This window comes from Pipistrellus hanaki (genome assembly GCF_964339955.1).
Source record: "Pipistrellus hanaki genome assembly, chromosome: 10".
NCBI lineage: Eukaryota > Metazoa > Chordata > Mammalia > Chiroptera > Vespertilionidae > Pipistrellus > Pipistrellus hanaki.
The window spans coordinates 72026599-72312579 of record NC_140512.1 but is presented as its reverse complement, the minus strand read 5'-3'; the positions used below and the strand labels follow the sequence as shown (position 1 = coordinate 72312579).

The following is a 285981-nucleotide window of genomic DNA, read 5'->3' as shown; positions in this document are numbered from 1 at the left end:
AGGGGGAGCTGCAGGCGGCCCTCCTGGTTAGTGGGGCGCAGCTCTGAGCCCCGGGGGCTGCCTGGGGCTTCTGCTCCTTCTCTCACTTCTCCTTGGTCCACCGCTTGGTCTTTCGATGGCTTGGCTGCCGGGGAAGGCAGGGATGGGGCGCGCCTCCCTCAGTGATACAGCGGGGCTAGGGCAGAGGCTGAGGCCGGAGCACAGGACCCGATGCTGAGGGGTGGGAGAGGCCCTGGGGCTCAGTCCGCTCCAGAGGTCAGTTACTGGCAGGCAAGCTTGGGACAGGGTGACCGGGACAGGGGGACAGAAGGCCAGGAGAATCACGTTTGTAGCAGAGCCCTGGCCAGTGTGGCTCAGTGGATAGAGCTCATCCTGTGGACCAAAGGGCCCAGGGCTTGATTCGGGTCAAGGGCACGTACCTCAGTTGCAGGGTCCTCCCCAGCCTGAGCCCTGGTCTGGCGTGTGCAGGAAGGCAACCAATCGATGTGTTTCTCTCGCATCGATGTTCCTCTATCTTTTCCTCTCTTCCATTCTCCCCTAAAAGTCAATGGGAAAATATCCTCAGTGCAATTTCTGCAGAGGCCTCACAGAAATTGTCCTTCTTTTTCGTTGATAAAGATAAAAAAAAAAAAAAAAAAAAAAAAATCCTTCTTTTGGCCGAGACCGGTTTGGCTAGAGCGTCGGCTTGGGGCATGTACCTTGGTTGCAGGCACATCCCCAGTAGGGGGTGTGCAAGAGGCAACTGATCGGTGATTCTCTCTCATTGATGTTTCTAACTATCTCTCTCCCTCTCTGTACAAAATCAATAAAATATATATATTTTAAAAATCCTTCTTTTATCTGAAGGGCACAGGTGGAGATAAAAAAAGCTTGTAGCAGAGTGGACCTGGCTGCTGCGGGTCCTGTCGTGTCCAGCCGTGTGACATGGCCGCTGTGTGTGCAGCCAGGTCCCAGCCGGCTGGTGTGGCTCTGTGGCTGAGCGTTGTCCTCTGCGCCAAGAGTATCGGTCCAACTTTAGCTCCTGGTCAGGGCACAGGCCTGGGGTGCAGGTCCGATCCGCAGGAGGGGCGTCCAGGGCAGCTGACTGACTGACGGTCCTCTCTCAGAAGGTTTCTCTCTCCCGCCCGTGGGACAGTCTCCTGTTACAAGAGGAGGGGGGTGCGCAGGGGCCGCAGCTCAAACCGGCTGCCAGGACTGGGCTCTGTCCCTGCTCCTTTGTCCCTCAGAGGGAGGCCCCGACCCAGGCTTCTCCAGCGTTCCACAGGGCGCCTGCCCTCCTGCCAGGCGGGGAAGGGGCAGGCAGGGGAAAGGAAGGGAGAAATAAGTGCTTCCTGTCAGGCGGGTTGAACTTTGCCAGAAATCACACGCATACTTCTCCTTGCATCTCATTGGTCAAAACTTTGTCACATTGTCCCCTGAAATTCCCCAAATCACACCCATAATTCTTTAAACACACACACACACACACACACAAAAATAAATAAATAAATAACAACAACAACAAAAAAACCCTTTATTGATTTCAGAGAGGAAGGGAGAGGGAGAGAGAGACAGAAACATCAATGATGAGAGAGAATCACCAACTGCCTGCCTCCTGCATGCCCCACACTGGGGACCGAGCCTGCAACCTGGGCATGTGCCACAACCAAGAATCGAACCCTGACCTCCTGGTTCATAAGTGGACACTCAACCACTGAGCCAGGCTGGCTGGTGACACCCATAATTCTTGCATCTCATTGGTCAGAACTGTGTCACATGGTCCCCTGAAGTTCCCCAGAAATCACATCCATAATTCTTGTATCTTACTGGTCATGTGGTCACATGAGCTTTCCCAGGAGTCTCCTCCTTACTTCTGTTCACTCATTGGTCAGTGCTGCCACGTGGTCACATAGCTGCAAGAGAGGCTCTGCAGAGCTGCCGCATTTGTTGGGCACCTTCCCCTCCTTCAGAGTGAGCTCCTTCCGGAGGGATGGCCTGGGCTAGGTGTTCGGAGTTAAAGAGGCTGGCAGAAGCCTGCGTGGGAGGCGGGAGGAAGTCACAGAGGAGAGGCAGACACAGCCTGGGCAGCATGCGGAAGATCCAGTCATGTCCAGATGGACTGACTGGGACCTGAGAATTCTAAGTCTCTCCGGGACACTTAGCTTCTAGATCAAATTGTTCCTCCGGCAAATTAGAGATGGAGGCCAACTGCATCATTTCTCTTAATTAGCAAATCGCTTTCAGAGACTAAGAGTCCAAAAGTGAAACCGTCATTCCAAGTTCTCCTTCAGCTCACTCCCTGAGCAGAGAGGGCGGATGGATTAGCGTCTCCGTGGCCGTGCAGTCTGCAAACCCCCCAGCAGCAGAACAGCCATAAAGGAGCTCTTCGGTGTGCTGGAGGGTGTCCATAAGGAGGATATAATGAAAAGGCTGCCCGAGTGTGCAAGGATAATATAGTTAATGTATTACTCCTTTTATTATTTTATCATCTTTCATTAATTGCTGGCGGCGTGCCTGCAGGAGTTGGTTCTCTGGAAAGGGCTTTTAGTTAAATGTCTTAAATGAAACGGCCACTTAGAACCTGCGCACAAGGTTGAACCAAGGTTCACTGGCTTCAGTAAATCTTGTCGGGCTGGAGGGCTGGGGAGGGTGGCGCATTCATTCCGGGCCAGCCTCGCAGGGCACGGGCTCGGACCCCGGCCGCTCCGCACTGAGCGCCTCCAGGTCGGCAGTATAGAGGCCTCCCCAGCATCGCTCCAGCCTGCTGTGTGGCCCTGGAGATGTGACTCGCAGTCTCTGAGCCTCCATCTCCTCTGGTCCGACCTCACTGACCCAGCCATTTGAGGGTCACCGGATCTCTGTTAGTTAGCGGGAGGCTGGAGCGGTTGGGAGGGGCACGGGGTGCACCCTGGGCCAAAAGACAGCCCAGAGCATGGGTGCGGCTGCTCAGGACAGCCAGGGACGCCGTCCTAACGCCCGTCTCCAGTGCGCCTCACCTCTGTGGACAGCTGGGCTCCGGGACTTGGGCACGCCCTCGGTGCCACGATGGTCCAGCCGCTCTGGACTTCGTAACCAGGAGCTTCCTCTTCCCACCCGCCCGGAAAAGTGTCTGAAATGCTGCCAAGTCCTAATTTCAGCAACTTCACACTCCCCTCTGGGCATCTCTTGGATCCTGCTCCCTTTCACGTAAAGCAAACATTTCTGCGGCCTCGCTGGGAGGGAGGAGGAGAAGACAGTGGCCGGCAAGCAGGTCGGGGCTGCACCCCGGAGGTGGCCATGGAGGGCGGCCTGTCAGGAGGCGGAGGTCACAGCGGTGTGATCCCTGGAGGAGGAGGTAGAGGGAGAGGAAGGGCCGAGGCTGCTTCTGGAACCACTGGGCGCTGCGGCCGGGCACTCGCTGAGGGCTTGCTGGCCATGTCTCCGATGGCCGGTGATGCTGACCAACTTCCCACAGGCCGTTTGCCGCCTCTGGATCACACAGATGGATTGTTTGAAAACGTGGACACATCAGCGGGACCTCTGTCCCTGCCTCCTCCCCACCCCAGCCACTGTGGAATATTGGCTGGCATTTTCTTTTAAAATTCTGGATCTTGGGGTGTTTTTCTTCTAAGTTCACCACGTGACATCCCGTTGTCTAACCCTCCCCCAGCGACCCATTTCTGCCCACGCCCGCCCCTGCCTCGGGGCCGGGGAGGATGAGCGGCTGGTGGCACTGAACGCCGCTCACAGACCGGCCAAGGTCAAACCGTTCAGTGTGGGCTGCGTGCACCTGGACGTGGATTTCTGTTTCTCTCTCACAGACAGCACCCTGGGAGCCCGAGAAGCTCTGGATGTGAGGTCTCTCCTGAGCAAAGCAAGAGAAGCTCCGAGGGCGCCGCCAGGGGGTCCACCCAGGACCGTGCAGAGCCCGGGGGGGGGGGGGGGGGGGGGTCTGACAGTTCCGAGGTTGGCAGGGAGCGCTGCTCCCAGGTAGCCAAAGCGATGCCTCTGCAAGGTGTCCTGCCCACACAGACCTTACCCGTCTCTTCCCCGAGCAGCCGGAGCAGCGGCTCCGCGAGAGCCACCCCATCCCTACGCCCACGCGGAAGAATCCAGAACAGGAGTCACAATCGAGGGGGTTCTCGGGGAGAACCAGCCCGACCCCAAACAAGGTGAACCACCTGTGCTCCCCCTCCCGGCCCAGAGCGGAGAGCTGACATTTGCAGAGTGTCCGATTTATGGAGCTAAAAGTGGGCCAGGCTCATTTGTTTGTGCGTGTTGACCGCCAGCGGTTAATCACCAAGGGTAAGTGCAGGCATCACTCCTGTTCATTTGCAAATGGAAATCAAATGAGGACTGAGCCTAAATGCATCAGCGTTTTCCCTTCCAAAGCAGCGGGTTTCAGCAGGACGGCTGACCTTGGGCGTGCGGCGTGCAGGCCGCTCAGAGCGCGTGGCTCCTCAGACAGGGTCCTGCTGGCCGGAGGCAGACCACAGCGTCTGGGGGCCCGAGCTCCCAGGGCCACTCGCAGCCGCTGCTCTTCCCAGGGTCGCTGCGGAGACCTGGGCTGTGAGGAGCCCCAGCCATTATGCTCCATCCTGAACTGTGCTTATAAGCTCTCCTTTCTCAGCCGCTGGCCCGAGAAGCCTGCAGCACGCCCACGTGTTTGGGACTGGCTGGGCTCCCTCCGCTGGCCCCAGTGTGCAGCGTTCCCTGTGGACAGGACCGGCGTGCGAACACTGCCTCTGACCCCGGGAGGGGGGCCCGGTGGGGCTGTGATGAGCCCTCTCCCTGCTGGCTGCTGCGTCTGGGATGGACGGCTGCTCTATGGGGCAGCCTCCGACTCAGGACGCTGTGTGGGGCGGATCCGGCTGGGGGCCTTCTGGAGCCGCTCCTGTTCCAGGAAGTTATTGGTGTCCCTGGCAGGTAAACAAGCCCATCAAAGGCATAGGGAGCCGCCAGCACTGTGGATGGGCCTGGGCTCAGCTCTAAGGACCTGTCAAGCCCTGCAGCCTGAATCCTGGGGGAGTGAGGCTTCCTGCACGCTCCTCTGGAAGGCATAGGCCGCAGGGGTCTTCAAACTACGGCCCGCGGGCCACATGCGGCCCGCAGAGGAGTCTGATCCGGCCCGCCAGGTTTTTTGGGCAGTGAGCGCAGCCGAGGTGTTACAGTAGGAATTAGTAGTTCGGCCCTCCAGCTCTCTGAGGGACCGTGATCTGGCCCCCCACTTTAAAAAGTTTGAGGACCCCTGGCATAGGGACTGAAGGAGGGCGTGCTCCGGGCTTCTGGTCTGAGCAGGTCCCTCCTGTGTCCCCCAGAGCACGGCCCTCCCCGTGTGTACAGGGCCCTCCCCGTGTGCACAGGGCCCTCCCCGCATCCCCCAGAGGACGGGCCCTCCCCATGTGCACAGGGCCCTCCCCGTGTGCACAGGGCCCTCCCCGTGTCCCCCAGAGCAAAGGGATGCCTCTGCAAGGTCCTCCCCATGTGCACAGGGCCCTCCCCGTGTCCCCCAGAGGACAGGGCCCTCCCCGCATCCCCCAGAGCACAGGGCCCTCCCCGTGTGCACAGGGCCCTCCCCGCGTCCCCCAGAGCACAGACAGAGGAGAGCGGAGCCAGGGCTCCGCGCTGACCCAGCCAGCCTGGGCCATTCGGGTGCAACAAGGTGCTTCCTTCGGACTTAACCACGTGAAATGGCTTTGAGGTTCAGCCCAAACCAAGCGCTGGCTCGAAGTCGGGGCTTCAGCACAGGGCTTTCTCAGAAGGTGGAATGCAGAGCCCCTGGCGGTTGGGGTGTGGAGGTGCCAGCTGGCTCCCCAGGGCCCAGACAGGTGAGCGCCAAGCAGAGAAAAGACTCCATCCCGGGGAGGCAGGCTGGTGCTGTGCCGGGCGGAACTGCCCACCGTCCCAGGGGAGGCCCTCAGCCCTGATTCTCCAGGAGGCCCGGCCTTTCTGGGCACCCACCCTTGGCCTCTCGGTGAAAGGCCAGCTGATTTAGCAGCTGCCTCAGGTCTGAGACCCAGGGACTTTCTAAGGACCAGGACTGGTGGACTAAGAGGTGCTGGAGTCCCAGTTCCGCCTCTGTAACAAGTTCTGTATCTTCCTGGTTTTTCTGTGATCCTTCATGGACCCGGTCTGTGTCCCGGTCAGACCATCGGTAACTGACACGGCTGAGTGTCGTGTTGTACCAGGTTTAACTGTCGCAGAGACCAGGGGCGCTCGTTACCGACGGGGAAGCGGACGGCGGAGAGGAGAGACACAGGGTAGTATACAAATGAGGAGGGGGCTGCCCACCGGCCCTGCTTCTAGGAGCATTCTGGCTGAAGGACCTCGCCTCTGCTTGGGTTAGACACGCCCCCGATAAATATTTGGGGCTCACAGGCTTACCATGGCCGCAGGCAGGAGGGAAGGGTCACAGCAGAGTGTGGGGGTCTGAGGACGACGGCCGCCTCCCTCCCGAGCCGCCCCAAGCAGGCGCTGCCTCTCACTGGAGGCGCAGGGCTCCCGGTCCCATGCCCGGCGGGAGGCCCCGCTGCCAGGGCAGCCCACCTCGAGCCGCCCATTCACACAGCCCTGGACTGAATGCCGGTTACCTGGGGGTTTGGCTATCGGAAGCAGGAGCTCTGGTTAACTGAGCAAAAGAGGAATTGGAAACACATCAGGTAGTTCCCGAGGTGAACCGAGGCCCCAGAACAGGCTCAGAAAACAGCAGGAAGCTGAAGGGCACAGAATCCGGGCCAGGCAGGGGCAGGGACGGGCTGGGCTTCTCGGCTCTGTGGACGAATCCTGACCTGCCTTCCCCCCCCCCCGCCCCCCCGTCCTTGTGCCACCCCACTGGGCTCAACACACGCGGGAGCATCCGCCGGACCAGCCTGGGTGCGGGGCTGGGAAGAGGGGGCTGGGCCTGCGGGCTCCCACAGGGCCGGGGGAGCCCTTCCCCCAGGCCCAGGAGCTGAGAACGCAGCTACCATACGCGTGGGCGCCCGAGCTCGGCCTCCTGCGTGATGACATCCGCGCCCAGCGGACTGCGGGTGCATGGGGGCGCGCCTGAGTTAGCGTTTGGCCCAGAGCCGCGGGACTGATGCCGGTTCCCTCCTCTTATCTGTTTTACAAGCCAGCTCTGGCTTCCCAGCTCTAAGAACCACGCTCTACATCAATTACATCTCCATTAGCGCAGAGATGGCCGCAGGACGGGCTGCCCCCGGCGTCCCTTCCCTGCGTGCCACCAGGCTCGCCGCGCTGCCGCTCCGCCTCGAAGGCCCCGGCTGCAGGTGTGCGCCTGGCAGTGCCCGAGGAGCGGTGTGTCGCCCGACCTGAGTGACCTCCCCACCTCGGGGACCAGCACCTGCCACGGAGTCACACGGCTTTTCCTCTGCAGTCAGCTGCCTCCCCCACTGCAGTCAGAAAGCACTCCTGTAGCCCTGGCCCCATGACTCTGTTGGTTAGAGCTTTATTCGCGATGCGCCAAGGTTGCAGGTTCAATCCCCAGTCGGGGCACATATAAGAACCAACCAATCAGTGAGTGGAACAACAAATTATTGTGTTTCTCTCCCTCTCTCTCTCTCTTTCTCTCTCTTCCCCCCCTCCCTCCCTCCCTCAAATCAATAAAGAAAAATTCTAAAAGTTCTCCTGTAAATAACTAAGGAAGAGAGAATGACAATGTTGGGTCGTAGCCAGGGACTCCATTTTTGGCTGGTGTTGGATTCTTAACCTGCTCGCCCTGTGGCTGGAATCAGCTGTACCTGCAAGCAAGCTCTCAGAAGAGCCCGCCATGGCCATCAGCCACTCTCACAGGTGCCCAGGAGGAGAAATGGCAAGACATGTTACCTGAGAATGTGCTTTTTAAACACAATTATTTTTTTTTTAAAGAGTGAATTATTGATACATGATACAACATGATTGAATCTCAAAATAATTACGTTGAGTAAAAGAAGCCAGACAAAACAAAGTCCAATGCCAATTAATCTACGGTGGCAGAAAGCAGGTAAGTGATTACTTGAAATGAGGTGGGGAGACAGGGCTTACAGGGGAGCATGGGACACTTGGGGGTGACACATATGTTCATTATCTTGTTTGTGGTCATGGTTTCACCACATGTGTATACCTTGGTTAAAACTTATCAAATTGAACACTTTAAAGATGTGCACTTATTGTGTGCAAACTATAATAATAAAAGCATAGTATGCTAATTAGACCTTCCGGACAACCTTCCAGAGGAAGCCTGGGCTGCGAGGAAGCCCGGGTCCCGGGTGCCCGCGGGGCCAGAGGGAAGCCCGGGTCCAGGGTGCCCGCGGGGCCAGAGGGAAGCCCGGGTCCAGGGTGCCCGCGGGGCCAGATAGAAGCCCGGGTCCCGGGTGCCCGCGGGGCCAGAGGGAAGCCTGGGTCCCGGGTGCCCGCGGGGCCAGAGGGAAGCCCGGGTCCCGGGTGCCCGCGGGGCCAGAGGGAAGCCTGGGTCCCGGGTGCCCGCGGGGCCAGAGGGAAGCCCAGGTCCAGGGTGCCCACGGGAATCGGTGCCAGCAGCCGGGGAAAGGAAGGCCAGCTCTTGCACAGATTCCGTGCATCGGGCCTCTAGTGCCTTAAAAAGCTCTTACAGAAGGAGGGGAGAGGGCATTCTCTCAGAGAAAACACAGTGGCTATGATGTACATATTTTTAAAAGTTTTTATTGATTTTATTTATTTATTTATTTTAAATATATTTTATTGATTTTTTACAGAGAGGAGGAGAGAGGGATAGAGAGCCAGAAACGTAGATGAGAGAGAAACATCGACCAGCTGCCTCCCGCACACCCCCCACCAGGGATGTGCCTGCAACCAATGCACATGCCCTTGACCGGAAGGGCATGTGCATTGGTTGGAATCGAACCCAGGACCCCCCAGTCCACAGACCGATGCTCTACCGCTGAGCCAAACTGGTTTTGGCTATTGATTGATTTTAGAGAAAGAAAGGAAGGGAGAGAGATAGATGCCCATCGATTTTTGTTGTTCCACTCATTTACTCATTCATGGGTTGATTCTTGTATGTGCCCTGACCAGGGATCAAACCCCCAACCTTGGTGTGTCAGGATGACACTCTAATCAACTGAGCTACCCAGCCAGGGCAATGTACTAGTGTGTGTGTGTGTGTGTGTGTGTGTGTTGGTTAACCCTCAGCCAAAGATATTTTTTCCATTGATTTTTTTAAGAGAGTAGAAGAGAGTGAGGGTTGGGGGTGGGGAGAGAGAGATAGAGATAGAGAGAGAGAGAGAGAAACATAGATGTGAGAGACACATTAATAGGTTGTCCTAACCAGGGCCAGGAATTGAACGTGCTCTTAACCTGGAATCAAACTCTTGACCCTTTGTTGCGTGAACTAGTGTTCTAATCACTGAGCACACTGACCTGTGCATTAAAAAAATATATCTAATAAAAGAGCAATATGTAAATTGACCATACCTCTGCTACACCCACAAGCCATGCCCACCAACCAATTAGGAAGGGATATAGCAAATTAACCCAACCAAGATGGCTGCAGCCATGGAGAGAGCAGGAGGCTTGGGTTTCCCTGGCAATGGAGGAAGCCAAGCTTTCCACCAGCCCAAGCCTTTGCTCAAGGCTACAAAGTTTCAATTATAGAAGATAAGTAAATCCCCCAAAATGGCGGCAGCCATGGAGTTGGAGAGAGCAGGAGGCTTAAGTTCCCTCTGGCAATGGAGGAAGCCAAGCTTTCCATCTACCCTGGCCTGCCCTGGCCTCCGTTCAAGGCTACAGAGTTTCAATTATAGAAGATAAATAAATCCCAGATACCAGGGCCTCTGCTTGGGTCATTGGGGGGCATGGCCAACCTGCAAACCACCACAGGCCCCTCACCCAGGACGCCCCACATCCCAAGGGAACTTTCACCCTGATACAGGACACCCTTCAGGGCAAACCGGCAGGCTCCCACCTTTCTAATCCTATCTAATAAAAGAATAATATGCAAATTGATTGTCATTCCAACACACAAGATGACCATCACAAGATGGCCAGCAGGGAAGGGCAGTTGGGAGGGACCCGGTCTGCAAGGGAGGAGAGTTGAGAGCGATCAAGCCTGCAGGGGAGAGCAGTTAGGGGTGACCAGGCTGGCAGAGGAAGGGGCAGTTGGGGGGGACCCAGGCCTGCAGGGGAGAACAGTTGGGGGGACCAGGCCTGCAGGGGAGGGCAGATAGGGATGATGAGGCCTGCAGGGGAGAGCAGTTAGGAGTGACCAGGCCTGCAGGGGAGAGCAGTTAGGGGTAAACAGGCTGGCAGGGGAGCAGTTAGGCATCAATCAGGCTGGCAGGGGAGTGATTAGGGGGTGATCAGGCTGGCAGACAGAAGTGGTTAGGGGCAATCAGGAAGGCAGGCAGGTGAGCAGTTGGGAGTCAGCAGTCCTGGCTTGTGAGAGGGATGTCTGACTGTCTGTCAGGCAGTCGAACATCCCTCAAGGGGTCCCAGATTGGAGAGGGTGCAGGCTGGCTGAGGCCTAGTGCACAAAAAAAAAAAAATGCACTAGGCCTCTATTATATATATGTCTTGATTGCAGAGAGGAAGGGAGAGAGATAGAAACATCAGTGATGCGAGAGAATCATTGACTGGCTGTCTCCTGTACACCCCATACTGGAGATCAGGCCCAGAACTCATGCATGTGCCCTGACTGGAATTGAACTGGGGCCCTTCAGTCTGAAGGCTGACGGACGCTCTATCTGCTGAGCCAAACCAGCTCAGGCCATACATATTTTTTTAAAGTTCCACATCTTTGGTAAGTAAAGACAGAGGAAACAAGGAGATACTACCTGTTACTCACCATGCTGGGGGAGATTGCGGGTCCCATCCTGCTCGAGTTGACGTGAGCTCCAGGGGCGGGCAGGCCTGCAGGAGGCTAAGCTCTCCTTCCAAGAGGCTTCCACACCCACAGGGGTGGCCAGTTCAGCCGGTGACACTGGTGCACGGCGCAGGTCATGTGACCTAACATTGGCTGCCCTTCCAGGAGTGGCTCAGGGTCGGCTTCTCCCAGGAGTCGCTTCCCAGAGCAGAGGAAGGCGCCGTGGCTGACCCCGGGGAGCCCGGATACTGGGTCAGGAACCCGGGCAGAGCAAGGACATTTGCTGTGAACCCAACCATCATCAGAAAAGCAGCCGGGCCGAGACCGGTTTGGCTCAATGGATAGAGCGTCGGCTTGGGGACTGAAGGGTCCTGGGTTCGATTCCAGTCAAGGGCATGTACCTTGGTTGCGGGCATATCCCCAGTAGGGGGTGTGCAAGAGGCAGCTGATCGATGACTCTCTCTCATCAATGTTTCTAACTCTCTATCTCTCTCCCTTCCTCTCTGTACAAAATCAATAAAATATATATTTTTAAAAAAAAAAAAAAAAAAAGAAAAGCAGCCGGTCTGTGCCCCTGGACTCCAGCAAGCCTGGCTTCAAGGAAATAGTCACTGCCTCCTAGCACCTTCTAGCACCTTCTCTGCCACCGTCCGTGAGGCAGCCAGAAAAACAGAGAATGACTCTCCCGCCAGCACAGGCAAGGCTGACACAGGTCGCACTGACACAGATGTTTACAAGGACCAGACCCATCCCCGGGCGGAGGACCTGTGTCTGAAGGAGGGTCCTGCCCCCCCGCTGCCACAGGAAGCGGGAGGGGGCGGGGCCGGTGGAGGGCCCCCCTTGCCAGCCCCTCCCGCTGGGAGCCAGGGGTTGAGGGCCCAGTGAAGGGCAGAGATGAGCTGCCCCACAGCCATCGCCGGCCGCAGAGAGATAAGGACAGAGTCGCCGGCAGCCGCGCTAATAACGGTAAGTACCCGGCCTGTCTGATGAATGCTCCTGGCACCCAGCGGGGCCACCTGCAGCCCGCACGCTCCTCGATCGCCCGCTTCGAGGCCTCTCTGCGGAAATTGCCAATTAACAGAGTGCCCGAGAGCTGTGCTTGGCCTCCGCTCCGGGCCTGGAACCAGCGTGTACGCCAGATGCCAGCAGAGCGGCTACTGACCTGCTTCTGACCTCGAGAGCATCGTGGGGAAATGCTCGCTCTCCGCCGACCAGACAGTGACTGCGGCTCCCAGCCTCCTCCTGCCAGTGTGACGGGGCTCCCGGCCTCCTCCTGCCAGTGTGACTGGGCTCCCAGGTCCTCCTGCCAGTGTGACTGGGCTCCCAGGTCCTCCTGCCAGTGTGACTGAGCTCCCAGGTCCTCCCGCCAGTGTGACTGGGCTCCCAGGTCCTCCTGCCAGTGTGACTGGGCTCCCAGGTCCTCCTGCCAGTGTGACTGGGCTCCCGGCCTCCTCCTGCCAGTGTGACTGGGCTCCTGGCCTCCTCCTGCCAGTGTGACTGGGCTCCCGGCCTCCTCCTGCCAGTGTGACTGGGCTCCAAGTTCTTCCTGCCAGTGTGACTGGGCTCCCAGGTTCTATTGCCAGTGTGACTGGGCTCCTGGCCTCCTCCTGCCAGTGTGACTGGGCTCCCGGCCTCCTCCTGCCAGTGTGACTGGGCTCCTGGCCTCCTCCTGCCAGTGTGACTGGGCTCCCGGCCTCCTCCTGCCAGTGTGACTCGGCTCCAAGTTCTTCCTGCCAGTGTGACTGGGCTCCCAGGTTCTATTGCCAGTGTGACTGGGCTCCTGGCCTCCTCCTGCCAGTGTGACTGGCTCCCAGCCTCCTCCTGCCAGTGTGACTGGGCTCCCAGGTCCTCCTGTCTGGGTGATTGGACTCCCAGGTCCTCATGCCAGTGTGACTGGGCTCCCAGGTCCTCCTGCCAGTGTGACTGGGCTCCCGGCCTCCTCCTGCCAGTGTGACTGGGCTCCCGGCCTCCTCCTGCCAGTGTGACTGGGCTCCAAGTTCTTCCTGCTAGTGTGACTGGGCTCCCAGGTTCTATTGCCAGTGTGACTGGGCTCCTGGCCTCCTCCTGCCAGTGTGACTGGGCTCCTGGCCTCCTCCTGCCAGTGTGACTGGCTCCCAGCCTCCTCCTGCCAGTGTGACTGGGCTCCCAGGTCCTCCTGTCTGGGTGATTGGACTCCCAGGTCCTCATGCCAGTGTGACTGGGCTCCCAGGTCCTCCTGCCAGGGTGACTGGGGTCCCCGGTTCTCCTGCCAGTGTGACTGGGCTCCCAGGTCCTCATGCCAGTGTGACTGGGCTTTCAGGTCCTCCTGCCAGTGTGACTGGGCTCCCAGGTCCTCCTGCCAGTGTGACTGGGCTCCTGGCCTCCTCCCGCCAGTGTGACTGGGCTCCCAGCCTCCTCCTGCCAGTGTGACTGGGCCTCCAGGTCCTCCTGCCTGGGTGATTGGACTCCCAGGTCCTCATGCCAGTGTGACTGGGCTTTCAGGTCCTCCTTCCAGTGTGACTGGGCTCCCAGGTCCTCCTGCCAGTGTGACTGGGCTCCCAAGTCCTCCCGCCAGTGTGACTGGGCTTCCAGCCTCCTTCTGCCAGTGTGACTGGGCTCCAAGGTCCTCCTGCCAGTGTGACTGGGCCCCCGGCCTCCTCCTGCCAGTGTGACTGGGCCCCCGGCCTCCTCCTGCCAGTGTGACTGGGCTCCCAGGTCCTCATGCCAGTGTGACTGGGCTTTCAGGTCCTCCTGCCAGTGTGACTGGGCTCCCAGGTCCTCCTGCCAGTGTGACTGGGCTCCTGGCCTCCTCCTGCCAGTGTGACTGGGCCCCCGGCCTCCTCCTGCCAGTGTGACTGGGCTCCCAGGTCCTCCTGCTACTGTGACTGGGCTCCTAGGTCCTCCTGCCAGTGTGACTGGGCCCCCGGCCTCCTCCTGCCAGTGTGACTGGGCTCCTGGCCTCCTCCTGCCAGTGTGACTGGGCTCCCAGCGTCCTTGCTGCCCTGCCCGGGCAGCTGGGTGGAGGCATCCTTCCCCTGCAGTTACCCTCTGTCCCCGTTGTGAAGAGCAGCCCAGGTCCTTTAGGTGCCGCCAGGGCAGGACTGTGGGCACTGGCCCGGAGCCTCAGACTGCACTGGGGCACAGGGGACACCCACCACCACTGCTAACCACGGTCTCACCACGTGAGCCAGAGCCACCGGGCCCCAGGACGCCCGTCCAGCAGAGCCCGTGCAGCCACGCCTCCTGCCCAGCCCTGGACTCTCTCCATGTCTGCCTCCTGAGAACAAACCCTCCGGAGCTGAGGCCGGGCACCCCTTCGGGACAAACTGCAAACCCAGTGCTTCCACGACAAACACTTATTGTCCCTGATTCTGAGGCCAGGAGTGTGAGCCACGGTCAGCAGGCCACGGCCTCCCCTGTGCCAGGAACCAGACTGCCCTTGCTGCTCCCAGCCCCCGGGACCCCGGCCTGTCCCCCGCTTCTCCCTCTGCACCTGTCCAAGTGCCCCCTGGCCCCGGGGATTAGGCCCACCTAAGGACTCACCCTCATTGGATTACCGGTCAAGCTCCGCTTTCTAAATAGGTCACCTTCTGAGGCCCCGGAGGTAGGGTTTAGGATTTCAACAGGTCCATTCTTTTTTTTGGGGGGGGGAAGCTACTAAACGGTGTAAACTGTAGACATTTTTTTGTTACTAATCCTCACCCAAGGACATTTTTCCATTGATTTTTGGAGAGAGTGGAAAGGAAGGGAGGAGAGAGAGAAAGGGAGAGAGAGAAACATGGATGTGAGAGAGACACGTTGATTGGTTGGTTGGTTGGTTGGTTGCCTCCACATGAGCCCCCACAGGGACCTGGGACGGAACCTGCAACCCAGGTATGTCCTCTTCTCCAAGAATCAGAGCTGGGACACTTCAGTGTGCAGCTGGCACGCTAACCACTGAGCACCCTGGCCACTGCCAAACTGGACACTTTTCTAAAAGAAACACTACATGTCATAAACCAGAGGAATTTCACAGCAAGGACGAGCAGGCTACAGCATCACGCAAAGGTCAGCCAGAGTCCACGTTCACAGAGTGTGCTGGGCGGCCGGTGCCCCGTGCGGACTCCGCAGAGACCGGACAGACGCGCGGGGCCCCACCCAGCAGGTTCGCTCACAGAATTGAGGTCATCGATTAGCTTTGCAGCTTCAGGAAAGCTCAGTATTAAACTGTCATTTTGTCAATAAAACGTCATTTCATCAATATAACGTCTGTGCGCCTGAATGTTTCTGCATAATTAATTCTGCAGATGCATTAAGGAATGTTATACACAATATTAATCAAAAAGTCGTGTCGATGGACGGGTAATATATAAGCCCAGACAGAAAGATTACAAACCTCCCTGAGAGCTGTACTCCCCACCGACACACTTCTCGTCTTGAGATATGTAGATATCTTTTGCATGAAACTGCTATTTTAAACATTAGCCAGTCAAGGAAAAGCAATTCAAGTAAATAGAGAAACCTCTTGGGAAATTAATATTTTACAAAACATTTTTTAATAAATTGCATTTAGTGTTTAGAAAGTCCTCTAAAGACGCAGGGCCCCGAGTGGCCCAGGACGTGTATAGAGCTCCGGGGCCTGAGGCCCACCCCCGCCTCACCCAGCTGCGCTAACCCTGGGCCTTCCTCCTCCGCCCGTTTCCAAACAGACCGAGTGTTACCACCCTCAGAGGATCCTGGAGGTGTCTTCCATCCAGTCTGAGGTCAAGGTCCAACGCTGAGCCCCGAACGTCTTGGCAGGCACCTGGAAAACGCCCACCTTGGCCACCGGATCCTGCCCAGGTGATAGGAAACTGTGAGGAAGAAGCAACCCAACCCCACACACAGCTGGCCCCGTGGTGTCCCCCTTGGCTGGGCTCCCAGCTCCTGACCCCATTAACCTCCGCCAACCTGCCTCCTGTCCGGCTCTCCACGGCCACAGCCCTGCCAGTCCTCCTCACTGCGCGGGACACTGCTCAGAGAGCGCGCCCTCACCTGAGGCGCCTTGGGCAGGGGCGGAATGGGGGTGAGACCTGCAGGCAAGCAGAGAGGCCCCGCTCAGAGCTCCCGGCCCCTGTTCTTGGTTCATCATCAGTAGCTCAAAGGCCCGCTCCGGCCAGCCAGCGTGACGCCGTCAGTGCATTCGAAGCCCGCCTGCCGGGGGGCCTGGCACGGGGTCTTGCTGCCGCCCACCCAGCCCTCCCCGGACACCGTGGCCGGGATCTGCTCTGCTCGGACCTGCAGGCGCTCACCGTGGGAGCCGTCCTGGGTTTGGATCCGGCTGTGCCAGCTGCAGACTGTGACTTTGGGGGAGTCCTTCCCTCGGTTTGAGCTTCCACGAAGCAGGGGTGCACAGGGTGCCGCCTCCCGCAGCTGTGAGCAGAGGAATGTCGTCGGCGCCTCAAACGGGGCTTGGAGCAGCGAGCGGCACCTGGCCCCGGCCATCCCTTGGGTCGGGGCTCAGACACCCTGATCCAGCTCTTGCTCCCCAAGTCATCCTGGGGACCCTGGCCAGGAAACAGAAGACTGTGCTGTTACGGCCCATTCCAGTCCTGGCTCTGCCCCTCCCCTCCCCCCACAGCCCTGTGGCTGGGACAGGTTACCTCCCAGCTGTTTAGTCCAAGCGAAGTATTTGCTGTGACTTTTTTACCTTGGGAGGGTGAAAGGTCATGGCCAGCGGTCAGCTTCCTGAAGATATGCTGCCCCGGGACCAGCTCCCTGAAAAAGGGACAGGGACGCCGGATCACCTGCCAGTCACGCCTGCGTGGCCGACGTGGAAAGGGAGGCTCAGCCCCACCAGAGCTGGACGCCCCCGGACCTGCCCAGGCCCCTCCGTCTCCAGAGGCAGCCCGGCTCTGCCCCGGACGCTCCCCCGTGGGCCTCATCCCTGCCCAGGCCCCCTTTCACACCCCCTCGGGCTGCGTCGGAGCCACCAGGGACGCTCAGTGGGTAACCCGTGCGCACTCATGCAGTCCCGCCGCCTCCCTGGTCACAAGGAGCCCGGGCCAAGCAGCTCGCGCCCCAGGGGCTGGCATTGCTCCCCGTCCCGAGGCGGAGGCTGCGGGGAGCTGTGCGTGTCCTGTTGGCAGATGTCATTGTCCCATTTTGCAAATAAGGAAAAGCTGGCTGAGAAGGACCAAGTGACGCTCCCAGGATCACAATGACACGCGGCTCAGGAGGCGCCCTAAAGCCAGGCCCTTAGAATAGACCCCGCCTCCGGGCCACCCACTGCGACATGCACACGTCACATGTGAAGTACATGTATCTGTTTTCTCAACTGACGTGTCACTGGCTTGTCAGACCTGCTCTCAAACACAGCCGGGCCGGGTGGCTCAGTTGGCTGAGCATCGCCCACGCACCAAAAGGTGCCAGTTGAATTCCCAGCCAAGGCACACTCAGGTTTTGAGCTCGATCCTCAATCAAGGTGCCTGCAAGAGCCAGCCCATTGATGTTTCTCTCTCACATCAGTGTTTCTTTCTCTCTCCCTCTCCATTCTTCTCTCTAAAATCAATAAAATCATATTTAAAATGAAATAAAATGCTTTAACATAGATATGATATTTATACCTTTATTTTGCCATGGATTCCTAACATTTAAAAACCCTACTTTATGGACAATTACATAACATGTTTTAGCTACAATAGTCAAATAAGGATATTGTCATGAACGATTTCATATTTGGTTTTTGTTCAATACTTTCAGGGGTGATGTTTAAACACGTCTTAATCTAGAGCTAATGCTGCATTAACAAGGGCAGGTAGGCGGCCGGATACGGTCTTTTAAAACCTCTTCAGCTGACAAGACCAATATTATGTCCTTAAAAGGCCTGAGTTTGAATCAAATAGTTCTTATTAATTTAATTATTTAACAAATTTGCAATCATTACAACCCCTTTCCAAAGAAAAATCGTATCACCCACGTCCTTTCCGTCACGACTCCCGGAGCTCACTCTTCCCCACGGAGATACCTGCTCCATAGGCCTGATGCCGCACACCCGCCTCTTCGCCCAGCGCCCTCTGCCCCGAAGGCTCTGTGACAGTTTGGGAGAACGCCCTGTCCCTAAGCGCAGGGCACGCGTCACTCCTGGGCACGCTGTGCCCGTGCAGGAGCCCAGGCCAGCACTGCCCTGTGTGCCGGGTGAGGGAGTCGCTGGTAAAAGGAAGGGTGGCTCGCTGGTCATTTGAATGATGTGGGGAAATGGAAAAGATGATGCTGACGATGAGATTATTACTCATTGCTCTCTTTAACAAAATCCGTCCATCCCAACCTAGAAGCCAGGTCTCCAGGCTTGGAAGGAGGGAGTCCGAGAGGAGAGGGGCGGCCCTCCCCCATCATTTCCTCGCAGCAAGAGCCTAACAGTGACCAGCATGCTCTCCCCTCGAGGCTGCCCAGCCCTGCTGGGAGCCGCCGCGCCTCAGCTCGCCGCCCCTCTCCTGTGGGCTGGAAGTGCAGGGCGCATTGGACGAGCCCGGAGGACGAGCAGGGTGTTATTTTTAACACAGTTGGGCAGACAAGGGTAAGGTTTACAGGGAGCTCTCATGTGGCCAAGTTTAAGAAGCAGCAGACTAAATAAATGATAGGGAGGTTATTACAGATAAATCTATGAAAATAGATGTCCGATGAGCACACCAAAATGCTCAGATGCCAATCCTCACTAGCAAGCTTTGGTTAGGAACCAGAGGAAAGGCGGGCGCACATTCAAAGGACCAACTAGGATGGGCAGGCGCTGTCCCAACACGTCACTGCCCAGAAGCGCTGGCTGACGCCGACAGCAGGCACAGCGTCAGAACCACACCTGAGGCTGTTCTGGACTCAGTAACACCCGACAGACAGTGACGGGAACACTGTGACTCCAGTCTAGAAGAGCTCCCAGGATGCGTCACCATCTTCTCCCCCCTACCCCCCCGCCCCCCCCGGCGGCCTTAGGTAAGGGACGCCCTGGCTAGTGTGGTTCGGTGGGCTGGGGGTCCTCTTGTGCACGAAGCACTGCTGGTGGACTCGGGGCAGAGTTTTAAAGCAAATTTCAGTCTCTCTGTGCTGTCCCTTATTTATTTGTTTTTTAAAGATTTTTAAAATTGATTTTTAAAGAGTGGAAAGGAAAGGGAAGGAGAAACATCTATGTGAGAGAGATACATCAATCGGCTGCTTCCCACACACACTCTACCAAGAATCAAACCTCGAACTTGGGCATGTGAGAAAGAGCTGAGCATTCCGGAAGGAAGGAGAGATTTCCCTGCCATTTCACCAGCGAAGGGGACCAGGCCGTGAGAGCAGGCCCTGGGCATGGCGCCAAGGCCATGGGCCCGCGATTACCTCCCCTGAGGATGACCTTCCAGCTTGTTCGACGACAACAAGAAGCCCAAAGAGAATGCACGTCCACAGGACCTGCTAGGCTGTTTAACGACTCAGAAGGTCTTCACATCATTCTGAACTCTGAGTCCTAGAAGCTAAAGATGAGCCCGGCCTGGCTGGTGTGGCTCAGTGGTTGAACATCAACCTACGAACCAGGAGGTCACGGTTCGATTCCCAGTCAGCGCACATGCCCAGGTGCGGGCTCAATCCCCATTTGGGGGCATACAGGAGGCTGCCCATCAATGATTCTCTCTCATCATTGATGTTTTTCTCTCTCTTCCCCTCTTCCTTCCTCTCTGAAATCAATATATATATATATATTTAAAAATAAAAAATAAGGACAAAACTGCCCACGCATCCCGGCTGTCTCCTCTGGCTTTCCCGCCCGCTCCCCAGGGGCTGGAGCTGACACCTGGTGGTGCAGGTGAAAGGCGAAGTCGGCAGGCTGCCCTAGCGCACCATTGGCTGTTGACACGACACTGAAGCGGCTCATGACGGATGAAAAATGACTTTCCGATCTCGGGAATAAATCAGGGCTGACGAGTGAGTCTACTTAATAGTTAACTGTAGCCAGTAAAATATTACACCTGTTATTATTCAGGGCAAACACCACTCCTTCCATTTGTTTATTGAGGAGACAATTTATTTGAGGACATTTAATTGCAATAGTGAAGCCGACATGGGGGTTAATCCCGGTTTATCGATGCAATTAAAAGCAGTGTGTGCGGCACGCTGCGTTTATTATCCCTGGCAGTGTTGACACAGCCCGCGGGCGGTGTCTCCCTGCTGGTGCTCCTGCCGCATTTGCAGAGTCTAATTGAGGCAAGGCTTCTAATTTGATTTTGCTTGGAACAATAGGGCTCAAACTGCCGCGCAGATCCAGCGCTGTTTGCTTTCTGTCAGTGGCATGGCCTGGTGGCAGCAAACAGCTCCCCCTCACACCTCTGGCAGCATTCCACAGTGGCCTGGGCCCCGTCCCATCTTCCTCGTCCAACTGCGGGCAGCACCCTCACACCTCACTAGCTCCCACTGCGCCAGCTCCTGGGTGCTGCCCCTCTCACCGCTGACAGCCTCCCCACAGCTTGGAGGGACCTGTCTCGGGGGGAATGCCCCGAGTGGGGAACAGGGAGCCCACAGCCCCCTCACCCCACTGGGTCCATCCTGAGACACGGCCAGAGGAGGCACTTTGAGCGTCTTACTCACCCACTTACTCTTATTTTGTTTTGTTCATCCTCGCCTGAGGATATTTTTTCCATTGATTTGTGTGTGTGTGAGTTTCGTTGTTGTTGTTTTTTAGTCTGGAACAGGAGGGCATGGGAGAGAGAGAGAGAGAGAAACATCAATGTGTCCATGTGAGAGAAACATTGATTGGCTGCCTCCCACATTGTCCCCCCACGGGGACCGAGGATCAAACCTGCAACCCAGGTGCCCTGGCCTGGAATTGAACCCCACACCCTTCAGCACATGGGGCAGCATTCTAACGCTGAGACCACCAGCCAGGGCGGGACGTCACTTCCCCCGCTGGCTAAGTTTCTTCTGCTCACATACATGTCCGTTGTTTTTATTTTGCCGGTTTAATTGTTCTCTTTAATTGTCACTACGGTTAATGCAGGGTGTCCCGGAAATGTGTACACACTGTGATAGGGGACAGTTCAATGGGAACCACAGAGGATTCAGATTTACCCACTGACAGCCAAGGTGTGTGTCCGCTTTGTGGGACACCTGTATTTGGCCGCCTGTATTGGGACCGCTCTGGAAGCCTGGGAGACTCTCCTCTTCTCTGCTCTTCCTGACTGCCTCCTCCCCTCTCCGCCCCCCTTCCTGTGCCTCAGGCAGCCCTGGCACTGCCGGTCTACAGCGTGCCCTCTCGGTGTCCACACTCCCCCTGGCTCAGTGCCGGGAGGGAGGGTACTTGAACTCCAGCTCTCGAGGGACAACAGACTGCTGATGGAGCAGCGGTTTGGCGTTTCATCCGAAACACGAACCCTCATCTCGCTGGCAGGCCGGATGTCTAGTGTCCCTGTGAGCTCACAGGCGGGAGGTGGGCTTCGGTCGCAGAGGTGTTGGCGCCCCTGCCCCAGACTATTGCAGGAATAAGGTGATAAGGAGAATCTCAGGCCATGCCGGTCTGGATTCAAATGATGCCTCTGCCACGTGCTGGTGTGTGATTTGTGGGCAAAACAGACAAACTTCCCAAGCCTCCATTTCCTCCCTGTAAAATGGGCACAAGATTGCGGCTGGCAGCTGGCCTGCACAAGGTCCCCCTTTTCCGCCGAGGGCAAAACAACCTGTTCACGGATATGGAACTGAGACCCGAGGGGGTGAGCCAAGTGGCCCCAGAGACAGAGGAGAGAGCAGCTGGCACAGGACCCCTCTGTGGTGTGACGGAAGAATGAGACTCCGGCGCTGCTCGCTGTGGCACGCGGGCGGTCCGGGAGACCTCTGCCACTCCAGGTGCCACACCAGGTGCTCGCAGGCCCGGGGCAGTGACCCACGAAGCATCGCTCTGTCCTCGCTCGTGCACCCACCTCCCAGCACACGTGCCCCGACGTGCCCCGCTGTGTGTGTGTGTGTGTGTGTGTGTGTGTGTGTGTGTGTGATGTCCTGAGTGTTCCTTGCGTAGTGAGCTGGTCAGCAAAGCGGCTGAGGAAGTACTTGCTGAGCTGCATCCTGGTAAACAGCCTGTGTGGGACCAAAGGGCCAGCCTGCCTGTCACTCCCGCCGGGGAGAGAACACCGAATTCTCCCCCAGCCCCAGGGAGACAGGGGCCCGTGTGGTGCTTCACTCGTCCGGCAGGTGGCCCACGTGGGAGCCTGGGCCCCGGCCCTCGGCCCCTCTGGCCTAGGCCATGCTCCGCCTGCTCACTCCGAGCAGCGGAGACGGAGACGGAGAAAGCCCTCCCCTCTCCGGCTGGCCATCCTGAGGCAGGCGCGCAGGGGCCTGGCTGGCGTTGCTCCTGGAGCGCTCTCTCCGCTTCCCCTGCCCTCAGTCCTAGCTAATAGCCCGAGAGAGGTGAGCGAGCTGGCATCTGCCCCGCAGGCAGGTCAGCAGGCGGGTCAGCAGGCAGGTCCGCAGGCGGGCAGCAGGCGGGCAGCGTGAACAGAGCCCACCTGGGGAAGGTGTGGCTGGGCTGGTCTCAGGGTTTAAAGGTGAACGGTGTTACTCAGGTTGCAGGCTCCTCCCTCCCTCCTCCCCTCCCTCCCACATGGACCCCAACCTCATCTCCGCCCCCTCACCCCCCAGGTCTGCATGCAGGACCCCGCCTTCCCAGGGGCGGCCTCTGCCCTGGGCACTGTGCAGCACCAGCTGGGAGCCTCAGGCAGGTCGCCACCTGCCAGGACACTGGGCAAGACCCGGACTCCTGTGCCCTGGCTCCCTTGGCATTTAAGGTCCTGACTTAAAAGCTGAAACTTCCCCTCTGCCCTCCCCAGCCCCACCGCATCAGTGCGGGGAGCTGGAGGCCGGGGCAGGGGGTCGCTGAGCGGGACAGGGCCGGGCCTGCTCCTGGGAGCGCCGAGGGGCTGGGCATCACGGCGCCCGCTCTCCCAGTCACCCTGGAAATGTCCCAGGACCCGGGGCAGAGTGGGGAGACCTCCCCGCTCCGGGAGCCGGGGGCTCCGCAGGCCAAGCGTAGGTTCGCCGCTTCCATCGGCGGGGAGGGCGCGGCGGTCTGGCTCCTGGCGCAGCCGCGGGCCAGTGCGAGGCAGGCGGTCCCCGGAGCCGGAGGGCAGGGCGCCTGGCCTGGCGCCCCTCCCCATCGGGCTCTGACCGCCTGCCAGGGCGCCGGCCCGGCCCTCACCCGGGGCAGAGGCCTCTGGAGCAGGGACTGCGCACCGGCACGGCACCGGGAGGGCCGCCGCCCCCGCCCCGCTCCCCTTCGCCCCCGCCCCTCTTCCCTCCGACCCGGGTGAGGGCGTGGGGGTGGGGTGGGGGTGGGGTGAATTTGGGGGTGGGGTGGGGTGGATTTAGGGGTGGGGGTGGGGTAAATTTGGGGGTGGGAGTGGGGTGGATTTAGGGGTGGGGGTGGGGTGGATTTAGGGGTGGAGGTGGGATGGATTTAGGGGTGGAGGTGGGGTGGGGTGAGTTTGGGGGTGGGGGTGGGGTGGGGTGGAGGTGGGCGTGGGGTGGGGTGGGGTGAGTTTGGGGGTGGGGTGGGGTGGGGGTGGGCGTGAGGTGGGGTAGAGTGGGGTGGGGTGGGGTGAGGTGGGGTGAGTTTGGGGTTGGGGTAGGGGTGTGGGTGGGGTGAGTGGGGGTGGGGTGAGTGGGGGTGGGGTGGGTTTGGGGGTGGGGGTGGGGTGGGGTAGAGTGAGGTGGGGTGAGTTTGGGGGTGGGGTGGGTTTGGGGGTGTGGGTGGGGTGAGTTTTGAGGTGGGGGTGAGGTGGGGTAGGGTGGGGTGGGGTGGATTTGGGGGTGGGGGTGGGTGGGGTAGAGTGGGGTGGGGGTGGGGTGGGGTGGGGTGAGTTTGGGGGTGGGGTGGGGTGAGTTTGGGGTGGGGTGGATTTGGGCGTGGGGGTGGGTGGGATAGAATGGGGTGGGGTGGGGGTGGGGTGAGTTTGGGGGTGGGGTGGGGTGAGTTTGGGGTGGGGGTTGGGGTGGGATGGATTTGGGGGTGGGTGGGATAGAGTGGGGTGGGGTGGGGTTGGGATGGGGGTAGGGTGAGTTTGGGGGTGGGGTGAGTTTGGGGGTGGGGTGGGGTGGGGTGGGGTGAGTTTGGGGGTGGGGGTGGGATGGGGGTGGGGTGGGGCGGGGGCGGACCCGGCGGGCTGGGGACAGGACCCGGCCCAGAGCCGCAGCCCCATAAATCTTCCTGAGAGGAATTAATTAGTCAATTAATTAAGGAAAGGGGCGGGCCAGCCCGCCGAGGAACCAGTGCCCTGGAGCACAGGCCGCGGCGCCCGGGGGCGGAGGTCGGAGCGGCCGGCGCCCTGGGCCACGCCGAGCGGCCAGGAGCCGCGTGCACCTCCGCCTCCCCCGGAGCAGGCTCTTCCCCGAGAATCCACCAGCCCGGGCGGCGGCTGCAGGGGACCCGGGCCGCCGGGGCCGCGGGCGGTGGGACCACGTGCTCCGCCCGCGCAGCCCCACGCCCCCCACATTCCCACGCAGCGGACTCCAGTCACTTAAAATATGGCAACGTCGATAGGACTAATTAATTGGAAATAAGAAACGAAAGAATACAATTAAACGAGAACAGAATCATTTTCTAATTTAATAGAGGGACATTTATAAAGATCACAAGCTAAAAGGCATCGAATGATTCTATCGACAGGCTATTAAATCAGCCGCCCCGGCAGGGGGGCGCGGGGCGGCCCCCAGCCCTGGACCTGCGGGGCCGCAGACCCGGCCCAGACTGCCGGCGGCTCCAGATATATTACAACAAAATCGCTAATTGGAAAATGAAATTGTCAATAAAGCATCGCGGCCCCCCAGTATACAATATCCTTAAATATTAAGATATTTTATTAGGCCCATTTCCTAACAATAATTTATTGCAATAAAACAGACACCACAGGTCCCCTTAAATTGTCTTTTCATAATGAATAAATTTAAGCGGGCTAATTAATATATAAACTAGCCCGATTTGTCAAGTTGATTTGTATTTTAGTTAATTGTGAAAGTAATTACCACATGGTCAAATTAACAGCTTTCTGGAAATGACCGAGCCTGACGTTTTATTTCCTTCCTGGGTGAAGAAAATTCATTTTTCCCAGCTCTTGATGTGATGAATAAAAGTCATAAATCTGGGTGATTGGTGCAGGCAGAGTCTAAATGGCTTCATATTTCATTTTAGGTTTAATAGAAATATTCATGCTCTGTTTTAATGAAATTAAATTGAGGGGGGATGGGGCCAGGAGGTGGCGGTGGCCGGGGCTTAAAGGGACAAAGCACATTTTCCTCCCCTGCCAGGCGGCAGGCAAGCAGGACGCCCGGTCACCTCCAGGCTCCTGCTGCCAGAGTCGGCGGCCCGAGGCCAAGGCCCGGCCAGGGAAGTGGAGGCCACTCCAGAGCCCGGCCCCGTGCATTCCCGGCGGCCAGTGCCCTCCCCGCCTGCGGAGGCCACCGAAGGGGCCAGGTCACCTGGGGGCCGGCACCTCTGCCTGTTGTCATAGCTCAGGCTGAGCTGCAGGGTGTGTGTGTGGGGGGCGGGGAGCTCAGTCCCTTTCTGGTGCCTGGTGGGGATGCACAGGAGGACATGCAGCCTCAGACAGATACTTTGTGGGGGGCCCCAGGCCCCTCACTCAAACCCTGTGCTCCTCGCCCCCTGCTGCCCCCGCTCAACGCTGCCGCAGAGTCCACCTTCCCTTGAAGGTAACCGGAGTGAAGACCACCAGGGCCCAGGACCACCCCTCAGAGCCAGTGCCCACAGCGCCCCAAAGCCTGGGTAGCAGAGCCCCCGCCCCGCCCCCGGCCTCAGAGAAAGAGGAAGGATGTCTTCAGACCCAGAAACTTCGCTGTTTCCATGCCAGTTGCAGTTGGGGAGTACGCGCTGTGCTGCTCTGGGCACTTGGTGGAGGGGGGAGGGGGGTCCCTCAGCATACCTGCCCCCCCCTGTCCTGGCCCCAAAGGCCCTTAATGGAACTGACCTGTGACTTGTTGATTTCCCCTGAGCAAATAAGGCTTTGATGCAGTTCCAAGCAGGAGTGGTGAGCTGATGAATTGACAAAAACTAATCAGCTTTATTGGGAAACAGGTTAAGGGCACGGGCGTGTCAATAATTCTCAGCCTGACCCCCTCATCCATTAGCCAGAGCCCGCTGATTGGAGTAAGAAGACCCTCGCACATTTTGCTCTGAAATTGCTTTCATAAACTCGCCATTATTAGCAGTCGGTTCGAGAAGCTAATTTAGAGAAGACATCCCAGGCATGTCACATCTATCATCCGGGTTTATGTATCATTATCTCATTTACAGAATGTCGCAGTGTAATATGTGTTTTTGGCAATAGGCTTGGCCGGGCGCCTGGGCTGCGGCTCTTTTAGCAGCACAGCGGGAGCCTCCTGCCCTTTGCCGCCACCGTCCTGGGACCGGAGGGCGAGGCCGGAGCCGCGGGCTCCTCCCTGTGCGCGGGGACAGCGGCCCCGCCATACACACCGCGCACACACACACCACACACTGCAACACCCTCGTGCCCGCTCCTCTGCGTGGCCCTGGATCGAAGCCCAAGGTCAGGAGTTACTCCTGGGCTCCGCAGGGTGTGAGTTTGAGATCCTGCCGGGACCCCTCCCTGAGCGGGCAGCCGCAGGTGGGGGGGTGTGGTCCGCTTCCCTGCCCCAGGCCGTGGTCTCACTCAGCACCATCCAGGCGGCTGGGGCCCAGGGACAGCCCACCGACCAGAAGGCCCGGCTCCGCCTCCCGGCTCCGGGGCGGGGACCCTGACCTTCCCGGCCGGCCCCCGGCCGCCCTGTCCTCCCGTGGGCCTGGGTCTGCAGCCCAGACGCAGCACCGGGAGTGGCCACCTGTTCCCCACAATTAGTTTAATGTGAAGCCCCTCCCGGCCCGGAGGACAGGAGGCCTTTCAGGGGATTTCCCAGATGGGCTGGGGAGGCCAGGGCCGTCGCTGGCCCGTTAACGAGTTCATTAGCCAAATTATCCTGCCCTCAGCACTGGGCCCTGGAGAGAGGGCGGAGGGGTGGGAGCGGGTCTTCCCGGCCTCATCCTGTAGCCTCCACCCTCCTACCCCCACCCAGCAAGCAGTCTGTGCGGGGGAAGGAGAAGACACACGTGCACACACGCACACGGGGCATTGGGAGGAGGGGGCCCCTGGCAGTGCTTTCCGCTGCCTCTCCACCTCCTGTCCCCCGAGCTTCCTCAGGAGGAGGGTCAAGGCCACGGAGAACAGCGCTAGGGTCACCCAGGAGATTATGACAAACAAGGAGACCGCGGACCTGAGTCAGAGCCGGGCTCTGCTGACTGTTCCCTCTGCAGCCGGAAGGGCCTGCTTCCACAGGTGCGCCGGCCTGGCTGCGCTGTATGGGGCCGTGGAAACACACTGGATGCCGGACCGACCGCTTGGGGCGTCCTGGGGGCCACTGGGCACCCTGGGGTCGCGCAGCTTCACTCCCCTCCCACTTACTGTGTGTGTGTGTGTGTGTGTGTGTGTGTGCGCGCGCGCGCGCGTGTTTGCTGCTTCAGGGTCTCAGGTTCCTCTTGGGTGAAGTCCCCCCTGTTCAAACGGTGGGGGGGGGGGGGGTCGGCAGGGGCTCCTGACAGACCTGCCCCTCGGCCCCTCAGGCGCCGCTCCCCACCACCCAGGAGGAAAGGACGCTGGCAAAGCAGCCCGCGCTCGCATATGGGGACCTCCCAGGTCCACCGGCCTGAGACCTGACCCCGGCCTGGTGTGTGTCTGTGGGAAGAGGCAAGGGCAGGGTTGAAAAGGTGAACTTGACCTCTTCTGCCCATCTCGGGAGGAGATCCCGTCCCAGTCTCCCCTTCAGGCCCCTTCACTCTCCCCCTCTCCCTCTCCCTCCCTTACCCCTCCCTCCCTTCCGCAGCCACTGCTTCTGCCACCTCAGCAACTGCTAAATAGACCAATTAGCAACGACTTCCTGCCATTACCCGCCGCGGAGTTGCACATTAGCGCGACCATTCGGCCATAATTTCGCGTCAGAAGCACTAAAAAGTCCAGGCACTGAGGCGCGAAGTCGGGAACCCGGGCTGTTGTTATTGTGTTTCTCCCCATTGTGCCGCCCAGCCTGCAGCCGCCCGCCATCCTCTTCCCGCTGGGCTGGGCTGGGCTGGGCTTGGGGGGCTGGGGTGGGCTGGGGTGGGCTGGGGGGGCTGGGGTGGGCTGGGGTGGGCTGGGGGGACTGGGCTGGGGGGGCTGGGCTGGGCTTGGGGGGCTGGGGTGGGCTGGGGGGACTGGGCTGGGGGGGCTGGGCTGGGCTGGGGGCAGAGAAGCCGCACAGGCTCACAAACGCCACCCTCAGCCCGCATTTTCGCCGGGGCCGGCGGCTGGGCCCGGGGGAGTCTGTCCTAGGCGAGGGGCCCTCACAGCCGCTCACAGGGAACTGCGGGCAGGGTGGCCTGGGGAGGGGCGCCCGGCGCGGCGGGGCGGAAAGCTTGCTCCCGACAGCAGTGTGAACCTGTAACGAATAAACTAAAATCTGCAGCAAAGTCTCCTCCGGAGGTTCCGGGTTCTGGGGGCGCGGGGCCGTGGCGGGCGCTGGGCTCTTGGCCGGAGGAACCTGCCGCGGTGGTGCCGCCCACCCAGGCCCAGCGCCCGGCCGCCCAGCCCGCCCCGGCCTGCGTGTCCGGGGTCCGAGCAGAAAGCAGGTGTTTGGTATCTGGAGGATTTCCAAAACCAGAAAGTCCGTAGGTGGATTTTTGCATCTAAATCCTGCAGCAGCCTCCAGCCCCCGAAGCGAGTCCGTCTAGGCTGGATGTCTGCGGGAGGCCGGGGCAGAGGGCAGAGGGCAGAGGGCAGAGGACGGGCCCAGGACAATGGACCGCGGGACCCAAACCCGAGCAAAGGGCGGGGCGCGGGGTGGGGGAGCGGAAGCCTCGGGCGGACCCTGCAGAGGCCCCGAGGGCGGGGAGGTCAGCAGATCAAAGCGCCGCTCACCGCTGCTGCGCCGGCCCCGGGCTGGCGGGGGCGGCGGGGGAGCGGGTACGGGGGAGGACACCTCGAGGACCTGCCGGCCCCGCCCGCCCCCCAGCGCCCCCGCCTCCGCTCCGGGCGGAGCGGCCTGGACCCGGTCCCCGCGCTCGCTCCGCCGGAGGGAGCCGGTCCGGACCGCAGGCCGCCGCGCCCCCGGCCGGCGTGTCCCCGGGAGCCCGGCTGCGGGTCCGGGGCCACCGCCGCCCTGACCCCGGGCCTGCGCCGCCGTCTTCGGGCAAAGCCGAGTGGTAGGCTGCGGCCCCTGAGCCACACCTCCCCCAGGACGGGCCGGCCCGGGGTTTGGTGCGGAACCCCGCTGGGGAAGGCGAGTTCTTCCCGGAGCCCCCGGCCCGGCCCGGCCCCGCGGTGCCGCTCCCATCGGAGGTTCCAAACACAGAGGCTCCGAGGTTGCTGGATTTTCACACACTTAAATTCTGCTGCATCCCCCTGACCTTTAAAGATATAAATATAAATATAATCTTTCCAGCGGGAACAGCTTTTTCTTTTGGATCGTTTGAGTAAACCTTCTCCCTCCTGAGCAGAGGGAGAGGCGCTGCGGGAGGCGCTGGGAGCCTCGCGGGAAGGCCGCCGGAGAGGGAGGCCGGGGGCGGGCGGGGCTGGGGCTCAGCAGGGCGGGCCGCCGGGATGGGGATCGGCCGCCTGCCCAGAGGCTGCCTGAGAGGAGCCTGGGGTGGCCGCGCCGCTGGGCCGACCTCAGCTCTCCTGCAGCCCCGCTCCCAGGCCCCGACCTCAGCTCTCCTGCAGCCCCGCTCAGCTCTCCTGCAGTCCCGCTCCGAGTCCCAGCCTTCCTCAGTGCGAGGGCTGCACAACGCGGTGCTGAGCCCGGAGCAAACCCCAGCTCCCAGAGCTGCCCTCCCACAGCTGCACACCCACCGCCACAGCTTCCCTTCTCCACAGGCCAGTGCGGCCACTTTAAAGTCCTTTAGCGCCACTGAGTCCACTGGGCCTCACGCCGACTTCTCTAGACAGAGAAATACACCTTCCCGGAGCACAGGCGGGCGCAGCTGGCCCCGCCGTGGATGTGGAACCAGATGAGCCCGAGCTGTGGCCCCTGACTGCTCTCAGCTGGCTGCAGGGCGGGGAGCGGGAGCGGGAGCGGGGACTTGGGGGTCTGAGAGGAGGGCACTATGAAACAAAAAGGACGAATGCATTCCTCCGGGAGTTACTAAAACGTTGGCTTTGTGAGGAAAGCGGGGTATGGTGAGTGCACACTGCACACCCAATTCCCAACTAAATGGGCCCACAGAGAGGGCGGTGAGCTCCAGGTTCAATGTTGGGGGGCGGGATAGTCACCCCACCCAGCCCCAGAGTCTGTGCCGGTGGGACCGCTGCAGTCTCAGCAGGTGGAGGAGGGGGTGGTCTCGGAATAAGGCCTGTCTGAGGGCCCCACTGCCCTCTCCATCCTGGGGGCAGGGAGACACTCTCCCTGGAGAGCGAAGCGTGTCCTGCCCAGAAAGGGGAGCTTGGAACCCCAAAGGCAACAGATGGAAGGAAAGGGGGGACAGGGATGGGGACACTGGAGGGCAGAGGCAGAAACGTGTGGCCCCTGCTGTCACATCTGGGCCCAATCCCACCTCTGAGGCTCCGTTACCTGTGGGGGGGGTGGCCTGTGGGGGGGTGGCCTGTGGGGGGGTGGCCTGTGGGGGGGTGGCCTGTGGGGGGGGTGGCCTGTGGGGGTGATGGCCTGTGGGGGGGTGGCCTGTGGGGGGGGTGACCTGTGGGGGGGTGGCCTGTGGGGGGGGTGGCCTGTGGGGGGGTGGCCTGTGGGGGGGTGACCTGTGGGGGGGTGGCCTGTGGGGGGGTGGCCTGTGGGGGGGTGGCCTGTGGGGGGGTGGCCTGTGGGGGACCGTCTCAGCCTCTGGAAGCTGGACTCTGTAAAGCGGAGGTGACAGCATCCTTCTAGTGTCACAGTGAAGACAAAAGGAGATCAGTGTTCCCTCTGTCCACTTAGCCGCTGGGTTGCATTCGTATTTGCTCAGAAAGCCCTCGTCTAACGACAAACACCGGTCAGTGTCGATGCTCACTCCTGTCTGCACGTTGGCACTGGCTTCTGCGAAGCGCTCTCTCACTTGCCCGGGGGCTGCCAGCACTGCCAGCTCCTCCACCTCCTGGCTCTGCCCACCGCCCCTCTGGCCGCCCCTGTGCGAGGGGAGAGAAACTGGCTCTGATGATAGAATCCTGCAGCCAGCTCTCAGGGAGGCGAAGCCTTTGGAAGAAACACAACAGGGCCCCCCACGGAATTCACCTTTTAAAACACCTCTTGTAGCAAGGACCTGCTCATTGACACGCTTCCTGGGGATTGTCCTGTGCCCCGCCTCCTGCCCTTTCCTCACCTCCCAGCTGCCTGGGAAGCCGACTTCAAGAACCCGAAACTGCCCTGCTTTGCATTCCCACACCTGTCTGGGGAGATAACTGGGTCTAACCCAGCTATTGACAAAGCCTGGGGCCGCCTGCCTGTTGATTCTTTCCGCTTAAAAAAGCGCTTTGAAAGTGCTTTACTGTAAATATTTGAGGCGTATGTTGGGGGGAGGGGTCTGGACTCTCACTCCACAGCCAGGGCCAGCCTGGCTGGTTTTCCAGTGCGCTGCGGGCAGGAGAACGAACCTGGACAGCAATTTCGTGCCAGGGTCCAAGCGACAACCTCCGGACAAGCACTGCCCCGTGGGTACTGGCTCCTGCATGCCGGCTCCCGGCAGGACAGGTCTCCCCGCCTGCGTCCTGGGCCCTGCAGCCGCGGGGAAGGCACACTGGCCCGCACACCGCAGCTGGGACGCGGGCACTGTCCAGAGGAGGGAAGGCGTTTACACCCGCAGGGGGCTGGCCACGGCACGGACCGCTCCGCGCCGCGGAGCCCCTGGAGCCAGGCTTGGCGACCCCGCCCGTCCTCTTTGCTCCGCAGTCACTGGGCAGAGCGGCCGGTGCAGGCAGCAGCGCGGGCTCCCCACGGAGAAGTGGGCAAACCGAGGAGGCGCCCTGCAGGCTCTGGGTGACCCGAGCCCAGAGGGGGACCAGGGGCTGTAGTGGAGGACCCCACCCCCGCGGGGACCCAGGATCACCAGCGCCCGCCGTCCTGCTCAGCGCCCCAAGGAAAGAGAGCGGGAACCATAGAGCTTCCCAGCCCTAGTCCGGTCCCTCCCGCCGCCGTGCGGGCCCCGGGCGGTTTGGGAGCCGGCAGCGCGGGGGCGGGCGGGGCGGCGGTGACAGGTGCGCCCGGCGGCCAATGGCCAGGCCCCGCCCCGCCCGCCCGCCGCGCGCCAATCCGCGGCCGCGCTGCGCTTCAAGTGCGCGCAGGGCCGCGGGTCCCCGCCACGGCCCGCGCCTCCGCCGCCCCGCACCCGCGTGGAGTCCGTGCGAGCGCGGCCGGGGCGGGGCCCTCGCGGAGGCGGCTTCGGACATGGTCACTCTCGGCTGAGTTTGCGGCGCGACTTTGATTATTGGCAGATAATCGCCCTGACAATACGAGCCCCGGGGCTTGCCGCGCCGCGCGACGCTCCGCGAGCTGCCCACGGCCGCGCCACTCGCCGCCGGCCCCGACCGCCAGCCGCCAACGCGCAGATGGAAAAATCCAAAAATTTCCGCATCGACGCGCTGCTGGCCGTGGACCCCCCGCGGGCGGCCTCCGCGCAGCCCGCGCCCCTGGCCCTGGTCACGTCGCTCGCGGCCGCGGCGGCCGGCCCCGGCGGTGGCGGGGCGAGCGGCGGGGCGAGCGGCAGCTGCAGCCCCGCGTCCTCGGAGCCGCCCGCGGCGCCCGCCGACCGCCTGCGCGCCGAGAGCCCGTCCCCGCCGCGGCTGCTCGCCGCGCACTGCGCGCTGCTGCCCAAGCCGGGCTTCCTGGGCGCGGGCGGCGGCGGGCCCGGGGGTCCCCACCACGCGCACCCCGCCGCCGCCGCCGCCGCCGCCGCCGCCGGGAGCCTGGCGCTGGGGCTGCACCCGGGCGGCGCGCAGGGCGGCGCGGGGCTCCCGGCGCAGGCGGCGCTCTACGGCCACCCGGTGTACGGCTACTCGGCGGCGGCGGCGGCGGCGGCCCTGGCGGGCCAGCACCCGGCGCTCTCCTACCCGTACCCGCAGGTGCAGGGCGCGCACCCCGCACACCCCGTCGACCCCATCAAGCTGGGCGCAGGCACCTTCCAGCTGGATCAGTGGCTGCGCGCGTCCACCGCGGGCATGATCCTGCCCAAGATGCCGGACTTCAACTGTGAGTACCGCGCGGCCCTCGGCGGGAAGGAGGGGAAACGGGGTAGGAGGTTCCTGGCAGATGGCTCTCCTGCGCATCCATCCGCCTCCACCGGGCACCTTCCTCCCTCGCTTTCTGCTCCGATGGAGCCGGGGAAGCGCCGGGAGGCCGCCCTGCTCCTCCCGGGCCTGCGAGGACGCGCGGTTGGGATGGGCGCGAATCAGGAAAATGGCCACGCGCGGGCCTTGCCTTCTTTCTCTCAACGGCTCGGTGCAGCTGGAGGTGTGAGACTCAATCTAATGATTAACTGGCGGCTAGGGGAGAAGGAAGTGGCAGGGAAGGAAGGAGCGCCCTGAGTCAGTCGGCCTGGGGGTCAGGAGCCAGGCGCTCAATGCCAGGGAAACTGACTTAATTTTGTCCCACATTCTGGGTTCTGGAGAGACCCCCAGGCCTCTGGCCCCGCCCAGGAGAGGGAAATGGGGAGCAGCAGGAGAGAAATGGGCTCCCGGACCCAAAGGCCAGAGCCCAGCCACCCCGGCCTTCCCTGGCTCTGCTGCCTCCAGAAGGGCACCAGTCAGGGGCAAAGCCCAGAAGGTGGTGGCCTGATTGAACGGAGTGGTGGTGAGTGAGCCCTGTGGGCGGGGGTGCACCCTTTGTCAGGAGCCCACCACGGGGATCCTAGCAGCAGTGCCCCTTTGAAGTGGGGGTGCCCTGCCGGAAGCAAACCTTCCCCTGGGAGAGAGGTGGCAGCGTGCTCACCATCTCCGGGCGGTCCATTCCCTGCCGCCCGGGCCAGCTCTGGCTTTGCTGGCGAGAGGCAAGCTGCCCGGAAGAGTTTGGGTCTCCCTCTGTCCTGGGACCCCACCCCGAAGGCTCAGAGGAAGATGCATGAGGCTTTATGCCTCCCAGCACCCAACACCCAAACAAAGAGACCCCATTGTTTCTGTCTGAGTGGATTTGTTTAGACTGAGGAGATGCAGGCATGGTAGAGGGGAAAAGCCAAAGAGAAAACAGAAATAAACACTGGGCAGAATTCAGATTCCTCTGTTAGAAGCCATGGCTGTGACTAAACAGAGAAAAGCTAGGGCCCCAAGGGCCACAGAAGTCACAGCCCAGTGAGAAAAATCCCAGCAGGGCACTGCGTGCCGTGGCCCTGCCTCAGCTCGGCTCCTAGAGGCCTGATGACCACCCACTCGGCCCTCCCGCCTGGCCGGTTGGTTACTCCAGCCTGAGCCCCCACAGGCAGAGGCTAGGCTGGCTCTCACCCCTCATTGGGGCGCTGCCACCGCTAAGACACAGCCGGCCCAGGGTCAGTCAAACCCAGTGCACGCTGCTGGGCCTGGCCATCCTCCAGCACACCCCTTCTCATTATGATCTGCATCCCCCAGGGCCTGAGACGCTGTCCCCCACTGTGTGTGTGTCTGTGTGTGTGTGTGTGTATCTGTGTGTGTGTATCTGTGTGTGTCTCTGTGTGTCTCTGTGTGTGTATCTGTGTGTGTGTGTCTGTGTGTGTGTGTATCTGTGTGTGTCTCTGTGTGTCTCTGTGTGTGTGTCTGTGTGTGTCTCTGTGTGTGTGTGTCTGTGTGTGTCTCTGTGTGTCTGTGTGTCTGTGTGTGTATCTGTGTGTGTGTGTCTCTGTGTTTATCTGTGTGTGTATCTGTGTGTGTGTGTCTGTGTGTGTCTGTGTGTGTCTCTGTGTGTCTGTGTGTGTATCTGTGTGTGTGTCTCTCTCTGTGTTTATCTGTGTGTGTGTATCTGTGTGTGTGTATCTGTGTGTGTGTGTCTGTGTGTGTCTCTGTGTGTGTCTCTGTGTGTCTGTATCTGTGTATGTGTGTCTCTCTGTGTGTGTGTATCTGTGTGTGTGTGTCTGTGTGTGTGTGTGTGGGGGGGGGGTGATGAGGAGGTGCTGGCTTCGGAGCCCAACATTGCGCAGGAAACAGATGAAAGCTCCATTCCTTTGCAACACTCTTAGCCTGCCTCTGGCTCCACATTCTGACCCAGAGGCAGCCAGCTCTGACCCAGGCAGTGTGAAGGCCAGAAAGAACTAGAACACTGAGCCCAAAGGGCCAGGGCCTAGCCCACTGGCTGGGGGCCTCGCACCCTGTCCCCTCTGGCCAGAAGGAAACCTGTTTGATTCCTTTAATTGGTCGCCTCTGCTGTCGGATGGCATTTCCCAAATGGTCCTGCGGGAGCCGTGTTTTAATTAAAGTTCTAATGTGCTGTCAGGCTGGGAATTCGGCCTTGTTTAACTAAAGCGGGGGGCGTGGGCCTCCCATAAAGCAGATTGCCCGTCCCCGGGGAGCTGCTCCTTCGGCGGGCCAGCCTCCTTTCTTCTCCTTTCTTTTATTGTCTAACACTCGTCAGGCTCCTGGGAAATCAAGGGAAGTCTTGTTTTGAGGTCATAAAATTCTCTGATGTAACCGTGTGAAATTATGTAAATAAAGAGAGCCCTCCTTGAATACAGGGAAAGCGAAGTCCCTTCTGGCCAGGCCTTCCATTTGCATAGAGAGAATGTCCTGGAAGGCCACCAGCTCCCAGCCCCGCCGGCCCTCTGTGCTGGCGGTGTGTGGAAAAAACGTCTTAATGGGGGGAGGACTCTGATGAAAACTGTTTGGGCCCAGGATTCAGTTCCTGCCTCGGCCTCCTCCCTGCTCCCTGTACCGGGAGCCGCATGCCCGCAGGTGTGGGAAGGGGCGGGAGCCGCGGGCACCTGAGCCGCGGGGGGCATCCGGAGGCCGGAGCTGCTCCCCAGCCTGGGCCTCTGGGAGGCGGGCGCCCGGGTGAATGGCTCTTGGGGTCTGAGAGAGATGTGGTCCCCGCACCCACACCGTCCGGGTCTGCCGGGGCCTCCAGGCTGGAGGGTCCTGGCACTGAGGGGCGGGCGGCAGCCTCACGTGGGACGCGGGGTCCTCACGCCTCTCCGCCCGCAGCCCAGGCGCAGTCCAACCTGCTGGGCAAGTGCCGCCGGCCGCGCACCGCCTTCACCAGCCAGCAGCTGCTGGAGCTGGAGCACCAGTTCAAGCTCAACAAGTACCTGTCGCGGCCCAAGCGCTTCGAGGTGGCCACGTCGCTGATGCTCACGGAGACCCAGGTGAGCCCGCCGCCCGCACCGCCTCCCCTGCGCTCCGCCTCCGCCCGCGTCCCCGCGCCAGAGGTCTGGTCCCGGAGGGGCAGGACCTGCATTTATGACCCTCTCCGCTCCGAGGCGGTGGCGGGGCGCGTTCAGGAAGCTCTGCTCCGGAAAGGGGGGAACGCCGGGAGCTTCCCGGGCCCGCCGCCTGGGCCCGCCGCAGGCCCCGGGGGGGGGGGGGGGGGGGGTGTCCGGGGGAGAAGGGCGTCGGCTCCAGCCTCAGCCCCCGCCCGCCCCGCTCCTCCCGGTCCCGGCAGCCTGAGCCTCCTTCTCCCCGGGCGGGCGGGCCGGGCCGGACGGAGTGAGCCTGTCTGACCCCTGTGCCCTCAGGTGAAGATCTGGTTCCAGAACCGGCGGATGAAGTGGAAACGCAGCAAAAAGGCCAAGGAGCAGGCGGCGCAGGAGGCGGAGAAGCAGCGCGGCGGCGCGGGCGCGGGCAGGGGCGCCGAGGACCAGGGCGCCGAGGAGCCGCCGGGGGAGCAGGCCGGCCGGCGCCCGCGGGGCCTGCGGGACAGTGAGGCCGAGGAGGACGGCGAGGACGAGGACCCCTTCCCCTGCGGCAACGGCGCCGCCTCCTCCGACTGCTCCTCCGGGGCCGACTCCCCGCCGCCCCGGGCGGGCCGCCAGCCGCCGCCGCAGTAGGTCCGGCCGCCTGGCCCCGCGCCTCTGCCGCCGCCCCCGGCCCGGCCCGGCGCTGGGTCTGGGCCGCGGCACCGCCTGCCCCGAGGGGCCGAGCGAACGTGAACTCGGTTCTGCCCGGAGTTCGGGGGCGGGGCGGCGTGTGCGGAGCCGCCGGGGCCGGCGCCCCGCTCCCCGCGGCTGGAGACGGGCCCGGAGCCCGGGCCTCCGGGAGCGCGGAGAGGAGCAGGCTGCGGAGCCGTGCTGAGGCTCGTCACCGGGAGCCAGAGCCGCACGTCTATTTTTGTATCTGTATTTATACAAAGGCGTCTGCTGTGCATGCTAAGTTATTGCCCACTCCGCCGTCCGCGGTGGATGTGAAATAAATTGGTTTTTTACTGGAGGCGGGAGTGTGGAGGCGGCGTCCCAGGCCTTGTCAGAACGCGGGGCTCCCGCGCCCGCAATCACAGCGGAGGGTGAGGGTGGAAGCCCAGGACCGCACGGCGTGAGGCGCCCCAGCCCGGAGCGGGAGCCTTCCGCTGCCCGGGGCGGCGGTGCCACGTTTTGTTTCAAAAAGGACCGAGGCCACGGCTCCCGTCCTCCCGGTGCCCCACCCGGGGGTGGCCGCCCGCTTCGCTTCCGGGCCCCGCGGGCCTCTCCTCGGGGGTCCCAGTGAAGCCCGCAGGTCCCGAAAGCGCTCTCCCGCCGCCCGCACGGGCCAGGGCGGCGACGGCCTCCCCGCTCCTGCCGCCGCCTCCGCCGCGCGGCCGGGACAACGCGACGGACGCCGGCCGCCCTCCCTCCCTCCCTCCCTCCCTGGCCGCCTCCCGCGGTTTCCATCTCGCCCGGGTCGCGGGGCGGGTGAGGCCGCTCCGGGGGCACAGCGCGGGGCCACGCGGGAGACAGGTCCCGGCGGCTCCTCCGCCCGCTCCGTCCGCACCCGCCCGCCGCCGGGGCGCCCAGAGGAGTCCGGGGACAGGCTGGGGGAACAGGATGGGGGGGGGACAGGCTGCGGGGGAGCACGGGGGTTCAGGATGGGGGGACAGCAAGGGGGACAGGATGGGGTTTGCAGCTGGTGGGGCCGCCCAGGCCTGAGGAGGGGGCGGCGGGGAGGAGGGCGCGCCCTGGGCCGAAGCTGGTCTGCGGTCCGTGTCTCTCCTTCCACTTCCAACGCCAGTGAGTCCGCCCGCCCGAAGCGGCTACTCCCCGCCCTACACCGGGGGTCCCCTTTCCCCCACCCACGGCGGTCCGGTCCCTGCTCCCGGCGGGAGGGGCGCTGAAGCGCCGCCCTGTGACCCCCCCAACCGAACCCGCCTGGCGCGGGGACTTGGCGGCGGGAAGGCCTGGCCGCTGCGCCCTGGCTCCAGCCAGCGGCCTAATCGCGGCAGAATTTATCTCGCTAATAAATTTAATGATCAATTCGTTCTTGTCACAGTTGCTCTTCCCCAAATCAATTATAGCAAATTTAAATATAATCACTGGCTGGTCCTCACGCACTCGGGCGCAGCGAACAATTCATCCGGTGGAATGAGGCAGCCAGCCCCGCAGACTGGGCCCCAGTCCCCACCACGGCCCGTCCCTCCAGCCCCCCAGCCTCCCAGCCCCCCGCCTCAGGAGCGGGAGGAAATGAGAGGAGACCTGGTTTCCAGCCCAGCCTTCCCGGAGGCGGCAGCCGGCCGGCCTTTGGAGTGGAGCCCCTGGAGGGTCGCAGCTGGGGCCCGAGGTACCCCGACCTCCGAGACCCCAGCAAGCTCCTCGGTTGGTGCTCAGTTCCCAAAACGGGGGTCCTGCCTGTGCCGCGCCCCCAGCATCAGCGAGAGGACAGAACGGAAGGACAGAGGAAAATCTGAGACAAAGAAACCAGTCCCCGGGTCCCCTGTCTGATGGGACGGATGTCCATAAAGATTGCACGCGCCTCAGCAGCAGCCACAAGATCAGGTTAAAAACGGAAAGGACTGGACTAGACGCTTTCCTAAAGAAGACAGCCAGCGACCCACGGTGGGAGGCGGACAGGACATCACTGCTCACCAGGGAACTGCCACGGCCCGCTGGCCGCTAGGACGGCTGTCAGCAAAAGGAAAACCAGAAAACGCCCTCCTGAGGACCTGGGAAGCCGGACCCTGTGCACTGCTGGCAGATGGAAACAGCACAGGAGCCGCGTGGACAACGAGAGGGGGAGCAAACAGCAGCACAGGAGCCGGCAGGGCGGCCTGTCCGGACAGCTCAGCACCGGCCAGGAGCGCTGGGCTGTCCCCGCAGCATCCCCACAGAGCGCAGGAGGGAGGCACCCAGGACCTTCCCCAGGCGAGAGGACACAGCGGATTTTATCCAGCCTTCAGCCGAGCACAGCCTCCACTAAGCAAAACACACACACCACACAGACCGAACAATTCTCCCAGACACACCTCACACAGACCGCACAATTCTCCCAGACACACTCACCACACAGCCCGCACATTCTCCCAGACACACTCACCACACAGACCGCACATTCTCCCAGACACACTCACCACACAGCCCGCACATTCTCCCAGACACACTCACCACACAGACCGCACATTCTCCCAGACACACTCACCACACAGACCGCACATTCTCCCAGACACACTCACCACACAGACCGCACATTCTCCCAGACACACCTCACACACAGACCGCACATTCTCCCAGACACACTCACCACACAGCCCGCACATTCTCCCAGACACACCTCACACACAGACCGCACATTCTCCCAGACACACTCACCACACAGACCGCACATTCTCCCAGACACACCTCACACACAGACCGCACATTCTCCCAGACACACTCACCACACAAACCGCACATTCTCCCAGACACACTCACCACACAGACCGCACATTCTCCCAGACACACCACACAGACCGCACATTCTCCCAGACACACCTCACACACAGACCGCACAATTCTCCCAGACACACTCACCACACAGACCGCACATTCTCCCAGACACACCTCACACACAGACCGCACATTCTCCCAGACACACTCACCACACAGACCGCACATTCTCCCAGACACACCTCACACACAGACCGCACATTCTCCCAGACACACTCACCACACAGCCCGCACATTCTCCCAGACACACCTCACACACAGACCGCACATTCTCCCAGACACACTCACCACACAGCCCGCACATTCTCCCAGACACACCTCACACACAGACCGCACATTCTCCCAGACACACTCACCACACAGCCCGCACATTCTCCCAGACACACCTCACACACAGACCGCACATTCTCCCAGACACACTCACCACACAGACCGCACATTCTCCCAGACACACCACACAGACCGCACATTCTCCCAGACACACCTCACACACAGACCGCACAATTCTCCCAGACACACTCACCACACAGACCGCACATTCTCCCAGACACACCTCACACACAGACCGCACATTCTCCCAGACACACTCACCACACAGACCGCACATTCTCCCAGACACACTCACCACACAGACCGCACATTCTCCCAGACACACTCACCACACAGCCCGCACATTCTCCCAGACACACTCACCACACAGCCCGCACATTCTCCCAGACACACCTCACACACAGACCGCACATTCTCCCAGACACACCTCACACACAGACCGCACATTCTCCCAGACACACCTCACACACAGCCCGCACATTCTCCCAGACACACCTCACACACAGACCGCACATTCTCCCAGACACACTCACCACACAGCCCGCACATTCTCCCAGACACACCTCACACACAGACCGCACATTCTCCCAGACACACTCACCACACAAACCGCACATTCTCCCAGACACACTCACCACACAAACCGCACATTCTCCCAGACACACACCACACACAGACCGCACAATTCTCCCAGACACACTCACCACACAGACCGCACAATTCTCCCAGACACACTCACCACACAGACCGCACATTCTCCCAGACACACCACACAGACCGCACATTCTCCCAGACACACCTCACACACAGACCGCACATTCTCCCAGACACATTCACCACACAGCCCGCACATTCTCCCAGACACACTCACCACACAGACTGCACATTCTCCCAGACACACCTCACACACAGACCGCACATTCTCCCAGACACATGCCTCACACAGACCGCACAATTCTCCCAGACACACACCACACACAGACCGCACAATTCTCCCAGACACACTCACCACACAGACCGCACAATTCTCCCAGACACACTCACCACACAGACCGCACAATTCTCCCAGACACACTCACCACACAGACCGCACATTCTCCCAGACACACATCACACACAGACCACACATTCTCCCAGACACACTCACCACACAGACCGCACATTCTCCCAGACACACATCACACACAGACCGTACATTCTCCCAGACACACTCACCACACAGACCGCACATTCTCCCAGACACACACCACACACAGACCACACAATTCTCCCAGACACACTCACCACACAGACCGCACATTCTCCCAGACACACCACACAGACCGCACATTCTCCCAGACACACCTCACACACAGACCGCACATTCTCCCAGACACATTCACCACACAGCCCGCACATTCTCCCAGACACACTCACCACACAGACTGCACATTCTCCCAGACACACCTCACACACAGACCGCACATTCTCCCAGACACATGCCTCACACAGACCGCACAATTCTCCCAGACACACACCACACACAGACCGCACAATTCTCCCAGACACACTCACCACACAGACCGCACAATTCTCCCAGACACACTCACCACACAGACCGCACAATTCTCCCAGACACACTCACCACACAGACCGCACATTCTCCCAGACACACATCACACACAGACCGCACATTCTCCCAGACACACTCACCACACAGACCGCACATTCTCCCAGACACACATCACACACAGACCGCACATTCTCCCAGACACACGCACCACACAGACCGCACAATTCTCTCACACGCGGAATCTACAGCAGTGGGTCCCTAGAAGCAGAAGGCAGAGGGGTGCAGGGCCGGGAGGCAGAGGGAGGGTGACTGAGTATAGAGTTTGTTTGCAGAAGAAACAGCTGCAGAGATGCTGCCCATTTAGAGAGTCAGCAGACACTGCGGATGGTTAAGGCTTAAGGCAGCTGAAAAGCCGGCAGGCCTCCTCCCTCCTCCTCCCTCTACCAGCTCCCTCCTCCTTCCCGGCTCTCCCTCCTCCCCTCCCTCCTTCCTGAGGGAAGGGCAGCCTGGGTGGGAAAACCCCGATCACCCAGGGGCACGGGAGGGGAACCTGGCGCCGGGCCCACGCAGCATGGAGCATGGGCGCTGGACGGCGCTCTGGGCGAAGCGCCCGGCGGCGGCGGCGGTGGCGGGGCGCGGCTGGGACCGGCCCTGGGGCAGCAGCCCCACCGGAGGGGAGCCCTGCCCGCAGCACAGGGCTGGGGGGTCCCCGCAGGACGCGGCTCCACCCGTGTCAGAGTCCTGCGTGCGCGGGCCCCCGCAATAAAACGAATCCCTTCGGGGCGTGACTCCGGCAGGCAAACATGTTTTCAGATTTGGTTTTACGGTCGGATCAGAGTTTATCTGCCTCAACCAGGCGCCTCATAAGCCCGGAGCGCGGCGGCTCTGCGGCCTCGGTTAGCGCTTTCACTTCGCGGGTCACTGCACAGCCCCGGGGTCCGGCGCAGGCAGGCGCCCGCGGGGCCGGGGGCCGGGGGCCGGGGGCCGGGGGCCGGGCTGGGTCCGCGGGGCCGGGGGGGTGGGGGAGGGCCAGGCGGGTCTCCCCTCCGCCCCCTTGACCGAGCGGCCGGGCCGCCCCCGCCGCCCGCGGCCCCCGCATTCCGCCGCGCACCTGGCCGCCCGCCCAGCCGCACGGGGGTCGGGCTCTGGGCCGCTGGCCATTGTCCGGCGCCGGTGGGACACGGGCCGCCGCAGGGCCGCGGGCGTTTACCCAGCTGGGCGGGAACAAAGGCGCCGGGTCCTGGCGCGGGGTCAGGCCGCGGGCACCGCGCCCCCGGCCTGATGGGCGACCTGTGGGCTCCCCGCGGCTCGGCGCCGCCCCGAGGCCAGAGGCGCCGGCGCCGGCCAGGGCTCCGCTGGAGTCGGAGGCGGCTGCTGGCCGGCGGTGGGGAGGTCGCTGCTCCCGTGGCCGGTAGAGAGCGGAAGGAGCGGAGACACGGAGAGAAACGTGCGCCCGCGGCCCCTGCTCCCCGGGAGCCTGCCACCGAGGACCGCGCCCTTGCCTGGAGGGGGACCCTGGAGCCCTACCCAGTGAGCCCCGCTGGGCCCTGCTTGTCGTTCTGTAATATTCCACTTCACCTTTGAGTAATATTCTTTCTTCACGCATAAACGCCGTCCTCTGTGCTAGAGTAACGCCTGAGAAAGAGGGAAAGCAAAGAGGAGTGAGGGCTCCCTGCCTCCTGTAAACCGTGGACCCGAGGCCAGCCCTGTGACAGGAGCGGCTATTTTTTAGTGGATAAACCCCTAACGGAAATGCAAATGGTGTATTCCTGGGTCTGCAATACCTCCCACCTTTCACCACCTGTCCCTTTGCACCATGATAAGTATGCCACAGGTGCCCGCCAGGTCCCTCTGCCCTGGGACTAGGAACCCATGTGGCCCTGCAGCCTTCCCCCCAACAAGACCACGCAGCCCTGGGGTGCGGGATGGGCTCTGAGGCCAGTCTGCCAGAGCCACGCGCAGCTCCGCGCACAGCACACACTGTGAGCAGACACAGTCCTCCCGCTGGGCTACCAGGTGTACGTTACTAACACAGATTTTGTCATCACAGAAAACACGATAATTAAAGAGAAACATCAAAAGTGCTTTATTCAAAGTAATGTCCATCGCTAGCTACACATTTCCCCCATCTTTCAGGTAATTTGTGGATACCGTCCCAAAAGGACTTTCCTTGTTTTGAGGCAGACCATTCAGAGACCCAGTTTTCCACTTCTTCGTGTGTTTTGAAGTGCTGCTCAGAAAGTGCATGTGCCATCGGTCAGAACAAGTGGTCATCTGAAGGAGCAAGGTCTGGTGAATACGGCGGGTGGGTTAATACTTCCCAGGCAAAATTTTTAAAGTGAAACAAAACCACTTTGCAGTGTCTTCTGGAACATTATGCTCATTTCACAATCAAAGCGTGGTTCAAATTGATTGTTGTTGGTAGCGATCAGTATTAACAGTTTCACCTGGTTTTACTGTAGAAGCTCATCATACACCACACCGTCCTGATCCCACCAAACGCAGAGCATTGTCTTCTTTCCGAAGCGATTTGGCCTTGCAGTTGATGATGATGGTTGACCTGGATCAACCCATGATTCTGTGCATCTGGGATTCTCAAAATAAATCCACTTCTCATCACCAGTCACAATTCTATGCAAAAAAGACCTGCTTTCGTGCCGTTGAGGCAACATTTTACTGATGCCTTTTCAGTTTTCCATTTGCCTTTCCTTCAGTTGATGTGGCACCCATTTTCCTTCCTTTAAAATATTTCCCATTGTTTGTGAACGATCGAAAATTGTTTGCTGAGTAATGTTTAATCTTTCTGCAAGTTGTTTTTGAGTTTGACATGCATCTTCATCCACTAATACTTGTAATAGCTGGTCTTCCAACTTTTTCGGTTGACCTGGACATTCTTTGTCTTTCACATTGAAATCATCACTTTCTTTAAAAAAAAATTTATAATTGATTTTTTACAGAGAGGAAGGAAGAGGGATAGAGAGTTAGAAACATCTATGAGAGAGGATCATCGATCAGCTGCCTCCTGCACACCCCACACTGGGATGTGCCCGCAACCAAGGTACATGCCCTTGACCGTCGAACCTGGGACCCTTCAGTAGGCTGGTGCTCTATCCAGTGAGCCAAACCGGTTTCGGCCGAAATAATCACTTTTAAAGCATTTAAACCAGTGTTCACAGTATCTTGAGATGGGGCATATTCACCATAAGCTTCCCAAAGTATAGGACAATTTTCAGCAGCACTTTTCTTCAAAATAAAGTCATGAATTAAAACTTCCTGCAGATACTTTTTTTTTTTTTTTTTGGCACAAAATTTGACTTTTTTAAGTGTAAAAATATCTATGATGTTAATGTCTTCAGCAAATTTGACATATGAAGTTTTGAAGCTGGTTGTCAATACAAAATAGTATACATATCAAATTGCATATATATATCAACATATGTGTAACTCCATCTATTGAAAAAAACCCCAAAAAACCCGCATTATTAACCGGTGCACCCAGTACACGCAGCAGGAAGAGAAAGATGTGAATAACGAACAGTAAGCCCTGAGCTCACAGTGTAAAGGTGCACCAGCACTCAGGTTGTGTCTGGGACTGCACCTCCCTTGAAACAAGACTAAGGGAGCCCTGGCCAGGGGCTCAGTTGGTTGAGCGCCTTTCCAGGCACTAAGGGACTTCCCGGGGTATGTGGGAGGTGGCCAACAGCGTTTCTCCCTCATATTGATGTTTCTCTCCCCCTCTCCTTTCTTCTCTCTCTAAAATCAACAAAAACCTCTTTTTGAAAAGATATTAAAAATGGCTAAAATTGTAAAAACAAAACTAAGGGGAAGGGCTTGTTCTGACGCATTTTGATGGTCGCCACCACGTACTGCCATCCTGTCCCCACCAGGCAGGACTGGCTGCACTGGTGACAGGAACAGAGAAACCGGTGTAGCACAGACTGCCTGCCTTTGAGGTGGAGAGGAATTGGGGATTTCTTTTTCAAACATTAAAAAAAAATCTCACCCAAGGGTATGCTTTTATTGATTTTAGAAAGAGGAAGTGAAGAGAGAGAAACATTCATTGGTCGCCTCCTGTATGTGCCCTAAGTGGGAATCGAACTCACAACCCAGGTATGTGCCCTGACCAGGAGTCAGACCCGAAACCTGTTGGTGAATGGGACGATGCTCCAACCAACTGAGCCACTGGCCAGGGCAGGAACCGGGACCTATAAGAATTGTGGGGTGTTTATCCCGAGTGCAAATGATGAAACATTCACTTACTGATTCAAATGTCCCTAGCCAGTGGGGTGGGATAAATGTTCCGGAAGAGAGAACAGGCATGTTTGGATGGTGGAAGTGGGCGTCTTGAGACAACTAGATTTCACGTGGGATAATTTCCCCCGTTGTTGAGGTACTAGCTCTCCGCTGCGAGGAGCCCGCGCCCCGTCCCGCCCGCTGCTCGCTTGTCACAACGCGGCCTCGGCGTCACACCACAGGCCCTTTATGATACAGATAATTCACATATAACATTGTATTACAATAGTATGTAGGTGTATGGTTCCTTAATTTTAATAATTAATACTCATACCTAAGACCATTATGGGAAATAAAAGAAAAACAAAAATTTCACATAAAAAGGTGTGCTGCAAATTTTAGAGACTGGGGGGAGCTTTGGAGGGGGGCTCGGGCCACCAGGCACAGGACACTGCGTCAGTGGGAAGGGCTCCCGGGGCCGGAGCTGCCTAAGGTGGGCTTCAGCTCAGGGAGCAAAGGTGAATGGATATTGGGAAAACGACTAACAAATTGCTACAGTGTCTACTTTGGTCCCTTTTTAAAAAAATCATTTGTGTTAATCCTCACCTGAGGATATTTTTTCCCATTTATTTTTAGAGAGAGTGGGAGAGGGAAAGACAGAGAAAAACATAGACGTGAGAAAAACAGATCGACTGACTGTCTCCTGTATGAACCTTGACCAGGGCTCAAGCTGGGGAGAAGCCTGCAACCGAGGTGCGTGCCCTTGACTGGAATCGAACCCGGGACCTTTAGGTCCACAGGTCAACATTCTATCCACTGAACTACTTTGGTCCCTTTTTAATCGTGGTAAAATCTACACAATACTGGTCATGTGAACCATTTATAAGTGCACAACTCAGTGGCATTAACTGCATCCACATGTATGTGCCCATCCCCACTACTGCACTCAACCCTCCCAGTCCACACCACCCTCGCTCCCCCGCCTGGGCACCTCCACAGCCCCCACCTCACTGTCCGGGCCTAACTCCCCAGAGTGCCCGGCGGAGAGATGAGCACCCAAGAAGGACCCCATGCGTGAACTTCATTTCTTCCCCACCCGGTGAAGGCACCCGCCCACCCAGGGGCGGTGGCTGACGGTGCCGGAGACACACCCACGCCACCTCCGGGCTCTGGCCACACCGTCCCTCCCCTGGCCGTCCGCACTCTCCCGCCCAGCCCTGCAGCAGCCGGTGACCTGCCAGTCCTGTCCTCAGGCACACGTCACGACCAACAGTTCGGCCCACCGAGGCATACGGGTTGGCCCTGCTGCAGGCTCAGTGCGGCTCCCACAAGGGCCTGCTCACAGGACAGCCCTGAGCCCGAGGGGGGAGGGGGGCTGGGGATTTCTCTCTCCTGCCCCCAACTTGCACTTTGAACGGAAGCTAGAGCGGCAACCACAGAGGACTCTGCTAACTTAAACCCAGAACCAGAGGCCACTTCGCAGCTCTCAGACCCTCCCCTCTCCTCTCCCAGGTAAAGAAACAGCCTCTCACACATGGGCTTTTGGCTGCTTTCAAAACTGCTTGAAAAACCCGAATTTCCCCGCAGCCGCCAGGGAAGGCACCAGCTGCCCGCAGCTGCTGGCCCGCTCTCAGCAGGTGGGCTGAGGGGCCTCCAGTGTCCTATCTTCACAAAACACTGTAATTCGCTTTTAACGAGCCCGGTGTTCTCGTTCCCAGTTCTGCCTGGGCAGATAATGTGTCGGAGGCCTTCCCACAGGGTTAAACCGCCGTGACCTTCCCAATCAGGGAACAGAAACAAATTATATTTACTCATACAGGCCCGCGCCTCCGCGCCAGCTGCCTCCTAATCGCAGCCGTGATACCGCTGGGCTTTATCGCCGCAGGTAACAAAGCGCCATTCTTCCCCGCTCCCAGAGGGAAGCTCTTGGGGCCTCGGGAGGCAGGTGTGGGAAACAGGCCTGCCAGTGGCCTGTTGGTCGGAGAGCCCAGAGCCTGGAGATCGGGTTGGTGAGGAAGATGGGCTGGGAGCGACCGACAGCCCCCGCCCCCATCCTGAAGAGGCCGCGCAGTAGGACCAGTCGGAGGCCTGGCTCTCTGGGGGGAAGGGGCAGCGAGATCATTCTCCACTGACTGTCCCAGGGAACCCGCTGCCCAGCACTCGCATCCCCACACCTGGGCGGCTTGTTTCTCTGCATGCTTCTCAGCAGCTCAGCCCCGCAGCCAGCAGCAGGCGGCCCCCACACCACTGATCCCTGAGAATGTGCAGTCTCCCAGACCCCACAGTAAGCCAGCCCAGGCAGAGCCAGGCCAGGGAGAGACAGCCCCACAGCCACGATGGTGACTGGGATCCCCCAGCCCCTCCTGACAGCACAGCCAGCGCTCAGTGCTGGGCAGGCCGGACACTCCGGGGACCAGGCTCCGGGGCGGAGGACTGCACCATGGCCAGGCTCACGGTTATTCCCACAGCCCGGCTCCGTCTGCCTGCGCTTCCGGCGGCCCCGGCTCTGGGAGGTTCTGTGCGGAAGGAGCACGGTTCCCAGCCGGGCAGCAGCGTCCCAGCCTCCCCAGGCCCAGCCCCTCGCCGGGCTCCTTAGTCCCACGGCTGCTGAAGCGGAAAAGCAGACGCCGCTGCCCCATTAGGTCTGATTTAGGAAACAGGGTTTTCAAAACCTGATCGTCCACTTGACTCAAAAAGTGCAATGACGACAGCATGGCCTTGCCAGCCAGCGGGGGCCACACTGAAAGGTACTTCCTCACTCGTCAGGAGGTGGAGGGCTGGGACCAAATAAATCTCAAATAATCAGGTCTACTTCCTCGGAGGAAACAGGTGTTTTACGCCCCAGGCCCAGGAGCGGCTCCTCTGCGCGGGAGCCCTCGGCAGGCACTCACTCCCAAACCGGGGCTGCAGGTGTCTGGGTGCTCACACGCTGCGCACAGGGCTCAGACGGGGCTCCAGGAGGGGCTCTGCAGAGGCCGGCCATACGGAGAAATGTACTGGACCAGTCTGAGCCGTCCTCCCGCACTGCCTCCGACTCGGAGCCCTGGAACCACCTGGCCTCAGTGCCCCGGTCCATTCTGAACCATTTTGCAAGCCTTGCTTAGTTTCACGAAAGGCAATTTTCCCAGACAGGAGAAACACTGGATTCCCCACCAGCTCCAGGAGTCACACTCACCTAGCTCTCCGGGGCTAGATGGGAACCTGCTTTTGAAGGACACAGAGCTCATTAGCGGTCGTACACTGTGACTTGGAAGTGCCCTTTCTTGCCAACGTCGGGTTGCCAGCAAAACTGATAAGCAAATGCTCTATCTCCGTGGCCAAGTTACTGATAAAACTATGAGAAAAGCAGACGCTGGAGCCTGGACCCGCCCCAGCACAGGCACCCCAGGCGTGCGGCTGTGGGACGGTGACCAGCCAGCTTGCCACAGGCCACTGTGTCCTGAAGACCTCACCAGACCCCGTGTTTGAGGCTGTGCAGTCTCCCGAGGTGTCCAGTCAACCGTTATGGGACATCCAGTGTGAGCACCGAGTCCTCCCTTGAGATAAACCGGGCCATCTCGCCGGTCCTCGGTGGCCAGGCACGCAGTGTGGGGAAAGCGATGGCCTCTCAGGGAGCGGGCCTGACGCCTGGAGAGACTCCGCTGTCGTCCCAGGCGCTCACAAACCTGAACCACAGCCGGGTGCTGACCTGCTTCACAGCCGTTTCCCACCGGGGACCCTGGAGGTGACAGTCCGTGGAGGCTGGCCTGGAGCTGCTTCTGGTCCCCTGCACCTCATGGCTGCCGGCAGGCATGCCGACCAGGGTGCTCCTACCCGGTAGAAACGGGCTGCACAGGTGTGACGCATGGGCGGTGCAGCACAACGTGCTGACGATGTAAGACACTACCCGAGCCGGATCCTGGCCCCGCCGCTAACAGGCTGGAGTCCGGCCAATGCAGCAGGCGGCAGGGAAGCTGGGTAGCGCACCTGAGGCGGCGCAGGCTCGTGGGCAGGTGGCCAGGCCACCCTGCCCAGTCTGGTGTCTCTTGACGAGAAACGTCCTTGCACGGCCTCAGCCAATGGCGTGATTCTGGCTCTCTTGGCCCCACCCTGGCCGTCTAAAAGTGGCTAGTTCTGTCTTTCCCGGGAAAAGCAGAGAGGGACACGAGAAGGAGCGTTTTTAAAGAACAATGCAGCTAGCAACCGAGAAGCGGTGGAACAAGAAAATGAGCATTGGGCAACCACCAGCAGTGACCGACTGGCAGGGTCGCCAAGGGCACCTGAACCACAGGGAACATATCGGTGGAGAATAGGAAATCCGCATCTTTTCCCCTTGTAAAATGTGCTGAACTCTTGGTGGTTAATTTCCCTTAAAAATGACAAAGGCAGCTGAAACCGGTTTGGCTCAGTGGTAGAGCATCGGTCTGCGGACTGAAAGGTCCCGGGTTCGATTCTGGTCAGGGGCATGTACGTTGGTTGCGGGCACATCCCCAGTAGGGGGTGTGCAAGAGGCAGCTGGTCGGTTTCTCTCTCATCGACGTTTCTAGCTCTCTATCTCTCTCCCTTCCTCTATGTAAAAAAATCAATAAAATATATTTAAAAAAAAAAAAAAAAAGACTGTAAAAAAAAAATGACAAAGGCAGCCTGGCCAGTGTCGCTCAGTGGTTGGGCATCATCCCGTTCACCAAGAGGTTCTGGTTCAATTCCTTGCCCGTTTCAGGTTTCAGGCTCCATCCCCAGTAGGAGGTGTGCAGGAGGTAGCCTATCCATGTTTCTCACTTATCAATGTTTCTATCTCCCTCCCTTTCTAAAAAGCAATAAAAAGCAAACTATTCCTAAAAACACACAATCAAGAATGACAAAGGTCAAAGGTGCCTTTACGGTGAAGCCTGGCGGCCTCACTGGACGAAGTGCTTGACCCCCAGCTCACCACACTCCAGGCTCGCCCACACCCAGGGACCCCGGGCCAGTGGCCAGCACTGCCCAGAGACTTGTGTGAGGAACGCTAAGAACCAGGCAGGGGGTGGGGGTTTGTACTAAAGAGAAACAGCAAGGACATGCCTGCTGGAGCTCGGTGGCGTTCCATCCAGGGAAACGGCTGTAGAAAACTGACTTTGGCCAGTCTGCCGACGGGGTGGCGAGTGCTGGTGTCTGTCCTCGGGGAGATGATGGCACCGAGTCACGGGAGGGTGTCCTGCCCCAGGAGACACAAGCCCATGGTTCAGGAGTTCAGTGTCACCATCTCTACTTCCTGGTGATTACGGCCAAAGCGCGTGTGCAGGTGCACGTGTCTGCACACACAGAGAAAAAGGAAGCGTGGCAACTGTTAGCAACTGGCAAAGAGGAAGAACTTGCCCTTTCTCTGGAAACAATGCTGACGAGTAGAATGAAAGGAATATTCCATCGAGTCTCCATAGAGGATCATTTTAAAACACCCTCAACTACTTTTATTTGGGCCAGAGTCTGTATTTCACTTGCCTTGTGAGGGGCAGGCGGCCAGGAGAGGCAGCCGGGCAGATGGACATGAGAGGTGAGAGGGTCAAGAGCCCGCTCCCTGGAGTAAGAACAGGGAGACTACGAGGGGGCGTCAGCATTCGTCAGACACCTTGCCGGGTGGGAAAGCGTGGACCTGACAACCCGCAGGAGGCCAGCTCATACATCCTCGCTTGGACACGCTCAAGGTCAAACCGCTTGGCCCTGGACACAGGAGACATTGTTTTCTAATGCACGGGCCGTGGTGTTCCCGACGGCACCTCAGAACATGCAAAGCTGGACCCATTTCCTTTCATCATCTTATCTTGTAAACACAATTTTTCATCATTATCCAGCTCTCACCATAAACGTCACCTGAGAACTCCTCCCCCGTCGCTGTGCGTGCAGCAGTGCAGCATCCGATAGAGCGTCAGGCTGAGAACAGGCAAAGCTCCCATTCCCAGGCCAGCCTCACTTTCCCAAGATAACCCATTGCCCCAAACTTTCGTGACTCCCACGGACCCTCTGTGCACACAGCCTGCACCCTTTGTGTTCAGGTATGAGGCTCTCCAGAGGCTCCCAGCGTGGAGCTGTCTCTATGGTTACAGCTGCAGTCAGAGCGTGTCTTGGAGCAGATGCTACATGATCCCCAAAGCCAAGTTCACGTCCGTTTCCAGCCCCTTTTGTGGCTCTGCTGTCTCAAGGTCAAAGCTGCCCTCCTTCCCCCAACAACTCTCCTCCAGGCACTTAGATTGCACCTAGAGCTGGGAGGGCTGCCCCGCTCTGAGGTCCAGTCCCCAGAGGTCATTATTGGACCTCTGCAGGCTCCACTGACCCAGATCCAGATGTTGATGAAAGCACCACCAAGCTTCTCAAACTCCTGTCCGCCCCCCTCAACCTCTTCATTTAAAGGTACCACCTCCTGATGCGTACCCATCAGGACATCTCCAAAAACTTCACTCTCACCACTGCTGAGCCACAGATGGCACTGCTGACCTGGCAAGTAGCAGGAACCACCAGCCTGTGAACTGCCTGGGGAGAGGGGTCAAGAGCCAGCCCGCTGGAGCAAGAATAGGGCAGAGACGCCGAGAGGTGGTCAGGAGCCTGTGTCAGAGCGAAAGGTCTGCCTCAAAGTGGGCTTTCTCCTTGAGGAAGTGCTGATGGACATCCCAGCCCCTGCCCTGCGGGCAGCACTGCTTGCACCCTGACCACCACCCGGCAGACGCTTCTTGTGGAAAAGCCTCTGAATGAAGTGCAGGCTCCAGCACACTCAGCCTTCTTTTTGTCCAAGTTCGGAGCCCGCTGGGGGCTCGGAGCAGGAGGAGCAGCCATGTCCGAGAGGCGTTACAGCTAATCCAGAACTGAGTTCATTTAAAAACTTAGCCCATGCCCTGGACAGTGGACAGAGCATTGGCCGGCAGACTGAAGGGTCCTGGGTTCGATTCTGGTCAAGTGCACATGCCTGGGTTGCAGGTTTAATCCTCAGTATGGGGCATACAAGAGGCAGTCAATGATTTTTCTTTCATTATTGATGCTTCTCTCTCTCCCTTTCTCTCTGAAATCAATATAAGTATATTTAAAAAAGAGTTCTTGCCGAAACCGGTTTGGCTCAGTGGTAGAGGGACTGCGGACTGAAGGGTCCCGGGTTCGATACCAGTCAAGGGCATGTACCTTGGTTGCGGGCACATCCCCGGTGGGGGGTGTGCAGGAGGCAGCTGGTCGATGTTTCTTTCTCATGGACGTTTCTAGCTCTCTATCTCTCTCCCTTTCTCTATGAAAAAAATCAATAAAATTAAAAAAAAAAAATTCTTACCACAGTAAAATAAAATTAAAAAACGACAAAAAAGAAACTTAGCCCGTTAGTTTAGAGACACGTGGAGACACTTGGGACTGCACGTTGTGTTTCTAGTCACGAGCTGCTGACACTATGTGACAGTGTGTGGCGAAGGGGTCTGACCGGGCTCCCTCAGTCCGGCAGCTTTCCAAGGCGGCCGTGGAAGGACAGCACACGGCAGGGTCTGTGGGTATGTATCGTATACAAAGCCATGCTCTCGACACAAGTCTTGGTGACTTTTTTGCAACAAGTCACCTTGTAAAAATGAAACAGAGGTCTTCAGGGTGACATTTACAGCGAGCCTCCCCATTTAAGAGGAAAGCACATTCTAAGGGTCACTCTGTGGCAGGCCGCAGGCACGAGGACATGCCTCTTCACAGCCAGTCTGTGCATCAGCAGGCAGCCCCATGTCTCACTCTTCCCAGCCCCAGCTCAGGAGGAGCCCCAGGAAGTTCCTCAATGCTGTTTAGAAAAGTGCATCACAACCTGGAATCGATGGGTGTAAATGGTCAACACGAATAGGGAGCATGTGCCGCACCGAGTCACAGCGTCAGAGGCATCACACGAACAACCCACGCCCTCTACACGCAGAGACATCTCCTCGGCTCACTGTTCTGGAACACCTGCGTTCCAGATACTTAGAGTAATCAATCACGTATCAGGCACCATATTTAACTAATGGCTTCTGAACTTTCAACTAATATGTTTAGAAAGATAAAAAAACATGTCAATTTCTTTATAACTGCACCCTCTAGTGGCCCATCTTATCTATGAAAAAAACAAGAGCCACACAAGTGCCCACTTGCACACTCACCCGTCTTGTTACTCAGAGAACAGTGTGTCTGCCCATGCCTCCCATGCCTCCCCCCCCCCCCCCCACACACACACACACAGACTCACAAGTGCGCAAGCCCTCACAAAACTGGTTTACCACACACTCAATATAACCTTGGATCAAAAATTATCTCAAAATATAATATTATAAATACAACAACCATGACATGGCTCTCCCCAGCTTTTACAGTCGGCAGAGTAACAGGCCTGTGGGTTAAAAGGGCGCCTGGCAGATAGGCCCCTACATTCTCAGCGAAGGCTTTCCTTGCAAGGCCTTGGTGGCGAGCTCGGCTCTCTCCCGCAGCGCGCCAGCCTCCTCGGCACTGCGGTGCGCCTGCACGCTCTTCAGCAAGAAGTGGCTGATGAAGAGCTTCAAACCTTCACGCAGCACACCCAGCTTCGGGTTGTCGGACACCCTGGAAAGAAATCACACGAACTGTCAGACAAGTCGTCTACCTAGCTCTCCATTCTAGAAGTCTTGGAGCGAAGAAACGATTTATTTTACGAAGAGAACTCTTGCCTAGGCCTGTGTGGCTCAGTTGGTTGGAGCGTTGGTCCCGTACACAAAAGGTGGCAGGTTTGATTCCTGGTCAGGGCACATACCTAGGTTGTGGGTTCAATCCCCAGTTGGGGCACATGTGGGAGACAACTGATCAATGTTTCTCTCCCTCCCTGCCTCCTTTCCTCTCTAAAAAATAAAAATAAAAATAATTTGCAATGAAGAATTTAACATATCCTATTTACAAAAATCATTATTGGTTTGCTATCAGGCAGGTTTCCTGTTCCCGAAATCGAATGTATAACCTACTGTACTAGCTTAGAACTAAAATGGGAATGGGCTTAAGGAGATGTTGCTTTTACGAGTGACGTGTGAATGGGAACAGCCCCCTCTTTCCCATGACGTGCCGGCACAGCTGGGACCATACCTTGCGAAAATGAAACAGAGGTCTTCAACTTCTGTTCCCATCAACAGCACATGTAATACTTCTCGTAAAAAGTGGACTCTGGGTTTATCCAACTCACTGAATTCAACCACCTAATAGTTAGGATAGAAAGAAAAATAAAGTTACACTGATATAGTCAATAATTTCTAAGTAGAATAAAAAACAACCCTCCCTTAAATAAGGATATGTCTAGCTTTACGAAGTGACAGAAAGCCTACGCACTGCTGGTGGGGGCCAGCAGGCACTTAATTTCTAGACTCGAGTGAGCTGAAGCAACAAATAAAAAGGACTGTCATCACTTTCACTGCTGTCAGTAGTTCCATCTGTTACACACACCTTTAAAATGGAAAGTGGGAGTGACTTTGTCTTCAACAAGTGGGCCACCAGAGAAACCAAATTGGAGAAGTTGGTGGCTGGTAAGTTCTCTAAGTCTCGAAATTTGTCCCATATGCTGAACTGGAACGTCATCTAACGTAAGAATGGAAAAGAAGAAAAGTTTAAACACAACAAGTTATTAGAACAAATGACTAAGAATATGATCTAGCCCTTGCCAGTTTTGCTCAGTGGATAGAGCTTGGGCCTGTGGACTGAAGGGTCCTGGTTCGATTCTGATCTGGGCACATGCTCAGGTTGCAGGATCAAGTCCTAAAGGGGGGCGTGCAGGAGACAGCTGATCAATGACTCTCATCATTAATGTTTCTCTCTCTCTCCCCTTTTCCCCTCCTCTCTGAAATCAATAAAAGTATATTTAAAAAAAGAGAATACAATCTAAAGATACTCTGCTTATCTACTCACTTGTAATCTTAAAAATCAAAACTCTGAGGACAACTCTACTGTGCTTTCTGATGCTCAGGAGGGGACAGCAGACAGCCACACTCGGCCCCTCCAGCAGCAGGAACGTTGGAGGACAGTTTGGTGTGGCACCAGAGGCACTCCACGGTGACTGGGCTGTGACAGTCCCTCACCCGTGACCAGAAGATGACACGGCGGACACGGCTTTGGTTGTGGTCAGCTACTCTCCCCGGGACCTCAGACCCCGCCTGGGGTGGGCCGAGCCTGACAGAATGCTGAGAGGACAGCGGAGCTCGGGGAGCTGTCGGCTTCTAACAAGTTACCTGGAACCTCCTCTCATAGTCGCAGAACTTGCCGGCCAGGAAGGCGTAGAAAGGGTTGTACGTTTTCTCCTGCAGGCAGCAATCCATGAGAACGTGAACTACTTCCCTTTCCTGCTGGTCCTTAAGCCCAAGCCTACAAAACACCAACAGCAACGGTGACATTTCAATCCCAAATCTGAACAGGTTTCAGGCAGGGACCTTTCCAGGGCCACACCCTCTGGCAGTTTGGTTAAAAAGGAGTGGAGCCGAGGTGGGGTAACAAGGCAGGAGGGACAGGCCGGGCCCTGTCCCCACCCTCCCTGGCCTTGGTGACCATGGAGTCACTGATTGGTGAGTCTTGTGCCAGCTACAAAGGCCTGTCACTGAGGGACCAGTAACAGGACCAGCACTGGACTGTGATGCTCATCGCCAGATTCCGGCCATCGTCCGGACTTCCCACAGAAGCACGCTTCCTTCCAGTGCAGCGCTGAGCTCAGACAAGTGTCTAGTCCTGTACTATTTCCCTCCATTTCCTTCTGAATTTGAAGCAAATAAGGAAAATTACTATCACTCTCTTGAGGAGTACCTGCACTTCTTAAATCTTATTGCAACTAATTAACAGAAATGATACCAGACCTTTTAGAATTAGGAAGACGTTTAATCTAGAGATTTTAAGTAATTCATGACAACCAGCAGCCACTGAGAACTGTCAACTGGTTACCTAAAAAATTTTTAGTTAATCCTCACCTGAGGATACATTTTTTTCTTTTATTTTTAGAGAGTGAAAGGGAGGAAGGGAGAATTAGAGAAACACATCGGTTGCCTCTCACACGCACCCCAACCAGGTACATGCCCTCGACAGGGAATCAAACCCTAGACCCTTGGTGCTCAGGCTGATGCTCTAACCACTTAGCAATACCTTCCAGGGCTCACCTAAGTTTTAATGAAAATGTATTATAACCTGGAAGTATTAGCAGCCAGTGGGTAGGAGCAAGGTTGCTGAGCCCAGACGCTGGGTCCAGGGGAGGAGCAGGCCAGTCCAGCAGCCTGATCCCAGATGCAACGTCAGCATCTTACTCCCTCAACATCTACAATATCTGTTCAGGTGGCCAAGCGTTCACCCAAGTGCTTACTTTAGAAGCTTCTCAAATGCGTCCAAGAAATCTTCACTAGTCATAATCGTACAAAATATGTTTCTCCTGACGTCGGTGTTCATTCTCTGCTTTCGGGCGAGTTCCAGCATCTTGGCGCTAATCTGAAAGGGGCGACGATTGAGATGTGGATCACACAAGTTTAATGAGATCTGTGACTGTGGTTTTGCTGCAGTCGCTGGAGTTAGGTTTCTAAAAAAGAATGTGTATGATTCTGTGCCTTGCCCTAAGCATAACTGTAAACTGTAGGCGCGTGTATGTAAATGCAACATCTTTATTCTTGGGCAGCTCCCCAGGAAGGGAACACACCAGGAAGGACCAAGAGAGGCCAGGTGAGAACACACCGGCCGTGGGAGGCTCCGGGGTCAGGCCAGTCAGCCTGAGCAACAAGGGGTCAGGACATGGGTGCGTGGTCAGAGCAGAAGAGCTGCGGGATGTGGGATGCTGACACGGAAAAGGGCTTCAGGGGGGAAAAGTGAAGTATAAAGCACAAAGAAGTCCACAGAATTTTGCCCATCTGAGTTCCGGGTTCGTGCCCGGCGGCCACATTTCCTGGGAAGCAACGTGTCTGTCTGCAAACCTGTTCTAATGCTCCATGCCCTCATCCAGTCAGCTTGTAACTCTTTCATGTACATGTTTTTGGGACGTGAAACAAACTCCTTAAAAAGTAACAACAGAAACTGAATTAAATTGTATCACAGAACAGCACCAATTCTACAAGGTATGCAAATAAGCCCTGGCTGCCCATCGCAATAACCCAACCGAGAGGAGGGCGGCCACTCCGGGGAGCCAGGGGGCGCCGGGGACACAGCAACGCGCCTGGTAGCAGCGAGCCGGGTGCGTACCGTGCCCGCAAGTGGCTTCTGCAGGGCCTTCTGCTGACTGCTGTCGATCATCGGGGCCCCGCTCCAGGCCGACCCCACGATCCACCAGCGCCCAGTCTGCTCCGCATTCAGGACGCTGTCCCAGGACACGCGCAGCTGAGATTCCGTGCCCGCGCCGGCGCCACGCACCTAACGGAAGGAAACGGAGTTGGTCAAAGGCTTCAGATGGACCAGTCTACCTCCCTCCTCCCCCACCTCCTCTTTCCAACAATGGCATTTCTGCTGCATGCACACTGTGATGAGTCACCGACAACGGGGACGTCACCATGTGGAATAATGCCAAGTGAGAGAGGCACTCTCCCAGGGTCTGTCTGAGGTCTGCGGGCCCCCCCGCCCCCGTCTCTGGTACGTTGTCACAGCAGAGCAAGAGGCTCAGGCTCAGGCCACAGGGATGCTCCGTCTGGCTGGCGGTGGGACACTGCCTAGAGGGGCCTGCAGTTGGCTGAGTCAGCGGTTCTGGATCTGACTAAAGAAAGGGCAGAGACTCGCCTGACTGGGTCTCAGGTAAAAATCCCCAGGGAGCGCAAATGAAATAGACAAACCCCCTCTTCCATGCTGAACGCCTCTGGTTCTGATGGGCCTCTTCCAAGGGCACCAGAAGGTTCTATTGTGGTTCTGTTGTGCAGGCGAGTCCAGCACCACGGGCTCAGTCTCGGGGGTGCTTACCGCCCAGGGACGCCCTGCACATGGCCGCCCACAGGCTCTCACCTCACAGACTCCTGCTGACAGGCCAGGCACTTGCCTCCCAGCCTTCCACTCCATGGTGGGCTCCTGTCCACATGGAGGCCCAAACCAGTCACAGTCAAGGTACTTACCAAAGCTCTTTGCAATTTCCTCAGTTTCTCCACAGGCTCAGGGTCATAACCCGGAATCTTCCGCATGTCATTGTTCTTCAGTGCCAACATCGTCTCCAGCATAAACCGAATCTTTAAAAAAAAAGAGAGAGAAAACATCATTTCAAATTGTGTAAACAACTTACCTTCAACTTGGGAGTAAGAAAACCAACCCTGCATGTGGCCTCACTGGAGATGGTCTCAGGCAGCCTATCTCTGCTGCAGCCTCTGCAGTATTTTAACAGAAATTAGATCCAGCAGGGACCTCCACTGGGCTGACCACTCCCACAGATCTCCTCTCTTCTGCTCCTTCTGCCCCACTGCCCCAAACCCTGTGATGCCCCCTCCTGTGCTCCTCCCTCCTGGCCCTGTGCTCTGAGTCACTCCGCCTGTTGCTATTCCTTCCCCACTCATGGCCTTTTTATTTTTTCATCTTTTAAATTGAAAATGTTACACTTAGAGAAAAGTTGCTAGACTACTACAGACACTTCCCAGAAACCCTTTTCTGAGATTTCTCCAATGTTGACTTTTTAAAAAATAACATTTTTATCGACTTCAAAGAAGAAAGGGAGAGATAGAAACATCAATGATGAGAGAAAATCAATGATATGCTGCCTCCTGCACAACTCCTACTGGGGATGGAGCCTGTGCCCTGACCAGGAATCGAACCGTGACCTCCTGGTTCATAGGCTGCCACTCAACCACTGAGCCACGCCAGTCGAGCAAATGTTGGCTTTTTATTGATATAATTCACATACCACAAATTCACTTATTGAGTGTATGCTTAGTATATATTCAGGATTGGGCAACTATCGCCATAATTTTAGAATTTTCATCACTTCGCCCCCTCAAAAAGAATCTCAAAACACATTTACAGGTACGCCCCAATTCCCCCATCTCCCAGCCCTAGGCAACCATGAGTGTACTTCTATCTCGCTGACTTCAGGGTTTTAAGTTTGACCTCTGGGCATTCAACGTGGGGTCAACTTCTCTTTTGGAACACTCCTGTCTGGCTCCTGTGACCTTCCTCCTGCTCTTCCTCCCCTCAACCGTGCAATCCCAATGCCTGTCAGCTTTGCAACCGTGGCCTCAGGACCTCCTCAGAGGGCTCAGACCACACCTCCTCCCAGTGAATCCAGGGACTGCCACTGTGGGATTCCAGAAACTAGCCAGGCTTCCCTCGTGTGTGCTGCTGTCCACGAAAGGCCCACAGTGAGAACCTGGGCTGACCCACCCTCTCCATTCCCCGCTTCCCTCCCACCCACACCAGCCCGGTCAATCTTGACTCCCACACCCCTCCATACAAGTGAGCTAACCCTTGCCACTGCTGCCGTGGAGCTCCCTGCCTCTTGTACACTGTACCTCCCTCTTGTACATTGTACCAAAGCGACACTTCCCATGTTATTTTCCCACTCAGAACCCTCAGTGCCTCCAGGATAAAAGGCAAAGTCCCGAGAACCGAGGCTTCTGTGCCCTCCTCCATCTTTTTTTTTTTTTTAATTTTTAAAAAAATTATATATATTTTAATGATTTTTTACAGAGAGGAAGGGAGCGAGATAGAGCTAGAAATGTTGATGAGAAACATCGACCAACTGCCTCTTGCACACCCCCTACCGAGGATGTGCCTGCAACCAAGGTACATGCCCTTGACCATAATCGAACCCGGGACCTTTCAATCCACAGGCCGACACTCTATGCACTGAGCCAAACCGGTCTCGGCCCTCCTCCATCTTTGAATCTGAGGTGGGAACAATGCTCAGCCCTTGTTCTAGAAGGGGAAACTGAGGCTTGTAAGATTCAGGTCACACTGCTGTTCAGTGGCTGAGCCTGAACTCCAGGTAAGCTAACACCCGAGCCCTGAGGCCTTTCTCAGTAAGCATTTTTTGATTGGATGAGTGTTAAATAAATTGATTCTTAAACTCACAAAATACCCAAGTTCTTAGTAAAGAAACAAGGTTCGTTCACATATTAAAGATAAAACCATCTAATCACAGGAGCAAAAGGTAACAGATTGCTAGGATATGAAACATAATATTTACCCCAAACACTTATTTTTTAAGTGCTGGTCAGTTTCTGAGCATTAGGCACTTAGGAAGCAGGTCGAGTGACCCCTCGTACCCTGGTCTGGTCCCGGAACTTGCTGCCTGCCTCGCTGGCTTTGGCCTGGGTCTCTGTGATTAGTTCCTTAAGTGACAAAGCATCATCTTTTCTCAAGGAAAAGCCCACATTTCTCAGCATTAACAGGATCAGTTCGATATCTTTCTCTGTGAAAGTTCCAATAAGCTTTTTCAAAATGTCGAAGATGAGGAGAGACTGTACCACGTGGAAGTTATACAAATGGGCAATGATGGTGAACAGGTTGTCACACTCTTTGCCCTCGCTTCCCTTTTTATAGACGGCATCAAACTTCCTCACCACGGCCTCCAGAAAGTGCGCTCCAACCTGCAGAGAGAACAGACCAGATGTCATTGCCAGCACCTGACCATCGTGGCAGCAAGTTACTCTCAGGGATCCTTCTTTTCAACAAGCTTAAATGTTTATGCTGAGTCAGTACTTTTCAAATTAATGCGTAAGTATACACATGGTAGGATATGCACTCCTGCAGGGCATATGCTTTAAAACCCAGTCTGAGTGTGCAGTATTGATACACAACACAGACGGGTGAATGAAGCACAATCTGTCACAGCACTCGAACCTCCCCTGAAGTACACTCTCTTGCTTCTAAACCGAGGTGGCCTGCTTTGGCCAGCAGCCATCTGGTTCCTTGGAAAAGTGGCCTGACGTCTCAGTCTGCAACGCAGCACAGATAACAGCACTCATTCTGAAGCGCAGGCTGAGCCTGGAGGAGGTGGAAGCAGGAAACCTGGGCGGGGGGGGGAAGGTTAGTGTGGCTGGTTAAATTGTGGGTGCAGGTGAACTGGACTAGACAGGTCAATATACATGTCATTGCCAAAGTGCAAAAACTAAATGCTAGAAGACTCCGAGAAAAGCACGAATGACAACTCCACAGAGGCCAGCATCCATAGGCTGGGGATGTTCTTTAGTTAATAAATAACTTTAGCCCTAGAAGGTTTGGCTCAGTGGATAGAGCGGTGGCCTGCGGACTGAAGGGTCCCAGGTTTAATTCCAGTCAAGGGCATATGTCCGGGTTGCGGGCTTGATTCCCAATAGGGATGTGCAGTGAGGCAGCCCATCAATGGTTCTCTCTCGTCATTGCTGAGAAGGCAGGCGCCCGGGCTCCGTCACACTGCAGGGAGGAGTGGACTCGCCACGGTGAGGGAGAGTTGCTCTCAGAAATAAAACCCTGACTTCAGGAGGCCGACTCCCTCCCCACAAAGCCTGAGCCTGTCCTCTGCCCACACGTCCTGCACGGGCCACCGTGCCGGCAGAAGTTGGCTACCTGTAATGAGCACGTACCCAGGCCCCCGAGGATGCTCACTCCTTGTAAAACTCGCTAGGCCAACTGCAGAGGCAGAAACAGAGGCAGGAGCTGAGCTCTGGCCTCGGGTAGCAGCTGCCGCACACTGCTGTCAGGGTGGGACCCGGACACCACAAAGGAGACTCATCCTGGAGTCTGTGTGTGGTATAATCAGAGCCCCGCCTCTGTAAGCCCCAGTGATTCTCCAGACTGGGACTGAGAGAGCGAAGATCAGCACATGAAATGGCTGAAGACCAGGGCCCCGGAGCCAAACCATGTCCCTCCCCTGCCCCAGCTTATGGGCTGGGACGTCACACAGCTCCTCTGGCTTTGCTGAACTTGCAAAGAGGGGTCTAATCAACATCTGCTCTAAGTACCTCGCTGGGAGACCGCCAGGACCCGCAGCGAGGACATGGAGCCTGGACCACAGGGCCTCCTGCAGCGGTGCTCTGCGGCTAGGCTGTTCTAGGGTAGGGCTATCAGAGGCAGAGACACAAACCCACCATTAAGACCCTCCCCCACAGAGTCCCAAGTTCTCCTTGAAAAGAAACTCCACCCGCTAAGTAAGCATCATGGCCGACTTGCCGCCCATTTGCCTCCCTTTTCTGCACTCTGGAAGCAGACGCCTTCCTTCACCTTCAGCGACCTGGGAGCGGCCACACGGAGGGCATGGGGTACGGACTTGGAGGGTGGTGAAGGGGTGGGGACAAGGACACTCAGCGGCGCCGATTAGGCACCAGAGTGTGCAGGACCCCACGTCATCTGACAGACCCCATAAGAAAAAGCCCCGCCCCAGACAAGGACATGGGCCTGCCTGCTGGCTCCAAGCCTCGGCCTGTCACTGTCTCCTCACAGGGACTAGCTTTACCTGACATTCTGGTGGCCTTCTTCGTTATGAAAAAAAGAAAACAAGTTTTCTGATCAGTACAAACACCTCAGAGGTAAGATCACACCTTCACTGCCTTCTGAACTCCGGAAATAAGTCAGTGTTCAAGAGGAAACACAAAGAAAATGAAGGCAAGTCTGAGACATAAGCCAGAGGAAGATAAACTAATAAATAACAAAGACATGCTAGAATGAACCCCACACAAAGGCAACAGTTAACCAAAGCAATTATTTCCTGGATGTGGTTTAGAAGGTGACACAGAGCAGGCTGTGCTGAGCCGCCTGCGACTGGCCTCCACAGCAAGCACCGCGCAGAGCCACTCCGCCTACCTCGATGCCCACTGTGCGGTGCAGAATGCTGACCAGGAGGACGTGCTCCATCACCAGCCTGCCCGGCATGGCCGTGCCCGGAGCGCAGGCGCTCATGAGGATGCCGGTCAGGGTGTCGCTCATGTCCTTCCTGCTGTGGGCCATGTACAGCTCCTCCAGCTGCCCGCTGATGGATGCCATGTTCGGCTCACTCAACCTGCAGACAGTTGTAATGACAGAGCCGCAGTGACGTTTCAAAATGGGAATTACTTTTTAGGTCAATTAAAAAAAAAAACAGAAAAAGGTATCAATACCACCAATGCCCACATCCTATTTCATGGACACACTGCCTCATGGACAATGCTGACCTTGCCACAACATATACGAGGAGCACACGATCCTCCGGAACCTGCAACACCGAGACTGCAGTTTTTTCTTTCCGGCTGAAATGCAGCCACAGTGCAGGACACACAGGACTCCCCTTTAAGAGCTAACCCGCCATGCCCATGGAGGACACACTGGGCCCCCTTAAGACCAGAGACGGTGCTGAGGATGCTGCACTGGAACGCCGCCCCAATGCCCCCAGGGAACCATCCTTGCACATCAGTATGTGCCGTTGGGAAAATTCCAACATCCCATTTTCCTGCCCATACGAAAATCTTGGGCTCCTAAACATGAGGAGAGGTTGCCCATCTCCTGGCTGGAGAAGGAAGGAACCATGTGCACACGGAAGCTGCGCACTGCACCTGTGCTCACAACCAACGTTAAAACAGCTTGTTTAGCCCTGGCTGGTATGTCTCAGTACCAGCAAAGAGTTGTGAGTTCGATTCCCAGTCAAGGGCATGTAACTGAGCTGCAGGTTCAATATCTAGCCCTGGTTGGGGCACGTTCAGGAGGCAACCAATCAATGTTTTACATGGATACCACCCCCCCCCCTCAACCCCTCCCTCCCTCCGCTCTCCCTTTCACTCTCTCTAAAAATCAATGGAAAAATATCCGTGAGTGAGGATTAACAACAAAAAGCAGAATTTCAGGATACACCATGGAAACAGTGTTTTGTTTTCATCAGTAAGAAAAATTTTAAAAAGCAATTGGGGACCGGGGGGTGGGGTGGGGTGGTGGTGGTGATGATAGGGGTAGGAGAGCCATGGGCACCGATTCTGCAGAGCTGTATGTACACACACACACACACACACACACACACAGAATGAGCCTGGAATGGAGGCCACACTCCTGCTTGGAGGGCCACATTGGATCATGATCTCGCTCTGCAGGGAAGAGGGTCCATCCTGCTGCCCCTGCCCCAGGACTTCTCAGAATAACCACGTGGGGCAGCTACACTGCTTTCAGACTCTGACAGGTTCAATGTAACAGAGAGAAAAGGTGAGGAGTAAAAAAAAAAAAAAAGAAAGAAAGAAGCCGATCAGTGGCCACAGTCCTGCCCCTTCACTGTTTTAATTCCTGGGATAGTTTCTGTATATTTATTTATTTTTAAAATACATTTTTTACTGATTTCAGAGAGGAAGGGAGAGGGAGACAGGTAGAAACATCAATGATAAGAGAGAAACACTGATAGCTGCCTTCTGCACATCCCACACTAGGGATTGAGCCTGCAACCCAGGCCTGTGCCCTGGCTGGGAATCGAATTGTGACCTTCTGCTTCATAGGTTGTCGCTCAACCACTGAGCCATCCTGGTCTGGCTAGCTCTATTTTTAGAAAACAAACAATCTCTTTCAGTGACAATATAACTGTGTTTCGAGGTTACCTGTTAATTAGGCCTTGGACATGCTTCTTTAGCCGTTCTCTCTCTTCCTTTTTCCGGGCATCCACTGTCTCCTCCGCTCGCAGCACATGAGGGGGGATATACTTTCCCGCATTTTCACAAAGACTCTGCTAGAAAGGACACAAGTTACAAAAACGTACACAAACTATGCTGTAACCATTGACTACAGCTGGATGCGGTGCATACATGAGGCAACCAATTAATGTGACTCTGTTGCAACCACTGACTCTGCTGTAACCATTGACTACAGCTGCTTACACACATCAGCATCAGTAGAGCATCCCTCAGCACCTGTGGGGTCATCATTTGCGCTGATGTCAATATATTTCCCCATTCATTCTGTTCTTCCCTCTGTTCAACCTGGCTGTGTCCCTCTGGGATCTTGACCAAGGTTTAACTTCCAGGGATAGAGCACACAAACACCAAATGTACCACCAGTTTTGGAGGGAAAGGGTTCTAAAATAATTTCAATCTTCCCTGGCCAGGTGGCTCAGTGTTGTCCCATATGTCAAAAGGTTGCAGGTTTGATCCCTGACCAGGGTGCATGCATCGATATTTCCCTATCACAGTAATGTTTCTTTCTCTTCCCCTTCCCCCTCTCTAAAAATCAGTAAAATATGGTAATTTCAAATTTATTGAAAACTAGGATCTAAATTTACATGCTAAAATAAAAATAAACTCACTGCTCACTAGCTCCGAGCATGTCAACTGCAAGGATTACAAACTGTGACCACTGGCCAGCACTCCCCGGGCACCCGCGTGACAAGTCTTTGGGAAACATCTGTGCCAGGTGCTCCAGCTAATAATGCGGATTTCCAATAGGTGGAAGTTACACACACGTTGATATATATGCGATTTGATATGTACGCTATTTTGTTGTATTGACAAGCTTCAAAACTTCATATGCCAAATTTGCTGAAGGTGTTAACATCATATCTTTACGCTTAAAATGTGGAATTTCGTGACAAAAAAAAAAAAAGAGTATTTGTGGGAAGTTTTAATTCATTATTTTGAAGAAAAGTGCTGCTGAATACTTTGGGAAGTTTATGGTGAACATTCTCCATCTCAAGATACTGTGAACGCTGGTTTAAATGCTTTAAAAGTGATGAGTTTGATGTGAAAGACAAAATCCAGGTCAAGTGGCCGAAGCCAGTTTGGCTCAGTGGTAGAGCGTGGGTCTGCGGACTGAAAGGTCCCAGGTTCGATTCCGGTCAAGGGCATGTACCTGAGTTGTGGGTACATCCCCAGTGGGGGGTGTGCAAGAGGCAGCTGGTCGGTGTTTCTTTCTCATCGACATTTCTATCTCTCTCTCTCCCTTCCTCTCTGTAAAAAATCAATAAAATATATATTTTTTTAAAAATCTAGGTCAAGTGAAAAAATTTGAAGATCAACTATAACAAGCATTATTGGATGAAGATGCATGTCAAACTCAAAAACAACTTGCAGAAAGATTAAACATTGCTCAGTAAACAATTTCCGATCTTTTACAAACAATGGGAAAGATTTTAAAGGAAGAAAAATGGGTGCCACATCAACTGAACAAAAGGCAAATGGTAAACTGAAAAGGCATCAGTAAAATGTTGCTTCAACAGCATGAAAGTCTTTTTTGAATAGAATTGTGATGTGATGAAAAGTGGATTTATGTCGAAACCGGTTTGGCTCAGTGGTAGAGCGTCGGTCTGTGGACTGAAGGGTCCCGGGTTCAATTCCGGTCAAGGGCATGTACGTTGGCTGCGGGCACATCCCCGGTAGGGGATGTGCAGGAGGCGACTGGTCGATGTTTCTCTCTCATCGACGTTTCTGGCTCTCTATCTCTCTCCCTTCCTCTCTATAAAAAAATCAATAAAAAAATTTATTAAAAAAAAAGAAAAGTGGATTTATTTTGAGAATGCCAGTTGCACAGAATTATAGGTCAACCATCATCATCAACTACAAATGCCAAATCACTTCGGAAAAAAGACAATGCTCTGCGTTTGGTAGGATCAGGAAGGTGTCGTGTATTGTGAGCTTCTAAAACCAGGTGAAATTATTAGTACTGATCGCTACCGACAACAAATAATCAATATGAACCACGCTTTGATCGTGAAATGACCAGAATGTCCCAGAAAACACAGCAAAGTAACTTTGCATCATGATGATGAACCATCACAAGTTACTTTAAAACCAGTTAAAGACATGTTAAAAGATCTTGCCTGGGAAGTATGAACCCACCCAGTGTATTCACCAGACCTTGCTCCTTTAGATGGCCACTTGTTCAGATCGATGGCACACGCACTTTCTGAGCAGCACTTCAAAATGTACAAAGAAGTGGAAAATTGGGTCTCTGGTCTACCTCGAAACAAGAAAAGTTCTTTTGGAATGGTATCCACAAATTACCTGAAAGGTGGGGGAAATGTGTAGCTAGTGATGGACATTACTTTGAATAAAGCACTTTTGATGTTTCTCTTGAAATTACCGCATTTTCTTTGATTATAAAATCCGCATTATTAACTGGTACACCTAGTAATCATGGCCCTTGGTGTTAATGACTTAAACCTAGTTGGCGGAAGCACTGATGTACATGGAAACAGTTCCACTTGTGACACCCTTAGTTCACACTGTATGCCAATGACCTCAACAGCCTGGGGAAGAAAACCAGGAAGAATAAAAAATAATGTTCTAAGACAGGAACTACAGCACTCAGGAGCTGCTCACAACGGGCTGGTCAAAGGTACCAGGGAGAGAAGGAAAGGCAGCTTGTTACCTAAGATGGAGTCAGAGATGCTGACGTGGACATCACTTAAACTCCACACTGAGACACTGAGGAAAAGTCAGGCAGCAGAAGCAATATATTTAGAGGAAAATGATCAAGTACAGCGGCCCCTTTATTGGCAGGGGATCGGTTCCGAGCCCATCGATGCTTGCACTGCAGGTAGTACTAACCTTTACACTTAAAGGAAGCACTGTGCACACACACACTGTGGGGCCATTACTAAGTGAAGTAAGGCCTATTGGAACACAAGCGATGCAATGCTATGACAACTGATCTGAAAACTCGGATGCTATGGCTACTCAGTGACTCAAAGGCGGGTAGCAAATAGTGTGGAAGATTCCTGGATGGAGCACAACATGAGATTTCATCACCCTTCTCAGAACATGGCACCATTTAAAACTTATGAACTGCCCGGTGGTTGATCATCGACCTATGAACCAGTAGGTCATGGCTCAATTCCTGGTCCGGCACATGCCTGGTTTGCGGGCTTGATCCCCATGGTAGGACATGCAGGAGGCAGCCAATCAATGATTCTCTCTCATCACTGATGCTTCTACCTCTCTCTCCCTCTCCCAACCCCTTTGAAATCAATAAAAATACATTTTAAAAAAACAGTAATTAAAGAAAAAAGCAAAATTGTGACTAAGGGGCCACGGATGTGAGGAGGAGGACTTCCAGAGGCTGCCTGCAAGGGGCCTGTGGGGGTGGAGCTGGAGCAGGGGAAGGCGCAGGCCTGGACTGCTGTGTCCTGGCTTGTGAACTTGACCTTCGATGCCAGACTATGGAAGTGAGTGCTAGAGTTTCAAACTCACACCACTCACTCCAGGAGCAGCTGGAGAGGAAAAGGCTCGGTGAGGGAAGAGGGGTCACAGCCAGGTTGGACGAATGGAGATGTCCTCTTGGGCCACCGGTGGGGCTGGCCATCTAGTCCCTGGGATGAAAAGCCTCTGGAGAGCTTTTCTCCCTAACTTTTCGTTATGGAAACCTACGAACATAAAAGTAGGCAGAATAACCGCTTTACCCTCTCAGGTCAAATACATCACTTGTGCCCGGATCCCACGCTCTGTCCGTCACTTTGAGCAGTGGCTGTTCACACCGTACCTGATCCGCTGCGTCCACGTCCTCCGGGGGATCTTCAGTGCTTTCTTCGACTTCTGCAAACCGGACTCGCCTTCCGGCGCCTTTCCCCTTCGCTCTCCCCTCTGCCGCTGCTTTTCTCAGCTTCTCCGCCGGCACACCCTCCTCCTGCTCGCCCTCGTCGCCCTGCTCCCCGCTTCCGTCCTCCGAGTCGCTCTCCACGTCGCCTTCGTCCTCGGCCTCGCTCTGCACGTCGCCTTCGGGGTCTGTCTGTCCGTCCTCCTCCTCGCTGCTGCTGTCGCACAGGCCACTCCCCGCCCCCGCCCCCGCCCCCAGGGCTCCCAGGATGTAGTCGAGTCCGTCGCGGGCGAAGCTGAGCGGCACAGAGCTGGCGTCTCCCTTCCTCCTGCGCTTGTTCAGGCCCAGGCAGCGCTCCAGCTTGCGGATCTCTCGGTCCTCCTCCTCGTTGGCCGCCAGGAGCGCCCGTCTCCGGGCGGCGTTGGCAGCGGCGGAGGGCCGGGTGCTGCGGGCGGCAGCCCTGGTCGGGGCCGGGGGAGGCGGCTCTGGGGCCCGGGGAGGCGGCCGTGGGGCCCCGGGTGGCGGCCGTGGGGCCCCGGGTGGCGGCCGTGGGGCCGGCCCGCCTCGCCCCTCGGCGCCGTCCGCCCGGGGCCCGCTCCCCGGCCCGGGTCCGCCGCCCGGGCTCCGCGCGGGGGCCGCTGTCCTCTGGAGCCGGCGCGCCTTCCTCAGCTGCCGCTTCTCCTTCCTCAGCTCCCGGCGGCTCTTCCTCCCGCCGGGCCGCGCGCGCCGCTCCGCCCGGGGCGCCTGGCGGCCGCCGGGCTGGCCCTCGGAGGTCGCCTGCACGAACTCCTCCACCGCGAGCTTCAGCCGCTTCAGGGCCACCCCGCCGCCGCCAGGCCCGCGCCCTTCCCCGCGCTTCCCGCGGCCCACGCGCCGCCGGCAGCCGCCCCGGCCCGACGCTCCCGCGCCGGCGGACGCCGCCATCTTCCGGACGGACCGATGCTGACTTCCGGGACGGAAGGGACTTCCGGGTAGAAAGCGGCGCGCCCCGCCGAGCAAGGCGGGCGGGGTGGCGCCCCCTGGCGGCGGGAGGGCGGTGGCGCAGGGAACTGCGCAGCCGCAGTGAGTCAGCCTCAGAACAGATTGTAAACCCAGTAGATGGTGACTTCGGAGCTGCGTCCTCTCTTCATCCACGAAAGCCCTGCAGATCACGGTACAGAGGCCTCTGCACGCCCTGCCACAGAAGGAGCGTCGCAGAGCGTGAATCTCTTCACACGTGGGTGCATTTACCTGGGTGAGAACAGGCCCATAGGAAACTGTCCTGTTGTTTCTACGTGTATTTATGGGGATCTTCATACTCAGCCTGCTGTTCTGAGACATGTTTCCACTCAACGCCCGCCTCAGTGTCTCCGTGTGCTGTGTGATTCTTCTCCTGGGGTGGTGCTCCACCACGTACTCCTCTGTTGATAGACATGCACCCCGTGATCCAGTGTCCCTAAGTCCATGCCTATGGAGATCGTGAACGTGACCTTATTTGGAAATAGGGCCTTTGCAGACAGGGCTAGGATTAGGTGGGCCCTGACTGCAAGTAGAGTGTTCTTAAAAGAGGGAAAATGGACTCACTCACAGGGAGAAGGACATGCGATGGGGATGGGGTGGGGATGACAGTTTCCAAGCCAAGGAAGCAAGGACAGCTGGCCACCACCAGCAGCTGGGAGACACCTGGGCTGATCTTCTCTTGCAGGCCCAGAAGGAGCCCACCCTGCCCGCACCTGGACTTCTGGGAGTGAGTATTTCACAGGCTGAGGTGGAGCCCTGTAGGCTGGGCGAGCTTCAGTGTGGAGAGAGCTCTGGTAGCTGCTCACCGGCCTGGATCACAGTCTCCTAAGCTCCTGGAGAGAAGCGCCAGGGCAGGGAAAGGGACTCCCAGCCGCAGCCTGCAGTCTAGGGGTTTGGAGCAGCAGGAGGGGGTGCCTGGGGCACTGCCCTACCCCTGCATCCCTGGTACCTTCCATTTCATACCGACTGGTGGGGCCATGGCTCATTTCTGCCTAGAGGGCCTGGGAACCAGTATGCAGGGCTGTGCAAGGGAGAGCCAAGAATAGGCGTGACAAAGCTCATCTCCGCCCTAGCTGGTTGCTCAGTGATTAGAGCATTGGCCTGGGGACTGATGGATCTTGGGTTCATTTCTGGTCAAGGGTCACATACCTCTGTTGCAAGCTTGATCCTCAGCCCCATTGGGGCCAGAGACAACCAAGCAATGTGTCTCTGCCCCTCCCTTCCACTCTTTCTAAAATTAATGCGAAAAATATCCTTGGGTTAGGATGAACCACAACAACAAAAGCTCATCCCCATCTGTGCCCACTCCTCCGGTCCCCATTCTCTCAGCACCCTCGCCACCCACCATGACTCTGCAGGGTCTGCCTCCTGTCATTGCACCCAGGAGCCCAGGCCTCTCTCTCATTCAATGATTGCTCTGGTGCTCATTGGGAGATGGAGTCAGTCACCCTTTCTGACACACCATTTGACAGGCACCAGATGAATTAAGCCCGTTTATTCCTGCAGAGGGCTGAGCGGGGGCTGGCACACAGTAGCTGCTCAGGAAGTGAATGTCAGCGCCCTCCCAGACCCCTCTCCAGGCATTGGGGCAGTGGTGGACAGGGAGTTCTGTTTCTCTGGGCCTGGTGAAAGGGCTGGCTGCAAACATAAAACAGTCCATTCATGACACAGAGGCTGACAGGTGTGCAACAAGGCAGGTGGCAGAGTGCTGTGTGCATGCATGCGTGCATGAGCGTGTGTGTGTGTGTGTGTGTGTGTGTGTGTGTGTGTTCCTACCTGTGTCTGTGCATGCAGAGATGGCTGGAGAGGTGGGCAGGGCCGGGGGTGAAAGGTCACTAGGTTTTGTGTTTATTCTGGGAGTACTGGGAACCTCCAAGTGTTTTAAGTGGACAAGTGGGTAAGAGTGTGGGGGCAGCAGCCTAAATGGAGCTGCATTTGGAAAAGATCGCCCTGCTGTGGGCAGGACTGACCCAGGCTGGTCAGAATGACAGACAGGCCGAAGGCTGGGGCATCAGACACTTGTTCCCCAGCCTGGAAAACGCTGTTGATTGGGGCTTTGTCTGATGAATGCTCTGTTAAGAGCAATATAATATACAATGTAAAGTGTCACCTTTACTCAGTGTCTTAGTCCATTCTGGCAGCTGTAACAGGCACCACAATGTGTGGCTTACACAGCAGACATCCATTCTCACTGGAGGCTGAATCCGAGATCAAGGCCCTGGCAGACTCCCTGTCTGGTGAGCACCCTCATCGCGGTTCATGGACAGTGTCTTCTCACTGTGTCCTCATATGGTGGAGGGGACAGTGGCTTCCTGGGGTCCCCTTTACCTGGGCACCAGCCACACTCACAATGGCTCCGCCCCCATGACCTCGTCACCTTCCAAAGTCCCCACCTCCTGATACCATCACCTAGGGCACATGTGTCAAACACAAGGCCCGCGGGCCAAATCCAGCCCGCCAGGCCTTGCAATGTGGCCCGCACCGCGCTGTCATCACTGCACTCCGCTGTCAGTTTATGACATTGTCAGTTTATGACTGTTCAGTAAACCATTCGGCCCCCTATTTAGGCTGGATTTTAGATTTTGGCCCCTTCTCTGATTGAGTGCGACACCCCTAACCTAGGGGATTAAGATTCAACACATGGCTCCACCAGCGTGGCCCAACCAGGAAGTCATGGTTCAATTCCTGGTCAGAGCACAAGACCAGGTTGTGGGCTTGATTCCTGGTGGGAGGTGTGCAGGAAGCAGCCAGTCGGTGATTCTTTCTCATCATTGATGGTTTTATCTCTCTTTCCCTTCCATTCTGTCTAAAAATCAATGGAAAAAATATCCTCAGGTGAGGATTAACAAAAACAAAATAAATTCATGTACTTTTTGCACTATTAAAACGTGCTATAGCCAGCATTCCTCTGTGTGTGTGTGTGTGTGTGTGTGTGTGTACAGGACCATGCCAGTGTTTTGCTTAGAAATTGCTTAGGGAAAGTATGTAAATATATATTTTTAATTAACCGGTAATTCCAAATTTTCAGTGCACTCTGTGCCAGCTCACACTCAAATTTGGAGTGACAGTGTGTTCCCCATGCCCCCTCCTTCATAGACTTGTCTCTGGGTTTTCACCTTTGCCCCTTTGCTAGGTCAAAGGTCGGCATGAAGATGCCCTGTGATAGGGGCTGGAGTGGGGGGGCCTAAGCAGCAAGGCCACCGAAACCCCCTTCCTCGCTCCCTGCACCGGTGTCAAAGACAGCTGGAGCACTGCTGCTCTGAGCCACGTATTCTTCTGAATTCTGCTTGACAACGCCAATTGTGGGCAGATTCCTTCTCAAACCCTGCCCACTGCACTAACTGTTGGGTTCGAGCCCCTCTGCCAGGGACTGGACCTTCTTGGATGCCGGGTCTTAGACAGAGATGCCATGAGAAGTTGTGGGTGTGTAAGAGAATCTTTAGTGCAGAAGCCAGTGGCCACAGCAGTCCTTCACGGCAGTCCCATGGCATATCTTTCCCACATGGCAGCAGCAGTCTCTGCACCCACAGCTACTACCTGAGCAGCCGCACGCTGCCCTGGACCACCGCCTCACATCGCAGCGGCACCTGAGCAGCTTCTGCAGCCTCCCCCGCCTTTCCTGCACACACAGGAGCTGCACCATCCGGGCTGCCTCAGCTTCTGCAGCACACCCTCCAGCTGGCCAGTGCCGGCATCACACCATCAGGCAAAGGAGGCCTCTGCCAGTGACGGCACCAATCACTTCACAGTGCATCGTGAGATCACTGTGGCCTGCGGCTGCGTACGGGATCACAGCTGTGAACATTCTGATTAAGATTCCCATGCTCAGGGTGGCCTTGCTGTTGGCGTACTATCAAAAGGCCTTTTACCCTCTGAGTTCCCTTGACTGACTGACGACTCTGGCATGGTTCCCACAACCAGCCAGCCACCGAGCCACAACCCAGGCGTCTTTCCACACATCCATCCCATCAACCCTGATGGAGAACATGTGGCTAGACCCTGGGTGCTGCCCAGGCTCTTGTCCCATCCTCTGACCGTTGTCCTGGGTCCTCTCCAGCCCATCGCTGGCAAAGGGCTCACTCTGACCCAGGCCTCTCCTCACCATTTCCCAGCTGAGACCGTTCCCTGGATCCCTGTACTCTGCGGAGTCAAGTGTGCAGCCTTGTCTGGGACACGAGACCCCTTCACCTTCATTTCTGTGAGAGATGCTCACCTGTTCGAATTCAAATAATGGACTCAGAGGACGAAGTATGGCGAAAAACGAGACTTCTAATGTGGTCTTGCAAGACTCGTGTCTAGTTGCACAGGCACACACGGAGCAGCGGTCACAGGCTGTTTATTCCTAATGCGCAAGAATCCCTCCACCTCCTCATTAGGGTTAGCAGTCCCTCCCTCTCCCCAGTGTGCCACCTAGGTCTCATTGTCCCCTATTGGGTTATTTTAAAAAAACGGGCTGGGGCCTTTTCTAGTTGCCTCCACCGTCCTTTGTCTAGTTGTGGCAGATCTTTCTGGAAAATGTGCTGCTGGTCGTGTGCACAGTTCCTTGTTCTTATACCCTCTCACCTCCTCCTGCATCCTGTTTGCCCTGGGACAATTCAGTAACCGAAGGGCAGCACGCTGTTCGTTGTCTCCATGAAAAGTTAACTATGCTGAAGATGGGTCAGAGGCCTACTTCCTACCACTTCAGCTGCGCCTCTGCAGGACCCACTGGGCAGGAGACGAGCCTCACGCTCCAGGACTCTCCTCTGCCCTCCCGCTGGCTGGAACACTCCCTCTGCTGCTGGACCAGCCTCCTTTCTCCCTGCGTCCCGGGCAGTCAGCCCACTCCCAGTAACGCTCCGCTGCTGGGCAGTCTGGGCTCCCCGGCTCCTGGCCAGACCCTGCATCTGCCTGAGGAGGGGAGCGAGTCTGCCCTGCTGCGTCCGGCAGCACATTTCTGCCCCAGGGCCGGGTCCCAGGGCCGGGCTCCCTGTAGGAATTCCAAGGGGGACGAACGAGTGAGCACACGACTGAGGCCACGCTGGGCAGCAATGAACTTCAGAGCCACCGTGTCCCAGTCTGTTCCTTCGGGAACACGACCATCTGTGGAGCAGCTGAGCCAGGAGCGGCACAGTCCGGGGGGGCCGGGCGCTCTCACCTGCTGGCCGTCCTCGGTGAGACCCTGACAGGCCGTTCCCGAAAGAGGCTCTGGGGATGCGGCCCTGGGCGGAGCTGGCCCCGGCCCCGGGCCTGTTGTTTATCAGGCAGGAGCTGCGGGTAACTCGGCACCTGACCTTGTCCGCCAGATGACAAAAGTCATAGTTAGATGTGATTTTTTAGTATTTTTAGTTTACAAACCAACTGTTTATCACATGAGGACACTGATCTATAAATAAATGTGAAAGCAGTGATGTGTCTGGCCTTTTCGGGCCTCAGGTTGAGGCAATGATCTGTAAGCATATTTGTCTGTGTCATTGATCCCTTTTTATTAATGGCTTGGCTTTCGTTATGGCTATCCATCTCATTTTCGATTACCGAAGTCCCCCAAACCTTTGTTCCTCATGGCCCCGGCCAGCTCCCGCACCCAGTGAGGCAGAGGCACGCCTCCTGGCTCAGCTCAGGGCAGCACTGATTTTCATGAGCCTTCCGTTCTTCCTCCCCGTTTTCAGAGTACTTGTCTGTTATGTAGAGACTAGTGGTCGGTGCACAAAATTCAGGCACAGGTAGAGTCCCTAGGCCTGGCCAGTGATCAGGGAGGATCAGGTTCCCTGCCTCCCCACCTCCCACCTCCTCTTTACCTCATTCCCTCAGCTCCCCCTGGTGATCAGTGCACATCATAGCGAGTGATCCATCTCCCAGTCTCCCGGTCGAACTCCTGGGGGAACACTTTGCATATTAGCCTTGTATATATATAGATGCCAGCTCCATTTTCATTGTGTGTCACCTATAGACCCATGAATTAAGGGTCAGCTGTTACACTTGTTTGTTTGTTTGTTTGTTAATCCTCACTCAAGGATAGTTTTTTCCACTTAATTTTAGAGAGAGTAAAAGAGGGAGAAAAGGGGGAGAGAGAGAAGCATCAATGTGAGAGACACATGGATTGGTTACCTCCTGCATATGCCCCCATGAGGACCGAGGTTTGAACCTGCAACCCAAGTACATGCCCTTGACCAGGAATTGAACCCAAGACCCTCTAGTGTGTAGGCTGATGCTCTAACCACTTAGCACTGGCCAACAACAACTCTTTTTGTTGTTGTTTTGTTATGTCGTTCCATTTCTTCTTTTTTTAAATTAATTGATTAATTAATTTTTAATTGATTTTTAAAAATTGATTTTGTACAGAGAGGAAGGGAGAGAGATAGTGAGTTAGAAACATCGATGAGAGAGAGTCATCGATCAGCTGCCTCTTGCACACCCCCTACTGGGGATATGCCCACAACCAAGGTACATGCTCTTGACCAGAATTGAACCTGGGACCCTTCAGTCCGCAGGCAGATGCTCTATCCATTGAGCCAAGCCGGTTTCAGCTGTCATTCCATTTCTTTTCTTTTTTCTTTTCTCTTTTTTTTAATGGCGAAAAATCTTTATTTTTCATATAAGGTGCCATTGCTGTTTTCAGATATACAGAACTGAGCAGAAGCATTTAGCATGCTGCCTCCCTGTACATGGAAAACTGGGGCATCTTCAGACACTAAAGCCTGGGAAGGAAATGGGTTAATGCCGTTTGTTGATGGGTTCATGAATCACTCAGATGTCTTCACCTGGAAGCAGAGCTGGAATCACTCGGGCAGCCCTGGAACATTCTGAAATGCAGTCTACGGAGGGGCAACAGCAAGCCAGAGACAGAACCATGCCCCACTCTGAAGGGAGACTGACCTGGCCGCTGGCTCAGCCCATTTTAAGAGCTGATATAGCCATCTTAATAGTTTGAGTTTCCCTTACCACATGCGTTGGCAATCAGCATAACAGAATTTCTGAAACAGCTGAATAAGCCCAGGTTTAAAAAACAGGCCATTGTCCATATGACAATTGCTTCTTCATAACTTCTGCTCAGTTATCACCTGATGGCCTACAAAACCCCTTAGCTCCTGAGTGTTCGTGAGAGCCGCTGGCCGCTGTAGCCGACCAGCTCTAGGTAGTAAGTATGAGAGAGAAAAAGTGCTGTGAGCGGGTGTGTCCATGGACAGTGGCCGTGTTTCTCTTGGAGGTCAGTGTCAAGTTTCCTCTTGATGCCGTGGAAGGACCAGCTCTGGGTAATCACCTGGCCCTGCTCCCACCTCCCTTCGGTTCTCTGAGGACACACGCCTTCCCGTGGCGGAGTGGCGGGGTCGGGACGAGGCAAACCGCTGCGGCAGATGAGAGGCCGGCGCAGAGGTCCCGCCAGCGAGGAGCTCGGTGGTCATGGGTCACGGACTCACTGTGCCACTTTTTGTTTTGGAGCACAGGCATCTCCTCCCGGGAAATGCACAACGTTGGCATTGCACCAAACGCTTTAGGTGCTGGGAGGGAGGAGTATACAGGAACACTGCTTAGGTGCTTTCTGATATCTTTGTCGCCCAGCTGCTAAAAAGCACGGTCCCCGCCGTGAAAACTGCCTTGCTGGGAAGCAGCGCGACAGCTGCTGTGTTTCCACTGAAGGCGGATACGCGGACTCCGAACTGCAGCTCAGGCCCCCTGGGGGCCGGGGCCGCCGACAATTCTTCCGTCTCAAAAAGATCATCCATGTTTGCTAGGACCAGGTATCTGCATCCATGACACACACTCTGAGTGCTGTGTGTGACCAGCAGTGGAGCTTAGTTAAGGCAACACTCAACTCCGGCCTCTTCGTTAAGGCCAGACGAGCAGAATCGCCACTGTCCAAACATCTCCCACACTCATCGGGACTGTCTCAGACTCCGCTGCCCAGCCACGGGGGCCGTGAGAGCCGGGCTGGTGGAGCAACAGCAAGGAGGGGTGCTCATTCCATTTCTTTTAAGGATATATTCTTACTGACTTCAGAGAGGAAAGTAGAGGGAGGGAGATAAAAACATCAACGAGGAGAGAATCATTGACTGGCTGCCTCCTGCTTACCCCCAACTCGGGATTGAGCCTACAATTCGGGCAGGTGCCCTGACCGGGAATCAAATCATAACCTCCTGGTTCATCGGTCAATGCTCAACCATTGAGCCACCCGGGTCGGGCTGTGGTTAGTTTTGACACAGGGACATGTTACCTGCCTGATGAACGTCAAGCCCATCTCATTGGTCACGCAGGGTTTCTCCTGACTCTCACTGAGTGTGTGTTTGCGCTTCCTGCGCCGAGTTTGGCTGTGAGGCGCGGAGTGTGCAGGCAGCCGGCAGGCTGGGGTGCACGCGGCTGCCCCTGGGTTACCTGAAGGGCACGGTGTGGGACCTCTCTGCGGGGCGGGGAGTCTGCTCTGGAAAACCATTCTGGTCATTTCAGTGACTCACTGCAACCTTTTCAGGACACGGAGAATTCTAAGGGGCCTTTAAAAAGCATTTGTTGACGGAAACCGGTTTGGCTCAGTGGATGGAGCCTGCAGACTGAAAGATCCCGGGTTCGATTCCGGTCAAGGACATGTACCTTCGTTGTGGGCGCATCCCCATTGGGGGGTGTGCAGGAGGCAGCTGATCGATGTTTCTAACTCTCTATCCCTCTCTCTTCCTCTCTGTAAAAAATCAATAAAATATATTAAAAAAAAAAAAAAAAAAAGAGTCTGACCAGGAGACCGGAGTTTGGCTGCTCACTATGACGTGCGCTGACCACCAGGGGGCGGCGAGGAGCATGTGGAGCATTGGCAACATGCTGCAACCTCTTGCAGGCTACCTGGGGTCGGGGACAGGGCCAGGGTCAGGGTGCCCTGAAAATGCGGGGTGTCGGCTATGCTTGCTCTCATGCCCCAGATGCCAGGGCTCAGTGCTGGGAAAGCCCCTGCGCTCAGGCAGCAGGTGCCCGCGAGGAGCCCACCCCACCCCGCGCTGCCTCTTCCGGGTGAGCCTGGCGCAGCTGCCGGGACTGCAGGGGCCGGTGGGGCTCCCCATGGGTTTGCACAGGAGCCGGTCTGAGGCCGGCCGGAGCGTGCTGCCTGCCTGGCTTCCATGCGGCTGCTGGGTGGCCCAAGGCCTACGCTGTGGCCCAGCCCATGGTGTCTGGCCGCGCTCACCATCTCTGTGTGGGGACTTGAGCCCCGAGACTCAGGCGAAGGGGGGCATGTAGGGGCCTGGGGGCCCAGGTGCTACCCAAGGCACAGCTGGGACCTACCCTTCCACGCCAGACACTTGTGCCTCGATGTCCTGTCAGGCCTGGGGCCCACATGTGCACAGATTTTGTGCACCGGGCCTCTGGTTGGTTAATAAAATTATATAGGTTTCAGGTGTACAATCATCTGCATATTGTATTGTGTGTTCACCCCAAGTCAAGTCTCCTGCGATCACTCTTTATCCCCCCTTTACCCTCTCCTGCCTTCCTCATCCGCTTTCCCTTACCACACTGCTGTCTGTGTCTGTGAGTGTTTTTTGCGTGTTTTTTTGCTTAATCCCAGAAATGGCTCATTTAAGATACTTGTCATTCATGTTCACCCAGCTACAAACTATCTTTCTTACGTTGCTTTTCTAACATTTAAAATATATTTTTTTGGGAAAAACACAAATAGTAACTTCTCAGAAGGAAACCAATATCTCTCACTTAGCAATCTTATTGGAGGTTGGATCATGGTCTGGGATAATGTAGACAATAGACAAATCTTTGCAAGAATCACATAGTGCCTAAACACCAGCTGTAGGTGAGCTGTATTTTAGATAAAGTGGTTTAAGATATACAACAATGAGTGGGAGGCCGTTGGAAATCCGGTGCTCATATCTTGCCAGACGTCGTGTCTCCTTTGTGAGATGTAGGATTAATCTCCCAGTTGCCGAAGAAGCGGTCCTTCCTGGGGTGAGAGGGGTGGGCATCTGAAAGTCCCTGCCTGGGACGCTCCTGGGCACATCCCCTGCCTGCCGCCCTGTGAGCACGGGAAACCTGTGCGGCCACTCGGAGGTTGTCAGAGTGAACATGGGCACCGAGGCCCAGTTGCCTATGTCGTCTTCTTTCTGGCCGGTTGGCAATAACCGAATTCTGCCATGAGAAGGCGTCTCTCTGGTTACAAACCCTGTGCCATCACGGGGGCTTCCCCCAGTTTCCCCCTGGCAACTCGGAGGCAAGCTCCAGCACCTGTCTGGGTCGGCGTAGACCGGTGCAAAACAAGGCTAATATTTCTCCATTAATTTTCCCAAGAAAATAAATAGAAAGCAAATTACTGTGTTTGAGTAGACTGTGTATTTAATGCTGGAGTGACCGGCCAGCGAGCGCTTGCTTGTCCCTAATGGAGCCTGGGCTGGGATACTGCCGAACTTCTCATGCTTTATGGATCCATTTCTGGCACACGGACCCCTAGACAGGAACTGTCTCTGGGCAAGATTTTATGACCTCAATATAGATCCAAAGCTTTTAGTGCACCTCTTGCCTTTATCATAATGTCACTGAGAAGCCCAGAGTGGGCAGGGACGGCCTTCTGACCCCCAGTTCCATGTGGAATCACGTGAAGACGGCTCCGTTTCACACAGCCCCTCCATCTGAAGGCCTTGGAGCAGCCCTTAGCCTGTCTGGTCGCAAGGCCTCTAGAGGCAAGAGGGAGGTTCCCCTGCATCCTGAGAGGCAGGACCATTGTGTGTGTGTGTGTGTGTGTGTGTGTGTGTGTGTGTGTGTCCCCGGAGGCCTCGAGAAACAAGTAAATCCAGTGCAGGGGACACCGGGAAAAGCAGGAAGCCCTCGGCCAAGCCAGCGTTAAGAGAGTTATCAGACGAATACTGGCCTCCCCTTGGACAACACCGGCAGGCTCCATACTGGACTGGCTCCCGTGATTATCAGGTGGGCCTGTCCGTGCACACTCAGCCTCATCAGCTCTTTCCCTGAGATGTCACTTCTCCAGCCTGAGTGGGGCTCCAGCTGGGCTGGGTCCGTCGCTTAGTGCCAGCTGTTTTCTCCTCAGGGGAGCAGAGTGATGGCTCTATAACTGGGACTTGCTGGGGACCTAATAAACTTCCAGTTGCCTTTGGTGACTTTTCGGCCCTATCCCATGGGAAGATGTAGCTGTGCTCTGTGAGAATAGGAATATAATTCAGAGCTCTAAACACTTAAGATACAACTTCACCTTTGCTACCTAAATGCCAAGGCCAGGGACGCTGACCTCAAAGCATAGGAATCTCTTCTTCAAAAACAACTCAAAGGCCCTGCTGGGGAGCTCAGGTCGTTGGAGCATCATCCCAATATGCCAAGGCTGGAAGTTTGATCCCTAGTCAGGCACATACTAGAATCAACTAATAAATGCATAAGTAAGTGAACAACAAACTGGCGTGGTTCCCCCAACTAAAAATAAAATAAAATAAAATAAAATGAAATAAAATAAAATAAAATAAAATAAAATAAAATAAAATAAAATAAAATGAAATGTAAAAAAAAAAATAGCTGTGCCGGGCCAGCACAGCCAAGGGTTTGGCGAGCCTGAGGGAGGGCCAGTGAAGGATGAAGAAAAGACAGACAAAGAGAATAAGCTGGGTCCAAGTGGATCTTCTGTGCCTGGCTGAGACCACAGGACAGATCCAGACTGCAAGCTGAGCTTTTATTTCATAGTCAGAGGTAAACAAGGTAATTCACACTGTTCTTGTGAGTCTCATTTGTTTCGGCAGCACCTGCTGCCTAGGGAGCATCACAAGACCAAGCTTAATTATACTGAGAGGGCTGTGCCCTCCAAGCTAGGACTTGTTTGTGGCTTTGCCAACAGGTCAGTCTGAGGCTTAACTCTATAACCACTCCCTATAAATAGCCCTAGCTAGTTTGACTCAGTGGATAGAATGTCAGCCTGCAGACCAAAGGGTCCTGGGTTTGATTCTAGTCAAGGGCACATACCTTGGTTGCAGGCTCCTCTGCCACCTGTGCCCTGGTTGGGGCATGTGCAGGAGGCAACCAATCAATGTGTTTCTCTCTGTCTTTCCCTCTCTCTTCCACTCTCTCTAAAAATCAATGAAAAAATATCCTTGGGTAAGGATTCACAACAGAAATTTAAAAAATAAATTGGAATAAATGTATTATACTCACTTTATTAAATTTAAATGGCTTTATTGAAGTACAACTGGCACATACAAATGCACATATTGCATAGACACAATAGGTGAGTCCACATACATATACACTGTGAGGCGGTCAGCACAGGCAAGGGGGCCCTCAGCCAGCTCCACCCAAGGGGCCTCCTGCCCCTTCTTTCTGGGAAGAACCCTTCACAGGAGCCCGGAACTCCCTGCGGCTGCGCACACACAGGAGCCCGCACCCACAGCAGCGTGTTAGCCACAGGCCCTGGGCTGGGCACAGAGCTCCAGGAACTGCTTGTCTTGCATAACAACTGTCCTGATTGAACAACCAGGCCTCCCTCCTCCCTTCCCACCCGCCAGCCCCTCTGCTCTCTGCCCTGAGAGTGTGGCTGTCTTAGGTTCCTCCGATAGTGGGACCCGCAGTGTTTGTCCTTCGGGACTAGCTTACTTCCCTGTAGCTATGATAAGATATGACATACATTATTTTTAAGGCTGAATAGTATTCGAATGTCCGTATTCACCTCTTTTTCTTTCTTTGTTCATTGTTGATGGGCATTTAGGTTGTTTCCATATCTTGGCTGTTGTGGAAAACACTGCAGTGAATTTAGGACCAGTTAGCTGTCTGAGATCCTGACTAACCTTATCAATTTTGAATTGTCCATATGTAAATACTGTCAAAAGCTTAGTCTGATTAACTCAAAATGGATCACAGATCTAAATGTACAATCAAAGCTCCTAGAAGAGAATACAGAAGAAACCTAGATGACCTCAGGTGTGGTGATACTTTTTAATTTTTTGAGAATCCTCACCTGAGTATATGTTTATTGATTTGAGAGAGGAAGAGAGACAGAGAGAGAGAGAGAGAGAGAGAGAGAGAGAGAGGAAGAGAAACATAAATGAGAGCAAAACATCAATCGGCTGCCTCCTGCACACCCTCTATTGGGGATCCAGCCTGCAACCCTGGGCATGTGCCCTGACCAGGGATCAAAGCAGTGACCTCCTGGTGCATGGGACAACGCTCAACCAACTGAGCCACAATGGCCAGGCTGATGGTGATGTCTTTATAGATACAACAGCAAAGACTCAATTCTTGAAAGAAATAACTGATTAGCTGAATTTCATTAAAATTAAAAAACTTTTCCTCTGCAAAAAGACAATATCAATAGAGTCCTATACAATAAAGAGCTAGCGTGCTCACTAGATGGAACAGCCAAACGGCCTTCTGGTCGTCTTTCTGGACGAAGCCAGAGTTGCGAGAGCCGCTGAGGCGGTGTGGGCTGCGAGGGCCGAGCCCCTGGCACGAATCTCTTGCATTGGCCTCTAGTTAGAAGATAAGCCACAGACCGGGAGAAAATATTCACAAAACTTATTTGATGAAGGACTGTTATCCAAAATATACGAAGAACTGCTAAAACTCAACAAAGAGAAAACAACTTGATTTAAAAATTGGCTCAAGAGCTTAACAAACTCCTTACCAAAGAAGATGCCCAGCTGGCAGACAAGCATGGAAGCCTTTCTTCATCATGTTATCTGGGAAATGCAGGTTAAAGCAAGGAGACACCAGCACACACCTATAGCCACAGCCAGATTCAAACACTGCGACACAGTGCTGGCGAGGACGTGGAGCGATCGGAGCTGTCAATCACTGCTGGGGGGAACGCACATGGTCTGCACTGCGAACGGCACTCCTGCAGCTCCTCACGAACGAACACTCGCACCTGCCCAGCGATCATGCCCCTTGAAGGCCCTGAAAACTATGGCCACACCAACACCTGCACACAGATGTTTGCAGCAGCTTTAATTTAAAATCACCAAAACCTCAAAGTAACCAGGCTGTTCCTCAGTAGGTGGTGGGACAAACTGGTGCATCCAGACAACAGAGTATTACTCAGCACTGCCAAGAAATGAGCTACTGCCTGGCCAGTGTGCTCATCCCACAGACCAGGGGGTTGCCAATCAGGGCACACGCCCTGGTTGCCAGCTGGATCCCCAATAGGGGGCATGCAGGAGGCAGCCGACTGAGGTTTTTCAATCATTGATGTTTCTATTGTTCTGTCTCCCTCTCACTCCCCGTTTCTGAAATCAATAAAAATATATGTTAAAAAGAAAAGAAAAGAAAAGAAATGAACTTTTAATAATCCTAATGTAAACTATGGCCTTAGGGTGATTTTAATGTATCCACACAGGTTCATTCACTGCATTGAACATACCATCTGGTGGTGTGTGTGTGCATTGATTACGGGGAAACTGTGCATGTTGGGGGGCGGGTGTGCAATATGGGACCTGTATTTCCTCTCAATTTTATTGTAAACCTAGAACTACTCTAAAAAGGTAAAGTTGCCCTAACTGGTTTGGCTCAGTGGATAGAGCGTCAGCCTGTGGACTGAAGGGACCCAGGTTCGATTTTAGTCATGGGCATATACCTTGGTTATGGGCACATCCCCAGTGGGGGGTGTGCAGTAGGCAGCTGATTAATGATTCTCTCTCACCGATGTTTCTAACTCTTTATCCCTCTCCCTTCCTCTCTGTAAAAAAGCAATAAAATATATTTTAAAAATAAATAAATAAAAAGGTACAGTCACTAAAAGAGAGAGAGAGAGAAAGAGAGAGAGAGAGAGAGAGAGAGAGAGAGAGAGAGAGAGAGAGAGAGAGAGAGAGAGAGAGAGAGCTTAGCCTAGACAATGGCTGTTGGAGATGAAGAGCTTAAAAAATTAATTCAGGTTTTACATCCTTTGAGTTCATTAACTCATTTTCAGGAAATGGCATACTTAGACGCTCTTACTCTGCCCTCCGCTCCCACAGAAAATCTTCAGACTTAACAGCACAGAAGTAGGTTTTGCTCATAAAGGCCCTCCTTGGTGCTTCTGGCAGTGTGCCGGGGAGGCGGTCCCGGCCTGGGCTGACCCGATGCTCCCTCAGGGTGGGCGCCAGCAGACGGGGCTCCCCGTCCCACCTCCCCTTCTCCGTGCACATCCGTGAATAACTTCCCAGGAAGGGGAGGAGAACCGGAGCAAACCGTGAGAAGATCAGAGTGACTGTGTTCAGCCCCCCCTTGGCTGCTGGTGTAGCAGTCCAGAATTTTAGGTTCCACGTACTTTCTCCCCCGATGTTGGCGGTGTTGCTCCATTAATTTCTAACATTTCGTGTTGTTTATGAAAAATCAGAGGCCAGTCTGATTCCTGTCTCTTTCTGTGTTCAGAAGAGATATGGGCCTTTTTCATTTGTTGTTTGAGAACTCTGTTTGCTATATTCACCGAGTTTTAATTTATACCGATACCAAACATGCAGGGAGCGATGGAGAAGGATGGTCAAGAAGAAGGACGGACGACATTTTACTTACAAACCCCCCCCTAGCCGTATCACTTCTGACAGCCCGGGAGCCCTTGCTAGGCGTGTCTCGTTGCTGTGGCCTGAGGCTCCCTGGTGCCTGGCAGCGCACGGAGGCTGGGTCCTCTGTGGAGCCGGGCGTGGGCAGAGCAGCTGCTGTGGGATGGCTGTGTCCACGCCTCCGGGTCCGCGTCCTCCCGTGGGAGACACGGCGTGTCCACCTGCCACGGCTTCTTGGTGGGTCTCTATCTACTGTCAGACTTGCCTGCTGTGTGTGGTCAAAGCCCTCTTTATGTGAGTGCAGCGCCGCTGGCAAAAGCCCTCGCCATCAGACCGGGCGATGCCCGGGGACAGCGGTGCCAGAGCGGTGGGCGGGCTCCAGTCATCCTTGGAGGATGCCAGCTCACCGGTGCCTGCCCAAAGGGGACCACGACCTACTGGATGTTGAGAGCGGAAATTACGTGCGAGGTTGTGAAAGTCAGGCCACAAGGTGCTCCTCTGAGCCAGCCGGGGGCCGAGAGCCCAGCCCTGCCGGCCCTCCAGGAGGGACCTGGTCTGCGGGCCGCGCTGCCCGCTCCCCTCCACCGGGGCCGCCTGCACCGCCACCCAGGATCCCGTGACTGGACTCCTGGGCTGGACTCCTCCTCCCCCGCTGCACACAGGGCCTGCTCCCGCATGGACTATCCCTGCACATGTAAGGAACACGAGGCTTCCTGGAACACAGCAGGAAGTGGGGCCTTTCCGAGTCTCAGGCAGCCTGGGTTCTCTCAGCTGCGATGAAAGGATGCATCGCTGACTGATGAGATCACAGTGCTCAAGGTTTGTAAGCGTCACACACGCACCCATCACCTCAGTAAACGTTCACGTTATTCTCTCCTCATCGGTTGCATTCAACGCTGCTTTGCAGGAGCTCCTGCTGTGCGGCAGGTGGACAGACACCCTGTGGCTAAGGCCTGTTCCCTCTGAGCACTCGGGGCCTCCTGACACCACCAGAGAGCGGCAATGCTCTCGGCGGTGCTCCCTGTGCTGTCTTCACACCCACGGCTGCTGAGCCCGGTGCTGAGTCTTTAAACCTGAAGGCTGTCTCTTTGGTTCTCTGTTATCATTTCCCATGTTTTTTAATCTCTTGGCCTTTTTGCTCAGCTCCATCTTCCAGCTTTTCTGTTGACTTTCTTTTTAAAAAATCTTCATTGATTTCAGAGAGGAAGGGAGAGGGAGAAGGAGAGAGAAACACCAACGATAAGAAAGAAGCACTGATTGGCTGCCTCCTGCGCGCCCCACACTGGGACTGAGCCTGCAGCCCGGGCCTGTGCCTGCCCGGGAACCAAACCCGCCGCCTGTCCACAGGCCGGCTCCTCTCTGGCTTGTGTCAATGTCAGCACTCCCTTTAAAGTTTCTTACTCTCATTTTCCCTTTTCCTGGCACCCTGCTCCTGTTTTACAAATGCAATTTCCTTGGATCTCCAGGATATTATTTAGAGTCTTGTTTGAAGTTCTGTTTCTTGTAATATGTCGGCTCACTCGCTTGTTTCTATTTTGGAAAAAAAAGTTTCTTATAAGTTCAGAAGCATGGAATGTTTATGTAATTGGAAAGCGGATTCAGAAAATGAAAATGGAAAAGATGCAGCAATGAAAAAATCACGTCCCCCTCACCTGGAGATTAGCACTGTTACTATCTATATGCACATCTTTGCAGATATACACATATATGCCCACATATGTCATAGGAATGTCAGTGTGTTTGCAAACACACTGTACATTTTTAAACAACATAGGATTGTAGGTACCTATGGCTTCTTGGTTCCATTTCTCGTTTCTCCTGCTCTTTCTTCTTCATATTTCTGGCTTCCCAGAAATGCCTCGCTGTTCTTTGTAGACCTTCAAGCTAAGAAGGAGGAAATGCCCTGGCTGGTGTTCTCAGTGGTTGGAGCATTGGCCCATGGACCGAAGGGTCATGAGTTCGATTTCCAATACCTTGGTTGTGGGTTTGCTCTCCAGCCCAGGAGGCAACCAATTGGTGTTTCTTTCTCTCTCTCTCTCTCTCTCTCTCTCTCTCTCTGTCTCTGTCTCTCTCTCTCTCCCCTCTCCCTCCTCTTTCCCTTACACTTTGTCTGAAAAATAATGGGGGAAATATCCTCGGGAGAGGATTAAAAATAAATTTAAAAAGGAGGCAATGGCTCATTGAGAGTGGTCCTTGTATTTCCTGCCAAGGCTCATCCATGTTGGGTTGTACTTTATTTTTATTTTAAAAATATTTTATTGTTTTTTTGTTTTTTGTTTTTTTTTTAGAGAGAGAGGAGAAGGGAGAGCAGGAGAGAAAGAAAGAGGAACATCACTGTGAGAGCAGAACACCAATCGGGGGCCTCCTGCATGGCCCCGCCTGGGGCTTGAGCCCCGAAACCCGGGCAGTGCCCAAGCCGGGGACTGAGCCTACAGCTCCCCGGGCGTGGGAGGACACCCAGCCATCTGAGCCACGGCTGCACTTCAGGAGGAGCCGGAGGAGGCCATGGCTGAAATGAGACAAGCTTTGCACCAGGAATTGTCTGGATCTAGAGAAATGGCACCCACAGACACAGGCTGCAGTCAGGCCCACCTCCCCGAGGTCTGTGGCTGCCTCTCACAGGCCCGCGTGCGCAGCCAGCAAGGAGCCAGCTGTGTGAGGCCAGGGAGCCGCGGGGGGCTTACTCCGGGGCATCTGCCAGCAGGCGGCGCTCCTCTGCGAGCCCCGAGCCCCGAAGCTGGGATGCAGAGCAGATAACCTAAATGCATGTTCGCTTTTCATAAAACAGTGACCACTCATTCCATTTTGTAGCATGTAGACCCCCTCATTCTTTTCTTTTTAAACCAGTCATTTTATTTATTTAGTTAGTTTTATTAATCCTCACCCGAGAATATTTTTCCATTGATTTTTAGAGAGAGTGGAAGGAAAAGTTGGAGGGGGAGAGAGAGAGAAACATTGATGAGAGAGACACATTGATTAGTTGCCACACATATTCTCTCTCTCTCTCTCTCTCTCTCTCTCTCTCTCTCTCTCTCTCTCTCTTTCTCTCACTGGGGCCAGGTATGTGCCCTTGACTGGGAATCAAACCAGTGACTCTTCACTGTGTAGGCTGACGCTCTAACCACCCCAGTGGCCAAACCCTCTCCTCACCCCCTTTCTTTCTGGAGCAGCGATAAGTTGACGATAAGGTTGTTCTGAGTACTTTGCACAGTCCCTCCCGGGAGCATGGAGGTGGTTTCTCAGACGCTTCCTGACTTTCTCCCGCTGGGGCCCTGCCTCCTCCGTTGGATATTACCCCAGGCCGGCCCTGCAGTCGGTGCCGCCGGAGGGCATATCTCCACGCCCTGTGATATAAACCTGTCAGGGGAGTCACGCGCTGGTTTATGGTGAGGCCTTTTTGAGCCATAGGTTAATATATTAATGAAGACTGTGCCTGCTACCCCACATTAAACAACGCGGTGAATGATGAGGAGACAAACTCTGGTCCCCGGCGGGCGGGAGATTGATGGGAACGGATCACTCTGCCAAGAGAACGCAGAAATATCACAGCCTTTTATTCCCCTGCAGCTTGGGCGGGTGTGTGTTCATGTCTACGTTATTACAAAACCTGCTCGCAATGGTTCGGAGCCACACACACTAAATCATCACGTTAATTACATCGAGGCAGCACACGAGACTCCGGCTAATCTGGCTTAAACTTGGCCTCTTCAGCTCATCCAATATTTTATCTCTATTCAGGTCATATTAGTCAACTGGGCACGAGCAGCTGTATTTATTTATCTTATTAGTTTATTTTGGCCAAGTAGTAAATTATGATAGAATTATAATAATTCCTCCCTTTTTATACATCCCACAATCCCAGAGGCACTTGACCTTTTAAGAAGGTGGAAACGCATATAAATATAGACAGGTCCACGCGTCCTTCCGCTCTCCCGGGAGTGTGAGTGGCTCAGGACATTCCGGCCTCCCTCCTTCTCCCAACCGCTCCCACCCGTGGTTCTCTGTGGACCACCTCCAGGTGCACAGATGCAAGGAGAGTCGTCTACAGTAGGACGATGCGCGTTAAAGCTGAAAAAGGGGAGGGCGGGCTGCTGGGCCCTCCTGCTGTCCACCGGCTGCCCTTCGCCGGGATGGCCGGAGGCTGTGGTGCTCTGCCCCCGGTGCCCGGGGAGGTGTGTCTGTCCGCCTCCCTCCTGCATCCCGGAGGGCCTCCGGTCAGAGTCACCGTGCGGCTCCGGCCCTGAGCTTCTCAGGTCCAGAGACTTGACCTCGGCAGCAGCCCGGAGCAGACCTGTGGGCACAGCCACCGCAGCCACACGACGGCGCGCGCCCTGGCTGTGCGTCCCGGCGGCCTCCAGCCGTGGGCAGGGCTGCGGGAGAGAAGGGCTTCCGGCAGGGGTGTCCCAGGGGCAGTGCAGCCTCCCGCCGGTGCCCAGGCCCGCTCCCGCAGCCTCCGTGGGGTCCCGGAGGTGGGACATGCGGGGTGCGCAGGGCCCTGAGTCACCGGGAGAGGCTGCAGGCGGCGCTCCCCCAGCTCCCCCATCACCGGTCCCGCACTCAGTCAGCTCAGAGTGGCCGCGCTGGAAGACCCCTCCCTCGCCCTCCGGCCTCGGCGACCCGACCAGAGGACCCACAAGCAGGGCGGACACAGCAGCCACAGGCCCCAGCCCAGCGCCGTGGAGGCAGCGGGCGTCCGGCTCCAGCCTCCCAGGAGCCGCTGTGCGCCTCTCTTCCCTCACTGTGCACAGGCCTCGCCAGTCACCAGCGGCCCCAAACCCCTGTCTCCGAGCCACAGCGAAGCTCTCGCCAACTGCCCTGCACACAGCGGGAAGAAGGGCCGATCGCCATCCTCCTTAAGACTTTTAAATACGCCGGCCTCAGAGCTGTGCCGCCTCAGGCCCAGGCGAGCCGCAGAGGAATTCCAGAAGACACGCGCTGAATTGAAAAACGATAGACAGGTGCTTCTTTCACTCCCTGACGCTTCATCGTGGAGAGCATCACAAGATGCAGAAGGACAGACGACCATAACTACCCCCCCTGTGCCCACTGCTCAGCTCAGACATGTAACCCACCTTCATCCCTCCCACACCCTCCGCGCGCCACCAGGTTAGTCTGAGCGAAAACTGGCATTCTATTCTTTACCCTGCGCATAGTCAGTCTCTTACACAGAGATAGTTTTGCAAATTTTTTTAAAAAAATATATTTTATTGATTTTTTACAGAGAGGAAGAGAGAGATAGAGAGTTAGAAACATCGATGATAGAGAAACATCGATCAGCTGCCTCTTGCACACCCCCTACTGGGGATGTGCTCGCAACCAAGGTACATGCCCTTGACCGGAATTGAACCTGGGACCTTTCAGTCCGCAGACTGACGCTCTACCGATGAGCCAAACCGGTTTCGGCAGTTTTGCAAATTTTTGTTGTTTTGGTATATGACACAATGTCAATTCACCATTTAAACAATTATTTATTTTTGTTAATCCTCACCCAAGGATATATTTTCTTTTTTTTTTTTTCTTTTTTTTAAATATATCTTTATTGATTTCAGAGAGGAAGGGAAAGGAAGAGAGATAGGAACATCAGTGATGAGAACCATTAATAGGCTGCCTCCTGCGTGCCCCCACTGGGAATCGAGCCCACAACCCGGGCATGTGCCCTGACTGGGAATTGAACCTCGACCTCCAGGTTCATAAGTTGACGCTCAACCACTGAGCCACCCCGGCCAGGCTCAAGGATTTTAGAGAGAGTGGAAGGGAGGGAGGGGAAGGGGGGGGAAAGAGAAACATCAAGGTGAGAGAGACACACTGATTGCTTGCCTCCCCTACCTGGCCCAACCAGGTTTGAGGATTGAACCTGCAACCCAGAAACGTGACCTTGACAGGGAATCAAACCCAAGACCCTTCTGTAAGTGGGATGGTGCTCTAACCACTGAGCACACCGGACGGGACACCATTTTAATAATTTGTAAGTGTCCAGTTCAGTGGTATTAAGTACATTTACACTATTGGGCAACCGTCATCACCATCATCTCCAGAACTTTCTCATCTTCCCAAACTGGAGCTGCATCCCATTGACAGTCTCTGGAGCTTCCATGATGGGCCCCCGGGACTGGCCCTCTCGTGCCTGGCTTATTTCACTTCAATAATGCCTCCAGGTTTACAGAGAAATAAAGGCTCCAGACCGGCTGACCGGGAGGAGCAGGGAGCAGAGCCCGCAGTGCGGGTGCCCCCTTTGGTCGCCTCGGCAGGAGGACCTGCTGTCCCCGGAGGGTTTGGAGCGCCTCAGGATGAGAGTCCTTGGTGGAGAGGAGGGAAGGGCTGGGCACCTGCAGGCTGTCAATATGGCTGCTGGGCCTAGCAGCGGAGGGCAAGGCCTGTCCCCTCCCTTCCTGTGACTGCGGACCTGACAGCATCCCCTTCCCGCGTCCCCTCCCCATGGCAGCGACCTCCCCGCGGCAGGCGCCCAGAGCCCAGGCCCTGGGAGCAGGGCCAGACAGACCACCCGGTGAGGCGGCAGGGGCACGGGACTGCTGTGGGGGGCAGCGCCCCTTATGAGGGCCTTAACCTGTCACACCAGGGGCACAGGAGGGGGCCTGGGCAGGTGCGGGTTGGCTGGCCACTTGCAGGGCAGAAACGCAGGCTTTGAGACCGCTCAGCCTCAGGGTTCACAGGCTGCCTCCTGCGGAAGGGCGCCCCTGAAGCGGCCATAACTGGGGGCACCCCAAGCGTGAGACCACGAACTCCCGAGCGGGCAGGGCTGGGACCTCGGGGCTTGGGTCTGCTGCCCTCTTGCTTGTGTCCAGCTCTCATGCACTGCAGGGGGCTCCGCGTTGTCAGCTTAGCAGAGAACCTTCCAGACGGGCTGAGCCTCCGAGCTCCACTGGCATCGCTGCCCCCTCCAGGGCTCCGTGCTGCGTGCCCACCTCCCGGCTCCGGGCAGCGGAGGCTGGGACAGTCAGTGCTGCGGGCTGCTGAGCCGAACGAGAAAGCAAGCCAGGCAGAGGCTGCGGACGTCTCTGCACCCCAAACAGGACGTGGGCCCCTGCTCAGGATGGAAGGGGGCCGCGGTGTCCCGTGTCTGCAGGGCAAGCTCCGGCCTCCACGGGTGTGCGGTCGCTGACCATGAGTGGGTGTCGCTTTGACTCTGCCGCTGCGCCGGGAGGGGCCCCGGGTGGCTGGTGGGCGCCCCCTGGGCTCGCGGCCAGTCCGTCCCCGCCGCCTCCTCTCGGACTGGCTGCCCCTCGGGAGCGGAGCGCAGCTCGCCAGGCCGGTGGCGGTGGCCCTGCGGGAGCGGCCCTGTGCCCGCCCCGCACCTGTGAGCGGCAGTGCGCCCGTGCAGTGGCTCTTTCACCGGGAGGGCCCTCGTTTGGGGGGGAGAGAGACCCATTGAATGACCGCTGCTGGCCACGGCGGCTGCACCACCCCCTGCGTCCGAAACCACCCCAGTCCCCGCTTCCCGCCTCGCACCTCTGACTGTTGCCAAGGAGACAGGCAGGAGGTGCGAGTCTGACAGTGTAGGCCGTGTGCTCATCTGTCACAGGCCGGAGCGGATAACTGCACTGAACTTAGTTAGAGGAGACCACCGGGGATTTCAGATAAAGCTTAACTCTCCTCATTTTGAAAATTTATTAGACTGGTTCCCGCTTGGATTTCTAATGCTTCTGGAACACATCTTCAGAGAACAGTTTATACTTTCTCTTCTTTTTTGTTGTTAATCCTCGCGTGAGGGCACTTTCCCAATGACTTTTAGGGAGAGTGGGAGGGAGGAAGCGATGGAGACAGCAGTGTGAGAGACACACTCAGGTGGCTGCTGGAGCAGGCAGATATCCCTGCAGGAAGAATCAGGTGTGCCCCGAGTGTTCCCGGGTGCACAGAGGCTGAGGACTCCGTTCAGGTGTGGGAGTTGATTACCAGAGGAACTGTGGAATCCAGTTCACTGAGCTCTTCAAGGATACACACACACTCACACACGCACACACTCACACACACTCTCACTCACACCCTCTCACACACACACTCACACACTCACATACACACTTACTCATGCACATTCACACACACACACTCTCAACCCTCCCCCGCACACACCCCCAACACACACATACCTGAAGGCAGAAGGCTGGGTAAGGTTTCAGCTTTTAACTTGTGATTTTAAAAATGTTTTTATTGAGAGAGAGGCAGGTGAGGGAGGGAGAGAAAGCAACATCAATGTGAGAGAAACGTCCAGCGGCTGCCTCCTGCATGCCCGCCCCCATCATGGATCCAGCCCACAACCTGGGAATCAAACTGGTGGGTGACCTTTTGGTGCATAGGACAACACAATGCTCAGCCACTGGGCCACATCAGCCAGGGACCAGCCTTTAACTTAGAAAACAGCCCAATAAAGAAATCGGAATGCATACTTCAGTGATAAAGTTATAGGACAGTGTGGGGGACACGGGCCTTGTGGGAAGGTCTGTAAGGAGGATTCTCCGGAGGCCGGGCCTCGGGGGGCCTTGCTGAAGGCGGCAGCCCCTGCCTTGACTTTTCCGAACCCGCTGAGCCCGGTTGTTCTGCTGGAACCTCTCTGTTCGGTCTTTAAAGGCCGGCCTTGTGGAAGCAGGTGCTCTCTCAGGAGGCTCACTGCTGACTGTGACCGGAGGCTCATTTTGTTCAAGCTGTTGTACAATAAAAGCCTAAGGAGGCAGCGAGCAGCGCTGCTTTTCACTTCTAAGGCAAAGCAGCCCCTCAGCCTCCCTCCACAGAGACAGCCATCCACCCGCCGCTCAGGGTCTGCCGGTCAGCCCCGGCAGGACAGGAAGTGAAGAGAAGAGAGCTATCCTGTCACTGTAGACAGTGGGTATCATTAGCCACACACTCTATTCTCAATCCAGGCACAATTTGTTATTTCCCTATATTGTAACGCCAGCTCTATAGTTTCAGACTGTACTGTAATAAAATAGAGCTAATCCAATCCCACTAATGCAATGGAATGTACTGTCATATGGCATGCACTACACTGCATGTAATACAGACAGGCAACACAGTGCAACACAGCTGCAGCCACGCTGTGACATCGATTCTATCACATTGCCTGCATCTCCACCCCTCCAGCTCCTTCTTTCCCTTTCTAAAATAGATATGCTTTTAATTTATCTTTATTGCTGGAAGTATTAGAGATGCCCCCCCGCCCCCGCTGCCCCCCTCCGCCCCCCCCAGGTGAACCCACACAGCGGGCGGGTCTAGGGCAGGTTCTCCCGGGACAGCCACGGGGTCAGACTCCGGGCATGGTTGATGCCGCCAGCAGTCGTTACATTGGAAAAACGGAAACAGCCACAGACCAGCCTTAGGCTGGGTGATGGGACTGCACATGCTGACAGTGAAGACAAAATGTTAGCGGCTCCTCAGAAAAACGATCACAAACATGTTTTACAAACCGGCAGTTTTCACCGTGGCCCGATGAGCTTTGATAAGACGGTCCACAGTATAAGCGCCGGCCCGGACAGAGGTGCTGGGGGCTGGCACTCAGGCTGCGAGGACTGCTGTCCCCACACTTCCTGACGTCGCCCAACGCTGCCTCCGCCTGCGGCTGGCCTGTGCAGAGGCATCCCGGAGGGCAGGCGGAAGGGCGCTGGGAACGGAAGAACACCCGAAAACCCCTCTTCACAGGAAGGGCCATAAATCAAGACACAATCCTGGATTCACAAGCAATCCTTTTATGCAATGAGTTGATATCAAATATATTACTGAAGAGACATTTAATTACCTTAAAATCTGCCACAGGGTAGGAATATATTGGAGCTCTTAAATTATACTTTACTCTTACAACAGTGAAAAAAAACACTCTTACTGTTTATTCCCGCCCCTCCCCTTTGAGCTTCACCTTTTATCCTCACAAATACAAGGAAAAAGTAGGACTGTTATACACTTAATCCCAGGTGGCTCCAAAATTTCCTAAACATATAAAAAGCTGATTTTGATGAGCAAGAGAAAGGGAGTTTTCTCATTCTCCTTAGTAAGTGAGACCGGCTGTCACACAGCTACTTCCGGCCTGACAGGGACCGGCTCCCTTAGAGGAGGCCTTCTGTGGACTTGGAGGAGTGGCGGGGGTGAGGGGCTGCTGGACCTGAGGGTTTCCAGCTGCATATTGGAGTTTTTATTCGGTCTGCTCAGAGGGGCACGGTGTGCATCCATGTTTGTCTGTCTCGTCTCCCCAACAATAGCTACAGCTGGCTGTCTCCACCGCCCGGAGCCACACACACACACACACACACACACACACACACACCCCGCCCCTGCGCCGGCTCTGCAGCCTGGGACTGGGAACAGGCCTGAGCGTGGGATTGCCTCTGCCACTTACTGGCTGTGCGACCTGGTACATCATTTAACCATATATATTAAAAACAACAACAACAGGTTTTGTTGACTTTAGAGAGAAGAAAGGAGGTGGAGAGAGAGAAATATCAAAAGAGAGAATCACTGATCAGCTGCCTCCTGCACGGCCCTCACGCGGGATTCAGCCTGAAACCTGGGCGTCGGTGACCCTGACGGGGAATGGAAGTGGTGCATGGGACGTCTCTCAGCCAAGCCACACCGGCCAGGGTGCCCTGCATGTGCTGGCTGTGCCACCCTGGTATGTCATTGAACCGCGTTCTGTTTTAGCTTGCTCATTTGCTATAAAGGGTGATAGCCCTGGTCACCTGGTTGGGGTTGTGAACCTGAATGGATAACCTGTGCTTTGTGGGCTATGAAACACCACGTAAAGACCAAACATTATTAGTGATAAAAATTGGAGGTCCAGTAATAAATTAGGATCTAATCCCACTTTAAGGGCCCTGTTCAGCGAATGGCCCTCAATTATCTTTGCTTTTTGGGAGAATCTGCGGGCGGGAGGGACGCGGGGGACACCGCTGAGCGCTCCGCTCGGCCTCTCACGCCGCCGTGTCCGTCAGGACATGGCCGTACCCTGCGGGGAGGCCCGCGCTGCAGGGAGGAGTCCGAGCAAGGTGAGGAGGACCAGCAGCCTCCCTGGTCCCAGTGGCCGGCTCTCCCACCGGGGACTCCTGGCTCCCAACAGGGCGGAGGCCGCCGCGCTCGGCCGCTGCGCCCGCGTCCCGGCGTTCACGGGCCACTGCTGCCCCCTGGCGGCCCGGGCGCCGTGCAGCCGCGGAGCCGCGGGCGGGAGAGGAGCGCCCGCCGGGGCCCCGCAAGGAGGTGCCCCTGCTGCTGATGCCCGCGCTCGCGCTGCGGACCCGCGCCCTCCGGACGGACGGACGGACGGACGGACGCGCGGTAAGCAGTAAGGCGTTCTCCGCGGGCTGGTGTCCGCTCAGTGTCTGGCCGCGGGGCCTCGCCGGGAACAAATTTCCACGCGTCCGCCCGCCGCCCTGAGCCGGGGCGTGCGGAGAAGTGTGGGGCGCCCCTGCCCCCCAGAACTGAGACTAGGGCAGGAGTGACACAGAGGTCACAGTGGCAGCAAGGATCCCGCGGAGCCAGAGGGCCGTCACAAGGCAGACTCGCCGCTGTTGGAGTTTCTGTCTGAACGTTTCACAGCCAGAGGCACCTTCCAGAAGGCAAACCCCCGGAGGGAGCTGCACCCTGGAAGGTGGAGTCCTGCTCTGCGCCCCCAGGTCACAGCCCCACCCGGCTGTGCCCCAGCCCAGCCCGCGCTTGGCAGTCACACTCCTGCGGTGGCTCTCTGTCCCCGGGAGCTTTCCTAGCAAAGCCCCGGGTGAAGCCACAGAGCACGGGGGCCTCCCCCAGCTCCGTGCAGCTCCCCAGCTCCGTGCAGCTCCTCCGACGCCCTTACCTTACTGCCGAGCACCCTTCCTCCCAGGCCTCCACCCACCGCCGCGCGCCATGGCTTAGGCACACGTGCATGTGCGGTCTGTGGTTGATCTCTTCCTGCCCCGCCCTCTGAGAATCCCCAGTCTGTTGTATGATTCCATGCCCCTGGATCTATTTTGTTCATTAGATTCCACATATGAGGGAGATCATGTGACACTTGTCTTTCTCTGACTGACCTATTCCACATAGCATGAGACTCCCCAGGTCCCTCCATGCTGTCTCACAGGGTGAGAGATCCTTCCTTTTTACTGTGGCAGAGTGCTCCATGGATAAATGTCCCACACCTTTTCATCCTCTTATCTGCTGATGGGCCCGTGGGCAGTTTCCAGATCTTAGCTATTGTAAATTGTACTGCTATCAGTGTGTGAAGAGAATCCAAGATGGCTGCTCGGGTAGGCAACTAGCCGCAGCCGCACACAACAATTTTAATAAAATACAACTAAAATATAAAATGGACATTACCCAGAACTACAGGAAAGTTGACTGACTGGAAATCCTACAACAAGAAGCAAGGAGAAAACCAGAAGGAAGCACGGAGGAGCTGTAAAAGCCTAAGGTACAGAGACACGCGGCGCACGGAGAGGACGGAGCCGGAGAGGAGGGAGGCCGAGTGCCTGGCGGGCGTTCCCTAGCGGAAAGGAGATAAAACTCCGACTGTGCTGGGCCCCTGACTGCTCTGAACCCCAGATCTGGGCCAGACCGCGGGGACTCAGGCTCAGCCATAGGGAGCTGGGCTGTAAGTCGGAACCCCGGGGTAGCGGAGAAAGGAGGTCCTGGAGGCGCGCACACTGCCCCCAGAGAAGGGACGGTCGGCTGTGCCGCGGGATTGCCCTGACGGGAAGGAGACTGGGGCTCCAGACTGCTGTGAACGCCACCTCCAACTCCACTTCCAACTGAACTGAACCCCAATACCAGGCTCATTGTGGGAGAGCATAGACTGTTTGGCAGCAGGCGAAAATCGAGGGCACCTTTCTCTCAGAGGCGCCGGCAACGAGCACTGAAGGACCCGCATAGGGCGGGGCTGACGGAAGCCAAAGCTGCAGACTCCACCCTGAAACCCCGTCCCATCTGTAACTGCGAAATGCGACAACAAAATAAATCACAAACGAAAGAAATGGAGGACAAAAAGCGTCTGGATATAGAGTTCAAATCTACGCTTATAAGGTTTTTCAAGAATTTCCTAGAAAAGATGGATAAGACCTATGAGGATATGAAAAGAGATCATCAAGAAATGATAAGGGAACAACAAGAAATAAAGAATACATTGTCTGAAATAAAACATATTTTACAGAGTCCTAAAAACAAAAGGGAAGATCGCAAGAATCAAGTCAAAGATTTGGAACATAAAGAGCCACAAGACACTCCTCCACAGAAGCTAGAAGGCAAGAGAATCCAGAAAATTGAAGATAATGTAAGAAACCTCTGGGACAACTTCAAGCGAACCAACATCAGAATTATGGGGGTTCCAGAAGATGAGAGAGAGCAAGATATCGAAAACATACTGAAAGAAATAGTGACAGAAAACTTCCCCCACCTGGTGAAAGAATTTGACTTACAAGTCCAGGAAGCGCACAGAACTCCAAACAAAAGGAATCCAAAGAGGACCACACCGAGACACATCATTATTAAAATTCCAAGAGCAAAAGATAAAGAGAGAATACTAAAAGAAGCAAGAGCAAAGAAGGTAGTAACTTATAAAGGAGCACCTATACGATTGTCAGCTGACTTCTCAACAGAAACCATGCAGGCCAGAAGGGAATGGCAAGAAATATTCAAGGTGATGAATAGCAAGAACCTACAGCCAAAAATAAGCTACCCAGCAAAGCTATCACTCAGAATCGAAGGCCAGATAAAGAGCTTCACTAATAAAAAAAAGCTAAAGGAGTTCATCACCACCAAACCAGAATTATATGAATTGCTGAAGGGGGTTCTTTCAGAAGAGAAAGTAAACAAAGATAAAAATTATGAACAACAAATACGTAATTATCAACAAGTGAATCTAAAAACCGAGGAAATTAAAAAAATCTGATGAACAATATTAACTGTTGAATATAATAGAATCAGAGGTATGGAAGGGGAGTGAACTGATGATTCTTGGGGAAAAGGGGAGAGGGGGGCGTGGGAAGAGACTGAACATAAACTGTGCACCTATGGATGAGGACAATGGGGAGAGGGGAAAGGGCAGAGGGTGGGGTGGGAACCTGGTGGAGGAGAGCAATGGTGGGGGGGGGGGAAGGGAACATTTGTAATAATATGAAAAATAAAAACTTATTAAAAAAAAAATTGTACTGCTATCAATATAGGAGGCATACATCCTTTCTGATTTGTGTTTTGGGGTTTCTTAGGATATATTCCTAGAAGTGGGATCACTGGTTTAAATGGGAGTTCAAATATTTAATTTTTTGAGGAATCTCCATACTGTTCTCCACAGTGGCTGCACCAGTCTGCACTCCCACCAGCAGTGCACGAGGGCTCCTTTTTCTCCGCAACCTCGCCAGCACTTGTCCTTGATTGGTTTGTGGGTGACAGCCATTCTGACAGGTGTGAGGTGGTAGCTCATTGTGGTTTTGATTTGCATCTCGCTGATGATCAGCGGCTCTGAGCATGTTTCATGTGTCTCTTGGCCACCTGAGTGCCTGCTTTGGAGAAGTGTCTATTCAGGTCCTGTGCATCTTGCTTTTAACATCACTGAGCTGACTTCCGGGAGAGAGTGATTTTATGACACTTGGAAACTGGCTTAAACTGCTGGCGAGGAGGGACATTAGAGCGGACACCGCAGAGCGCCATGAGGAGGCCCGAAGGTGCCGAGGCAGTTCTGTCATGGCTTCCAAGCTGCCAGCTCCTCCTTCCAGCTCCTCCGGGGACACTGGCAGAGGCGCCTCTTCGCGCCTGTGACGCTGGGCTGCAGCTTGCCAGGCAGGGGGACCTGGCTGCAGGGAAACCCAGGCCACCCTGTGGCCGGACTTCCCCTCGGAGGGAGAGGCTAGAGGGTGAGGACCCCTATTCCCGGGAAAACCCTGCACGTGTTTCGCCTGCTGGCGTGGCCTGCAACCCCAGCGCCACGGAGCGATGGCCGCTCACTTACACAGGTGCAGGGACCCCGCCGGAGAGGAAGCCTCCGAGGCCAGTTCTCCCTAACTCCGTTCCAGCCGGAGGCCAAGCGGGTTCTGGGCTGGGAGGTGAGGACAAACCACTCAACACTCATCTGAAAAAGAAAACACTGCGGTGACTGTGGTGGGGACAAGGAGCACTCTTTGTGGACCCCATCCCCACCTCTGCCCCACCTCCTTCCTGCTGGACTTCTCAGAGTGTGGCCTGGGCCCTCAGGAGTTAAATCTCAGCGGCCAGGGGAGAGTCCCAATTGCCCTCCCCCCCTCAGGAGTTGCTGACTTGGTTTCAGCAGTGGGCAGGTTTCAGGGCTCAGATTTGTACCTGGGGGAGCGTGAGTCCTGGATAAGGTTTGTGCTCCTCTGGGAGAATGCCCTAGGCTCCTGCAGGCACTGCCTCCCCTGGCCGGCCACCCATTCCTTCCCAGCCAGCTCTGCTCCACCTCTATAGGTCCCTCTGGGAGCCCCCTGCTGTGAAGGGCTGGCGTCTCCGGCCTCCCCCGGAGCAAAGGAACGGAGGCCCCCTCCCCTCCCGCGCTGAAGCCTCCAGGAAGTGCACGAGGAAACTGCAGAGCATGTTGTTTAGCAGGAATGCAAGACAGCGTGGCAGCAATCTGAGTGGCCATGCAGCACTGGCTAAATGAGGTGATACTAGTCAACGGGTCACTAATCAATCCATGGAAAGAATGCACAGGATCTGGTAAGACAGCCAAGGTCTGTTAAATAAAAATACCAGCCGAAACCGGTTTGGCTCAGTGGATAGAGCATCAGCCTGCGGACTGAAGGGTCCCAGGTTTGATTCTGGTCAAGGGCATGTACCTTGGTTGTGGGCACATCCCCAGTAGGGGGCATGCAAGAGGCAGCTGACGATGACTCATCGATGTTTCTAACTATCTCTCTCCCTTCCTCTCTGTAAAAAATCAATAAAATATATTTAAAAAAATATATTAGGCAAACACCTCTTGCTGGTTAGTAAAATGTTTGTGTGTGTGCGGGAAATTCCGAGGCGTGCTAGCAGCCCTTCCCCGCTCCGTGCTCTCAGAGAACAGCTCTGAGGGTGAGGGGAGAAAGATTTACATCTTCCCACCATCCCCATCTTCCTCCTTAGAAAGTATAATAAAAAGCGAGTGTAAAGAGGGCAACTTCAGCATCCATTGTCCAACGCTGTTAACTCTTTCCAGGAGCAGTTTACACATGGCTTCTCTGATGGAAATGTTTTCTCAGTCACACAGCTTTGCTTTGTACCCTGATTCCCACGGCCCAAACAAGGCTTGCGCGGACAGACCCAGGAGCACTCGCCCCATATGCTTCCTGCAGAGAGCATGTTTCCCAAGTTCATTGGCATCGTAGCATGGGCCAGCACTTCACTCCTTTCATGGCTGAGTACCATTCCCTGCATGGCCAGACCACCGATTGTCTGTCCAGTCATCATTTCATGGACATCTGGCTGGTTTTCCTCTCTGGCTGTTATGAATAATGCTGTTACGAACATATTTGCTTCCTAGGGGACATAAGTTTTCATTCCCTTGGGCACACACATTGGAGCGGAATTGCTGGATCATCTGGAGACTCTGTTTATTTGTAGAGCTGGCACACTTTTCCACAGCGACTGTGCCATGTTACAAGCTTACCGGTGATGTCTAATTTCCCCAAATCCTTGTTTTATTTTTTAAAAATTCTAGCCATCTTAGGGATGTGAAGTGAAATGTCATTGTGTTTCTGACATGCATTTTCCTAATGTCTAATGATGTTCACCATCTTTACATGTTCACTGGCTATGTCTATTATTTCCTCTGGGGATTTATCTATTATTTCCTCTGGGGAACTATTATTTCCTCTGGTGAGCTATATATTGTTTGCCCATTTTAAAGTTGGATTTGTCTATTTGTTGTTGAGCTATAGTTCTTATATATTCTGGACACTAGACCCTACTGAGATGTGATTTGCAAATGCCTTCCCCCATTTTGTGGGTTATCTTTTCACTTTCTTCTTTTTTTTTTTTTAAATAAATTTTTATTGTTCATATTATTACAAATGTTCCTTCCCCCCCCCCCCCCATTGCTCTCCTCCACCAGGTTCCCACCCCACCCTCTGCCCTTTCCCCACTCCCCCCGTCCTCATCCATAGGTGCACAGTTTATGTTCAGTCTCTTCCCACATCCTCCCCTCCCCATTTCCCCAAGAATCGTCAGTTCACTTCCTTTCCATACCTCTGATTCTATTATATTCACCAGTTAATATTGTTCATCAGATTTTTTTTTAATTTCCTTGGTTTTTAGATTCACTTGTTGATAGTTACGTATTTGTTGTTCATAATTTTTATCTTTATTTACTTTCTCTTCTGAAAGAACCCCCTTCAGCAATTCATATATTGTAATTCTGGTTTGGTGGTGATGAACTCCTTTAGCTTTTTTTTTTAGTGAAGCTCTTCATCTGACCTTCGATTCTGAGTGATAGCTTTGCTGGATAGATTATCTTTGGCTGTAGGTTCTTACTATTCATCACCTTGAATATTTCTTGCCATTCCTGTCTGGCCTGCATGGTTTCTTTTGAGAAATCAGCTGACAATCGTGTAGGTGCTCCTTTATAGGTAACTACCTTCTTTGCTCTTGCTGCTTTTAATATTCTCTCTTTGTCTTTTGCTCTTGGAATTTTAATTATGATGTGTCTTGGTGTGGTCCTCTTTGGATTCCTTTTGTTTGGAGTTCTGTGCGCTTCCTGGACTTGTAAGTCTAATTCTTTCACCAGGTGGGGGGGAAGTTTTCTGTCACTATTTCTTTCAGTATGTTTTCGATATCTTGCTCTCTCTCATCTTCTGGGACCCCCATAATTCTGATGTTGGTTCTCTTGAAGTTGTCCCAGAGGTTTCTTACATTATCTTCAATTTTCTGGATTCTCTTGCCTTCTAGCTTCTGTGGAGGGGTGTCTTCTGGCTCTTTATGTTCCAAATCTTTGACTTGATTCTTGCGATCTTCCATTCTGTTTTTAGGACTCTGTATAATATTTTTTATTTCAGACAATGTATTCTTTATTTCTTGTTGATCCCTTATCATTTCTTGTTGATCCCTTATCATTTCTTGTTGATTCCTTATTATTAATTCTAGTTGATCTCTTTCATATCCTCATAGGTCTTACCGATCTTTTCTAGGAAATTCTTGAAAAACCTTATAAGCGTAGATTTGAACTCTATATCCAGTCGCTTTTTGTCCTCCATTTCTTTCGTTTGTGATCTATTTCATTGTCGCATTTCGCAGCTACAGATGGGGTGGAGTTTCAGGGTGGAGCCTACAGCCTTGGCTTCCGTCAGCCCCGCCCTATGCGGTTCCTGGGTCTCAGTAATCCCCAGGGTCCTTCAGTACTCCTTGCAAGCGCCTCTGAGAGAAAGGTGTCCTTGATTTTCGCCTGCTACCAAACAGTCTAGGCTCTCCCCCAGTGAGCCCAGAACTGGGGTTCAGTTCAGTTGGAAGTGGAGTTGGAGGTGGCGTTCAGAGCAGACTGGAGCCCCAGTCTCCTTCCGGCCAGGGCAATCCCGCGGCACAGCCAACCGTCCCTTCTCTGCGTGCAATGTGTGCGCCTCCGGGAACTCCTTTCGCTGCTCCCCCGGGCTTCCGCCTTACAGCCCAGCTCCCTATGGATAAGCCTGGGTCCCCGGGGTCGGCCTAGAACTGGGGTTCAGAGCAGTTGGAACGGGGGCCCAACACAGTAGGAGCTTTTTTATCTCCTTCCCGCTAGTGAACGCCCGCCAGGCACTCAGCCGCCCTCCTCTCGGGCTCCGTCCTCTTCGCGCGTGCCACATGTCTCTGTACCTTAGGCTTTTACAGCTCCTCCTTGCTTCCCTCTGGCTTTCTCCTTGCTTCTCATTGTAGAATTTCCAGTCAGTCGACTTTCCTGTAGTTCTGGGTAATGTCCATTTTATATTTTAGTTGTATTTTATTGAAATTGTTGTGTGCGGCTGCGGCTAGGTGTTTACCTGGGCAGCCATCTTGGATTCTCTTTTCACTTTCTTGACAGTGTCCTCTAATGAACACTGTCAAGAAAAGTTTTAATTTTGATGAAGTCCGACTTGCCGTTGGTTGTTGTTGATTATGCTTTTGGTGTGACATTTAAGAAACCATCGCCTAACCCAAGATCATGAAGATGTAGACCCTTTTTCCCTCTTTCTTTCACCCAACTGGCTAGGGTGATAAAAATTCTAATACTAAAGCTCTTTTCTTCTTAAAGTTGACAGGGAGTTTGTTTTTATTACTTGAAACTTAGAACTCTGATGAAGCCTACTACAGAACTGCTTTTGCTATTTTGTGTTTTGGGGTTATCCCCTTGAATTTTTTTTTAAAATCAAGGGACACTATCATGAACAGTATCATGAGACTATTCCATGGCTTTATTTGCTGGAGAAATAGTTTTGAGACTATTTTGTCCCCCTGAAGGCCTATATGAGATCTGTCCTCCAGAGCAGAGGGCCAGACGAGCTGTTTCTCCCAGGAAGAGCAGGCTTTGTTCTTCTAACTGCTAGGTGATGTCACTGGTCAGTTTATTTTTCATTTTTTAATGCCAGGAAGTGCAACAAGGTCTAATTCACATCTAGCAGCTGGGTGCTTTATGATCTGCTGGACTAAGTGTAATTTCTTCCACTATTTAATATTCTAATATATATGCTCATTGGGTCTCATTTGTTTAAAAAATTATACTTTAGCCCTGGCAAGTGTTGCTCAGTGGTTAGAGTGTCTGCCCACTGACCAAAGAGTCGAGGGTTAGATTCCTGGTCAAGGGCAGATACCTGGGTTGTGGGTTGGCTCCCCACTTCCAGTCAGGCACATTTAGGAGGCAACCAGTTGATGTGGCTCTCTCACATCAATGTTTCTCTCTTTCTCTCTCTCTGAAAAAAACAGTGGAAAAATATCCTCAGATGAGTATTAACAAAAAAACCCAAACAAATAAATAAATAATACTTTATATTTCTATCATCTTTTATTTTCTTTATAAGCTGTCCCAAATCCTTGGTAAAATTAGGAGGTAGTTATGCTTTTATCTATACTAAGAAGATTACTGAATTAGCTCATGATCTTTCTGTTACCTTAAACAGATCTTTGAATATGTCAAGTGTTAGAAGTAGTGGACTAGCCTGCCCGAGTTTCAGTTCTGGCTTTGCCATCTATTTACTGTGTGACCTTGATCAGATTCCTAAGCTCTCTGTGCTTTAGTTTTCCAAACTGCCAAGTGGGGCCCTAGCTGGTTTGGCTCAGAGGATAGAGTACCGGCCTGTGGACTAAAGGGTCCCAGGTTCGATTCCCTTCAAGGGCACATGCCCAGATTGTGGGCTCAATCCCCAGTAGGAGATGTGCAGGAGGCAAACCATGGGTGATTAACTCTCGTCATTAATGTTTCTGTCACTTGCTCTCTCTCCCTTCCTCTCTGAAATCAATTAAAAAAATTATATATATATATCAATATATAAATTAAACTGCAAACTGGGCACAGTGAGAACCTACACAGAATGCTGTGAACACACTACATTGGATAACACACATGCACAGCTATGAGAACAGTGCCTGGCAAACAGTAAGTGACCAGAAATGGTTCTTATTTTAACTAAAAAGGGAAAGTTCAGCAAGGAGGTCTCAGAGATGGGGCAAAGTTGGGTGTGAGTTGTTCAAGAAATGACAGCAGACCTGACTCTAGGCCTCATACCGCAGAGAAGCTGTAGCTCCAGCCTCTCGCAGGCCCAGCCTGGGCTGCCACCTGTGTGGGGAGGTGAGGGGGGAGTGTCTCCAGTGCGGGTGGAGCCAGACAGCCAAGGCTCCAGCTGAAGGAGTGGCCAGGCGCTGGGAGGGGGCGGGCTCTCCTGCTGTAGGGCTGGACAGTGTGGGACATGCTGGGCCAGGAGTCAGCAAGCCTGGGTTTTCCGGTCACTAACTGTGTCTCTTCTTAAAAATATATATCTTTATTGATTTCAGAGAAGAAAGGAGAGAGAGAGAGAGAAACATCAATGATGAGAATCATTGATCTGCTGCCTCCTGCACACTCCACATTGGGGACCGAGCCCACAATCTGGGCATGTGCCCTAACCAGGAATCGAATCATGAACTCCTGGTTCATAGATCAATACTCAACCACTGAGCCGTGCCGGCCAGGCTGTGTCTCTTTGCAAAAGTCCCTAAGTTACTCTAAGTTAGAGGTTTCTAACTCCTGATGCCCCCTCCTGCGGTCCCGAGACAACCCTGCTCCCTCGCAGCAGGGCGAGGGTCACTGGACCGACTGCTCCTCTTCCCACTTTGTCTCATTTTCCTCCTAAATGTTGTGTGTTGAAGTTGGAAGAAAAAAAGAGTTAAGAAGAGTAAAGCCAAGAAAGACAGTACATGATGGAATTCATTATAAGCCAATAAAAACAATTGAAATCAACCTGCAGTAAGTTAATGTGTTTTTATGATATTGCCTTTAGAAACTGTGCTAAATTGCCTCTTAGTATACTGAACCCAAGCAGTGCCTTGCATAATTGTTTGAAGATGTGACATACTGCCTATGAGGATGAGGGGTGGTGGTTAAACAGAAGAGACCCGTTCCCCCTGGGCCTAGGGACCTATTCCCCCTGGGCCTGGGGACCCGTTCCCCCTGGGCCTGGGGACCCGCTCCCCCTGGGCCTGGGGACCCGTTCCCCCTGGGCCTGGGGACCTGTTCCCCCTGGGCCTGGGGACCCGTTCCCCCTGGGCCTGGGGACCCGTTCCCCCTGGGCCTGGGGACCCGTTCCCCCTGGGCCTAGTGACAAGTGGAGGAGAGGCATTAGGCCCTGCTCCTGAGGGTTAAGTCTGTGTCAACGTGGCTGGGTGGCTGGGCCGTGGGCGCCCAGACAATCGGTCTGAAGTTATATGGTGTGTGTCTGGAAGGTGTTTCTCTGAATTAGTTTAGCATTTGCATCTGTAGACTGAGCAAAACAGATGCCCCCTGCAGGGGTGCAGATCACATCCTCACCAAATCATCTGTCTGAGGTCTGAGAGAACAAAAGGGGGGACTGTTTTGGAGCTGGGATATGGATCTTCTCCTGACCTGAGATGGAACTATGCCATCAGTTCTCCTGGGTCTCCAGACTTCAGGTCATGGGACTTGTCAATCTCCATGTTCACGTGAACCTACTCCCTATGTATGTATGTATGATCTGTCTATATAATCATCTATCTGTGCACCTCTGTCTGTCCATCTCCTATAGGTTCTGTTTCTCTGGAGAGTGCCCACACACCTGGATCTCAGGGCAGAGAGGCTAGTACTTACTGGAATGTTTGAACGCAGCTCCAGAGGTAGTGAGTCAGACGGACCTGGGCCCCAGGTGGCTATGTAAACTGGGTCAGGTACTTACCTGTCCAAACCTCAGGGTCTTTGGTGGTAACATGGAGCTGATGACCTACCTCACAGAGTTACTGCGATGGTCCATTAGGTGACATATGAAGACGCTTGGGATGTAGAGGTCATTCCACAAAAGCTAGCTCCCCAGGGCCCTGTCTCTCTCTCTCGCTCACATGCACAGGAAGTGCTGACTTAAAATGCAAGGACGTGTGTGCTAAGTGTCGATTGTACGGCTGGGAATGTAACTGCTGTCAGTCTGGGTCTGCTTCTGGCTCCTCGCGAGCACTGTGGTGTCTCCCTCCCATGTGCGCCCACAGCTGTGAGCCGGAGTGAGCAGGAGACTGGCACTGACGGGGAGACTGGAGGACAGTGGCCTAAATCTGAACGGAAGGGCAGGCTGTGGACTGGATGAGGTGCCGGGAAGGCAGCAGGGTTGGAGACAGCGGAAGCCAGGCTGCAGGAAAGGGCTTTTAGGGGAAAAAATTGGGGACAAGGGCTGGAAGGGCAGCGTGGGTCCAAAGCCAAAGTTTTGAATAGCATGTTAAGGAGTTTGATTTTATTCTGTAGATTTTATTCTGATTTTAATGGGATAACTGCATTGCAGAGCTTTGAACAGAGGAGAAAAACTGTATTTGGGGAGATTCGTGCTTTAGAGGGATGCAGGAAACGGTGTTGGCTGGGATGTAGAGATAACGGGCCTCCCATCTCCAGTTAAGTTGGAGTGTATTTGCAAGGTGGCAGTTGGAGGCTGCCCAGGAGCTGTAAGAACAGACAAGCCCTAATGTGCAAACAGTGTCCTATTTTCTAATGTCCTTTTGTCCAAAGCAAGTCACATGTCCAGGCTCAGTGCGAGGAGTGGAAAAGAGACTCTGCTTCTTGCTGGAGGGGTAAGGCCGTAGGCAAGGGGATGCGTGTATAGGAAGGGGGAGCTTGCGGCCATTTTAAGGCAAACCTTGGGCTAAGTGATGTAGGTACCAATGATGTGGGAGAATTAAGTACTAAGTACTAAGAACTAAGTACTAAGACCAGGTGGGAGGACCTCTATAGACAACCTCATAAAAGGAAGACAAAAAAAAAAAAAAAAAAAAAAAGAATATACAAAAGCTGACATATGTAATCCTTTCAACCATAAAGAATTATTAAAAAAATACTATACAAAAAAAAAAAAAAAAAAAAAAGGAAGACAAAAGGTTTGCTATGTTGGATTCAGAAACCCAGAAATGCCATAGGCACCCACTTTCTGGAATAGGAAACTAAATGCTATACATCTTAAAATCTCATCTGCCTATACTCTGGTTTGTAGAAATTAACCCAGAAATTACTCAGGTCTGGGCAGGCAGTATTTACCCAGTTCTTGAACCCTGGACATCCAGAAAAAGAGACTCGGGTGCTTCTCCATCTTTTCGTGGTTCTGTAGGGCTTTGGACAGGTATAAGTAAAGGTGAACACTGAATCTGACGTTCACCAGCTCAAAGTTATTCCTGGCTTCTTATCCGCCTGGGGCAGCAGGAACGGTCACTCAGAACAGGCCTCGAGTTCGCTAAGTCCTCTGACTACCAACATTTCCCCACATATGATGTCATAGCTATGCACAGTATGTGGGGGCCTAAATGCTTTTCAGGGGCCATAAAAAAGTTTGGATAATGAAAACTCAATATTGCAAAAAGGTACTGTAAGGTTTGAGGCGCAGGAAACTAACCACCAAGATATTTTAAAGTAAAGTTTATTCCCCAGTAATGAGCGGAACTCATTACGGAGGTAGAGAAATCAGAATTGAAGGAGTTGGGAGGGGGGATGGACTCAGCCGGGCTGCCGCCTGGACGTGGAGGATTAGCAGCACGGCTGGTCTGGGGGTCCTTTTAAGGGGAGGAACAGGAGAGGCCTGGACCCAGGGCAGAACAGAAAGGGGTGGGCTCCAGGACACTTTGGCAGTAATGTCATAACTCCGCCCACCAGTTGGGAGGAGGGAGAACCTTATAGGTACGATGAAATGTAAGTCTATAATAATAAAAGCGTAATATGTTAATTAGATTAGGTATCCTTCCCGGTGTCCTTCTGGATGATCTTCTGGACGAAGCCAGGGCTGTGAGGGAAGCACAGGTCCCGGGTACCTGCCGGCAGCCAGAGGGAAGCCCAGGTCGGGGTGCCGGAGGGAAGCCAGTGCTGGCAGCCAGGGGAAGGAAGGCCTATGCTTGCACTAATTTCGTGCATTGGGCCTCTAGAATATCATAAAATCATTGGAAAACGAACAAAAGACTCACTGGAGAGAACCTTGATAACCGAGGACTGAAAGTGCAGACGTCATAGAGACTGGTAGGAGGAAAAGAGGTGCAAAAGGGCTGGCTGGGCGCCCACAGACAGCAGCTGATGTTCTGGAGAGATATCTCAGCTGCTGGGGGGGGGGGGGGGTTGCCACTGAAAACTCCAGGCTCTTATCCTAAACTAGGCCCCCAGCAATGAGCACCACAACTGAGAAGAACCCCCACATAACATCTGGCTGTGAAAAGCAGAGTTGCTGTCACTGGAAATTCAGGCGCACTCTTAAAGGGCCAAAGCACAAAATTCCCTGTGGAGCTATGCACCTTGTGCTCTGGCAGAGGGAAGGCAGAGTGGACTGGAGCCGTAGGAGCAGAAACCAGGATCAGGGGCTCCGGGGTTACAGCCAGAAGGCAGACACCTCGGTTTCCTGGGGTTTCCTGAGCTGAGCTATTCCCTCAGGCTGTGGAGGCTGTCTCCTCACAGGGACATTAGCTATGTAGGGGGCTTGCCTGGGGAAGACAGTTGATCCACTCTGTTGGAAAACTCCTTGCCCCTCAGTGTGGAGCTGCTCAGGCCCATTAAAGACTGAGAATAACAATTAGCCACCAGGCAGAAGCAGTAGCCCCATTCTGTTGAGAAGAACTCTTGCCACACCTATGGAAGATAGCCTGTGGGAAATTCAAGAAAAAATCCTATCAGTCTGTACATAGAAGTGGTCTCTGAGGCTTTGAATCTTTGCTTGATCAAACTAGTCAGAAACAGCATTGGCTTTGTCCTGCACCAGAGATTGAGAAGCGTAGCAGATCTACCTAATACAGTCACAAACCCAAACAGGCAACCAAAATAAGGAGGTAAAGAAACAACTCCATATGAAAGAATAAGAGCATTCTCCAGAAGAAGAGATAAATGAAATAGAGACAAGAAATTTATCTGATACAGAGTTCAGAATCTTGATGGTAAAGATGCACAACAGCATGAGAAATGATATATTAACTATGAAAAGAGAACATTGAGAAATAAAGAATGACAGCACAAATAAAGAACACATTTGAAAGAAAAAACAATTAAAAAACAGGAGGACAGCTTACGGGAGCTGTGGGATAATGTGAAACATAATCATATTAGAATAGCAGGTGTGCCAGAAGACCCTAACCTGGTAAAGGAAAAAGTCACACAAGTTCAGGAGGCACAAAGAACCCCAAGCAAGAACAGCCCAAACAGGCCCAGACACATCATAATTAAAATGCCAAAAATTAAAGACAAAGAGGAATCGTAAAGGCAGCAAGCGAAGAGAAATTTGTTATCTACAAAGGAGCTCCAATAAGGCTGACACCTGATTTCTCATCAGAAACTCTACAGGCCAGAAGGGAATGGCATGAAGTACTCAAGGTAATGGAAAGCAAAGGTCTGAGACCAAGATTACTATATCCAGCACGGCCATCATTCAAAATAGATGGTCAAATAAAGAGCTTCCCAGACAAAAAAGGTTAAAGGAGTTCATTACCACCAAGCCTGAATTACAAGAAATGCTAAAGGGATTGCTGTAATGAGAAGAAGAAACATGTAGAGAAACATAGCCATACAGAATCAAAATAGCTATAAATAAGCACCTCTCAATAATAATCCTAAATGTAAGTGCATTAAATGCTCCAGTCAAAAGGCATAGGGCAGCTGAATGGATAGGAAAACATGACTCATCTCTATATGCTGCCTACAAGAGACCCACCTCCGAACAAAAGACTCATACAGCTTGAGAATGAAAGGATGGAAAAAAAAAAAAAAAAAGCCAAGGCTCTCCTACTCCCCTAAAAAAAGCTGGAGTAGCAATACTCATATTCAACAAAATAGACTTCAAAATGAAGGCCATCACAAGAGACAACAAAGGTCACTAAATACTAAAGGGATCAATCCAACAAGAGGATATAACCCTCTTAACATATATGCACCCAACATACAAATATATTAAAAAAACAAACAAACAAACAAAAACTTTGCCGAAACCAGTTTGGCTCAGTGGATAGAGCGTCAGGTTCAAATCAAAAACAAAGTACTGGAAGTCTTAGCCACAGTGATCAGACAAGAAGAAGAAATAAAAGGCATCTAATTTGGAAAGGAGGAAGTAAAACACTCATTATTTACACATTACATGATATTGTACATAGAAAACCCTAAAGATCCCACCAAAAAATTTCTAGATTTAATAAATGAATTTGCAGGATACAAAATCAACACCCAAAAATGAATGGCTTTTTTATATGCCAACTAGAGGCCCAGTGCAAGAAATTCATGCACAAGGGATGCCCCTAAGCCTCTCTCCAATCTGGGACATCCCTCTCACAACCTGGGATTGCTCCTAATTGCTCTCCTGCCTGCCTACTTGCCCCTAACCATTTCTGCCTGCTAGCCTGATTGCCCCTTAACAGCTCCACTGCCAACCTGATTGACGCGTAACTGCTACCCTGCCAGCTTGATCACCCCGACTGCCCTCCCCTGCCAGCCTGATCACCTACAACTGCCCTCCCCTGTTATCCTGATCACCCATAACTGCCCTCCTTTGCTGGCCTGATTACCCACAACTGCCTTCCCCTGCTGTGACCCACCTCCTCTGCCAGGACCAGCCTCCTCTGCACTGAACAGAGCCCTAAGAACCCCAGGACTCAACATGCGGAATGGCCACCAGGCCCCGACTCCACTGTGTGCGTGGCCATCTTGTGATGGTCATCTGTGATGATGTGAGGGTGTGACACCACTTGGGCTATTATTAGTATGGATAATGAATTCTCAGAAAGAGAAATGAAACAAACAATCCAATTTACTATTTCAACAAAAAAATTAAAATGTGTTGGAATAAACTTAACCATGGAGGCAAAAGACATGTATTGGGAAAACTACAGGAAGTTGAAAAACGAAATAAAAGAATATATAAACAAGTGGAAGAATATATCATGTTCATGGATTGGTAGAATTAACATAATTAAAATGTCCATACCCAATGCACTCTACCGATTCAATGCCATACCTATTAAAATACCAATGGTATATTTCACAGATCTAGAACAAATACTCCAAAAATTTATATAGAACCAAAAAAGACCCTGAATAGCTGCAGCAATCTTGAGAAAGAAGAACAAAGTTGGAGGAACCACAATACCAGATTTCAAGTTATATTACAAAGCCACTGTAATTAAAATAGCCTTGTTCTTGCACAGGAACAGCATATAGACCAATAGAACAGAACAGAGATCCCAGAAATCGACCCAAGCCATTATGTTCAATATTTGACAAAGGAGGCAAGAGCATATAATGGAGTCAAGACAGCCTCTTCAATAAATGGTGTTGGGAAAATTACACAGATATATGCAAAAAAAAAAAAAAAAATGAAACTAGACCGCCAATTTATATCGTACACAAGAATAAAATAAAAATGGACAAAAAACTTAAATGTAAGTTGGGAAACCATAAAAACCTTAGGAGAAACCATAGGTGGCAAAATCTCAGACATCTCTTGTAGCAGTATGTTTATGGATACAGCTCCTAGGGCAAAGGAAATTAAGGAGAAAATAAACAAATGGGACCACATCAAAATAAAAAGCTTCTGCACAGCAAAAGAAACCATCAACAAAATGAAAAGGAAAAACATATTTGGTAATGATACATCTGTTAATGGGTTAATATACAAAATATATAAGGAACTCATACAACTTAACAGAAGGAAGACAAACAATCCTATTAAAAAATGGGCAAAGGACCTACTAAGTGTATCAGTTAATAATGTAGATTTTGTAATCAAATAAAACACGATAATTAAAGAGAAACATCAAAAGTGCTTTATTCAAAGTAATGTCCATCGCTAGCTACACATTTCCCCCATCTTTCAGGTAATTTGTGGATACCGTCCCAATAGAACTTTTCTTGTTTTGAGGCAGACCATTCAGAGACCCAGTTTTCCACTTCTTTGTATGTTTTGAAGTGCTGCTCAGAAAGTGCATATGCCATGGATTGGAACAAGTGGTCATCTAAAGGAGCAAGGTCTGGTGAATACACTGGGTGGGTTCAAGATCTTTTAAGGTGTCTTTAACTGGCTTTGAAGTGTGTGATGGTTTGTCATCATGAAGCAAAATTATTTTGCCATGTCTTCTGGCCCATTCTGGTCATTTCACAATCAAAGAATGGTTCAGATTGATTATTTGTTGTTGATAGAAATGAGTATTGATTATTTGTTGTTGGTAGCAACCAGTTTCGTTTGGTTTTAGAAGCTCACAATATACCACATCTTCCTGATCCCACCAAACACAGAGCACTGTCTTCTTTCTGAAGCCATTTGACCTTTGCAGTTGATGTTGATGGTTCACCTGGATCAACCCATGATTTTGTGTAATTGGGATTCTCAAAATGAATCCACTTTTCATCATGTCACAATTCTATGCAAAAAAGACTTTCTTTCATGCCATTGAAGCAACATTTTACTGATGCCTTTTCAGTTTTCCATTTGTCTTTTGTTCAGTTGATGTAGCACCCATTTTCCTTCCTTTAAAATCTTTCCTATTGGCCGGGACTGGTTTGGCTCAGTGGATAGAGCATCAGCCTGCGGACTGAAAGGTCCCGGGTTCGATTCCAGTCATGGGCATGTACCTTGGTTGAGGGCACAACCCCAGTGGGGGGTGTGCAAGAGGCAGCTGGTCGATGTTTCTCTTTCATCAACGTTTCTAATTGTCCCTCTCAATTCCTCTCTGTGCAAAATCAATAAAATATATATTTAAAAAATATATAATAAAATAAAATCTTTCCTATTGCTTGTAAACAATCAGAAATTGTTTGCTAACGTTTAATCTTTCTGCAAGTTGTTTTTGAGTTTAACATTCATCTTTATCCAATAATTCCTGTAATAGTTGGTCTTCAAACTTTTTCAGTTGACCGGGACATTCTTTGTTTTTCACATTGAAATCATCACTTTTAAAGCGTTTAAACCGGCATTCACAAGTATCTTGAGATGAAGCATGTTCACCATAAACTTCCCGAAGTATTCAGCAGCACTTTTTTTTTCAAAATAATGAATTAAAATTTCCCTCAAATGCTCTTTTATTGGCACAAAACTCAACTTTTTTTAAAAAAAATATATTTTATTGATTTTGTACAGAGAGGAAGGGAGAGAGATAGAGAGTTAGAAACATCGATGAGAGAGAGTCATTGATCAGCTGCCTCTTGCACACCCCCCACTGGGGATATGCTCGCAACCAAGGTACATGCCCTTGACCGGAATCGAACCCGGGACCTTTCAGTCCCCAAGCCGACGCTCTATCCATTGAGCCAAACCGGTTTTGGCACAAAACTCAACATTTTTAAGTGTAAAAATATCTATGATGTTAACACCTTCAGCAAATTTGACATATGAAGTTTTGAAGCTTGTTGTCAATACAATAAAATAGCATACATATCAAATTGAATATATATCAACATATGTGTGACTCTATCTATTGAAAAAAATCCACATTATTAACCGGTACACCTAGTAAATAAACACTTCTCCAAAGAGGACATACAGATGCCAAGAGACATGACAAAATGCTCAAAGTTACTGATCATCAGAGAAATGCAAATTAAAATGACAATGAGGTATCACCTCACACCTGTCAGAATGGTTACCATCAACAAATCAACAAACTGCAAGTGACGATGTGGCAAGAAGGGAACCCTCAGGCATTGCTGGTGGGAATGCAGACTGGTGCAACCATTATGGAAAACAGTGTGAGGTTTCCTCAAAAAATGTGTAACCCACATTTATTTGATCTAGTGATCTCACTACTAGGAATATATCTTAAGAAACCTGAAGCGCCGAAACCGGTTTGGCTCAGTGGTAGAGTGTCGGTCTGCGGACTGAAAGGTCCCAGGTTCGATTCTGGTCAGTGGCATGTGCGTTGGTTGCGGGCACATCCCCAATGTGGGGTGTGCAAGAGGCAGCTGGTCGATGTTTCTCTCTCATCGATGTTTCTAGCTCTCTATCTCTCTCCCTTCCTCTCTGTAAAAATCAATAAAATATATTCAAAAAAAAAGAAAAAAAGAAACCTGAAGCATGAATCAGAAGGAATGTATGCCCCTATGTTCATAGCAGCACAATGTACAATAGATGAGATTTGGAAACAGCCCCAGTGCCCATCATAGACAAGTGGATAAAACAGCCATGGTACATTTACACCATGGAACACTCTGCAGCAGTAAAAAAGAAGAATCTTTTATTCTTTGAGACAGCATGGAGGGACCTGGAGAGTATCATGCTTAGTTGAATAAGCCAGTCAGAGAAAGACAAGTATCACATGATCACACTCATATGTGGAACCTAAGTAACAAAATAATGATGAACAGAGTGGATCCAGAGACTAGAATCTTGGAGTAGATTGTGGAATCTTGTAGGGAAGGTAATGGAGGATGGATGGGTGGGAGGCAACCAGCCAAGGACCTTTATGCATATATGCATGGCCCTTGGACACAGACAATGGGCCGTGAGGTCCTAAGGGGGGGTGGTGCAGGGTGGAGGTTAATGGGGAAAAATAAAGAGATATATGTAATATTTTGAATAAAGATTTATAAAAAATCATTTGAAAGCAATTTGTAGATTTTCTTGCTTCTTTTAAAAAAATACATTTGATTGATTTTTTTACAGAGAGGAAAGGAGAGGAATAGAGAGTTAGAAACATTGATGAGAAAGAAACATCTATCAGCTGCCTCCTGCACACCCCTTATTGGGGATGTGCCTGCAACCAAGGTATATGCCCTTGGCTGGAATTTAACCTGGGACCCTTCTGCAGGCTGACACTCTATATTCTGAGCCAAACTGGTTAGGGCTTCTTGTTTCTTAAATAATTCTCAATGAGAGATGCCAACACTTCTGCCCTCCAAAGCAAACAAAAAATAAAAACCAATCACAGCCACAGGAATTGAAATATAGTGGCAACCATACTTTGGTAAAAACTGCTGTTTGAATTTTAACCCTTGTAGTTTGGCTCCTGCACCTGATACTTACCTCACAGGGTACTTACCTTACTTCCAGGTGGAGACCTGGAGGCTAAGGCAATTTCCCTTGCCTAGGACCAGGACTGCCGTAACCAAAACCTAACATTGTCACTGGTAATAAAATGTAAAAAGAGCTAGCCAGGTTTGATGGCTCTGAATGGTCAGAGCTATTAACTCATTAACTCATTGACTCTGAGTTGAGTCACTGGAGGTAAAATGTAAAAAGAGCTGGCTAACCAAAAAGCAAACATTTGTTCCCTGGTAGTAAAATGTAGAAAGAGCTAGCCAACCTTGATGGCTCTGAATGGTCAGAGCTATTAACTCATTGTCTAGTTGAGAGAGTGGTGGTTGAGGCAACTTTAATTTGTTAATCATATGTAAATGTAAGTTGATTTTCTATTGTTGGAACTTCCTGCCTAAGAGATGTCTTTGTCTCAGAATCTCAATAAAAGGAATGTAAAAAACCAGAGCAGGGTTAGTCTTCCCACTAGAGGTGGACTTCCCGCCTGGCCCCCATTTTCCCAAATTAACTCTTTTCCAGTCTCTCTCTACATTTTAGTGTGCGGCCTCCTCCAGAAACCGGACCTGAGTGGCCCGAACCACGCGGGTCGTGTTCAGGGATCCCACAGGACCAACCACAGGAGATTGATTCCCCCTGACTCAGGAGCTTCGGGGATAGGAACTGTAGATGACCTTTAGGGACTAACCGCCGAGCTCTGCTTCTGTGCTATCGGCTATCGCAAGATAGGGCCACATTCCAATGTCCAGCAGGATCTGACTAGCATCGACCCTGCGGGCTGACCCCAGTCTTTAGAATGTAATCTTTAGGATTTAAAATTTTGAACCTTTAAAAGGGACTGCCTACCCCTGAAATGGTGCAGTCGTGTGAAGACCACCTACATGTGGCGCTCTTGAGGCTGGCTTGGCCAGTTCAATAAATCCTTGCTTGCTTTTTTTTTAAATTAATCATCAGCCTCCGGTGGTCTTATTTTGAACCCAGGATTTGACTCCACAACAGAATTTAAATGATTTCCTTATCTATACTAACAAAAGGGTAATATGCTAATTAGACTGGGATACCTTCTGGGACACCTTCCGGAGAAAGCTATGGTGGCATGGCTGAGGCAGAGGTGGTTAGTGGCGATTAGGCCAGGAGGGGAGAGCAGCTGGGGAAGAGCAGGGTGTCAGGTGAGCGGTTAGGGGCCAGCAGTCCTGCATTGTGAGAGGGATGTCTGACTGCCGGTTTAGGCCCGATCCCATAGGAGTCCCAGATTGAAGGGGGTGCAGGCCCGGCTGAGGGACTCTCTGCCCCCGTGCGTGAGTTTCGTGCACCAGGGCACTAATTTATAATAATAAAAGCATAATATGCTAATTAGACTAGACAGCCAAACGACCTTCCAAAAGTCTTTCCAGATGACCTTCTGGATAAAGCTGGGGCTGTGAGGGCCAAGGTAAGCCTCTGTGGCTTCAAGGGCTGAGTTCCTTGCATGAATTTTCTGCATCAGGCCTCTAGTAGTCAAATAAATCCAAAAGTAAGATGATACATATTCCTTTAAATGTAATTTTATAGCAAAAAAATGATAAAAGACCTTGCATGCAGAACGGGGTGACTTACCGTGTTTGCATGTTCTGCAGTCCCCCTAATAAACGCTGTTGTGGGTTTGCAGAGGGTCAAAACTGCCCTAGGCTGAGGGCTGTCCTGCCACTCGGCGGGCGCCGCACATTCAGGCTATCTACTTCTCCAGGTGGGCAAGCCCAGGCTCCTTATCAGACCCAGAAAGCCGGTTTCTGCCCAAAGCGTGTCCTGAACCAACCACCTTCCTATCTTTACTTGCTTTGGCAGACTAAATGTCCCTGGGAGAGCTCCTGCCTGACTCTGCCCAACTCTTAGCAGAGTGAGCTGGGTGCTGGGTGCCGGGAGCCCGGTGCTGGTTCTGGGCACTAACGGGCATGTGTACTCCAGTGGGCACAGAGCGTCAGCACCCTTCCCCTCACTGGAGGGAGAACTGCCTCCTCGAACCTTCCCCAGTCGCACCCTCATGGCTCAGTCAGCCTCCGCCCTGGGGTATGGACTCAAGCCCCGCCCCGGCCCAAGGCCCCGCCCACCACGCCTTCCCCAATAGGCCCTGCCCCTCTGCCTCTGGGCCGAAGACGCCGGCGCGCTCCTCTGACGCACGGCGCCTTCTCCGACGTCGCCTCTGCGGCCCCGCCCCGGGGTCGCTGTGCCCGCCCACAGCGGCGGCTCCTGAGGCGGCGCCGGAGCGGCGGCGGTGGTGGTCGCGGTCCCTGCCCTGCCGCTGTCGCCGCTGTGGTGCCCGGTCCGCGCGGCGGCCGCCCAGCCCCTCGGTCCGGCGGGCGATGGTGCGGTGGGGCGAGCGGACGCGGGCATGACAGAGGATGGAAGGACTGGACGAGGTGTCGGCGCGGGAGCAGCACTTCCACAGCCAAGTGCGGGAGTCCACGGTGAGCGGCGGGCGTCTGCCGTCCCTGCTGCCCCCACCCTGCGCCCCTTCCCGTGCCCCCGCGGCCGCCGCTCCTAGGCCACCTGCGCCGCGGCCGCCCGGCCCGCCCCTCTGCGCGCCCCCGCCGCCTTCCTGCGCAGTCGCCTGAGCCACCTCCTCCGCGGGCAGCGCCGCGGCCACCTGCCCGCCCCGCGCACCTGCGCCCTCGCCCCGCTCTCCCTGGGCCGGCGGCGGGCCTGGCGCGGGACAGGTGTGCTCCCGCCCTCCGCGGCGGCCTCGGCCCACTGGCATCCAGGCCGAAACCCGGGGGGGGGGGGGGGGCGGGGGGCGGCTGGAGGGGAGGCAGCCCTAGGAGGTCACCCTTTCTCGCCCCGGTTCGGTCTGCGCTGCTGCCCGTGGTCCGGACCCGGCGTGGCCTCGGCCGCCCGCTCTGATGCTCTGCCTTTTCAAGGTGCACGGAGCACAGCATCGTGCTACTTGTGTGTGCAAAACGGCGAAAACACATCCTCTTCATGCACTGGCGTTGGCCCTTCTTCCTAACTTCTCCCAGATTGCCGCACTTGGTTTGAGGTGAAACCTCGTAGCGTACAGTGGCCTCATGTGTGTAGTTATTGATCTTGAAAATTGAGAATCACTTTGCCAAGTCATCCTCTGGAATAAAGAGGAGATGCAAAGTCTGAAGTGGTGAAATTTGACACAGTACATTTGGTTCAGTGTTTGAATCAAAGCTGAAAGGGCACAGAAGCGTGCACGATCTCACATGAACGGCCTGAGCATTGCACATGTGATTGAGAAAGGCGATTGAGAAAGGCTGTGAGCGCGTCCGGAGCCCCATCCCTCCCCCTGGCCAGTCACTCCAGTTCCTGGACAGTGGCCCCTCCTGGCTTACTAGGTTAGCTTTGCGTGGCTGTGAGCTTTGATATAAACGGAACCTCTGCGTATGCACTTTTTGTGTCTTTTCTTTCATTGAATGATGTCTGAAATTGCTTTTTGTATATGGCTGTAATTCATTCAGCTGTAGCTGTGTGATACCGTTTCCCCGAAAATAAGACGGTGTCTTATGTTAATTTTCGCTCCCAAAGATGCGCTAGGTCTTATTTTCAGGGGATGTCTTATTTTTCCATGAAGAAGAATACGTACGTTACACATTTATTGTTAAATGAAAATAAAGGAAATTTATTACCTGTATACGGTATGGTAGTACAGTAGTTGTCAACACAAACCAGGCAAACTATGAATCCTACAGTATTAAGAATTTACTCATTAATTCAATGACAGTCATGTCATCATCTTCTGGAACATCATCATAACAATCCAATTCCTGAATTTCCTGGTGAATTTCTTGTGACTCCATTTCTTTCAGAATCAGTGGACCAAATCTCTCATGTTTAGCAATAGCACTGTCTTTAAATGAGTACTTCTTGTCAAGGTAGCCTGCTCGCAGTGCATTTGCAATGCAACTGTCAGTGATTTTCTCCCATGAATTCTTCACTCAAGTCACAACTTCTTGCAGTTTAGGTTTCACAAAGTTTCCATGCTGATTTCTCTCCATTCTATTTTCAATGTAGTCATTAATTTCCATGTGCATATTGTCTTTGAATGGCTTGTTTATTGCAATATCAAGAGTCTGGAGATAGGCCGTCATTCCTGCGGGAATCATTATCTGATCTATTTTTCTTTCTTGAAGAAATGTCTTCATGTCTTTAGCGCATTGAGTGCTGGCTGCATCCCAGACTAGCAGACCTCTTTGGCTCCCTCGCATAACAAGTGGCAGCATTAAATCGACCCACTTCCTTATAACTTGTGTGGCCCAGGCTTTTTCAGTTTCAAGAATAAAAATGCCCAAAACACGTTCAATCTTTTCCTTCTTGCCCTTAGAAATGGTTAAAGGTGGAATTTTAGTGCCATCCAGATGAATTGCCAAAATACAGGAAACACGTGCACTTTCGTAAGCCGTGGAGGGAATGTACATAAGGAGGCACTCCGCTGTCCAATTGTTGTTTGAGATGATTGGCCCATAAACACTGCAGTTTCATCCATAGCAATCATGTTGGAAAGATTGTATTTAGAGAAGTCAGCACCATCAATAAAGGACTTGAATGCAAGTGCTCGCTTAATAACTTCAGTATCATGCATATAAGTACAACCAAGGGACACAAAACTCTGGGGAGGGAGGGTATGTACGGGAGGGGGGCCATTGGTATATGTACAAAAATAATAATTTAATAAAAAAAAATAACTTGAGTATCTTCTAACCTAAACAATGTTGTACCAGTAGATCTTCTTAAAGACAGTTCACTTCGCTGAAGGAAATTATCCAGCCAGTGTTGTGATGCTTTGAAGTCTTCGGGGGCTATGTCAACTGTGGTGCCATTGCAAGGGCAAATTCTTGAATCTGAGCCCTATTCACAACCAAGCCTTTGCTCTCCTGTCAACAACCCATTCACAGCTCAGAAAATAATGGTTGCCGACCTGATCCACACTTGCACTTTTTAGCATTTCCCTTGTCCACTTGTTCAATGAGGTTACCATACTCTGCTCACCATTTTTGGACCACTCAGATACTCAACATCTTCTCTTTGCAGAAAGCAGTAAGATTTTGGCCCCAAGGGTCTTCCATGATTCCTTTCTTGTACTCCATGGAGTAGCTTTTTCTTTTTGCGCTCATTTCTAGGGGTAAAAAAAAGGAATTGGGGTATCAAGGTGGGGGAAGGGGGATCACTTAAAATGACACAGAGGGGATCAGAGGGAGGAATCAAAATGGCACAGGAGAATCAGAGGGGGAATTACCATTTTAGTAACCCCTTTTGATCCTCCTGTGTCATTTTGATTGCCCCTCTGATCCTCCTGTGTCATTTTAAGTGATCCCCTCCCCCCACCCCTGTGCCACTGAACATCTTCACCAGACATCCCCCCTACCCCTTTATCAGACATTTACCCCCTGGGGCCTGCCTGGGGACTGTCACTGGGCTTGCTGGAGCCTGGATCTGGGCTGGAGCAGGGTCTGCCACTGACTGAGAACCTTCAGTCATGAGGGCGGCCGTGAGCATCAGGTAGTGTCACCAGAGACAGACCAGCACTCACCACCTTCGCCGCATCCCATCCGTTCTAATCCTCCTGTTCTACTACATGCATCTGGGAAAGTCTCCTCTCTCCCGCCCCGCGCTTACCCTCACTCTGCCTCCACACAGCAGTGACATCAGGACTACGCGTAACGTCACTGGTTGCTAGGCTCCAGTCGGGGTGGCCCTAGCAACCAGTTTACTGTAAATTAATTTTCATTCTGAGACAGAGCCTGTGGGAGGGCTTATTTTCGGGGGATGCCTTATATTTCACTCAGAAGGAAACCTGGAAGTAGGTCTTATTTTCGGAGGATGTTTTATTTTCGAGGAAACACGGTAGTAGCACAGTTCATGTTTATTTTGATCCCGTAGTTCCCAGATTTTGGCTCTGAATATTCTGGGACATATCTTTGGGTGAACATGGCTGTGTGTTTGGTCAGGTGGATACTTAGGAATGAGACCACTGGGTTATGTAGGCTTTGCACTTACGAGGTGCTTTTAAACAGTTGGCCAATTTACATTCCAGCAGCACTGTCTGAGAGGTGTATTTGCTTCCCATCTTTATAACACTTAATATTTTCTGCCATTTAAAAAAAATATATATTTTATTGATTTTTTACAGAGAGAAAGAGAGAGGGATAGAGAGAGGGATGGTAAACATCGGTTAGCTGCCTCTTGCACACTTCCCATTGGAGATGTGCCTGCAACCAAAGTACATGCCCTTGACTGAAATCGAACCTGGGACCCTTTAAGTCTGCAGGCCGACGCTCTATCCATTGAGCCAAACCGGTTTCGGCTATTTTCTGCCATTTTTATTTGTTTATTTATTATATCTTTATTGATTTTAGCATGAAAGGAAGGGAGAGGGAGAGAGAAGCATCTATCGGCTGCCTCCTGTAGGCCCCTACTGCTGATTAAGCCAGCAACCTGGGCATGTGCCCTGACTGATTCTTGGAGACCTCTTCGTTCATGGGCAGTAATCTGCCAACTAAGCCACACTGGCTAGGGCTTCTGCCCCTTTTAAATGTTAGCTATTCCAATGTGTCATAGTATTTATTGCACGAAAGATTTTACTTGCATTTCCCTGATGATCAATGCATTTGAGAACCTTTTCAAAAGTTTATTGGTTATTTGGAAATCTTTTGTAAGTGTCTTCAAGGCTTTTTCCCATTAGTTTGTTTATCTTTTTAATATTGAGTTATAAGAGTTTTTATTTGAGATATACTTTGGTCAGAGAAATATATATATAGAAACCCTCCCCCACCTATTGGTTGATATCTTATGAGGAGCAGAAATTCTTAATTTTAATATAGTTCACTTTATTAATTTTTTATTTTATTGTCAGTGCTTTTTTGTTTTATGTTCCATTTAAGAAATCTTTGCTTAATCCAAGGTTATGAGGATGTCTCTTGTGCTTTTCCCTAAGTACTTACTTGATTTGCTCTTCTCACTGAGATCTAAGTTCACCTGCAGATTATTTCTTAGGTGTGCTGTGAAGTAGGGTAATATGTATATCTTATTATGTATGTATATTACATTATGTATATGTATGTATATGTATATGTATATTATGGCCCATGAATGTCCAATTGTTTAAGCACCATTATGACCTTTGTCACAATTTAGGTAACTATATTTGTGGGGCTTAAGTTTGGACTCTGCTGTTCCATTGGTCTAGTTTTTGCTTTATTTTTAATTAATTAGGTATTATGTCATTTGAATTGAGATATCATATTGTAGTAGCCAGGAGCTTTATTACTTTGTCTACGCCACCACTTAACTATCACATCAGTCAGGTTTCTGGATGATAACAAGGGGTTAGAGTCAGACTCTATTTAAGGTGGAGCCTCTAGAGAAAAATCCAAGGCAATGGGGAAACATAAACAAGAACAATAGAGGAAATTCCGATGCCCACAGTGACATCTTACAGTAAACAGCCTAACTCCCAGATAGATACATAGAGCCTCACACTGAAGGTGTACTTACCTCATTTCTTTTTACCCTATATGTAATGCCTAACTTTCAACAAAAACACTACAAGGTATATAAAAAGCAAAACACAGTCTCAAGAGACAAAGCAAACATCAGAACCAGATTTAGGTATGACAGATTTGGGAATTATAAAGGCAGAATTTAAAATAATTAATATGCTTAGGGCTCTAATGGAAAAAAATGCATGAAAGATTTTATTTGCATTTCCCTGATGATTAATGCATTTGAAATGGAAACTCGAAAAGAATGGTAGAAGTCAAATATACTAATATAAATGCCTTTGATGGGCTTATCAGTTGACTGCACAGGACCAAAGGAAGAGTGAGTGAGCTAGAAGATATGTTAATACAAACTGTCCAAACTGAAAAGCAGAGAGAAAAAAAAAGAGGTTAAGAAAGGAATGAACAGCCAAGAACTATAGGATAATTACAAAGGAACAGGAGAGATATTTGAAGCAACAATGCCTAAGATTTCCTAAAATTAATACAGCTACCAAACCACAGATCTAGCAAGCTCAGAGACCACCAACCAGGACAAATACTGAAAAAATCTATATCTAGGTATATCATCTTCAGCTTGCAGAAAATTAGAGACAAAGAGAACAGAGGAAAGAAGGCAGGGCAACAAAAGCACCTTACAGAATAGAGGACTAAGAATAAGAATTATATCAGATTTCTTTTCAGAAATCTTGCAAACAAGAAGAGAGGAGTGAACTATTCAAAATGTTAATAGGGAAAAAACCCCCACATAAATCAACCAACCTAGAATTCTGTATCTAGCAAAATTAATCATCTATACTAATAAAAGAGTAACATGCTAACTGATCATACCTTCGTGATGCCCACCAGCCAATCAGGAGCGAATATACAAATTAACCCAGCAAAGATGGAGGGTTAATTTACATACGCAGGCGCCAATCCCCACCACCCCAGGCATGCCGCTGGGCAGCGTGGGAAGGTGGAAAGCTGGCTTTGGCCAGAGCGAATGTGGTGCCAGCAGCCAGGGGAAGGAAGGCCCATTCTTGCACGAATAATAAAAACGTAATATGCTAATTGACCGGGCATCCTTCCAGATGCGAGGGAAGCTCAGGTCCAGGGTGCCTGCCAGTGGCCTGAGGAAAGCTCGGTTTCTGGGTGCCAGATGGAAGCTGGTGCTGGCAGCCGGGGGAAGGAAGGCCTACTCTTGCATTAATTTTGTGCATTGTGCCTCTAGTTTAAATGAAAAGGAGAAATAAAACCTTTCTCAGACAAACAAACATTAAGGGAAGTTGTTGCTAGTGAAGCCGATACTAAAACCAGATAAAGACATTGAACAAAGGAAAACTACAGACTGCTATATCTTATAAAGATATTGAGTATAGATGCACAATTCTGCAAGAAAATACTAGCAAGCTGAATCTAACAGTATACAAAAGGAATTAAGACACCATGACCCAGGGGATGTGACCCAGGTATGCAAGGCTGGCTTAACATTAGAAAATCTCTTAATGTAATTTGTTACATTGATAGAATCTCTTTATACATTAGTGGCCAGACACACGAAATTGCCCGGCCCCGCCTACCCTCATGCACCCTGTCCACCTGCTCCACCATCTTGCCTATGAGGCGATTGATTGGGGCCAACCCTGTCCCCCGCCCGGCTTGCTCAGCTCCTGGGAGCCAGGTAGCCCGACCCCCTGCTGTTGCCGCAGGTTGCCATCTGTGGGGTGATCGGGCCCCTGCACGCACCCACTTTGGCCTGGCACCGCCCACTCGCCTGCTCCACCATCCCTTCGTGGTCCTGCTCTTGTCGGGGCCCATTGGGGCGGCAGCCTGCTGCCAGTGCTGCATTACTGATGCCCGCCATGTTCTGTGCCATCCCCTGGTGGTCAGTGCACATCATAGCGAGCAGTTGAACTTTGGTTGAACAATTTGCATATTAGGCTTTTATTATATAGGACTAGAGGCCTAGTGCACAAAATTTGTGCACTTATGGGGCTATGTCCCTCAGTCCAGCCTGCACCCTCTCCAATCTGGGACCCTTCAAGGAATGTCCAACTGCCGGTTTAGGCCTGTTCTCTTGGTTGCCCCTAACTGCCCTCTCCTGCAGACTTGGTCCCCCCCAACTGCCCTCCTTCCCCTGCAGGCCCTGTCAGCCCAACTGCCTCCCTCTACAGGTCTGGTCGCCCCCAACTGTCCTCCCTTGCAGGCCTGGTTGACCCCAAATGCCCTCCCCTGCAGGCCTGGTTGCCCCTAACTGCCCTCCCCTGCAGGCCTGGCCACCCCCAACTGCCCTCCCCTGCAGGTTTGGTCGCCCCAACTGCTCTCTCCTGCTGGCCTGGTCACCCCCAACTTCCCTCCCCTGGTGGCCTGGTTGCCTCTCACTGCCATTCCCTGTTGGCCTGATTGCCCACAACTGCCCTCCCCTGGTGGCCTGGTTGCCTCTCACTGCCATTCCCTGTTGGCCTGATTGCCCACAACTGCCCTCCCCTGCCAGCTATCTTGTGGCGGCCATCTTGTGATCACATGGGAGTGGCAATCTTGTGTGAAGCCTGATGGTCAATTTGCATATTGTGTCTTTATTATATATGATTATTAACTATATTTTCATTCCTGTGACTATTTTGAATTTGTACTTTAAAAAAAATATATGTTATTGATTCTTTTACAGAGAGGAAGGGAGAGAGATAGAGAGCTAGAAACATAGTGATAGAGAAACATCAATCAGCTGCCTCTTACACACCTCCTACTGGGGATGTGCCCACAATCAAGGTACATGCCTTTGATCGGAATCGAACCTGGGACCTTTCAGTCTGCGGGCCGACGCTCACGCTCTATCCACTGAGCCAAACCAGTTAGGGCACAAATTTGTACTCTTAATTCCTCATCTTTTTCACCCAGTTCCCCAGTCTGACTCCCCTTGGGCAACTCTTAGTTTGTTGAAAGAATTATAATTTTAATTTTAGTTATTGTAGTGGTTAGCTTATAACTTTAAAGGATAGAACTGAAAGATGGTAGCATAGGTAAATACCAGTACTTGCCACCTCCCACAACCACATAAAAATTACAACTAAAATACAGAACAACCATCATTCAGAACTGACTGAAAGCTGGCTGAGTGGAGGTCTTACAACTAGAGAAGTAAAATAAAGAAGAAAGCACATTGAGATGGTAAGAGGGACTGAGGTGCAAATGGGCGGGCCTGACACCCACGGGTGGTGTATTTTTTAATCAGGAGGGATAGCTTGGCTGTAGAGGCCTCCAGTGAGGAGCAAGGGATCCCAGCCACACATCAGACCCCCAGCCAAGGGTTCCAGTGCAGTGAAGAGAAGCCCTGTAACTTCAGGCTCTAAAGTCCAGCTGGGATTGTGGCTGAGTGACATGGAGGGTGCTGGAGACACATACAGTTCCTCTTAAAGAGCCAGCACACAAACTTAGAATTCAGTCCTGTTCCCTCTGAGCTCCAGAGCTGGATGCAGCTTTGGGAGATCCATGGACATACAAGAAGAACTGGATTGTTTGGAATCAGGGCAGGAACTCTGCAGCAGCTTTCTCCCAGATGGGTGCTTGCAGGGATCATTGTTTCTATCCTGAGACCTCCTCCCCTGTCGCAGAGCTGACTGGTAGCCATATCTAAATTTCCATCAGCCTGGCCCACACTGTTCACTATGCCTTGGTGATTCTCTGAGACCCTGCACCATCCATTTTGCAGCCCCACCCAAGCTATTTGCTGGGGCTTTCCCATATGACTGGCCTCTCCTGGCTCAGTCTTCAGACTTTCCTAAAAGCTCTCAAACGAGTATTATTTGGCTTCAGCAAAGACCCAACACTACTAGCCTGTCTTGTTTCACAGTGTGGCCTTGCCTGGGCACTTCCATGCCTAGCACAAGTAGCTCCTGCTGGGCGGCCCCAGGCAGTGGCTGACTTTGCACCTCTGGGATACCTGGTGGACAGCTTCAGACCACACCAGATTACAACTCTACACATCCACAGCGGCACACAGAGACAGATTCAGTGAGCACCGAAGCTGCACTGAAGCAAGTCCTGCTCCATAGGGGTGTCTCCTGCACAGCAACTCTTCCACATAGTCACACCTGGTCCTCACAGCCAGGTGAACTGGAGGTCAGTTCCTCCCAGTGATGTCAACAGCAATCATGTCTCAACTACAACAAGACTGTGCACACAGCCCACAGAGGGGTGCACTTAAAGTGCTCAGCTTAGGTGATTCGGGAGGCTGAGCCACTGGGCTCCATAGGACACCTAATAAACAAGGCCACTCTACCATCTCTAGGAGACATAGCAGCCCTACCTAATACATGGAAACAAACACTGGGAAGCAGCCAAAATGCGGAGGCAAAGAAATATGTTACAAATGAAAGAACAGAAGAAATCTCTAGAAAAAGAATGAAATGAAATGGAAGCAAGCAAACTACTAGATACAGAGTTCAAAGCAATGGTTATAGGAATGCTCAAGGAACTTAATGAGTGTTTCAAGGAACTTAGTGAGACTTTCAGGATCTTAGTGAGACATGAAAAAGGACCAATCAGAAATGAAGGATAATTTACAGGGACTCAACAGTAGAGTAGAGGACACCAAGAATCAAGTCAGAGATTTGGAATATGAGAGAGCAATAACACCAATCAGAAGAGCAAATAAAAATAAAACAAAATAAAGTAAAAAAATCCAAAAATATGAAGATATTGTAAGGAGTCTCTGGGACAACTTCAGGCATACCAACATTCTCTTCATGGGGGTACCAGAAGGAGAAGAAAGAGAGCAAGATGTTGAAAACCTATTTGAACAAATAATGACAGAAAACTTCCCCAATTTGTGAAATAAATAGACTTATACTAGTAAGTCCAGGAAACAGAGATTTTCACACAAGAGGAACCCAAAGAGGCCCATACCAAGACACATTTTAATTAAAATGCCAAAGTTTAAAAACAGAGAGAGAATCTTAAAAGCAGCAAGATAAAAGCAGTTAGTTACCTATAAGAGAGCACCCATACGACAGCTGACTTCTCAACGAAACTTTTCAGGCCAGAAGGGAGTGGCAAGAAATACTCAAAGTGATGAGTAGCAAGGACCTACAACCAAGATTACTCTACACAGCAAAGCTATCATTTAGAATTGAAGGGCAGATAAAGAGTTTCACAGACAAGAAAAAGCTAAAGGAGTTCACCACCACCAACCCAGTATTACATGAAATGTTGAAGGATATTCTTTAAGAAGAAAATGAAGGAGAAGAAGAAGGAGAAAAAGGTAAAAAAATATATATATATATGAACAATAAAATGGCAGTGAGTATATATCTATTGAAAGTTGAATCTAAAAGGCAAAATAAAGGAACGAGGAGCCAGGCCCGGAACAGCTCGCTCCTCGCCTGCCCCCGCCCCGGGGCTGCCTCTCAGACATGGCTGGAAACTTTTGCGGGAACTTGAGGGTCTGCTGAATCAAGTGATGAAGGCTTAGATCTGGATGTGTTGAGTTAGTATAGCGCTGGGGTGTTGATCTGTGAGTGCCTTGTGTGGGGCCTGGATGAGGTTGGTTGACCTATTTGGAAGTGTCTTTTGTGTGAAGTGTATCTTTGGGCATGTGGAGGTATTTGATTTGAGAAAATGCTAAGTAACTGATTTACTATCTGAAAAGGGATTTACTATCGGGGAAAGGGAGGGAGGAAGAGACTGAACATAAACTGTGCACCTATGGATGAGGACAATGGGGGAGGGGAAGGGGACGGAGGGTGTGGGGGGAGGGGGGGGGACTTGATCGAGGAGGGGAGAAATGAGGAACCTTTGTAATAATATGAACAATAAAGATTGATTAAAAAAATAAAAAAAATAAAGGAACGAGGAATCTAATGAACAAAATAGACTGATAAATAAAATAGAACCAGAGGCATGGAACCATGGAGCAGACTGATGTATCTCAGAAGGAAGGGGGGAGGGGGGGCGGGAAGAGATTAACCAAAGAATTTATATGCATATAATATGCATTCCTATGGACAAAGACAATAGGGTGGTAAGGCCTGGAGTGGGGCAGGAACCAGGTGGAGGGGGGCATTGGGAGAGATAAGGGGGACATCTGTAATATTCTCAACAAGAAAGATGCTTTAGAAAAAGATACTCAATATCTCAAATTGTTTTGATTTAGCAACTTTATTATTTTTTTATTATTATTTTAAAAATATTTTATTGATTTTACACAGAGAGGAATTGAGAGGGATAGAGAGTTAGAAACGTCGATGAGAGAGAAACATTGACCAGCTGCCCTCTTGCACAGCCCCCGCTGGGATGTGCCCGTAACCAAGTTACGTGCCCTTGACCGAAATCGAACCGGGACCTTTCAGTCCGCAGACCGACGCTCTATCCATTGAGCCAAACCAGTTTTGGCTGATTTAGCAACTTTAAAATAAAGCTGTATGCATGAGCTTTCACTTGTCATCTCTTCCATGATTTTGTAAGAAATGTGTTGGTGGTTGCAGTCCTTGAGCCCATTGGCAACCACCACTCTTTATGTTTCAGTCACTGAAGTCCTTGAATCCCATAGGCCTTAAATGAAAAGCCAGAAAGTATAGCCTGATTATAATGCTCTAGTTTGAATTTAGGTTCAGATCTTACACCTGGAATTTAGGATATTAGCTTTTAATGATTTTTTTAATCCTCACCCAAGGATATGTTTATATGTTTATTAATTTCAGAGAGAGGAAGGGAGAGGAGTAGATGGGTTGCGTCCTGTATGTGCCCTGACTGGGAATCAACTCTGCAACCTTTTGGTGCGCAGGACGATGCTCCAGCTAACAGCCACCCAGCGGCAGGGCGACCGTGCATTTTCAATGTATTATCAGGTTACTTGTGAAATGCCTAGCTGTTTGTGATCTGCATCAGGACTAAGGGGGCTCCAGAGAGGCTGAAGAGCCTGGGTCAGCGGGCAGAGGCCATGCTCCCGGGATGGTTTCTGCTGGCGAGCTCCCATCGCCTCGCTCTTCCTTCCCCGATTCTCCTCCAGAACCCCGAGGGCCCTCTTCTCCTTGTTACAATTTCCTCCTGTTTGTGGTGAGGTCTTTCCTTTTGTCCCACCTGCTGTAGGAGAACAGGAGGTGTCTTTGGGCTTGCTTGCATTTCACTCATCTTTTGGGTCTGTCTCTCTGCTGAAGACACTCATTTTAGGGGAACTGGGGAAACAGTCCAGCCATGCCTGTGACCTCTGTTCCAATTGTTTTGTTATTTCCGAGTGAGGAATCCGTTCACTTTTGTAATTGCTAATCTTGCTTCTGCTCTTGAATGACTTGCTTTTCCATTTGCTTACCCACCTGCAGTGGCACTCATCTGACTTGCTTTCCATTTGTCTAAATGGCAGGTAATTTAGTGCCTTGATTTCCTTTTGGTGGTCAACTTTCATGCCTTCTCATCTACCACTTCTGCACTAACTCCCCAGAATTCCTGAAACCAATGAAAAAAACAATCCCCAAACATTCCTTAAGCACCACCAGCTGCTCCTCCAGCTCTGTTGGTCAAGTTCCCTTATTGCAGCTGCTTTTCCATAGCAACTTCCGCTCCCATCCATCACCCGTCCTGGTTTCTCCTGGACTTAGGGTTCATGGCCAGTCATTTCACTCACTCTTGCTAATGCCCTAAACCAGTGTTGCTCAAACAGTGTCCAGGGGTTTCTGGGCATTGGTTGTTAAATCCCTGGGCAGGGATTTAACATAACCTGTGAAGAGCTTGTGGAATGAGAATTGATATCTGTTCTCAGGAATCACAGAGAAGGATGGTGTTTAAAGGCTGGCGGGCGGGGAGCCAGCCATGCTGCCTGGGAGCGCAGCAGAGGAGGAGGAAGCTTGTGGCTTGCAAGTTGCAGTGTGGAGGCTGAGTGAATTCGGGAGCTGGGCTGTTGGGTCACTGCTGGCCACTGCCAGGGCATTCCGAGTTGGGCAGTAGGAGGGAGGTGACACTGGTGTTGGCAGAGTGAGGGAGGTGGAGAGTGAAGTCGAAGATGTCGGCTGTACAGGGCAGGAGAGAGTAGGGAACCTGTTAGAAACAGGCTCGGATGTCTCCCAAAGGACATGGGATGTCTATCTGCATCGCCTCAGCCTCGGGCTCAGACAGCGCCCTCTGGCCTCCAGGCTGCCTGGAGCTCTGGCCTGGTTGGCCTGGAACTTTAAAGGCTGCTTCATCTCACTGTTCGTCTCTTGTCCGTCCATTTCATCTCCCACTCTCCGTGAATTTGCTTCCATTTCGCTGACAACACAGAAGTCACCAAAAGAGAATATTTGGCCTCCTCTACTCGCGTACTTACCCACCTGCAGTGGCACTCGTATGTTTTTGTCTCATGCTCTTCCCCCCTTCCTGCTTCTCCTCTACCTCCTCTTCCTTACAGGTGGATGTTTATACTTAGCCCCTCAACTTGGCTCATTTCTTCAGCAAGTCTGTTTTCTTTCTCGCATCAGTGATTTCTCTTTACTGGATATTCCTAGAACCATTGTAACTCTTCCCAACTTAAAAACCCCTCATGACTTCCTCCTTCCTTCATACCTCCTTTGCTTCCCGTTATCATAAAACTGGCAAGAACTGTCTGTATTTGTTTCCAATTCTCTCTTTATCGACTTTGGTCAGGGTTTTGCCTCCACCTCTCCAGATCTCTGCATGTCTTGCTCTCTCCTCTCCCATGACTTTCCCCAGATGTCACCTTGTTAGTGGGTGGCCCTCACCCTCCTGGCACTCACTGGTTGTCATCTGACACCCTGTGGTCTCCCGTACGTGTTATCAGTTTTCTCACTGCAGTGGAGCTCGGCGGGGCGGAACTCGGTTGTGGTGCTGCTGTGCTCAGTTCTTGGGAGAGCGAGCGCCTGGTGTCTGGTGGCCACAGTGTGTACTTGCTGAAGGAATGAGTTCTGGTCAGCCCCATCACAGATTCCCTGGTCATCTGATCTCTCTGGCTTGGACTTCTTATTTCACAGTGTTTCTGGCCCGTGACTTCTCCCATTGCTCCCAGCCTCTGGGACTTCCCTTTCATTGTAAACAACGCCCTGTTTACATTTCTGCACCAATAATTGCCGCTCCTTTCCTACCCACTTCCCACGCTGAGATGCTAAGGGAGGGTGATGATGGAGGTGCCTTCTCTGACCTGCCAGGGGTCCTGGGGCTCCCAGCAGCAGGCTGTCCTGGATGCTCCTGACTGGTCCTTTGAGTCATGTCAGTATTGTTTCCTGTCACTGTCCGCATGTAGCGGAGGACTTTAACAGAGGCTCATAGTGGTCCTCTCCACCTCAGTTTGTCATTCCGTAGGCTATTATTAAATGAGGATGCGGCCCGCCGGCTGTAAGTCAGACATGCTTGCAGTACAGTGTATGTCCATCATGCAGGTCCAAGGTCGTTCTCAGTCACACACTACCAACCGTCACTCAGAAATGCACGTATGGGGTGCTCCCTAGACTTCATCACCACCTGAAGGCTTTGCTTTGAGAGAGTTCCAGATCTTTCACTGTGGTCCCTGCACTGACGAGCCTTTCTTCCCAGCATACCTGTCTTTGACTGTAACACGATCTGTTTCTGGACCCATCCTTGTGGCCTTTCATGCCCCAGATCTGATAGAAATGAAATGGGATTCAGTGTTAAAGTCTGTTCAACGGCACTTATTTTGATATGTGATATGTTTATCTAATTATTGTCACATTAATTAGTGATGCCTCTGTGTGTATAACATGTTACTTGATTTTCATACAATAGACTGTTTTATTGATCTCTGATACACTTTTTCCATGTGACCAGAGCTTCCTGTATGTTTTCACATGTGGTGGGGCTGGTAGCCTCTCCCTGACTTTATTTCAGAGTTGTCAGTGATGTCCTGGTTTTTATATATCCACATGATTTTGAAAACAATTTGGTTAAGTTAAGAAAAGAAAAATCTCTACTGAAAATGATATTAAAACTAGTTCATATAAATTAATATTTTATCCAAACTTAATATTAGCAAAATATTTAAAATGTTCACTTTGTAATAAATTACTTTTTTCTATAAATACCATGGATGTATTTTCTATTATTTAAAAAATGATATGCAAAAAGTGTAAATGATGTGTTAAATTTGTTCTGTTTCAGATATGTTTCCTTCTTTTTGCCATTCTCTACATCGTTTCCTACTTCATCATCACAAGATACAAGAGGAAATCAGGCAAGTAAAACACTGTAATGGGAACTTGATTTTCATGGCCGGGGTCTAGGACTGATACCAGGGCTCCACAGTGCCCGTCCGTGTGGCACTGTGCTCACCGGGCCCGGGACTGAAGGAGTCAGGAGCCCGGTGCTAAGAGCACTAAAAATAACCTCCAGGGAACCTGACCATTATAGGGTCATCTTCTTAGGCCTTAGCCCTTCCGACCTCTGTCCACTGAGCCAAACCGGTTAGGGCTGTTTGTCACATTCTTACAGCCCAACTAAGAATAGTGCGGGCCCTTCAGTACACTGGAAGTTCCCAAGTTTGTGAGCATATTTGGTTCCTTGTGACTGGCTCTGATTTTGAATACACTCAGCCCCATCCCATCATTGCTCTGACCACCAGAATACTTTTCTTTCTCTAAAACAGGGGTGGGAAACCTTCTTTCTGTCAAGAGCCTTTTGGATTATAACATCATTTGTGGGCCATACAACATTATCAACTTAAAAATTAGCCGGCTATATTGGGTCAAACATTTAACTCACTCTTAATACCTTGGCAGGGCCACACTGAATGATTTCCCCTCCCCCCCCCCCCAAACCCCCCCAACTCTGGCTCTAACACCGCATCCTTTTAGTATTTCATATATAGGATGTCCCAAAAATGTATACACTCTGAATGATTATAAAGTCAGTGTTTATTAACATAGAGTTCATTTTCAAAATTTAAAAGAATCTATAGAAATGAATCTTTTTTTTTCTTTTGTCAATATCTGTTTCCAAACTGATGACCGTTCTGGTCCAGTCACTGCTGATAACGTGAAGCAATGGGGTTGCAAACATCAGGAATCCTTGTGTTCCGTACTTGTGCGCCCTCAATTCGTCACCTGTTGCTGGTTTTGTACTGTGAGCTTTATCTTTTCTGTATCCCCACAAAAAGTCTAGTGGATAAATTTCTTTGTTCTAAAGCTTAGTTGGCTTCACATATTATTACAAATTAATTAAACCTGAAAAGGAGTGGAAATTGAGTTATCAGCTGTTAAAAATACATTTTTAAAAATACACACTTTGAATAATTATAAAGGCAGTGTTGTACTTCAGCTGCATTTTTAAACTTCCAGAAGCATTTAGGATGAATTTACTTTGTTCAAAGCTTAGTCTGGCTGAAAAGAAAGAAGCATCAGTTGCGCCATCAGCTGTTACAGTGTGTGTACATGTTTTTGGGACACACTGTATATCCTGTCTCGCCAGAGGGACCACTATATCTTTATTCTTTTTTTAAAGAACTTTTTGCTGTTTAATAATTCACAGGTTTTTTTGTTCCAGGGTTTTATAAGCACCTGAACAGTTACCTCACTGCCTTCTGTTAAACCTCTGCTGTTTTCTAGAAGTGATAGGATTTTCTGCCTGTGATGTAGTGCTGATACTAGGGCTGTGTGGATACTTGGGGATTCCATATATTAAGGATTCCCTGCATTATGTCAGCATATCTCACTTGTCTGTCAGACATTTGAAAGCAGTCAGGAACTACTCTTTGCTCTGGAATGTTACTTTAGAACTTGGCTCTGTGACAGCACTGACATGCTCCTGGGATTCCATAATCTCTCAAAATTTTGCAGGGATCCAAGACAGTATCTTAGCTAGTTTACAAGATGTTTTGACATCAGATTTCATAGATTATGGACACAGAGTAGAGCAGGGAAGAAAGAAAGGGTTGCAGGCGATATTAATGAATGCCTATAAAGCAGTGTTTTAGGGGAAATTGGGATGATGAGCAGGAAAAGTGGAGATTTATTAGATGCTTTTTTTTGAGTAGTTATGGGGAGGAGATGATAAAGACTCTGGACCTAGTTGGCAGAGGGTTGAGATATAATTGAAAAAAAAACATTCTTTAAGGTTTGAGGGTTGATTGGAGTGGGCACCATAGTATAAAAGTTAGTTGTGACTGCATTATTTTGTGGTCCCTTTGGTTGTAAAGCTACTTATAGCGTCTATAATTAAGAATGGAGATTGGACTATGAGAATGGCCAAGTGGGCCATTGGCAGGGAAGCAGGTGGTCACTCAGAATTGCAGAGGCCTACAGAGAGAGCCTTTGAGGACTAGCCCAGTAGGCATGGGGGACAGGGGCTGGGAGTTGTGCAGTATCCTTATAATTGGGTCAAAATTTCTTTGGTAAGTTTACATGGGCGGACAGAGAGATGGCTGTAGCCATGGTGGGGCTGAGTGAACACTAGCCAAGCGGACACATTCTTGTATGTACCTTGGACAGCCATGATGAGTGTGGTGCATGGGACTCCAGGTGGGTTAGGGTGGCCACTGCCAATGACAAACTCAAATTCTAGGAAAGTATATGAGTCCTTAGATTCTGAATTTTAATTTTATAGCAAACTTTTTATTTATTTATTTTGGCTATTAATCAGAAAATCTCATTCATTAGCAAATTCATTTACATTTTATAACAGTAAGCGTGATAGTAGTCTTAAGGGCCTACTAAGCCTCATTTTCCTGAGCACTGAATGTTTGGGATATTTTAATTACATATGGCCATTTTGTCAATAGGATTTTGATTAATCAAAACACTATTCTTTAACCGTATTCTCTCTTATCTCATGTAATGAAATTTAAATATGACTCTGTACTGAAATAAACACTGTGCTGTTTAAAAAGTTTCCATCAATAATTGCTGCTATAAGTTTATATGTTTGTTTGTTTTTTATAAATGAATGAAGCATTTTGTTGGAAGAGAAAATAATGTTAGTACCTTAAACATTTTTGCAGATGAACAAGAAGATGAAGATGCCATAGTCAACAGGATTTCGTATGTATTTTAAAGTTTAATTGTTTTGTTTTTAATTCTGCAGTCATAAATCCTCAAAATTTAATTCTACCTTTTGGGCAGAAATATGGAATAAATTTACCTAAAGTATTACAACACTTTCATCCTATCTTCGGAAAACACACATAGGCAAATATGCATGAATATTGAAGGATTGATTATCTCTTATTAAATTAGCTTATTTAAGGAGCTGATAGATTTTTTTTGTTAATCCTCACCCAAGGATATATATTTTTTTCCATTGATTTTTAGTTGAAGGGAGGGAGGGTGACAGACACATTGATTGGTTGCCTTCCACATGTGACCCAACTGGGATCAAGCCTGCAGCTGAGGTCCGAGCTCTTGACTGGGATTGAACCTGGGGACTCTTCAGTTCTCAGGCCGACACTCCAACCATTGAGCAAGTCAGCTTGGGCAAGCCAACAGGTTTTAACTTCAGAAGATTTAGCCTGGACATGGGCTTCAGGCTGGGAAAGTTGCTGGGCCATTAAGAAAGCAAGCTCCCGGCTTCTGAATGGTCTGCTGAGCAGCCTGGACGGGTTTGGAAGAGGGAGCGCCATCTGTGTGGTTACAGACCTCCTGTGAGCAGGGGGGTAGCCCTTTCACGGCTAAGAGTTCTTCTGCTTCATGGATGCTGGTGACACAGGATAGAAATTCCCTTTAATTTTTCTGAGGAATCAAACTGCTGTAGGTGGAAAGCAGTGAATTCTTTTCTATCAGGTTTGCTCAATGAAGCAGACATTCCACAGCTTTGCCTACTACATTGGAGACATCTGCTTTTCGATTGTTTTCTTTGATACTTTAAAAATGTTTTGAAGTAGTCTCAAATTTATAGGAAAGGTAGAAATACAATACAAAGACTTGTGTTCCCTGAGCCCTTGGAGAAGTTGCTGACCGGATGCTCCATTTCTGCAGGATGCTTTCGTATCTAATTCCTGTAAACAGGGAATTCTCCTGCCAGTCCACCGTACAGCCACAGCATCATGAAGTTGGCATTGACAGTCCCAGCTTGCTGCACTCCAGTTTGCTGCCGTCCCCGTGTTGTCCCTGGTTCAGAACCCCACACTTCAGGGAGGGCTGTGGCCCTGTGGTCGCCGCAGACGAAACTCGACTTCAGTATTTCCTTTGACTCCCTGACCTTGTCAACACATTTGCACATTTCAGGCCAGTCATGTGGTTTGTCTGTTGTCCCTTCATGGTTAGTGTCCGATTACCCAGCTTCTGCTGAGCTGCTGGGGAGGAGGAGAGAGAGGAGAGGGGAGGGAGACAGATAGTATGATCTCTCTCTCTCTCTCTCTCTCTCTCTCTCTCTCTCTCTCTCTCTCTCACACACACACACACACACACACACGCTTCTCCTACACAGGCACGTCACTCGGCCATGAAGAGGAATGCAGACACCTGCTACCACATGCGTGAACCCCTAAAACATGATGCTCAGTGAGATGAGGCAGTCACCAAAGGTCACCAGTGTTGACTCCATTTATGAGAAATGTTCAGAATAGGTAAATTCAGCAAAAGCAGGTGGCGGTTCCTTGGGGCTGAGAGGAGGAGAATGGAGAGCACTCTCGGTGGGTTTGAGGTGTTACTTGGATGGTTTGAAGGCTCATGGGGAACCCTCTGAATCCACTGACTTGTATGCATCAAAGTGGTTGATTTTATTTGAATTCACCTCAATAAGGCAATGCTTTCAACTAACAAATGATTTATTACTGAAAAATGAGTGTGGACGGATCCTGCTGTACTGGATTTGGATTTAAATTATTTAAACACCCAGGGAAAGCAACTGTAACTCCATACTGGGCATTCTCTGAATGGCTCTAAAACTTAGCCCCAAAACGTGTTGCTTTGAATGTGCAGGATTAGGGATCTTACATTTTAGTCCCAGCACCGTGACATTTGGGAACGTTCTCTGTCCCAGTTCCTGCTCCCGTAAAAACACAATGACACTCACTCACTTCAGAAAGCCACGGTGGGTCCCACACTGGCTGCCGGCGGACAGGAACTGTGTCCAGCGAAACCCTCCAGGCTGAAGTACTGAGATGGCGCCTCTCCGCTGCGTGGTCTCTGTTCCACTTTGGTGGTCAATTAGTGAAGTGCATTTGTAGATCAATAACTTATAAATCAATTAGTGCCAGTCACTTTGGCCGTTCTCCTTGCAGGATATTTTAGGAAAATATGCAGTTTACTGGTGGTGAGGGTTCGGAGGGGCCCGCACCTCGCCCGGATTTAGCCAGGCGGCAGGTGCGTGTCCGAGTGTCGTGTGGTGACACGGACACCTTCCGGAGGGAGATGGCTGTGCACCCACCACAGAGTCAGGAGGCAGCGTGGAGTGGGTGGCAACCCAGTTCATTCCCCTGTCCCCTCACCCATTGCTCTTTCTGTCCGTCCCTGTCTTTTCTTCCTTCTGTGATGGGATGAGTGAGAACTGGACCTGGGTTTAAATTCCGAACCCAGATTAGTTTGAGTCGAGATGGAGAAGCCGAGATTTGAGTTTGGCACGTGAGCGGGCCTGCGTCTGCGTCTGCGCCTGCTGTGCAGAGCTGCTGTGTGCGTAAACAGCAGGTGCACAAGCGATGGTCAGGCTTTGCACAGTGGCCGTGGTCTCGAGGTCATCCCCTGCGCCCTGATCCTCTTCCTGGCCTGCCTTCCTCCCACTGAAGGGAGTTGTGGGGGCGCTGAAGAGGGTGAAACAGGAGAGGCGGAGCCTGAGCAGGAAACGGATGTGGTCAATGTTCTGAAAGTTCTGCAGTGCGGTGCCTGCCAGCCGCCTGCACAGAGGGGGCTCCAGGGTGACTCCAGCTCTGCCAGCACAGACCCCCTCCTGTGCCTCCCCCCTTGCTCTAGAGCCCACCTTCACGCTCTCTTTGCTCCTCGGGGCCTTTATTCTGCCCTCCTTGTGCCCCCAGGTTAACTCCCGCTGCCCTCCCCAACCAGAATTCCACTTGCTGACAGCGACCCTCTGCCCGGTACTGGGCTGGAATGGAAGTGGTCAATATAAAATGCATGCCTAACTGGCGAACAGAAACAGCCTGTGAGGAGAGGGCCTCGCATGTGTCTCACTCTGGAGGGTGGCCAGAGTGGGCTTGGGGTTTGAGAGCAGGGAGGAAAAGTCCCTGCAGAGGGCATCCTGGCATGTAGGGAGGGTGTCTATGCAGGATGGCAGAGCCCTCGAGGCATGGCCTGGAATGGGTGTGACAGCTCAGGTGGGGAGGGCATAGGGCAGGAAGGTCCAAAATGGGGGGTCACCTGAGCAGCAGGCACCTCTGCATAGGATGGGAGTCAGTGTGATGGGACACTGATCGCAGAGGTGGGTCCTGTCCGTTAGCGATGACAGGAACCAGTCCCAGTCGGGGGACAACGAAGGAGAACATTGAGTTGGCGCAGTGGAGGTGGCAGTATCACTGTGGACTCATGGTTTTCAGAGTTACTGGGTCACTGCAGATGTGCGTGTGGGTGCGTGCATTACACACAGCACCAGTGCACCCCGGGTTGGCCTGCCACTGAGCCTGGGGGCGCAGCACCCAAGAGCAGCGAGTGCCTCTGAGTACAGCTTTCAGGACAGGAACACGGCCCGGACGCACTGGCTGCAGGTGTGCCCAAGGATGAGGGCACGTGTCAGAAAGACTCAGGCCTGCAGGGGCTTTCTCGCCAAACCAGGGAGAGTCTGTTCATCACAGAAATGGGTGTAATGGATCCTGCACAGGTGAAATAGGAGCCTGAGTGCCCGTGGCTGTCACCAGAGGGATACGTTGTTTGACCAGGAACAGGACATGCTCTTGGTTTTCTTAGCTTCCCACACAGTGCTTATGATGAAGGGGAGGAGTAACTTCATACGGAGAGTCCTGGCAGACACCACCTGGACCAGTGATGAGAGGATGTGACCAGTATGGGGTGGGCAGAGTCAAGGCCATCGGAGGGCCTGCGTGAGAAGTTCAGGGGTGGTTGTGACATTTGTCTCATGGACATGGTGCCTGCAAGTGTCCAAGCTGAACTTGTTCCTCCCCTGTAGCCTCCTCCATCAACGGCTGATCAGCGAGACTGTCCATGTCCTCAGGCTAAAAACCAGGAATGGTTTGTGACCCCTCTCCCCCCACATAGGTACTGTGGTCCCGTCCACAGAGCCCTTCCGTGCGGAAAGGGCATTTCTGAAACCATCCATCACTTCCGAGGGCACTTTCCTGCAGTTCCCACGTGGCAGGGCCTCACCTCAGGGACCCCGTGCCAGCACCTACCTTCTTCCCATCAGCTTTTTAAAAAATATATCTTATTGACTTTTTACAGAGAGGAAGGGAGAGGGATAGAGAGTTAGAAACATCGATGAGAGAGAAACATGGATCAGCTGCCTCCTGCACACCCCCCACTGGGGATGTGCCCACAACCAAGGTACATGCCCTTGACCTGAATCGAACCTGGGACCTTACAGTCTGTAGGCTGACGCTCTATCCACTGAGCCAAACCAGTTAGAGCTTTTTTTTTTTTTTTTTTTTTTTTTAAAAAAAAAAATAAAATAAATAAATAAAATAAAAATAAAATTGATTGCGGAGGAAGGGAGAGGGAGAGATTGAAACATTAATGATGAGAGAGAATCATTGATCACCTGACCCTGGGGATCGAGCCTGCAACCTGACTAGGAATCAAACCATGACTTCCTGGATCATAGGTTGATGCTCAACCACGGAGCCACTCCAGCGGGTCCCCATCAGCTTCTCAGGGGCAGCTCTCCTCCTAGCTCCCCAGGGAGTTAGGGAGGAAGCTGCGGTCTTTTTGGCATCTCCAGGCCAGCGCCAGCTCTGGGAATGCAGTGGGCTGCAGTCTTGGTGAAAGCTGCGGCCCAGTCGCCGTGCCCGTGTGATCAGGGTTTCCTGGGGTTCTGTGACCAGATACTCAGTTTGTTTGCTGCATAAGCGTGGACAGGTCTGGGCTTTGATTTGGAAATTGTGGCTGGCCTTCATTGCTGGGTCTGTGGTCCGAGTGTCGTGGAAGCCAGGAATGGGAGAAGGGAAATGCTGAGGGATGTATAGGGCGACTCTGGGGACAGTGGCCTTGGCCTGGAGCCACAGAACCCACTCACATGTGGGCACAAGGAGGTGAGGTGACTGATTGGGGACTGTGGGGCGGAGTGGGGTGTGGAAAAGCCTCGGTGGCTGTGCAGCACCTGGTGGTGTTTTCACTTCCAGCTTTGAAAGAGGTGATGGAAGCCAATAGATGCTTCCTCACTGGCTAGAGGACAAGACTGACGGCCTCGCTCAAGGCCACTCGGCGTCACTGCTGCAGGGCAGTGGCCCAGGTGAGGGCTTGTCTCCTGCTCTGACGGGGAAACATGTCCCGTTAGCAGAGCCTTCAAGGACGTCTGCTGGAGCTGGTTTGGATTGTGCTTTGTTGTGCATCACGTGGTCTCATGCAAATCCATCAGTATCTGAACAGGTTCCTGGTGGGTAGGCTCTTAGCAGGAAACACTTCTGTGGGCCACCAGAAGGTGGCATTGCTGCCAAGTGACTCCATCAGATGTAGAGCATTTAGTGTGATGATTTTCCTTACATTTTCACATTCTTCCTATGTTTTCTTTAATGGGATGACTATTAAATTAAGTTTCCCTCTCTAATGTTGGTGAGACTCCTATTTTGTTTGCTATTTGAAATAATCTTAAAAAATAGCTATAAAATTTAAATGTTGCATATGTAGGACTGAGAGTGAGAGCCTTTGAAAACCACCCTCTTCTCCTCCTCCCCAGCTTCGATATGTGCTGTGCTAGTGTTTCTATCTCTATTTTTCTGTGTGTATATATGTGCCTTTTTTGCGGGGAGGGTCATGCTTTCTATTTATCACCTGTCTTTCCTACAATTTGTGTTCCTGACTTGTTTAGACACCTTTCTAAATTAGTACATATTAGAGATATCTTATTTTTAAGAATGACAAAGTAGTGTTTTAAATACTGTTTAATGATCCCTTCTGTTTATTAGTACAAATTATTTACACTTTACCCATTTTAAGGGGTAGCAGACCAGTGGCTTTGTAAGCTTTCCCCTGAAATACGAGTTTTTCATACTGCATTCACATGTATTTTTTCACCTAAAATAGCTGTTGCCTTGCTTTTATCAAAGATTGCCAAAGCTATTAATGATATACAATGTGAAATGAACACTCACATATAAAGGAGGAGAGAGCCTACGGTTCATTCTCTGAGTGTGAGGCCTCTGCTTTCAGCACATGTGTCCTCTGGGGTCTCCTCTTTAGATCCACCAATCCCTGCAGAGTGAGGCATTCTAGAGCTGATTTAGCTTAACTCCTAGGGTAACACGTGTGTCATTTGTCTCTCATTTGCGTAGATTTCATGAAATTCTCCCATAATTTTTTTTAGATAAAAAATTCAGAATTTTTATTCATTTTGAATGACGGCCGCATTCCCTGCTTCCCCGATGGCTGGTGACATCTTCTCTTCTCTTCCAGGTTGTTTCTGTGCACGTTCACACTCGCAGTGTCCGCGGGGGCTGTGCTGCTCTTACCCTTCTCCATCATCAGCAACGAAATCCTCCTTTCCTTTCCTCACAGCTACTACATTCAGTGGCTCAATGGCTCCCTGATCCATGGTTAGTATGTCTGGCTTAATCACAATTAATGTTTTAATTTACTACCGCACTGTATTTTTAGGTTTTCCTTTTCATAGTTTCTTCATAATTTGCATCTTTGATAAATCACTTGAGCCCTTAATAAAATCAGAAAACCAGATTTTATTCACCTCCCTTTTCCTGTTAGTTGTGAAAGGCTTCTCTTTTTTACTTACTCAAGGAGTAGTTTAATACTGACCAGGATTCTAATTTAAATATTTAGCAAGAGAATTTTGATTTTATCTGAACATGCCAGAAGAACTCAACCTCCATTGACGACATGGAAAAGGAGCCGTAGTTTCCATTGTATTTATTTGCTATTAGTTTCTCTAGCCATTTCAAAATGGGTGGTAGAAGGGGAAACTTTTTATCAAGTACAAACTTTAAAGTTGATGTGGTTTTAAAAAAAATAATGAGTTATGTAGGTAACATGGTATATTACTTTGAAGCCAAAAAAATCTGCATTCCAATCTTAGCTCTGCCATTTTCTAGACATTTTTAGTGAGGTAGGGCATTTGAATTTGTAATACACTGTATATCTAGAAAGTTCTAATGTATATATTTTTATATGTTTCATAGTCTCTTGCTCATCTTTTTTTTTCTATTTTAAACTATGTGATCTCTTTATGTGTCAAACACAGCTTTTTATCTGATTTTTATAAATATGTTTTTCTAGTTATTTTGCTTTTGAATTTTATTTTATTTTTTAATTTATATAAGTTTTACATTTTTATGCTGTACAGTCTTTTTCTTCCTTTGGATTCTCTAATGGTTTTTGTGTTTAGAAGATCCCTTCCCTTTGTAAGTTGTGACAAATACTTCCTTTTTCTCGTTTGGAGTGTTGTCCTGTACAGCAAAAGGGTTGTGGGTTTGATTCCTGAGTGGGTGTGTACAGAAGGCAATTGATTGATATTTCTCTCTCACATTGGTGTTTCTCTCGCTCTCTCTTACTCTCTATCTCTCTCATCAATAAACATATCCTCGGTGAGGATTAAAAAATTTAAAAAAATGGTTTTGTTTGCATTTAACTATTTAATTCATCTGGAGTTTATACATATACCTTTTCTCTTACTCCTTTGTGTGTGTTTAAATAAATACATGTTTGCTGTAGAAGATTTGGAAAACAGCATTTATAGGGAAGAAAGTCACTTTTCTTCATAGTCCAATACGGTGGGAAGTCCTGTGGACTCTGTGGCCTGCAGCTCTCAGCTGTGGATTTGAGCATGCCACTGACGGAGGCGCCCGCGGGGCCTGCCACCTGCTTTGTGCCCTTCCCGCCCAGGCTGCGTGTCACTTGGGGCCAATTATGATCATGGCTCTTCCAGGGTTTTAAGTAGAGAGCTATAATTTGTCATCTTTATAAGTAAATGTTTGCCCTTAAATTTATGCAGTTCACTTTCCAGGTAAGCATACGTTACAAGTTTTTAAAAAGAAATTTCCTCTTTATCCTTCAGAAGAAAACTGTACAGATTTTGCAGGCGGCTTCATCCTGACCAGTAAATTTATATTTCTTTAGTTACTAGTATGGGTGGACATTTATAAAGCACATTTATAGGTCATACTTTTTAGTAAATTGCCTCCCTGTGTTCTTTGCCTATTTTTGCAGTGTTTTTATTTTAAGTAATTAGTTGTCTATCAGGTTAATTGCAAACATTTTCCTCCCAATTGTCCTTTAATATTGCATAAGCTGTTTTTTGATGTAAGAATTTAAAATTCATTCTAATTGCATATTTTAACCTGGCCTCGTGGTCACTGTCATGCTTGAAACTAGAAACAATGGAGTTGTTGACATCTGAGGACCAGGTGAATTTAGTCAGGTTAGGACTGATTATTAAGTGAATAAAAAAATTAGTGTAGTTTTCAATTAGCAATTGAAAAACTCAAATAAGGAAAATAAGGTGTTTACTGAAATGGACACAGAGTAAGTCTGTTACTCTGCACGGCAGGAAGCAGCCTGGCAGCCATGGCTGCGGTTCCTGAGTGACAGAGCTGTTCGTGATGAGCAGACACCTTGGTGACAGAGAATCCACAGAGCGTTCTTGTGTGTGTTGTCCATCGTGCTTGGAGAAGAAGGGCGTGCTCCCCTCGGCCTTTCTGTGAATGTGTGCGCATTGTGCTTGCTGCCCTGGGGCTGGGTTTCATGGGCAGTGAGGTGTCTAAGGCTGGGCTGATGGTGTGGCAGTGGATTTACCTTTGTTTTCAGTTTTACTCGTAGAAATGGCATACTGTACTAATGACCTTTATTTACTCTGAATCAGGGCTATTTCTTTGTTCTGTTTATGGACAAAGTAAGAGCTACCAACACATGTCCTATATATTGGTTACAAGAGTCCTTAACTTTGAAAATGACATTTTTTTGTATTGGTTGTCTTTCTCATTATGATGTAAGGGTGTAAGCTCAGGGACATTATTTTGTTTTTAAACCAGGGCCTCGGACAGTGCTTTCCATGGAGTGGTTGCCCAGTAAACATACACTGAAGGAATACACTAAATAAGAAAAAGAACATTAATGTGCAGTAAACCATGAGCTGAGAGTTGGGGAGTAAGAGGAAGAAGCATGTAAATGATGGTATCGCTTCTAAATCGTCGGGGGACGGTCTAGGAGGCATGGTTGCAGCCCTGAGCCCAGGAGGCTTTTATGACCCTGGTCTTCCTTCTACTGCGATTCTTTGCTCGATCTGTGTCCTCTGTTGCATGTAGTGAATCTCCTGAACTTTCCTCCCTCTTTGTCTTCTGAACTGGGCTCTTTCTGTAAGCTGTGGCTGACATCCGAAGGAATGCTCACTAGCCCCTCAGGTTGTCTTGAGGCTGAAGAGCTGTCAGTCTGAGATGCATGCTTCTCGGCTTCTCAGCAATGATCCCCATGAACAAGGCCACCCTGTTGTGAAGCAGCACAGGAGAGCTGATGGCGTGGGAGAGCCGGTGGCGCGGGGGAGCCCGTGGCGCGGGAGAGCTGATGGTGTCGTCCAGTCTGGTTGGAAGGCCTGAGAACCAGGGGAGCTGGGGGAGGCAGTTTTACTCTGAGTCTGAAGGCCAGAGAAGACCAGCATCTGAGCTGGAAGACAGGCAGAAAGAAAGAGTTCCCATTCCTTGGCCTCTTGTTCTGTTCTGGCTTTCCATGGATTGGCGGGCCCGCCACATGGAGGGGTGGGGGCAGCCTGCTTTCTCAGGCTACCAGTATAGACGCGGATCTTTTAGAAACACCCTCGCTGGAAGACTCAGAAATAACGTTTGATCAAATATCTGGGTGCCCTGCAGCCCCATCAAATTGGCATTTAAAATTAACCATCACAGGTCTGCCCTTTGTTACCAATTTTCCAGTCACCTTCTTTCTAAGATCCTGACCATCCAGCCGACCTATTGGCTGCAGTCATGACACAGCCTATAGCCACACATCCGGCCCGTCTCCTTCCAAGCAAAGGAACGACCAGGTGCACTGCTCGAGGTCCGCCCCCGGGAGGACTTCCTGAGCGCTGCCCCTCCGAGGTGTCCTTAGAAGCAGTGCCTCCCTGTCTGCCTGCCCGTAACCCAGGCCCACGCCTTCTCCGCTGGCAGCTGACTGAGGGGCCCTTCCCACGAGGCAGGATGCATGCGGGAGAGAAGGATGGAGACCATGGCGTTGGGGCCAGTTCCTCACCTAGCTCACTGGTGCCTTCAGGCCTGTCAGGCCTCATTACATAGGCGCCACTTCTGTTTGAGGGCAGGGGCTGGCATGCATGCCCCGCTTTGTGCCTGGTGGGTCAGATGACACGCTGTTCACACCGAGCAGCGAGGTCGCCTGGGAAACCTCGGGCAAGTGTTCAGTCTCTGTGGAGGCCTAGGGGCTGCAAGAGCTGTTTCTCAGATGGAAGGTAGTGATCCACACAGGATAGAGGGCTTCACTCCAAAATCCTACGGGCCTGACGGTGCTTCACCCACTGGTGCTTCACCCTCTGGTGCTGTCCAAGGCTCCACACAGCACCCATGTCTGCCTTGACACTCCAAGCACAGGGGCCTGCTGGCTCATGGGGCCCAAGGGCAGAGCACAGCCTGGCCCGCCGCAGAGCTTCCTCTCGTGTTGGCTCCACTTGCAGCCTTGCTGGCCACAGGAAAAGGCGCGAGGAACGACCCAAGTGAGGAATGTTACCTCCAAGATCCACAGAGGCCATCGGCATGTGGGCGAGTTTTGGTGGTAGGAGGGTCAGGTGCAGCAACATCTCCTTCTCCCGGGAAGGGCTACCTCAGGGTGCCCAGACCCTGACCCCACATCACTGAGGTAGAAGGCGCTGAGTTTGTTGGATTTCTTTCCCACCTCTGACACACGGGTGTATTGCCCACGCATCGAGAGCGGTTGCTAATTCTTGCTCACCAGGTCCAGTCAGCATGGTGTTATCTGTGTAATGGGCCTGGATGATGGGTGTGGAAGGAAAGGTGATCAGATCCCTGCAAACTGCATTGTGACTCAGGCCTGTAGCGCTGTGGGCCCTGAAGTGGGCACACTCTGTCTGGAGGCCTTAGGGACAGCGCCGGAGAAAAGGAGCCACAGTAGTACAAACGAGGCCTGTGTTAATTTTCTTAGGCAATGACACCATGTCTGGTACAGCAACTGCAGTAGGCGGCCGTGGCCTGACCAAGCTTACAATGACCCGCTGTCCCTCCCCAAGGTCCATCTGTCTCGGGGTCGTTCGCATCCCCAGGGCACCGATTGCTGTGTGCTTTCCTTCCTGGTTGGAGGCAGTCACCTCACTCCCCAGCCAGGGAAAGTGTGGGGTTCTGCCCACTGCTAGTGTGGCCAGTTCTGCATCCGAAACTGGGATATGACCACAGAATGGGCTCAGGGACCCACTGTGGACCTGTGAGATCTCAGATAAAATTCCCTAAGTCCCCACTTCGACTGGGACCACAGAGATGTGGGTCTCCTGGAATTAGTATCAGCTCAGAGCCAATTTTCAGTAGCCCTGGAAAGTGTGGGGCGGTTATGTCATCCATGTTCTTTTGCCAGTTATTTACCATGAATGACAGGTGAAGGGTTTTCTTGAATTGTTACTTGTCTTTTCTTTGTTAAAACTTTTATGAATTTATGAAAATTCTTTTTAAAAAAATATATTTTATTGATTTTTTTTTACAGAGAGGAAGAGAGAGGGATAGAAGTTAGAAACATTGATGAGAGAAACATCGATTAGCTGCCTCTTGCACACCCCCTACCGGGGATGTGCCGCAACCAAGGTACATGCCCTTGCCCAGAATCAAACCTGGGACTCTTCAGTCCGCAGGCTGATTCTCTATCCACTGAGCCAAACCGGTTTCGGCTGAAAATTCTTTTGAGAGCTCAGAATATGTCTTAAAATGTCAATCTCCCATGGAGCACCAGTTCCAGTGCTTTGACACTGAAAATGCTCAATAATGATTCATTGATCGAATGAGTAAAAGTTACTAATTGTATCCTTAGGAATACTTTGTAAGAGTGAACTTAATTTGAAAAGAAATTTTATAGCTTATCCTATAAAATTGCCAATATATATGTTTTTGGTTGATTGTGCCTTTAATGTGTAAATCACAAATGCTTCAGTATGTATAAGTAAACTTCCCTTGGTTAAATACACTGGATTTTGGACATACGGGGTTGAGGTGTTACATGTTAATCAGATGACCTTGGGATGATACTTCCTTTCTCTGGGCCAGAATTTAGCAACATAATAAAGTAAGATGTTAATCTTAGTTCTAAATCTCTGCATTGTGAAGCAAGATGTATCTATTTCTGTAAGAAGAAAATCATTAGAATAGTTTGAAGCATGTGATACAGGGGTGGTGCTGAGGCTGGAGTGGGGCAGGATGGTGCGCCTCTGGCAGCCACTGCTCTGGCCCGGGGTCTTTGCTGCTTGGCAGCACGATGCTGTGGGGCTAGTCCCATTGTTGTCTCAGTTCGGGCCATGACATGCCAGCAACTGCAGTTTATGGTGGGATGGTATAGGGGAGTAGAGATGACAGATTAAAATGGTAGCTAAACCTTACATAGTTACTTTTATTGGTATATATCAATAGTAAACAGTAAAATTGGGCAGAAAAAAGAAAGTATACATTTGTATTCACTTTCTGTATCTTGTATGTTAAATATTAAGAAAAATAAGAAACTTTTCAGTTCCATAAATTGAAAAATGATGACATAACTGTTTATGGATGATGTAAACCATCCAGGCAAAAAAATCCATACTTTGGGTGATGAAAACATTTGGAACTAGATAGAGGTGGTTTTTGCACAACATTGTCAATGCACTAAATGCCACTGAATTGTTCTTTTAAAGTGCTAATCCTATTAAATAAAAGCCTAATATGCTAAGTGTTTAGTCATCCAATTGTCTGTTCAACCAATCAAAGTGTACTATGCTAATGATATTTTAAGGCCACTTAACCGCTCACTATGATGTGCACTGACCACCAAAGGGCGTCACTCCAATAGGTAGGTTAGCTTGCTCCTGGGGTCTGGCCAATAGGGATTGAGCTCTCCTGCGGTGCTTCCCCAGCTGGCCAATCTCCTATGCCCCTGCCCACCCCTGGTTGTGTACCAGTGGGGTCCCTTGGTCTGGCCTGCACCCTCTCACAATCCGGGACTCCTCAGGGGATGTTGGACTGGGCCTCTAGTTTTATATAATGTGAGTTTAAAGTTAAAATAAAACCCAAATGATGACACATCCTGAAGATAGGAGAATGGTGGTATTAAAATTGCAGCTCTAAAGTCAGGAAATAATTCTTTAATTATTGAGGCATTTTCCCCTGAGGGGTTCAGTTTTTGCTAAGCTATTCATTCTTTCTTGTGACCAGGGAGAATCAGACTTATAATGTGATTGCCCAGTTTGACTAATCTTTGTGAGGTACACGTTTTGATTTATCAACAGGAATAGACAGTAGCTCTTTTGGGCATCCTGAAGGACATTATAAAATACACTTTTGTTTTATCCATTTTCACATTCCACAGAAGATTTTTAAAAAATCCATACTTTTATTTATTTATTTATTTAAATATATTTTTATTGATTTCAGAGAGGAAGGGAGAGGGGAAGAGAGAGATAGAAACATCAATGATGATGAATAATTGATTGGCTGCCTCCTGCATGGCCCCACTGGGGATCGAACTTGCAACCTGGGCATATGCCCTTGATGAGAATCAAACCTGGGACCCTTCAGTCCGCAGGCTGACACTCTATTCATTGAGCCAAACCAGCTAGGCAAAAAAAATCCATACTTTTAGAATCTATTTATACTTATGTATAAATATTAAAAGTCAGCCAATTTAATATACCTTTGTTAGTTAAATATTACCAATAGTTCCTGTTAACTAATTAAATTTTGGTAGGTCCGAACAATGGAATGCTTTTTTTGGCCGGGATAGATGATGATGTAGATGAGTATTTATTGATACCAAAAGATGTTGAAAAAGTGTTTTTCTCTGGCTGGTAGGATAATATGATAAAAAATTTTAATTTGGTATTTACATTGAGTAATGTTTCTACAGTGGGCATGTGTTGCTTCTTTAGTATAAGAAAAATGCTATCTATATATATAAAATCCTACTATGCAAATAGATGGAATGAGGAACAACCAAACTGGTCGCTATGGCATGCGCTGATCACCATGGGGCATGTGCTGAACATGGTGGGCATCGGCAGCAGGAGGCAGAGTGAGGAACATGGCAGGCATTGGCCACAGTGGAACTGGTAAGCGGGGAACTGGTAAGCGGGGCCCCAGACCAAAGTGGGGTGCTGGTCGCTGTCATTGGGATGAGCCTCTGGTAGTTACTGAAAATTCTTTGCTCCGTGTGCCACAGTCCCGCCCAGTGCTCACACCTGCTGCCAGCAGTGGCCCCAAACACTTGGCACTGTCAACGGGTGCGAGCAGCTACTGCCAGCCCGGATAGCCCTGAGGGCTTCTCCACCTTCCCCTGCTCCTGAGAGGCAATCAGGGCAGGAGCTGCCATTCGCACTCACTGCCGGTACTGGACCCGCTCATACCGCTGCTGGCCCTGGCCCCAGTCGCTCCACACCGTCAGCAGGGAGAGTGGGGCCAGCATTGGGAGTGGGGATGCCAGCAGACAGTACTGGGGGCCAGGTTGGGACACAGAGGATGGGCCCGAGACCTGCCCCTGTGCCCACCGAAGCCTGCCGCCCACAGTTCCTTTCAGGGTGCATGAATTGGTACACTGGGACCCTAATATTAATATAAAAAATTTCACAGCTCATTGCTAAAATTGTTCTTTATTTGTTGTTTTCAAGCAAATAAACAGAATCTATTCTAGTTCTGAAGTTCTCACAATACTGACTCTTCAAACATATACTTGTCTTTTAAAGCTTATGCTTGCTTGGTAGAATTTAAAAATTACCTTAGTCTCTTTTTGACAATTCCACTGACTGAAATATTTGTTTTAACTTAGTTTTGTCATTTTGGAAATCATTGACAAAGGCTGAACTCAGATTCGTTTTCTTGTTTAAGTTTGTTGAGTTTTCTATGTGATGAAAGGTGGGAGCTTAGTGCTCACAGTGTAGTATGTTATCTTCTGACTCCAGCAGGTGGAGCTAGAAGTTAACACATCCTGTGGTGATCTGGCATTCTGTCAGATGCGGTTTAGTTTGGCTTTAAACTAAGTGTTTGGGGATTATTAAATAATCTTTGTTTAAATTCAGATACTTCTTTCAGGGATAGGCATTGGCTGTCTTTCAAATATGTTGTCATTGATACTGATTTAGACAAACTCTGAGGATTCTGAATTTTTAAGATTCTACTACTGTATTGGAGCATGTAATTTTAACTTTGTGAAGTGGGGAAACTTGACTAATTTTTCTTTTTATCTCCAAGTTGATATGTAATAAAATAAAGGCAGTGGTAGCATTTTATGTTTATTAGCCCTAATTTTTAATTTAGCAATGCTTTATCAAATTATAGGCTATTCTTAGGAACTTTATGTGTGTATATCTGACGTACGTTTGTAAGATGCTGGGAATTTACTAAATTTAGGCAATAGTTAAGAATATAATTACTACTTGGGAATGTATGATAGATCTATTATTTTTCTGCATTTTAGATCTTACAGTAACTTTAGCTTTCTATATGTGAAACTGATAATTAAGTTAGCATAAGTTAAGTCTAAAACATTCACATTTATTTACTCTTGTTACTCTTTAATTTTTTGCATTTAATTATTTGGACTTTGAAAAAGCTTTTTATGTGGATGATTAGGTAGGATAAAACCATCAATTCTCAAATTCTTAGTGTGAATATTTCTTGCAAAAATAAATGCAGTCATGCACAGCTTAACAGCTGGGATATGTTCTGAAAAATGCATCCTTAGGCGTTTTTGTTGTTGTGTGAACATAGCATGGCTCTGCACAAACCTGGACGGTGCAGCCCACTGCACATGGCACGGCACAGTGCTCCAGGCTGTCCGCCTGTTGGCCTGTCGCTGTGCAAATGATGTGAGACTGGAGCAGGCCTGAGAGAAAGGACGCCATTAGGAGGCACAATCAGATAAACACGAGGTGTGGGAGGCTGCCACAGGCCTAACACAGCTGTTTACAGCGGACTTTCTATTTACATGTAGAAAGAGTGCATCCTAAAATAACATTAGAAGCATAGAACATACGTGAAGTGGTACTTACTATTACCAAGTACTCTATGCATTGTACAATACATGATGGTATTGCTGCACTGGGATACAACTGGTGGAGATTGCGAGAAATGTTGTGACGTTATGATTCCTGCGAAGTCGCTGGGTGATAGGAGTTTCTAGTTCCATGACCATGCATGGCCTACTGTGTATGTACGATCACTGACCAGTGCTTTGAGATGTGGGCTGGGCGGCACAGGCAGGGTCTAGATCAAGCATGTCAAACTCACAAGCTGGCGGGCCGCATGCCTAGGCTGCGAGTTTGAGACGCTTGATCTAGATCAGGGGTCAGCAACCTGCTGCTCCGGAGCCGCATGCGGCTCTTTTGAACCTTTGCTGCGGCCCCCAGCAGGTCCGACACTAGCAGGGCAGATAGCAGGGCGGGGCGGGGAGCTGTATCACTTATGTCGCAATGGTTTTGCAGCTCCGAGGTTTTTTTTTTCCTTCGAAAACGGGTCCAAGTGGCTCTTTATGTCTTAAAGGTTGCCGACCCCTGATCTAGATTATATCCCTTCTGAGAGCCAGCAGTCATGTTGACTCTCCGGAGAAAGAACAGGTGATGGGAAATAACATTTAAATTCTATATAATGTATATTTAAAGTTCCACAGTAAAGAAGGCACCCAGTTTCCTGACAGGCTAAACCTTGTTGGTGTTCAGACCATGCTCATCGATGGCCTTTCTCCCTGGTCCAGCAGACTTTCTGCTTGTTAGCATCCACGGGAGCAGATGTCTTTGTGTCGCCGTTCATAACTGCTTTGTTTTTCGTGCGCTGACTAGTCAGAGGAGGTGCTTTTACTGCTGTGTGAGCTTTTGCCCCAGGCAGAGTTTTATATTTTAACTTTTGACTTCCAGAGAAGAATTTGAATTTATAGTTTTCACGGCATAAAAGTGGCATGTATGATCAGAAAGATAAATTCTGGATGCCTATATATTTATAGATCACTAATAATAAAGAGCCTCCTTTTTTGCTGTGCCTGACAGTTGATTATTTCAAATTGCAAAAACTAAATGAAATCTCCACCCCCAGTTATAGAGCAGCGTGGACTCTAAGCATCAAGGGTTTGCATTTCTGGTTGGACCTTGTTGGGAGCAGTCGTTGGAGCTCCCTGCCATGTGCTAACATGCGACCTCACTCAGGCCGGATTCGAGCTATGCACTGGGGAGACCAGTGAATTGTGTGGGCTGTGTGCCGAGGGCCCCAGCATGCCCAGCTCCTCAGTTCTGCTGCCCTCTGCCCTTTGGCATAGGGATATGGAGAATTTTGAGTTTCACAGTGGGGTTTAAATATATGTTTCATGATTTTTAAGGATTTTTGTGCCATAAAGAAAATAGAATATGTGGAAGAGCAGGATGAAAAAAAAAATATTGATAATTTTACTATGTTCACATACCGTGTTTCCTCGAAAATAAGACATCCTCTGAAAATAAGACCTAGCGCATGGAAAGATAAGACATTCCCTGAAAATAAGACCTAGCGCAACTTTGGGAGAAAAAATTAATATAAGACACTGTCTTATTTTCGGGGAAACAGGGTAGTTAATAGATTGGTGTCTTTCTTTGCATTTTATTTTCTATGCCAATTTTTGTCATTGTTTTTATATTTGCTAATGTCATGAGCATTAGGCTTTTATCGATGTTTTTTTGGTGTAATTAATGATAACCTTTAGGGAAAAGGTTGAGAGCTAATTTTAGTTGTAACTGGCATCACTTTCTTGTCTTGATCTGACCTAATGCTGGTGGGCATTAGAATTTTTCAGTGTTTTGGCCACTCGCTGTGTGGAGACAAGGCGGGCTGGGATGCTGAAAGCATTTAACTCGGTTGTGCATCGTTTCTCTGTGTTCTTCATGAGAGCCCAGCAAGTTAGGGTACAGCCTGTTTATACAGGAGGAGGCAGGGCCCACAGAGCTGACGGCTGCAGACCAACTGGTCAGACAGATGGACAGACAGTGTCGTCAGGATGGGAAGGTCGCTCAGTGTGAGCGCCTTGTTTTGTTGGAGGACATATAGTATACAGTACAGACCTACGTTAAGTGTTTTATTGACGTGAGATGTGTTTTACAAAGAGGTTTTGGTGTGTTAAGGTGTGGGTGTACGTGTGCACACAAATGACTCCACACAGTGAAACCTGTAACCCCACTGATCCAAGAAGCTCTGCCAGCCCAATGTGCAGGAAAGCCCTGTGTGCAAGAAACTGCCAGGCCATGAAATTGGCCAGGACTATGATAAAGAGAATCTTGGAAGCATTCAGAGAAAAGGACATGTAAGTGCAGAGGACCAAGGATAAGAATTGGCATTTTTCTTGTGGGGAAGAAAGCCAGTCCATCCTAAGCCTGCCAACCTAAGTCCAGTGAGAACACTTTTTTCAAGACAAAGGCAAAAAAAGGCAGTGTCAGAAATTCAGAAACTAGAGATTCATCACCAGCAAACTGCTCCAGGAAGCAGTGCTGCAGTAGCAGGGAGGGAGGAGAGGAGTCGCTGCCCTACACCAGCATGCCATTTGCTGGTGAACATAGACGTTTTCCTTTGTCGTTTGTCTTATTCAAAGAAGATTGATTGTTGAAATAAAAAATAGTAACAGTGTATTGTGAGTTGTATAATATGTACAAATAAAACATGTAACCACAGCAGCACAGAGGCGGGAAGAAGGAAATGGAAATACGCTGGTACAGGTCTGTGCTGCCCACAAAGTGATACTATGGGAAGTACAGTGTGCGGAGTTAGAGGTGTACACGATGACCCCCAGTTCCTGAAACAGCTCAGCAAGGAGGTGCAGTCAGAAAGCAAATAAAGGAAACAAAGTGGAGCATAGTAAAGAGCTAGTACAAAGGAACACAGAAAAGGAAGGAGAACGGGAGACAGAATAGTGGATGGATAGAAAACGGAGCAAGCTGATAGCCTTGAACCTGACCACATCAGTGGTCTGAATGCCCCAGTTAGAAGGCAGAGATGGACAGATTGATAAAAAGGAAGACACAAGTAGATGCTGCCTAAAAGAAACCACTTGAACTAGAAAGACACAAATAGGTTAACAACAATAGGAGAAAAAGGTATACCCTCCTAATGCTAGCAAAAAGAAAGCCAGAGTAGGTATATTATTAGCAGAAAAGAGTAAGGAATAAAGAAGATAATTTCATAATGATGAAGGAGTCCATTCATCACAAGAACATGATAAACATTTATCTACCTAATAAACATTAAACATGTGAAGCAAAATTACAGAAATGAATGAGTTAATAGTCAACATCACACCTATATTCAGATATATCTGTATCCCCTTTTCAATAATTGACAGAACAAGTAGAAAGGAAAACTTAAGGAAATAGAAGACTTGAATAATACTCTTAACCAACTTGACCTAATTTACATTTATTAGCACTTTCTGCCCAACAGTAGTAGAACACATTATTTTCAAGTACACTCGGAGCATTTATTAAGACAGCCACACCCAATGGCATAAATAATCCATACTTTAGAAGGATTTAGATTTGTTCTCTGACAATGCTGAGATCAAATGGAAATCAGTGACACAGCATATCTGGAAAGTGCCTCAAGTCTTTGGTAACTAATTATCATACTTCCCAATAGCGCAAAGGTCAAAGAAGAAGTAAAAAAGGAAATTTGAAAGTACTTTGAACTGAATAAAAATGGAAAGAAATCATTTCAAAATGTTTACAGCACTGAAATGCATGTTTTAGAAAAGAAAAAGGGCTCAAATTAGTTTCTACAGTTTCCACCTTAAGAAACTAGAAAAAGGATGCCGAAACCGGTTTGGCTCAATGGATAGAGCGTCAGCTTGGGGACTGAAAGGTCCCGGGTTTGATTCCGGTCAAGGGCATGTACGTTGGTTGCGGGCACATCCCCGGTGGGGGGTGTGCAGGGAGGCAGCTGATCGATGACTCTCTCTCATCGATGTTTCTGACTCTCTATCTCTCTCCCTTCCTCTCTGTAAAAATCAATAAAATATATATTGAAAAAAAAAAAGAAACTAGAAAAAGGAGAGCAAGTGAATCCCAAAGGAACAAGATGGGATATTAAAAAAGACAAGAGGAGAAATCAGTGAAATAAAAAACAGAAAATATAGAAAATAGAAGATCAGTATCATTGAAAAGCAAAAATAATAAAAAACTCCAATGATCAATATGAGGAACAAAAGAGGGTGACATCACTACACATCCTTCAGCTATTGAAAGGATAATTAGTGCATATTATAAACATTGTTATTCCAGTAGATCCAACAATTTAGAGAAATGAAAAAATTCCTTGAACAAATAACCGAATTCCTTTTAGACATTGTAGAAATGCTACAAATATTTTCATAAATAAACTCTAGGACAGGGGTCTTCAAACTACGGCCCGCGGGCCACATGCGGCCCGCAGAGGAGTCTGATCCTGCCCGCCAGGCTTTTTGGGCAGTGAGCGCAGCCGAGGTGTTACAGTAGGAATTAGTAGTTCATATAGTCCGGCCCTCCAGCTCTCTGAGGGACTGTGATCTGGCCCCCACTTTAAAAAGTTTGAGGACCCCTGCTCTAGGACAAGAGGGCTTCACTGTCAGCCTTACCAAATATTTAAGGAAGAAACAATTCCAGTTCTACACAGACCTTTTCAGAAAATTGAAATTAACCAAAGATCTTATATGCATACTAGAGGCCCATTGCATGAAAGTCGTGCCCTGGAGGGGTGTCGCTTAGCCTGGTCTGCCCCTTCTCACAGTCCGGGAGCCCTTAGGGGATGACCTACTGATGGCTTAGGCCCGTTCCCGTGGGAAGCTACTGGGCTAATCAGGGGAAGGCGCTGTCCCCATCACTCCACTGCTGTTACTACTGTTGGCCGCGTCAGCTGCAAAGCTAGAATCCCGGGCCTCGCAACCACTGTGGCTTTGTCTGGATTGAGGTCCGGAAGATGTCTACCCTTTTATTAGTATAGATTTGCATAACCCCTGGACACACGGAAAAATGCAGTAATTTCCACCCAAGAAACAACAGCCTGGATACATGGAAAAATACAGTAATTTCCACCCAATTCCAGTTCTACACTGGAGAAAACAGGAAGAACAACATCTTAAGATGCCAAAAAAGAAGAAAGTCTTAAGAGGAAAACCAGCAAAATATTTAAAATACTGATTTCTTAATTTTGGGTTGGAAAAGTGGGGGTGGGGAGCATCTTATGTTTGGGGGGATGGGTCAGGCTAGAAGGGGATCAATGGGGAAATTAAGAGTACATTTGTATTTCAATTATAAAGATAAACTTAAAAAAAGGAAGAAAAAGATAATGAGGGGACACTTTCTAACTCATTAGGCCAGTATTAGCCTGATGCCAAAACCAGGCAGACATTACATGAAAACTATAGACGAATAGTGTGGAGGTTCATCTTTGAGAGGAATGGTTTTCTCTGGAGAGACTGGTGGTTCAGAGTGTATTGTGGTCCTTATGTGTATTGCGTGTGGTGGAATTTCAACCTAGGATGTGGTATTTTGTTGGCCTACTTAGAGGATAAGAATTAATTCTATGGTCTGAACCAAATTTTTAATGCTGAGACCAGTTTGAACTTAGTTGATGTCTTTCAGAAATAACTATATAAAGTGTATAATATAATCTTTGGGTTATGTATATTTGATAGTCTTTTCAAGTTAAATTTCAAGGCTTTAACCTAGAGATAGCTTTGGAACATTTCAAGGGCTCTGGAATGATTCAAGGATTTATTCTCTCCTCTTAAAAGAAATAGATTGGCCTAATTTATACTCGAAATCATGTGGGAAGCTTTATCAAATAAAAATTAACAACTATGCTCTATTTGAATACATATAAGCAATTGGTTCTAACAAAGTACACAATGAATACTGTTTAAAAGTAAATTTAAAAAGGAAAAATTTAAAAATCTCTTCCACTACTATTTACAAAGTAAACCAACAGTTATTATTTGGGCATTAAATCTCACCATTAATGAGACACCAGGAAGAAAAAGAGAGTTACTTTTACTTGAGATGTATGCATTGCAGTATTGACCAGCATGTCTCTCTCCTACTAGTTCTTCTGAAAAGCAACCAAGTTGTTGGTTCTGTTTAAAAGAAAGTAAGTTTTTTAAAAAAAACTCCATACATGTGGCTTAGAGATTGCTCTGGGAAAAAATACAGTGGGAAATGCCCATCAAATACCTAGGAACTGTACTTAAAAATCAAAGTATTAGGCCTCAAAAGGTAAGAAATATGAAAGGATTGCCTCAAGACCTTAAATGACTTTAAGAAATTATTAGAGGACATTAATTAGTTAAGTCCTTATCTAAAAATATCTACAGGAGAAATAGCAACTTTATTCAGTATACTTAGGAATCCTAAGGAAGATTTTTATTAAGTGTATACAAAGACCTACAGAGTCATTTTTCTAATTTTGTGGCTTGCATGTAACAGCAGTTTGCAATCATCTAAAAAATATAAATGACAAGTGGTTTGGGGCCATCTAGTAAATCCTGTCATCCCTAAACCAAGGACACTTTAAAGTGAATAATTTGCATTTGCCCCCCTAACCAAAGTTTATGTCTGTATTCTCAAAAAGACTGACAGCAGCCAATTAGTATCATTTACTGTCCACATCCTACGACAAATAAAGTTAGAAAATAAACCTTATTTTGGACTGATTTAAATTGGCAAATTGAAATAAGTGTATGTGGCAGGGGAAAACAGTAGTGGAAGGTTACCAGAGGCTTAATACTGTCACAAAGGCTTGTCTCTCACCTGGAGATTACTTATTATGGAAGTATTTTATTCATGTTTGTGCTGATATTAGCCGGGCCTACATCCAGGGAATGGGCCAAAGTGCAGGAGAGAAAAGCATTGGGTAAATGAACGCCACGGGAGGGCCTGGTCCCCTTCCTGCGGGCATGATGGGACTAATTTTAGGGAGAGGGGTTTCAACATTGAAAGGGTTTCAAGTTCTCTCTGGGGAGATAGATCAGGACTATACTGGAGAAATTAAAGTAATGGCACAAACAATCTTACCTAATAATAGACAAACATATAAATTGACCGTACTTTCACTATGCCCATAGCCAATCAGAGTGACTACACAAACAAGATGGCGGTTAATTTGTATACATAGGCTCCCAGTGTCTGTGTCCCAGGAACATCCTGGCACCCAGGTCATTGGGAGGTAAGGCCTGGGCACGCCGAAAGCCTCTGGTTTGTGTATCCTTCCACAGCTCCTGCCCCAGGAGGCTTTCTGCCGAATGCAGGAGCGGACTCCCTGCAACCGACTGCAGGGAGCTGTGGACCTGCTCTGGCACCAGGCTGAAAGCCTCGGTTTCAGCCTGGTGCAGGAGCAGACCCCCTGCTATTGATCATAGGGAGCTGTGGGCCCGCTCTGGCACCGGGCCGAAAGCCTCGGTTTCAGCCTGGTGCAGGAGCGGACCCCCTGCGATCGATCGCCTGGGCCGGGAGCTGGGGGTCTGCTCCTACCCAGGAGGCTATCGGCCTGGGCAGGCCTGGGCAGGGGCTGAGCCGGTGATCAGAGGGAGCTGGAGCGGCCCTGCCCAGGCCTAAAGCTTCGGCTAGAGGCTTTAGGTCTGGGCAGGGCCCAGCCCGCGATTGATGTGAAATATAGAGGAAACACCTTTTCTGACTGCACATTGGCTAACCTTCCTGTATGCCACTGGTAATATTCTTAGTAACTTGGGTAATAAGAATCCAAAAAGGTGATCTAGGATTTTTCCACCACACTTCTAGAGGAAAAAAAAAAAAGGTCTGCTGCTGGAGGGCTAAGAAATGTCATATCCTGCCCTAGCCGGTTTGACTCAGTGGATAGAGCCTTGGTCTGCCGACCACAGGGTCTGGGTTTGATTCTGATCAAGGGCATGTACCTTGGTTTCAGGCTCCTCCCTGGCTGGGGCCCAGATCAGGGCTCATGCAGGAGGCAACCAATCAAAGTGTTCCTCTTACTTTGATGTTTCTCTCTGTCTTTCCCTTTCTCTTCCACATTCTCTAAAAGTCAATGGAAACATATTCTCAGATGAGGATAAAACATAAATAAATAAAGAAATGCATATCCTATGAAAGACACATCTTGAAAATGCCTAAAGAAAGTTGTCAATTTTTTCTTGGTGAAGGAACTGAATCCGTGTTGATGAAAACACCTTGGTGGCTGTGGTGACTGGCAGTGGCTGCAGCAGCGGGGTGATGGGGCTGGTGCCTTCCCCTGATCAGCCAGGTTGCCCCCCTTGGGGAGCGGGCCTAAGCTGTCAGTAGGACATCCCCTGAGGGCTCCCAGTATGTGAGAGGGCAGGTTGGGCTGAGGGACTCCCCACCCCCATTGCACGAATTTCATGCACTAGGCCCTAGTTAATACTATAAATCAGGTCTTACCAAAAACAAAAATAGCACAAATACAAGGTCAGGCAATAGCAGAAAGAGCCAAATCTACTCTTAAAAAGCAATTATAAAACCAAAAAAAGGGGAGAAGGATGGTATGTGTTAAATTTTTTGAATTATGATGCAGAGAGTTGTACAGAGGCCGAAAGGCATTGGACCTCCAGTGCAATAGCCTCCACTGAGTTTGCCCTGTGGAAGGATACACAAACCAAACAAGAGTTTTACCGAATCCAGTAATGATGTGGGGAAGAGGTTGTGTTTTGAATCTTTCCAGAGGGAGCAGCACAGTCAGTTTGGGTGCCAGAGCATTATGTGCATTACCACAATAGACTTAGAGAAGGTCCTTGTCCCTTCGTTCAAAAGACTGAGAGTTTCCTGATGACAACAATGCGGGAGAAGAAAATGAAGGCTAAGGGACCGAGGTGTCAACATGGGGTCAGCTGAAGAGGTTAAAGCTGATGTCCGGTAGATAGTAGAAAAACAAGAATGGAAGCTACTTCCTCAACCATGTTTCTGGCTATGCTAGCTAGCATTGGTTAACTGTCAGTCTTCTGCAAAGTCTTGCGCAGCCAAGTCCAAGAACTACGAGTAAATATACAGCAGCACAAAAGAAACTTTCATTTTGTAGCTGAAAATGTTAACTTGTCTGTAGTTTTGATTTCTCACATTGCTATGTTGCATTGGCATTGTTTTGTTATTGTTTTAATAGCCAGAGCTTTATTCTTGATGTTTAACTTTTACCTTTATAGTAGCTTAAAAACAAAAGAAGGGGGAGATGTAGGGAGTGGCTATAGGGTCAAGCCTTGGATTGACCTGTGGCAGAGCCACAAACAAATCCCAGCTTGAAGGGCAGAGCTTTCCTTGCATAATTAAACCTGACCTGTAGCCCACCCTAATTCCTTCCTAAAGGGCTGTGGGAGGTACAACAGTGCTGCCAAAACAAGGTGAAACTCACGAGAATATTGTAACCATGTTGACCACTTCTTATTTTGCTTTGACTATAAAATACAGCCTTGGCTTGCAGGCTAGATTTTTCTGTGTCCTTATCCAGGCATGAGAGATCCGCTGAGCCCCAGCTGTATTCTCTTTGTCTTCTTGAATCCGTCACCGCCCCTCCTCAGGCTCACCCTTGGCCATGCTGACATGGCACACTGGTTATCATTTGGTGCTCAAACATCATGCTTGTTCTGCCACTCAGGATGGATTCTTGGCCTCGGAGCCAGTGCTGTGGGGACACGGTGCTGCCCCACTTGGGTGCCTGGCTCTCAGGAGCTGTGCTGTAGAGTGCAGGCATCTGTGAAGAAGATGAGGATGTGAAAATGGGTGCTGGGAAGAAACCAAGATGGCGGCATAGGTAAACGCCTAACTGCAGCCTCACACAACAATTTCAAAAAATACAACTAAAATACAAAGTGGACATCATCCAGAACTACAGCAAAGTTGACTGACTGGAAATTCTACAACTAGAAGGAAAGAGAAAACCAGAAGGAAAACCAGAGGAGTTGTAAAAGCCTAAGGTACAGAGACATGGTGCGCGTGTGGGGAGAGGACGGAGCTGGAGAGGAGGGTCGGCCAAGTGCCTGGTTGGCATTCCCTAGCAGGAAGTAGATAAAAGCTCCGGACTGTGCTGAACCCCAGATCTGACAGCACTGAACCCCAGTTCTAGGCCAGACCCTGGGAACCCAGGCTCATACAGAGGGATTCTAGGCTGTAAGGCCGCTGGATTGCCCTAGTGGGAAGGAGACAAAAGCTCCGGACTGCACAGAACCCCACTTCCAACCCCACTATCAATTGCACTGAACCCCAGTACTGGACTCATTGGGGGAGAGACTAGGCTGTCTGGTAGCGGGTGAAACTCGAGGGCACCTTTCTCTCAGAGGTGCTTGCAGTGAGTACCAAAGCAGCGAGTACCAAAGGACACAGAGGAACACTGAGACTCAGGAACCTCATAGGGCGAGGTTGACAGGAAGCCAAGGCTATAGGCTCCATCCTGAAACTCCATCCCATCCAAGCTGAGCACAGAGGCTTTTGAATAAGGCTGTCTCCTGGCATAGACACAGCTGATACTCACAGCCAATTGGCCTGGAGGTCAGTTCCTCCCAGTGATACCAATGACAATTAAGACTTAAATACAAAAGGCTGTACACACAGTCCACAAAGGGGTGCTCCAAGAGTGTCTACCTCAGGTAACTGGGAGGCTGACCCACTGAACCATATAGGACACCTTAACACACAAAGCCACCCTACCAACTCAGGGAACCTGTGAAAATGCTGAGACAAGGAAACAGATCACAAACGAAAGAAATGGAGGACAAAAAGCGACTGGATATAGAGTTCAAAACCATGGTTATAAGGTTTTTCAAGAATTTCCTAGAAAAGGCAGATAAACGAGACCTATGAGGATATGAAAAGGGATCAACTAGAAATAAAGAATACATTGTCTGAAATAAAAAATATACAGAGTCCTAAAAACATAATGGAAGATCACAAGAATCAAGTCAAAGATTTGGAACACAAAGAGCCAGAGGACACTCCTCTGCAGAAGCAAGAAGACAAGAGAATCCAGAAAGTTGAAGATAGTGTAAGAAACCTCTGGGACAACTTCAAGCGAACCAACATCAGAATTATGGGGGTCCCAGAAGAAGATAGAGAGCAAGATACTGAAAACATATTGGAAGAAAACTTCCCCCACCTGGTGAAAGAAATAGACTTACAAGTCCAGGAAGCACATAGAACCCCAAACAAAAGGAACCCAAAGAGGACCACACCAAGACACATCATAATTAAAATTCCAAGAGCAAAAGACAAAGAGAGAATATTAAAAGCAGCAAGAGAAAAGCAGGTAGTTACCTATAAAGGAGCACCCATACAATTGTCAGCTGATTTCTCAACAGAAACCATGCAGGCCAGACAGGAATGGCAAGAAATATTCAAGGTGATGAATAGCAAGAACCTACAGCCAAAAATACTCTACCCAGCAAAGCTATCACTCAGAATTGAAGGCCAGATAAAGAGCTTCACAGACAAGAAAAAGCTAAAGCAGTTCATCACCGCCAAACCAGAATTATATGAATTGCTGAAGGGGGTTATTTAGGAAGAGGAAGAAGATAAAGATAAAAATTATGATCAATAAATACGTAACTATCAACAAGTGAATCTAAAAACCAAGGGAATTAGAAAAAACCATGATGAACAATATTAACTGTTGAATATAATAGAATCAGAGGTATGGAAGGGGAGTGGACTGATGATTCTCAGGGAAAAGTGGAGTGGGGGGTGCGGGAAGAGACTGAACTGTGCATCTATGGATGAGGACAATGGGCGGTGGGGAAAGGGCAGAGGGTGGGGTGGGAACCTGGTGGAGGGGGAAAAAATGAGGAACTTTTGTAATAATATGAACAATAAAGATTTATTTAAAAAAGAAAAAGAAAATGGGTGCTGATGCTGCTAAAATGGGAAAGCACCTTGGGAAGAGTGGCTGCTGTTTCTAGCTGTGGGCAAAGGCGTGTTCTGAGCTTGAAGACCATCTGTAAACTAGAGGAAGATTTTGGTGCGATGCCCAAAGCATCTGGAAATTGCCTGAGATGCTAGGGACTTACCAAGAGATAGAATGCACTGACTTTTATCTCTTCTGCACAAATGATTTAAAACCACGCTTTCTCTGTTTTCCACCAGACCTACCCAAAGCAACATAAAGCAGTCACGGTTCTCCAGCCCAAAGAATACAATGTGCTAATGTGAACCGTCTAATGCTCAATATCATTGGACTTCAGATCTGGTAGTAACTTACTTGGAAACCCTATGAAGGGAGGTCAAGTGCTGTTGAGCAAAGTAGAGAACAAAGACCATGCACTGAAGTTTGTGAACTTGACCTGGAGAGCACAGCTCTGATTGAGGCCCATTGATTCTTAGGCACGTGTGTGTAGATGGTGCATATCCCCAGTATCTCTTGGGGGAGGGGAGATGGTTGTTGGACATGTGCAAATTGCTGGTGACAAAAAGCAAGAGCTGATACACCTGGCAGGAGGGAGTAGGGAAGTCATCCCACCTGTTAGCACCTCTGGAGATGTGGCTGTTACTAAAAGCAGCAAGTCACAAAGTGCTTTTGTGTGTGACAGGTGTGCTGATTGTCCTACGTGCATTATTTCACTTAGTTCTCAACACCACCTTAGGCAGGATCCTCGCCTCGTTTTATAGGTAAGAACCTGTGGCTCATTGGGTCTGGCACATGGACATGCTGGTGAGGCTGGAACCCAGGTGTCTGACACTCCAGGTGGGGCTTTGAGCCACCGTCCTTTGAGCCCTTCCAGTTATTAATGCATCAAAACAATTGACTGTGATGATAACCCCTTTGAATGAAGAAAAGGGTGAAGGTGTTGAAAGTTTGGAAAGTAGAAAAGTACTTTAGAACAATTTTTATTTATTTATTTATTTATTTAAAATATATTTTATTGATTTTTTTTACAGAGAGGAAGGGAGAGAGATAGAAAGCTAGAAACATCGATGAGAGAGAAACATCGACCAGCTGCCCTCTGTACACCCCCCACCGGGGATATGCCTGCAACCAGTGTACATGCCCTGGACCAGAATCAAACCTGGGACCTTTCAGTCCGCAGACTGATGCTCTACCGCTGAGCCAAACCGGTTTCAGCCAATTTTTATTTTAAAAAGTTCAAATTAAAGTTTTTCCAATGAAAGATGTAAGATGTTTCCCCCCAAAATTTGTGCAACATTTTAGTTCCTGCTAAGCTAAGTTGTTAATTTCATTAAATTTGCCTACATTTTTGAATAAGAAACTGTAAGTTGAATTTTTAAATTCTGTCCCCTTACCTATTGAAGATCAGTCTCTAGATCAGCGGTCCCAGCCTTACTCTCGACCCCACGGGACGCATGGGCTCTCTTTGTTGGCCTCCATGCTGTTCCGAGGGGGTTAGGGCAGTGAGGACTCAGGATGTTAATTTGTAACCACCACCTTGGTCCCCTGAGAACTCACGTGCAGGGTCTGGCGCCTGGATTGAGAGCTGCAACCGCAGAGGTTTATTCTGCTCACTAGTGGCTGTGTCCCCGGAGCCCGGCGTCCGCGCCTCGGAAATCCAGGCGGAAAGAAAGCAGGTGCCCGCTTCCAAAGCCCTGACTTCTAATTGTAGCATAATTTTTATCTTTGACTCTGGATTTTGCAAATTTTATAAAGATTATAGCCATCATTTTAAAAGTCAGTTTTTTTACCTTATTTAATTTTTTTTTTTTTATTACTGGAGACCCGATGCACAAAATTCATGCAAAGGGCTTGACCCTTACAGCTGTGGCGGCTTGCCTCGGCTCTTGCAGCCCAGGCTTGGCCTGAAAGGTCTTCCGGAAGGATATCCAGAAGGACGTCCAGTTTAAGTAGCATAATACTCTTTTATTATTATAGATTTATTTCAGAGGAGAAGGGAGAGGGAGAGAGAGAGAAACATCAGTGACGAGAGAGAATCATTGATCAACTGCCTCCTTAATGTCTCTTACTCTTGGATCAAGCCTGCAACCCGGGCATGTGCCCTTGACTGGAATCAAACCCGGAACCCTTCAGTCTGTAGGCCGACGTTCTATCCACTAAGCCAGACCAGCTGGGGCTCAGTTTTTTACCTTTAAAAAATAGGAAATGTTGGGCCAAGTTCTGTCTCAAGGACACACCTAAAGTTCTCTTTTTCCAAATTTATTCTTAGTTGCTTTTTACAGTGGTTTTCTAAAAGAGTGTGGTATATGTGAGAAAGAGAAAAGGCTGTGTGAGCTTCTCTTCCCCTCTCTTTCCCACTTGGAGTTGCTCACTAAAACACCTGCGGTGTGGTGCTTTTTAAAATCCCAGGGGTGGCGCCGCCGCAGGCTGGCTGTGCTCCGCGGCCCGTCTGGTGGCCTCCTCCACCGCTGTCGGGCGGCTGCTGGGACGAGTGAATGAGTTCTCATCATATCTCACCACTTAGAATAGTGCTTGGCACATAAAGGCTCAATCAATGCTAATTATTACTTTTAGGGTTTTTATGAGGCTTAAATTAAATGAGATTATGCGTGTAAAATGTTTAGTAGAGTACCTGGAATTTATTAAGTACTCCATAAATGCTAGTGGCTCTAATATAAATATTCAGGTGCCAATATGTCTAAAGAAGCCAGTATGACCATGTCTGTGGGTCTCTGCACATGTCATATTGTAGTGACTGTATTTCAGGGTGTGAGGAAACATTAATTCCTATCTTGGCTTTTACCGGTAGGTACATGTTACAAAGTTGCACACAATTTAAATAGGTAATTACTTTCTGATTCTAAGGTTAGGTCATTTGTTAGGCCACTCTTCAAGTTTATGTTTATTTTCCTTTAGAAAGCACAGTACTCTAATGCCACAGTGTGGCATGGCCATTTCTCTGCCGAGCGTTCCCGGACCTGACCTGGCTGTCTTCTGGATTGCTTTCTAGGTCTGTGGAACCTCGCTTCTCTCTTCTCCAACCTTTGTTTGTTTGTCTTGATGCCCTTTGCCTTTTTCTTCCTGGAATCAGAAGGTTTTGCTGGCCTGAAAAAGGTGAGTGATCTGTGTTTTGGAATTAAATTAGTTACATGGAGAAATAAATACCATTCATGTTGAACTGTAAGAAGTTGGTTTAAACAGCCATTTGATGGGGATGTAAAAAGTTTAATAATAACAATATCTTGTTACTATTACTATTAACAGTCTCTTAGTCACACTGCTTATGAACGGACTGAGTCTGCAGGGAGCAGAGCGTCTTTGACCTTCGCGGCTCCCGGAGCGTGCTGCCGGGCGGATGAGCCATGTGGAGGGGATGCCCACGCAGCAGCTGCTCGCTGGCTCTCTCCTCTCCTTTGTTTAAAGTAGGGGTGTCGAACTCAATCAGAGAAGGGGCCAAAATCTAAAATCCAGCCTAAATCGCGGGCCGAATGGTTTACTGAACAGTCATAAACTGACAATGTCATAAACTGACAGCGGAGTGCAGTGATGACAGCGCGGTGCGGGCCACATTGCAAGGCCTGGCGGGCTGGATTTGGCCCGTGGGCCTTGTGTTTGACACATGTGGTTTAAAGCATGGAGCAAGCTCTAGGAGCTTAGGGTGTATCTTGGTGTACGTTATTTCACATCCAGGGTGTTCAGGGTGTAGCTGTTAGAGCATTAGACATGCTCCGTCAGACAGTCAGCTTCCCAAGGGGCTGTGCTGCTGCTGGGAGGGGGAGGTGGGAGCGGGCCCATGGAGACTTCGCAAGAGCACCTCAGTTAGACTTTCTCAGTGGTAAGGACTGCAGCTGCCCTCGGATATGGCATTTTAAAAGTGAGAGGAATATTTTTTACTTGTAGTCTCTTAACTTATAGAGCTCTTTGCTATACATTTTTTGAATATAATGCAAAGATTTAAGTAGCTAGTACTTTTTGGGTGACTTTTAAACTTGACAAAATGAGCTTCAGTGTTACAGTTTATTTACCGACACAGCATGCCTTCTCATTGCTAGTCTCTTCATGTAACATGCGGGGGAGGCGTGCTGTGTCCTTGCTGAGCAGGACTGCAACGTCACACAAATGAACTTGGCTTGGCAAGTTGTAAGCCGTGTACTTTTTGTGTCACGCCGCTCTCTGTGGGTTCTTAGGAGTGAGAATGTTTGCTGGTGTTTGGCGACTCTTGTACATGTCACGTTCAGCACGCTTTGGGCCTGCACACCAGAGGGCCCGGAGAGCCCCTGAGGGTGAGTTGGCGGTGTCTGTGGGCCCACCTCTCTGGTTTCTAGAACTGGTTCTTAAGCCAGCGCTCAGCCACTGAGCCACACCGGCTGGGCATCACTGGCTTTTACTTATTGGAGTTGTTTTTTTTATTATGATGCATTTAAATTTACCTAAGTTATCTATATAATGTGAAAAATTACATAGTTTAAAAAGCTCTTTGTTATAATTTCTTGAAGAAATTATAAGAAGTGTTGTTGCTGAAAGGGATTTCGTTCAAACCTTTCTTTTATAAGGTGACATCTGAGGCCCAGCGATAGTAAATGTTATTAAATTGTCCACGAAGCACATACGTGCAGTTGCTGAACTCGTACCAAGCCCAGCGGTTGCTGCTGAGCTTCTGAAGTGTTTGTGTTGTTCGCAGCCAGCACTATGGCAGCACAGTAAGGGCCAACAGGTGGGAGCCGGCCAGGGCCAGCGGAATAGGTAGGGGAGGCCAACGGGATGGAGGGGAGGGGCTGGCGGGATGGGGGGAGAGGACGGCGGGATGGTGAAGGGAGGCCAACGGGATGGGGGAGAGGCCAACGGGATGGGGGGAGAGGCCGGCGGGATGGGGGGAGAGGCTGGCAGGATGGGGGGGAGAGGCCAGCGGGATGGGCGGGAGAGGCCGGTGGGATGGTGAGGGGAGGCCAACGGGAGAGGCCGGCGGGATGCGGGGGAGAGGCCGGCGGGATGGGGGGAGAGGCCGGTGGGATGGGGGGGAGAGTCCGGCGGGATGGGGGGGAGAGGCCGGCGGGATGCGGGGAGAGGCCAGTGGGATGGGGGGGAGAGTCCGGCGGGATGGGGGGAGAGGCCGGTGGGATGGGGGGGAGAGGCCGGCTGGATGGGGGAGAGGCCGGCGGGATGCGGGGAGAGGCCGGTGGGATGGGGGGGAGAGTCCGGCGGGATGGGGGGAGAGGCCGGCGGGATGGGGGGGGAGAGGCCGGCTGGATGGGGGAGAGGCCGGCGGGATGGGGGGAGAGGCCGGCGGGATGGGGGGGGAGGCCGGCTGGATGGGGGAGAGGCCGGCGGGATGGGGGGGAGAGGCCGGCGGGATGGGGGGAGAGGCCGGTGGGATGGGGGGGAGAGGCCGGCGGGATGGGGGGGGAGAGGCCGGCTGGATGGGGGAGAGGCCGGCGGGATGGGGGGAGAGGCCGGTGGGATGGGGGAGAGGCCGGCGGGATGGGGGGGGAGAGGCTGGATGAATGGGGGAGGTCGGTGGGGGTCACCTCGGGGCAGGTGCTGTGTGTGCAAGGACTGGGTAGAGCGTGCTCCTGGCCCACCCCCAGTATTCTAGAAGGGCTTATAAACTATTGCGTTCAGGAGGGTTGGAAGAATGAGCACGGACAAGAAATGAAGTTGTGGGAGATACCTGAAAAACCAGTTCCGTAGAATTTGGGAGCCTTTGATGGATATTCATTCACCTGACAGTTTTACTAAGCGTGTGCTAGGTAGTAATTGTGCTGCTAATGTAGGAGCTCGCCAGGGACGGAGGAGAGACGGGCTCCTGCCTGGAAGGGTGCCCCGGGGAGTCAGGAGGTGAGTAACTGAGGTGCGGAGGAGCAGGTCCTGGTTCCCGGCGGGAGGCACAGAGGCCGCCTGCTCTGGAGCTGGGCCCGCGCGGAGCAGGAGGAGGCGGCGGTGTTGGCCTAGTGCACCCCAGGCCTGAGCGGGAATGGCTGGTGCGGAGGCTGGTGAGCGGCCGAGTCCCCGCCCGGTGGTTGTGGTTTTATGGGTAGATGGCAGGGAGTGGGCCGGGATTTCTGTGAAGGATTTTTGCACTACTGTTTTATCTAAGTCACTAAGGGAAGGTGAAATGCGGGTGGTGGAGGCATCGGCATATGAAGACGTCTCACCCCCTGGCCCATCACATAGCGTCTGAGCACATGTCCCTGTTGTCGCTGTCGGTGTTTGCGTACACATGCAGAGCTCTCCTTCCTGTCTGCCTGGGACGCTCAGTGTTAAAGAGTTTCACATTCGGTCTCATAGGTGTACCTACTTTTATGCTTTTTATAAAAGTCTAGTTATTAAATAATTTTTAAAAACTGCGAATAATTGCCTCCCAATTATTTCCCCCTTGTGAGCTAACCAACTAGAAAGGGACTTGGCTTGATTTATTGGAGCTGAATTAGTTACTATCTCAAGAATTAAAAAAACAAACCCAGGCACAAAAACCATGACATGTCCCTATTCTCTTAGTCACAGGAAAACCACTGAGCCCCACGTGTGTTGTTTGCATGTCAGTGTGGAGGAGGGATGGGGGGGAGGGAAGCACCTCCCCCTCCGTTGTGCCTCTTTCTTTTTAAAAATTTATTTTGTTGAAAGTATTACAGATGTCCCCATTCCCCCCACTAACCCTATCTGCGCCCCCATGCCTTCACCGTCTGTGTCTCGGGTTTTGAATATATGCACAAGAGTTCTTTGGTGGATCTCTTCCCAGCGCCCCCGCCCCATACAACAGTCTCTCCTCTAAGTTATGTGCTTCCAGTTTCTCTCTACACGAGGGAAAGAACATTCACTTTGTTACTGTCGTCAAGTCCCTCTGGTTCCCCAGCTTCTCTTGGGATCGCAAGGGGTGAATGAGTGAGTGTGGGTAATGTTGACCCAGCTGCCCAACTAATGCCCAAACAGCCAGGAGTTTTAAAAGACGGCGAGGAGGCAGCACTCAAGATGCTGCTGTTGATGGACTAGACAGTGTGGAATGAGGGAGGCTGTAGGAACAAACCAGAGAGCGGGTCCTGGGGGCCTCTGAGGGAGGAGGTGCCAGTGAATGGAGGCTGCAGAGCCTGCGTGCTGGGAAGGCCGGGTGCAGGGTGAGATGCCCAGGCTGAGGTTCCCTGAGGTGAGTGGCCTTGTTTACAGGCCCCACGGGTGGAGGCCGCATGTACAGCGAAGGCTGCACCCCGGACCAGCCCCTGGCCGTCAGCCGTCCTCGCGTCCTCCAGAGCTCCTGCGCTGACGAGTGCGTGTCCCGGGAAGTGCCAGTGGTGCCGGGAGTCACCCGAAGCCGCTGAGAGAGGCGGCTCCTCACTGTCCCCACACTCGGAGTTTTAAGGTTCCATTTTGATCCCAGACCAGGTTCCAGGCTGCACTAGGGGTGTTTGGGAAGCTTGCCGGGGAAGGCGATCATGACCCATTATTTTAACATTCATATTATCTCGGTTCATAGTCAGTTACAGGGAAGTTGTAAGCTTATTAGCGCTGCCCAGGTGAGTGTGTGTGTGCACAGCCTCAGTCTGCCTTTCCGGGAAGGCCGCCGCCTGGTGAGCTGAGCTGTTCTGGGCCCAGCGCTGTGGGGGTGCGGCCACTGGCTGTGTTGTTCTGGGCCCAGCCCTGTAGGGGTGCGGCCTCGGCGTTCTGGGCCCAGCGCTGTGGGGGTGCGGCCTCGGCGTTCTGGGCCCAGCGCTGTGGGGGTGCGGCCTCGGCGTTCTGGGCCCAGCGCTGTGGGGATGCGGCCTCGGCGTTCTGGGCCCAGCGCTGTGGGGGTGCGGCCTCGGCGTTCTGGGCCCAGCGCTGTGGGGGTGCAGCCACTGGCTGCGGCCTCCTCGAGTCACTGACATGCTTCGGCGGCTGGCCAGTGCATGCATTTCTGTCGATGCCTTTGAAGCTCTTTGCTCACTGGTGACGTTTGACACATTAGGTCCCAGCGACATTGAAGAGAGCTTAGAAAACACCTCTAATTGGTAGACCGGCACAGTAACTTGAGTAATGACAAACTTGTAATATGGCTGAGTTACAGTCGCTTTATATTTCTCGGCCACCCTCCTGGTGCGTTTTACTGTGTCTCGGTCTGCGGCGTCCCTGCCGGCTGTGGCCCTCCCCATCGGTTCCCCTGGGCACGATTGTAAAGCAGCCCCGTGCACAGTGCCGAGATGCGGAAATTGGCCACTCGCCACAGGCGGATGCAGAGTTGGAATTGAAAGTCAAATTAAGCAGAATTCTCTACGTAGTTTTTAATTAAACCACCATGTTAATTCAGACAGGACATTTCTGGCCTGGAGGGCCAACCGGGTCCCTAAAGAGCCATTCTCTCCTTCCGGTGTGGGTTCCTGTCTGTGGGCCGATCTTCGCCGTCCCCGCTCCTCATCAGCACAGGGTCGGCGTGTGTAAATGGCTCTGACAGAGCAGCTGTTCTAGTGGGAAGGCGACTTTTATCTTGGAGCTCTAACTTACGTTTATCACATAAGATGTGAAATGGTTATCACATTTAGATGATTTCCCTGTCTCATACACGTATTATATGTTCATGTGTGTTTGGACCTGAGTCCATGCAGACATCTGAATGTTTCTGATGAAAAGGTCGCCTCTGCTGGTGTTTGCTTGTTTGTGGGAGACTTTCTCTGCAGTTTGATCTGTCACTCAGATGGACACTGAGTGGGAGGGTCTTGAGGCCGCCGTGCGTTTTCCTGTCGCCTCGCTGGAAGCTGTGCGGGTCTCTCTGCCCGCCTCGCCTCGGCAGGCCTCTGGACCGCCTGGGCCCTGCCCTGCGGGGTTTCCCTTCATATAAGGAACGCTGACGGGTTTGGGTGGGAGCTAGGAATGTGCTCCTTTCATATTGTATTTTAACATCTTACTTGGGATTAAAATGTTAGGAGGAACAAATTCAACAACTTAATGAAAGTGAAAAAAACCTCATCAGTGACGGATTAATTCAAAACCAAAGGTATTTCTGGGAGTAACTTTACAGTGTGCCTCACCTTACTGCCCACCTTTTATTTGAAGTCATAGCATAAAATTTAACATGAGTGACAGCAACATCCTGACCAATTACCAGCCCTGGCAGACATCCCCCAGTGTCCAGAGCAGAGCGCGCGGTCTGCGGGATTAAGAGGTTAACTCCTGTAACTTCAAACGGAGTGCTTGATAATAAAAGCAAAAAGTACAGAATTTGGGGTAACTTCCTTCCTAATTAATTAGACTGACCAGGTGGAGCGAGGGCTGGGTGCTGGTGCGGGAAGTCTATAAAGCAAGCGCCATGACAGCCGCGCACGAGGCCGAGCGCTTTAATATGTCTCTATCCTGTGTCACAGTTTGAGATTGTCCTGGTTTATGTCCCTTTTGGCAAACTTACATAAAAGTGACCCTGTACTGTATTTTATGGCCAGACGGCTTTCCCGCGGCTAATTTGTATCAGGCCTCTGTCTTCAAGGGCCGCAGACACGAGTAGGAAGTCCAGTGCGGTCCGGGGAGCTTTCATTGCGTTCTTTCATTATTTTTGCTCGTTTTTGCCACTGATCATCCATAAATTGTTGGAAATGAGTGATTAAGGAAGTGCTGCTTAGTGTTAGTGGCACAGCGCATATTTGGCCGGCCTTCGGGTGGAGGAAGTCCCGTCCGCACAGAGAGGAAAACTCCTGCTGGGAGCCTTGCACGGAAACGCACCCAGGGTCGCGTTTTGATCTTGGTGTTTATTACGGAAAATGGAGTCATATCTCACTCACTGTTGTTATGTGTTAATTTGATTTCCCCAACACCTTCGAGAAAAAATCATTCAGTCATTTAGTAATCGAATTCCTCTGCCCTCCCCCTGTGGGAGGACTGGTATTTCTCCAGAGCACCAACGTGGACGGGGATGATAATGCAGAGGTGCCCGTCCTGGCCATGTTATATGCTGGCTCCCTTTGCACTTCTTACTCAGCTGTAAAAAGTGCGACAGTGGTGACACACTGAGCGTTTCCCACCTGGAAGCATGGCATGTAGCATCGCCGAGGACAGAAAAGTGTCATTTTGAGGGAAAGAATACACTTGTTTTATTTAAAAATCATTTGAGTTTATGAAGATTTTAAGCCCTTCAGCTCCCGGACGGATTAATTTTGTCACTGTGTCAGTGCAGTTGCCTGCTGGACGGAGGGTGGCAGCCTCCTGGCACCGCTGCTGGTTGCCAGGCAGTGGAGGTCCAGCACCCACTCTCCTGCACTGGGCGATGGTCGCGTCCTTGGAACTACAGTTCCGCGGGCTCCCATCCTCTCTGGCTGCCGGAGTGGGAGCCTCCCGCCGCCGCCAGACGCCTCTCCGCTGCCGCTGCTGCTGACGGTGCCGCAGGGCCTGCTCGTGGCTTTCGGAGCCTGGCGGGAATCCACCCTCCTCGCTGAAGGGACCTCAGGCGCGTTTTCTCGGCCTCTGCACCTGTGAAACGGGCTGGCTGTTCTCACTGAGGGGCACGGTCACCTCACCTGATCTGCTTTAAAGTACCGTGTCCCGAAGCGGCGTGATGGTGAGGGGCCAGGCGTGTCAGCGGGAGAGCTGACACAGAAGCACAGGGAGACTCGTCTGGGATCACTTCTGTGCTGGCAAAGCTACGTAAGAACTTGGGTCACAGACAGAGTCCGCTCCATTCGTTTTCCTTTTGGCTTCTAGTACAGGCAGTAAACATAGGTATTATGTTTAATAGGTAACTAAACTCCAAACTTTATTTTATATGATGATTAAATTACTCACAAATGCTTCATAATCCAGGGCTCTCAGTTAAATGAGGAGAAGTTTGGGGAGGAAGGAAATAAAAATCATAAGATTAGATATTAAAGTAATTGTACTTTAATTAAACTGGTCCTAATACCTTCAGTATTCATGAAACAATTTAGTGACATAGTCATTGTTAATTAGAGTCTCTTTTCTAAAACTTTTTTTGGGAATTGAAAACTATTCGCCCTTGGTTAGAAAGAACTTTATTTGAAAGTAAAATTAAATGTCAGATTTAATGCTGACTAGAGAGATTTATACAGAGTTATGATCCAACCCACAGACTGACTGGACAAGGGCTCACCCAAGAGGCTGGTGTTTGGATTGTTAAAGTATTCTATTTACCTGGCATTTAAACTCATTTATTTGTCCGTAAATTAATTTGTTCAGCACTTCACAGTGTTAATCTTCTGGTCTCTATGAAACATTGGCCAAGTGTAGCTTCAGCTTGGGATGTCACTTTACACAGCCTGTACTTGGCCCGTTTCCACCAGCGTCCTGGTGGCTCTTCCTCTCCTCTGTTAGCCTTAGTGGCCCTTTATCTGGAACGGGGCTCGGCAAACCACAGCTCGCGAGCCACATGCAGCTCTTTGGCCCTTTGAGTGTGGCTCTTTCACAAAACACTGCGTGCAGGCGTGCACATGGAGTACGATTGAATCTTCGTGGTCCACGCGCAAAAGTCAGTTTTCAGCTTTCAGAAGAAATTTCAGTCGTATTGTTGGTATTTGGCTCTGTTGACTAATGAGTTTGCCGACCACTGATCTGGAACATAGTAGTAACTCAGTTACTTGTTAATTTGGGGCATTTTTTTTAACCTTTTTCCAGATCCGGAAGGCTTTGTGGTCCCTGTTGAATGAGCTCTGCATTTGTCAATGGGTAGGACCCAGTCTTTTCTTAGAGCACAGCCTGGGCACCGGGGCTGTGGATGGAGCCTGAGCACTTGGGCTGATCTTCTGCTGACGTGGCTGCCTGTGGCGCCTTTGGGTGTCAGCCGGTGGGAGCCCAGAGCGATGCAGATGCATTCTGTCGGGGAGAGAGGTGACTGATTTCCTCCATGTGTACAGGCTAGCCCCACATTTCCTTTTGTTGTCCTATTGGATATGATCCAGTCCTGCATCTACTACCATGTTTCCCTGAAAATAAGACATCCTCCGAAAATAAGACCTACTTACAGGTTTCCTTCTGAGTGAAATATAAAGCATCCCCCTGAAAATAAGGCCCCCCTAGGCTAAATATGAGAGTTTTGGTCCACTGATTCTGAAAGAAATGGAGTCACAAAAAATTCACCAGGAAATTTAGGAATTGAATTGTTATGATGATGTTCCAGAAGATGATGACATGATTGTCATTGAATAAATGAGTAAATTCTTGATACTGTAGGATTCACAGTTTGGTTTGTGTTGACAACTACTGTACCATATACAGGTAATAAATTTCCTTTATTTTCATTTAACAATAAACGTGTACCATATTCTTCTTCATGGAAAAATAAGACATCCCCTGAAAATAAGACCTAGCGCATCTTTGGGAGCAAAAATTAATATAAGACACTGTCTTATTTTCGGGGAAACAGGGTAGCAAATCAATATTAGCATTTTCAATTGGCTACGTATATCTGGATTCTTCAGGTTCTTCTCTGAGTGGTTTTAATAAAACTGTGACCATGTGGCTGTGAGGAACAGAGAGCCAGGTGCTGGGGGCCCTGTCAGCACACAGCAAAGCACTTGCTCTGCCAAAATAGAGAATGTGGGTCCTGCTGTCTGAGAGCCAGACTAGTATTCACATGTGTAAGGTGGAGCTACCATGACATCTCACCGGAACCAGACCCACTGTCCCAAGAGGCAGGAGGTGACAGGCCATGCAGGACAAGGGATCATACATGTAAAGATGAGAGGGACTCTGATGACCACCAGGCTGGGAAAAGCCAGCCCTGCGAGGGGTAGCAGATGCAGTGGATGCAAAGAGTTAGGGGACAAGCAGAAGATTTCAGGGAGAATTGCAGAATTCCAGCCAGCATTCCAGGTGATTTTTGGCAGAAGGAATTAAGGCCCTCTTACCCTTAATATTGCCAGAAAGGAGAGTTTTATAGACTCATTCTGATAATGAGGAACAATTTCCTTCCCCAGCTGGCCTGATTGGCCCCAATAGGGACTGGGCGAGATGGCTCAATTGGCCCTGATTGCCGGCCAGGCCAAGGGACCCCACCCATGCACAAATTTGTGCACCAGGCCTCTAGTGTTGAAATAAATCAAATAAATGATATGTAAAACCTTTATGGAAATAATATATGAAGCCAAAAATCTTATTGAAAGATGTTAGATATTTCTGTCTTTCTGAACTTCTTTATGTGATGAACGTATCAGTTGTCAAATTATTTTTTAGAATCAGTGCAATTCTAATGAAAGTTCCAAGAGGTTACCTTATGGAATGGACCAGCGGGGAGTCGGGTTCTCAGGGACGAGCAGAGAGCCCAGGCAGCAGAGCAGCTGTGCGGCAGATGACAGCTACAGGACTTACCAACATTAAAAAGGAGCAAAGGAGCCGAAACCGGTTTGGCTCAGTGGTAGAGCGTCGGTCTGCGGACTGAGGGGTGGGTCCCAGGTTCAATTCCGGTCAGGGACATGTACATTGGTTGCGGGGACATCCCCGGTAGGGGTGTGCAAGAGGCAACTGGTCGATGTTTCTTTCTCATCAACGTTTCTAGTTCTCTAGCTCTCTCCCTTCCTCTCTGTAAAAAAAATCAATAAAATATTAAAAAAAAAAAAAAAAGGGAGTGAAGGACACACACATCCTCTCAGAGAAGCTGCACACGGCCAGTGAGCACATGAAAGACCTCGACGCCACCAGTTAGGAAACAAACAAGCAAAAACAGCCAGATGTAATATTGGTGAAGCTGTGGAGAAATCAGAACTCTTAAATAATTTCTTTAATTGATTTGTGAAAGAGAGAAAGGTCAATTGGTTGTTCCACTTGTTTATGCCTTCATTGGTTGCTTCGTGCATGTGCCCTGACTGAGGGATTGAACCCATAACCTTGATGTGTCTGGATGATACTTTAACTAACTGAGCTACCCAGCCAGGACCAAAAAATACACTGTAGGTAAGAATATAAAATGGTGGTTGCTCAAAAATTAAGAATGGAATTGCCATATGACTCAGCAATTCCACTGTGCAAGGACTTCACAGATATTTACACACCCATTTTTATGGCAGCATAATTAACAATAGCCCAAAGATGGAGACAACCCAAGCATACATCAGTGCATTATAAATAAAAAAATGTGGTCTGCACACACCATAGAATCTTACTAAGCCTAAAAAAGGAAGGACATTCTAGCACATGCTACATACAACATGGATGAATCTTGAGGACATTATGGTAAGTGAAACGTCAGACAATAAGACACAGTGATTCCACTTATGTAAGGTCCCTAGAGGATTCAAATCTATAGACAGAGAGTAGCCTGTGGGGCCGTGGCTGGGACGGGGCGGGGAGTGAGCGTTTAAGGGGTGCAGAGTTTCAGTTTAGGAAGATGAGAAAGTTCTGGAGATGATGGCGGTGATGGTTGCATAACAATTTGAATGTGTTTAATGCCACTGATCTATACGCATAAACATGGTAAAAGTTACATATGTTTCGCCACAGTAAAAATGTATCAGTAGTGAATGTAGCAGTTTGAATTGGTGGTTGCCTTTGGGCAGGTGTGTGACATTTTCAGTTGGGAGGCCACCTGGTACCACAGCGGTTGTGGTAAGTTGGGCGGTGTGTCCTCAGGTACCTTACAGCCATACAAGCTGAACAGTGCACTTCCATTATTTAAAAATAGAACAAAAAGGTGATCCTATCTTGGTGATGGGCTCATATTACTCAAACTGGCTGGTAGGTAAAGCCAAAATGCCAATTGACTGGTCCTCAGTAGAAAACTAGGAAATGCTCACACATGTGTGAACCCCAAGTAACAGTTATTGAGCATATGGGAAGGAGTGTGGAGCTAGGGGCTGGGTCCCTGTACAGACCCAGGGGCTGGGGCCGGGTGCCACAGAGGCCAGTAAGGTGTGTGTGTGTGTGTATGTGTGTGTGTGTTACTCTTCTGTGATATTTTACAGCTCCTAGTGCTTTTGGTGTAAATGCCCTCTTTGCCACATAAGCAGTATGGCCCCGTTATTTAAAGTGCCATGTGGCATTGCTTTAGATTCCATCCTGGACCTTCCTGTCGTGCACACTGGGCTGTAGCCACATGATGGTCCCACCTACTGATCCTCCTGCTGCAAAAGATCGGAGCTGGTGCCTGGATGTGCGACTTCTTTGTGGGAAGTGCCGTGTAGGACTGAGCCTCTGACCCCAGGATGGTCTTGCTGTTATGGAAAAGAATGTTCTAGTAAAAGAAGCCTTTGTTTATGTTGTTTGATTTCTTTACTAACACGGTAGGTTTGTCTTAAGTACGTTTTAAGCATTTTCCCTCCTCCCTGTTTCCAGGCCATTTTGTCTTTTGTGTCTGTTTCTGTTGTGGGGGTGGGATGCTCGGGCCAACCTGCCCAATTCAAACAGTTATGCTCATTACTGATATACTTTTTTATTGTGGTAAAATATATATACTATAAAATGTTGTACCTTTCAGGGGGTGATAAGATTCAGAAAGCAACCGGCAGCTCTCTACTGGGGTCCCAGGCCCCCTTGTCCAGGAAGCTAATACCTAGACTGGTTGCAGCAGAACTAGAGGAAGGACCCCCTGGCTGCCCGCTACCTTGTCTCAGCATGAGGCCTGTTCGGAGAGGTGTTCTTCCAATTTAGAATTGCATTTCAGACTTTGGATATAAAGTCCCAGCAGTCTTTTCACAATTGAGTTCATGTTGGAAACTTGCTGTATTAATTGTTTACCAGCAGTCTGGAGGGTTTTTGTTTAGCTAATATGAGAAACTTCTCATGAATTTGGATACAACGCACATTCTAGTTCAGTGAACTAGCGATGTTAGAGTTTTTATTTTAACTTTGCCTAACGTGCTTTCTTTCTGTCAGGTTTTAAGAACTTGAGCGCTTCATAGTTTAAATTTTTCTTATCTCGTGTAGACTACATTAAATGAATATGTATATAATAGCCTCAGGAAATATTGATATAAAAACATTTCACTATAGAATTTCACAAAGCTTTCTGTAAAGCTGTTTCTTTTTGCTTGTGACCAAAATCTGAGTGTCTTGCTCTTATAATGACTTTGGGAGCAAAGAGGCCGAGCTGGCCCATCTCTGGCTGCTTGTGTGAAGTTCCCTTCATGGTAAAGAGGACTCGCATCTGCCTTTAGTTTCTGTCCTTCATTAGAGCTGCGATCGATCTTCCCGCCGACGGCATGCGTGTTTGGTGCGGTCTGCATGTCATGCTGAGCAAACGCAATCCTCATGTTACTAAGAGACCCTTTTTGTTAGAGGAAAACAATGGCTCGATATTTATTTTAAATGTCCTGTGAGTGGAAATGTTCCCAGGCTTTCCTGGTGGGCGGAGACATAGTGTATAAAGTGGTGTTTACATGCCATCCCAGAGGTCAGGGTGTCCAGGCCACGTTTTGTTTACATGTTCATCACCATAGAAACATACAGCTTATTGTTAGTGCTTTTGTAAGTACATTGTGCTTTTTACTTTATTGATGTTTGGTACAGAGCAATTAAATGTATGGTTGACCAGCACAAAGATTTCAAGAAGCAATTATAACCCTTTTAGTGTTTTAACCTTGCACATTCAGCACTTATTTAAATCTAAAAAGAGATTTACGAGTCTACGTGTACCTAGTTACTAGCTTTTTAAATCTAATTTGAGCTGTTAGTGTTGAGGTATTGTAATTTCCAAATACTTGTATGAGACTAGTGTACTCATCACATAGCTCACTTTTCTTCAACACTCGATGGCATTTCACTGGCAGAAAGTACCTTGTCTCGAAGGTGCTTTTTACTGATATGCTGAGTGCTTGTAACACTACGATTTTAATAAAAGGGATGGAGCTTCCGTACACTAACTTAGATTTATGGTGTTGGGGAGGGATTAGGGTAGGTGCTCATACTGGGGATGAAAATGTCACGGAGTTCATGGAATCCTGGCGCGAGGAGTGGAAGCCTTCACATGGCTTGTCGCGCTGCACCGGTGGCAGTGAGAACCGTGCGAGGGCTGTGACCGCTGTTCAGATGAACAGGAAGCCTCCCTTCCTCTGATAGTGATTGGCACTTTGCGTTGGTGGATGTCTCAGGGAGGTACTCTGACATCTGGTCCTCTTAGCTTAGCTTATGTCAGAAGGGAGTTTATGGGAACCTCCCCCTTGGGGCCTCCTGGCTCCCAATTCGGAATCCTAATGGAAAGATGAGCAGTGGGCATATTTTTTGCTTATATGCTGTCTTGCTGGTGATTAATGGTGGCGATAAAAGCTCTCACAATGCTTTTCATTACTTTGCAGGCAGACTCACACACAAGAGTTTAAAAACCTCAATACTACACATGTAGGCTTTGTGATATTTTTATGATCTCAAGAAAAGTATTGATATCAGTTGATGTGTTTCGGGTACTTGAATGAGCCAGGCTGAATTAGCAAATGGAGCTTCTGGTTATTTGTGGTCCCATCATCCTTTTTCTGTGGCCTGAATTGGTTGAAAGAAAAAATCTGCACCTTGCGTTTAGTGAACAAGTTTATGTTTTTTACTAGTTTAGCTATAACTCACATTTGTGACACTTGGTTGATTTCAAGTTGAGCTGATTTGTCTCATTTAATCACAAAGAGAATAAAACTAACAAAAGAAAAAATTGTCCTAGCCTCCTAGTGGATTAAGTCAGAATAACAGTTATTTCTTACTACATCAGTTATCTTTAATATTTCATGAATGGCACGATCACATTTAGTAACGTGGACACCTGCGCTGTGGCATTCTTTCCTGTGAATGTGGTTTCTCATTTACTCCTTTTATTTTATTTTATTTCTTTATTGATTAAGGTATCACATATTTGTTCTCAACCCCCCATTCCAACCCCCCACCCCTTCCCACTCATGCCCCCACCTCCCTATTGTCCTTGAGCACTGGTTAGGCTCATATGTATGCACACAAGTCCTTTGGTTGATCTCTCCCTTTTATCCCCATCCTCCCTTTGAGGTCCAACAGTCTGACCCATGGCTCCTTATCTCTGGGTCTGTTCTTGTTCATCAGTCTATGTTGTTTACCATTTCCCCTAGATGAGTGAGATCATGTCCTACTGGAAGTTACTTATAAGAACTGAAAATGAGACAAGCACTAATGGTTACGCTGAAAGGCATATGAATCAGTCTGTAGTGAGTTTCTTTCTGGGCCAACAGTTCTTTTGAGACCCAATTTCAGTGTCAAACAGTTCCTTATGTGTACATGTCAGCAATGATATTTCAGTTCTGGATGGTGGACAAATGGTGGTAATGCAGGTCCGACCCTCTGGTTTGGTCCTGGGCAACCTGCAGTGATACACAGCTGCTGACTGCTAGTATGGCAAGGCGTCATCAGCGTCTTCTGTCTCTTGACTGCTTCTCTTCTGTCTTCATGTTTGGAGTAGTCCTGTCAATTCCTCTCTGTTGCCGGAATCCACATGGTCTCGGAGTTGTTTTCTGAAAATATACAAACATATTCTCGACCAAAAGTTAATAAAGGAATATTTTCTATAAATTTGACTTGGGATCCTTTTTCATTTTTTGTCCAAATGATTTTCCTCTGGCTTGTTTTGACACCATGTGTGTTTTTCATGGGTGTCTTGCTGTTAGCATTACAATTAATTTTCTAAAGTACAAATTTTCTAGATGTAATTTACTTACAGGATATTTTTCCTTACATGATATTCTTCTACTTTCCCCCCTTTTTTGATTTAAATGTTAGGAGGCTTTTGAAAAATTTATAATGTAGTCTTGATAGCGCTTAAATTTTAATTTTTAGCACTATAATATGACTATTTTAGGTTCATTTCCTGTTGTGATATTTTATCCTGAGATGAACTACCAATAAAAATTTTAGTTAACACTTTAGGAATAGCTTTTTGTCCAGCTCAATTAATTTTTCTAGAATATTCGCTTATTTCAATTAGCCAATTTAAATTAGCCTGAAAACTTGTCTACTATTTTACTAGTAAAACCATCTTATTTTACTGTGTAAGTATTAGTCTAAAACAATCTTATTTTACTGTGTAAGTATTAGTGGAAAGGATTATTTGGCTTCTTGGGTAGGCCCTGAGCATTCCTGGTGGAAGGCTGGATCTAGATATCAAAAACCCACTTCCCTACACCATGTTTACAAGACAACTCAAACAAATCTTGTTGTAGTGAGAGAGCAGCTGCTGTCAGCCAAGTCTCTGTCTGTTACCCGGGTCCTGATTTGAGCTGGGCATGGGAAGTTAAGCAGCCATGGGGGCAGGAGACTCCTTCAGCAGGGGTAAGGATTAAGACCCCTGCAAAGTAAGGGGGTGTTGAGGGTCTGTGCCCCACCTCAGTTGACCCCCAAGTTCTCTCCTGATGGCCCCTTTTCGACTGTGCCTGTCTTAGGTTGTTCCTTCCCTGAGGAATCTTAACCGTCTCTAGCTAACCAGCCATCCTCCTGGGCTAAGTAGGGTGATGGATGTGAGGTTCAGTTCTGTCTCCTTGGTCATTTACTCTTTTAAAATGTAGATTGTTAGCTGAAATGGACATGTTTCCTTTTGTGAGTTATTTACTATCTTTCAAAAGGAATATTAATAAATTTGAAGTAAATTTTTAAAGAGTTTATGATTTGCCTACAGAGGGTTTTTTGTTTGTTTTGTTAAATATTTCTTATTTGACTGCTTAAGCATGTGAATATACATTTTATACATTTCTTCTTGGTATCATTAATACATCTATAACAGAAAAGCATCCTCCTGGAGGTATATAGCTTGTATCTATTTAGAAAGACTTGTTCACATATAATTTTTAAAACATACACAAGATTTTTTTTTGGTGGAGGACTTTGTTTGTAAATATATGTGAACAAATATGTGGCTATTAAATCCTAGTATCACTTTCAGATAGGGTTATATTTAGGTTGCATTTTAAATACTATCTATTTTTCTCAAGGAGAGAATACACTCTTTTTTATTAAAAATAGAAGGGAAATTTCTGAATTTAATATATTTCTTTTTTTTGACATAAATTATATTTAAAACTCTTAAATGAGGAAGTAACTGTAACTAAACTGCTTTTCAAAGGATTTTATATGAAGGTTAAATGTAGAAAAATGACCAGAAAGTGCTTGAGAACAGAGCGCTTAGGTCAGATTTTGTCAGAAGCAGGCTTTTAGCAGTCTGCTTGGTCCAGCATGGTAACGACCACCCAGGTGGGTCTGTATGAACTTAAAATACTTGAAACGAAATGAAGTTAAAATCCAGCTCTTAAACGCTAGTGTCCTTGGTCAAATGAGGGGACAAGATCTCCCAGGAGAGGAGCAGAGCAGTCTGCGGGGAGCACCCTCATCGGTCTGAGCACTCAGGCAGCAGCCGCTGCCTGGGGTCTCCCTCGGCACAGGGGAGCTGCTGTGCAGCGGCCTGTCTGCTGTGGAATCGCAGACACCCTGACCAGGGGCAGGAGGTGTGAGGTGACTGTAAATGGTGGCGCCTCGTTGGTGGGGGTGGTGCTCACGAGACTGGATGTTTCCTCTGTGTCCTTGCGTCCATGCACCTGTTTCCCAGTTGAGATTGAGAGTAACACGACCCGCTTTGCATTTTTAGATCACATTTGCACTGAGACAGACAGCGGCACAGTAGGACTGGAAGGACGAGCGGTGCAGCAGGAAGGCCTGGCGGGGATGGCCCAGAGTTCTTTCTTATGGGATGCGCACCTAGTGAGGCCTGTGCAGGAGGAGGGCGGGGAGCTTGGCTTAGCATTCTGTTGGAGGGACCTGTGAGGCCTCTTAGGGAGCTGGCACCTGGGGGAGTGCATCTTGGCCTTAATGATAGATTTGGACTAAAGATAGAAACGCTAGAGCCCTTGGTCAAATGAGGTGACAAGATCTCCCAGGGGAGGAGCAGAGCAGTCTGCGGGGAGCACCCTCATCGGGAGGGCCCTGTGCCGCCTGGGGGATTCTGGTGCTGCTGGAGTTTGAGAGGGGCTGGTCCAGCGTATGCAAGCACGTCTAAGGCTGAGCCCTGGGAGAGGACCTTAGCCAGTGAGGAAATAAGGGTGGAGATGGAGAAACTGAGTGTCGGGGGAGGAAACTGAGGGGACGTGCAGGCTGCCCAGCTCTGTTTCAGTGAGGCAGAAGCATGGTCAGCTGCAGCTGTAATAAAGTTAGCAGGGGGTGAGATTAGGACCCTGGGGGATGGAGAACATTTAAAAATCATGAGGGTAGAGCCCTGGCTGATGTGGGACATTTGGTTGAGCATTGTCCTGTGCACCAGAAGGTCAGGGCGCATGCCGTGGTTTCGGGCTTGATCCCCAGTAGGGGTGTGTGCAGGAGAGAGTGATCAATATTCCACTCCCACATTGATGTTTTCTCTCTCTCTCCCTCTTGCTCCCCTGAGTAATTGAGGCCAATATGCATATACCCCTTAGAGGTCCCACAGGTACCTTCAGCTTAACTCTAAAACCAAACTCACCATTCCTCTCTCTAAAAATCAATAAACTATTATATTAAAAACTCATGAGGGAATTGTGAGTCAGCCAGAGATCCATGGAAAGATTGCTGGGTAGCACAGGGCCCACTTGAGAATGTGGTAGCAAACACTTTTCATGATTGTGTCTTTCTTTAAGAGGTTGAGAAGTCAGGAGGGAGCCATTCATGGACTGAAGTGGGCCTGGGGGAAGCCAAGGGGCTGAGCGTAATAGAGTGTGGTTGATGCTGGACTATTAAGGTAGACAGCTTCACCGTAGGGTCAAGGCAGGTGAAACGGGCTGGTGGAGGGCTGGGGGGCCCGGGAGTGGGTTAGTGGGCTGAGTGGGTCAGAGAGAGGGAAATGTAGGGGGCAGTGCATGTGTGGGGGTGACAGTAGAATGAGCTATGTGTCACTGGGGATAAGGAGAGGGGGTCAGATCCTAAGAAAGATGGGATTGTTTTATAGGTCTACATGATAGTGACAAAGATGGGACGTGGGTGTAAGCTGGCAGTAGAAGGTGGTATACATGTAACTCAGAGGCACAAGTGACCGTGAGCTCCCAAGGCCAACCAGTGACCGAGGCAAGGCGGCTCCCCTGGGCCGGAGCCTTCCCAGCACATATATATATATCACATATGTCACATATATCACATATATCACATATATAACTCACTCGATCCTGAAGCTCTGGCCAGGCAGGGGGATTACTAATAAACCCCATTGACAAAGGGGAAACTGAGGCACACAAGGTTTAGGAATCACCTGAAGTGGTAGGTGGTCAGCGATGGAACCAGGGTTTGCACCCTTGCTGTCTGTGGCGAGAGCTGAGAAGCTGGTCCCTGCTCACTGTCTGCCTCGTATGGGGATGCTTAAAAGGTTAATTCTTTTAAGAAAAAAATAGAAAATTAAAAATAATAGTTTATTCTTATACTAGAGGCCTGGTGCACAAAATTTGTGCAGGGGGGTGTTCCCTCAGCCCAGCCTGCATCCTCAGGGGATGGCCAGGGATCGGGCCTAAACCAGCAGTTGGAAATCCCTCTCACAATCCGGGTCTGCTGGCTCCTAACTGCTCACCTGCCTGTCTGCCTGATTGCCCCTAACTGCCTTCCCCCCACCCCCCAACCCGGCCTGGTCACCCCACTGCCTCCCTTTGCTAGCCTGGTTGCCCCCAACTGCCCCCCATTGCCAGCCTGGCCGCCCCATGCAGCCTGCTTTTTGGTCATCCATCTGGTCATTTAGGTCATGACGGACCCTGGCTTTTTAATATATTAGGATTACTTATGTCATATCCATTCACTCTAGAAAATAAAGAAGAGCACCAAATTTACAAGAAACTAAGTTCCCCGTGGCTGTAGTTGGAGCAATGGGACAGTCCCTTCTGGCTGGCCTCGCAGGGCCTGCTGGTCTCCTGTGCCCAGGACACCCCTTCCTGCTCCCGCCCAAAGAGCTGCCATGGATTGTCTCAGTCCCTTCACAGCTCAGCTCCCGGCCTGGGTCATGGACCCTTCCTTCTCCCACCTGCTTGAGAGTCCACTGCCAGTCCTGTAGTTTCTCAGGGCCATAATCCACCCCACATGGCCCTGGGTGCTCTTCAGAGCACCTTGTTTGCTTCCCACCCTTGTCACCTAGCTGTCCCGACTGCAGGGGCTCCAACTGACCGGCCAGGTGCTGCTTTGATGGCTCCTGGGTCAGAGACAGAGGACCTTGCCCTCAGGCCTCCTGCATGGGAGCTGCTGGCTCCTGTCAGTGCCCCGACCCCAGCCCAGAGCCACATGGTTGGGGCTGCTCCCGTGGTAGACCTGTCCCCCGAGAAGAGAAGCCTGAGCTTAGGGAACCACACCATTCATAATGGCTGCAAGCAAACCCTCTGCCCTTTGCTCTGCTTTTTCAGAGACTCTCGGCTGTCTTCCAAGGCTGCTGCTGAGCCTCCCCGACAGCACCCAGGAAAACAAGCCTCACCACTAAGAAATGTCAGAGGAGCCCTAACCGGTTTGGCTCAGTGGATAAAGCTCAGCCTGTGGACTGAAAGGTCCCAGGTTCGATTCCGGTCAAGGGCATGTACCTTGGTTGCGGACACATCCCCAGTAGGAGGTGTGCAGGAGGCAGCTGATCAATATTTCTAACTCTCTATCCCTCTCCCTTCCTCTCTATAAAAAATCAATAATATATATATATATATATATATATATATATATGTGTGTGTGTGTGTGTGTGTGTGTGTGTAATTTTTTTAAAAATAAATCTTTATTGCTCAGCTTATTACAATTGTTTCTCCTCCTCCCCCCCCCTCATAGCTCCCTTCCACGAGGTTCCTGCCCCACCCTCTGCCCTTACCTCCTCCCCCCCTTGCCATTGTCCTCATCCATATGTTATGCAATTTTAATCCAGTCTCTTCCTGCACCCCCACACCCCTTTCCCCCTGATAATTATCAATCCACTCGCTTTCTTTGCCCCTGATTCTATTATATTCACCAGTTTATTCTGGTCTTCAGAATTTTTGCCAATGCAAAAACTAAAACACATACATGTTATTTTCAAAACTTGAATGTCAAGAGCAAAACTCTGGCTATTAAATAATAACAACAATGCCAATGCAAAAAACAAAATGAGAAATCAGAATTATGGACATATTAATATTTTTAGCTACTAAATGAGTCTCTTTTGTTGCTGGTGTAGATTTACTCAGAGTCCTTGGACTTGCTGCACAAGACTTTGCAGAAGACGGAAGCTAACAGATACTAGCATGAGCAGGAATATGATTAAAGAAGTAGCTTCCACTGCAGTCTTTAATTTCTTCAGATGACTCCATGTTGGCACCTCAGTCCCTTGCGTAGCCTTCAGTTTTCTTCTCCCACTTTGCTATCATCTGGGCAACTCTCAGTCCTTTTGGGTGAAGGGACACAGGAGTGTCTCTGAGTCCATTGTGATGATGGACATAACACTCTGGTACCTGAATTAGCTGCATTGCTCCTTCTTTCCTTTCATTTTGAACCCAGGGTTCGACCCCACAACACTCCGAGCCTGGCTGCTTCGGGTCTGGCTGCTGCTCCGGGCCTGGATGTTGCTGCTCTGGGCCTGGCTACTGCTGCTCTGGACCTGGGTGCTCCGGGCCTGGCTACTGCTGCTCCGGGCCTGGAGGCCTGGCTGCTCCGGGCCTGGCTGCTCCGGGCTTAGCTGCTGCTGCTCTGGGTCTGGCTGCTCCAGGCCTGGATGCTGCTCCGGGCCTGGCTGCTCTGGGCCTGTATGCTGCTGCTTCGGGCCTGGCTGCTGCTGCTCCAGGCCTGGCTTCTCCGGGTCTGGCTGCTGCTGCTCTGGGCCTGGCTGCTCTGGGCCTGGCTGCTGCTGCTCCAGGCCTGGCTTCTCCGGGTCTGGCTGTTGCTGCTCTGGGTCTGGCTGCTGCTGCTCCAGGCCTGGCTGCTGCTGCTCCAGGCCCGGCTTCTGCTGCTCCAGGCCTGGCTGCTCCGGGCCTCGCTGCTCAGGGCCTGGCTGCTGCTGCCCCAGGCCTAGCTGCCCCGGGCCTGCTATTCTTCCATTTCTCCAGCTGGTAACATTTTAAGAGCCCCATCGGTCCCTCATTGCTCTTATTATCATGTTAATTGTTGACTATTAACTACCCAGTACCTCCTTCCTGTGGTTTTGGATGATAGATGTCCTTCATATTAGTTTTCATTTTTAAATTGTTGTTGGAGCGGCAGACCAGTTGCTCATCTACGCCGCCATCTTGGTTTCTCCTCCAATTGGTACTCTCGTTTGTGACCTATGTCTTTGTCTCGGCATTTTCGCAGCTTCCCTGAGTTGGTAGCCATAAAAGTCTCTGTGTTATGCTTGGATAGGGCGGAGTTTCAGGGTGGAGCTTACAGCCTTGGCTTCTGTCAGCCACGCCCTATACGGCTCCTGAGTCTCAGTGTTCCTCAGGGTCCTTCGGTATTCGCTGCAAGCACCTTTGAGAGTGAGGTGCCCTCGAGTTTCGCCTGCTACCAAACAGTCTAGTTTCTCCCCCAATGAGCCAGGAACTTTAGTTCAGTTCAGTTGGAAGTGGGATTGGAAGTGGGGTTAAGAGCAGTCTGGAGCTTTTGTCTCCTTTTCGCCAGGGCAATCCCATGGCACAGCCAACTGTCCGTTCTCTGCGCGCAATGTGCGTGCCTCCGGGACCTCCTTTTGCTGCTCCCCCGGGGTTTTGCCTTACAGCCCAACCTCCCTCTGTATGAGCCTGGGTCCCCGGGGTCTGGCCTAGAACTGGGGTTCAGAGCAGTCGGAAGTGGGGCTCAGCACAGTCTGGAGCTTTTGTCTCCTTCCCGCTAGGACAATCTAGCAGCAGAGTCAACAGTCTGTCCTCTGCGTGCAATGTGTGCACCTCCGGGGACTCTGCCTTTTGCCACTCCCCTGGGATTCTGCCTCACAGACCAGACTCCCTCTGTATGAGCCTGGGTCCCCAGGGTCTGGCCTAGAACTGGGGTTCAGTGCTGTCAGGTCTGGGGTTCGGCACAATCTGGAGCTTTTATCTCCTTCCCGCTAGGCAACGCCAGCCAGGCACTCAGCCTCCCCCTCCTCTCTGCGCGCACAGCGTGTCTTCGTACCTTAGGCTTTTACAGCTCCTCTGATTATCCTTCTGGTTTTCTCTTTCCTTCTCGTTGTAGAATTTCCAGTCATTCGACTTTCCTGTAGTTCTGGGTAATGTCCATTTTATATTTTAGTTGTATTTTATTGAAATTGTTATGTGCGGCTGCGGTTAGGTGTTTACCTGTGCAGCCATCTTGGATCCTCCTCTCTACCTCAATAAAATATATTAATAAAAAGAAAAAAAAGAAATGTCAGAGGAAGTGTGCGAGCTACTGGTGAGTCATTTCCTACATTGATCTTCATCTTAACACTTATGCTGTACTGTGGTTACATCATTATCATTGTTTAAAATAATAACGACTAGAGGCCTGGTGCAGTGGGGTCCCTCCGCCTGGCCTGCACCCTCTTGCAATCCAGGAGCCCTTGGGGGTTGTTGGAGAACCGGTTTTGGCCCGATCCCCACATGCCAGGCTGAGGAATCCCACCAGTGCACTAATATGTACACAAGGCTTCTAAGATCTTTGGTTAATCTTTTTCTTCCCTCCCTCCTTCCCTCTGAGATTCATCAGTCTGTTCCACGATTCCATGCCTGTGCATTAAGCGTCTTCCCCCTGGTGGTCAGTGTGTGTCATAGCTACCAGTTGAACGGTCGCTTAGACATAGATAGGTAGGTAGGTAAATAGATACTATATTATTAAAACAGTTTGGCTTGGGCAGTGGATCTCAGATCATTCCAGGAGCAGCATTGCTTCGTTTCTATCTGTTAACACTCCTGTGCGACTTTGCTGATATGTCACAGTGCTTATGACACACGTGTCCATGTTGTGGGAGCCCCGGTGCTTCTGGCTCGTCATGGGCGGCAGGAGCTGTTAGCATGGAGCACACACAGAGCACCCACTCTTTTTGTCTGTCTCACTCAGAGGCTTTCCACACAATATTTAATGGGTAACAGAAAATTCTTGCTTAGAAAAACAGATTATTGCCTAGAAAGAGAGGACAGAGAAAGAAATCACCATTAAAAAGTGGTGTGCTTTGGTGCAGAGTGCTGTGCCAGGGCAAGAGTCAGAGCTGTGAGGCTCTTCTGTGAACCAGGAGTGTGTTCCCTGACCGTTCCTTCCTCGTCTCCCCGGAGAAGCAGCCACTGACTCATGGAAGACCAGCGCAGTCACTCTGCAGTGCTTACACCGGAGCGGCCGTCTGTTCTGTCCGGCACCGCGTGGGCCTGGGCCTGGGCCAGGGCCAGGGGAAGGCCAAGCCACTCCCCTGGCCTCAGGACACGCCCTGTCCCCGTCACAAAGGAGGAACAATCTTAAGGGTAACCTTTAACCCAGAAAGTGGGAAATAATATTTAGGGCAGAATCGGGCTAAGTGGGCATGTAGGAACTATCTTTATTTGTAACTCATATCTTTAAGTTCTTTTTGATGTGGAAGGGAAGGTTACATGGTTTATTAAGAAACATGGATGCACTTATAATTTTGTTTGTCATGTAGATTAGTGCATTACAGTATCAATATGCATCTTTAAGTTCAGACCAGTCATTTGGTGACTTCAGGAACATAAGGAAGTTTTTGTTTTGCCTTGTCTAGTGGGTTTCAATTTAAAAATCTGGTCTCTAGTTTGGCCCTGAGGAAGAAGTCTCTAATGGGAAGGGGAGGCTCTATCTCTATCCCTGGTATAAACTGACCATCTCTGGTCTCTCTGCCGGGTTAGTCCTCCGCTGCTCACTAGAGGGCGCTGGAGGCCGGGAGCTGCCAGAGGCCCGTTGGCCCAACACCTGGACAAACCTGTTCCCTTGATTACATAGGATTACAGGTCAAGATTGGGTATCTGCTTCCTTGGTGTGTTAGGAAAGTAATTAATTGTTTAGGATGATTCTGCAAAATGTCTGGAACAAGAATATTTTTTGTACTTTCCTAAAAGCTAATGCTATTTTACATAATTTTGGAAAAATCAGTCTCAACATTACAAACTGTAAGCACTTCATGTTTTTTCCTGCTGATACATATAAATTTCTGCCCCTTCCCAAGGAATTTTATGCTTTCTATCTGTGGCTAGAAACCTACTTGTCCATGAGGTGTAATACAATATTAAAATCGTGCCTCTGCTTACTTTTCAGGGACTCCGAGCCCGAATCCTGGAGACGCTGGTCATGCTCCTGCTCCTGGCGCTGCTGATCCTGGGGATGGTGTGGGTGGCCTCCGCGCTCGTGGACCAGGACGCGGCGAGCAGGGAGTCTCTGTACGGTGCGCTCGCGGCTCGAACCCCTTCTCCGGAGCCCTGCTCGCCACTCACTTTTAAAGCACTGAAATAGTTCTTCCTGTAGTGAACCCCTGTTAGTTTACAGGATTCAGAAACATTTAGAGACATTTAGGAAAGCAGTGAATACTCAGGCGTTTCCTGTGTGCAGAGTGTCTTTTTGTTGTGAATTGGTTTCTGTTCTTAAAATTCCACGCAGGCTTTTTTCTCCTTCTAGACAAGTGTTGCAAAGGGGTTATTTTAGATCTTTTTGTTGTACTGTTTAGAAATTACATGGTTTAGACTCTAATAGGCAATTATGATATTTACTGTACATTGTTTCATAGCCTCTATCTCAATGCACAGTGTTTTGGATTTACTAAAACATTGGCTGTTTTCACAGATCTCTGGGAGTTCTATCTGCCCTACTTGTACTCCTGTGTATCACTCATGGGATGTCTGCTGCTGCTCTGTGAGTATTTTTCTGACTTAATATTGATCGGAAAGGAGAGCTCTTCTGTGTTCTAGAGAATTATGGGAAATTTTCCAATGACATTCCTTAACAGCTTGGAGAGTTTGAAAAAGTTGGCCCTTTATTTTTTATTTTTTATATTTTTATTGATTTCAGAGAGGGAGAGAGAGAAACATCAATGATGAGAGAGAGCCATCAATTGGCTGCCTCTTGCACGCCCCACACCGGGGATTGAGCCCACAACCCAGGCAAGTGCTCTAACCTGAAATCGAACCATGACCTCCTGATTCATATGTCGATGTGCAACCAGTGAGCTACACTGGACGGGCAGCTCTTAACTTTTTTTATGTTCAAGGTAAATTTTGATAAACTGAAACTTTGAAATAATGAGACACTTGTGCTGTTCTCTAAGAAAAGCTTCTTCCACAGGGTTGGGGTAAGAAGTGGGTGGAGGCGGAGATACACACATGCCCACATGCAGAGACACACATAAACATAGACATAGATTTACATGTGTATAGATACAGACACACATTCAGGGACATGCACACATACACACAGACACAGGTACACACACAGATCACACACACATAAATACACAGGCACACACAGACAGACATGCACATATACACACATAGACATGCACATGCACATATCCTTCACACACAGACACATGCACAGATATGCACACAGACACAGAGACATGCACATACTCAGTGCATTTATATACCCTCCATACCCTTACTATTCTGACACTAGACTCTACTTTTGAATGGTACTGATAGAATTGTGTGTGATCAATTGCCGTCTTTATTTTCAAGCTTGCTTAGTTTTACTTAAGATATTACCACATGTCTCAGGGACATTATAAACAGAAAAGTGTTGTTATAAGGATTTAAGATGATAGTTTCACTTTTAGATGTTCTTGTCTGCCTCTCAGTTTCATTAGTGCTTGAAACCAGTCTGTCCTTTAATTGGTTTTCTTTAACTTCTTGTAAGTGAAAATGCTTATCATTCAGCTGCTAGAGGCTCTCATGTTCTCAGTCTGTAGCTGTCACCTGTCCCTCGTCAAGTACAGAAAGCAACCTCGCCAGCCCTCTGGAGCATGCTGAGGAGCCTCCAACAGGCACCACGAGTCTGAGGCGGCGACAGAACTGTCCGAGAGCCAGTCTGGCTCGGTGCGGTGTGAGGGCTGGCGGTCTGTGTGCTCGCAGTAAGCGCTGTCTGCCATCTCCCTGCAGTGTGCACCCCGGTCGGCCTGTCCCGCATGTTCGCCATCATGGGCCAGCTGCTGGTGAAGCCGGCGGTGAGTAGTGGGAACCGTGTCGCGACTCCAGCCTTTGGTTGTGAACGTGCATGCAGACACAGCAGGAGGCTGTTTCTGTGGGCTTATGACCCAAATTGTGGGGGTTTTTATTTTAATCTTTTTCATTTTTGGATACCACATTTGTTTTTGCTTTTAAAATTCTAACTATAGGCACTCACGTAAAAATTTAAAACAAGGTTTACGAATATTTACAGGTATTGTAGGTGTTTGTTCATTAGATCAAATAGTAATGGTTATGTTTCAAAATCTACCACATGGGCCCTTTGGTTTACAAAGCAATCATGTTTCTGAAAATTTGCTGCATATTGTATCATATCCCTTTAATCTCAGAAGTACTGTATATTCATTTTCAATTAGTACTAATTGTAACAATCTATCCCTAAGTTTCTTTGGCCTCTAGGTATTTTGTCAAATATTTCATAATATGAAAGCATTTCTTAGCAGTATACAGGGGTCTTCAAACTACGGCCCGAGGGCCACATGCAGCCCCCAGGGGAGTCTGATCCTGCCCGCCAGGTTTTTTGGGCAGTGAGCGCAGCCAAGGTGTTACAGTAGGGATTAGTAGTTCATATAGTCCGGCCCTCCAGCTCTCTGAGGGACTGTGATCTGGCCCCCACTTTAAAAAGTTTGAGGACCCCTGATCTAGGACATACGTCACTCAAATCACTCATGGATCCTCACTGCCTACAAACTACACTAAACTATCAGCGTGCTGCAACACCTGTACAATCTCCGCACTGAGTGCACCTGTAGCCGCCACCCTCCCGCCCTCCCTGCCCCAAGTGACTAACTATAGACTCAGCGGCCCTGCTGTGCCCCAGGTGCTGTGCCCAGGGCCTCTCCCTTAGCGCCTCCGCACCCCCGGCCCTACTGGCCTCTGGCCAGCTCTGTGGTCAGCTGCTCACTGCCATCTCTGAACTTGGCCTCACTGCTTTCAGCCAAAGTAGCTGAGTTCCTTCTATGGCTCTCACTCCCCTCTGTCTGTATCTTACTAGTAGTATTTACTACATTTTTATGGTCATAGGTTCGCTTTTCTTAGGGAGAAAATAAGAAAATGTAATAGATATTCTTTTAGTAAATGCTTGCTTAATTTCAAAACTGTTGTTGTTTTTTAATCCTCACTGGAGGATATTTTTTCCATTGGTTTTTAGAGAGAATGGGAGGGAGGGAAAGGAGAAGGGAAGGAGTGGAGGGAAGAGAGAGAAATATTGATGTAAGAGAGACACATCAATTGGTGGCCTCCTTCATGCACCCCAACTGGGGCAGGGATCTGACCTGCAGCCCAGGTACAAGAATCGAACCTGAGACTCTGGTGCACAGGCCATGCTCTAACCACTGAGTACAGTAGCCAGGGCTTGGACTTTTTAAATAAATGGCAATCTCTTCCTACTTCTTTAAACTAAAATTTGGACTTTTTACTTGCTTCCTAAATGTGCACACAGCAAATACCATGTATACCAAGCATGTCAAACTCAAAGGCTAACACTGGCCAAATAAACAAGGTTTAAGTGTATGTGGGCCGCAAAAAACACACAAAAGCTTCAACTTTCATAGAAACATAGGTTTATTTTGATAGAGACATGCTGAATACAAAGGGCTGAAATAAGTGAGTAACCGTTAACATAAAATAATAGAACATTTTAATAAAATTTAATATTTTTTTCTTGAACATTAACTTACCAGACACTGAATAACTGCACAAATTAATAAGGTAACACAAACAAACTTATTTCTCTTGTTCTCTGAAAGCAAAATATTTCCTGTTGTGCACACCAAACAAGTCAGTCCAAGACTAATGACGTGGCCATTGGCTGCTGAAGTATTCTCTGCTGGTGTTAGTGGAGAGAAATGGTGCGCCTGCGCGCAAGGGAAATGAATGCAACATGATGATAATAATCAGGCATTAGCGAACATTGTAGTTTGTTATTAATACTTACGTTTAACAGGATATTGCAAAAAATCAAGTTACAAGATTTTTATTAAAACCTTTCTTATATACCGTTATCTTGTCTGGGCCACAAAAATATTTGTTGTGATTTGACATGCTTAATGTACACACTGTCCACCCAAGAACCACCGCCCTTGGAGACGGATGTGGTGGCCCACGTGCATTCACTTTCTTCCTTTCTCTGTCTGTTGACACATCTTGGCCTCTTTCTCCACTGGCACCTCCTGTCCCAAATGTTGGCAGAGTGTGACCTCCTGAGCATGGTCTTGGGCTGCGCGCTGCTCTCCTGGCCACTCGGCCACTTCTCCCTATGTCTGACCTGGTGAGGACAGGCAGTGCGAACACGCTCACACACACAGAGCCAGCACCTTCTTCATATCCCCTCCCACGCTTCTTCCCCAGATCCGTCTGTTACTAAGAGGATCTTGAAAATGCTCGTTATATTTGCTGTGTGCTTGCCATGAGTACTTTGCACACGTAATTCACTCCGTCCGGTGGTGGCAGACATGCAGGCTCGGGGGTGGCTTCTCATTTACCGGCTGAGTTGTCTGCAGCTCATGGAGTGGGATGCTTGCTCCAGGTCACTGGCCTGAGGGGACAGCAGGGCAGGATCAGAGCCTGACTCCGGGCGCTGCTGTCCACAGAGCTCCAGCATCCCTAGCTGCGGCCGAGCACGAGGTGTCTGCTCCCACTGTGACATAGTGTCACCTCTGGCTGGGCGCCTCCCCTCCTTTTGGTGAATTAAGCACTGCCACCACCAGCAGCACTGGCCAAGGCCCTGCTCCTCGGCGGGGTCTTTCTTCCCCTGACCTTCTGTAACTGTACTTTAGCTTCTGTTGTGACATTTAAGTCATGTTTGAGCTTACCACATCTCTTCTGGATGCTGGAACACATGCCACTTGAGGTCCAGGCCTGTTCTGACCAGAGTGGTTAAGGCGCAGGCTCCAAAGGCAGATGATTCTTCTTCACTAAACCTTTGTTTCTTGGCAATTCCAAGATGGGGTGAGAGCAGTATATTTTTAGGGTATTGTAGACTCAAGGGCACGATGCACGCAAATTCTTACCTCAAATACAGGGGTGGGCAAAAGTGGGCCTGCAGCTGTTTGCGTGGAGAAAGGCTGTGATGCTCGCAGGAGCTGTAGCAACTGTGACCCCACTTCTGCGCCCCCCGAGCCCTCCCCTCCTGCTACCACCGTCATTCCCACAGCAGACCTGTGGGGTCAGTCAGTGTCTGACTGTTTGCCAGTATGAGGATGTCCTTCGTGCGTGTCAGAGCTGAGGCGGTGGTGAGCCCAGGTGGGAAGGTCCGTCCCTGCGCTCCACACACTTGCAGCCCCCTGGCCCCCAGCCCTGCCTCCTCGAGGGCTTTTAGGGGAGCCCTCCTTTCCCAAGTGGGAGGGCCTGGAGTGCTGTCCTCAGAGAAGGCCTGTCTTCCCGTCCCGCTGGCCGCAGGAGGCTCCTCCATGCAGTCATGGGCGCTCATTGCTGTGCTTTGTCAGGAGGTCCGGCCGGAGGGTCAGGCTGCCGGTACTGGTTCAGGTCCTGGGAGCCGTTGGAATCCTGCAGACTTGGCACTTGTGGGATCGCAGGGCTGAGATGTCAGCAGGACAGGAGAGGCTAGGTGGCTCCATCCTGCTCTGTCCCTGCTGCTCAGTCCCGGCGTAACTGGGAGCGTGGCCGGAGTTCATTGCACAGAACATGGTGCCGCCCTGGTGTCCTCCAGGCGCCCCGAGCACAGCCCTGTGAGCACAGGACCTCTCAGGGTCCGCTTTGGAGTCAGTGCGGATAACACCCCACGTGGTGCTGTTGGTTGTGGTTGGTTGTTTCTTATTTGTGTTGCTTGGTGTGACAGTGAGGGGTGCGTTCGTCAGCCTAGTGTCCTGAGGGCCCTTTGTGAAGGGTGGCCTCAGCCACAGGTGAGGAATTGGCGGGAAGTTTCTAGTGTCGCGATGGTGCCGGGAGAAAGCATTGCCCGGCAGGGGGCCGGTATGGATTTCGGGTTCTGAACGTGATGTGAGAAGCAGCGATGAGGAGCCAGGGTTGGGCGGCCGGCATGGGGTGCCCCACTGTATGAGCCTGCGACCATGAGAGTCTGCACTGTGCCTGCCAGTGAGAACTGCAGAGTGGGTTAATCCTTTAAAGTTAAATATACCCAATTTAAATACATGTACATTTTGTGGTGATCAGCTTTTGATGTATCTAGTTATACACTGAAATATTTTTTACTTACTTTGTAAATCAAGTAGCTGGAGCATTTGCATTTTAGATTCCTAGTCACTGAGTGGTAGTCTGAGTCCCAGGCCCAACAGCCAGTGTTCTCATCAGCGGGGGTTTGTGACGTTGCCACATTCAACAGCCTGGTCTTCCTTTAGATCCTGGAGGACCTGGACGAGCAGATGTACATCGTTGCCCTCGAGGAGGAGGCGCTGCAGAGACGGCTCACCGGTAGGTACGCGGTGCGCTCAGACGGGAACCCAGCAGGTATGCGGGAACCTGGCACCTACCTGCGCACTCAGGCGGGGACCTGACGGGTCTGGGGCTGCGCCTCAGGCCTCTGCTGTGCACGCGCAGGACTCAGAGGGAAGGGGCCTTCGGGAGGAAGGGCTGCCGGGACTGGCGGCTTTTGGTCATGTTCCCATTATTCCCCAGCTGATCCCCTAAAATCGAGCAGGGCTGGTTCAGTTCCGAGACCCTGGCCACCACACTGTGCCCACTTCCCTGTCCTTATGTGGCGGCACCGCGACCCTGGCTGCTGAGGCAGCAGAACTGCATGTTGTCCAGTGAGGGACTCGGGGGCAGACACGCGTGTCCCGTGGCACAGCCTCTGACCTGCTCTGAGTGGCGCCTGGCTCTCTGCTGGCAAGTGGGAGGCGTTCATCGTCAGCTGATGGCCATGAGCACAGCACAGATTTTAAAGTGTAATTTCTAATTACTGGTTATGTTTGGCTTTAAATGAAGAACCAACAAAGAAAAGAGTAATGCGTGATGAGAAGTGACATGGTTTGTGTAAGTTTTATTCTTACCTTCTTGAGTGATTTTCACCCTGCACACTTTTCTCTTACAAAGTAGTTTTTAATGTTGAAAATATGCCACCAAGATCAGATTATGGATAGCTAACTGTATTTCAGAATCCTAATTCAATGATAGCTATAAAGTGAAAGGTTTCTTTTAAGTATAAAATATTGAGAAATGGGAAGAAATATACCTATTTTCTTTAATTACAAATAATGAATTTAAATCTTCAACCCAAGAGTGTTCATAACATTTAGAGCGTGTACTTAGAGGAAAGAATTTCAGGTTGTATCTATTCTGGAGAATTCTTGTCAATAATAATTGTGCATTTTAATACCAATAATGTTTAGAGTGGAACTACATGTATCTTTTATCCTTATAACTTTATTAAAGTTACTTTAAGATTTAAGCCTATTTTATTCCAGAATTGTAACTTCAGTTTTTGCTGTTGGCTTTCTAACATGTTATTAAAGTGGCAAATAGAATGATAACTTTGTCCTATTTAGAGTCATGTGGGTATGTAATAAACATGCCAGATTGTGGGAACCGGCGGTCACCAGCCTTTTGGGCCTCACGGGCCCCCAGCGGCTCCTGGGACCGGTGGTCACCGCTGGTAGGAACCACGTCGAGCATACGGCCCAGTATGGGACTGTCTGCACTGAGCCATGTGCTATTTCTTTCTTTATTCTTTTTTTAATTTTTTTAATTTTTTAATATTTTTAGTTGATTTTTTTACAGAGAGGAAGGGAGAGGGATAAAGAGTTAGAAACATCGATGAAAAAGAAACATTGACCAGCTGCCTCCTGCATAACCCTACTGGGTCTGTGCCTGCAGTCAAGGTACATGCCCATGACTGGAATTGAACCTGGGACCATTCAGTCCGCCGCTTCATCCACTGAGGCGAACCAGGTAGAGCGCCATGCGCTAAGTCAGCCTCCGGGCCAGGGAGGTAAAATGTAGTGCTCCATGAATTAAAGAATTTGAGTCAAGTCTAATCCAAACCCAATCAAACCAAAACCATGGCCTTCACTCACTCTGCCCAGCGGGAGAAGTTCGCTGCGGAGTCCTCTAGCTGCTTTGGCTGCTCCAGGCCGGAGGGGCTCATTGCACCCAGAGGCACCGAGAGGGAGACGCCTGCCTGCCAGGGGCTGTGTTACCAGAGGGAGCCAAGCACGGCAGCCCCCAGCCGGCCCCCCAGCCGGCATAGAAGTGTCCTCGGAGGGGCGATGGAAGGTGGGGGGTGGGGGAAATGGGGGTGATAGGGGGCGATGGAGATGGGGAGTGATGGAGGGAGAGGGAAGGTGGGGGGTGGGGGAAATGGGGGTGATAGGGGGAGATGGGGGAAATGGGGAGTGATGGGGGGGAAAATGGGAGCCAGCCCTGAGATCTGTCTGCCATCAGGGAGATGGGGAAAGATGGGGGACATGGGGGAATGTGGGGGACATGGGGGGAGATGGGGGAGATGGGGGAGATGGGGGACATGGGGAGGAGATGGGGGGCATGGGGGGAGATGGGGGGACATGGGGGACAAAGGGAGGAGATGGGGGACATGGGGGAGATAGGGGACATGGGGGGAGGTGGGGGACATGGGGAGGGACATGGGGGGAGATGGGGGACATGGGGGGAGGTGGGGGATATGTGGGGGAGATGGGGGACATGGAGGGGCATGGGGGGAGATGGACATTGGGGGAGACGGGGGGAGATGGGGGGCAGATGGGAGGGACATGGGGGGCATGGGGAGGACATGGGGGACATGGGGGACATGGGGAGGAGATGGGGGACATGGGGGGAGATAGGGGACATGGGGGGAGGTGGGGGACATTGGGGGGGACATGGGGGATATGGGGGGGAGATGGACATTGGGGGAGACGGGGGACATGGGGGGCAGATAGGGGGACATGGGGGGCAGATGGGGGACATGGGGGGAGGTGGGGGACATGGGGGAAAATGGGGGGACATAGGGGGCAGATAGGGGGGACATGGGGAACAGATGGGAGGGACATGGGGGGAGATGGGGGACATGGGGGGAGGTGGGGGACATGGGGGAAAATAGGGGGACATAAGGGGCAGATAGGGGGGACATGGGGAACAGATGGGAGGGACATGGGGGGAGATGGGGGACATGGGGGGAGACAGGGGAGATGGAGGACATGTGGGGGAGACGGGGGGACATGGGGGAAGACGGGGGGACATGGGGGAGACGGAAGACATGGAGGGAGATGGGAGGGATATGGGGGAGATGGGGGACATGAGGAGGAGATGGGGGGCATGGCGGGATATGGGGGACATGGGGAGGAGATGGGGGACATGGGGGGGGACATGGGGGGAAATAGGGGACATGGGGGGAGATGGGGGACATGTGGGGGAGATGGGGACATGGGGGGGAGATGGGCATTGGGGGAGACGGGGGGGACATGAGGGGAGATAGGGGACATGGGGGGAGATGGAGGACATGGGGAGGAGATGGGGGACATGGGGGGGAGACGGGGGGACATGGAGACGGGAGATATGGAGGGGAGATGGGGGACATGGGGGAGATGGGGGACATGTGGGGGGAGATGCGGGGACATGGGGGGGACATGGGGGACATGGGGGGGAGATGGACATTGGGGGAGACGGGGGGGACATGGGCAGATAGGGGGGACATGGGGGGCAGATGGGAGGGACATGGGGGGAGATGGGGGACATGGGGGGAGACGGGGGACATGGAGGACATGTGGGGGAGACGGGGGGACATGGAGACGGGAGATATGGAGGGGACATGGGGGAGATGGGGGACATGGAGGGAGGTGGGGGACATGTGGGGGAGATGCGGGGACATGGGGGGACATGGGGGACATGGGGGGGAGATGGACATTGGGGGAGACGGGGGCAGATGGGAGGGACATGGGGGGCAGATGGGAGGGACATGGGGGGATATGGGGGGAGGTGGGGGACATGGGGGGAGACGGGGGAGTGGAGGACATGTGGGGGAGACGGGGGGACATGGAGACGGGAGACATGGAGGGGAGATGGGGGACATGGGGGAGATGGGGGACATGGGGGAGATGGGGGACATAAGCAGGGGGATGGGAGCCAGCGCTGAGATGCTGAGATCTGTGTCTGCAGTCAGGATCCGCCCTGACTGCTCTGCTGGCGCTGTCCCATCTCCCCCCAGACTGCACCGCCGATGGGCCGGTGGCTGTAGTTTGCTGTTTGCTGCTGGTGGACTGTGTCAGGTGGAAACAGGCTTGTGACAGAAATAGCTGCGGGACAGAGTGGCCATCTGGACTAAGTGCACTAGGAACTGTGATTGTCAGGGTGTTGGTCGTGTTGTGCAGTGGGAAGAAACAAGAGGCCAAGGAACAGCACTGCATGATTTGCTGTTTTAAAGAAAATGGAGATCCTATGGGTTAGTAATAGAAATCCTCCCCACGGGCTTATTACTCCAGTAGTATGTGAAATGTGTTGTAAGTTATATTTTAAATCATTTTTTAAAATCGAAGTTTTAACTTTTTATTCTGGGCTCCTAAGAAGAGTTGCAGTATGATCAAAGTAAAAAACAATTAAAACAATAATACTGATGGCACGTGACGAACCCAGAGTGCATGGCAGTGTTTTGCTGATGGCACACAGCGTGTGACATGCATCCCGAGAGACTCAAACTCTGCTTCCCGTGACCCGGAGAAGCCGTGCCCCTGCCGGACGGTCCCCGCCGGAGCAGCGTGCGCTCCGGAGCCGCCCGCACAGAGCTGAACTTCCCGCTGGCTCTGGAGGCTGGGCGGGCGGGGCCGGAGGCGGTGTCCTTGGTGACAGTGGCAGGCTTCCTAGAGGCTTTAGATGAGCTGCCTGCGTGCCACTGTCACTCAGCGTCCCCCCCTTCCGGCTGCTGCGCGTCTTCTTCCCAGCAGCGCTTTTGGGCAGGCCACTTCCAGCTGCGTCTCAGGTTCACGGACTGCTTGTTGGGCAGCCGCCGCTGCCGGGGTGGGGGCCTGCCGGGCTCCCCCTCAGTCCTGGTCCTCCTACTCTGTCCTCGCGCTCTCCACCAGCTGACTTCCTGTCTTCCTCTTCCCCGTTGTGTCTGCAGCAGCACAGGGACACCTCAGGGCAGGGGTCTCTGTGGTCCCTTCCGTGCCCCTGGCCCCGGGACATTGCCAGACGGAGTGCCCTGGAGGGGAGGAAGGAAGAGGCAGGGTGTGCTGGGGGCATGAAGACAGAGCCCCAGGGACAGAGCCCAGGCCCACAGGCCCCTGAGTACAGCGGGCCGGGGGCATTCCCAGGGAAGCAGGAGGAAGGGGCATTCCCTGATGGTGACGTGCGATGTGAGCAGTGACGGTGCCTTTCCAGACCCGCAGAGGAGCCCAGCGGTGTGGTGTGGGAAGCCCTTTGCACCTCCTGCCAGGCCACGCACATGTCCATGCGTGCACAGTGGCAGTGAGTGGAAGTGAGGCAGAGGCGTGGATGGAAATGTGAGCGTGGCCGATGGGTGTGCAGGTCACTCAGAGGCACCACAATGAGCCAGGATTACTTTTTGTTGTTTAAGTTCAAAGCCTTCACAGTTCTTTCAGTGTCATTTATCTAAATTCTGCGTAATTTATTTTAAACTCTTGTAGGTAGGCTTGAACTTAATGACTCAATGCAGTTTTGTTAGGCACTATTTTTACCTTCATGACGAAAACTTAGTGCATCACTTTTGGTAGCAGTTACTTCCTGCTTGGTTCTAACCTTTTTTAAAGCCTGGTCTCCGAAGCTTCATTAACTCCTTCTTCTTAGGGACACCCAAGACATGCTCGTTCCATTTCCCCTGAGTGGCAGGTTGATGCCTTTGTACCCTGAAGAAGAAAGGACTTCCAGAAAGACACAGCCCTTCCGTGCCGGCAGCGGCTGCAGCCTGCGTCCTCGGTCCGGAGCCGCTGTGGCGCTTTTAGGCGCGTCCAGGTCTGGGGAGGCGTGTGTGCTGCTCTGGCGTCCTGGGTCCTCTCAGAGCACCTCCAGCTTCCTGGCAGACGGCGTGCTGACTGGTCATCACCTACCTGACACCATCACCTCCTGACACCATCACCTCCTAACACCTTAGCTGCCAGGAAGCTGAGGGGAGATGTCCTCTCATGTCCTCCCCTCACTGTCCTCTCGGCGCTACGGTTCCACGCCAGCAATGGGCGTTTTAAGAATCCTGTGCACTGTGGGTCTGTCACGGAGTGACTACCTCAGGTTTGCCGACTCTGGGCCCTGGTCGGTTGGGTGTGGACACAGCACATTGCTTCTTTGGTAATACTGTGCGCACAGAAAAGAATGTCGATCCTGCTGGTAAAACTAGTTAAATGGCTTTTTTCTAGTAAGATATCAGCGTTTGGGTCTAAGGATCTGACACGGAGGAATTCCTTGTTATAGTTCATTCAGTTTTTAGGGTCAAATAATCACTTTCTAGACCATAAAATGTGGCCCAAACAGCTTATTTGTTGCAAGTGAGAAGATGTGGCTGAAGAGATGTCAGCTAATGGGGAATACTTGGAGTAACCAGCTATAGAATGTATTGGAGTCAGGTGTCATGTAGTCTCTGAAAATCAGGGAGAGATCGCTCTATATAATTGCTCCAAATTTGTTAGCAGAAGATGCATTTCATACACACGAGCTCCTTGTTCAGCCACAGCCTGCTTGGATAACAGTATTCTCCATAGGAACATGTATACATAAATAAATGAGTTTGAAAAATAATCCAGGATAAGGTCTATCAGTAACTTATCTAAAGTAGAAAAAAGCCAAACGGCTACTTTAATTGCACATTTGTTTCAAATTTTCTATCTTGTGTGTCATCATTTATAGTGAAAGTATGTTTACATTTTTAAAATTGTGCTGGATATTGAAAGTTTTATGTTCTTTACTTAGTCATATATTTGTGGCTATGTCAGAAGTAAATAGAAACTCTTATTGTTACAAATATTAGCATTCAAATGGAGCTGAGGAGTGTATGGGTTGTCTGTCTCTTCTGGAGAGGAAGTGTCTGTCTGTCCTGCCGGAGAGCTGTGGGAGCTGAGGATCCAGGCTTCTGTTTTCACAAGCGCTGGGCTCTTCTCCGGGCTCCGTGCGGCTGCAGCCGGTGCCCGCCGTTGAGGGCACGGAGCCTGGGGACTTAGCAACAAAATGGTTTGCCTAAGTGATCCGAAGTGATTGGAATACTTGAGTGACCTCACATTCTTGGTTGTAGAGATCACCTTGGTCAGTTTAAAGTACAAAGTATAATAAAAACTTTACTTAGATTAAGAAAATAATCTGTTTATTCTGGAGGTATCTACTTCCAAATATGAGACTAAGGTTAGGGCACTGCTCCACTGGGCTACCTTCCTATGGCTTCATGGTTTGGGATTGTTTCCAGACCAGGCTGGAGACTTAGATTTGTTTTAAGAAATGCAACATTGAATATTCTAAATTAAATTGTTAGTGTCTGCTCTTGAACACATGAATATCAGTCAGGGCTGTCTTATGTATTAAGAAATTGAATAAGGTCAGATCAGTTATTGAAGAAATGCTGGGCTTTGGGAAACTGCTATCTTGGAAGCAAAATATGAAAATATTTTCAGTAGCACACTAGTTTTTCAGCTTCAGACTGAAGCTGGGGAAGTTGCCTTCAGCTATTTCTTTTCCTGCATCCAAAGAGACGGGTGGAGTAGGATCAAAAATACTTATTTGATCAAAGTTATTGGCTCAGAAGTCATTCTTACCGATGTGAGGAAGATGAAAGGCATTGTTTTTACTGCGTGCAGGTAACAGCGTAATTTTGAACTAATTGGTGTTGAACTGCCAATCACCTGGGGGAATGCAAATAGATACTCTTACAGGTCCCTTTGAGGTAGTGAAGTCTTGTGTCGAGGCTGGAAGGAAAACAGAATAATACCGTTAAATTGACCTTAAATGAGCTGCCTTGTGGTTGTCTTGGAGAATCCCTTTTTATTCTCCTGACTAGCCCAAACAGGTTTGTCTACCAATTGGACTTATTGACTAGACGATGCTGACGGTGAGCGTCCCGTCGTTTTGAAGTGAAGTGGCGGTGATATAGTTCTGCAGGATATCGAGGTGCTTTCGTTGGTGCGACTTAAGTGAGTGTGCCATTCCAGGGCTTGTTTGCAGTTGTCATGGTTCCTCCCAGCACCATCCTTCCTCTGGTCACTTCCCGCGGAGCGTTCTGCCCGACCAAAGGTGGCTGTGCTCACGGGGATGCGATGGTGCCGGGCAGGGTGGTGGCTTTGAGATCTGTTATTCCAGATGAAGCTGGACATTTCATGAAAGCGCCATTTCTCTGAGGACAGTTAGAATGTCTTCTTGATTTCTGTGTGCAGGTCAGTATTTATTAACTGCCTCCTGTGTACCTCGTATGTTACCCTAAACAAACATACAGCATTCCAGAATACCACTTTCACGATTTTACTTGGAAAAACAGCAGTGTAGGCATTTGTATTGAGGTTGGTAGACGCCAAGCCCGCCAAGTAGTGTCTTGCTTCCTAATTTTAAAGTGGCAGCAGCAACCCCTTCTGCTCTGACAGCTGCCTCCTTTCAGAGTTCACAATGCTCTCACATGATTTTTGTAGTCCTGGACTGCTTACTGGAATAGCATTTCTTTACAGGCAGAGGGAATGGGATGTATTTGGAATTGTATTGGTAATTAATCACATATAGAAGTTAAATGAGCATTACCCTATAAAAAGTAAAATGTACTTATCTCTAAGACTATTCAAAGACACTTGAAAATGGTACACTGCTCTGCCCCCTTCCTGTAGATCTCCTGTTAAATGGAAATATCCATTAACTTTGTAACTTAATTCCTTTCTTTTTTGCTTTGCCTACCAGAAACTCTGAATTTCGTAGTTAATATTGAGTAGTTTAGGGACACACTACTTGAATATCTCTGTTCTGTCTTCATCCCCATTCTCTTATAAATTGTATATCGAGAGTAAAATGATTAAATTCATGACTTCTGGGGACACCGGGTATCACTCCAGGGCATTTGAGACCTCAGTGCCCCGAGCGAGAGGGTGTCGGGTGTGTCTCCAGTGAAGGATGGAGGGGCAGTTCTCATCTCCTAAGCATCATAGCGACTGGTCGAGTGGTTGAACTCTCAGTGGAACTCTGGTTGAGAGGACAATTTGCATATTAGGCTTTTTTTATATAGGATTATAATATTTGGGGGGAAGTAACCTTTAAATATCTCCTATATGTCAGTCGGTGCTCATACCTTTAACTCAGCAGAGTGTGTTTGGGAATCTGTGCTACAGAAGTAACAGAGCAGATGACCTGGGTGCCTGTAGATGTGTGCACTGCAGCGTTGTTTGTATCAAACCATCGGAGGAATTTGACTTCATAAGTGGAATAATCTTGAATAAAGCTGAAGGATGTCCCCACCTTGGAATAATACATATTCAGCTGTTAAGGACTTGTCATTGTCAATGTGGACGCATCATTGACTAGGAAAGCAAGTGGAAAAATAATGCATCTGATTCAACCCATTCTTATAAACCCCATGCATACATGTGAGTGTGTGAATACGCACCTGAACATGAAGAAAGGCGTGGACGCAACTGTTGTCACTGTGGGAAGGTGGGGTGGAGAAGAGATCTTGCTTTTCTATTACTTTATAATAAGCACATACTTTTATAATTAATAAAAATTAATAATAGATCCATTTAGAATTTTACCAAAGTAATACATTTTCTAGGAAACATTTAGTGTTTCATCAAGAATTTGGTTAAAAAAAAGTCCTTTTCTGTGAATCACAGCAGCATTGTTTTCATTCTCTCTACTCAGCATTTGCAATGGGTTACTTTTATATTTTAACTTATTGTGAGGGCCACTGTTCTGTGCTCCTAGGGGTTCTGTTGTTTTACGTATATGTTTGCTTTCCACAGGACTGTCTTCATCCGTGGACTACAATGTAATGGAGCTGGAACAAGAACTTGAAAATGTAAAGATTTTTAAGACAAAATTAGGTACATTTTCCCCCTTGACTGGATTTCTTATTAAAGTCTTTCCTGTAGTCTGAAATATTAAAAAACATATGAAATATTTAGTTGAAGTTACAAGCTTTCAATCTGTCCAAGCCATTTGGGGAGAGGATAAGCAGGCATTGATTCACTTTTTGTTTTGCTTTTTATGTTTACAAAATGAATTTTAAAAACAAACTGATGTTTAAAAGTCTCGTCCTATTGTCTTTTTACTTGTATTATTCCTGACAAGTAATCATCTGTCATCTTTATCTTTTATTGTGTCTTTATCTTCTTTTCAGAAGATTTAGAACAATTGATTTAAAACAATTTTATTGTGATGTGCCTTTGAGTAATTTTATTTGTTTCTTATCCTCTGGGTTCATTGATTTTTTTTTGACCTGGGAAATTGTAATTGTCATCTCATGTGGAAACTTTTTGCCATTATTTTTCTAAGTGTTTTTCCTTCTTCTCTTTGTGCCTCCCTCTCCAAGGACTCTAATTCCATGTGCAATAGCTCTCACAAAGTTGCCCCTAACTCAAGGGTGTTCCTTCATTTTTCATGTTTTCTCTTTCCTCTGTGTGTTTCATTTCAGGTAGTTTGTATTGCTATGTCTTCATGTTTACTAATTTTTTTCCTCTGAGTGTCTAGTCTGTCTTTAATCCCACCTATTTTATTTTTTTCTCAGACACTGCAATTTTTATCTCTTGAAGTTCTGTTTAGGCCTGTTATATATTTTCCATATGTCTAATTAGCATCTTTAATTTGATATCCATCTTTTTGAAAATATGGAATACAGTTTTAATAATACTTTTAATGTTTTTATCTGCTAATTCTAACATCTGTGTTTATTCTAGAAGAGTTTTAATTGATTGACTTACTATATGTTTGTGCCTGTTTGCATGCATGGCAAGTTTGGATACTAGCTACTGTGACTCTTACATTGTTAGTGCTAATATTTTTGTGTTCCTGTAAGTGAGGAGCTTTATTTTGGGATGCAGTGAAGTTACTTAGAAACAGTTTGGTATTATCAGGTCTTTCCCTGAAGACTTGTTAGGCTGGGCCAGAATGACATTTCATCTTGTATGGTCATGGTCGGCAAACTGCGGCTCTCGAGCCACATGCGGCTCTTTGGCCCCTTGAGTGTGGCTCTTCCACAAAATATCACGGCCTGGGCGAGTCTATTTTGAAGAAGTGGCTGTTAGAAGAAGTTTAAGTTTAAAAAATTTGGCTCTCAAAAGAAATTTCAATTGTTGTCCTGTTGATATTTGGCTCTGTTGACTAAGGAGTTTGCCGACCACTGGGCTAGGGCTACTACCCTGTTTCCCTGAAAACAAGACAGTGTCTTATATTAATTTTTTCTCCCAAAGTTGCGCTAGGTCTTATTTTCAGGGGATGTCTTATTTTCGGGGAAACACGGTAGTAATAGTTTCCTGCGACTGACGCAAGACCCTTCGAAGCATTCTACCCAATGCCCCAGTGACTTGAGGGAGCAGATGATTTTTGACCCTTCATGATTGTTGGATGCTGTTCCTTTCACTCATTTTGGCTGGTTCTTTCATCAGCCGTGGGTGCTTTCTTCACATCCCTCAGCTGATCGTCATCCTGCTCGTCCTTGGGGTTTTCTCTGTGCAGTAGTCTCCCCTCTGGCACTTGCTCTGCAAAATCCCGCTGACTTGGTGTCTTCAGACCCCATTGTATGCCCTCAACTCAGGGACTGGGTTCCCCCCCCTGCACGAGGGCCTGCCTGGAAGCTCTCCCAGAGTGAGCAGGGCAGACACAGGGCTTGCAGCGTTTGTTCCCCATCTTTCAGGGCTATTGCCCTTCAGTGATCAGATGTCCCAGTTGAAAACTGTTGTCTTCACAAACATGTATTTTTTGGTCTTTGAAATGTTTCAGGCTGGACAGTAACTCTGGCCCCTGTTGTTACTCTGTCTTCAGAAGGGCAAGTCGAATATTAAGTTGTTGAAAATCATATATGCAGTTTCAATCATTTTAATTTCATAAACATCATTACATTGCTGCAGGTTATTTTCTTCATCCTGCTGTTGATGGATGTTTGATGTGTTTCCAGTCTTGTGTTAATGTGAATACTATTGGTATAGACATTCTTCTCGCATCTCTTGGTTCAAGTGAAATCATAGGATCACTAGGTGTTCTGTACAACGTTTTCAGATGACACCAAACTTTCCCAGGCAGTTGTGTTCCTTATATTCCTGCGAGGGGCCTGAAGGCTCCCTGTTGCCCTCATCTTTGCCAGCAGTCCACAGGGCTGGGCTTCTCCATTTGTACCAGTTCAGGGCATCCGACTTGGTGTTTCAGCCTGCATGACTCTGATTTGTGTTTCCAGAGTTCATTTAGCTTCTGCTGGAAAAACATTTGTAAGTATTTCATTCAGTGCTGGTTTGCTGGCAACAAATTCTCTCAGTTTTTGTTTATCTGAAAACATTTTTACTTTGCTTTCTTGTTTGTGGGGGCGTTTACATGGAATTTCAACTCTTATTGGATAATTTTCATCATTGTAAAGATGCCATCCAAAGTTGTCTTTGTGCCCTTGGGGAGGGCTGCTAAGATTTCCTTTGTCTTTGTCTTTCTACTGATCTTCCTTCCAGCAGTTGTAACTGCTGTCAAAATGATCACACTCATCTTTAGTTACAGTATTCTTTTCAGTTCTAGAAATTCCATTTGATTATTTTTCTAGATTCAATTTGTGACATTTGCCATCTCATCATTTGTCTTATTGAGCATGGTAATCAGTTATTTTAAGGCCACTTCCTGGTAAGTCCAAAATCTGGATCAGCTGAAAGTGTTTCTGTTCTTTTTTCTTTGTTCTATCTCCTGATAAAATTTGATTAAACACTAGACATTTTTTATGTCATTGTAGAAACATGGTTGATATTTTCTTCTTTTTTGAAAGGATTTACTTTAGCTTCTGATAGGCCGTTAAGAGTAGAGACAGATCCCTTTAATCTGAGAGAGTTTGAGACTGGGTTTTGGTCTTTTCTAGGCTGGTCTAGTTCCAGTTTGGTATTGCTCCTGGAACATAGCTTTTCCATGGTGCTGAAAGCTGGTTGTTTTATTGTTGACTATCATGCTGTCTTCTTCCTGAACCTTGAACTCTAGTTTTACCTTTTAAGAAACATGAGCCCGGTGGAGCCCAGCTTGGCTTCTCTGCCCAGAGCTGCACCCTCTGTCCATCCCTCAGCTGCGCCTTGCAGGGGCGGGGCTGCACCAGCCCTCCTTCCTCTCCTCTACTCTGTGAGCCTAGCCTCTCAAGCGCTGGCGGCTCAGTGGCCCCAAACTTCTGTTTTTGTCTCCTTGGCCCTGCTGAGTTTGCTGAAAGCTTTGCTTTAGGAAAGTTGGTTTTCTTTCACCCACTGATTTCTGCTTATTTCTCAGCCTTGTGGGTCCATGCAGTTACCTCTGGAAAATATGGGGGGAAGGAGTGTGCATTCATTTTGCAGAACACTGGCCCTCAGTGTGGATTGTCATGGTAATTCTGATACCTTCACACAGATTTTTAATAAAATCAGTTTGCTCCACCTTCTCCAGTTGTTTATGGCCGGGACGGTTGTGACGTGAGGTCGCCCCTGGCAGCCCAAAGTGGAAGTTTGCCCTCAGCCTCTAGAAATGGGAGTGATGACTTGGGGATGTGAGAGTAGAGGGGATTTTTACTCCTATTACTTTAGTCATTCAAATCTGTGTCAGTATATAAGTTCATGTCAAATACAAATATTTCTATATTTTCAGAGTAAGCTATAAATTACCAATTTATTTCATTAGCAATTGAAATGTCTTTAAAGAGCTAAAATTTAAGTATCACAGAACTAAGTTGTTTAATGTAGCAAACTAACTCTAAATTTCTGATTTTTATAGTTTGTGGAGGAAAAGTAAAATAATTCTTTAAAAAATTATACAATATAAGAATAAAGCATTCTAGCTATAGTAGTAAGGAATAAAAATGGGAATGTAGAGAGGATTTTTGGCCATATCTGAAATCTTTTGTTGTGTTGTTTCTCTTACTAGAGAGGCGAAAGAAGGCATCGGCTTGGGAAAGAAATTTGGTGTATCCTGCGGTCATGGTTCTCCTTCTCATTGAGACGGTAGGAACTGATTTGCCTGGATGCATAAAGCAAATTATTTTATATTTACTGTTTGAAAATGGCAACTCCCTCAGCGATGCAGGTAAACTAATTTTCTTATCAATAAGATTAAAATGCATCCATGCCTCTATGTGCAAAAACATGATAGAACCAAAACAGAAATGAATAGTAATTTTTTAAAAGTCCTCAAGCTTATCTATTTCTTCGTGAAAGCAGGAAATTCATTCTTTGTTTCATTGGAAATGCAGAGCCGAGGAGGTACAGGAGATGGTCAGGCTCACGGGAGGCTGTGGGCGGGAGTCGGAGAGCCAGTTCTGATGGATTGTAACTATTTCTAAGTGGGGGGAGGGAGATGGGGTTTGGATTTTCAGTGGGTGAGATCAGTGAATAAGTGGATCTGTGTGATTAGCATTTGTCACAAGTTTCGAAATTATAATAATTTACAGAATGTTTTAGAATTTATTCTGGGGTTTTGTAGGCAGTCTAATGACTTTAGGGTTATATGTAGAATTTTTGTTTAGACTTCTTTTCCTCTCCTCTGAAACATACAGTTTGTTTTCCACTTAGATTTTAATATACATGTATTGGCAAAATGTCTTTGAAATGTAGAACTGACGATTGACTTTTTGTGTCGTAGTCCATCTCGGTCATCCTGGTGGCTTGTAATATCCTTTGCCTGTTGGTTGATGAAACAGCAATGCCAAAGGGAACGAGGGTAAAGTAGAATGTTTAACATGGCTTTCTTTTGCAAAAGCATTCTGCATAAGCCAGTTAAAACAGTCACCTTTCTGTATGCATGCACTTTAAGTTGTGTGAGTTTCTTTATGCAAGGAGCCTTCATAAACAGCATTTGTAAACTTCTGGAGGCCCGATGCATGAAATTCATGTGAGGGGCTCAGCCCTCGCAGCTGCAGCGGCTGCCTCGGCCCTTGCAGCCTCTGCTTCGTCTGGAAGGTCGTCCAGAAGGCCATCCGGGAGGTCCTTCGGCTGTCTGGTCTAATTAACATCTTATGCTTTCATTATTATAGATGGTTTTGTTTCTGGTATCTTACTTTGGATTGGCTGGGCTTTTTTATAAAAAATCAGATACACTTAATATCAGAGTTTATCTTTGTTTTACTGAAATTCATTACTTGTGATTCTTTTAAAAAAATGTACACTCTGAAATAGTGATAGATGAAGAATTTATTAAATGGATACATTGGCTGTGTGAGAGATGCAGCGGTGTGGTTGACGGGAGTCCGCTTCAGGAGAGTCCACACTTTATGACACTGAGTCGAAATGTTCATTTACTGATGAAAGTCAGAGGTATATCTTTTTATGGTTATCTCTCTTGTTAAAAGACTGATGATTTTATTAAATTCTGTCAATTAGCCGATTTGAATATATTTTCCATCAAGAAGGTAGTTACCACCAAAAATTCATATTTGGCATAGTTTTTTCTAGGTGTCTCTAAACTTTTAAGTAACATTTAAGTTTTGACATTTATTATATTTTTATATTTTTCCAAGTCAGCCACTTCCCCATTCCCCATAGAAATGACTTAAGAACTTTGACTTTTGATGCCCTTCTCTCTCTGCCACACCTGTTCTCTCATAGAGAAAAGCCATTGTCTGTCTTTATTCCTTCCCTTCGGTCTATGATGAAGATACCCTGTGCCTCCCAGAGCCCATTCATGCAGCCCTCGTTCTTGGTCTCGATGCCCTCACGCCGCTCCAGGCCGTGGTGCCATCTGTCCCTGCCGCGCTCTCCGCAGTGTGAGCAGCGCAGCTCCAGTGCCTCCTGCCCTGGAAGCAGCACAGCAGCCGCCTCCTCCACAGCCCGGCTTTGTCTTCGTTCGCTCCCAGGCCCACTGAGAGAGCGGGAGTCACCTCCTGTGTTGACTTCTAGCTACTTTTTAACCCATTCTTATATATTATCCACTAAGTAAACCTACGTCTTAGTGGAGAGGGACTTATACCTGGTAGGCTCCTTGTATGATTGTGTAAATAAATCAGGTCACCTTAATCCTCCTACCTGTAGGCCTCTGAAGACAGGGAATAGTTCCAAAATGTTTTTGTTGTTGGGGAGGAAAAAATTTTCCTTCTATCCTTCTAGGTTCTTTTGTCTAAGAATTAAATTGACAAAAGACAGAAAAACAGGAGAAAATAAAATTTAATTATATAAGTGCATAAGGAGACCCCATAGAATGAGACATCAAAAATGATCAAAGCAGGGAGTATGTATACCATTCGTAGACAAAGAGACAGTTACTTATGAAGATGCACAAAGCAAAGAGTTTGTGTTTGGGTTAGGGACTTAATTGAAGAAGTAACAAAGCTTGTTTGTATAGCGACTTCCAGTCCTGAGCTCCCTCTCCCTGGCACAGGGAGCTTTGTTCCTGTGGGAACAGGAGCCGGAGTGAGCTTCCTGTACGGGGCTCTCCAGCAGCTGATTGGAAACGATCCTGTTCGGGGCGGCCTGCGAGTCCCAGTGCAGTCAGTGCTTCCTAGGCCTAAGTGAGGATGTGGAGAGAATATTTATTATTTCTTGGTTTATTTTTTTTTTTTTTTCAGTGTGGCTATACATTTTATTTTATCCTGGTATTTCTCTTAGATGTAATAGAAGCTGATAGTAAATAAGTCTTTCATATTCATATACCCGCGTTTCCCTGAAAATAAGACATCCTCAGAAAATAAGACCTAGCGCATGGAAAGATAAGACATTCCCTGAAAATAAGACCTAGTGCAACTTTGAGAAAAAAAATTAATATAAGACAATGTCTTATTTTCGGGGAAACTGGGTAGTTCCTTTAATTAATAAGCTGTGAAAATATTGTTCCTACTTCATTAAGAAATAATTTTTTCCTCTCTGGTCTCATTGACAAATACTACTTTTCTGTTTGTTTTCTTAAGTCCTAGATAAAGATAGTTTTTGAGAATAGGTACAATGTTTAGTAAAAAAATTACATTTTTTTAAATCCAGGTTTATTAAGTTACATCTTTTAAAACTCCCAGTTTCCAAGGAAGAGTTGGGGAAAGGACATTTATTTCTAAGGGCTAGAAACGGGGTATGCACATTCACCTTCTTTCTGTGCATAGCTTACTTTTGACATACTTTAATAGTATAATTTTTATATGTTGCCTCAGAGTTTGGATAATTACATATTTTATCCCTGTTATACTGTTATTGAAAGGTTAGCATGGAAGTTTAGCATGGTGGTCTGTTGGGGAAGGCTAAATAGCCACCTCTGAGAGTGATTAAAGAAAATTGAATTTATTTAGGAAAAGGGCTGCACAGCACCGAACCGACAATGGCAGCCCAGGAGCTGGAGTGTCATCCTTACACACAGTCCCTGGTGGGACACTTGTCGCCAGTGGATTGGGGGCTGGGTCGGTGGGCTTGGAATGCGGGTGGAATGCATGTGTGTGATCAGGTGTCTTCAGGACAGTTTCAGTTCCTTGTATGGTCTGACTCCTGGTGTCTCTATTCTTTTTCCTGGTCTTTGTCTACTGGGGGGAGAGCGGGGGTGGGGGGTGAGGTTGGCCATTAAGGATTGTATTGCCCTTGTTACATAAGAAACATTCAAATCTGTAAAGAATTTTTGTGAGTTTATTTGAGCCAAACTGATGACAATAGCCAGGAAGCAGAATCTCAACGTACTGAGATAATGCTCCCGAGAACAGCAGTTTTTACCTAGTTTTACAAAGTACCTCAGAGGAGATGTAGGTGGGTTCATGGAATCCACTGGTGATGAGGGAGGTGGGAGAGAGCGAAGCGGGAAGCCTCTGGGATTGGGAAGGAAGTAAAATGATAGATACTTACTACCATGGTCAGGAAGGTGGTGCTCCCAGGGCAAGGCTTACCCATTGCACCCGGAGGTGCTGGCCCGCCATCTCCCCAGAAAACACAGCAGATGGTCGGAGGCCTCTTCCGCATAGGCGGGTGCAGGACAGCAAAGCCAGCTCTTAGCCTGAGAGCAGGAATGAGGGGCTCTGTGGTCTCCACCCTGGTGCGTTATTGTGCCCTAAGGGGTCCCCAAAAAAGGCAGTTACAGGCTACCCTGACATTCCACAGGGGTGTTATCCTGGCTGCAAAAGGACAGCAGGCTCAGTAAAGATGAAAGTTGATCTTTGTCAGGGAAGATACCGGCCTAGGACACGACTGCCCACCATAAACTGCTTTTTAATTTTAAAAAGTTTTAATTTCAGGCATCCTTTCTGGTAAGTCCCTCCATACAGTCCTCCCCTGACTAGTCAGGCTAGCGTGTAGCCCCTTTCGTCCACACCCTGTAGTCCTAACAGTTACATTTTTAAAAGATTTCTTCCAAGCACATTGAAGAATTAACAAAATAATCATATTATTTTGATAAGTAACTTAAATTTGAAATAAATCAAATGTCAAATGTCGAGCCTGTTAAAATGGTTAACATGTGGTTGAGTTAGCTGATAACTCCGTCTAATGTCCCATTTTACTAGACCAAGTTCCTAATTTCAGCTGTCCTGTATTTGTGAAGCGAGTTTTAGGGAAACCAAATAAATAGTGTCATTAAATTCTGAAAAGTGTTTTTCCCCCCAGGGGCCTGGGATAGGAAATGCCTCGCTCTCCGCTTTCGGTTTTGTGGGAGCGGCACTTGAAATCATTTTGATTTTGTATCCTTTCTTTCACTGGCGCTCTGTCTGTTAACAGGTTTTCTGTCCGTTTTCTGGGACAGTGGTAATTCACTAAGACACTTGCCCCGGAGAAAAACAAGGCATTCTTCCCCAGGCGCTCCAAGTGGCTTTTCGCTTTGTTTTGAGTTTCCTTTGGGCCTCAGACTTGGAGACTGAGCGAGGCAGCACATTCTTCGGAGGTGTTTTCCTTGACTCCCACAGCTATCTGATGGTGTCCTCTGTCGTCGGTTTCTATAGCCTCCGCTTTTTTGGAGACTTTATTCCCAAGAAGGATGACACGACCATGACAAAGGTAAGCTAAGGTCGTGCCTCCCCTTTGCCTTGCCATTTAGTGATCGCCCGCGCTTCCTTCGCGCAGTTCGCGCAGAGGTTGTGCTAATGGCGCAACAGTGAAGGCGCGGCGGGCGGGGCCGCCGGGGTCCCTGTGCGGCTTGGCCGGCGTCCATTCACTTGTAAATGCGGAGGAGCCGCTTGTTAGCTGGGCACAGAGGCTCTGAAAAGACGCTTTTCCTCCAAAGAAAATGCTCCGCTAATGAGTCACTTGGGCTGTGCTGACTGCACTTCAGGGAGCTCTTTTGAGATCTGAAGAACCTCTGTTGCTACAAGTAGTGGAGACAAAGTGTTTCAAATTTGAATAATTAAAGCAAGACGGAAGAGGCCCATTCAGAAACATTTTGCAATCTGAGGCTGATTTGACTTCCTACAATATGTCCTTGGCTTCGGAATGGCACAGGCTGTGGCACAATGGCTGCTGCTCTGTGAAACGTTCCCACCGGCTGAAATGAGGGGCAGCTACAGGAGCTGCGGGCTCCTTCAGTTTTACTAAATATTTCATATTGTTGACCTGTTTTAAGAGGGAACTTATTTCCTATTCATCTATTGATGTGGCTAACACACTGAGTTTCTGAGACTCTGAGCTTAAGTGATCACAGGCTAATCAGCATTTCTAGCTCTTATTTATTATGAAAGAACCAGAGGCCAATACACGAAATCTGTGCAAGAGCGGGCCTTCCTTTCCCTGGCTGCTGGCACCGATTCCCTCGGGCACCCGGGCCCGGGCTTCCCTCGGAACCCCAGCTTTGTCCAGAAGGTCATCCGGAAGGACGTCTGGTCTAATTAGCATATTATGCTTTTATTATTATAGATAAGCATAGGGTAAATTGAAAATGAATGACTAGAATGTATGTGTTTTGGATTTTGAGCTTTTTGATATTAAAATGTTATAACATAAAATATTAGAGGTAGACCTTATATAAATTGTGAGCAGTAGTTGGCTTTAAAAACAGAGATATTAAATGCATTAATTATTTAAAAAATATATTCTTATTGATTTCAGAGAGGAAAGGAGAGGGAGAGGGAGATTGAAACATCAATGATGAGACAGAATCATTGATTCTTTGCCCCTACACACCTCACACTGGGGATCGAGCCCATAACCAGAGTATGTGCCTTGACCAGGAATTAAACCATGACCTCCTGGTTCATAGATTGATGCTCAACCACTGGGCCAGGCTGGCCAGGCAGGCATTAATTCTTTTTTACTTGACAAGCAAGCCGTTTTGAAATTGGCAGCATCAATCAATGATGTAAAATCCATTGTCTGAGGTGTAAAGTAACTTAAGTGTTCTGTAGCTTTATATTTGTGCCGGACACTACCAAGATTTTCTAGAACTTACAGATAGGCCGTTCACTGTCTATGGGCAATTCCTTCTTCTTTTTAAATTCTATAGTGAAGAGTATGATTAAGCAGTTAGCAAGGTACAGTAGACACCTGGAGTGAACAGCACCCCGAGGTGGCGGGTTCCATTTATCATCCGGTGGGTGACCGCCCGCTGCTCTCCTGTCTCCTGGCAGATCATCGGGAACTGCGTGTCTCTCCTGGTCCTGAGCTCGGCTCTGCCTGTGATGTCCAGAACCCTGGGTGAGTCCAAGAGGGGTGCTCCGCTCCACTCCACTCAACTCCAGCTTCTAAAGGTCATCCCTCGAGACACACCATGACCCCTACTTTCCGCCTTTACTCCTGGACTTCGTTACGTGGGGCTACACCAGAAAGCGCTTTTATCAAATGAAGGCACTTTTTAAAAATCTTTATAATGTGTCTTCTCAAAACAGTGAACTTTTTTTTTTGTTCACTGACTAGTTAAGCTTTTAGTCTCTAGTAAGGAAACTGATTTTTATTTTAAAAAATGTTTAATGATTAGAAAATATTAAACTAGTTTTTCTTAATATAAAATAACATGATTGTGTTTTAAAAATTGAAAATGTGTCAGCCTTATTTTAAGCTGCTTTGTGCTGTGAAGTGGGCATAAAGGAAAACCACAGGGACTTGAAGAGCAGCCCTTAGTGCAGGGGTCTTCAAACTACAGCCCGCGGGCCACATGCGGCCCGCAGAGGAGTCTGATCTGGCCCGCCAGGTTTTTTGGACAGTGAGCGCAGCCGAGGTGTTACACTAGGAATTAGTAGTTCATATAGTCCGGCCCTCCAGCTCTCTTGAGGGACCGTGATCTGGCCCCCACTTTAAAAAGTTTGAGGACCCCTGCAAGGATCTCACGTGCCTGCCACTCACGAAGTTTTCCTGTTTACAGAATTTTGATTCTCTGAAAGTAAAGTGTGCCCACATTACTCTGTGGCTGGGCAGTCTTCCTGTGACCGCTCTCCACCTGTAGCCCTGTGGCTGGGTGCTCAGGCCTGGGCTCAGTGCTGCTCAGTGTTCAGGAGGAGGTTCGCTTTCTAGACCACATGTGTCAAACACAAGGCTCGTGGGCCAAATCCAGCCCGCCAGGCCTTGCAATGTGGCCCGCACCGCGCTGTCATCACTGCACTCCGCTGTCAGTTTATGACATTGTCAGTTTATGACTGTTCAGTAAACCATTCGGCCCGCGATTTAGGCTGGATTTTAGATTTTGGCCCCTTCTCTGATTGTGTTCGACACCCCTATTCTAGACTGAGGGTTTGACCTGAGAGTGCTCACCACCGATTAGGAAGCATCCCATCATTCAACCTCAGCCACTTGCTCACAACACAATGACAAGGCCGAGCTCCTTTTGTTTCAGCTCGTATATCGCATCATCATTTATTCAAGACGCACCCATCAGGATGCGGGCCGGGCCAGAAAGCAGGCGTATCTTAGTCTCTAATTCTCACAGGAATTTTGAGTTTTAATAAAGAGGGAACTCTCCAATGAATGGAGAGGGCCCGCTCTCCACAGACTGACACGGAGCTCGCTCACTCCTCGCCCTTTTGTGTTCACTTACAGGACTGTTATTGTTTTGACATCTGCTTATGGTGTGCTGATCTGAAAATGCCAAAATATGCACTTCCATTCCTTGATTTGTAGCTAAATGTCATATGTATCATGACAGTTTAACAAATAATTCTGTGACATTACAGCTACCCTACCATTTGGTCACTTGTGCTCTTATTTAAAATTGTTCACAGCGGTACTAGCATATGCTTATTTACGAAAGAAAATTACATGCTGAGTATAGTTTTAGTACAAAGAAAACAAATTAATGGCAAAATTTGCTTTTTTGAAGATCAACACATTAAATTCCTGAGTAGTTTGCCATAGAGATAAATAAAAAGGAGAAAAGGGAAGATGGAACAATTAAAAGGCAGCTAACAAATGCCCGGACCCAGCTGTCCAAACAGGATTAATGGCGTGCATTAGGCACAGTGGTCACGTGCTCCGCCGGCACAGCACGCACGCACTACCTGTTATGCCAGTGGCACTGAATAGATGAAAAGGAGTAAGTGCTCTGAACAGATTCATAGAGGCTTTTCACAGCGTTAAAAAAGCACATTTCTAGACAAAAAGAATAAGCTTTATTTAGTATTATGGGAAATGCAAACTTGGGAGTTACTTTGTAATTCCTCGGTTAATGCTTTAGAAGTGAGTCTTTGATTTTAAGAAGATAAAATATAGGGAATTGTCACGACTATTATCCTGCTGTATAACGGGACTTTGATTTACTGGCTGAGAAGCTTATCAGACCAGAATAGAGGGTGTGCTTACCCACGGATTCCAGGCTGTGGCGTCTCCTCTGTCTCGTGCCTCCCGCAGGCAGAGCCTGACCCCAGGAGCGCAGCCCGCAGCAGCCCGCCATTGGCAGTTAAACGAGAAGCGAAGCAACAAGGAGCCTCATCACCTCCATTACATGCAGCTCTTCTCTCAGTTTAATAGTTTTAAGTGATGATTATAAATTCAATTATAAATTGAAGATATATTGAATCCTATATAAAAAATTAATTTGGTGTTCTGCTCCAAATTTTTTCTTTTAAATTTGCCAACTGCTAATGTTGCTGCCTGTTAGGCATAAACTGTAGCTTTAGACTTACATGTCTGGTGTGACATGACACTTTTATTAAAAAATTCCTTTAAAAGCCCAAACCGGTTTGGCTCAATGGCTAGAGCATCGGCTTGGGGACTGAAGGGACCCGGGTTTGATTCCAGTCAAGGGCATGTACCTTGGTTGTGGGCATATTCCCAGTAGGGGGTGTGCAAGAGGCAGCTAATCGATGACTCTCTCTCTCATCGATGTTTCTAACTCTCTATCTCTCTCCCTTCCTCTCTGTACAAAATCAATAAAATATATTTAAAAAATTCCTTTAAAACAACTTCTTTTATTTGAATATGGAAAACTGCACTAATTGAAAAATTAGTGCTAATTATGCTAATTAAAAATGACCACTAAGTAGATATTATAAGCATATCACTTGCTACAAGGTCTGTGAGAAAAATTTTGACCTTGTATTTTCAGTCAAATATAATTAATATAGATGATAGTTTTGTTACTTATAGAAAACACAAAACTTCTGTGCTTAACATTGTTTATTCGAACTCTTTAAACCCTTTGCAAGCGAGTAGTGACACCCAGGAGTTGGTGACCATACATGGCTGGCTGCGTGGTCAGACTTCAGTTTTGAAGAATCCAACATCTGGGGGATTGGTGTCCATATATTTGGTAACCAAGGATACTCAAGGTGATTAGAGGAGATGGTTGACAGGTGAAATAGGAACTGGATCAGGCCTAATAAATGACCTATGAATACCAGAGTTTTCTATAATAAAATATTTTAAAGGTAGCAGAGCATTTTGTAAGAACAGATTTTATCTGGTTGCTAAAGTTAAATATATATATATATATATATATATATATATATATATATATATATATATATATATATAGTTGATTTCAGAGAGGAAGGGAGAAAGAGAGAGAGAGAGAGAGAAATCAACCATGATGAGAGAGAATCCTTGATCCGCTGCCTCCTGCATGCCTCCTACTGGGGATTGAGCCCGTAACCCCAGCATGTGCCCTGACTGGGAATCTAACCATGACCTCCTAATTCATGGGTCGGCGCTCAACCACTGAGCCACACTAGCCGGGCTGACATGTTCTTTATTATGCTTAATCAAGAAACAACGGAAAGATTGGCTTTTTTTGCATTATTTATTTGAAATCTCATTTAACCAGAAAATTTTTCTCAACTGTAACCAAAAGACCTTGTAGTACTTCTACTAATTTCTATTTTAAATTTATTTTCTTCATTCTGAGGTTCTTTGACTTGTTAGTGATGCAGGATGCAAATGCAGATTTTTAAAATGCGCTTGTGGTATGAACACAGAAACGTGTACCCTCTGAACCAGCTGGCTATTTGTGTCTGTGCCCGTATTTCTCATCCTGCAGGAGAGCAGTGCACTATTCGCTTTTGTTCTTTGATGAAGGAATCCAGTTTCATTTCTGTCCTTTTTTGGAGAGGTTTTCTTTTGGGGCTTTGTAAATATACTCCTCATTTTTACCCTGGGTCTTCTTTCCCTCTCCAGTGCTCAGTGTGAAACAGAAGTATAAGTTGTAATTATAACTTTGATATAGAAATAATTTCAAACCTCATATTGAAAATTTCTCAGCAAAAAAAAATGTGTATATGACTCAGTCGTGGTCAGTTATTTTGTAGAAAATAATAAATGAGTGGTACTGATGAACTTTTTAAAAAATTATTGATTTCGGAGAAGAAGGGAGAGAGAGAGAAAAACATCAACGCTGAGAGAGAATCAGTGATTGCTTGCATCCTGTATACCCCCTACTGGGGACCGAGCCCACAACTTGGACATGTGCCCTTGACCAGAATCAAACCCGGGATCCCTCAGTCCGCAGGCCGACACTCCATCCGCTGAGCCAAACCAGCAAGGGTACTGATGAACTTCTGATTGATTACTAATGTCCTCGTGTCTGAACAATCTGTTTGTATATCTAGTTAGGATTTTTAATAAAGGGAAGTATTCTGAGTCAGATGTCGAAGAGTTTGGAAAGTAACCAAGGCTCACGCTACATGCCCTCATTCCCAGCACCTTCTTGTCATGTTCTGACATTGTCTTAGTTTCAGGGCTCATAGTCTTGCCTAAGAAAATGTCAAGGCCACACATTAACCAAATAACAGCCATCTGTTGACACACAACCAAATACCTTAACTTTTAGTTTGTTATAAAATACCTTTCATATGAAAATAATTCCAGTTAGGATCATTTTGCTGGAAAAAGCCTTAAGATACAGATTTAGAATGTTAACAATTAAAACTAGACTATGAACTATAGTGAGGGACTAATTTGTACTAAGAATCAAGAGTGCTAACCTGGCTGGGAATATAACAAGACACTGCGTACTGTCAGCCCTGGGACTGGCGAGCAGCGGTGGAGGGAGCAGGCAGGACGGTGAACGCACTTCCACTGCTAACGACTTTAGGTGCAGCTTTTGTTTCTATGTTAGTTTCAGACTTGCTGTGTACAGGTGAAAAGAAGGAGTGTTCTGATACTAACTGGATAGTGTCCTGTGAATGTCAGGTCAGTTTGGTTGATATGCCATACAAGTTCAGTGTTCTTGCTGGTTTTCTAGCTACTTGTTTTATCAGTTATTGAGGAAGGGTTCTGAAATCTAATAATTGTGGATTTCTATACCTCTGTTAGTTTTTGTTTCATCTGTTTTGAAGCTCTGGTATATAAATGCTAGAGGCCCAGTACACGAATTTGTGCACAGGTGGGGTCCTGCCAGCCTGCCCCGATTAGGACCTATTGGGGCCGATTGGGCCGGGCTGGCCTGGCCTGGCAGAGGGGCCCCCCATTCCCTGGTAGAACTCCTGGTTGAACTCTCAGTTGAATTCCTGGTTGAGGGGACAATTTGCATATTAGCCTTTTATTGTATAGGATTTAGGATTGTTACGTCCTTGATGAATTGACTCTTATAATTATGATAATGATGGTGACATTCTTTATCCCTGGCAGTATTCTCTGCTCTGCTCTGAAATCTACTTTGTGAGACATTAATATAATCTTCTTATCTTTTTTAAATTAGGGTTAACATTGTATAATTTTTTCTATTCTTATACATTCAACCTGTTTGTGTTTTTGTATTTAAATAGTTTGGTTTTCTTCTGTCAATAATGTATAGCTGGATCTTGCTATTTAATCCAATCTCTCTTGTCTTTGAATTTGGATATGGTTGTTATTATAATTATTTTCTTCAAAAATTTATTGATTTGAGAGAGAGAGAAAGAGAGAACGAGAGAGGGAGAGATAGAAATGTCAGTGATTAGAGAGAATCATTGATTGGCGCCTCCTGCATGCCTCTTATTGCCCCCTCCTCCAGCCTGTCCCTGCCACCCCCCATCCCTGCCTCAGGCTTTCAGCACCCTATTGTCCGTGTCCAAGTGCCATGCATATATGCATTCAAGGTCTTTGGTTGATTACCTCCCACCCACCCATGCTCTCCTGCCTTCCCTCTCAGATTCCACACTCTGATCCAGGTTTCCATGTCTTTGGATCCCCTCTGTTCATCAGTTTATTTTGTTACTTGGATTTCACATATGAGTGAGATCATGTGATACTTGTCTTTCTCTGACTGACCTATTCCACATAGCATGAGACTCCCCAGGTCCCTCCATGCTGTCTCACAGGGTGAGAGATCCTTCCTTTTTACTGCTGCATAGTGTTCCATGGTGTAAATGTCCCACACCTTTTTATCCTCTTATCTACTGATGGGCCCGTGGGCAGTTTCCAGATCTTAGCTATTGTAAATTGCACACATTCTTTCTGATTGGTATTTCGGGTTTCTTAGGATATAATCCTAGAAGTGGGGTCACTGGGAGTTCCATAATTATTTTTCTGAGGAAATTTCATACTGTTTTCCATAATGGCTGCACCAGTCTGCATTCCCACCAGCAGTGTACTAGGGTTCTCTTTTCTCCACATCTTCATCAGCACTTGTTGTTTGTTGATGGTAGCCATTCTGACAGGTGTGAGGTGATACCTCATTGTTGTATTAATTGGCATTTGTGTATCCTCTTTGGAGAAATGTTTATTTAGGTCCTTTGCCAATTTTTTTTTTTTTATTGGATTGTTTGTCTTCCTTTTGTTAAGGTGTTTCTTATATATTTTGGATATTAACCCTTTATTAGATGTATCATCACCAAATATGTTCTCCCATAGTGTGGGTTCTCTTTTCATTTTGTTGAAGGTGTCTTTTGCTGTGCAGAAGCTTTTTATTTTGATGTGGTCCCATTTGTTTCCTTCTTAGTTTCCTTTGCCCTAAGGAGATGTATCGGTAAACATATTGCTATGAGAGATGTCTGAGATTTCGCTGCCTAGGGTTTCTTGTAGAATTTTTATGGTTTGACGATTTACATTAAAGTCCTTTATCCATTTTGAGTTTATTCTTGTGTATGGTGTAAGTTGGTAGCGTAGTTTTATTTTTTTTGCATGTATGTGTCCAATTTTTTCAGCACTATTTATTGAAGAGACTCTCTTGATTCCATTGTATGCTCTTGCCTTTTTTGTTAAATGTTAATTAAGTGAAATGGCTTAGGTCAATTTTGGGGTTCTCTGTTCTGTTCCATTGATAAATACCTTTTTTTGTGCCAGTACCAGGCTGTTTTGATTACGGTGGTTTTGTAGTATAACTTGAAATCTGGTATTGTGATTCCTTCAATTTTGTTTTTATTTCTCAAAATTTCTGCAGCTATTCGGGGTCTTTTTTGATTCATATACATTTTTGGAGTATTTGTTCTAGATCTGTGAAATATGCCATTGGTATTTTAATAGGGATTGCATTGAATCTGTAGAGTGCCTTGGGTAGTATGGACATTTTAATGATGTTGATTCTACCAATCCATGTACACGGTATATTCTTCCACTTGTTTATATCTTCTTCTATCTCTTTTTTCAGTGTCCTGTAGTTTTCCGAATATAGGTCTTTTGCCTCCTTGATTAAGTTTATTCCTAAGTATCTTAATTTGTTATTGTTGTTGCAATGAGATTGTTTATTTAGCTTCTCTTTGTGAGAATTTATTATTGATGTATAAAAAAACCATCGAGCCGAAACCAATTTGGCTCAGTGGATAGAGCGACGGCCTGCGGACTGAGGGGTCCCGGGTTTGATTCTCCTCAAGGGCATGTACCTTGGTTGTGGGCACATCCCCAGTGGGGGGTGTGCAGGAGGCAGCTGATTGAGGTTTCTCTCTCGTTGATGTTTCTAACTTTCTATCCCTCTAACTTCCTCTCTGTAAAAAATCAATAAAATATATTTATTTTAAAAACCATTGATTTTTTGGTGTTGATTTTGTTTACTGCTAGATTGCCAAGTTCATTTATTAAATCTATTAGTTTTTTTTTTGAGTCTATAGGGTTTTCTATCTATAATATCATGTCATCTGTGAATAGTGAGAGTTTTACTTTCTCCTTTCCAATTTGGATACCTTTTGTTTCTTCTTGTCTGATCACTGTGGTTAGAATTTCTTGTACTATATTGAATAGAGAGGTAAAAATGGACATCCCTATCTTGTTCCTGTTCTTAGGGGAAATACTGTTAGTTTTTGCCCATTGAATATGATGTTTGCTGTAGGTTTGTCAAATATGGTCTTTATCATGTTGAGATATGCTCCCTTTCTTCCCACTTTGCTGAGACTTTTTATAAAAAATGTGTGTTAGATTTTGTCGAATGATTTTTCTGCATCTATCAATGTGATCATGTGATTTTTGTCTTTTAATATTTTTTATGTGATGTATGTTTATTGATTTGCAAATATTATACCAGTCTTGAATCCCTGGAATACATCCCACTTAGTCATGGTGTATACATAACAATTTGGCCACTCAGTGTGTGTGTGTGTGTGTGAGTTTATTTATTTATTTATTTATTTATTTATTAGAGGCCCTGGAATACATCCCACTTAGTCATGGTGTATACATAACAATTTGGCCACTCAGTGTGTGTGTGTGTGTGTGTGTGTGTATTTATTTATTTATTTATTTATTTATTTATTTATTTATTTATTAGAGGCCCCGGTGCATGAATTCGTGCATGGGTGGGTCCGACCAGCCTGCCCAGGGGGAGGGGACATGGGCGGTTGGCCGGACTACCTGCTGGTTGAACTCCTGGTCAAGGGGACAATTTGCATATTAGCCTTTTATTATATAGAATATACACTGAGTGGCCAGATTATTATGCGTTCAGAGATCATAATAATCTGGCCACTCAGTGTATGTTTACCAAGGTTATATCCTCTTATTGAATCAATTCTTTTAGTGTTATGTAGTGACCTTTGTTGTCTCTTGTGATGGCCTTCATTTTGAAGGATATTTTGTTGGATATGAGTATTGCCATTCCAGCTTTCTTTTCTTTTCCATTTACATGGAAAGAATTTTTAATCCCTTTTACTCTCATCCTGTGTGTGATTATTAATATTTGCAGTGTGTATAGAAGTTTGCTGTTAGCTTTTGGGTGAGTTGAAGCTTCAGACACTTTAGTGTCAGGGACACTTACAGCTTCTGTTTCTAAGCCTCCCCCTAGACAGGTAATGTGATTTAGTTCCCTGCTGACAAATCCTCACGAGAGAGGCCATGGTGTGATGTGGCTGCCCTCTTTGGTAGGAAGCAGTGGAGAGAGAATGCAGGAAGATGGAGCAGTTCTCCGCATTCTATGCTGGGTGCCTCTCCTGCACACCTGACTGCATTGGGGTAGGGTGGGGTGGGGTATTCAGAGGGCAGGGAAGATGGAGGTTGTGTTGGGCACCTCTCTTGGACATCTGACTGACAATCCAGACTGATTACCTGTCATTGAGGTTCCTGGTCTATGAAGGCTGGAGAGTGTTTACTTAGAATCACTGAAGGTCATACTTCAATGATTGGGAGGAGGGGGGATGATCGGGAGCGGGGCTAGCAGGGTGGAGGGGCCACGGGTGGTTGGATGGCCGGCCCTGGTCCCGATTGGTTTGATTGGCCACTGCAATGTGCATCATAGCCACCAGTCATTCTGGTCATTCCACCATTCGGGTGCTTGTCTTTTATATAAATAGATTATGTGTAACAGGATATTGTAAAAATTAAGTTATGAAATTTTTATTAAAATCTATCTTACATACCATTATATTGGCTGGGCTGCAAAAATGTTCATTGTGGGCCACATGCGGACCGCGGGCTGTGAGTTTAATGTACTTGCTTTACACCTCTTAATCTCTTGTTTAGGGCACTGTTAAATGCTGTTTATGACTGATTAGATCAGGCAAAGACTCAAAGCTTCCAGAGATGCCTCTTCCTACAGACTGATAGGATTCCTACAGACTGATTTGAATTGCCCCAGGCAATTTTCATCAGGTGTGGCAAGACTTTTTTTCCAACAGAGTAGGGCAGTTGCTTCTGCCTGGAAGCTACTTGTTATTTTTAGTCTCTGAAGTGGCTCAGAGCAAGATGTTTTCCAATAGGGTATGTCCATATATTCTCTCCCCACCACCACCACCAGGCAGGGCAGACATCTGTGTTAGAAATATATCCTCCGCTGCATGAGGGAATGACTCAGCATTGGAAACTTGGGGTGTCTGCCTTCTGAGCTCCACCCCCAGAGTCCCCAGTTCTGGGTTTTGCTCACATAGCTCCAGTCCACTTCACCCTCCCTCTGCTCTAGCACAAGGTGGGTAGCTCCACAGGGAATTTTGTGTGTTGGTCCTTTAAGAGGGTGCTTAATTTCCAGCTCTCTCCCTGGAAGATAATATCCCACTGCTTTTCACAGCCTGATGTTATGTGGGTACCCTCCTTAGTTTGGTGCTCTCTGCTGGGGAGCCCAGCTTGGGCATTAGGTCCCAGAGTTCTCAGCAGCAACCCCCACAGCTGAGATATCTCTCGGGAACTCAGCTGCTGCCTGTGGGTGCCTGACCAGCCCTTTCGCACTTCTGCGCCCCCCCCCCCCCACCACCAGTCTCTATGCCATCTCTACTTTCAGTCCTCAGGCATCAGGGTTCTCGCCTATGAGTTTTCTGTTGATTATTCAGGATGTTTTTCCTTTGCAACAGCATGGATGGAACTGCAGATTATTGGCAGTGATAATTTAAAAGAAGGCTAGGATAGGAGGATAGGCAAAGCTTCTGCCAGCTTGCTGCCTGTCCCAAGTCCTTAATCTGTAGTATACATTTTAAACTTACCACAGTCTACCTTCAGGTTATACTTGGTATAAGGACCTTATACCAATGCACAGTTAACCCTTGAGGAACATAGGGGCTACAGGTGCCAAACCACTGCACAGTCAAAAATCCACTTTTATATAACTTTTGACATCCCCCCTCGAATTTATTCTTATAGGATTGGTTCCAAACCGCCCCTCCCCCACTCCTAGGTACCAAAATCAGCAGATGCTTAAGTCCCATATATAAAAAGGTATAGATCAATGAATACAGCCAGTCCTCAGATTTCCAACTGGGATCAAAAACAGTACAGGTGTTTATTAATTTAAAAAAATCTGCATATAAGTGGGTCCACACAGTTCAAACCTGTGTTGTTCCATTTTTTCCTGTCAGCTTTTGTGCTACTTTGTCATACATTTTACTTGCACGTTATAAACCCCACTAGAGGCCCAGTGCATGAAATGCATGCATTGGGTGGGGAGGTAGGAAGTCCCTCAACCTGGCCTGTTCCCTCTCGTGGGGAGCAGGCCTAAGCCAGCAGACAGACATCCCTCTCGCAGTCCGGGACTTCTTGCTCCTTATTGCCTGCTTGCTTGCTGCTCCTTATTGCTCAGCTCACTGCTCCTTAATGCTGCTGCGGAGGGGGGAGAGACTCCTGCCGTCGCCGCTGTGCTTGCCAGCTGAGAGCTCAGCTTCTGGCTGAGCAGTGCTCTCCCTATGGGGTTGCACTGACCACCAGGGGGCAGCTCTTGTGTTGAGCTTCTGCCCCTGCTGGTCAATGCACATCATAGCGACTGGTTGTTCTGCTGTCATGATTGCTTAGGCTTTTATCATGTTTTTATTTTTGCTTCAAATGATATTTTAAAGAGATTTCAAACTAAAAAGTTTTTTCTGTGTAGCCACATAGTAATCATTTCTGTTGCTCTTCAGTTCTTTATGTAGAAGCAGATTTCCTTCTGGTAGCATTTCCTTCAGCCAGGAAGACTGTCTTTAACATTCCTTGTAATGCAGGTTTGCTAGTGTTGGATTCTTTCATCTTGATGTATGTGTTTTTATTTTGCCTTTTTTTTTTTTAAAGATATTTTTGCTGGGTATAGAATTTAAAATGGACTTAGTTTTTTCCCTCAGTATTTTAAAGTTGTTACTTAACTGTTTTCTCATTTGCATAGTTTTTGACAAGAAATCTTGTGATCATTATCTTTTTTTATGTGACCTTTTAAAAAATTTGACTGCTGGCCAAAACCGGTTTGGCTCAGTGTAGAGCATCAGTCTGCAGACTGAAAGGTCCCGGGTTTGATTCCGGTCAAGGGCATGCACCTTGATTGCGGGCACATCCCCGGTAGGGGGTGTGCAAGAAGCAGCTGGTCAATGTTTCTTTCTCATCAACGTTTCTAGCTCTCTATCTCTCTCCTTTCCTCTCTGTAAAAAAATCAATAAAATATATTTAAAAAATAAAAAAAATTTGACTGCTGGAACGAAGATGGTGGCATAGGTAAACACACCCAATCTGCTGCTGTACACAACAATTTCAAAAATAAAACTAAAAAATAAAATTCTATCACCCAAAACCCGAGGGAAAGCTGGATGAAAGGAAGCCCTACAACTAGACTGGAAGATAAAGAGGAGAATTCAGGGCACAAGCGCTGGAAAACTAAGGTAGGGGGGTGAGGACGCTATACAGACTGGTGGCGGATCCTGGCTGGTGGAGGGTGTTGCTTTCTTCAACCTGAAGAGAGACAAGCTCCAGATCTCTCTGAAATCCAGTTTTTGGGGAGAGGCTAGACTGTCTGCCATCGGGTTGGAAAGTGAGGGTGGCTTGCTTGCAGAGCTGTGCACAAGAATATTTGTTTGCTGTGCGGGGAGCGCGAGATGCGGGGAGACTCGGGGACTCACTCGGAGAGGCTGCGGACGGGCAGCCATTGCTGTTGGCCATGCCCCAGCCTAGTGACGCCCTGAGACGCCGCCCCACGCAACCTACAACACACACCCAAGCTCCAAGCAGCAGGTTTTGCATATGAATGGCCCTCTCTGTTGCAGTTTAACCTAACAAACTGTTAAAGTCCAAGGAGGAAAGGACTGTGGCTCTCGCTGTAGCTCCTGCAGGGTTGCCTGAGACAGTAGCTGAACTACACCCCATTGGAGACTCAGAAGCTAGTGTTCCTAGTGCTCAGTTTTAATGCCTCACACCTATAAGTGACACATTCGGGTGACGGACTCAGTGAGCACCAAAACCCCAGTGAAACAAGGCGTGTTTCCAGTGCAGCAGTTCTTCCTTTACAGACAGAGCAGATCCTCACAGACAAGTGGCCTGGAGGTCAGTTCCTCCCAGTGTACCAACAGCAATCAAGGCTTAATTACACCAAGACTTTGCACTCAGCCCACAAAGGGATATACCAAAAGCAACCACCTCAGGTGATTGGGGAAGCTGACCTATAGGTCACAGACCACACAAAGCCACTCCATCAACACATGGAGGCAGCCAAAATGAGGATACACAGAAGCATATCACGAGATATTTTGGGAGAGATAGAGAAAAATAAACTACTGGACGACACAGTTCAGAATCACATTTATAAGGTTACTCAAGAATCTTCTAAAAACCTTTGAGAAACTTGATGAGACCTCCAAGAAGCTTGGTGAGACCTTCAAGGACCTTAATGAGAATACTAAAAAAATAGAAAAGGACCAGCCAGAAATTAAACATACATAGTCTGAAATAAAGAATATACAGAAATTCTACTAGAGACCAACGTGCCCCAAGAATCAAAACAAAGATCTGGAATATAAGGAAGCAAAAATCACCCAATCAGAGAGGCAAAAAGAAAGAAGAATCCAAAAGTGTGAGGATAGTGTAAGGAGCCTCTGGGACTGCTTAAAACATACCAACATCTGGATTTTTAGGATGTCAGAAGAAGAGAGCGAGCAGGATATTGAAGGCATTTTGAAAGAAATAATGACAGAAAACTTCCTACCTGGTGAAAGAAATAGACTTACAAGTTCAGGAAGCGCACAGAACCCCAAGCAAGAGGAATCCAAAGAGGAACACACCAAGACACATCATAATTAAAATGCCAAAGGCAAAAGAAAAGAGAAAAGCTTACAAGCAGCAAGAGAAAACCAGTTAGTTACCTACAAGGGAACACCCATACGACTGTCAGCTGATTTCTCAACAGAAACTATGCAGGCCAGAAGGGAGTGGCAAGAAATATTCAAAATGATGAACAACAAGAATCTATAACCAAGATTACTCTACCCTGCAAAGCTGTCATTCAGAATTGAAGGTCAGATAAAGAGCTTCACAGACAAGAAAAAGTTAAAGGAGTTCATCAACACCAAACCAGGATTACATGAAATGTTGAAGGGTATTCTTTAAGAAGAGGAAGAAGAAGAAAAAAGTAAAGGTAAAAATTATGAACAACAAAAAGACATCAAATACATACCTTCCAACAAGTGAATCTAAAAATCAAGTGAATAAATAATCTGAACAAAATGGACTGGTGAATGTAATAGAATCAGGGACATAGAAAGGATTTGGACTAACAATTCTCAGGGGGAAGGGGGTTTGAGGGGTGCGGGAAGAGATTGGACAAAAATCTTACACCTATGGATAAAGTCAGTGGCGGGGGTAAGGGCATGGGGTGGGGTTGGGAATGAGGTGGAGGGGAACTATAGTGGCGGGGGAGGGGGGGGGAGAGGAACACCTGTAAGAATCTGAACAATAAAGATTTGTTTAAAAAAAATTTGACTGCTTATAAAATTTTTCTTATCACTTAAACACTTGGATGATGATGTGCCTTGGGTTAGTTTTCTTATGTATCTTGCACATGGAGTTTATTGAACTTCTTTGAACTATTGGTATAATTTTCATCAAATTTGCAAGATGTTCAGCCATTGTTTCTTCAAATATATTTTCCATTCTCACTTCTCTTTCCTTTAAGAACTGTCACCACAAGCACATTAGCAATTTGAAATTAATTCACAGGTCACTGATGCTCTCTTAATTTTTGGTCTTGTTTTTATTTCTGTGTTTCATTTTGAATAGTTCCATTGATGTGTCTTCTATTCTATGATCTCTTCTTTTGCAGTGTCTAATCTGTCATTAATCCCTTCTATTGTGTGTTTTATATCTTATACTTTAGTTTTCTTCTATAGAAGGCCAACTTGGGTTTGTTTTATATTTTCCATGCCTCTGACTTAACTTCAATTTTTCTTTTAGTTTTTGAAATAGTTGACTCTTGAACAACAAGTGGCTTAGGGTTGTGATCCCCTACACAGTTGAGAATCTGTGTATGATTTGACTCCTCTAAAACTTCATGTGGCAGAGGAAATCTGGTGTCTTTTACTCCATCTTTGCTGGAATATAAAGTTAATTAACATTTCAAATTGATGTAATTTAATGAGAGTCTACTTGCACAGTAAAATTTAATGTCAAAAGTTAACATCTTTATTTAAATAGTGTTATCTTTCACTTTACCCCCAAAATGGAACCTCTCTTTAGTTTTAGAACAACTTTGTTTTTGAATGAATAAAATGATTGGCAATGAGCCTATTTACATTAATCCTGAAGTTGATGATGTTTAAACTAGTTGTAGATCTTACTCTTCCATTATTTTTGTCACATTTATTATTTGACACTCTTAAGCAAATTTATTTCAAACGTCTGGTTTAGAGGAGGGATTTTGGAAATCTAGTCAACATAATTTAAACTAACACTTTGAGAGTGTGGGTGGGTAGGTGGAGGGGAATGTGTTAATTCCAATGTTTCATCAAAGAATAGTTTAAGTTTAAACTGGTTATTTGTAACAAGATGCATGTGTCCTTTCCGGCAGTCCTACAGGGAAGCCGAGCATGCACGTCAGCCGTGTGGTTTGCCAGCGCACTGCGGGAACGATCCTTCAGTGTGTGAGGCTGTGACCTCTCATTGTCTTGCTAGTTGAGAACATGAGTGTTCTTGCTGAGCATCGAAGCTGACTGGTGGCTAATGCACACACATTCTGTCACTCACAGTGCAGGTGGTAACCAGCTCCTGCTTGGAGTGAGGCTAAGTTGGTCCCTTCGTTCTGTAATATGAACAGAAAGAGCTCTTGGCTCAGGGCAATAGCAGCAGACGTTTCCACTTGAATCCTAGTGGGCAGGCTGCTGTGCACCTTGTCCTGAAGAGAATTTATTGTCTGATAATCCAAATAATGGGGCCCATGTTTATCCACTGCCTAAGTTTTAGGTTCTTGCCTCATATATGTCTTACTTATCTTTAAAAAATGCACTCATAAATGGGAATAAGCATTTCAATATTTGAGGAGGAGGGTTAACAACATTTGATAACTGAATTTTCTTATAGTTAGTAGTATTTTAAATTTTGCTGCCTTAAAAATTAAGGCTCCCTTACACTTCTCTCCAGAAGTAGAGTTTTTTTTAAAATAAATTTTTATTGTTCATATTATTACAAATGTTCCCCCCCTCCCCCCCCGATTGCTGTCCTCCACCAGGTTCCCACCCCACCCTCTTCCTCCTCTCCACCCCCCCATTGTTCTCATCCATAGGTGCACAGTTTATGTTCAGTCTCTTTCCACATCCCCCTCTCCCCTTTTTCCCATGAATCGTCAATTCACTCCCCTTCCATACCTCTGATTCTATTATATTCAACAGTTAATATTGTTCATCAGATTTTTTTTTTAAATTTCCTTGATTTTTAGATTCACTTGTTGATAGTTACGTATTTGTTGTTCATAATTTTTATCTTTATTTACTTTCTCTTCTGAAAGAACCCCCTTCAACAATTCATATAATTCTGGTTTGGTGGTAATGAACTCCTTTAGCTTTTTTTTTTTATTAGTGAAGCTCTTTATCTGACCTTTGATTCTGAGTGATAGCTTTGCTGGATAGATTATCTTTGGCTGTAGGTTCTTACTATTCATCACCTTGAATATTTCTTGCCATTCCCGTCTGGCCTGCATGGTTTCTGTTGAGAAATCAGCTGACAATCGTGTAGGTGCTCCTTTATAGGTAACTACCTGCTTTGCTCTTGCTGCTTTTAATATTCTCTCTTTGTCTTTTGCTCTTGGGATTTTAATTATGATGTGTCTTGGTGTGGTCCTCTTTGGATTCCTTTTGTTTGGAGTTCTGTGCGCTTCCTGGACTTGTAAGTCTAATTCTTTCACCAGGTTGGGGAAGTTTTCTGTCACTATTTCTTTCAGTATGTTTTCGATATCTTGCTCTCTCTCATCTTCTGGGACCCCCATAATTCTGATGTTGGTTCGCTTGAAGTTGTCCCAGAGGTTTCTTACATTATCTTCAATTTTCTGGATTCTCTTGCCTTCTAGCTTCTGTGGAGGGGTGTCTTCTGGCTCTTTATGTTCCAAATCTTTGACTTGATTCTTGCGATCTTCCATTCTGTTTTTAGGACTCTGTATAATATTTTTTATTTCAGACAATGTATTCTTTATTTCTTGTTGATCCCTTATCATTTCTTGTTGATTCCTTATTAATTCTAGTTGATCCCTTTTCATATCCTCATAGATCTTATCGATCTTTTCTAGGAAATTCTTGAAAAACCTTATAAGCGTAGATTTGAACTCTATATCCAGTCGCTTTTTGTCCTCCATTTCTTTCGTTTGTGATCTATTTCCTGGTCTCGGCATTTTCGCAGCTTTCCTGATGGGGCGAGGTTTCAGGGTGGAGCCTACAGCCTTGGCTTCTGTCAGCCCCACCCTATGCGGCTCCTGCATCTCAGGGTCCTTCAGTACTCCTTGCAAGCACCTCTGAGAGAAAGGTGCCCTCGATTTTCGCCTGCTACCAAACAGTCTAGGCTCTCCCCCAATGAGCCCTGTATTGGGGTTCAGTTCAGTTGGAGGTGGGATTGGAGGTGGCGTTCAGAGCAGTCTGGAGCCCCTGTCTCCTTCCCGCCAGGGCAATCCCGCGGCACACCCAACTGTCCCTTCTTTGCGTGCAATGCCGGGACCTCCTTTCGCCACTCCCCTGGGGTTCCGCCTTACAGCCCAGCTCCCTCTGTTTGAGCCTGGGTCCCTGGGGTCTGGCCTAGAACTGGGGTTCAGAGCAGTCGGACTGGGGCCAAGCACAGTTGGAGGTTTTATGTCCTTCCCGCTAGGGAACGCCAGCCAGGCACTCAGCCGCCCCTCCTCTCCTGCTCCGTCCTCTCCGCGCGCACTGCGCGTCTCTGTACCTTAGGCTTTTACAGCTCCTCCGCTCTTCCTTCTGGCCTTCTCCTTGCTTCTCGTTGTAGAATTTCCAGTCAGTCGACTTTCCTGTAGTTCTGGGTAATGTCCATTTTATATTTTAGTTGTATCTTATTGAAATTGTTGTGTGCGGCTGCGGCTAGGTGTTCTACCTGTTCAGCCATCTTGTATTCTCCCCCCAGAAGTAGAGATTTTTAAGTATTACACATGTGAATAGTAAGTGTTTTTAAGTTAAAACTTAAGTATTGTTACTTTTTCTTAAGTGTTAGTACTTTTAATAAAAAGGTACATTTTTCAGTTTAACGATTGCCATGATGTTAGAGAAGTGATTGCCGAGGTCTCTTGCTATCCAGTCTCACAGAAGATTTTCAGGATTGAAGAGCGCTATGTGATCCTAGTCAGCACTAGTTAGGTTTGTAAAATATGAAACTAAATTGGGACAATAGTGTCTCGGCCCGGTATTTGCGCAGCGCTCTGTGCAACCTGGCAGCAGTCCCCGTGGACAGCAGAGCTGTCCTGGGACCGAAGTGTCCATGAGGGTGTTGCTCTTTGCCTGGTATTTCATCTCAGGGCTTGACCCTGAGTTTCAAGATACTAAGTTGATTCCACTGAGAAATTCTAGTGAGAGCACTTTCCAGAACATTGTTCCCAGATGTGTGTTCCATTCTCACACCGGGTGCATCCTGCCAACCACATTAACACGTGGCAGTGTGGTCCCAACGTGGTCACGTTCCGGGAGTGGCTGATCACTTTAGCTCACATCGGTGGTTTCCAAAGTGGAGACTGGGCCCCAGGAATTCACAAAGGAAGACTTGGGCCATGTGAACAAATCAGGAGAACTTGCATTTGCCTTTATTGTTGTTGTTTTTAGCTAAGTCTTTGTGTGCGATATGTCTGCCAGGGAATAGCATCATTTACAAATAATTGCACACACGTTGGGTCTATGTGCTCTCACTTTGTTTTGCTAATGGGTGATGTCTGATCAAGAAGGTTCAGACTAGGCAAGGCTCCGAGGAGTGTCCGGCAGGGATTCTGTCTGTGCCTCCCAGCTCCTCCAGCAGCGAGTGTCACGCTACGTGAGATTTGCGCATCTGTGTGCTTTTCTTACAGAAAGAGCCCCAGCTCCACTAGGTTCTCAAAGGCTTCTTTGGCCCCGAAGGTCACATGTCTCTGGGCTGAAACCAGTGACACTTGTTTGGACCGACTCTATCTTGTTTACAGATGCCTTCTTAGGTTAAATTATAGGGTATTCTATATTTTTATTAAAAAATAAAATATATAATTAGACACGTATTCCTTTTAACAAGTAAATGTTAAACAAGTGGCACATGGGGAGTAGGCGGGGCGGACTTCTGAGGATCTGCAGCCACGGCCGTTGCCATGGTCTCATGGTGTGGGGCCATGCAGCACCCCTGGCTGGACTCTGGGTCCCCGTTTCCTTTAGAAAGATGTTGTTGTATGCCTTCATTAGTCTTCCAGCTTCTTAAAAGGTTTAGTACATTGTTGTCTCTCAAAGCCAAAGTCATTGGTGCGGGTCAGATGTGACTGCACAAGAGCTGCTTTGGAAACTTCCTGTTTGGCGTGGAGTTTCCTGCTCTCTGTGGCTGCTTCTGTGGAGTCTGCCCGGGGCAGGCGATGGGATTGCATTGGGATGGAGATGAGAGTTAAGTCTGAAAGTTGGCTGACAAGGTGAAATGGAGTTTAGTCGAAGTCATTCTTGAAACCCTTGGAGTACTCATAAAACAAAGGTTTTGATTTATAGTGCTTTGTGGTTACAGTTTTATATGACCCCCTGTAGCTCTTTAAGTTCTTCCTTGGGAGATGGCAACAGTTTACCAAGGGTCAGATAATCTTACCATTCACACATCCTTTCCCGTAAGTATGGCCAGGGCCCATGCTCATCGACGCGGACTATTTAAATTACTGCTTTTATAAGCGTGTGCAGGTGAGTTAAGTATGACAACCATGCTCGTTTCCAGCTGCGCCATTTCATTCGCCAAGCCTGTAGCACCTGATTCCCACGAATGGTGCTTCCTGAAGAGGAATCCCCTGTGCTTAGTAATGCATGTAGTGAGCATTGGGTGTGCGCAGGGCTTTGCTTTGGCATTGGGGCCACCGGAACCAGAAAGACAAGCCCGTGCTCCATATCCTGTGGGAAAGAAGGCAGGAGAGCAGCCAGAGGAGGCACCGCTGTTCCAGGTCATGTGTGCGATGGAGAAACAGGATTTGACTAGAGGGCATGGAGGGGCAGACGCCCTTTCCAATAAATGGACTCGGGGGAGGGGGAGAGGGAGGGTTGTCAGGTGTCTTTTTCCACCAGACCCTGTTTCCTGGGTCAGTGTGCACTCCCCCCGCCCCATCCTTACTCTCCTCTGCGCCCCCCTCCCACCCCAGCAGCAGGGCAGTTCTGACAGTGTGAGCATGACCTTGGTGTGACCTCGTTGTGAGTGGCACATGGGGAGTAGGCGGGGCAGACGGTCTGGTTCCACAGGCATCGTCACTGACAGAAATGGGGAGGTCCGAGGAACTGGCTCAGATGGGTGCTTTATTCTGTGATGTCTGTGAATGCATCGTACCTGATTTTAAGGGCTGTTTGTTTTTAACAGGAATCACTAGATTCGATCTTCTGGGAGACTTCGGAAGGTTTAACTGGCTGGGAAATTTCTACATTGTGTTATCCTACAATCTGCTTTTCGCTGTGGTGACCACACTGTGTCTGGTCAGAAAATTCACCTCCGCGGTCCGGGAAGAGCTCCTCAAGGCCCTAGGTAATGCGCAGGCGCGGCGTGGTCCCTCCTGCTGATCAGTAACTGCCGGGAGAGTTAGTTTTCTGTTTCTCTCATTTTTCCAAACGTGAGCGCTCAGAGGTCACAGTCCTGACCTGTGAACTCTCCCCAGGAAGCCCACCCTCCTCACCGGCAAGGCCCCCTCTCTGAGGACGGAGGGTCCGAGCAGGCATCGTCCTCGGGGCTGAGCTCCTTCGAGGTGTCTGCTCTGCGCAGTGAGCTCACAGGCAGGGAAAGCCTGTTCTCCATTCCTGGGAGGAGGCTCCTGACCCTCTTCCGTGGCCACTCGCACGGGCAGTGGGAGCGACTCCTCAGAGGGTGTAAATGTGCCCCGGAGTGTATTTGTGCTCTCACGGCAGCGGTGACACAGCACGACCAGCCTTCGGATGTGGGCGCCCAGGGTAATGGAAAGGACCACAGCTCCCGGGTGCGGGCCTGAGCCTGTAGCACGCAGGAGAGGGCAGATGGTAGGCGATCCTGACGGGAGCTCACTCACCTGCCCTGGCAGCACTCGCGCTTGCACTCCACACTCCATGTGCTCCCAGCTCCTGGACAGCGGCCCGATGCTGGCACTGAGGCCTGCGCTCAGGTAACAGCCCGTGAGCGACAGCTTGGCTCACCGGGGCTTCCCAGCCCAGGCACTGAAGGGTGACCCTTGGGCCCGGCCGGCATGGCTCAGTGGAGGAACATGAACGTAGGAAGCAGGAAGTCAGGGTTCCATTCCCGTCAGGCACATGCCTGGTGTGGGCTCCATCCCCAGTGTGGGGCTTGTAGGAGGCAACTGATCAGTGATTCATCTTTGATGTTTCCATCTCTCTCCCTTCTCTGAATTCAATAAAGAAAAAAATACACATATTTTAAATAAAGAAAGGGTGACCTTGGGGAAGGAGAAAGATTTCAGATTGTTTGTGCTTTGCTTTATATAACCCTGTAGGGAGGTAGGGAGGTGGCTGATGGGATAGTGGCCGAAAGGGGAAAGTTGTGCCTCACGTCAGCGGAGCCCAGAAAGCGGACGGGTCCCTGCCAGCTGCGGGTTCTGGCTGTGGGTCTGCACGGCATGGGACCAGGCACTTCCGCTGGCAGCGTGCAGCTCGCTCAGCTCCACGGCACCTCTGCCACAGGCGGCTGTGGCTGAGCGTGCCGCTGCGAGCAGGGCCTGGACACCGTCGACGCTCAGCTTAGCTACGGACGATGGCGCCCATGGTGGCTTCTGCACAAGACAGACACTGGTTCCTCCAAACCCCAGCCGGCGGCACCCATGTTTCAGAAGGAACCCCACCCAGGAGGGCCAGTTCTGTCCCCTCCCATGGTGCAGGGTTCTGAGTGGGGTTCCGAGGAGGTGGCGGCTCAGTGGCACCGGTTGCTGTGACTGACATCAATACTTTCTATTCTCTGAGATACCTTTCTTCAACTTGTTGCTTTGCCATTTCTTTCTCTTTTCATTTGGATAATGATTTCCATTGCCTTTCTTTTTAAATGCATGCTTCATATTTTGCTGTGTCTGTCCATGTGTTTTCCTGTGTTCTTCATATGTGTGTATTTTGAGACACAAATAGATGATGCTTGTGTGGGATTGGGCTCCCTGGGAGGCCCCTTGGGTAGGAACAGTCTGGCAGGAGGATCAGTGCTGAGGGGTGGCTGAGGGGGGTAAGGGGACCTTGCAGAGGGGGCAGCTGCCTGCGCCTCTGCACAAGCCCTGCTGCCTCCAGGGGGTGCTGTGCTTGCCACAGGGCTGGCCGGCCCTGGTGGAAGAGAGACCCCGTGGAGGTGTCCGCAGCACCTTCCCTCCTGTTAGTGCCCTGCTGCCCCCCGCCTCGGGCAGAGCCTCCTCTCACCATTTCTTCTCCCTGCAGGGCTCCATAAGCTGCACCTATCCAGGGCGCCCCGGGAGTCGGACGCCTCCAAGCCGTCCGCCAACGGGCACCAGAAGGTCCTGTGAGCCGCTCACACAGCGCAGACACCGAGGGGCTCGGACATTCCCGTCCCACACTCACTTTCTAATTGTCTCCTGGGAACCTGCGGGGCGTGGGTGCCAGCCCACACCCACGCCTGCTCCGTGGGGACAGCCACCAGGAGGCAGCCAGAAAGCTAGGGCCTCCGAGGACTTGCCCCGCCAGGACCTGCACATGCGGAGGCTGCTGGCGGCACCTGGTGCTGGGACAGGAGGTGCCAAGGGCGCCGGGCGAGGCCAGGGCGTGCACCGGTGCAGGAGGGTCTGCCTGGGACGTGGGAGCTGCGTGGCGCCCGTGATATTTCCCACGTCCTTGATGCAGGACAAAGCACACTTCAGATTTAGTCACAGAGGAGAGTCCGGGGAACACCGGGAACTCACCCCCACGCCTGGCCAGCCCTGCACCACCAAGGTGGGAGGGAGTGGCCAGCCGGCTCCAAGTTCATGGCCGGTCAGTGTCTCCTCTTCTGGCGCAGCTGCCAGTGTGAGACCCTCACAGGCTGTATGACTCCATTTTTAAGCCCCTTTTCTAAACTCCACTCCTCGTGCTCCTGTGTCCATCCTAAACTCAGCACTCTGGGTAGAAGCCAGTTTCTTTTGCCGCCTCAGGCTTCACTACTTTTGCCATTTAAACCTCAAACCTGAAAACGCACAGCATCTGGTTCCGGCATAAAAAGAGTTTGGCCGAGTATCTGATCTGCTAGCCTCTCCGTTGTTAAGCTGTAAATAATTCTCGGGTCCTGTCGTGGCCCCACATCCACTGAATAAAGTTGTCCCCCAGGAGACTGAGTTCTGTCAGTCAAGCGTGCCGAATCCAAGGGCGCCCCGCCCACACAGCCCTAAATCCGGTCTCTACATGTCTCTGCATACACAGGTATGTTCACATGTCTGTAAATATGTACATATATTCATATGCACTGTGTGTGCAATGAGCCATCTATGCAGGCAACAGTAAAGTAACTTTTTTTCTCAGATTGTTGCATTTAAAGCTTTTTTGGGGGGAGAAATTATGAAAACCAGGCTGTGTATATTGGACATCAAAACATTTCCACTGAGAGTCAAAATAAGAAAAATGAATGTGTGTTTGCAAGCTCCACTGACGGGACCTGCCCTCCGTGTACACCACCTGCCTTTGGAGCCTCGTGAGATGCAGGTCCCTAACAAAGTGAGGGCTGAACAGCACCGGCCTCGTGGCCGCCGGCAGGGCGCGCACCCAGGAGGCGCATCAGGCCTGCTGCCTGCACCCTGCAGCCGCCTGTGGGCACCGGTGCCAGCGGTGGCTTTCTCGGGAACGTGTGGGAGCCGGCCCTGGGACAGACGGCCACGGAAGAAGACAGGCGTCCTTCAGGAGAGGGGTGCCGCCCAGGACCCAGTCCAGGCACATCCCGGCAGAGTTCTGGGCTCTTGCGAGACGTCCGACGGGCTTTCTGTGTTTGTGTCGGTTTCTCTGAGCACTTCTCTCTGAAGACTGAGCCACCGGCCGGGCCTCCCAGGGAGGCTGCTGCGGACACCCACGCACAGGCCCTGCCCGGTCGCAGCCATGAGGGCTCTGCAGGCTGGTCCCTGCGCACGGGCCTGCAGGGACCTGTCAGTGAGGACTGGCCACGGCCAGCAGCCGTCCCCAAAGTGGCACTGCCCCTCGTGACCACAGGCCTCCCCATCCCTACCTCCTGCGTCTTTTCTGAAGGCGTTAGGCCTGGGGGTACAGATTTCTTGAGGAGACTCAGCCAAGTCCGGTCATTAATTGGTTCTACATATTTAGATAAAATATTTTAAAATTATGAAATTACAGATGATAACTTACATAATGATTTTCCAACCTATTTCTTAGATTCAATGTTTTCTTAGCTTTCTGAACGTTCTCTCTAAACTAGATCTGTTCTAAGTAAATGCACACACACTCCCATTAGCACTCAGTGCAGTGGGTGACGGGCGGGGTGGAACCTTCCTGTGGTCCTGGTGCCCAGGTGGTTAAAGGTGCGTGCACACCTGGTCTTTGGGGCTTCCCGCCTGGCCCCGGTCCTCGGCCCCCGGCCTCCCGGCGCCCCCGCCGCGCCCTCCTCGCGCTGTCCTCGCTGTGGCTGTGCAGGTGGAGCGGGTGGGCGGGCGGGCGGGGCTGGTGCCGCCGTTTGCAGGGACGCCTTCGGTCTCACCGAGCGCAGGCCCAGGCCCCCTGGCCTCACTGCCTCCCATCATAGGTTCAGAGTCCTCAAGGGGCAGGTAACGGACCTTCCATCGCAAACACCGGCCAATGTTCACGGCCGCTGGCCTCAGGGACGGGTGCTGAGGGATGGGGAATGGCAGCAGCCGGCCTCCGTGTGCTCGGCTCACCTCGGCCAAGGCCCCGGGTTCCAGAACGTGCTGCCAGACGCCCGGCAGCGCTGCCAGGCCAGGGGACAGGAAGCTGGGTTCTAAAGTGACCTCGTGCTTTGAAATAGTGATAACACTCCCAGCAGCAGCCATGGGTGCTCCTGACGCCAGGCTTTGCTTTAGCGTGTTATTTGTGTGACTGCATTTACCGGTGTCATTCATTAAACCCCGTTGACCCTGGGGTTTCGTACTGTTAGTAACAGTCTCATTCCCACCTTGAGGTGGGGAAGCTAAAGCACAGAGGTCAGGTAGCCTGCCCAGCGGCCCCAGGCTTCAGAATCCCTGGCGGCGTCAAGCCCCGCCCTCACCCACCACATACATCGCCTCTCAGAGTCTTCCTCCCACTGACAGCGAGGAGCCGAGCCTCCCCGGCCCGGGATGACAGAGCCCCTGCGACCTCCAAACAGCGTCACTCCTCTGCCGAAAGGCGTGGCTCAGACCTGTCACCTCGGTCTTGATGGGGACAATCAGGTAGAGAACACGTGGGAGATATTTGGGCCTTAAGAACACGACTTGATTGCCTTGGAAGGAATTGTGAGAAACCCTCACCTGTCTGAATCCAAGTCACCGACTGGACTCGGAGACAGAAGTATGGCAAAATGAGACAATAAGTTCTCAAAGGCGGGTGTCGTCCAGTTGTGCAGGCACACCTGGGGCAGCGAACACAGCCTGTTTGTTCAGTCCCTCCTCTTGGTCCTCATTGCTGAGTACTATGGGGTCCCCTGTTTCCTCATCCGTCGCCTAGGTCTCCTGTCTCCCATTGGGCCATTTAAAACAATTGGGCTGGGACCTTTCTAGTTGCCCCCACATCCTCCTGCCTAGCTGAGGCAGGTACCCCGGGGGTTTCCACCATGATGCTGGCTGGCTACAGTTCTTTGTTCTTTTTAAAAAAAATTTAATATATTTTATTGATTTCTTACAGAGAGGAAGGGAGAAGGGTAGAGAGTTAGAAACATTGATGAGAGAGAAACACTGACCAGTTGCCTCCTGCACAGCCCCCACTGGGGATGTGCCCGCAACCAAGGTACATGCCCTTGACTGAAATCGAACCCAGGACCTTTCAGGCCAACGCTCTATCCACTGAGCCAAACCCGTTTCAGCTAGTTCTTTGTTCTTATATCCTCTTCCCTCCAGCCTACATTCTGTTTCCGCTGGAGATGCGTCGTGGAGGCCCATTTCCTACAGACGGAGGCGGTTCGGGAAGCTCTCTGGCTCCCCATTCAGCGCACAGGCCCGGTCTGGGCACCTGCAGCCCTAGGGGGCGGTGGAGTCCTGGGTTTCCCGTTTCCGTGCAGAGCGGCTGTGTAGACCCCGGGCTGTGAGGAGGACCAGGGAGAGTGGCCACAGCCCCGCACTCAGCTCCAAGGGCAGAAATGGAACACAGGAGGCTGGCATGTCGACAGCATCTTACACGGACACCCTCTCGGTGTGGCTGATGCATCTGAGCTCAGACGCTCGATAAGTGTCAGCTGTTACTTGAAAAGTTTATTTAAATATTTTAATTTCTCAGCCTTTCTGAGACAATGTCGTGATCGGCTGTAGCAGCTCCTATAATGGACTGCAGCCTTTGAACTTTGAACATGGGCTGCATGGAGACAGCTGACAGCATTTAAAAGCCTTGGAAGTCGTGAGCTTTGGACTTCGGTGTTGCAGAACATTGCTTTACAAAGCCCTGTAGTGTGGATGGGAAATATTTGTTGGGTGTGTTGTAAATATTTTCCTTGTTATTTTTTAACTTTATTTTTATTGCTGACACTATTGCAGGAGTTCCCATTCCCGCCCTGTGTTTTTGCCTGTAGGAAATTTAAAAGTTTGAAGAATCCTCCTGCTTCCTCCCTCACTGCTTAACTGCGACGTGACACACCCCCCCGAGGTGCTCTCAAGTGCAAGTCACTGGTGCTCAGGGTCCTCTCCTGCCGAGCGCACCCGCGGGTCGGTCTGTCTGTCTGTCTGCCAGCACCATCGTGCTGTCAGAAGGCTCACACAGTCCCGTTTCTCCTCCCTCACCATCGGTCACCTGGTGGCCACCGAGGAAGCAGAGCCAGTGCCAGAGCCCCAGGACCTGTGCAGGGGGTCCCGGAGCTGGGGCTCCCCTGGGCTCTGCCAGAGGAAGCAACTGGCCGCGCGCACGGGGCATGGGCCTCCGGCGTGACCTCACCCCACCCGCCCCAGCAGAGAAGGGAGACGCTGCCCCGAGGCCGCGGGCTCAGCCTGGACGCGCAGGCCCCCGGCCGCCCGCCCGCCAGGGACACGGAGCCTCTGGCCCTGAGTCTGCACTCGGCCAGGCACCAGCGGAACCCCCTTTGGGGCCGTTCTGTGGGGCGTGGTCTGAGCGGCAGGAAGCACCTGCGGGGGCCTGGGCCTGGGTGCCTGCGGGCGGCGGAGCAGGTGCGGGATGGAGCCTCGGGCGGGTGCGGGGCGGCTCTGCCCACAGGCTGCCCCTCTGGCCCCAGCACCTCCATCGCTGAGAGGAGCCACTCTGCTGCCACCGCCTCGCTTTAATCGGGGCGCCGGTGCAGAGACCCACGTCCCGCAGCTCAGAAGCCGCAAGTCCGGGCCGAGTCACGTGCAGTGTGCCCTGCGGAACCTCAGATCGCCAGCACCAGCTCAGCACCTGAAGCAAACGGAATTACTATCAAACGGGCACAGGCAGCAGCACCTGGTGTAAACAGCGATTCCTCAATCGCTCGGAGACGGTGCCGGCGGTGGGTTTAAACAGAACCGCTCTCCTCGGGGCCCGGCTCTCCCGGTCACTGACCGCCTCCGCCCTGGCGTCCCTGAGCCATCGGAGGGGCAGTGTCTGCACCGCCCCTCTGCTCAGTGCTCAGCTCGTCCTCAGGCCTGCGGTGGAGGAGCCTGAGGGGACTCCCCACCACAGTCCTGGCTGCACGAGACCACCTGAGCACTCGGGGTTCGCTGCATCCCTCCCATGGCCAGCCCAGGCCAGCCCCCGGCTTCCTGCAGCTGGTGCCTGCTGGTCCAGTCCCGGTGGGAGGAACAGAGGTTTGGGCAGTGCAGAGCCTGGGGAAGCTGGAGACGGGCTCAGGGAGCCCAGGAACAGCCCCGCGCTTCACCGGTGACACGCCTCCCTGACCTCCATCTACAATAGATCCCAGGGTTGGGGCAGTGGACTGGCTGGGCCTTCGAGGGGGATGGTGGGCCAGTGCCCACTTCCCCTGGCTCTGCTGGGCACACCTGCGGCCCGTCTCCCCTGGGACGCTCCGCTGGAACGGCGCTCGAGCTCTGGTCCCCGGTGGTAGGAATCGGTCCAGAGAAGTGAGGCGGGTGCTGGCGTTTTAAGAGGATGAGACAGTAATGAGCAGGCTGTGTCTCCAGCGTTCTGTCCCACTTGGCACCGTTGACAGGTGCACCCTTGCCAACCTGTGCCCACCACGGGCTCGCTGGCTCCCCGTGGAGACGGGCAGGTAGACAGGCTGCCGGAGAGGAAGGGGCACTTCTGTTCTGAGCAACCCTGGCCAGGCCGCTTGGCACAAGTCAGCCGCTACAGAACCTCAGAAACTCAAGTTAGATCCGTCCCTCTCCTGTTTCAACTGGCTGAATGCATGAATCTGGCATGTTCTTTAACAGTAAAGACGGACACAGCTTTTAAAATAGAGTTATATTTCCTATGCACAACTGCATAAGGGTCCTTCCCTTAACCAAACCCCCACAACTTGTCCGAAGTTAAGGCAGATGCTGCCCCCGATGGCGCGGCTTTTCCCTGACCATGAACTTCAGCTTGGAAGAATTTTCTTCTGGTAGCAAGCGCGGCAGAGGGGGCAGGCGTGGAAGGGCGAGCTGTCTCCCAGGGAGAACTGCTCCAGGGCCAGCAGGCACGCGTGGTGGAACACGTGGGAGCAGGACAGGAGCACGGTCCTCCGGGCGCGCGGGCCGCTCCCCGCCAGCGGCGCCAGGCAGATGGAGCACTCGGCGGGCTCCCGCTGCAGGGCCTGCAACACAGGGAGAGCCGTCAGGTGAGCCCACCCGGGTTCGGGGAGACCGAGGTCCTGAGAGACAGGCGTCTGCTCACATGAATGAGTCTCGTCCTGTGGTAACATAACACCAAACATCCTGTCACTCCTGTGAAAACGAAAGGGGGTCGGACCCGCCTGTGGTAAGACATTTAGAAACAAAATCCTTTATAAAATACTGAGCACCGATAATACAGATTTAATTTTAAGCCATAGAACGGTCTTTTTCAGAAAACAACTCTAGGTAACTGTCAAATATTATGAATGTTCTTATTTTTATGACATTCAAGTAAGGTTTTCCTCCGCTGGATTCTAGTGGCCCTTTCTCCCGCGGTCCCTGCAGCCCCAGGCGGAGCACGGGGGGCGGTGGAAACGCAGCACCCGCGGTCTGCTCCCTTTGGTGTTTCCTCTGTTGGCATCATCAAAGCAGAACTTCAGACAGAGGGCCTGGCAGTCACCCAGAGCAGGTGTGTGAGTGTCTGTGAAGGTCAGGTCCCTAGGCCTCCCTCCGAGGTTGCCACCCCCGGTGGAGGGCCTACCTGTGCCTGGATCTCCTGCCAGTCGTCGTCCGTGAGCCTGCGGCCACACTGCCCGTCCAGCTGCTGCAGGACGCTGCGGTTAACGGCCAGGCAGTGGTCGATCTCAGCGAAGAGCTCGTCTATGTCCGTGTGGTAGGAGCAGAGCATGCGCTGGCTGATCTCTGTGAACTGGAAACAGGTGACTCGATGGTGGTGGCCAGCAGTCGGCTCCCCTCAGGCCTCTGCCTTTGGGGAACGGACATCTGGCTGGCTGTCTAACTCCTTGTCCAGGGGATCTTTTTGGTAACCTCTAGGCCTGAATTACCTGGACAAGTTAGACAGCCAAATTTCTTAACAGCAGATGGAATCGATTCATGGATGTCTGCCTGCCCCTTTGCCACAGAGCACAGACGTGGGTGGCATTTTACATTTCACCTCAAATGTTTAAACAGCTTGTTTGACAATAGTGTGTGGAGGTGCAGTCTCTAGTGCTCCGCACGCTCAGTTCTTTCTTTACGGCACTATGGTCTTCACATGAAAAGATTTAGAGAAGCTTGGCCACCTTGTGGCCAAGTATTTAATTGGGTGTTTCTGGCTGATTGTGGCACAGCGCACTATCTCCTCCTGCTGGCAGAAACCGGAATTGCAAGCGTGAAGCAAAGGGATTGCAGGCCTGGATATAGTGTGCATTTGCTGCTGTGCGATTAGTGAAGTGGAATGTTTCTGGATAGTGTGGGGAATGGACTCAGGGGTGATTGCCTGCTCTGTTGTGTGCCATACCAGGGTAAAACATGCAAAGTAGCAAAACCTGACATCCTTCAGTGTCCTTGGGACTCTGTTTGGCCATGCACCACAATCACTCTGTGAATCTCCTTGATCTCTGTGATTTTTTAAAAATATATTTTTTATTGACTTCAGAAAGGAAAGGGGAGAGAGATAGAAACATCAATGATGAAAGAGAGTCATTGGTTGGCAGCCTCCTGCATACCCACCACCAAGGGGATTGAGCTCAAAACCTGCGCATGTGCCTTGACCAGGAATGGAACATAGTTCGACTCCCAACCACTGAGCCACACCTGTTGGGTCTGTGAATTTTTGTTGTTGTTGTTAATCCTCACCTGAGGATATTTTCCATTAATATTTAGAGAGAGTGAAAGGGAGAAAGGGAGCAGGAGAGAGAAATGTTGATTTGAGAGACACACACCGACTGGTTGCCTCCTGCACAAGCCCTGACGGGGGGTGGAAGGGGGCAGAGAGCAAACCTGCAACCCAGTTCCATGCCCTTGACTGGGAATCAAACCCAGGTCTTTTCGGTTCTTGGGCAGATGCTTCAACTACTGAGCAACATCGTCCAGGGCTCTGAATTTTAAAAAAATTGATTCTTTTGAGAGAGAGAGAGAGAGAGAGAGAGGGAGGAGAGAGGAGAGAGGAACATTGGCTTGTTGTTTCACTTATTTATCCATCCACTGGTCCATTCTTGTCTGTGCCCTGACGGGATCAAACCTGCAATCTTGCGTTTTGGAACGATGCTCTAACTAGCGGTGCTACCTGGCCTGGGCATCTCTGTGAATTTTGATCTCCAGAATTAGGAACCATCCATCCTTTTGTAAACACCCTTCATCAAGATGCCATCAACTCCTTTTTCAAAAGGTGAAGTCCTGTAGTTATTGGTTTATTAGGAATTTAATATCTTCAACTTTAGTAGCCTTTAAATGAACGCAGTGATTGTTTCTGTTGGTGTTTTGGTTACAGGTGTACATGTTGCAGGTGGTTTGCCCATTTTCCCTCGAGTCCTGCGGGGTTTTTCAGGAGGTGATGATGAGGTGATGAAGGCCAGTCTCAGGCAGCTGCGGAGGAGCAGGGTCATGGCTTCAGTTCAGCTGTGACGGCCTGGAGTCTCAGGGGCAGAGGACAGACTCACTGCTGAGCGTGTCTTATTTAGAAATACTGGGAAGAGAGGGGCACGTTGCGGGGGGGGGGGGGGGGAAGAAAGGGGGCCGGCATAGGGTGCCAGAGGCTAAATAAATGCAAAAAAATCCATTGGAAGTCCAATGAACTTTTTCAGCAGGACTGAAAATCAGCCCTGCCTTGGGCTCAATGACTGAAGGCAATTCCCTAACCTGATAATCCTTTTACTGTTTTCCAAACTTTGCCTTTGATAAGCCTGCATGCTAAAGGGCAGTGTGTATTCAAGTGGATAAAAGCAGATGGACAAGGAGTTTTCAGCGAGCTTCTCCACTAGAGGGAAGTTTCCGCCTGGCCCCCATGCCTTCTACATTCATTTCTTGTCCAGTTTTTCATTTGTGGGCTAGATCCTGAACCCTGGCTGTAAATGGATGCGGCATAGGGTTTGGGGGGTAGGATTGCATTTGATTTATTTTTATCTCCCAATCATCTCAAAGTGGTGTATGATATACTGAAGGGAAAAACTTCGTAGTGTAACTTTTAAGAACTTTCTAGCTACTCTAGGTGGGCACTGCCCAACAGAAATGTAACCTGGAATCTTAAAACTTCTAGGGGCTGGATTTTAAAAGTTGAAATTAATTTTAACGATATATTTTATTTAACCCAACATATCCAAAATATTGTCATTTCAAAATGTATCAATTGAATAATCTATTAAAGAAATATTTTACATTCTTTTTCCTAGCCTGGCTCTGAAATCCCAGGTGGACTGTGCGTTTTCATTCCATCTGAACTCAGAGGGCCTCCCTCCTGGCTGGTCCCGGTCGCAGGGGAACACTGTGGTGTGGAGGGCGGCGCCGGGTGGCCCACACCTTGGTCTCTTCCTTGTCCTCCCCAGCACTGAGCGGCCCACAGAAGTTGGCGTCTCACTCAGGCGCCACATTTCCGGCCGCCCGTGCTGGATGGGGCCACATGGCTCTTCCGAGTGGAAGTGGGTGTCGGGAGAACACATAGGGCTCCAAGGCCCAGGTGATGGGAACACAGAAGGACAGAGGGCTAGTGTGCCCGCTGCACTCCGGCCAGAGCTTCCATTTTCAGTCACTGAGTTAGGGGTTGCTCCTTCCAGCAAGAGGGGTGCGGATTCCTGGTGAACCTGTGTCTCGGGGAACTGGCTGATGAAGGAACTAGGCCCAGCGGAACCTCGCAGACGGTTAGTTGTGTGATGTGGGGGCATACATTCCATGGAGCTGGGCTTCGCACCTTCCACTCGGTCCTGTGCCGCTGAAGGAGGAGATGGCTGGGAGGGCGCTGCTCCGGCTTGTCCGCCCACGGGGGCCAGCCCACGCACCGCGGGCTCCGGCCGCGGAGGCCCCAGGGCTGCGGGGAGCGCGGTGGGCTGCGCAGCGCAGACAGCAGCGGCCGCGGCGGACGGGATGGCATGGCTGTCCTTCCACACGCGCACATGGCCGGTCCTTAGCGCCTCGAGGACACGGGCTGCCGCTGGGCGCCCGGACGGCTGCCAGGGAGCCGCCAGGCCCACGTCTCCCGGCCTCGCAGCCGCCCCGCTCCATGGCTCCAAGGCTCCAAGGCTCCAAGGCTCCAAGGCTGCATGGCTGCATGGCTCCAAGGCTGCATGGCTGCATGGCTGCATGGCTCCAAGGCTGCATGGCTCCATGGCTGCATGGCTCCAAGGCTCCAAGGCTGCATGGCTGCATGGCTCCATGGCTCTATGGTGGGCCTGAGGCGGCCGCAGCGGCCGTTGCAACCACGTGGGAGGACGTCAGGTCAGGGGTCAGGTCGGAGGTCAGGCCTCAGGCTGCGTGGGGCTAGGACAGGGAGGGCGGCCCAGGCGAGGCGGGTGTGAGTGGTCACATTCCCGCCTCCGGCTCCGTCCGCGGCCCCTGCCCCAGCTTGGCGGCCCCGGCTCTGGCTCCGGGTCCCTGAGCAGGTCCGTGGCCCGCGGGGCGCCGGGGCCTGAGGCGGCCTCCCGGTTCCCTGGTCCCCGAGGCGGCCTCCCCGTTCCCTGGTCCCCGAGGCGGCCTCCCCGTTCCCTGGTCCCCGAGGCGGCCTCCCCGTTCCCTGGTCCCCGAGGCGGCCTCCCCGCGGGGCGCCCGGGCCTGAGGCGGCCGCCCGAGGGCGCTGCTTCCCGCGCAGCCGCAGCCGGGCGCACAGGCCGCCCCGTCACCCCGCCGGCCCGCGGCGCAGGGGGAGCGGGCTCTCGGGCGGTGCTCCTGTCACCGCGCGTGATGGCGCCCGCGCCCCCCACAGCGCGCGCTCCGCTCGGCTTTCCGCGGGAAGCAGCCCGCAGGCAGCGCGCCTCCGGATGGAGCGGCACCTGGTGCGGAAGCAGCAGCCACAAATCCTCACGTGTTTTGCTTTTACTTTAGAGTATTTTCTAGCTTTTCAACCAAAACTGCCATTTTCCAGTAATTTACCAAAGTGACTACCACAGAGGGAGAGCAGAGCCCCGCCGTGTCCTCCGGCCTTTAGGGACGGCGGGCTCCTTTGGCCACGCTGAGTCCCCAGGACCCGGAGACAGGAGCAGGAGGGCCTGGGAGCCCTGGGCCAGCTGCCCGCCCAGGTCAGTGGGAAGGAGCAGGGACTGCGGACCGCTCCCTGTGAGCTCGTGGCCATGGCGTGGGAGTGCAGGACAAAACCAAAATATTTTCTAATTCCCATTGCAATATCTTTTTTGGCTAGGTTATTCCTAATTTGTAAACATTTGAAATATTTTTAGTTCTCAAAAATTATTTCTAAAGTACACTGTGTCAGCCAGAGAGCATGCTTTATGCACTTACATGGCTTACAATACGATGAATGACGTTTTGGTCAGTGCTCAGAAGTGCTCTGCTGGCCCTGAGGGAGTGTGTCCCAGCTGCAGGGGGCAGTGTGCTATGCTGTGAGCTCTGCCTCTGAGATCTGTCCGGGACCAGCACCGCACCGCAGCTCTTCCTGGTGAGTGCTGTCGGTAAGTACAGATAGTCACACACTTTATTCCTGTGTTTTTGCGCATATTTCTTTTGTAGCTGCACTTATTTTTATGGGCACATTCAGTCCAACCTGTAACTACCATTGACTGAGTCCGCCCTGCCCTGTCCTCTGCTTGTCCCACCGCTGCTTGGTCTTTCTCTCTGCTCCTCTCCCCAGTGGACATTTGCTGTCTCCGTGTTGTTTCTTCACTGCTTTGAAGGTTAGAACTGTGTGTTCTTTCAGCTGTTACCCTAGAGATGCATTCAGGATTTTGTCCTCATGCAGTGATCTCCCGAATTAGGTCACTGCCATGCCTTAACCCTGAGACACTGCCATTCTGACTGAGTCAGTGTCTGTTGGTTTACCCACATCTGCCACGCCCCTCGCACTGTGCTCTGCGTCTCTGCACCAGCTCTCTTCCATGAAAGACACCCTTCGGGGAAGGCGTTTTGGGGGCGCTCTCCCAGCTTTTGTCTGAGACTGCTTTTCTGGTGCCTCCGCCTGACCGGATTTCCATGTGCACGTGTGCAATTCCAGACTGCCGTCCTGTCTCTGTCAGGACCCGGGACGTCCTGCTGGGTGTTCTGGCATCTGCTGTTGCGGTTGCTCCTGGGAGCGTCGTCTGCCTTTTGCTCTCCTGCTTCGAGGATTCTGCCTTCAGTGTTACGCAGCTTCTGGACAATCCGCCGCCGTCGCCAACGTCATTCCCTCTCCCGCCCCCTCCTTCCTTTCCTCCAAACGGTACTGGAGCTCCTCCCTCCCCCTCTTCCTCCTGTCCTCTAAACTGTACTGGAGTTCCTTGGGCTACTTAAATTGCTATTGCCTTCCTTTCTGGAAAACTCGTAGCCCTCCTGCTTCCAGCTACAGCTACTGTCCCCATGTCCTGTTTTTCTTCCCCCTCCATGCCTATTCCTCACTCAGGTCCAAAGTCGGCGAAGTGCAGGCCGAGCAGGTGTCCTTGCTGGAGGCTGTCGGCTATTTCGATTTAATTTACACGTTCATGTCCACTCAGCTTTTATAACAAACAGTATTGCTTTCACACTTGCTAACAAAGCATTAAAAACTTTCATTTAGCCCTAGCTGGTTTGGCTCAGTGGATGGAGTGTCGGTCTATGGACTGAGGGTCCTGGGTTTGATTCTGGTGGAAGGCACATGCCCGGGGTTGCAGGCTGGATCCCCAGTAGGGGGTGTGCAGGAGGCAGCCAATCAATGATACCCTCTCATCATTGATATTTCTCTCTCTCCCTCTCCCTTCCTCTCTGAAATCAATAAAAAAAAAATTGTCATTTAATCCTCAATTATATGCTTTTCATTGAGAAAAATAATAATTTCCTTTACATGTAATGGTGACTAAAGACCACTAGCCTGGCTAGCAAGGCTCAGTGGTTGAATATTGACCTATGAACCAGGAGGTTATGGTTTGATTCCTGGTCAGGGTGGGGTGTGCAGGAGGCAGCAGATCAATGATTCTCATCATTGATGCTCTCTCTCCCTCTCCCTTTCTCTCTGAAATAAAAAAATACATTAAAAGTGAGTAATTTTAGCTTTCCCAGGTAGTGCTGCGCAGTGAGTGAGTGGAAGGCCTGGAACAGTTCCTAAGTGGTCGAGTCAGCAGTTTAGAAATTGCAGCGCTCTCTGGGCGGGCTCTGTGCTAGCCCGGACCATGTGACCAGGACCTTTTTCTTTAGTGCCAGGGCTCCCACATAGCAGGAAGGCGGGGTGGGGGCACCAAGAATCAGGAGGTGGGAGGGGCAAGCAGGCATGTGCCAGGGAAGGGTGGCTGTGCGGCAGGATGTGCACCTGGTGCCCACATCGCCAATGGCATCACCCTCCCCACATTTCACTTGATCCAACTTCTTTGCATACCCTCTGGAGGCAGAGGATCCGTGGCCTCACGCCCACACCCCTCCCTGCTTTCCTACGTGCATCTTCAGGACTGGCCAGCCTCCCTCCCTCCCTCGTTTCCATGACTCCATGCCTGTGCTCCCTGCTCTCAACTCTCTCGAGTACCCTGGCCCCTTCCTTTGCCCATCAGGGCTGGATGCTCTTATCTTGTTCCTGTGTGTACTCACTACTCCAGCAAGTTCCTTAGATTCGGGGTATCACCTCATTCATCTTGGCGAGGCCCTTAGCATTCAGTAAAAATTGGACTTTAAGTTTGGAATAGCTAGGAATGAGGACACACATGCCCTGTGCACATATTCTGACAGTTTCTTTCCAGGGTTAAAAAACAACAATGTCTATGTGCAATGATTTTAAAGTTACTGTCAGTTTCAAGATTGCATAAAAGATCAGTGTTTAGCTAATAACCATAACATTGACATTAGCTTGTTAATAAATGTACTGAAATCCTTCAGTGTATATTTAAAGCAAATTTCTGAATGTGAACAGGTGTGACTGTCTTTATTTTCATAGTTTCAAGTATTTGAAGGTTCACAAGGGAAATATTTTAAGATGTTAAATCAATATATATTTATTGACTACCTACTGTGACCCATTCAAAGCCATGTTCTAAGTATAGCTTTTATGGAGTATTTCTTAAATGTCAAATTCTCACGTGCTCAGTGTCCACCTTCCTTTACTAACTCCTTCTAGGTTACATGGGTCAGATGCCCTTAGAAAGTGAAGAGCAAGGACTAGCAAAGAAAAAAAAAAAAAAGACATGAGTGCTAGTTTTTAAACGAATGCTTACTATTAATTATTCAGAAATAGACAAAATGCATAAAATTTTGAACTTTAATAAGAATGATTGTCTTAATATATTTTTCCTTCTAAATCTCATATTTCAGATATTTGATGAGTAATTAAGAGTTCAGGTTATTGATATGTAAAGCAATTTCTGGTTACTTACAAGTAATGTACTGGCGAACCATTAAAAAAAGTATGCTCACAACAGTACCCAGGTGAACTCTGACTGCCCAGGAGGCCTCTCAGAGTGATCCATCTTGATGTCAGCAAATTGCTTACTAATGTGTTGACTTAGGGCCACCCTCAAAAGCAAAATGAAAAGCCTGGAATTTACAGCATATCAATGAATCAGTTGATAAGCTTTTACTGGTTTAATATCCTCACAGTCTTGCTGCTTGGAGCCACTTCAAGTTAGCAACAGAATGTTTGCCATCTCTATGTGATAAAGGAACTCAAAGGACTAAACAAACTTTCAGACCATTATGCTGTTTGGTGAGATGTAAATGAAAAAAGTAGGATAAATCTCACGCGGGAGGGTGTGGGAGCGAGCAGCCCCTAAAGTCAACCAGTGTCTGACAAATCACTAACTTTTTACACAATGGTTAGGACGTTTAGCTTGGGTGGAGATGATATAGTGCATTTGAAAAGTTTTAATTGCAGTCATAAAAGGCCATGCCTCAATTATATGACATATGCTAGCAGAACTTCCAGATAAGGATCAAAGGCTTTCGACCAGCAGCCGCTGCATTCTGGGCAGCACTTGGCCTCCCTGTGGGCCGGTGGCAGCCAGGGCTCGGACCTCTGCAGGTGGCTTTGATCTGAGCTCCCGATGCCCCAGGACAGCCATGTTGTCCTCACAGCCCTGCGTCCGCCCCAACAAAGCACTGCTGACTCAAGGTCCGTTCTGGACACTTGCTCACGGGGCAGAGCTGAGCATCTGATCTGCTGGTTCTTAGTCAGGACACTGTCTGTCTGAAAGAACCCGCAGGCAGCATGGCAGCACTTTGCTCGAGTGTAGTCTTGTTAGGAATGTGCCAGTGACATCTTAAAGCAAGGCGACTCTGTGCAGAGGAATTCTCAGTGTGTGGAGGCATTAGTATTTGTAGAAAGACGGCCTCTGTATTTTACCAGTAACACCCAACAGATGCATGAAAACTCAGTAGGAAGGGACTTCACGAATCCCTCTGTAGTATAGGAGTGGAAATGCACTGCCACAGCTCTCGCAAGGAAGACAGACTGACTTATAAAAACAGAATGGCCCCGCTCATCTACACTGTCTTCTCCCTCTCTTGGAACTCTAAAGGAAATAAGCACTTCCTAATTTACTGTGCCTAAAACACCCCATTGCTGCCTCTCTTTTCTATTGATTAGACTTCCTTTTCCCCTGATTGTAACTTATTGTTGGTCTCAACCAGTGGCTCTCAAGTACAGCAAAGAAGTTTTCACCCACTTCCAGGGTGAAAGAAAAAAATAACTTTAGTGGAGTGTTTTTATATTGCTAAATGTCTTCAGTGTAAAGAAATCTCCTTCAGTGTGGCCAAATGTTCTTACTTTTCTGGTGTTAAAATAGTCTTTCTTATATGAGATGATTCTGATGGGGTGTCATGTGTTAGTCCCAGCAGTCTGGAGGCAGTGGGTACAGCACTGCATGGGCTGCTGGTAGGGAAGGAGAACTGTGCCCCATTTGGTTCATTGGCTGGTGAGGCCGTGGAGCCGATGTTTACCACTGTCGACGGTGGGATGTAGATCATGATTTATTTCTGCTAGTAATGTGCAGTTTTAATTTGCATGAATTTAACATTCACCAGTTGTCAGAACGGGGCTTGAGCTTAGGAATGTGGTTAGGGGTGCACACGTCACCCCAGATCAAAGACTGGCTGCTCCGCAGGTGACTGAGAATTCACCGTATTGGAAGCTGTGGTTACTGCACAGTGTGCTTTGTAAAATCTCTAGTTTCTAAAATTGGACATTAAATCTCTAGTGGCTCTGTGCACGTGTAGGTTGTGGGAGGGTGACGGATGAGACCTGTGTCAGAGTTGAGCTGAAAGGCAGGCCTCTGCAGGAATGTCACTGCCTGGGTCACAGAGCTGTCTCCTACCCCAGCAGCCTCGGCAACGTCATTGTTAGTTTTAGCTGCGGAATTTCTTTATTTTTAAATGGGTGTGTATTCCCAGGAAACCTGCAGACACTGGTTCTTCTGAAGGTGGACTTTAGTACATGTGTCAGTTCTGGAAAATGGGGATGAATATTGAGAAACCCAAGAGTTATAGTTTTATTTTAAACTAGAGGCCTGGTGCACAAAATTCATGCACTGAGGGAGGAGGGGTCTCTTAGCCTGCTCTGTGCCCTCTTGTAGATATGTCCACCTTGGGGTGTGTCCACCTGCCAGCTTAAGGATCGGGCCCAAGCTGGCAGTCAGACATTCCTCGTGGAGTCCAAGTCTCTCAGCCCAGAACCACTCGTGGCTCACTGCCTGCCGAAGCAGAGGCAGGAGAGGCTCCTGCCACTGCGGCTGCGCTTGCCAGCTGTGAGCCTGGCTTCTGGCTGAGGGAGCGCACTGATCAGCAGGGGGGAGTTCCTGCATTGAGTGTCTGCCCCCTGGTAGTCAGTGCACATCACAGCAACTGGTCATACTGCCGATCATTCTGCCATTTGGTCAATTTGCATATTAGGGTTTCATTATATAGGATATCTCAGTCTGTGATTTTTAGTTTTTAATTGACACATAACATTGGGTAAGTTTGAGGCATACGATGTGATGGTTTGGTGTACTTACATGTTGTGAAATTATTACTATAGTAGGGTTAGCTAATACTTCCAACACCTCACATAATTTTCTGTGGTGAGAGCACTTAAGATTTACTGTCTTAGCAACTTCCAAGCATATAATACAGCTTTGTTAACAATAGTCGCCATACTTTACATCAGATCTGAGAACTTGTTCATCTTATAATTGGGAGTGTGTATACTCTGACCAATATCTCCCATTTCTCTGGTAGCTCCCATTCTACTCTCTGGTTCTGAGTTTGACTGTTTTAGATTTTACATATAAGTGGCACTGTATAATATTTGTCTGATTTACTTCACTTAGCATAATATCCTCAAGGTCCATCGTGTTTTTGCAAATGGTAGGATTTCTTTCTTTCTCATGGCTGAGTAATACTCTATCATCTGCCTGCCTGCCTGCCTATCTATCTATCTATCTATCTATCTATCTTCCTCATCTTCTTTATCATTAATCTGTGGATGGACCCTTAAGTTGTTTCCATGTTTTAGCTATTGTGAATAATGCTTCAATGAAGGGGTGCAGATATCCCATTGTGGTTTTATATCCTTTGGATAAATACCCAGAAGTGGGATTGCTGAGTCATATGGTAGTTTTATTTTTAATTTTTAAGGACCATCTATACTGCTTCCATAGAGATTGCACTAATTACATTCCCACCACCAGGTCACCGGGTTCCCTTTTCTCTGTGTCTTTGCCAGCACTTGTTATCTCTTGTCTTTTGATGACAGCCATCCTAACGGGTGGGAGGTGGTTTCTCACTGTGGTTTTGGTTTGCATTTCCCTGATGACTAGTGATGTTGAGCACCTTTTCATATACTTGTTGGCCATCTGGATGTCCTCTTTGGAAAAATGTCTGTTCAGATCCTCTGCTCATTTTTTACCAGTAATCAGATGTGGATTTTTAAAAATTATTAAGTTATATGAGTTACTTACGCATTTTAGATATTAATCTCTTATCAGATACATGATTTGCAAATATTTTATCCCCTTCTGTAGGTTGCCTTTTCATCTTGGTTGTTTCCTTGAGGTGCAGAAGGTTTTTAGTTTGATGTAGTCCCATTTATTTATTTTGGCTTTTGCTTTTCATGTCACATCCAAAAAATTGTTACCAAGATCAATGTCAAGGAGACTTTTCTCAATATTTTCTTCTAGGAACTTTATGGTTTCAGGTCTTAAGTCTTTAATCCATTTTGAGTTAATTTTTGTTATATCTACTTGATGAATTAAGCTCTTTATCATATAATGATCTTTGTCTCTTGTTATAGCTTTTGAGTTAAAGTCTATTTTGTCTGCTAGAATATGCAAGACTGCTGTCATTTGTAAGGAATACTTTTTCCTCCATTTCACTTTGATCCTATGTGTGTCCTTGAAGCTGAAGTGAGCCTCTGGTTGGATCCTATATTTTTACCCTTTGATTGGAGAAATTAACCTGTTTACATTGAGAGTAACCATTCATAGGCAAGGACTTACTAATGCCATCTTATTGTTTTATAACTGTTTTGTAGTTCCAGACAATTTATTCTAGAATATTCCACAGAATATTCTCATTCTATTTGTAAATTATAAGTGATCTGTGGTTGGTACTTTTGAGACTATGGAAGTCCATATTTCTCAATAGTCATTCACCCTGTAATTTACAGTAATTTAATTTATTGACATAAGTTCTCAAACTATTATTTGTGTAATAATCAGATAGTTTGGATGCATCTTTAGCATCCTGGGTAATGTGACATTGACTAGCATAGATCAATAATCTTTGAGATTCCATTAAAAGATATTGGCATTTTAAAATTGTAAGTTAAAATTATAGATTTTTATTTCCTAGTCCATGCCTATAGCTCACAAAGTGAATTCCATCAAGTTGGATAACGTAGGAACAATCATGAAATGTAAGTCACTGAGAAACAACTAAAAAGTGGCCTATCACCTGAAGCACAGCTCTGGGTGTGCTGGCGCAGGTGTTTAAGTGAGCGAGGCAGCGAGGAGGGAGGCAGAAGTGCACACCTGCTGCTAACACGGATCTGGCATTTGATCACTTCAGCCATTTAAGGTGGGGTTTGGGTCACAGGTTCACACGTCGAAGGCCACAGGGGATGAGGGAGCTGGGGGAGGTGTGAAGAGATCGCAGGGAAGACAGGAAACGAGCAGAGGTGGCGGGGATTCTCCAACTCATTAAACATGGGGAGCACAAAATAGACAGAATGCAGAGGCAGCAATGAAATGCTCTGTGTGCAACAAACTGGCCTCGCTGATACTACTTTTGGGGAAGGAAGGTCTCAGTTGTGTGTGTATGTGTGTGTGCAGATGTACAATCAGTTGAGTCTCATGACACTGCTTTATGTGAAAGCAAAGCGTAGCCTATATTTTTAAAAGTTTCAGTGTGTGTAGATGAAACAGTATTTATACTCATAAGGTAAAATGGCTATCAAATTTGTAAAATTCCGTAACAGAAAATGAGTAATTTCTGATTGGAGAGCCAACACTATCATACTCTGGAATTACAAAGTAACTCAGAGAAAACTGAACAGAGCAAAGCCTGGAGGGGGTTGGGAGGATGGAAACAGGTGTGACCTGAGAATGAACGACAACATGAGATGGCCAGTCCCTGTGAAGGAGGAAAGACATGGCTGAGAAGATGGTAACTGGCCAGAAACCAGGTTTCCCGCAGGGAGTGAGCATGAAGACTGTAGGTTGGGCTGAAACGTCGTTGTGGTTGAGGACAGGACTTTTTAAAAGTAAATAAACTCTAAGGAACTGTGATCCAGAGAGGAGGTGGCACGCTGTTTATCCAGAGGCCCACCAGGACCGTCTGGCCGCGCCCTCCTGCCGAGCAGGGAAGCCTGAGGGAGCAAGATGGCCTGTCCCTGGACCCTGTCCCCTTTCCCTAAGTAAGGGGCGTGGCTGACTTGGGCATCTAACTTCCTCACAGACATGTCGAAAAATGTGTGCCAGCAGCCCCTCTGTCCACGGCCTCTGGGTTCCTTCTGCGGCTCCTCCCACAGGGCCAGCCCCACCCGTGGACTGATGTCTATGCCAGGGAAATTCCTCTCTCGTTAAAATAAGCAGTATTTTATGTCATTTGCTCACATAGTGCATTTTGTGTTGTCCTGCTGCTGAGGGCAAATCAAGTATATTCTTGATTAAATATGAGGCATAATGATGTCACAGCAAGCTAAGAGTCTGACTTTCTTGTGCATATTCTGGTACCTCATTGTTGGGACAGCCACCTGAGTGTCAGGAAGGGCACTGGGAGGAAGGACCCTGTTGTCCACTGCGATAGAGTGAAGGCCACGGCCACTGCCTGCAGGATGCCTGCATGGCCCTGGGACTAGGTAAAAGGACGGCATGAGCCGGGGACCAGCTCCTCGGACTGACTGCACAACTGAGGAACCAGGGCTGAGTGTGAACATCACCTTTCTCCCCAAGCTCAGGACGGGACCACTGAGGTTCCATACTCAGGGCAGGACAGAGGAACAGAGGCTCCCTCTACAGGACGGAGCAATTACTGTCACTCATTACTCCACATGGAGGGTGGGGAGGTGCGAACGGATCTAAACCCCATACACAGTGATCCTGGACGTGACCGTGAGGTTCTGGCCCCGCCTGAGGGTCGGGCCAGTGTGCTGTCCGAATGGCCACCTCCCTGAGGTGCTATGATAGAGAGGTGTCTAAACACATAGGAACATACAGTAAATACACACTTCTGAGCGCCTACTGTGTGCTAGGCCTTTGTAAACACTATAGAATCGCTCTACAAGGTACAAGTCGCTCCTTCATGTGACAGTTGAGGAAACTGAAGCCACAAAGCTGGTGGAACACCATTAAATGGCTTAAAAGAAAAGGTAGAAACAGAAGTTTCTGGAGAATTAAGGGTATGTACCTACCTTTTCCTCAAAGAATTTTCTCCTCAACTTGGCATCTGTGGGTGGCAGTGTCCTCCTCAGGTCCCGGTACCACTTCCTAACCACGTGTCCCCTCCAGCAAGCTTGGATCCTGGACACGGGTTGGAGAGGGGTGGTCAGGTGGCTGTCCTGTGCGGGCTGGGTGGAAGCCCCCCCCCCCCCCCCACTGTGACACCAGCCGTTGGCGTGACCTCTGAGCCCTCCTGCCACTGCGGGTGCCCGGGGCCTTCTCACCGGGTCGCACTCCGGGCTTTGCAGAGCCGGGCTGCGTCGTGGATCACGCGGGTTTGGTACTGGCTTCTCCTGCAGAGGGGACAGGTCTTCTTGCTGGTGAACTTCTCGAAGGCCTGCAGGCACGCCTGCGGGGAAACATTTCCCTTAAACAAGTGATGACTCGGGCACCACGTTTTCACTCCCATGTAATTACAGTGTTCTGTCCTCGTAATTATGAGACTCGGTCCGATTTAGATCATGAAGAAGTTTCAACAGCTGTGAACACCTTCCTCACATAGCTTGTTCCAAATGATCTCTTACAAGAATACACATGCACATACATCAGAACCTCTGGAAACAAGTCCCGCGCAGGAGAGGTGACTGTGGGGGGTGACCGCAGTGAGCCCGGGACCCACGCTCGGACTGCCATGCAGACGTCTGGCTGGGGTTCTGTCCCATAAAACCCACCACTTTCTAAGCAGGATGAACTGCACTGTGGCCCAAAGTCACATTGCAAGCTGTGAAAGGTGACTGCGGATAAAACCAGCGGGCCTGTGAGGGGACTCAGTGAGCAGGACGGCCCCGTCTCCCGAAGCCACAGGCAACGCGTCGCACACGTGAGCACAAGCGCAGCCACTCACCCTGTGGAACACGTGGGAGCATGAAAGCAGCACCTGCCACGGGAGAAAAAAAGTGTTTGAAGTTTCAATTAGTGTAACAGAGAAGCAGCATAAATGCGTTAATTAAAAATTCTGAGTGCTCGAAAGGTAAGCTTGTTGTTTCTTTGAAAAATTAAAAAAGCAAATTAATAACCTCCATATGCATAATATTTAGTGTTTTTAGTATGGCCCAGGCATATAATCTCAACAAGAAAAGCTAAGTTAAACATCAAACACACATGAAGTTTGCTATAAAAAGAGTGTATACTTAAAAACGAAACAATTATGAAGTGGATGCATTTCCTGGGCAGATCCTTGGGGATGGGGGTGGGGGCAGCAGAGAAAGGTAAGAAAACGCCTTTTCCGGGCTTTGTACAACTACACTGCACTATTTAACTTTGAAAAGCACAGCTTTATTGAGATATAATGCTGACACTCTAAATTAGGGGTGTCGAACTCAATCAGAGAAGGGGCCAAAATCTAAAATCCAGCCTAAATCGCGGGCCGAATGGTTTACTGAACAGTCATAAACTGACAATGTCATAAACTGACAGCGGAGTGCAGTGATGACAGCGCGGTGCGGGCCACATTGCAAGGCCTGGAGGGCTGGATTTGGCCCGCGGGCCTTGTGTTTGACACATGTGCTCTAAATAGTAATAAGTGCTGGTTACATAGGAATCACTTTTTGTTTTTAAATGTAGGGAGAGTGTGGTCAGGAGAAATGTTCTCTTTCTGTGACCCAAATTCCCACAAATGGTGACATTCTGGGTTATGACAAAAGCCAGAGCTTAGACCCAATCAAGACAAAGGCCGCTGGTCCTCCGTAAGGGAGAGCTGGGCGGGCGGGCGGGGCGGGAGAGGGAGGAGGGATGGGGCAGTGCAGGCTGCTGGGCAGAACAGTCCCGGGTGGAAGGTGCAGCAGGGAGTGCCATCAGTGGTATCCTGATAACAGGTCTGTGTCGGGTGGTGTTAGATTTACCAAGATGACCACTTAGTTATGTGATGCCTAATCTCTGGGGTGTACACCTGAAACTAACATAATACTGTGTGTCAACTGTAATTAAAAGTAAAAAATGATTTAAAAAGAAAATTAAAGAAAGAGGTCCCAGGCAGCAAGACACCCGTGGCTTCATTAACTATCTTTACACTAAAATGCTGAACTATCCGAGATGGTAATCTTGTAGCTTAAGGGCTAAAGTCTTTCGAAACGCCTGAGTTTCACAGACGTAAGGTTAGGTTCTGATGGAGAACTGGAATATATCCAGTGGTGAATTCAAATTAGTGAAGACCAAAAATTTTATTGTGAACTAACTCATTTACAGTAAACCTATGAAAACAAATGAAGTTTGAGACGTTATGTGCCAGGGAGCCAGCGAAGTGGGCTCTTGATTCTGCTGCGTTTCCCAGTAAACGCCGAGGGCCTGCCCGGGGAGGCAGGGCCCTGCATGGAGGTCACTGGGATGGAGACTCTAGGGCAGGCGCATCCCTGACACGCAGGTTCAGGTAACCAGGCACCCAGAATCAGCGTACAGAAACCCTGTGACAGAGGTTGATTACATATACTCTCTAGTGTAACAAAGTCTCATGAATAAAGATAGATTTTACTTAGAGCATCTTCCACAAATTATCTCAAAACACTCAAGCCTAGTTTTTCTTTTATATTTCAATTAGAAGCCCGGTGCATGAAATCGTGCACTGGGAGGGGGTTGTCCTTCAGCCTGGCCTGCGCCCTCTTGCGGTGCAGGGGCCCTGGGGGGATTTCCTATTGATGGCTTAGGTGAGGGGAGCGGGGCCTAAGCCAGCAGTTGGACATCCTTAGCGCTGCCATGGACGTGGGAGAGGATCCTGCCGCCACGGCTGTGCTCACCAGCCTTGAGCCCAGCTCAGGGCTTCTGGATGAATGGCACTTCTCCTGTGGGAGCACACTGACCACGAGGAACAGCTCCTGCATTGAGCGTCTGCCCCTGGAGGTCAGTGCACGTCATAGCCACCAGTCATTCTGCTGTTTGGTTGATTTGCATGCTAGCCTTTTATTATATAGGATTCATAAAACAGCTTAAAAATGCCTTCTAGCTTTCATGCTTTCCACTTGGGGACAGACGCTCCTGTCGGCGTCACAACCGCTCAGCTCTGCGCTGGTGGCACGGGGCTTTCTGCCCACAGTCTTTGTGCTTGAGAATACTGTCCAGTCAGTGAACAGCACTGCTAGCTACAGTGTTCAGCTCTTCCTCACACATGGAAATGGACAAGAAAATGTGAGTATCTGAGTGTCACAGGAAGAAAGGACCTCGGTTTGTGTGCGTGTTTTTGTACCTAATGCCTTCTATTAAAGTGCACGGGGCATATAATCTCAGCGCCTCCCAGGAGGGGCCCAGGCTGCTCACCGGGCCCTCCCGCTACCCACCTGGGGCCGGAGCTGGAACTCCTCCCTGCAGATCGGGCAGGGCTGCGAGGAGTCCCCCTGCGAGACGGACCTCTGCTTCACCTGCTCCCACTCATCTGCGGAGAGTGGCAGTGGGGGAGGCTCACACAGGCCCAGCTTCTGCGCTGGAGTGAAAGCAATGTGGTGTGAGTTAACAGTTTACGACGTGGGCTCACTCACACTCAGTGACACCAGCACACAGCCAGCTGCCTGCGGGCTGGAGCGAAATAGGAAGGTGCTCAGGGTATTGCTCTGGCAGTGGGTCCCCTTCACGTGGTGCCGTCACATGTGTGTGAGGACACTGTCCCAGACACACCTATTTTCTACTCCCCGCATCATTTTTAAATGTTTTCTGTGTCTTTCTTTCAGCTTAAAATGTCAGACTTGCAAAAGGTAAAACAGAGTCCTCCTGTGTCTTTCAGCAGCTCCCCACAGTTACCGCGCCATAGCCCGCAGGCAGAGTCAGACCAGGAGAGAGTGCTGACCCAACTGCCCGTCTGCTCCTGCCCACTCGGCCTCTGTTCTGCCCGCTCCCCCAGCGGCGTGTCTCCTCTGCGCCCGCACACGGTCTCCGCCGCCTGGCAGGCCTGTCGTCAGCGGCTCTCCTCCCCCCGGGAAGAGTGCGGCCGGGCCACGTCATGTCCTTTCACTGGGTTTTTCTGATGTCTCTTCAGGCTGAACTTGCGTGTGCGTGTTGGGAGACCACCACAGCAGGGAGGCCGCACCCTCCCAGCGCCCCCCAGAGGCACCAGTGGGGTGTCTGTCGGGGTCAAGTGCAGTTTGGCCCATGTTACCATGTAACGTTATGGCTGTGCCCTTGCAGTGAACGTGTGCATGTGGGACTGTGTGTGGCAGCATGGTTTTCCCCACCGATGGTGTCATCACTGTGCTGCTTGCCAAATGGTGCCATGCCAGTTCTAGCCCGCTCCTGGGCTTCTGGGTGTCCCTCTGCGGCAGAGAGTGTTGGCTTCCCATTGGCCACACCATTCCTTATTGCCGTCGGCATGGGTGAGCGATGTGTCATTTCACCGTTTTGCTTATGCTATTGTCATTACCAATGCTATTTACTTTATTTAGTTGTCCCCATCATTGCTTCCAAACTTTAGCACACACACATCTTTCTATAAGGTCACACATTCTGTACCAGAGGACATTTTACTATTAACCTCAGCCAAATTCCTTAGCTTGAATACACCAAACATGAATGATGAGGTCAGCTTACCTAACGTTAATGGAGGCGGCTTTGGATCAAGAACATACTCTCTTTCTGGGTCTTCCTCTTTGGGGCCTGCTGCAGTCTTTGGAAGTCCCGTCTCTGTGACAGCTTTTGTGTTTCTTTTCAGAGACTTTGATGTGTTCTCTCTCTTCGGTACCTTTGTCTTGGAATGATCAGCCACTGAAAGGTCCCGCAGTTGAAGATCATGTAAAATGTGATCTTGTAGTGCAACTGCAGCGACGGCTAAGTTCTCTCGTTTAGATGAATTACCCTGAAAAGAAGGAACAAGGCCACATGGACAGGACATTATGTGACATCGTTTAGAAGAAAACCGAGGCTTTCATACTCCACCCGCAAGGCCTCCTAGCCCGAGGGACCCAGGAAAGGGTGCTGGACCCCTTGTCAGCTGGATGGGAGCAGAGCCGTCTCCTCATTATGGCAGTGACGTAGTAATAGCTGCTCATTTAGTCTCTATGGTGAATTACAATGCAGATAAATTCATTATGGCCTATAAAGCAGCAGTCACCAACCGGTGGCCGCAGACCACTGGTGGTCTGCGAGGTCCCGAAAGGTTGGCGACCGCTGTCATACAGGCTGTGTGCGCCTAAACACGTTCTGTTTCGCTCTAAGTCAGGCTGCAGGCCAGTCTTGCTCTGTTACACCAGAGCATCTTGCAATTAGTAGATGCCTTTTTGGTGAAAACTCACATGGAGTAAAATTGCCATGAGGCTAAGAGGTCCTCAGTGAAGTGAAGCTTGCCAGCTGTCTTCATGCTCTCACATAACTGAAGTAAAACATATCCATGACCACAACCAGGTGTATGTTTCAGAAAAGAATTGTGTACCTTATTTTTTAACATGCTAAATCAGGAAGCTTTGCGGCTTGCTTGGCTCTATCAAATTCTGTCATCATGGTATTGCATTCCTTTCATTCTTCTACTTAGAAACAGTCCACAGCAAGTCAGGGTGAGACTGCACAGGAGAGCGAGACAACAGTGGTTACACATGAGCGCACAGACCTCAGGCCGAAGGCCGGGCTGTGCGGGAAGTCCTCCAGAGAGAGCACTCACTGCGATCTGGAGGACGGCGGGAGCGGACCTGCTGCACCACGTACCCAAAGGGAGACCGCCCGGGGAGGAAGGAGACCCTGGATTCAGGGCAGAGAGGAACCTGGCTCGCTTCGGTGTGGCCACCACACACACACACGGGGGCTCCACCTGTTTGCTGGGCAGTTTACTTTGCAGATGAGTCAGCTTCCTCACCTTACAAGGTGTAATAACACACACACACCTGGCAGGGTTAGAGCTGTAGCACAGGAGGCAGTTTTTGTAAAGTGTCTTCCGTGGGCCTTTCACACTGAAGGTACTCTGTAAATGGTCATTGTTGGCCCACGTCCCTTCAGGCTGCTGCGAGACTTCAGGCTTGGCTCTTAGAAACGTAACCCTTGCCCCATATTAAGAGCTGAAATTAATAGGAATATTCATTCTTCGCAAACTCCAGTATTACCAAGGGTAGCTTGGTAACGAAAAATACCATGTGGTGCCAAAGTAATTAGTTACCAATTTGTTTAAGTGACCTTAAGCTAATTAATAAACATGCCAATTAAAAACATGCAGTAAGAGATATACCATTTAAAGTACAATTGGACATACTGTCTTATTTTTCATATCCTGTGAATTCCTTGTTTGAACATTTTTGGTGAGATCACAGCCGGGACGGCCAGAAGCAGACAGACAGATATAAAATTAAACAGTTAAATTCTCTGCAAAAACATGGCCAGGCCTTTGGACTCGGTTCCCTCTTAAGCACCGGGCAGCATTAAGTTTCAGAAGTCACCCGCTGCAGACTGTTGATGTTTTTAGGCCCCACCAAGGCACGTCACCAGGGCTGCCCTGGACTGAGGGGCTTCCTGCCAGGTGGGCGTGTTGGGGGGCGCGGGCGTGGCCCAGGCGTCAGCCCCCCGCCGCCTCACCTGCTGCCTGCTCATCTCTAGCTCTGGGGGGTACCAGCCGGTACCCTGTAACCGACCCCAGTCCTCCGCGCCCTCACCACAGCCTGCTTCTCCACCTTTGTGACCGCTCACCGTTGCCTAGCAACTGCCGCCTCCGCAGTCATCCCTTCCTCCCCCCAGTGCGCATGCTCAAGGGCCAGTCTCCCCAGTGACAAGTTCTGGACGTGGCCTGGGGTTCAGGCGCTCCCCCTCTGCACAGGACTACTCTGCGCATGCTTGCTGGCTCCGTGGCACAGAGCCGCACCGCGCATGCTCCACTGGCCTAAGGTGTGTGGTGGGGCCCTGATAAGGAGTGGGGGAAGTGGGGGTAGGGGGTTCAGAGGTAGGGGGGTGGGGTTGGGGGGTGCTTCTAGGGCCCTGCTGATTTTCTCTTGAACCTTGTGCCGGGAGGTCACTGGCTTCTTGGATCTGCAGTTTTCAGGATATTTGACGAAACTTAAACCATTTATTTTTTAAATATGTTTTTACTGACTTTATTTTTTTAAAATTATTTTTTAAAAATATTTGTTTTATAGATTTTTTATAGAGAGGAACAAGAGTGATAGTTAGAAACATATATCAGCTGCCTCTTGCACACCCCGGGGATGTGCCCTCAACCAAGGCACATGCCCTTGACCGGATTCGAATCTGGGACCTTTCAGTCTGCAGGCCGACGCTCTATCCACTGCCAAACCGGTTTTGGCTAAATATATTTTTATTGACTTTAGGGAGAGAGAGGGAGAGAGAGAGAACATTGATGAGAGAAACATCAATGGGCTGCCTTCTGCACCCCGGTCGAGCCTGCTACCCAGGCATGTGCCATGACCAGGAATGGAACCGGTGACCTCTTGGTGAGCGGGTGGATGCCCAGCTTAGTGAGGGACACAACCAGGGCAGCCATTTATCGGCTTCACTACCTCTTCTGCCTCTGCCCCACCCTCTCTGCTCTGGATTCAGCTACGTTTACATCAGGCTTCTCTGCATGGATATGTGCACACGTGGCAACATGATTTTCAGGTTTCATCTTTGCAGTGAGATTCTCGGTGGTGCTGGCAGTGCCAGTAAGCCGCAACCCCGGGCCTGGCCCCATGAGGCACACACCCGTACCTACAGGGTCGTGTTTAAATCCATTTTCCACTTATGGCATTTTAAACTTAAAATGGGTTCATTAGGTTTAACCCTATCATAAGTCAAAGAGCCCTGGGGATTCCGGGACGAAATACATGGCCAGCCTGAGCGAGTCAGGAGACCCCAGCGCCCTGGCTCAGCCACTGACCCGGGATGGAGCAGGCTGACTGGCTGGACTCTGTGTTAGTAGGGGCTCCGGGGACATTCCTTTAATTCTTCCCCTGAAGACGGGCAGAGGAGGCGGGAGATCGCAGTGGCCGGCTCTCCATCCGGGGAGGGCCTGGAGCTGCTGAGGATCCCCAGGCCAGGGGGCGCCTGGGCCGGGAGCGGAGGCCGGGACCCCGGAAGCCAGCCTTCCTCTCAGCCTCTCGCTGCCTGAGGACTGAAGTCCCTCCCAGGTCGGCTGGTTTTGGTCTGCTTTTCTGTTACTTGTAACGGGCGGATTCGGTTGGCAATCAGGTGTACTTCACCACCTTAGGGCTGTGGTGTGGTGGAAACCTCCCGTGTGTGTACTCTTTATATCCGTGTATCCTTTCCTCTAGCCACAAATTTAAAACTTCACGACAGCTTTACTACCTGCACGCTCTATCCCCCCAAAATGGGCACTTACGTGCTTTTTTCCTTAATCCTCACTGAAGGACATTTTTTTCTATCGTTTTTGTTTTTTTAAGAGAGAGTGGAAGGGAGGGAGGGAGGGAAATAAGAGAGAAATGCCGATATGATAGAGACACATCAATTGGCTGCCTCACGCTGCCCCCCACGCTCACCCAGACCAGGAATCGAACCTGCAACCCAGGCACATGTCCTTGACCAGGAATGGAGCCCAAGACCATCTGGTGCATGGGCTGGCACTCTAACCACTGAGCACACTGGCCTGGGCAGAAATGGGTGTTTCTTATTAGCTACGCAGAATGTTTTTCTGCAGGCTTTGGTTTGACAACTTAACCTCGCAGTTATAACTTTGTAATTCTTGACAGAAGCCTGGCTGACTAGATGGACATTGAAGACAGGGTGTGAGGAATACCCTCCTCAGTCCTCCTTAAGATGCGGTCCCAGCCTTGGCCTGAGACACATCGCCAGGAGCGCGTTCTTGGGTGGGGTCGTTAGCACGCCGCACTCCCCGCGGCTCTCAGTGGGCGGTGCTTTATGTCAGGGTTAGCGTTTTTGCTTGTTTGTTTAAAGAGGGGCCTGGGAGGTTACCCGGATGCAGAGCATGTGTGATGTGTGGCTTCCAAGCACCCTCATTGTGCACACCTCGTGTGTCCCCCCCCCCGCCCCCACCCCGTGTGCAGCGCTCGCACCGTGCGTTTCTCTTAGAATTCCGTCCCAGCGGGGTGCTCTGACACGGGTCTGGCTGGAAGTGAGAGAGCCGTGGCCGCAGGACGTGTCGGCTGCTCTGCTCAGTCGCTTGGAGGACACGGACGTGCTTAGAGTGAACGGCTGCGCCCACCCCGCCCTGCGGGAGAAATCAGCCGAGCTGGGCTTATTTGAGGGCTGTGTGTGCACGGACGGGAAAGGGCACTGGCCGCAGTCCCCTGCACGGCCCAGAGGGGAGGGGAGTGAGCGGCGTGGGGAGGGGTCTTACTCTGCCTCGTCCACGCAGACGCGAGGCGGGAAGGCGGCGGTGCTGGCGTGGCCGTGGAGCGCCTTCTGGTTGGGGAGGAGGAGGTCCCGCACTTGCACTAGAGACACGTTTGTGTTTGTTTTTTCTGTGGAGTGATGGAAATTTGTCATAAAATTCCTCACACTATGCAGTTGACAAAGAGGAGAGTAAACAGGTTTGCTCCTAAAGCTCACCCAGAGTAATGCTTAAGAGCAGATCCCGGGCCTGTGCATTGCGGGGTGGCTGACTGTACGTGCTGTTTAAAATAAAAAGTATGGAGTTTTATTTTTAGATAAGAATCTTTTTCTACAAGTTTTTGTTTATAAATGATAATTCTAAAATGTGGAGGAGATTATGAAAACGTTGAGGTATTGATATCCCAGTTGCATTATCCCGTTTATGCAATGAGCTCTGTGCAAACGCCCTCCCCGCCTGGCCGTCACTGTGCCACCGGCCTCTTTGTGGGTCTCACAGACGGAGGACACCATAAACTGTTAAGAATACAAGGCAAATAGGTTGCGGAGCTGAATGACAGTCTTGTGAAAGACTCGGATTTAATGCAGCTGATGAAAGTGCCGGTGACTCCGGTAAAGCCAGGCTGACTGGAGAGCTGGGAGAATTAGGCCAGGTGATGATTTGACAAGGGCGCTGGCCGGGAAGGAGCTTCAAAAGACCAGGCTTGCCAGTGGAGGGATTAAGAGGAGCCCTTGGGAACACTCTGAAGAATTTGAAATCACGTGCACAGAAAAGCCTGCTTTAAAAGTCCAAGGGGAAGTGAGAGAAGCCACTCCGGTTTTAGTCGGTCCTGTGCACTCACACAGCGTGGTCAGGCCACAGCCCCTCCTTGGGTTTCTGGCCGTGGGTCTGTTGTCGCTTGTCATCATGTCCCCGTCTCTGCTCCTGCCTGTTCTGGAGTCAAGGGCCCCGCAAGCGAGAGCTCGCTGGAGCCGGGGGCGGCCAGGGTGGGCGGGAGGGCACGCAGGGGGAACGGGCTGTGGGCGTGGGGTCGGGGGGCGGCCAGGGCGGGCAGGGGGAAGGGCTGTGGGCGTGGGGCCGGGCCTAAGTAGAAGAGGGGCGCTTCTCCGATGGGGCTGGGTGTGCTGGCTTTCTCGGCTGGTCCCGCGTCCAGGCACACAGAGGCTGCAGTCGGCACCGGGTCTGCCTTTGGGGCCGGTTGCTGCTGAGGTTGTGGCCTCAGTTCTGTTGTCATGTCTGCCTGGCAGGGTCCGTTTGTGTGCTCTCCCGTGTTCGCGCCGTGTCCGTGTCTGCAGTGACAATAAGGCTGTAATGCAGGCCCCTCTCCCCTTAAACTCAGGGGTTTCCGGCCGTAGCTTCGCTTTGCTCACGAGGACGCCTCAGGTGGGCACGGGGCTGGGCTGAGTGGGCTGCCATCACTTCCCATCCGCACTGCAGAGGAGTGAACCAAGAGAGGCCACGTGCCAGCCCTGGAGGCCGCTGGCTGCCCAGGCTGCCAGCCTCGCGGCCACGCAGTGTCCTGCAGAGGCGTGCCTCCTCCCGCTGCGGCCTGTGCCAGGCGGGGCCCTTGGGGAGGGCCTGGTAGATGCCTAGTCCAAGCAAGTGTGTGGAGCCTAAACTCAGGGCGCGGGGCCTGCAGGGCGGCCCAGTGGGCACGTGGGTGCAGGCAGCAGGGCGATGGCCAGCTCTGCCCCGGCACGGGCCCGCCACCCTGCGCGGCCGCAGTTTGCTCTGTGCGGGCAACGAGCTGCTGGGTGTAAGGAGCAAGGAGCGGGCCTTGGCTGCCGCCCTCTCCAGTCTGACAGCATCGGCGCTTCCCACCCAGGTCTTCGCCCGCGTGCAGAGCGTGTTACTGCGCAGACGGGTGTTTGCAGCGAGGCCACGAGCGGAAGTGATTGGAGGTGAAAGCTTCTGTGAGAACGTGGATCTCATGTGACGCTGGGGCAGGACTGTCACCATTACGTCATCCTCTGCCGGTGGTGAAGGTGCCATTCATTTCTTCTGCATCTGCTTTCTTTCTCAGTCATGCGCCTTTCGGGAGCAACTGTCTCGCATAGTATGCTTTTCACTCCTATGAAGTCCTGTTATGATAACTGTCACTGTCTCTTTATTACCTTCAAAATGAGTCATAAAGCCAGGGAGTGTGGGCACCCTGGAGGGCGGCAGGTGTGTGCATCTGGGCAGATAGCATCACATCTGTGTACACAGCAATGCGTGGGGCTGGCTGGAAGGGTCCAGCTGCCTGGGCCACAGCGGCCCATTGTAATCGCCTGGAAATGCTCATTCCTCTGAGCAGACGCACGCAGACGGAAACAGATACTGCCCCAGAGAAAGGCCGTGAGAGGACTTTCCAAGGGTCACCTCAAACAGAAAGAGGGCTAGTGGCACGCAAGTGCAAAAGGAGACAGAACAAAGGAGGGATACAGGCACAGCCCTCTTTTTCTGGAATTGCTCTATTTTGTTTTAATCCTGTCAGTGGTTTGGTGTGGGAGTATTTTCATGTATATTTAAAACAAAATTTTCCTTGCTCTTTTTTTTTTTTTTCAATTGCAGTTTACATTCAATACTATTTTGTATTAGTTTCAGGTGTATAGCATAGTTTACATGTGTATTTTAATTGGTGTCCGTTTCTGTGTTATTCTGAGCATAACAATATGCTCAGCGTGGCTCAGTGGTTGAGTGTTGACCTATGAACCAGGAGGTCATGGTTCAGTTCCAGTCAGGGCACAGGCCTGGGTTGTGGGCTCGATCCCCAGTAGGGGGCATGCAGGATGCAGCCCATCAATGATTCTCCCTCATCCCTGATGTTTCTCTCTCCTTCCCTTTCCCTTTCTCTCTGAAGTCAATTAAAAAATATTTTTTTAAAAAAGCAAAACCAATTTAGGAGAACAGGGCACTCTGTCTTTACTTCCGTATTTGACCTATTTATTCCCCCAATATTTATTAAATGTCTGTTTATGAATGTACCACGCCAGGACCTACGGAGACCACCAAGTGAAATCAGTTAAAAGCCTGCTTTCAGGGTCACAGACTCGGAGGAGGAGGAGAGTGACATGAAGACCTTGTGCCGTTCGGTGACGATGGGGGACATGTGGCCGGTGCAGGGGACACGGCCAGCACTGCCCTGTGGTGAGGCTGACCGCTGGCAGGCACAGAGGCCCGGAGCAGGGGCTGGAGCTGGCAGAGCTCTCTGCAGGCCGGAGGGCGATGCAGCGGTGCGGGAGCGGAGCCAGGTGCTCTCCGTGGCCGGGCGAGCTCCTGGGAAGGAGGCAGAGGGGCTTGGAGGGCCGGGGCCGTGGAGGAGGGAGGACATTGCCACATGGGCCCAGATGATCATGGCTCATTAAGAATGGCTTCATGTGGCAAGATAGAGCTTTTGATTCCTAGTTGAAAGTTCTCTTATCCTGTTTTTCCTGGAGGGATTTCTAAATAACCTTTAGAAAAGATGTTGACAGCTCACCACGTAAATGTCCCTGGCAAGTCCACTGGGCGCTGGGCTTTGGTTCGTGCTGAGGGCGCTGTTGCTGTCCCTGCCAGCGTTTGGCCCGCGGCGCCGAGAGGCCGGTCACTGCCTGCGCCGTCCGGCGGGAGGCCAGGCTGTCCCGGCAGCTGCTGTTCCTGCGTTCAGGAGGTGAGGCCAGGTGCCCTCCTAATCACACAGATGGGGCTCGCTAATCATTCAGGTCATTGCAGAGGCCAGAAGGCTTAGTGCAAGTTTGAAATGTTGACTGGTTAGTTAAATTTTAGATTTACCAATTTGTAGTCTCTATCAGGACATCTGAATCCAAAAATACATTTTTCAGATAAATCCAGAACATACTTCTCTGTACAAAATGGAAAAGAACTTGCATGCTTTCTCAGTTACGGTGCCCCAGCACACTGCCAGCTCCCGTCCGGCCCGGTGAGTTGGCTGCATTCATAATCTCGCACGTTGGGAGGCCCAGGCCATTCAAACCACCTGGAAGGGTGAAGTAGGAGAACGTTTAGATTCAGGAAGGCATTTGAAAGCAAAGGTCAGTGCATCAGTTCTTTTAAAAAATATATATATTTTATTGATTTTTTACAGAGAGGCCGGGAGAGGGATAGAGAATTAGAAACATTGATAGAGAGAAACATCAATCAGCTGCCTCCTGTACACCTCCAACTTGGGGATGTGTCCGCAACCAAGGTATATGCTCTTGACCAGAATCAAACCTGGGACCCTTCAGTCTGTAGGCCAACGCTCTATCCACTGAGCCAAACCAGCTAGGGCAGTGCATCAGTTCTTAAGCCATTATAGTCACTGGTGTGTTAGAGTAAAATGTTCTCACCTTGATGCCACGAAGTTGGGTTTTGGAAGTAAAGGAGCTTAGTTCCAATCCAGGCTCTGTCACTCACTAGACATGTGTGAACGGGGCAAACTCTTTAACTTCTTTGTGTCTCAGTTTCCTCATCTGGAAGATAGGAATAATGATTCTACCTGGAAGGACTTCTGAGAGATTAAATGAGGTGATACGTGTAAAGCACTGCGCCAAGCCCTAGCAGACAGCCAGCGCTCAGTGAACAGTCATTGTCCGTGCTGTCTGAGGGGTCAGAGCTCAGGTCAGGCCGACCCCGGCTAACTTTGTCTCTGGCCAGTTTCTGAATTACCAGTCCTTGCTCAAGAGCCCCTCACGGTGAAGGCTCACCAGGAAACAGGCAGTTGTGGTGTTGCTGAATCATGTAGCTTCTTTTGATACAGTTTGTGGTGCACAGCTAGACCACAAATTACTTTTCAACCAAGAAAACAGACACTTTAGCGTGTTTTATCTGGACATGTCCTGCTTGGTGTAAGTTTTGCAGTGCGTTTCAGACAAGAGAGAACTGAAACCACAGGCCTTTGAACAGCGAGACTCAGCGCTTGCAGAATGTGACTCTTCTTGCATCTCCTCCTCATTTAAAGCTCCCTGCTCTCCGAGAATGTGGCGGAGCTCTGTCATTCCAGACTTCAGAATTAGCACTGAAAACACGGGATTCTTTACCTGGATGGATGAAAGTGATTTATTGTTTGCTGGGTCAAACACAGCATGCTATTTGTCACACTGTGGTTTGTGTACTTTCTAGAAGCTTTCAACTTTGATCTGAGTCAAAGTACACTCAGTAGCACAGATGACAGAGTTAAAAAAACCCCGTGATGTGCATTGTCACTCATAGAAACTCTAAGTCAACAAGTACAGAGACACAGAGTCAAAACCTACTCCTTTAAAGAGGCTTGTACGTTCTTGTGAGGAGCAGACCTCTGCCTTTCTCGGGCGAGACAAAGGTGTGGGACAATTTATTAGTTAAAGATTGAGTTCACTGTGTGCAATCAAAAGGCGCCTCTTCAAGGCCCGCTCCGGCCCCGGCCTGTATTTTTAGGTAAACACCCGCATTTGAAAGACCTTGCCGAGCAGGGCTCCGAGCACATAAAAGCGGCTTTCTTAAACTGTCATCAGAGTGGATTTCAGGACGTGCTTTTAATACTTACAAGGTTGATGTTTGCCTTTTAAAAAATGCTATTCGAGATAGCTTTTTATTTAACGCCCCCGCCCGCATGCCTTTCACCTGATCGAGGCCGCATTAAGAAACTCACCTTGCTGTGAGACCAGACAAAGATTTAGGGAAATGTCGCGCATGTGACCTTTTGAAAGTCAAGGCTTAAAAAAAAAAAAAATCCCTGTTTAAACACTATAAAGACTGAGCGGGAGACAAAGCACATAGTCCTCATCCGGACAGTTGGTTTCAGATTCTTTTTCTGTGCTGGTAGGTGACGCTGGAGACTGTTTTCCAGGCTTGCTCCGTGCTTCCATTTCCTCCCTGGTTTTAGCGAGCCATGACTCGGATAGTAAAAAGGTAAAAGCACGGAGGTTTGGGATATCTGCACTCAAGTCTTGCTCTTCTACATTATGGTTCTCTTAAAAGAAATTAATCCTGTTCAATCTGTATTTGTAGATAATGATTAGTAGGAACTTCAAGCTTGATTATTAATATTAATAGCTGCAATAGAATACACTGTATGAATGTAGCATTATTTATTTAGGGTGACTGTATATTGGTATTCCCTTTGCTTCCTGTTTTGAAATAACTTTCCTATACATTTATATTTCTATTCTAGTACATTGTTAAATCAAGTATGTTGAGGTAAAAAAATACATACACCTTTTTAATCATAGTTTCATGCATTTGACCAAAACAAGTAGTTATCTATCTACCATCAAAATTAAGATTTTAAAAATACCCATCACCACAAAGAGTTTCCCTGCCTCTATTTATTTATAACGCATCCCAGCCTCTCCCCTCAGCCCCTAACAGCCACTCATCCGCTTTCTGTCCCTATAACTTTGCCTCTTCCAGAGGGGCTCCCACACGAAACCATACAGGATGGAACCCTTGGAATATGCCTTTCCGCTTTAGCCTCCTGCACGTGAGCGTCCATCATGCCGTGACACGCATGCGCACTTCCTTTTCGTTGCTGAGCCTATTCCACCGGTGAGTGTACCTCGTTCTGGTTGTCCACCCCCAAGCGGATGGACAGGGGACTTGTTTCCAGTTCTTGGCAACTGTGAATAAAGCCACTGCAAACATTCGGCCCCGGTTTCTATGTGAGCGTGTTTTCATTTCCTTGGATAAACATGTGGGATTGTAGGGTTTTATGGTCAGTGCTTACCTTTGCAGCCCGCAGTCAGCCTCTGGGTCAGAGTGCATCGTGGGAACGGCCGGGCGCTGGGCTGCCCATCACTTGGCCGTGTCAGCCGTCCGCGCAGGGCCGTCGGCGCGATGCCTGTGGTGTAGCTCCGGTTCCCAACGCTGCTGAGGTCCAGAATCGGCTCACCTCCCCTTTTCCATCTGTAGATGTTCTTTGGTGAAGTATTAGTTCAAGTCTTCCTTTGCCCATTTTTTAAAAATCGAGTTGTGTGAATTTTGTATTTTCTGTACACAGTCTTTTATTGGATCACTCATTTACAAATATTTTCCCCCAAGTCTACAGCAGATCATATGTTTCCCTAACAATGCTTTTGTAGAGCAAATATTTCTCATTTTGACGATGTTTGAGTCATCAATTTTGTTTTTTATGGATTGTGATATTGGTGTCATATCTAAATTACCCAAGTCCAGGTCACAGACACTGCTTCTGTGGTTTCTTCTAAAAGTTTTACAGATTAATATTATCTATTAGATCTCTGATGCCCTCGGTTAATCTACCCTGTTTCCCCGAAAATAACACAGTGTCTTATATTAATTTTTGCTCCCAAAGATGCGCTAGGTCTTATTTTCAGAGGATGTCTTATTTTTCCATGAAGAAAAATACGGTACACATTTATTGTTAAATGAAAATAAAGGGAATTTATTACCTGTATATGGTGCGGTAGTACGGTAGTTGTCAACACAAACCAGATAAACTGTGAATCCTACAGTATCAAGAATTTACTCATTTATTCAATGACAATCATGTCATCATCTTCTGGAACATCATCATAACATTCCAATTCCTGAATTTCCTGGTGAATTTCTTGTGACTCCATTTCTTTCAGAATCAGTGGACCAAATCTCTCATGTTTAGCAATAGCACTGTCTTTAAATGAGTACTTCTTATCAAGGTAGCCTGCTCGCAGTGCATTTGCAATGCAACTGTCAGTGATTTTCTCCCATGAATTCTTCACCCAAGTCACAACTTCTTGCAGTTTAGGTTTCACAAAGTTTCCATGCTGATTTCTCTCCATTCTGTTTTCAATGTAGTCATTAATTTCCATGCGCAAATTGTCTTTGAATGGCTTGTTTATTGCAATATCAAGAGTGTGGAGATAGGCCGTCATTCCTGCAGGAATCATTATCTGATCTATGTGAAGAAATGTCTTCATGTCTATAGCACGGTGAGTGCTGGCTGCATCCCAGACTAGCAGACCTCTTTGGCTCCCTCGCATAACAAGAGGCAGCATTAAATGGACCCACTTCCTTATAACTGCTTGTGTGGCCCAGGCTTTTTCAGTTTCAAGAATAGAAACGCCCAAAACATGTTCAATCTTTTCCTTTTTGCCCTTAGAAATGATTAAAGGTGGGATTTTAGTGCCATCCAGATGAATTGCCAAAATACAGGAAACACGTGCACTTTCGTAAGCAGTGGAGGGAATGTACACTAAGGAGGTACCCCACTGTTCAATTGTTGTTTGAGATGATTGGCCCATAAACACTGCAGTTTCATCCATAGCAATCATGTTGGAAAGATTGTATTTAGAGAAGTCAGCATCATCAATAAAGATCTTGAATGCAAGTGCTCACTTAATAACTTGAGTATCTTCCAACCTAAACAATATTGTACCGGTAGATCTTCTTAAAGACAGTTCACTTCGCTGAAGGAAATTATCCAGCCAGTGTTGTGATGCTTTGAAGCCTTCGGGGGCTATGTCAACTGTGGTGCCATTGCAAGGGCAAATTCTTGAATCTGAGCCCTATTCACAACCAAAGCCTTTGCTCTCCTGTCAATAACCCATTCACAGATCAGGTCTTCCAGCTCAGAAAATAATGGCTGCCGACCTGATCCACACTTGCGCTTTTTAGCATTTCCCTTGTCCACTTGTTCAATAAGGTTACCATATTCGGACCAATCTGATACTCAACATCTTCTCTTTGCAGAAAGCAGTAAGATTTTGGCCCCAAGAGTCTTCCACGATTCCTTTCTTGTACTCCACGGAGTAGCTTTTTCTTTTTGCGCTCATTTCTAGGGGTAAAAAAAAGGAATTGGGGTATCAAGGTGGGGGGAGGGGGATCACTTAAAATGACACAGAGGGGATCAGAGGGGTGAATCAAAATGGCACAGGAGAGCCGGGACCGGTTTGGCTCAATGGATAGAGTAGGGGTGTCGAACTCAATCAGAGAAGGGGCCAAAATCTAAAATCCAGCCTAAATCGTGGGCCGAATGGTTTACTGAACAGTCATAAACTGACAATGTCATAAACTGACAGCGGAGTGCAGTGATGACAGCGCGGTGCGGGCCACATTGCAAGGCCTGGCGGGCTGGATTTGGCCCGAGGGCCTTGTGTTTGACACATGTGGGATAGAGCGTCGGCTTGGGGACTGAAGGGCCCCGGGTTCGATTCCGGTCAAGGGCATGTACCTTGGTTGCGGGCATATCCCCAGTAGGGGGTGTGCAAGAGGCAGCTGATTGATGACTCTCTCTCATCAATGTTTCAAACTCTCTATCTCTTTCCCTTCCACTCTGTACAAAATCAATAAAATATATTAAAAAAAAAATTCTCTCTGATTTAAAAAAATCAAAAACAAACAAACAAAAAAAAAAACAAAACCAAAATGGCACAGGAGAATCAGAGGGGGGATTATCATTTTAGTAACCTCTTTTGATCCTCCTGTGTCATTTTGATTGCCCCCTCTGATCCTCCTGTGTCATTTTAAATGATCCCCCTCCCCCCACCCCTGTGCCATTGAACACCTTCACCAGACATCCCCCCTACCCCTTTATCAGACATTTACCCCCTGGGGCCTGCCTGGGGACTGTCACTGGGCTTGCTGGAGCCTGGATCTGGGCTGGAGCAGGGTCTGCCACTGACTGAGAACCTTCAGTCATCATGAGGGCGGCCGCGAGCATCAGGTAGTGTCACCAGAGACAGACCAGCACTCACCACCTTCACCACGTCCCGTCAGCTCTAATCCTCCTGTTTTACACGCATCTGCGAAAGTCTCCTCCTCTCTCCCGCCCTGTGCTCACCGCTCACTCTGACCTCCGCTCTGCCTCCGCACAGCAGTAACGTTAGGACTCCGAGTAACGTCACTGGTTGTTAGACGCCAGTCGGGGCAGCCCTAGCGACCAGTTTATGGTAAATTAATTTTCATTCTGAGACAGAGCCTGGGGGGGGGGGGCTTATTTTCGGGTGATGCCTTATATTTCACTCAGAAAGAAACCTGTAAGTAAGTCTTATTTTCGGAGGATGTTTTATTTTCGGGGAAACATGGTATATATATAAAAGCTTAAGCAACCGAATACCCAAATGACCGAACCACCGGTCGCTGTGATGTGCATTGACCACCAGGGGGCAGATGCTCAGCACAGGAGCTGCCCCCTGGTGGTCAGTGCGCTCCCACAGTGGGAGCGCTGCTCAGCTGACTGACCCGTCCTGGCGGCCCATCAGCCCAGCGGCAGCCACTCCCTCCCTCAGTAGTCCTGAAGGTCCAATCTCTGGAGAACGGGCCAAGCACTGATGCTGGCACGATCCTGACAGTGCACGGACCCCCTGGAAGTCAGCCTTAGACACTGCAGCCCTTCCTCTCCCTAGATGCTCTGCAAGGAAGAAACGATATGCGAGTAAAAGTGGCTGCTAGGTGGCTCTCAACAACCGACGTGAATATCGGCGGGATGGATCCGGATCCCGGGCTGGCAAGGGCATCCCACTGCCTGCCTGGAGGGCTAATAGCATCCTGCCCTCTCCCCACTCAGGATGGGCAGACACAGGGCTCACAGCTGGCGCATGCCAGTGTGGCGGTGTGAGCCTCTCCTGATCAGGATGACTGGTTGCATAGGATGGTCAATTATTCCAAGTAGCATTTGTTGAAAAGGCTATCATTTTTTCCTCTAATTGTCTTTGTTTTTTTGTCAAAGATTGGTCATATTTGTGTGGGTCTATTTCTGAACTCTGTTTTTTTGTCAAAGATTGAATAGTCATGTTTGTGTGGGTCTGTTGCACTGACACCTGTTACTATTCCTGTGCCAATACCACACTATCCTGATTGCTGTAGCTTTATAAATTGGACTAGAGGCCCGGGATTCGTGCACTGGTGTGGCCTGTGGGGATTGGGCAGAAACCGGTGGTGCAACACTGCCCGCTGCCCCGTTGCGCCTGCTGCTGCAGCTCGGCAGGCTTGCTGCCACTCCGTGGTGGTCTCTGGGCTGCAGCAGCCAGCCGTGAGCCCTGCATCTGGCGCCTGTTGGTTAACTGAGCAGCACTCCCACTTTGGGAGCGCACTGACCACCAGGGGGCAGCTCCTGCATTGAGTGTCTCCCCCTGGTGGCCAGTGTGCGTCATAGCGAGTGTTGGTCAAAGTCGTTTGGTTGTTTGGTTGCTTAGGCTTTTATATGTATAGATAATGGGAGTTCTCCAACTTTGCTCTGCCTTTTTATAGTTGTTTGGCTATTTTGAAAGCTTTGCAATTCCATAGCAATTTGGGATCAGCTTGGATGTGTACAAAACATGCTGGGATTTTGATTGGAATTGCATGCAATCTGTAGGCTAGTTGAGGACAGTCTTCCAATCCAAGAAATTTGTATGTCTTCCCATCTAAGTAGGCCTTCCTTCCTTTCATTCTTCAGGATTTTATAATTTTCAGAGTACTGTATGTTTGTACTTATGCCAAAACATATTACTTCTGGAGCTATTGTACATGTTTTTTGTTTTTTTTTTGTTGTTGTTGTTAATCCTCACTGTAGGATATTTTTCCCATTATTTTTCAGAGTGGGAGGGAGGAAAGGAGGGGGAGAGAGAAACATAGATGTAAGAGACATATTGACTGGTGGCCTCCCGCATCCATCCTGACCAGAAGCAGGGAGTGAACCTGCAACCCAGGTACGTGCTCTTGACCAGGAATCAAATGCCAGACCCTCTGGTGCACAGCCGATGCTCTAACCATTGAGCAACACAAACCAGGGAAGTAAATATTTTAAAAAAATATATTTTTATTGATTTTTTGCAGAGAGGAAGGGAGAGAGATAGAGAGCTAGAAACGTCGATGAGAGAGAAACATCGAACAGCTGCCTTTTGCACACCCCCTACTGGGGATGTGCCCGCAACCAATGTACATGCCCTTGACGGGAATCGAACCTGGGACCTTTCAGTCTGCAGACCGATGCTCTACCACTGAGCCAAACCGGTTTCAGCGGAAGTAAATATTTTAAAATATTTTCTTTCTCAGGATTTGTTGCTTATATATAGGGTGTCCCAAAAAATGTGTACACACTTTAACAACTAATAGCTGTAGATTCTATTGCATTTTGAAAATAAAATGTATTTTAATAGAACTGCCTTTATAATATGTATACATTTTGGGGGGCACCCTGTATAGAAATATGATTTTTGTGGGTTGACCTTATATCCCACAGTCTTGCTAAACTCACTAATTTTAGAAGGTGGTTTGGGACATTCTTTGGGAACTTACACAATCATGCCTCATGAGAATAGGGCAGATTTTCTGTATGCCTGTTCTTCTTCTTCTTCTTTTTTTCTTCATATTGAACTGGCTAGGACCTCCAGGTGATGGTGAATAGGAGTGTGGGTGGTTTCCTTGTTTTAAGCGAAAGCATTCAATCTTTCATTATTACATAAAATGTTAGCTCTCAGTGCTTTGTAGGCGCCCCTTATCAGATGAAGGGTTTTCCCTTTACTCCCAGTTTACTGAGTATTTATCACAAGCTGCTGGTGAGTTTTGTTAAGTGCTTTTCGGCACCCATTCATGTGACCGTGCGCTTTCTTCTTTTGTTGGCTTGTATGATGGATCACTGTGATTGATAAGCCATCTGATGAAAAAGGAGTATTAGCCTTTCCATGTACTGTAGATCCAGTCTGCTAGTATTTCGTTGAGAATTTCTTCACCTGTATCCATGAGGGATACTGGTGTGTGGTTTTCTTTTCTTTACTGGCTTTGCCTGGTTTGGTATGAGGGTAAGGTAGGGTTTGGTCCCTTTTTTTAATCTATTATGTATAAATATGCATGTGAAAGTTTAACAACGTAACATGTGAACCCATGATGGCAACCTTGCCCATGGCAATTTCTCTTCATTAAGGATCATGCCCTTTTCCTCGGTATTGATCTGTAGTATTTTACATCTTCTGAATGTAGGTCCTTCGCCAGTTGATGTGATGCTGATGTCCAAGTGTGTGGGTTATTTTTAATTTTCTTTATATGATTTTTTTGATGAAGAGAAGTTCTTAATTTTAATGGAGTCTAATTTATCAAACTTTCTCTGTCTAGTCCTACTTTTTTCTGTTTTGTTTAAGAGTATTTCTCTGCCCTAAGATCATGAAGATATTCACCTAAGTGTCTTTGACTGACTTGGAACAGAGTTTTATTTATGAAATGCTTAGGGATCAAGCTGATTTTTCCCTGTATAGATACCTAACTTTCCCAGGACCACTTAACACATAGTTATTCTCTGTCCAGCAGTTTACAAAACCATCTGTTTTCTATCAACTCTCCATGCGTGCTTGGGTCTGATCGTGGGCCTTCTATTCCTCTCCA

General features: G+C 50.0%; 4 protein-coding genes across 10 annotated transcripts; 2 read left to right on the top strand and 2 right to left on the bottom strand.

The window, feature by feature from the left end:
• The first annotated feature begins 32164 nt into the window (after positions 1-32164).
• On the top strand, positions 32165-37299 carry MNX1 (motor neuron and pancreas homeobox 1). Its single transcript, XM_084896455.1, has 3 exons — positions 32165-32932; positions 35842-36002; positions 36372-37299. The coding sequence occupies exons 1-3, from the start codon at positions 32293-32295 to the stop codon at positions 36681-36683; spliced, it is 1113 nt and encodes a 370-aa protein (XP_084752581.1). The 5' UTR covers positions 32165-32292; the 3' UTR covers positions 36684-37299.
• Positions 37300-53878: 16579 nt separating this feature from the next.
• Positions 53879-71710, bottom strand: NOM1 (nucleolar protein with MIF4G domain 1). 2 transcript variants are annotated; one of them, XM_084897498.1, is made up of 11 exons: positions 68914-71710; positions 65043-65170; positions 63298-63493; positions 60783-61106; positions 58647-58757; positions 57793-57960; positions 56930-57051; positions 55818-55950; positions 55039-55170; positions 54685-54794; positions 53879-54174 (listed from the first exon to the last, which is right to left on the bottom strand). In XM_084897498.1, the coding sequence occupies exons 1-11, from the start codon at positions 70285-70287 to the stop codon at positions 54000-54002; spliced, it is 2973 nt and encodes a 990-aa protein (XP_084753624.1). In that variant the 5' UTR covers positions 70288-71710; the 3' UTR covers positions 53879-53999. The 2 variants fall into 2 exon arrangements, with proteins under 2 accessions (XP_084753624.1, XP_084753625.1); XM_084897499.1 differs by having other exon boundaries at positions 65043-65167; positions 68914-71707.
• A 47426-nt stretch (positions 71711-119136) lies between these two features.
• On the top strand, positions 119137-243210 carry LMBR1 (limb development membrane protein 1). 6 transcript variants are annotated; one of them, XM_084897534.1, is made up of 17 exons: positions 119137-119391; positions 134524-134596; positions 137357-137396; positions 143865-144004; positions 168462-168565; positions 193469-193595; positions 193991-194059; positions 195301-195365; positions 199707-199779; positions 209223-209303; positions 213325-213401; positions 214039-214116; positions 217959-218032; positions 218255-218345; positions 219908-219974; positions 240297-240458; positions 242330-243210. In XM_084897534.1, the coding sequence occupies exons 1-17, from the start codon at positions 119326-119328 to the stop codon at positions 242413-242415; spliced, it is 1473 nt and encodes a 490-aa protein (XP_084753660.1). In that variant the 5' UTR covers positions 119137-119325; the 3' UTR covers positions 242416-243210. The 6 variants fall into 6 exon arrangements, with proteins under 6 accessions (XP_084753660.1, XP_084753664.1, XP_084753661.1 ...); XM_084897538.1 differs by lacking the exon at positions 168462-168565 and having other exon boundaries at positions 119139-119391; XM_084897535.1 differs by lacking the exons at positions 214039-214116; positions 217959-218032 and having other exon boundaries at positions 119145-119391; positions 213325-213364.
• Positions 243211-248531: 5321 nt separating this feature from the next.
• Positions 248532-279447, bottom strand: RNF32 (ring finger protein 32; the record flags this gene model as incomplete). Its single annotated transcript, XM_084897293.1, has 9 exons — positions 248532-248747; positions 249308-249475; positions 263522-263630; positions 263774-263898; positions 264394-264426; positions 266816-266958; positions 268056-268320; positions 278336-278339; positions 279410-279447. The coding sequence occupies 9 exons, from the start codon at positions 279445-279447 to the stop codon at positions 248532-248534; spliced, it is 1101 nt and encodes a 366-aa protein (XP_084753419.1).
• Positions 279448-285981: the final 6534 nt, after the last annotated feature.

Coding starts and splice junctions, on each gene's coding strand:
- MNX1 (XM_084896455.1), top strand. CDS start 32,293: ATGGAAAAATCCAAAAATTTCCGCATCGACGCGCTGCTGGCCGTGGAC. Junction 32,933..35,841: donor CAAGATGCCGGACTTCAACT/GTGAGTACCGCG, acceptor CTCCGCCCGCAG/CCCAGGCGCAGTCCAACCTG. Junction 36,003..36,371: donor TGATGCTCACGGAGACCCAG/GTGAGCCCGCCG, acceptor CTGTGCCCTCAG/GTGAAGATCTGGTTCCAGAA.
- NOM1 (XM_084897498.1), bottom strand. CDS start 70,287: ATGTCTCAGAACAGCAGGCTGAGTATGAAGATCCCCATAAATACACGT. Junction 65,171..68,913: donor ACGTGGACGCAGCGGATCAG/GTACGGTGTGAA, acceptor TGTCCTTTCTAG/CAGAGTCTTTGTGAAAATGC. Junction 61,107..63,297: donor ACCGCACAGTGGGCATCGAG/GTAGGCGGAGTG, acceptor TTCTCTCTGCAG/GTTGGAGCGCACTTTCTGGA.
- LMBR1 (XM_084897534.1), top strand. CDS start 119,326: ATGGAAGGACTGGACGAGGTGTCGGCGCGGGAGCAGCACTTCCACAGC. Junction 194,060..195,300: donor GGGATGTCTGCTGCTGCTCT/GTGAGTATTTTT, acceptor ATCTCCCTGCAG/TGTGCACCCCGGTCGGCCTG. Junction 214,117..217,958: donor CAATGCCAAAGGGAACGAGG/GTAAAGTAGAAT, acceptor TTTTCCCCCCAG/GGGCCTGGGATAGGAAATGC.